Here is a 250994-nt window from a genome sequence, read left to right as displayed (position 1 = left end):
TCCTTGCTGTTTGCAGTACCGCTGCAGGTTCATGCCCTACAAACACAGGGATTCTGATAACCGTCTATGTCTCCTTCCACCCCTATTTCCTATCTCTGTGATCATGTAGTTTACACACGCTGCCTCTCCTTGACCAAACTTTACTCAGGTTCCTCTGAATGCTCTTCCCAACTAGCCTTGACTTCCGAACTTCCGCGTCTTTCTTTGCATTGTCCAATTTTTGCAGGAATCCTGTGAAGTCAGTTTAGCCAGAATCCCCCACCCTTGCTATGTGATCACCCCTGATATCTGATCACCCCCGAAATTCCTCATCCTCAGGGTGGCCATGGCCTAATGGTTAAGTTCAGTGCACTCTGTTTCAGCAGCCAGGGTTTGGTTGCCAGGTGCAGACCCACACTACTGTTGGTGGCTGTGCTGTGGTGGTGGGGCGGGGCTGTGCTGTGGTGACCCACCTACAAAATAGAGGAAGATTGGCACAGATGTTAGCTCAGGGCCAATCTTCCTCAGCAAAAAAAAAAAACCCACCTCATCCTCCACTATCCCCCACGTGATATCTGATCACTGGCCTGCCTTCAGCAAGAATCTTGCTACTTCAGTTTGGCAAAGAGTTACCCTACCCTCTTAGTAGTTTCCATCCACCAACAAACACCCCACCATCACCACCACCCTCACCCCACTCTGCTCCTTGGCTATAAATCTCCAACTTTCCCCTGTATTCAGAGTTGAACCCAATCTCTCTCCCCTCCTGCAAAACCCCATCACAGTAGTCCCTATACCTATCACACAATAGTCCTGAATAAAATCTGCCTTATCATTTTAACAAGTGCTGTGAGTAACAGTTTTCTTTAACAACACGCACACATTCACACACACAGGGTTCATGACTGTTGATAAAAATAGGATCTACCCCCCTCATCCCGCTTCTGCCAAATCTCTCCAGCCCCTCTCAATCTGCTCCTGCCAGACTTCCACCTCAAGGCTTTTCTAATGGCTATTTTTTCTGCCTGGAATGATCGCCACCACCCCACCCTTACCCGTAGCTCCATCTAACTCCCTCCCTCCTTCAAAACTTGACTCAGATCTCACATTCACAAACTGGCCTACCGTGTCCGCTCTTTCCAATAGTGCAATATACCCCAACCCTCTACTCCCAACCCCCTCTACTCTGCCCGAATTGTTTCAGTTTTTCTATCTTTTAAGCATAAATCACTGATGTATTTCAAGTGTCTAGAGGAGTATCTGGCACGTGACAGCACTCAATAAATGGTCGAATGCATGCATGCATATAGATGGTCTACACTGCGGAAATCATCAACTGCCGGTCAAATATGGATCTATCTACACAGTTATCCGCGTGCCATCCTGACATCCACTAAAACATCCATAAAGGAATAGAACAAGTACAATCCCAGAAGAATAGTGGGAATTGGAGAAAATACAACAAATGAGAGAGGTCAACAAAAATTTTAGAAGATGGGAAGCAGATGAACACAAGCGTCATCATTCAGGGGAAGCTGAAAGCCAGGCCTGTAGTTCCCAAGGAAGCCGATTTGCACCGCACAATCCGAGAAAGGGGCGGGAGCTGCAGCTCTGAGCTCTGCAGTGAGCATGGGGAAGCGGAGAGCCGCAGGACTGGTTGAAAGACGGTAGGAGGAGCAGATAGGCCCCCAGATCTCTCCCACCCCCACCAGCCCACTGAGCCACGGCTGCTCCCTGACCCCGAGGAAGGCGGAATGTTTGGTCTCTGCAGAGACCGACCCAGACGGACAGTTCAGGAATATCAGCCACAATGGGGAAAGCAGAGTGAGGAAGCGTGTTGTAAAGCGTAAGAGGGCTTCAGTGAAAGTCTGCATCCTTCCAACAAGACACACACACACAAATACCCTTCCCCGTTAGGTTCTCTGGGTGCTGCCAGCCAGGATTATAGGGCCAGCCGTTCCACTCCCGGGTGCTAACCCTAGAGAAATGAAAGGACAGGTCCATATAAAGATTTGTACACAAATGCTCATAGATGCTTTATTTGTAACAGCCCAAAACTGGAAACAACTCAAATACCCATTAACAGATAAACGGATAAAGAAATTGTGGCATATCCATATAATGTTGAGTAGTACATAGCTACTCAACAATAAAAAGGACAAATTACTAATACACACAACAAAGATGAATCTCTAAATGATGCTGAGTGAAAGAAGCTAGACAGAAAGAGTACCCACTGTGTGATTCTATTTACAGGAAATTGTAGAAAGTGCCAACAAACCTATAGTAAGAGAAAGCAGATTAGTGGTTTTCTGGGGGTGGGGCAGGAGGAGGGGGTTTGGGGAGGGAATGGAAGGAGAGATTCCAAAGGGCAACAAGAAAATTTGGAAGAAGGATGGATACTTTCATTATTGTGATTGTGGCAATAGTTTTGAGGGTGTGTACACAGGCAAAACATCAAACTTACACATTAAATATGTGTAGTTTATTGTAAGTCAATTATTCCTTAGGAAAGCTGTAAAACACTACCACATACAGGTGGCCATCCCATGCTTGAAAATTTCAAGTGATAATTTCACACTCTCGGAGCCATCTCGTCCCACCTCTAGGCAGCTTTGACTTTGAACTTTCCGCTGCAGGTGGAGCCCTGTCCTCTTTTGGGGGGAGGATGGTTCTGAGTCACGTGCACAGTGGTATCTTTGTGCAGCTCAGCAAAGCCCCAGGGATCACACAGAGTCAACACCGAATACGATGACCCACATGTTTTCTCAGCAGTCAGACCCAGTGTTAAAGACAGCATCTCCTGGGAGCCAGATGCTGGTCTACATGGGCTCAAAGAGCTTCCACGTGCTGGAGGCCTTTGTCCTCCAGTGGGGATGACCATCCTGAAATCAGGCCCAGGGCTTGGGGCAACCTTCCCAGAGTGACTCCTCTCCGCAAGCAGCTTAGTCTCCTGCCTAGTTTCTCATGTAACCATGCTCTGCCTTAATCCCAGTTGCCCACTCTTCCAGTCATTATGGCTATATAACAACGCACCCTAAGCCTTAGCGGCTTAAACAATGACAAAATTTATTTTGCTCAAGACACTAAAAATAAAACCTTAGCTGGGACCGCCAGCTGGAAAGAAGCAGAAGCTGTGTCCTTTTATGACCTCGCCTCAGAAGTCACATAGCATCACTTCCGCCATTTTCTGATGATCACAGCAATCACAACGCCCTCACCCAGATTCAAAGGCGGAAACTAGACCCCACCTCTCAGCTGGTGACATTTTAAGAAGAGCTCATAGGATGGGTTATATATATTGGTACAACCACCTTTGGAAAACACAATGTGTCACATCCTTCAAAACTCTCACCCTTGCACATTAAACACTCTTCATCCTAGGAGTTCTTTGACTGACAATCTTTGGTGACAATCGTCCCACCTAGAAGAGAGGGCCCGCCCTTTACCTGGCTCTCTCCCCACTTCCTCAGTTCTCAGAAGACACGTGCGATCCTTCAGAAACTCAGATCATGGACACTGGAAACATTGCTGATTTTGGAAACATTTTGATTTGTGGGTGGGTCAGCAAAAGGTAATCTAGGACCCAGTGGTGAGGCTGGGGCCCATCCCAGAAAGGCCTCTATAAGCCAGGGAATTAGTCCAGGGCTGAGCACAGGGCAGGTTCATTCACTCACATCAACGTTCCCACTTATAAGAGCCCATCCCTGCTCCCAGAAGAGGACCTACCTAGAGGCCCCTCTGGCTGCATGTCATGGTTGCCATCAGCTCACCTTGGCCCAGCCTTTCTGGACCTCCTTCCAAGTGGAGCACTCACTGGGGATCAGGTAGAGGTGGAAGGTGACTTCTTCAGGATGGAGGTAGAGCAATGCGTTGGAGGTGGTGGGAATGAGAAGTGCAGGGTAGCATGGATCATTCTCAAGAATGGTGAAAGATTAGGGGTTCTCCAGGATTACTGTGTTCCGGTGGATCCACTCTAGAGGAATTTTTCTTTCTCTTTAAAGTGAACTACTTAGAACAGGGAGAGGTCCGTGTGATGCCCGGCCAAAGAATTCAATCAAGGGTCATGGATTTAATGCTTTCCTTGGGTCAGGCACTCTGCTGGGGTGGTGGGAGCGTGGGCTGATCTCAGTGCCTTTCCTGAGAGAATCACTCCCCAGCGGGAGAAGGGTTTGCCAGCCCTAGAGCCACTGAGAGGCTGCCACTTGTCTCAATGATGAGGTAACTACAGACTTAAGATTTCAGGCATGCACACACTCTAGCCTAGGCCCTAATCCTGGAATAGGGGAAGGAAGAGGGTCCTATGGAACCCGTGATCATGTGGGCTCTATGATTGTGGAGCCCATTGAGTGCTGCTGGCAGGTAAGCCCCAGGCAGGTAGGGAGGCAGGAGGAGGAGAGCTGGAGAGGAAGAGGAATGCCTCAATAGGAGCATGACCTTATCAGGGAAAATCTGAGGGGAAGAGACAGGCAGTATGGACGCTGGGTATTAGTCAGGAGTCCTGGCTCTGTTCCTGGTTTCCTAGCAACTGCTGTCAAGCAGGCGGTTGCCAGGCAACATGAGGTCATCCAGACAGTTGGGTAAGGTCCTCCGTCTGCGTGGGCACTGATCAGAACATCACAGGGTATTGTTAATCCTGCAAGTGGCCACTGGGTCAATTACTTAGATTTTCTCATCTATTCATTGCTTTTGTTGCATAAAAAAATAATATATCAACGGTACACAAATTCTGGAAAAATGAGAACAAATTGCCCCATGATCTCGCCATCCAAACAATGCAAAAATGACCCTCTTTACTCTTCCCCCTCCAGCCCTTCTCTGCGGGAACACATTTTCATCTTGTCATCTTAGCACACGTGGTTTTAAATCCTGCTTTTTTTGACTGGTTTAGATCATCACAGCATCCCTCAAGCTACTTAAGAATTTTCAGAACAATCCTCTCTGACGGCTGCGCACGATTCCACGCAGTGGAGGCACCATCACGAAGTTAGCTCTTCTCCTCTTGTTCCGACATTGAGTTTGCTTCCAGTTTTTCTGCCATGATAAACAGCACTGCAAAGAGCTTTTCTTTATCCTTTAGATCATTGTCTTGAAGTCATTACTAAGGGGTGAGATCATTGTATCAAAGGACGTGAATGTTCTCATGACTTTCTATGTCTTGCTAAACTGCCTCCCTCAGAGGTGGCACCAGTTATCTCATCACTGACAATGTTGGAATAGACTAATCTCACCTCACCTACTCTAGCATTATTAATTCCCTCACTTGTTAATGGGGAACTGAGACCCTCCGAAGAGAAAGGATTGGCCCAAGGTCACACAGTCAGTAGTAACCCTAGCTGTAGGTCCCCAGCCTGACCCACAGTCCAGGACATCAACACGGCTGCCTCTGTCGCTGAGTTTGATGGAATTCAAGAATGTCCTGTGTGTCTCTTAATTCATCTACGAGCTCCTCATTGACCAAGCCACAGGCTATAGCACAATTCTTCTCTCACCCAAACACTTTGAGAAAATGTGTGTGTTCACAACCTACTATAGGAGGACAGGAGAGATGGGAAGGTACTTGGAAAGCCCTGGTCTGAAGGAAAGGATCCCTGGGGGTAGCTGGGCAAGTCATCACCGGCACAAAGCCCAGGCCCTGGAGCTGTCTTTGGCTGGTCTCAAAAATATTCAAAACAACCCGTTATACACTAGAAGTGTTTCTGCGGCAGGGTTTGGGGCCAGGGCTCCACATCCCCATGGTCCCTGGCTTCATGGAGCTCATGGTCACTCACAGTCAATGAATGGAGCAATGACACAGAGTCAGACAAGTGCTCTGACTGGGAAGCCCATGGCTCCATCCTCTCTTCCCAGGCCATGCCTATGTTTTCCTTGGGTCACTCCCACTGCCACTGCAGTTCGTTCGTTCAGGTCCTGCCTTCCCTGTTAGGTGGGTCATCCACACATCACAGGATCTACGAGCTGTTGAGAGCACAAGGCTCAAGAGACATCAGGATCTACATGTAGAAAAGAGTCTTTAGTGGCACACAACTCGGTCATTAAATATGCCTCAGAGCTGAAAGCTCCAAGCTCTATCTAGTGTTAAAAACCCACTGTGGGAAGTCACTAACTTGATACAGGATCTCACGGATGATGGTGAAGAACTGTCAGGGTCCAAGTCTTAAATTAGGCCTAGGGTAGGGTGTGAGTAGGGCCAGCTTCATGAGTATGTAACCAGCGCAGTTGCACACGGCCCCACACTTGAGGTTTAATGCTTGGCTGTCACTGTCATGAAAGTCCTAATAATTTTGTCTTTGACTTTGTGTTTTGTTAGTGATGTGTGGTGGCACAATGGAGCATGCACAGAATTGGGGGGTGGGGAGAGGGAGGCTTAGAGCCTCAGGTCACATGGGGTCCCACCTCCCAGGTGCCTCCCCACATGCCCTAGGCTGGTTCTTGGCTGCCTACTCCCCTGGCTGCTGGAGCCCCAGGCTCCATACAACCTTCTCTTCCCTGCCCCTGCTCAGCAGCCACTGCTGTCCTCCACCCCCAGTGGGGGCCTCGCTGTGGCACGGGAAGGATTGGGGTCGAGTGCAAGCACCCTGCAGCATCTTGGGGCAGGCCATGGCACCAGCTGCCCCAGGCATGAGCTGAAAGAGCCACGGCGCATTCGGCAGGTGACTCAGCCTCCCACACTCCTGATCCAAGTACATCCCGGTGCAGGGATCAAAGTAGACTTTGAGGTTTCCCATCTTCTGCGGGTCTGGGTGGTAGCCAATGGGAAGAGGGGATGCCAGGCTTCATTTCCCTGTCGCCCGCCAGGGCACAGAGCACAGAGCCAGGGGCTGGCAGGAGGCAGAACCAGGCAATCAGCTTAAAAAAAACAGTTCTCACTTCCAGGATGACAAACAGCTGCAGCCCAACAGCAGGGATTCCTGGCAGGCCCTCTCCCCTCCACGCACACTCCCACACACGCACACAACCGCCATCACCACCAAGCTTGCTTCCTCAGCTGGGCATAAGCACTGTGAGCTAAAAGTGACCTTTGTGAATTTTGCCTCTTGCTCTGTGTACAGATTCTAAAGAGAACAGTCCTGCCTGGCTGCAGGGCCAGACCCAGGATGTAGCCTAGGAAAGGCCGGCAGGACACGATCTTTGGAGGTGGGCAGGCCTGGAGTGGGCAGCTAGGGTTGGCGGGGGGGTTGGGAGGTGTAGCCCTGACACAGGTCAGAGGGGAGGGACCCCCAGGGCTGTCAGTGTTAGTGGCAGATCTGGGACAAGTTCCTTTACCTCTCAAGCCTTGGTTTCCTCATTTGAACATTGGAGAAAAACTGGTGCTTGACCCCTGGGGTCATAAAAATTAAGTGAGATCATCTCTGCAGAAACATTGAGCACAGTTCCTAGCAAACAGTCAGGGCTTGATAACTGGTTGCTATGAGTATTAGTATTAGCATTGGTGTTAGTTTTAGTGTTACTATTAGCATTAGTATTAGTATTAGCATTAGTATTAGTTTAAGTGTTAGTGTTAGTACTAGCATTAGTATTAGTGTTAGTATTAGCGTTAGTGTATGTGTATTAGTATTAGCATTAGTATTAGTGTTAGTATTAGTATTAGTGTTAGTATTAGTATTTGTGTCCTGGGATTCCTCACAGGGGCATCTCCAACATGGTGAATTGACCCTGCTCAGATCTGGCCTTTGACCCGGCAGACTCAGGTCCCTGATTCGTGTTCCCTCAGATCCCTCTAAATGGTGAAGGACATCCACCATCTCAGCCCGGGAACACAGACCCTGCAGGATAAGGCTGCTCTCTCCCCTCTGAGAGGGGCGTGCGCTCTGGGCAGGTCCCAGAAGCAGGAGCTAAAGGCCGCCTTTGTCCATTCAAGGCCTTTGGTGGATTCTGGCTCCAGGCCCTGGATTCAGGAAGGTTTTCCTGGAATACTCTGGTGCCAAGCAAAGAGTGAGGTGGCAGCTCTGGACCTTTGGGTGTCTGCTTTCCACAGCTGTCTGGGCGTCCCAAGCTCGCTGGCCTGGGGCGGATTTAGTTCTCTCATTGCTGGGCACAGGCAGAGTGTCTGCCAAGGTGAGCCCGCCGAGCTGGCTAATCCTGAGAGATAGAGCCCCCAGGAATCCCCCAGGCCTGGACCAGAGTTATTCTGCACTATATCCATTTCTGTACAGATGGACCAGGTCGAAAATAACAAGATGTCCTGGGGACACTGTGTCTTTGTTGTCCAGCCTCACACCGTGCGAATATGAACAGGCCCCTGCAATAGCTGAAGCGCCTCTAACACATTCACTTCTCACTTGCCCCCAGCCCCTCCCACTGCATCCTCACGCGGCCCAGCCCCCAGACTCCCTCCTGCTCCCAAGCCTTCCCCCTACTGCCCACTCCACCGCCTCCAACCCATGGGCAGGTTGGTGTGGCTTTCTTGATTTCTCAGCCTCACACATAGCTCTTCCATGCCACTCTACACATCCACGCTCTCACACTCTCCTTCCGGTCTGCAACTTGAAAAATCCCTTGACCCTTGGTCTTGAGGCCAGGTGGAGAAAGTAAACCTCCAGATATTGACTCACACACAGAGGTGGCTTCAGAGTTTCTGAGAGCGAAGGGGCTTCAAGGCAGTAAATCTGGTTGGAAGGAGGTAGCGGGGACTTGACACTGTTTGCATCACGTAACGCTTTAAATAAAACCGAGAAAACATCCATTGCCCGCATCAAAGAATGGGGGACTGATGGAGTTAATGGGGGGCTTAAAGATTCCCGCTCCATTTGCCCTTGAACTCACCACAATCTTCAGGGAAAAGAGTACATTTTTTAGTAATAATTGCTCATGTTTGTAAAGAGCTGTATGGTTTAAGAGCACTTTCGCATACATTGTCTGGGCATTTCCCAAATTTCAGATATTCCTAATATGGCTTGTTAATTTTTATCGTATCTGTGGGCCATCTGTTCTGTTTCATTACTTAGGTTTTTTTCTTTAACTTTCACTCACTTAAAAAATTTTAGACTTGTCCTCAGCAGTCACATCTGTAAAATATTGAAGTCGGTATGCTGGTTATATTTTTTTCTAAAATAGAGCAAAATAAATACAGAGCCATTTTTAAAAATATTGTTCAAGTGCCGCCTAAAATCATCTCATTTATCCCCAGGGGTGTGCAGCGCAACAATTAGGGAAACACTGAATTATTTAATTTTATTGTTATTACAATCCGGTTAGCTGTATATTTTTAAACCCATTTTACAGAGGAGAAACCAAGACCTATGAGATTAAATGATTTTCCAAATATTTTATAGATGGTATCAGAACCGGGACTGGAGGGCATACTCTCTGTTTCCAAGTCTGAAACACATTCTTACTTCCTGAAAGAATATTCTATCTCATCGCCTCCCATTCACACCTCAGCCATCCATGTTACATCTCCACCCTCCATCGCCACCCACACTGCAGGGTCTGCAAATGTCTCTGATCACTGGATTGCTAAACTAAACAGCCTTTCTTCAGTTCAGATCTTCTTTAACCTTTCTGCTGAGTTTGACCTTGCTGACCACTCCCTGGAGTTCTTTATCCCAAGACTGAGTTCCTCTGACTTCTCACCTGACTCTTTCCTTTGGCCCATCTCTTAAAGGCTTGTGGTCCTCAGGGTGCTCTATGAAGCCTGCTCTCTTCCCACCCTCACGACCAATCGTATCTAGGACTGTGGCTTCAACCATACCCTCCATGCCAATAATTCCCAAATCTAGATTGCTAGCTTAGACCTTGCACCTGAAGATGCTGTTGGCAAAGGGACATTTACCTTCCTATGTTCCATAAGGACCTCAGAGCCAACATGGCCGCACAGTAACTCATCATCTTCCCTCTAGACCCGCTGGGGAAACTTCACTTACCCCACATCTTCCCCATCCTTCCCATCAGTGCTCAGCAAAGTCCCATTTTAGCTCTGAAACGTCCTTCGACTCTGTCCTCTTCTCTTCATCCCCACTGCCACTTCAACCTCCTTTCATCTCTAACCAAATCTAACGCAATGAAGTCCTCATTGGTCACTCTGCCATCAACCCCTCCCCCTATTGTCCAGCCTCCATACTATAGACAGAGTGAGCTTTCTAAAATGACAATCAGTTTAAATCTTCCTGTGGATTTCTAGTGTCTTTAGAATAGTCTGAATTCCTTGTTGGCTGCTTATCCAATCCCTCTCCATCCCACACACTACATTGAAACACCACTCCTTGAAAACACCACTCAGCATATGGCATGGTGAGTAAAAGTGTGAGCACCAGAATCCTAGCTCTGCAAGATACTGGTTATGTATGTGTATAACCACACATATAACCATATAACCATAGAGGAGTTGTTTAACTCTCTTCTTCCCTTTGGTAGATTGCGAAAAACGGCCACTAATTCTGCCCATCACTTTGCAACATGACTGCAGAGGCTTTGAATCTGGATCCGGCCGTGTGATTTGCTTTGGCCAACGGGACAGCAAATACAATTCAAGCAGAGACTTGAATAGCCCTTGTGCTTTATAGCTTACCCTCTTCTGTGCCTGGAATCCTGAGACCACCATGTCAGTAAGCCCAGGCTAGCCTGCTGAAGGGTGAAAGGCCACGTGGAGGAGAACTCACCTGACTGACAACTTGCCCCCCTCCAGACGTGGGAGTGAGGTCATCCTAGATCATCCGACCTCCAGCTGACCTGTCAGAGAGATGACAAAACCCAGTAGAGGACAGCTGAATCAACTCAAACCAGAAAAACCTCCCAAAACCCCACAGAACTGTGAGTAAAAATCATATGGTTTTTGTTTTGTTTTGTTTTGTCCATCTGGTACTTGAGAAATGATCACTGAGTGTAGGTTTTTTTAAACAATAGTCTTATTGAAGGATAATTTACATACCATGAAAGTCACCCCCTTTAAGTGTACACATCAATGAATTTTAGAAAATTTAAAGAGTTGTGCAACCATCACCACAACCCAGGTTTAGAACATTTCTATCACTCTGAAAACTCACCTTGAACCTATTAGCAGCTAGTCATTTCTCCCACTCCAGTCCCAGGCAGCCACCTATCTGCTTTCTGTCTCTATAAATAAATTTGTCTTTTCTGGACATTTCATGTAAATGGAATCACACGATTTGTGGTCTTGGGCATCTGGCTTTTTTCGCTTACTGTAATGTTTTCGAGGTTCATCCATGTGGTAGCATTTATCAACAGTTCACTTCTCTTGGCTGAATATTATAATTTAATTCCACAAATAAGCCACATTTTGTTTATCCATTCACCATTTGATGGACATTTTCACTGTTTCCTGTTTTGAGTTATTACCAATAATGCTGCTATGGACATTCACGTACAAGTCTCTGTTTTCGTATGAAAAGATAAATTTTCATTTCTCTTGGGTAGAAACCTGGGAGTGGAATTCCTGGGTCATATTGTAAGTGTATGTTTAACTTGTTACAAAACTGCCGAACTGTTGTCCGACGTCACTGCACCATTTTACATTCCCAGCAACAGTGTTTGAGGGTTCCATAATCTCCACACCCTAGCCAGCTAGAAGCTCTTTTAGCTGGAGTTGCTAAGCTGTGAGAATGTGAGCCTGCTGCTACCAAGAGCCATTCATTTGTCGCATGATTTATTCAACAAATATCATTTGACTACCCACCACTATGTGGTAGGCTCTGACCCTGCAAGAAATCCCTGACAACACTGTAGGATGGGAAGAGACAGCACCGTGGTCACATTGTTCAGCACCCTGGTCCTGGTTCCCCTGGGCCTTTCAGTTGCAGGAGACCATGAGTTCCCTGATGACAGTTTGAGTCGGGTCTGCTGCAACTGGCAGGGCCTGCCAGGTACCCCTCCAACTCACTGAGATCCAAATAAGTCCTGGTGGCTGTTCTCTCCACATTCCACAAGGGAACACCAACCTTCCTTGGAACCTCGAGGGCAACAGAGATGCCAAGAGATGGTGGTGCCCAGCAGTCTGGGGTGGTACCAGTGGAAGCCAGAGAAGGGCCAGGCGGATGCCAAGAAGGGCCTGAAGGGGTGGGAGAGAGAGGGAGAAACGGGCTCAGGTCAGGCCGGCTTTGGAAAGTACTTGTTCCTAATCATATGTGAGATGTCCAAAAGGCCGGGATCCTGCGTTTGTGGGTGAGGAGCACGAAGAGAAAACCCAGGATAGACAGATAGAGATGAAGACGTCGGGAGAGAGGGAAAGGAAAGGAAGAAAGGCACCCACACGTTAACTGTGCTCTCGCTGGGCCTTGGGATTGGAGGAGCCTTTGTTTGTTAGTGTTTTTGCTTATAGTGCTTCCTAATTTTCAAGTTTTCTACAAAGATTATGTATTAGGTTTCCCATGTAATAAATTTTCAATTTCAAAAAAGACCCCACAATGAATAGTTCTTTTACACGGAGAAACAAAGCCCTGGGGAAGCTCCGCGCACAACTGGGATCCCGGCTGGCTGCATTCCAGCCTTTTACGAGCCGAGACCCCTTTTCTCGCCCCCTCTCTCTCCTGCGCACAGCCCCACCCCCCCGCGTGAGGTTGCCATGGAAACAAATCTGTTTGCGCAGAGACTTGCGTGCCGCAGGCTGGGGAGCTGGAACCGGAGAGCCAACCTCTGCAACAGGCTGGGAGCTGAAGGAGGAGCCAGGGGAAGCGGCGCCTCGGCTGAGAGGCCGGGCAGACCCTGCAGAGGCCCCCCAGCCTCGCTGGCTCCGCCCCCCGCACCCCCCTCCCGGGTGGTAGAAATAGAGCCACGGCCCCGGCCGCCGCCCGCTGAGCTCCGACCCGGCGGGTACGCGACCGCCCAAACCCGGCAGACCGACCTTGCCGCGCTCCTCGCCAATGGCTGACGAACTCTTTCAGCGCAAACCCTGGGACCCCGACGCTGACTCCGAAGGCCTGTTTGACAAGCCTCCGCCGGAAGAGCCCCCAGCTGTCCGCGCACCCAAGTCGGCGTCGGCCGCGGGCAAGAAGGCTGGTCGGCGCGCCGGCGGGAGGGCGCAGGGGTGCCGCGCCGGGCAGCCCCCGAAGGCCGCTGCGCGCCCCCCGCCCAAGGAGGAGGCGCCTCTAATGGACGAGGGCTGCTATCTCGACCATTTTCCTCACCTTTCCATCTTCATCTACGCGGCCATCGCCTTCTCCATCACCTCCTGCATCTTTACTTACATCCATTTACAGCTTGCCTGAGGGGCTACGGCGGGGCGGGGTGGGCGCAGGGACGAGGAGGGAGGGAAAGGAAAAGAAGGGCTTGGTATTTTGTGTTTGGAGACGCGCCGCACCTCCTTCATCTAGCTTTTGATGCTCGTTTCTTCTCTGCTTGTCACTACCTTTGTCTGACTGTCCATTGAATAGGGACGTCCAAAGCAGCTGCCGGTAATGAAATAAGGGTCTGCTGGCGCCTGGAGATTAGGGGAAGGGGCACAGTCAGCCCCCAATGTTTAGAATCTCGGCGTGAGGTTGAATCCCGTTTATAATGAGGATAATGTCCCTGGACCCTACCACTTTGTGATGGTAGGGTCCCATCGTTTTGTGTTTGGGGCGCGCACAGCGAGCCCAACTTTTCTGTCCTTTAAGGGATGAGCCAGACCCGAGCCTGCAGCCTTCCAAAGAAGGCCCCGCGGGCAGGGTCGGCGCCCAGGCCCGGGCTGGGCCGGAGCCCTGTGATGCTGCATCGCCCCAGGAGGAGCCAGCTGTGCCCCCGAGCTGGCGCAGACAGAGCTCGGAGCGCGGGAGCTGGCCGACCTGAGTGCGCAACGGACGCCGCCGGAGCGCAAGACGCGGTAAGTGGCGTTTGTCTGGGTAGCGCGTTGCGCCCCCAGGGGTTCAGGCTGACGTAGACTGTGCCTTTTTCCTGCCTTAGGCTTGGCTGCCGCTGTGGAGCCGAGCCAAGCCCGGTTGCCGGAGGAGCTGTCCTGATGGGAAGCCACGCAACCGTCATTTCCTGGACGGCGCGGGACCGGAGGCTGCGGGCCTCCTGAGACGCATGCCCGTAGCTCGCGCGCTGCGCGTGATGAGACTTTGGAGCCCTGGCTGGGGTCTACCGAAGGGCTGTCTTTGGGGACTGCAGGGCGGCTTCCTGCTGGACCGGAGCCCTTCCCAGAGCTAAGGGACCCAAGACGAGGGGCGTGGGGGAATCTGTCATTGACAAAAATTCATGCTGGAAAATTACCTGACCCCTAGGGGTTTGTCATCTCAGACCCAAAAGGCCTACTACCAAAACCCACCTTGGCAGGTTATTCACCCACCTGCCGTCTCTGTTTACTCCTGAATGTTTAATGTCAAAACGTAGCGCTCTCATACTGCATATACTTTACTTGGAAATGTCTGTAATTATGGTACCTCTGATGGAATAAATCCCTCTTTTTCAGTGTCCTCTATATTCAGTTCTCTGTTTATTTCCAGTTATGCAGTGGGCCCGCCAAACTTCCTAGTCTGCTTCCTAGTTTCCTCAGAACATCCCTACTGTCCCTCCCAAACAGACTTCATCCCATTATCCAGCATTCCAAGACAGCGTCTCCCTCCACTAAATAGCTATACAGGCCTCTCAATGGCACCTTTCTCCATACCAGGTCCTGACCACGTGCCAGCATCCAGTTCTACTTTACCCTAACAGCAGGTCTGTCACTATCCCATTGTGGCATTACCCACTAGCCTCCATTATCAAGACACTTCTGCCCCAGTACAGTCCCCCCACTAAACTAGAATTTGTCCCGATTCATGCAGCTTGTATCTTTATAAGCTCAATGTTTTCTGATATCAGGGCCTTGTCATTTCCCACTGCTGGCTTCCCCTAATCCTATATCACTACATACCTTAATATCTTGCCCCTCTACACTTTCAGTGCCACAAGTGTGACATCCACTGGTCCCCAGTGTCAACCTGTGCTTTACAGCCAGTTGACTACAATAATTCCCCACAATAATCAGTGGCACTAGGCTCCAAAATTAGGTCTCCAAGGTACCACAGTATGTACCTCGCACTGTTTTTGCAGCTTTCAATCTTGGATACTGTATCGTCTGCTGTCCTTGAATAGTGACTAACCACTGAATCCCAATATATGGCCCAGTGATCTCCAAACATTTGATCCCATAGTTTCCCATTCACATGTCCCCCATTATCCTTCATTGTGCAGTCCTTCAGTGACTACTCAGGATATGATCCCCCAATTTCTTCCCTCAGCTAATCCCAATAGTAGAACCACCCCCCCCCCCCATTCCCAAAACCAAAGTTCCCTGTTCCTCAACATTGGGTACATTGTTCCACAAATATCATGATACTTTCTCTGCCACCAAACCTGGCCTCCATTTTCTACCCCAAATTCGAGTATCTGGTTCCCATAAGTATACCATTACTAGATCCTATTGCCTCTACAACCTGAACATTGGCTCCAATATTCTCCTAAATATCCAGCTTCATTTGATCCCCTTATTTCAGAACTCATTGTGTTGTTCCCCAAATACTTGGGTTATTACTGTCTCCCCAATATTGTGGTCCAGTCTTCCTCAACACTCACCCCATCACTGCTGTCCTCAAACTGAGCTCACCCCAACCCCGAAATCCAATCTCTTTCCTCCCATACCCCTATATTCTCCCCTATTAGCCCGTACTTTTCCCCTTACCTTGAAATTTCTGAAATACCTGAAATTCCCCATACCTCCTTGAAATTCCTAATTCCGTTGAGCTCCAATGCTTGGCCCATATTTTCTAACCAATTTTAAACTTCCATACTCTCATACCATGTGTCCCTTTAGCATCCTCATGTGTCTGACCTGGCCAATTTTCCTTTTATAAAGTTTAAGTATCCCAGGATGTTTGGTCACATATCTCCTCCACCACTGTCAATTGTCTCCTAATTTCTGGGCTTCCAATAAGAGGTTCCTTTGTCCAAAATATCAAGCCTCTCCACTCAAGTACTAATGGACACCCTTTTCAGGGTTTAACCATAAAAACAAATGGGCCCCTTTTTTGGTACTTTTGCCATGTTGCTCAAGAATCTAATTCTAGAGTCTTACTGACCTAGCTAGGGTCACATGCCCACTCTTGCCAGAAGTCATAAGAGACACCTTAATAGGCAGTCCTGTGAGAATAGCATGCAATAGGAAAGAGACAGTTTCCCCAAAGGAAAACTGAAGTTATCAAGACCATGGATCCTGGGTAGGCGAAAATAACAGACATCCAGTAAACTGACTTTTAGCAGATCACAAATGATAAAGGAAGAGATGATTATTTTGGACAATTTTCCTATTATGTATTGGGTTATGTATTAGGTATCGGGTTGTTAGGGGTGGGTGGACATATGAAGTGAAATAAATAGTGGTTTCTGAATATCATGGGACAGTAGGAACTTTAAATTGAGGAAGACAGTTGGAATTCAGCTATTTTGGACGGCAGAACCTGAGCCTGGGAGAATATTTTTAAATGTTTCATTGCTTAGTAGGTATCAAGCACTGGAGATAGTGATTAGCAAAACAGATACAACCCTTGCCTGCATGGAGCTCACTTTGTGACTAATGGAACTTACCGTGTGTCTGGCTTAGTGCATTATATAGTGTGAATTCATTGAAGTCTCACAACCTTATGAGGTAAGTTCTTTTATCCTCCCCATTTTGCAGATGAGGAAACAGGCGCAGGTGAAGTGATCTGCCCAAGCTCACAGCACTAGCGATGGAGCTAGATGAATTCAAGCATTGTTTCTGGAGCACATACTCTTAGTATTATTTTTATCAGCTTTACTGAGATATAATTCACATACCACACACCTCATTCATTTACATTATACAATTCAATGGCTTTTAGTATATTCAGTTGTGCAGCCATCACCACAATCAATATCAGGATATTTCATTATTCCAAAAAGAAGCCCTATACCCCTTAACCATCTCCCTCCAACCCCCCCATCCCTAAGCAACCACTAATCAACTTCCTGTCTCTATAGATTTGCCTATTATGCACATTTCATATAAAAGGAATCATACGATGCGCGGTCCTTTGTGACCGGCTTCTTTCACTTGGCATGTTTTCAAGCTCACCCATGTTGTAGCATGTATTAGCACTTCATTTCTATTGCTAAATAATATTCTGTTGTATGTATATACCAGTTTATTTGTCCATTCATTAGTTGGGTTCACTTGGGTTATTTCTACTTTTTGGCTACTATGAATAACGCTACTATGAACGATTGTGTACTATTTTTTGTGTGGACATACGTTTTCATTTGCCTTAGAGTGGAATTGCTGGATCATATGGTAACTCTATGTTTAGCCATTTGAGAAACTGCCAGACTTTTTCCCAAAGTGGCTGCATCATTTTACACTCCTGTTAGCACTGTATGAGAGTTCTCCACTTCCTTGCCAAAACTTTAAAAAAAAAAAAAAATTATAGCTATCTTAGTGAGTATAAAGTGGTATCTCATTGTGGTTTTGATTTGCATTTCCCTGATGCCTAATGATGTTGAGTATCTTCTCACGTGCTTATTAGCCAAGTGTATATCTTCTTTGAAGAAATGTCTATTCAGATCCTTTACCCATTTTAAAATTGGGATATTTGTCTTGAATGCTGAGTTCTTTATTCTAAATACACGTCCATTTCTCCCATTCTTTGGTTCGTCTTTTCACTTTTGTGATAGTGTCTTTGAAGCACAAGTTTTTAATTTTGATGACGTACAGTTTATCTGTTTCCTTTGTTGCTTGGTGTTCCTGTGTTTTTTCTTGTCATCTCTAAGAAACTACTGCTTAATTCAAGATCACCAAGATTTAAGCCTATGTTTTCTTCTAAGGGTTTTAGAGTGTTAGCTCATACATTTAGGTCTTTGACCCATTTTTAGTTCATTTTTGTATATGGTGTGAGGTAGGAGTCCAACTTCAATCACCAACTGCCAATGATTTAACCAACCATGCCTATGTAATGAAGCCACCATAAGAAGCCAAAAGGAGGGGGTTTGGAAAGCTTCCAGGTTGGGGAACCAGAACCCTTCCACATGCTACCATGCCAGGCCCAAACACCACAGGGACAAAAGCTCCTTTGTCCAGAACCTCACCCTATGTATCTCTTCATCTAGCTGTTGAGTTGTATAATTTTTGTAGTAAATCTTGTGAGTAAACAAATTTTCCTGAGTTCTGAGCTGCTCTAGCGAATCAAATGAACCCAAGGAGTCATGGGACCCTCTGATTTATAGTCAGTCAGTCAGAAGCACAGGTAACCACCTGGACTCATGACTGGCATCTGAAGTGGAGGGCAGTCTTGTGGGACTGAGCCCTTAACCTGTGGAATCTGATGCTATCTCCAGGTAGTGTCAGAATTGAGTTGAATTGTAGGATACCCAGTCAGTGTCCCGAGAATTACTTGGTGGTGTGGGTAGAACCCCTCCCACATCAGAATCGAGTACATAATCTCTTAATATTTCCTGATAATTCTTTTTATTTCTGAAAAGTTGGTAGTATCCACTCTTTACTTTCTAATAATACCACACCAAACTGTGTCCCTACGTGGCTGCCTGACACTTGCAGCAGCAGTATGAGAAAAGTTTATTTGGGGGTACATAGTGGGGAACGGGCATGACAGTAAGGGAAAATAAATAGATACATACAACAGAAAGCTTGGGAGTAGGCAACTAGGGAAATTGAAGGTTTGATATTACAAAATCATAGGATCCAATGTAGAGGGAAGTAGGAAATGGGGTGAGACTGATGCTGGATGGAAGATAGGGCAATGAAGCAGAGTGGGTAACCAAGTGTTTATTATCCTGATTTATTTCTGAATTTTTGAGGGAGCAATTTAATTATTAAAGGAGAATGAGGCCAGGTAGATTAATTTGTTCCTGCAGAGACACTACTATGACAAATATTAACAGTATTAATATCCAACAATTATTGAGCACTTATTCAACATGAAATGGACTCCTGAGTTCTAGACACTGTGGATTTCACCCTTCTACCCAGGTCATGTCCATATTTTAACTGTATTCAAACCATATTATTGCTTGTATAATGAGGCCAACTAGGTCTCAGCTGTTGTTTCCTTAATAAGCAGCCTAGATCCTTATGAATATCTTAATATTCTAATTTCACCAGGTATATTAGTTTCCTGTGGATACCATAACAAACTTAGCAACTTAAAACAACAGATATGTATTCTCACAGTTCTGGAGGCTGGAACTTCAAATAAAGGTGTCAGCAGGGCCACACTCCCTCCGGAGGCCCTGGGGGAGAAGCTGTTCTTCACCTCTTCCAGTTTGTGGTGGCTCTCGGCATTCCTTGACTTGTGGCTGCATCGCTTCAATCTGCCTCTGTGGTCCCAATGCCTCCTCCTCTTCTGTGTCAAATCTCCCTCCGCCTTTCTCATAAAGACACTTGTCACTGGATTGAGGGCCCACCTGGATACTTCAGGATGATCTCCTTATCTCCAGATCCTTAACTTCATTACACCTGCAAAGACCCCTTTTCCAAATAAGGCACAATCACAGGTTCCAGGAATCAAGACATGGAATACTTTTGGGGGATCACCTTTCAACTCACTATACTCAGATATTTTAAATAAGCTACAAATGTAAAAAAAAAATAGAAAATTTTCATTTGGGTAAAAAGTCATACTGAGGGAGGAAACACACCATGACACTACAGACAGTAGAAAATCAAAAACCAAAGCTTTTGAAACAAATGTATTTAATGTACAAGATTGGAAAAAAAGACTCTTTGATAATAAACATATTCCAGGTAAACACAGGCTTCCTGTGTCTTTAAATATTTAATTGCAAACAGTAATACCCTAAGTTACTCCTCTACATCAAGGAGAAACTCCGAGTCCTGTTCTTTAGGAAGACATACGGGAAAGCTATACCTTAGGAGCATCAATTGCTATTTCTCCCCTTTCCTTGGGTGGTCTAACTCTTTACATGGACTGATTACAAAAGGAAATATCAGACTCCATTGAATTTAAGCACAAGACACAGCTAAAATTTCCCAGTGAGGGTACCAAATATTTGATGCTTATGAGTGTGAATAAATAAGTTAATTAAATATTAGTTACAACGCAGATTCCAAAACTAACTGAAGCATGAAAAAAAAAATTGCTACAAATACCTAACAATCAGTTAATATAAACTTCGCCTTGGGTATGTTCCAGGCTTCTTCCTTTTCTGCTCCAGTGACATCTGCTTCTTTTTTGTCCCAGGTCCTCTACTGCTGGACCTCAACATAGCAAACTGCTTACCATCACCGAGGCCTTGGTCGTGGAAAGGATTTATTTTAGAAACAAAAACTTCTTTCTTCTTTACTAAAGATCATGGTTGTCTTTTCTGCTACTTGCTTCTTTCAACTAGTTATCCACTTCCTCGTGTAGAAAAGTTACTGGGCAAGGGCAGGCACTCTGCTGGCTGTCCCACAGGGTAGCAGCTGGTTAACCAAGAAGCCACCCATTTAACCTTTTCCTCATTTGTCTCATCCAAAGAATAAGTCAAAAGGACCGAGGTTACAAAGGACTCATGACCAAGGTACAACTTTACGGATATCTTCGGCCAGGGGAGGCTTAACTACTTCAATTATGCCCCCAAATCAGTCATTACTGAGTCAAGAATCCCTTCCCATCTATTAGGGGCCTCTAAGAACAGATGCTTCAAAGATTAGTTGAGGGTAGTAGATAGATCCCTCAGGAGAGGGGACAGAGAAAGAGAAGGCGTGGAATACATGAAAGAGTGAACGAGGAAAATCCAATAAAATATACAGTTTCCTAGAATAAGAATAGTCATTGACGTAAATCCCTGACCATTCTTTCTGATAGACCCCCTTTTACTACCTAGAAATTAAGATACTTTTAGTCTTTTGCTTTCCTGTTCCACATTGTCTCTAATATTCTGTAGTTTTCTGGAGTTCTGGACCAGGAATACCAAGCTCTCTCTAAAATCACTAGTCCCATGATCTCTGCCAACATTTTCAAGCTCATCAAACAAAGCCAGTGTCTGTTTCAGTTTGGCCTGAACAATTTTCTGCTCTTCTAACTCTGCAAGAAGGGCCTGCTTAGTGCATAATTCAGTCTTATACTTCTCCTGTAACTGTTCAATTTCTTTTTGGAGAAGCTGGAATTCTTCCTCACTACAAGGATGCATCTCCTGAGATTTATCTTCCGGAAGCAAGATGTTTGGGGGAATGCGTAAAATTAACTGTAAAAACAGCTGCTCCATTTTGCCGAAAAGGGTATCAAAACGCCCTTTCATGAAGCAAAGAAACTTCTCTGTGCATTTACGAATCTGGACTGGGCTAATCTCACAGTCTGGGATGCCATCCAACTTCTTCAGAATAACCTGTTCAACAGCCTGCATCACTTCAAACAGGTAGTCTTGAAATGCAATGTAGATCCTAAGCATGCAAGTTTGTGGCGTGAAGCCAAAGAACTGGGCCTCATAGGTCATCGGATCGACAGACATGTTGGCTTATTTTGCAATGTTAATTTTGATGGTGAAAAATCTGCAAATGTAAAAAGAAAAATTTCATTTGGATAAAAAAAAATCATCTGAGGAAACTAAATCGCATTACAGATAGCAATAAAAAAATAATGAGTCTGTGTTCCTTGATACCTGATGCCACTTCCAGCCTCACTCATCCACAACAGGATACAAACCCTTGCCTCTGAGGCTCTTTCCATCAGCCATTACCCTCCCTTTCCCCGTCTTCATTGTTCATTTCCCTCATCTCTCATTTATTGAGGACTCTGGCCTATGGCTCGGTCTTGTGAATTCTGTTACCATCCTAGACAATGTTCAAGTTTAGACAGATGACCTACCCAATTCCTAGAGATGAGTTTCAATGGACTTTATCTCCATTCTTTTAGCCACTTGGCTCTTGATATTTGTTACTTCTCCCTCCAACTACTACTTTCTGACCACAACTTCCTATGCTATTCTTCCAACTCTCATTCACATATTCACACCTTAATCTTCAAGATTTTCAGTCCTCTAATCCTCTCCTTCTTGCTCTCAGTCCCTCCCACTTCACTTCTTTCCCTATCCATTTTATTATTTATTTATTTTTTAAAGATATGCTTTTTTTTTTTTTAGTGAGGAAGATTGGCCCTAAGCTAACATCTGTTGCCAATCTTTCTCTTTTTCTTTTCTCCCCAAAGCCCCAATACATAGTTGTATATCATAGTTGTTAGTCATTCTAGTTCTTATATGTGGGATACCGCCTCAGCATGGCTTGATGAGTAGTGCCATATCGACGCCCAGGATCCAAACCAGTGAACCCCGGGCCGCCAAAGCAGAGTACATGAACTTACCCGCTATGCCACTGGGCCAGCCCCCCCCCCGCCATCCATTTTAGGCTTCATGATTCATCACTTCAACCACTCCCTTGCCAATGACCTCAACTTCCTTGTCCTTCCAACCTAGCCACCTGAAAAAAATCTCAATTAGAAGCTGAGCAAGCCTCTTGTCAGCTTTACAACCCCAACATGATTTTTCAAGAGTCTGGGAGTCATTCCTTTCAAATGTACACATCTAGGAAAATAACACTCCCATCTCCCATTCCCTGTAGGGGTTTAACCTAGGCACCTTTTTCTGAGCTGTAACCATATGCTTGTCATAGAAAGAAGTTTTATTATTCCTTCAGATAAAGACAATTAGCTAAAATAAATGGCTGCCTTAACTACCAAGTGAATTTAGAATGAACCTCATAAAAGAATGTGAAGCAGAGTCAACCCTGACGGCCTAGTGGTTAAAGTTCAGCAGGCTTTGCTTTGGCAGCCCAGGCGCAGAACCATACCACTCATCCATCAGTTGCCATGCAGTGGTGGTGGCTCACATAGAAGAACTAGAAGGACTTACAACTAGAATATAAAACTATGTACTGAGGCTTTGGAGAGGAAAAAGAAAAGAATTGGAAGCAAATGGTGCAGTCGAATTTTTTTATAGGAAGACAAGATGCTGTTAATCTTGAGAACTTATGGATGTAATGGCTAAAAATAGAATAGTTTTAACTGGTTGGCTGTATAAATAAGGCTGCATTTCTTTCTATCTTTGTAATCTCACTCACAGATTACCTACAATGCACTGTAATCTGGATATGCTTATTCAGTAATAAAATTGCTTTCTTTCCTATGTCTTGTGGAGAGGATTCTCTGGGTTGGCAGGATTTTTAGTCACTCAACACTGCCCTATGCCTCCAGGATCAAGTTCAAACTCTTTTACCATGGTTTATAAGGGCCTTCATCATCTGGCCCTTACTAACCACATTCTGTCCTCCCTTTTAAGGGCTTCGCATGTGTATAATTGAGTTGGTAATACTTCCTATTGCATGGTACTCTATTTTTGGTTCATGCTAGGTCTTTTCTTCTTTTACTCTTCCATTTTTCATCTCCCATAGGAACCTACTCTAGTGTTTCTTTGGTTTTTTTTTGGCACCTGAGCTAACAACTGTTGCCAATCTTTTTTCTTTTTCCTTTGTTTTCTGTCCAACGCCCCCAGTACATAGTTGTATATTTTAGTTGTGGGTCCTTCTAGTTGTGGCATGGGACGCTGCCTCAGCATGGCCTGATGAGTGGTGCCATGCCGGCACCCAGGATCTGAACCAGCAAAACCCCAGGCCATGGAAGGGGAGTCAAGGAACCCAACCACTCGGCCACAGGGTGGCCCTCACTACTCTAGTGTTTGTAACACATGCCTTTTCAATTCATCTTTAATTTCAATTCATCTTTAATAGGTTTTAGATATATAGTCTTGAAAAACACAATTTTATATACGTATGCTTACATTTTTCTTTAAAGTATGTTTGCGATCACTTCATGTTATTACACTAACACCTGCCGCCAACCCTCCTCTTTTTGCTGAGGATGCTGGCCCTGAGTCAGCATCCACACCTATCTTCCTCTACTTTTTCTTACATGTGGGACGCCCGCCACAGCATGGCTTGACAAGCAGTGCGTAGGTCTGCACCCTGGACCCAAACCAGCGAATCCCAGGCTGCCGAAGTGGAACATGTGAACTTAACCTCTGCGCCACTGGCCGGCCCCCACTTCATTGGTTCTGACTGAACTAGTCCCTCAGTTTTAGCACATGCATATACCACACTTAATGTGCCCATTCTCTGTGACACCTACATTGCTTTCAGCACCTTGCTACCAGAAATAATGTTGTAATGAACACCCTCCTATAATGAACAAGTCTCCACAGGGACATGCAGGGTATTTACATAGCCAAGTAATTGCTGGGCCAAAGAGTTTACGCATACATAATTTCACTAAATACCGCCAAAATGTCCTCCAGAATGTTCTGGGGGAAGGGGGGAGGTGTAGACTGGTTTACACTCCCACTTGCAGTATATGAGAATTCTTTCTCATGTCTCCACCAAGACTTAATATTATTCAACATTCTAATTTTTGCTGACCCGGTAGGTGTAAAACTGTTTTACAGTGTTTTTCTGAAAATCAAAACCATCTAGCCATACTCACACAGGTTGGACACTAAGGACCGAAACTACCTACACTCCCTCCCCTCCCAGACACAACTTACTGTTCACATTGGCATGATTTTACTGTCCTAGGAGACCAGGATAATATTTTCATTGTTCAAATGGCTTGACTGGTCATTATGAACTCCCCAAAAGATGGATCAGCTCTGCAATGGGAAGCATCAACAATCCGTACAGTAAAATTCTCAAAAATCCTGGCCTCAGCTGTTCCTACCAATCCTGGGCTGTGATTTCATGATCCTTACTCAATCCTAATCAAGCTCCCAAATTGAAAGACCCACCTTAAACCAAACTTGCCATTCTCAAAAAATTCCGATCTTGCCTTTCTTCCCTATGTGCCACTGCCAAAGCTCTGCTGAGGTGTTCTCCCTTACCAGGGTAAGCAATACAGTCAGCACTGTTTTATCAACAGGTTGGGAGGGGGATATTTGGAGAACAGGCAAAAATATTTCCATGTGCATTTCTCTGATGACCAGTAAAGTTGAGCACCACCATCTCATACACAGTAGCTCTCCAGGTTTCTCCTTTTGTGAATTACTCATTCATATTCTTTTTGAAAAACCACTCCCTCCAGCTTTTCACTTGGTTCCTTCCTTATATTGAAGGTCACTCCCTGTTCCAAAAACCTTTAGAGCTTACTATCACCCAACGACTATTTTTAACTGCATGCCACGATCTCACTACTCTTTGTTCCAACCAAACCCAGCTATTTTTTCCCCTGCGATGACTTTCCCTCAGGAAGGATGCGGTGGCCAAATATCCTCCAAGGGTCAGTTTAAACACACCTCCCTGGTGACCCGCCCTCTCCTCTGCATTCCCATCGGGACTTCCCTTCGGACACTGACCAAGCCCTACTTCAGAGCCTGTCTCCTCTGTTCTGCTGGCCTTAGGATTCCTAAAGGCAGGATGAGTATGGTAATATTTGCGGAGGAAACGAGGGAGACACCCAAGACACCTCGGCGAGCTGAGCTGACTGAGCTCCAAAGCCGCGGGGCAAGAACTACTTCCGGCCGGCGGACGGGCTCCCGTCGGGCCCCGCGACCCCGCTGCATGCCGGGACCTTCAAGTCGGAGGCCGGCGGCCGGGCCAGCGAGGCTGCTCTCAGAGGCCGCTCCAGCGCCCCGCGGTGATGCCTAACCCCGTAGCACTCCTTCCCGCTCCTCCTCAGAGAAAATGCAGCCCCCCGGCACTTACCCAAGCAGCCGTGAGAGTGACGAATTCGGCCAACACCAGGTTCCCGCCACGTCCTTTAAACCACCGCTTACTGCCAGAGATTGGCGGCGCTGCTGGCTAGCCAAGTTCCGACGGATACCAGCCTCAGCGTACGAGAGCAAAGGCGGGATGCTCTCGCCCTCCTGATTGGCTGGCTGTACGGTCGGGAGGGGGCCACCTAGAATGGTGACGCAAAGGGGCCGGGCGGGAAAGCTAGCTGTGGCCGGCGGGGATTGGTGGAGGGAAGCGGTACTTACACTCCCCTCCCCTACGTTTGTGGGTGGGGAAGCAAGGCTGGGACGCCGCGGAGACGCAACTCGTGGTTGGCGACTGTGCTTTCCCTAGGGCTCTAGCGATTGGTCGCTGGCCGATTGCACGGCGCTGATTGGACAGCAGCGGGCAGGCTGGAGGGAGGACCCCGCCTTGCTCCCGCCTCACCGCTTGGATTGACTGGCGGAAGGGGAAGTGGGGCGGGGGGGCGCAGGCGGCGGTGGGGAAGATGGCGTACCAGAGCCTCAGGCTGGAGTACCTGCAGATCCCACCAGTCAGCCGCGCCTACACCACCGCCTGCGTCCTCACCACCGCCGCTGTGGTGAGCAGCTGCAGCGCCAGCTTCTCGTTATCCGGGCTGGATATGACCGAGTCCTTAGGAAACTGGGGCTTAGGCTTCGGGGAAGCCCAGAGGGGTTGGTCACAGGGGTGGGTGGAGGCGTACAGCACTCACTTTGGGGTCGCAATGGCCCGGAGAGTGCTTATCCAGTGACCCGAGAAGGGATGCTTCTCCGTGAGGGGTGGAGGATCAGGCCTGCAGGTCAGTTTTTGAGAGATGAAGGCCGGACCTATAGCAAGTCAGGGCTGCGGGAGCCGCCCACCCAGGAAACGTGTCTCAAAACTCTGGCGATGGCCAAGTGGTAAGGTGGTGACTAGTGGGAGGTAGGCCCGCTTAATGAAGAAACACATGTTGAGGATAGAAAGCTAGAAGTTGTCGAGAGGGAAAAGTTTTGAAAGAAAGAGTCTAGATAGAGAGGTTGGCTGGAAGCACCCAGCCCTGACGGCGGCAGGGTCTTGAGTCTCGGTTCTCTGGAGTGAGGGTGTTGCTTCACACAGCTGTTCCAGGTGGTGCCCGTGAGATGGGCAGATTCGTGGCAGCTGATATCACCCCCTGCCTCCCAGGCCCTCATGTCAGCGTTACCTATTGCAACATAAAACGAACTTTTACTTTGTGTTAGGTGTTGGGGATACAAAGAATTATACCAGTTCTAGAGAATTCTTTCCAACCTCTTCTGGCCTGAGAAGAAAGCCTTAAAGGATTCGGTCTAAGTGATGGAGAATTAGAAATTTCTAGGCCTACTTATCCTTGGTTGTACATGATGAAATTTTGTTTGTTGACTGATTTGCTCTAAGAAGTTCTTTTTCTATTTCAGCAGTTGGAATTGATCACACCTTTTCAGTTGTACTTCAATCCTGAATTAATCTTCAAACACTTTCAAGTAAGTGGTCCGTCGCAACTATGGTCGTTTCAGTTTTTTACTTGTTTTTCTTACTTTTTGGTAGCAAATCTTGCCAGACACTGTATCTCAAAAAAGAATTCGGTGGGAATATTTGGTTGTGAGTCTTATTATGGAGGGTATAAAGCAGTGACTTGGAAGCCTGATTGGGCTTCAGAATCACCTAGGGAGCTTTTAAGAGAGTCTCAAGCTCCTCATGTACCAAATCGTAATCACCAAGAGTAGGAATTAAGAATCTGTATTTCATTGTTAAAGTTCCCTGCATGGTTCTGATTTGATTTATCCGGTTCCTATATTTAGGTATCACTAGTTCAGAGTTATTGTAGTTTGAGAGGAGACTGACCAGCCAGCAACCCAGGGAGAATCTCACAGGGTGCCCTGATTTTGTCCACTCACCACCTGACACCTCTACCAACTTGGTGGTGTTGTCACTTTGGTCCAGTTCAGAAACTATTAGTGCTTGTTAACTGACCCATTTTTCAGGGATCAGATCATACTAACCAAACTCCAAAAGACCAATATCTAAAACAACATGCCAATTTATTAGATTACCGTGGGAGATAGTCCTTTTCAGTAATTAGAATGCTAAAAGAGAGATGTGTTTTCCTGCTCCAGGATGATCATATAAGGCTATAGTTGGAGTCAGAGAGAGTCCCAAAAGCCAGTAATTCTGTCTCTACATATGCTATTCTCTCTGTCTCGAATGGGTTTCATTCATTTTATACCCATTGAACTCCAGCTTGCCTTTCAACACACAGCTTTTGTGTAGCCTTCTCAGATGCATCCTCCTTTGTGTCCCTAGGGTATCTGTAAATACTTCTTTTAGAGCATCTCCACCTTGTACTTGGACTTATTTATATGCATCTCTCCTCAGTAGGTTGAGGACTCTAAACTCCTGGATGCAGTTAGCATGCAGAACTCAATTGTTTCCACTTTAATAGTCGCCAACTCTTAAGAATTTAATGATATCTATAGCAGTCCTGTGGACTCTTGTTACTGCCGTCTTCTTCAGTACTCACGTGGTCCTTGCTGGGAGCTGTGGCTGCATCCAAGCATTTCTTCCTGTTAGCTTGCTTGGCAGGATTTCGCCTGGGGTTAACTCTTGACAGCACTGTGTATCTGCACTCGGCGTTAGGAGTTCTGTTTGAATTCAGAGTCTCCCTCTACAGGCTGTGTGTCCTTGGGCAAGCCATTTAAAAATGATCCAAGTCTTGGGCCGGCCCAGTGGCACAGTGTTAAGTGTGCACGTTCAGCTTTGGTGGCCCGGGGTTCGCTGGTTCAGAACCCAGGTGCGGACATGGCACTGCATGGCAAAAGCCATGCTGTGGTAGGCGTCCCACATATAAAGTAGAGGAAGATGGGCACAGATGTTAGCTCAGGGCCAGGCTTCCTCAGCAAAAAGAGGAGGACTGGCAGTAGTTAGCTCAGGGCTAATCTTCCTCAAAAAAAAAAAAAATCCAAGTCTCTTAGTTTTCTCATCTGTGAATTGGGGATGGTAGTACCAGCTTGGTACTACTTGTGGTCTCACAGGATTATTAAGATCACATGAGATAATAAAATACATTAAAACACTTTAAAATGTTAAGTGCTCTACCATTGTGAGTAGTTGTTTTTATTGCAGTGTGGATGGATTGAGTAGGGAAGAGCATATCAGGGTTTCCAACATGAAAATGAGTGTCTTTGCATCCACCAATTAGACTGGAATTATTAGAGCATTAGGTCTTTACTTGTAGGGAAGTAGTTATTTGTTCAGACCAGAACTTGAGTATTTGCTTTAGAATTACTCTTTACTCTGATGTTTCTGACTGCCTAGTATTGAAACATTTCTTGGCAGTTTATATTAGGTCCCTGGAGTTTTCCTCTGGTATCGCAAGACTATTCGTTAGATTGTGATACTGCATATGTGACAGCACTGTTTTCTCTTCTGCAAATTAACCTAGTCTTGCCATCAAACTGTTTCCATCATTTGCCTGACCGTATGGTGTGGGCTTTCTTTAAAACATGATCACAAATTCAAGTTTTCTGTCATGTTATCCTTACAAATGTCAAGGGCTGAGTGATATCTTTCACACTTTCAACTAGAAGCAGGACAAAAGTCCGATGTCAGATTGTGTGCCCCACTTTTTAGTTCAAAACATAGTATTACCCTATCTTGGCCTTTCAACCATCGTAGTCATAGAATATCTCTTTTGTCTTAATATGGACATGTTTCCTCCTGTATTTTACTTAATCTATCTTTCTCGATTTTTTTTCTTTTAACAGATATGGAGGCTAATCACCAATTTCTTATTTTTTGGGCCAGTTGGATTCAATTTTTTATTTAACATGATTTTTCTGTATCCTTTATTAAGTGAAGTTACATAAAAATTTAGGCTTACTTAGGAAATACAATATTAAGTTGAAATTATTAATCCTGTTATTTTTGTAAACATGTTAGCTTAACTTCTGGGTACTGGCTCAGTGGTACACAGAATAGTTGGTCAGACAGTAATGCTTTGAGAGTGCTTGTAGGTCATTGTTCAAATGGGAGGTTTAAAGCCAGAAAATCACATTTCTGCCCATAAGCCACTTAAAAATCTGATCAAAGAAGAGAAGTGATTTGAGTCATACTTACCAAATCACATCGGCAGGGACCAAGTGATAAAACACCACCTGAGTACAGTGATAATTGACAGTTTGGTATAGGTTTGGGAGTGGGCTCGTGAGGCATGGAGAACTGGAGATCTCCTTGGATCTTGGTTGCTAGTTCTACTGACTGATAAGACAGTGCCATGATGTCTGCTGGGCTGCCATGTTCCGGTTTATTGAAAGAGAGGAAGAACTGTGCTCTGGTCAGATGGTAATTGGGGCCACTGAGCAGGGCGTTCCCCCTCCATCCCAACCCTCTGGATTACCTTGTCTGCAGTAGACAGAGGGCCTTGTAGGAATGACAGGATTCCTGCCCCAGGATGGATTCCTGTGTCTCCTATATGGTATACCATTCTGGTAAGTTTAAATATAATTGATTTTTTTCATCGCAATGCATCTTTATTAACTGAGGTGTAGAAATGCTTAATATTCCTAGCCTGAAAAAGTAGATTATCACACAAGGCTTCTTGTTGGGGATTTCTTCCAAGTTAGGTTATGAAAAAGCAAGGGTGGTGCAGATTATGGTGTGGCTGAACATGGGAAAGACAGTACCAGTTTGAGAAGGTTGACTAGGTGACTGGAAGCATGTTTGTGCAGCATCTGGCCTAGTTCCCCAGTCAGGAACAGTTTTTGTGAAATAGGAGCTGGTCTTCACCTTGCCTAAAATGTCTGGTAAGAGAGAAATAACCATACTACCACTCATAAACATTCTTAGAGAAATGAAGGCTTGACTTACAAATAATGTGGAGTCCCAGTGTACTTAAGTGCTACGTTAAATTTTACTTTCTTCATATTTGTGTGTTTAACATTTTCTTAACTTGGAACTTAAGATATCGTTACTGTCGAATGCTAGAAGAAGGCTCTTTCCGAGGTCGGACAGCAGACTTTGTATTTATGTTCCTTTTTGGTGGATTCTTAATGACTGTATCCTTCAACAAATAGAACAACTACAGGAAAATGTGAAAGAACACCCTCTCTCTTCCTAAAGCTTTTCATCTGTCTCCCACAACCCACTAGGTCTTCTGAACAAACAGATAAAAGTAGACCTCTAGGTTTTAGCTTCAGGATGCTACTGTTTAATTTCCAGCATACTTTATGTGGCAGCTTTCTAAGCCTAGCGGTCGGACAGGATGCTTTTCTACTGTGAGCAAGTCAGAGGAACTTTTAACCGAGGTGGGTTACAATTAAGTGTCTTAGATATATTATTGTTGATGGTGTACTTCGCTCTTAAACTAAGTTGGTGAGACATTTATTTGGTCATATCAAAACTGATAAATTATTTTTTTAGAAAAGAATTTTCATCTAAATAACAGACTTGAATATAGTCCTGTCTGACAAGATGGTTTTGCTCCAGCTGGCTTTATTCACCTCTGTACAGGTGCTAATGGTGAGTGAGCTTTCCTGTAATTATAGACCAAGGAATTAACACATTTTCCAAAGAGGCAAGAACTTCATGAAAGCAGAATATTAATTTGAAGTAGCTACAATCCAGACTTGGATTGTAATGATGATTTGGCCTAAGTAGGTTTTTGCCTGATTGCTCTAGGTAATTATTTTCAGGCTTTTTTTTCTTCTAAAGATGTAATTATTGCTTGACCTTCCTAATTCACACTTCATTAGAACACAATCTTGCCAAGTCTTCCCGATTACACGTTTAATGTTGGTATTTTCCTTAATGCCATCTGCTAGCTTTTTGGTTTGTTTGTGAGCTTAGTTTTCTTGGGCCAAGCCTTTACAATAATGCTTGTCTACGTGTGGAGCCGAAGAAACCCATATGTCCGCATGAACTTCTTTGGCCTTCTCAATTTCCAGGCCCCCTTTCTACCCTGGGTGCTCATGGGCTTTTCCTTGTTGTTGGGGAACTCAATCATTGTGGACCTCTTGGGTAAGAGTCTTATCACTACTTTTTCCATTATTTTACTTGTAAGCTTGTTTTGTCACTATTTTCATGTTTATTCTGCCTGGCCTTCACATATAGCTATTATAGGATTATTTGATAATTATATGCTCAAAGACTATAATCCTGTTTTTTTAATTTTTAGTAATTATGTTGACATTTCGTCCTAAATATAAGGAATATGTATTGGTAGATCCACCTGCAGTTGCGTTTAATCCTCTCCCTCATCCTTTATTTCTGGTTGATTCTAGGTATTGCAGTTGGACACATATATTTTTTCTTGGAAGATGTATTTCCCAATCAGCCTGGTGGAATAAGAATTCTGAAAACACCGTCTATTTTGTGAGTATTAACACCAGGTCATGTGTTCCTTGCAGACAAACCAGGACAGGGTCCATGGTCTGTGTCATCTTGGGCCTCCCATAGCTCCTGGCACACACAGTTCGGGTCAGTAAATATTTGCAGATTGAGCAGTCTGGCTGCAGTTGAGGAGCACTTGGATTGGGTAGGAGCAGACAGTGCTGGAGTGGTGGCAGGAGCAAGGTTAACCGGCTCAGGATGTCCTGAGGGTGGCTTGATAATTGCTGTCCTGGATGACCCCTGGCACCTCCCATCCCAGGGAGGAGGCTGCAGGTACCAGGAAAGCTGCTGTCTGAGGTTAGAGAGGTGAGGTAGCAAAATGGGCGAAACTGATTGAAGGCAAGCGTCTAATGGTGGAATTTCTGGCCTTCCAAGGAGGTGGGAGAGAGAAGCAGTGACTCAGAGTGAAGATAGCTTTGGGCTAGAAACCAGTTGTAGCTGTTCCACGGACCAGCTACGTAGTTTTAAGCGAGTCCCTTCTCCTTTTTTGCACTTCAGTTTCCTGAGGGTAGATCTTTGATTTATAGGACCTCTTTGTACTCCAGAATTTTGTGTGCTTGAGATATACTGCATTAAAAAGGGCTCACTTGAGTAGGAAAATTTGAGTTTTTATTATAAAGTGTTGGTTGTGCAATAGTTAAGCAAAAAGAAGAAAGTAAAATCCTCCATAATGCCACCACTTAGATAGAACTGTGGCTACCATTCTTAGCTTTTTCTTTCTTTCTTTTTTTTGCTGAGGAAGATTTGCCCTGAGCTAACTTCTGTTGCCAATCTTTCCCCTTTTTTGTTTGAGGAAGATTAGCCCTGAGCTATCATCTGTGCCAGTCTTCCTTTATTTTGTTAGTAGGTCATCGCCACAGCCGGGCTGACAAGTGGTGTAGGTCTGCGCCCCGGATATGAACCCATGAACCCAGGCTACTGGAGCAGAGTGCGCCAAACTTAACTACTATGCCACAGGGCTGGCCCTCCATTGTTAGCTTTTTGCTGTGTATTCTTCAGTCTTTTACTGTCTGTGTACTTTTTAAAAATGCTATTTCACAACCTTCTTTTTAACGTAATATGTCATAATCATTTTTCCATCATAAATGTCCTACAAAGTTGTAACCGCTACATGATACCTCATTGTATGAACATAGCATGATTTTACTAATCCCTTACTGGTGGACATTGATGTTAGTTCTTGCTTTTCCCTTCTGTAATTGGAGTGGTGAACATCCTAACAGCTAAATCTTTGCACACATCCATGATTATTTTCAAAGGATAAATTCCTAGAAGTGGAATTGCTATTTTGCTTATTGCCAAATTGTCCTTGAAAATGGATGTTCAAGTTTACATTTCTACCAGCAATGTATGTGTCCATTTCCCCACATCCTTGTCAAATGTGGGAGGTATTATATTTACCCTTTTCTAGTTTGATAGCTATAAGATGGTGTCTCATTTTTTACAATTGTTTTTCCTAAAAATTTGAAAGTTTCAGACTTACAGAAAATTATACACAGTATAAAGGACTTTTTTCCCCTTAGGTATTTAAAATTAAATTGTCGCTCTAATGTCCCAAGACCCCCATTAATATGTATTTTCTATAAACAAGGACATTTTTCTATGTATTCAAAATCAGGAAATAAACATTAATCCTCAGACCCAATTCCACTTTGGGCAGCATCCTAATAGTGTTCTTTATAGCAAAAGAATCCAGTTCAGATTCTGGTGCCGCATTTGGTTATCACGTCTCTTTAGTCTCCTTCAGTCTGGAACAGCTCCTCAGTCTTACCTTGACTTTCATGAAATTGACATTTTTGAAGATATAGGCCCGTTTTGTAGAATGCCTCTCAATTTGGATTTGTCTAATGTTCCCTCACATTTAGGTTCAGGTTCTGCATCTTTGGCAGGAATACAGAGAAGTGATGCTGTGTTCCAGCTGTAGCCTGTTAGCACAGAATTTTAATTTGTTGACTCGGTCAAAGTGGTAGTAGTCACTCTGATTACTTGATTAGGGTGTCTGAGGCTTCTCCACTGTAAAGTTACTTTTTTTCTTTCATAATTTAAGTGTTTTGTGGAAAGGTTCTTTGAGATTATGTAAGTATCCCATTCCTTACCAAATTTCAATTAATTTATATCTGCATGAATTCATGGTTTCATGTTTTATTCATGGATTATAAACCCTTATTATAATTATTTATTTTGATCCTCATACTGTCCCAGATTTGGCTAAGAGGAACCCCTTCAAAGTGGCTTCTAAGTACTTTTCAGTATGTTCCCATCTTATTTTTTTAGCAATTTTTTACTTTCTGGTCCAAAAAGATATCCCAGGCTTATCTTTTGCTTTCCTAGAATCAGCTATTTCTTCTAGGAACCCTAGTTCCTTTCCAGTGAAGAATGGTAGTTAGAGGCCAAGATCTGGGTGCTAGATGTGCTCATGGCCTTTGGAGTGTTACTGTTCCCAAGTCCTCTCGATGAACAGAGCAGGGGAATTATATGTATGCATATGAGTGTATGCACATCTGTATTTTTATGTCTACAGTCATGCGCCACCTAACGACGCTTCAGTTAACTACAGCCCCGTGAGATTAGTACCATATAGCTAGGTGTGTAGGAGGCTGTTCCATCTAGGTTTGCGTTAAGTACTCTCTGATGTTCACACGACAAAATCACCGCATGACGCACTTCTCAGAACATATCCCCATTGTTAAGCGACACGTGACTGTATTTATTTTTTAAAACATGGGTTTCTACTGATACTCCCAGTTCTAGTACAAATCCACATGATTCGTTCTAGTTTTTTTCCTTTCTATATTTTTCCTCCAATGTTTCATCATGAAAATTTCCAAACTTACAGAAAAGTGGAAAAAAATTATACAGTGAACATCATTTACCTACCACATAGATTCTAAAATTAATATTTTATTACTGTTTTTGCTTTTTGTACATCTATCCTTCTGTCTTTCCATTCCAATATACTTAATTGTCTAAATAGTATATATATCACTAACTTGAGTTCTTTATATGCAGCAAAATACACAAATCTCAGTGTGTCAACTAACGGGTTTCCATAAATGCACACATCTGTGTAACCCAAATCCCTATCAAGATAAGAAAATTAACCATTACCCACAAGGTTCCCTGTCAGTCCTTGCCCCCAACCCCTGAGAGCAACTGCTATACTGATTTTGTGCCCCCGTAGATTAGCTTTGCATGTTCTGCACTTCATGAGTGGAATCATACAGTATGATATACTCCTTGGTATAAGGCCTCTTTCGTTCAACATAATGTTTTTGAAATGTATCTACATTGTTGCACATATCAGTAATTTGTTCTTTTTTTTTGCTGAGTAGTATTCCATTGTATAAATATACCACCCTTTTCCGTATTTCCTTATTCTCACTGACAGTGAGAGACCTGATTCCTATTATCATTAATATATTTACTTATTTAATTAATGCCCCATATATAACCATCCTCATCGCTGTCTCCCCTGCCTGTGTGGATGCCTTGCTTCTCCTGCTCCACCTCGGATTCTCCATGTTGGGCTGCCGTCTCCTGGGGATGCCTTCCTTACCCTAACTCAGGCTCTGACATGTTGAACCTGACCACCTCCATGTGAGCGTGCCCGGGTGGGCTCTTGACTCCCTGTGCCAGCTGTTCTCCCCACCCCCATCCTCCTCTGCCCTCCAGGGACACCTACTTTGTTCTGCTCCACCTAATGTTTGGGAAGTGGAAGGGGTCTCAGTTTTTAATATGCTTTCCTTTAACTATTGTGAGAGCAAACATTTTTATCTTTATTGACCATTTGGATTTCTTTCTTCCTTTTTTTTTTTTTTTTTTTGGTGAAGAAGATTCACTCTGAGCTAACATCTGTTGCCAATCTTCCCTTTTTTTTGACTTGAGAAAGATTAGCCCTGAGCTAACATCCGTGCCTGTCTTCCTCTCTTTTGTGTGTGGGTCGAGTGGTGTAGGTCCTCTTGACAAGTGGTGTTGGTCTGTGCCTGGGATCGGAACCTGCGAACCTGGACTGCCGAAGTGGAGCATGCCAGACTTAACCACTGTGTCACAGGGCGGGCCCTGGATTTCCTTTTTGAATTGCCTATTCAATCCTATATTTTTCCATTGGTGTGTGTGTTTGTTTTTACTGTTAATTTGTAAGAATTAAAGGAGCTCATTTTGAAAGATAAATGCTTTTTCTGACCCCAGGGTGAAATAGAAGTTTTCAGATACATTTCTAATTTTATCAGCTGTAGGCAAGTACAATTAGAAATATGAGTGCAAACAGGGGATGCTGCTTTTTAATGGTTAATTCTTTAAGGAGACTTTGAATGACTATATAATAAATATTACATAAAAAAATCTTTTGGACATTTACTATCCCTTCCTATGCTCTGCAGTAATTTTTCTTGGAATAACTTGTTAATTTTTTAAAGATTTTAATTGTGATAAAATACACATAAAATTTATCATCTTGTACATTGTAAGTGTACAGTTCAGTGGCGTTAAGTGCATTCACATTGTACTTCTGTCACCACCATCCATCCATAGCACTGTTTTCATATTGCAAAACTGCAACTCTGTCCCCATTAAACAATAACTTCCCATTCCCCTCTCTCCCCAGCCCTTGACAACTACTATTCGACTTTCTGTCTCTGAGTTTGACTACTCTGTACTCTAGGTTCCTCATGTAAGTGGAATCATACAGTATTTGTCCTTTTGTGACCAGCTTATTTCACTTCGCATACTGTTTTCCAGGTTCATCCATGTTGTAACATGTACCAGAATTTCTTTTTAAGACGGAATAATATTCCATTGTATGTATAGACCAGTTTGTTTATGCATTCATCTATCCAAGGATACTGGGTAATACCTTGGTTGAGGAGAGACATTCATGATAAATTAAGTGAAAATCAGGTTACAAAACAGAAGTAATATGATCTAACTTTTGTAAAATTACTTACATAAAAATTCTGGAAGAATAATGACTAACTTCAGTAAGGATTATCTCTGGGGATTTAGGATGTTTTGCTCATCTATATTGCCTGTTTGCCTGTTTTCTCTGCAACATACATGTATTGCTTGTGTAGTTAAAATTAGTAAAGGAGGTAAAAGTTAATGTAAATGTTAAACAATTATGGATACCTTCAAAATATAACTATTTGATTGGCAGGCAGATGCAATGCTTGTCCATTGGTGGAAACCCTGTGGATCTTTACTGATCTTGCGGTATTTCAGACTAAGATGACTCTGGGACTAAATTATATCCATTGCCTGTCTTTTAGGAAGGCTATTTTTGATACACCGGATGAGGATCCAAATTACAATCCACTACCTGAAGAGCAGCCAGGAGGCTTCGCCTGGGGTGAGGGCCAGCGCCTCGGCGGATAAAGTGGCAGTGCCAATAATGAGACCCAGCTGGGGAGGACTCACTGACATGCCCATTGGGATTCTTTTATCCTTTGTATTGGAGACGCGTGGACACTTTCGACAGCTTGACAGATTTTAACTCCAGAAGCACTTTATGAAATGGTACACTGATTAATCCAGAAGACATTTCCAGCAGTTTGCCAGTGGTTCCTCAATACACTGGTACTGAAAGTGTAATCTCTCGGAGCCAAAAAACTGGAGAAACAAACACCCTGCCGCCTCTAACGAACAAGTACATGAGTACTTGGGTTCTATGGTGTAAGGCAGAGCTTTTTCCTCCTCTTCTTCTTTGATAGATGAGGTCATGGTGTAAATGGAAGTTTCAGAGAGGACAAAATAAAACTGAATTCCATCTCTCTCTCACTGAATTAAAGCTTTTGTGTGTGATCTTTTAAATTATGATCCTGTATTCTAGCTCTCCTGCATAGGTCTGAGCTCAGAGCAATTGACATGCTCACTCTTCCTGTGTCTTCACGGCTTTTGACTGGATTTCATTTCAAGATTGGAAGTATGTGGCTGTTATACTGTGGCTGTATACACATCTTACTAATGCAGAATGCCAGCTCCACTAGGAAGAAGATTTAGTTCTGTTGTCCAGATAGTTTGTTCTCCATCTGGATTTTGCAGAACTTGAAGTTGTCAGACAATGTGGAAAAAAGGGGGAGGGTGGTTCTTGTAGCAGCAGGAATTCAGCTATGGGAGAGTCTCCTATAAGTGGAAAGCAAATATGGCATCTTATTTACTCTGCTTGCATTTCTCCACTAAGAAATATCCAAGGAAAGACAGGTAATGGCCACATCTTGGAAAACAACAGGAAGATCTTCTTTAGACCTGGAAAGCAAGTTAGAATGTTGACTTTGGAGCCAGAAGAACAGGTACTAGTTAGGCCGGGATCCGTTTCTCCTGGGTCTTTGGCTGGTTGACCTTTGTCATTTGCTTCATCAAAAGCCAAAAAGCTTTACATGGTATACCTTCCCAATCAGGTAGAAATTAGACAGGGTCGCAGAAGTAGGTAGTTAATACCTGTGGTTCAGTAAATACCTAAAATATTAACTTTTCTCAGTTTCAGCAGGTTTGCATTCACACTGCTTAAGTAATTCAGAGGACCCAGAGGAATAAAATGGACACCCCCACAGAAGAGATTATTTCAAACAGCTTTCATAAACAGCATGTAGGTACAGGACCTACATTTTCCAAGTAGTTCCAGCCCAACTAAGTGATAGCTTCCTAGAGTGTGAGATTTTCCTGAGAAAGATGGGTGTGAGGTTTAGATTAAACATAATAAACATATTAAATAGGAATTTTTGGATTGTTTGTGAAGTGAAAAGTCTTTTAATATCTAAATGGAATATGCATAAGTAATAGAATTTAATATGGATATTTTACATGTTGCTAGTCAGTAACTTTGAATATGTTTGTTGCAATTTTATGGAACTTGGGTTAATGGGACTGCTTTTTTGTCCTAAGTGGTTTAAAAAATATCTTTCAAGTTTAAATGCCAATCTTAGAATGTATAATCCTTATGGGATTCTTAAATTTTGTCATATCTTGTCTTTGTTCAAGAAAGCTTGAATTTAATTAGACGGGTTTTTCTTAATTGTTTATTTGGGGCTAGAAATAGGTTTCTCTAGTTTTATTTGTTCTCCCGTAGTTAACTTTGAGTTATCCAATTCATGGAACTTTTGTGGTAAAATTTTAATCCTAAAATCTGTTCACTGTTCATTTAAGTAAGGGATGTCTGTACATATTGATGACTGGGTAAAAACAGGAAACAAGTTTTGAATTTATGGCCTAAACACAGTCAGTCATGGGATTTTGATTTCTCTGATTTTGGGTGAGAATTGCTGCGGCAGGATGTCCTACTGTGCTACTACACTGTGTCCTGCTCGGTGGGACTTTGAATCACTGACCTCTTAGCAGTTTGGCCAGTCCCACTCCCACCGTCCCTAGCCCGTGTGGCTTGACAGGACACCTAGGCTTACGTGGACAGCAGGAAAGTCCTCATTCTTCCCAGTTTACCTCTCAGTCTTACTTCTCCCAGAACACACTTCTTTTTCATAATGCAAGTCAACTGAAAAGTGAGATTTGATATATGGCTTGTGACCGCTTACCTGACATACATAGAATTTAAGGGATTCCTGGATTCTCCCAGTAATACTGAAAAGCACACCTGACTAAGGCGTAGGGTTTTTTGTTGTAGAAATACAGTATATGTTCATTTGAAAAAATGGACGTGCAAATTGCATCTCCCTAGGAGATTAATTTTATATACATTTTGGTGTGTTTTTTCACTATGGATTTCTATTTGTTTCTCTCTTCCACTTGTTCTTTTTCCATGTCACTCTTGTATTTCCTAATAGCTTTCATACAGCTTGTGTAGTCTCTCTAAGCAGAGAGCACCCAAGTCCTGGATCTTGGAAATGAAACCCTCACTCTGTCTCGGGGGCCTATGAAAATTAGGAACTATTGGAGCTATTGGCATGTTGGGTAAGGGGCTTCCTAGAATTGTCATTTAACCTTGATAGCATTTGATGTTGTGGCTCTATTTTCCTTTGACAGGTGAATGCCATCCGTGTTGCTAGTCACAATATTGCCATTGTTTTCAGTGTTCTGTAGGATGTCCCCTAAACTCCTTGCATATTTTATGAGTTTGCATTAAACTTGTTGAACTTTGTATGATCAAGTTCAAGTGTATGCGTACTTCTCTGCTCAGAAATTCACAGTGACTCCTTAGGAAGCCCCCATGTCAAATTCATACTTTCTGTCTTCCTCTGAACCTTACTCCCACTTCTACTGAACAGGAATCTCAATTTAAGTCTCTTCAGTCCTTCAAGGCCTGGCCCCGTTCCTGGCTTCTCAAAAGGTCTTGACACTAGGGCCTATTTCATTGTCTTTCTTTGAGTCCCTATAAAGCTTCAAGTCTGTACAACATACTCTTACACCAAATTATATATTGTCTTGTACTCTTCCTAGCTGGTACATGTATATTAGTCTTGTCTCCCTCATGAGAATGTAAGCTCCTTAAGGGCAGGGACCATGTCTTAAATTTTTGTATCCACCACAGTGCCTAGCACAGTGCTTGGCACATGGGTGCTGAATAAATACTTTATCGATCAGCAAACTATTATCTGGTATTTTTAATTACAGAGAGATTAATGTGTGTGCTTGCAAGCTTGTACTTAGTTACCAAGGCTTTATGATTGTCTCAAAGCGGGAATAAAACACAATTGAGGGCAGTGGTTTGGTGGTCAGACAAGCCAGCCAATAGCAGTGCCCACCAGCTGGTCTGGTCATGGTAAGAACAGATAGTTAAGTCCACAGACCATCTCAGATGAGTTAAGAAAAATGTGTCTGACAATTCACTTTTTGGAAGAAGAGCCCAGATAATCTTTGACTAGTTACTAGCTTGTGATCATCTGCATGTGAAAGCCACTTAACCACAAGAGACTTTTCTTTTGGAGGGATAGCTGGGTCATTAGGCCAGAAATTATGGGTGAGTTACCCACACATGTGGTTTATTTTGCCTGTACCATTTAAGAAAATTTTTTAGAGCCAACATTTAAAATTGACAGATTTCACATGAAAATCTTCATTTTTGGCTTTTCCAGAAAAAACTGGAAGATCTGGCAATACCAGGCCTGCATGGCAGCTATTGCCTAGAGGTAACTAGTGACTGCTTCTAGAGATAGGGCATGTGCTCTATCAAGAGATTATTTCACCCATTTATGTTACCTACCTGGACTCTTGAAATCATTTGGAGCATATGTCTCCTGCATTAGGTTACTCTGGAAGGCACACTGGGAAAGAGGGCTGACATCTGTCTTTTACATACTCAAGGTCCATAATTTGAGAGTTAACATTTAGTTATTGCTATGGTTTGGATGTTTGTGCCCCCCCAAATTCATATGTTGAAATCCTAATGCCTGATGTGACGGTATTAGGAAGTGGGGACTTTGGGAGGTGCTTAAATCACATGGTGGAACCTTCATGAATGGGATTAATGCCTTATAAAAAAGCTCCAGGGAGATCCATAGCCCCTTCCATCATGTGAGGATACAGAAAGAAGGCGGCAGCGTTGAACCAGGAATAGGGCCCTCACCAGAAAGGGACCATGCTAGTGCCTTGATCTTGGACTTCCCAACCTCCAGACTGTGAGCAATAAATTACTGTTGTTTATAAGCCACCTGATCTGCAGTATTTTGTTATAGCAGCCTGAACAGACTAAGACAGTTATTTTCCCTTTTGGTTTTGGGTTGCCTTTCTAAGTTAATATTTAGGGGTAAAAAGTGAGATTTTGTCATTTTATTCTTAAACACATATCTGCTATTAGTTCAACAAGCACATTTCCATAACCCCTAGTCACTATACTGTCAGCAACTAGAGGAAAATTACCTCTGAGCTGGAGGAAAGGGAAAGGTGGGTTATTGGTTTTTTTTCTTCTTCTTCTCCCCAAAGCCCCCCAGCACATAGTTGTATATTCTAGTTGTGAGCACCTCTGGTTGTGCTATGGGGGACACCGCCTCAGCGTGGCCTGATGAGCGGTGCCATGTCCATGCCCAGGATACGAACCAGTGAAACCCTGGGCCGTGGAAGCTGACCGTGGGAACTTAACCACTTGGTCACCTGGCCAGCCCCAGGAGGGTTTTTAACAGGTTCACAAACCGGGTGAGTTTCATGGAAATGAACTTCAGAAGATGGCCAAAGTCCTTCACATGGGTTAAAGCTTATGATGAATTCTCTGGAAATCACATTTCCTGTATGCAGAGGAAATTGCTGCTTGCCAGTCCTTCTGTGGCGAACTAGCAAATTATCTGAGCTTTGAATTTAGAAGGGGAAGGAGGAACTAGTTATATCCTATTTTCCCCCTGGAGTTCTGAATCTTTCCTTGATTGGTGTGTGAATGATGGGGCTGGGGAGCCTTGTGGAGAGCTTGAGAGTCTGACAGGAATAGTTGGAGAAAGGAAGGGTAAATTTTAGTTCCATTGAACTCCCTCTTTTCCTGCAGACTATGTCCAGTAAGACAGTCACTTTCTGAGGAGAACAGATGATTGTCATAGAATATATCATATACCTCCTTCCTCTTCTGTAACACAAGGTGATCACCAGTTTCCTTTTCAACATTCAGATTTTGTGCCATCTGAATGACTTTAAGTAATCTCAGAGGCCCAGTTTCTTCATCTGTAAATTGGCGATACTATCAATATCTACCATATCAAATAAGTTATTTAGAGGATCAAATAATGCAACTGTTTGTGTTTTCTTCCTCACAAAATTAAGTACTTTCCTGGAAGAGCGAGTATTATTGTGAACAGAGAAGGGAAAACGCATGTTTACCGGAAAGTGTTACCAGGACAATAAAACAGTCAAAGAGAAGACTGTCATTATCCAAGGTTAAGGTCCCGCGGAACGGTACGCCCGGTCTTTCGCTGTTGTCTCTCCGGACCTTTCTTCCGTTGTACCTTAGACGCTGCTCACCCCGGCCTCAGGAAGTGAAAGCCTTCCCAAGCTCCCAGTGCATGCTGGGAGTTGCGGTCCCTTTCCTAAAGGCTGGGGGTGGCCGTGAGGACCTGGATGGCTGCGGGAGCCGCCAGCACGTGGCGGGAAGGGGCGGCGCGCTAGCTGTCTGGTCCCGGGAGCGGCAGCCGCTGCCCGTCCTCGCGCCTCGTGTTGCGGTGCCCTCCCGACATGCCCGAGGAGGCGGGCTTCCCGCCGGCCAAGAGGTTCCGGCCGGCCTCTGGGCCTCCGAGCCGCGCCGGGTCCTGCCCTCCCGGGAGGCGCGTGGTAATGCTGCTGACTGCGGGCGGCGGCGGCGGCGGGGGAGGAGGCCGGAGGCCGCAGCCGCCCCTGGCCCAGCCCGCGGCCAGCCCCTACCCAGAGGCTGTAGAGCTGCAGCGCCGGAGTCTGCCCATCTTCCAGGCGCGGGGGCAGCTGTTGGCCCAGCTCCGGAACCTGGACAGCGCCGTCCTCATCGGTGAGTGGCCCGCGGGCGCCTCCTTCCAGTCTCCCCGCTCGTGGCTCTGCGAGACCGGGTCGTCTTAGGTGCCTTTCGACCTCTTTCATTCGTTTCTACAACAAAACTGACCGTTTTTTCTGTTCCAAACTCGGAGAGGGGCCTCGGGGAGAGTCAGGCAGCCCAGTCCTGGAGGTGCTTACAGCCCAGTGGGCGTGCCCAAAGTGTTAGGCAAAGACTCACCTTCCGTGTGAAAGGGTAGAGTGGTGTACCGGGGGCTTTGGGAGCCTAGAGGAGTGGGTCTGAGCCAGTCTGGGAGGAGGCGGCGGGGGAGGTGGTCCCCGAAGGAGGGCAGTCTGCCCAAAAGGGAGAGCCTGCAGCGTAGGAGACGTAGTGGAGGCGAGGAACAGTCCGTTCTGTCTGGGAGTAGTAGTTTCTGGTGCATGAACTAAGAGGCAGAATTGTGGGTCGAGGACTGATTGCAAGGGGCTTTAATTCCTAACGTTTAAGTAAGGGGAGTTCCTGGAGGACAGAGAGGATGACCCAGGAGAGCCATAGTCGTAGGAATGGAGTTGTAAGAAGGGAGTGGACAGATAGCACCAATGAGGGCCAGTAATATATAAACCAGAAAATGCCCACTGGATTTGGATGTGAAGTATTGATTGTGGATCCCATGGAGCACCATTTCAGCAGAGCTGTGTGGTATGCGTTGTCACTGGGCTGAGGAGTAAGTAGGAGGTGAGGGAATGAAGGCAGTGGGAGCAGGCTTCTGTTTTGAGAAAAAGATGGGAAGGGAGCTGAGAACTTGCAAGTATTCCTAGATTGAGGGGAAGAACTCAGTAGAGAGGGAGGCTGAAGATGGGAAGCAGGCACTAACAGAGCAGAGCCCAAGGGGCATGAGGAAGGGGGACACTACAACAAGGGCTACAGGCATAGTGGCCTGAAATATGGAGAAGATACCCAAGAGGCTGGGGGGCTGCAGAAAGGAGGTAAGAATGGGTGTGACTGCAGAATGTAGGGAGATGCAGAGGGAGATCACATTTGAGGACTCACTTTTTCTATGAAATAGGCACAGGAGCTCTGCTGAGAATGGGAGTCATAGGGCCTCATGTGGGCCCTCGGGGAGGATGGGGACAGAAGACAGGCTGCAAAAGCAAGAAAAGGATCAATAGTAGTGCTGGTACCCGGGTGCATTTGGCCCCACTACAAACTCAGGTCTTTGTCTGTGCAGTTGGGTTATTTTACTTTAGTGATGCTCAGTTACCTGGTGTAGGAGCAGAAAAGATGGACAGGGAGACATTGATTCAAGTTAGGGGTTTTGCCCGGTGGATTCAGTGGGAGGAATGCAGAAGAATCAAATTTTTAGTCCATGATTCTTGGCCAGGTCAGGAAGGATGAGCAGTCAGAGAGGAGGAAATACAGGAATGATACAGGACTATAAGACTCTGAGGTCAGAGAGGTGTAGTGGTAGCCAGGGAGGGGGAAGGATGCGCAGGTTTACTGAGTTCTTTGTTCTAATTAGGCATTGTTAAAGCAACCCACAGAGGGCAGGAAATAACACTAGGTGCTTGCTGTATGCAGGACGTTCAAGTACATGGAAGCGACAGACAGACCTTCTCTGCCTTCCAAGAGCTTCCGGTATTGCAGGAGGACAGAAACGTTAAAACACTTCTGCATAATGTAGGGTGGTCAGTGCTGGAAGAGAGAGGAACAAGGCACTGAGGAGCACAGTGGAGACCACCAGTGCAGCCCAGGGGAGAGAGTTTGAGGTTTAACTCATCCTGTAGAGTTTGTCAGGCAGATGATGACATGAGAGCAGGTCTTTCACAATAGTGTGGGCAGAGGCAGAGGGTTTGAAAGAAAGCAGGCTAGGGAATGGGGAGGAGTTTGTTATGGCTGCCGTGTATGAGTGGATGTGTCTTCGTGTCAGAATTCATAAATCTCATTTATTCTTTTGAAAGGCACGACATCCTTTTTACATAACAGTTGTATTTCATTTTATGTTTTTACTATACCAGTTACCTATTGTTGAACATTTATATTATTTCCAATTTTTTGTTGTCATGAGTGTTGAATAACACGTCTTTAGTTATTTCTTTAGAATCAATTCCTGCAAGTGGAATTGTGGGTCAAAGAGTATAAACTTTTTAAGGATTTTTCTAATATAATTTGGCCTTCCTAGAAACAATTCCAATGAACACTCCACCAGCAACATACCTGAGTGCCCATTTTCCTGGGGCTTTATCAACTTAGAGTTTTCTGTTTTGTCTTTTCCTTCTGACTTGGTTTGCTGATATCGTTTCAATTTGCATTTAAATGACTTTTATTTTTTCTTAGGGGAAACTGGCTCTGGGAAGACGACTCAGATCCCTCAGTACCTGTACGAAGCGGGCATTAGCCGCCAGGGCGTCATTGCTGTGACCCAGCCTCGCCGCGTGGCTGCCATCTCTCTTGCTACTCGAGTCTCAGATGAGAAAAGAACTGAACTTGGGAAGCTGGTACCAGATTTCTTTACTAACAGTTCTTGTCCCCACACCCCGTGCCCCTGCCTTTTATTTTTCTGAACAAGACTTCTTACACATAGCCAGCTTCTTTCTTGCCACAATTGTTTAGGCCTATCTCAGAGTTTTTGTGGGGTTTTTTTAATCAGTTCCTAAGAGATCAGAGGGTCTGACAGACTATCATTGCCATTTGCTTTGGTTTTGAAATCTGTTGGCAAGTTGGACAAATTGGTTGTTTCCCTTGAGCATTTTTAAAGCTTCAGTAAATTCTGTTAAATCTCTGATCTATATATCTTTCTAAAAAATTGTAAGAGGGCTGGCCCCGTGGCTGAGTGGTTAAAGTTCCGTGCACTCTGCTTTGGCAGCCCGAGTTCGTGGGTTCACGTCCTGGATGTGGACCTACTCTACTCATCAGCCATGCTGTAGAGACATCCTACATACAAAATAGAGGAAGACTGGCACAGATGGTAGCTCAGGGCTTTTCTTCCTCATGCACACACACAAAAAAATTGTAAGCATTTTTCTAGTATATATGTGGGTATTGAGAATGAGTCCCAGAACTGTATATAAGTCAGATTTATTTGCATTTGTTTGTGTTTATGCATTTCACTTAAAAACGTCTTGGACGTGTTTTCATATTTGTACATAGCTTCACTTGAAACTATTAAGTAACTAGGGATAGGAGGCTAGTTTTAAATTCTTTGTAATGCTCATCATAATTGCAGTTAAGGGAACATACCTGTTGTCTGTGTCCGCCACCAGCCTGCATGCTCCCAAGGGAGCAGGGAAGATCGGTGTTGGTCTTGTTCACTGTGATAGTGCAAGTGCCTGGCACAATGCTAGTTACATAGTGGCTGTTCAACAAGTGTTTGATGAATGAATAATTTCTCTACACAGGTTGGCTATACAGTGCGCTTCGATGATGTCACCTCAGAAGACACCAGGATCAAGTTCCTGACAGATGGCATGCTTCTGCGTGAAGCAATTTCAGACTCCCTGCTTCGGAAGTACAGCTGTGTCATTTTAGATGAAGCCCACGAACGAACTATCCACACAGATGTGCTCTTTGGAGTGGTGAAAGCTGCACAGAGGAGGCGAAAGGAACTGGGGAAGCTGCCTCTCAAGGTAGGCACAGCAGGCTTAGGAAGGAGGCCCGTGTTTCTTCCTCAGCCTCTTCCCTTCACCCATCTGCTTCAGAACCAGCGAGAAGGCTGTCCTGGTGTTGTGTCCCATCCTCCCCTTCCCTCTCATCCACAGGTGGTTGTCATGTCAGCCACGATGGATGTGGACCTGTTCTCTCAGTATTTCAATGGAGCCCCCGTGCTCTACCTGGAGGGTCGGCAGCATCCAATCCAGATTTTTTACACCAAACAGCCTCAGCATGATTACCTGCACGCCGCACTAGTCTCAGTCTTCCAGATCCACCAGGTAGGAATGGGGTGTAAATTCCTGGAAAGGTCTGCCTCACCTTGGAGCTAATAGAGCTTTCAGTCTTAAAAAGCAAAGCTACTGAATGAAGCAAGTTTGTGAGCTGAATCGTTAGGATGGATATTTTTATCCTTTTTTCTGGTTTCTCTTATTTCCTGTGAAAAAGAAAAATAATTCACTTCTGACCAGCATCTTTCCCAGTTGAGCCAGAAAACTTCTATATATTAGAGCGGTGGCTTGCAAACTTTTTTTGATCATAACCCCTAGTCAGAAGCACATTCTATGTTGCAACGTAGTTCATAATATATATAACTGAAATAAGTCTTATGAAATACTGCCTTCTTTACCACGTGTGGTATCCTCTGATATTTTCTATCTCCTTTTAAAAAAAAGTTGGTATTGACCCAATGGTGGGTTCAAATTTAGTTTTCTTTTCGAAAAAAGCTGTTTTAGAGAAACATTTCAAAAATCTCTTCCCATTTTATTAAACATTTAAAAATTTAAGTGATTGTCACCTCATTTTTGTTTAATTTGTATAAGACTGACTTTTTACCTTCCTATTAACTTTCTGAAAAAATTTAGAGGCATACTTTTTAAATTAATTTTTATTTTAAGCTAAATAATGCACACATAATTTAAAGTTTACAAAGTCAAGCAGTTAATTCTAAAAGGCTCGTAAAAAAGCAGCAGTCGCTTTTCCTTCCCCATCCCAGATCCTGCTCTTTAGGGTAACCACTTTCAATTTCTTAGCTATTCCCCTGGATATTACTGTCATAGTTCTAAAAACAACCTGCTTATATTGCTATTTTTTGACTTACTGATGTTAGGTGTTACATGTTAATTTCTTACCATGGTAGGTGATGATTTAGAAATACCCCTCCCCTCCTCTCGCTTCCCTCCATCCCCTCAACAGAGTTACATCACAATGCTTCTTAGATCAATCTCAGCACGTACAATATTATGATCCTGCATTGCCAACACTGCACCATCTCAATGCCTCCTTCCTTGCCCAACACAGTTGTACAAGTTTTCTGTGTACCTACGGCTAATTTTTTCCCACGTGTTCCAGCATCTATCATATGCCAATCATGATTCTTTTTTATGTGTTTAAACACAGTCCACTTTTTCCCAGAGTCCTTTATGCTGCTTTTCTGCTCAGAACAGGTTGCTCTTCTTGGCCTCTGCACAGCTGTTGTCTTGACTCTTGCCTTCACTGTCCTCTGTGTTAAACCCCCTTATGACAGTTGTGTCTTCTCAGCCTCCTGGCTGCATCGGGTGGAGGAGGGCCCTTGGGGTTAACAGCACTGTACTCTGACTGAGCCAGTCCTGGGTTTTCACCCTCGCACAGCCTGCCTCCGCCTGCTCCTGAGTTCTGAGCCTTTCTGGCTTCTGCAGGGAAGTTGGCTCATCTCTTGTCACTGTTCCCCTTAGCAGACACCCAGGTGGGAACTTCCTGTGCCTAGCCAAGTCATCCACCTCCTCCCCTATCTCTTCCATCTTTCAAAAAGGGGTTGAAACGTCTGATCTCTTCTCTTCTCCTGTTGGCCATGTCTTTCTGGACTTACACCTTCGTTGTCAACAATTTTGATCGTGTTTGGAGGGGGTCGATCTGCATTGTTTAACTGGTAAAAAGCAAACTTGAGGTGAGAATTTCTCATGAATGATGCCAGCAGGTGCTTTCAGGTGATATGGTGGCTTTGATGAATCCTCCCCTTGATGCAGCTTTAACTATTTTAGATTTTATCCTGTCTGTGTGTTCCTCTGAACATTTGTCCTGGTAATACTGGGCTAAAAAACGTACATGCACACACACATAAATATATATATTTACCATATATACATATGATATATATATACATGTATACACATGCACACACACATACAATTATTATTATTAAACATTTAAAAAGTTATTTTGCCACTCAAACACTTTACAAATTAATGTATCTGAACAGACTTCAAAGAAAGCTCAGGTGAATGGGAATGTTGTGAACACTTGAATGTTCTTCCCTTTGCAAGGAGAAGAACCCATTTAACCTCGGTGGCTCAAGCAGTGTGCCCTTGGGTGTATGGAAGGGCTTTTTTTTTTTTTTTTTGGTAAGGAAGATTGTCCCTAGATAACATCTATGTCAGTCTTCCTCTATTTTGTGTGTAGGATGCTGCCGCAGCATGGCTTGATGAGCAGTGTGTAGGTCTGTGCCCTCGATCCAAACCCACGAACCCCTAGGTCCCTGAAGCGGAGTGCGCGAACTTAACCATTATGCAGCCAGGCTGGCCCCTGGAAGTGCTTTTGATGGTGTCGTTGCGTAAGGGTTCCTTTTCCAGCATGACCGTCATCTCCATAGATCAGGATTTCCCCAAGTTGTCTTCTGTTTTGTCAGCTTCACCTTTCAAGATGATTACGGAGGGAAGGAAGCTTTATGCAGACGTTATTTGCTTGGCTGAGTGTGATTTTCATGGTATTGTTCTTCCTGCGAAAGCAATTTGGTGATTTTCCTTCAGAATTTCCTTAACTGGTTTTTAAACATAGCTGGCTAACTTGTGCAAGTTACGGCTTTCTGCCTTATCGGTAAGGGTTTTCCCCCAGGGGAGACGCCAATGTTTAGGCTCATGTACATCTCCGTGGTTAAGAAAAATAACTCTGGAAACTTCATCGATGACCCTTGTCTTTTTCCTGTGCGCCCACACTTCTATTGAGGCCTGGTAATTCCACTCTACCTTTTTTATAGGAAGCCCCTTCTTCTCAGGACATCCTGGTGTTCCTCACTGGTCAGGAGGAGATCGAAGCAATGAGCAAGACCTGTCGAGACATCGCGAAGCACCTCCCGGATGGCTGCCCCTCCATGCTGGTCCTTCCGCTGTACGCCTCCCTGCCCTACGCCCAGCAGCTCCGCGTCTTCCAGGGAGCCCCAAAGGTGAGTGCACCACCTGCCGCGTCGCAGCCCTGTCCCATGCGGCCTGTGTGCTGTCAGCAGACTCCGGATAAGGTGTAAGGGACAGGATGCACAGGTGCCAGGTATGCTGGCTGAAAAGCTGCAGGAATAGAATGTAGCCACAGGTCCAGCTCTTCCGCAGTAGGAACAGGGAAGCGGTTGTCCGGGGACGAGGGAGAGTGCAGAGGCAACAGTTGGAAGGTAAATGAGTGACTCTTCTCAGGTCCAACATAAACAAGCCCTATTTGTCCATGGTACCATTTATTGGGTGCCTGTGCTGTGCCAGGCACTGTGCTAAGTGACACTTTACATACAATGTCTCTCATCCTCTTGAGAACCGGCAAGGTCGGTTATGATCCCATGATAAACACTGAGGCGCTGAGAGGTGAAGTAACAGTTGCTCCAGGGCCATATCCTAAGTAATTGGCAGGACCAGCCGTCCAGCCCCGTCTGCCTGCTTCTGAACCTTGTGCCCGTTCCACTACATCTCATTGCCCCAAAACAAGCTTTTAAGACTGGAACATCTCCCTTCCCCCCACCCAATTTAATGACCGACCATCAATATTAATAATTCTCATTAATAACGAAGTCATCTTTTCTTGATCTGGAGTGAACTGTGGAAATTAATGGTGAGGAATATGTTTAAAAACTTTTGAACCTCTGAATCATATGTGTGTCATTTGGCTTTTTGGTTTTCTTCCTCCTTTTAGGGCTATCGCAAAGTGATCATTTCAACCAACATCGCTGAAACCTCCATAACCATTTCAGGAATAAAATATGTAGTTGACACGGGCATGGTTAAAGCAAAGAAGTATAACCCTGGTGAGAATTTGTAGCTCATGAATGTCTCTTCTGTGTGTAGTGAGCATCGTTGAGTTTCCTGTAGTCTCTCAGTTTCCCCCAAATGAGCATTTCATGTTTGTAACTAACAGACTTGGGTGGCAGGCACCACGAGTGAGACAATCCAGGGTCAGGCCCAGAAAGGAGACCCGAGGCAGGGCAGCTTTAGCAAACTTGGGAACAGAGGATCAGGGACCTGGGCACCGGGTCCGAGACCTGTCAGAACTTGGGTGAGAATGATGGCTGAAGGCCAGGGACAGCGTGACACCACATCAGAAGCTCTCGTCAGAAATAAGAGTTGAGGAGGGTTGGTCTGAGCTCCAGGTCTCCCGGGAAGGAAACAGACCCCTAGGCTGGGTGAGGCCCTAGCTATTTCCTGAGAATATGCAGTGGGAAGCTTGCTTGAAGTCATTTTTCTTCATGTCTGCTTTATACCTTGCCTTATTCTACAGAGGATTTGAGGCAGCTGAAGTTACCGCTCCTAAATGTTTAATTGAAATGCATTACTAAGCGTTCGAGAGTGCTGACTTTCGCACGTATATCTCTTGGAGATAATACGTGTGAAAGGGCTCGGTTCTCCAGTGCCTGGCACAGAGTACACCTTTATTGGGAAAATTAGTCTCACTTACTCCTAGGAGTAACAACGTCACGTTGTGTCTCTGTTGTAATGGAGCTGGGAGGGAGGATATAGGGCACAGGGACTGGAGGCATTCCATTTCCGAGTCACTGATTGATATGGTGACCAGCCATCCTAGTTTGCCGGAGACTGTGGTGGTTTTAGCACTGGGAGTCCTGAGTCCTGGGGAACCCCTCAGTCCTGGGCAAACTGGAGTGGTTATCACCTTGGGATCTAAGCCCAAACCTCTGGAATCTACTCTCTTGGGCCCCAGCTATGAGCGTGAGGTTTGTCAGATGTTTTAGTAACAGATTTCACAGTGTTCATTGCAAGGCCTCGTTTCACTGCAGAGCCATCTGGTTTTATGCTTTCCAACGTAGCCTTGAGTTTTTCTGGACTCGCATATAGCAGAAAGGATCACTGGTGTTCTGAGGAACGCTTCTTTTTGTCCACACTGTAGAAGTTGGTTTATGTGCTGAGCAAGGCGCTGATGTGGGCCATTCTCCCTCCAGACAGCGGCCTGGAGGTGTTAGCCGTGCAGCGGGTGTCTAAGACCCAGGCCTGGCAACGCACAGGGCGGGCTGGCAGAGAGGACAGTGGCATCTGTTACCGGCTATACACGGAGGATGAGTTTGAGAAGTTTGAGAAGATGACCGTGCCAGAGATCCAGAGGTAGGCCCGAGGTCCTCCTCACTCCTGCCACTGTCCCCTGGTCTCGCTTTCCTGCTTGCTGTGTCTTCCGGGAGTGGCGATTTCACTAATGCTCCTCAGTGGACGGCTCTGACTCACCACCTGGAGGAGCAGGGACAGATGAACGAGCCCCGCCTCTCACTCTTCACAGGTGTAACCTGGCGAGTGTGATGCTGCAGCTCCTTGCCATGAAAGTCCCCAACGTGCTCACCTTTGACTTCATGTCCAAACCCTCCCCAGGTGAGTGACATCTGCAGTGGAACAGAAGGTATACGAGGAGACAAACAACAGCAAATGGATTCTCCAAGAAAGAGTTTTGGTGGTCTCCTTGTGTTTAGTTTAATTGGGTGGATGGCATTAACTGTCAGAGAGGAAGCTCAGAATCGTGAAAGGATAGCTTCTGTGCTCTCAGCAGCATCCCGGCACAGAAGCAACGGCTTCATGTAGGGGCTCCGGTTGGGTTCCTGGACCCCAGGAACCAATGAGGGTAGTCGATGGGGTCCAAGGGATATGGCAGAAACCTAACGGAATTGTACTTCTGCTAGAGAAAGGACTGAAAAGATGAAGTTTCTTTGCTTTTGACTGAAATCTGATCAGATCCTGTCCTTCATTAATAATCCCTCCATGGAGAAAACAAAAATAATTAGAATTCTTAATGATGGTATCTGTTCAATACACCATATTCCCTTTTTTTGGTCTCTGTCTCTTTTTTGTTTGTAAAGATTTTATTTTTCCTTTTTCTCCCCAAAACCCCCTGGTGCATAGTTGTGTATTTTTAGTTGTGGGTCCTTCCAGTTATGGCATTGGGACGTCACCTCAGCATGGATTGATGAGCAGTGCCATGTCTGCACTCAGGATCTGAACTGGCAAAACCCTGGGCCGCCAAAGTGGAGTGCACGAACTTAACCACTCGGCCACGGGGCCGGCCTCTGTCTCTTTTTTAAGTGAAGAAATGCAATTGCTTAAAAAAAGAGTAAACAGTTGATGGGTGTAGAAGGGTCCCACCCCTGATCTTCAGGTTCCTAGTTTCCTGCCCCTAAAGCAACCACTGTGGCCGTTTTCTGGTTGTCTTCTAGAGAAGATCTATGCACGTGCAAGTATATATAGTCTCGTAAAACACAAACAGCAGCACACATTGTGCACCGCTCTACACATTCTATTTTCTGTTAATTGCTAAACTCCTGTGTATAAAGGAAGGACATACGTGGAAGGTAGAAGGCATAGTAAAACCACACCCGTGCCCCCATTCCCAGTGCCTCAGAGCCCCCGACCCCCAGCCACTCGCTTCCTTCCCTCCCCTCGGGGTCACTGCCTCCCATATTTTGTTTGTAATTCCCTTGTTTCTCTTTCGTGTTTTGTTCGGTGCCTGTGTCCCTAGACAATGTGTTGTTTCGCTTCTAATGTTTATGTTTAGATTCTTCGATAAACTTCCCTTTTCATTCTGTGTGTTTTGTAAGGTTTATTTGTGTTGATGCATTTTCATTACTAAATGCTATTCCATTCTGTGAATAAACTAAAATACATTTATCCATTCTCCTGTTGACTGAGACATTTGCACACTGCTTTTTTCCCTTAATATGTTTCATTGCATCTCAGTATGTATATTTATTACATCCTTAGAAATGCTTCTTTATTCTTTAAAAGGTGATGCATTTACATGGTTCAAAATTCAAAAAGAGTAAGAGAGTAAATAGTGTCCTTCTCACCAGGGGCCTCTGAGTACCCGCTGTCCCCATTGTTATGCGTGTGCGGCTGGAGATGCAGGTCCCAGTACATGTATGAGTATATCTGTGGGTGAAATTCATGTGTCACATGGCAGGGTGTAAAATTCACATACATACTGCCAAATTAAAGACTGAAGACAGTGATGTCATTCACAGCTTTGGAAAGTATGTCGTGGGGGCCGTGGGGATTGGGGTCTTTGCTGTGGTTTGATGTAGAGTTATCAGAAGCTTCCCCAACTACTGAACTAACTGGAGTTTCTTCTGTTTTCGAATTTCTGGCTCCTTTGTATGTCTCTGTTTCTTTAGATCACATTCAGGCAGCTATTGCCCAACTGGACCTGTTAGGTGCTCTTGAACATAAGGACGACCAGCTGACCCTGACTCCAATTGGAAGAAAGATGGCAGCATTTCCTCTAGAACCCAAATTTGCCAAAGTAAATGATACCCTTTCCTCAGTCCCCTTTCTGTACATTATAGGTTAGCCATCCCAAAGTAGACTCCTAAATCCAGTGCTTCTAGAGCAGCCTTCACTTTTTCTCTTAAATAATTATCAACCCCTCCGTTGTGTCTGTCACTGACTTATGTTCTGTGTGGGATTCAACTCATATTGAATGAGTGTAGGATTCAAACTCATATTAAGTCGTGAGCTCTCCGTGTGGAATTTGGAATCCTGCGGAGAAGGCAGTCATCTGTTTTGCACACTAACACTGATATACAGTCATGGTTTTAGAAACACCTGCCCTTTACCTCCTAAGAAGGGGAGCTGAAAAAGCAAGATACAGAAATACTGTATTCAGACACTGGGAAGAAACTTTTTTACACAGTTTTTGATTTTGATTTGCAGACCATCCTGCTGTCCCCCAAATTCCACTGTACGGAGGAGATCCTGACCATCGTCTCCCTGCTGTCCGTGGACAGCGTTCTCCACAACCCCCCCGCCCGGCGGGACGAGGTGCAGAGTGTCCGGAAGAAGTTCATATCCAGCGAGGGCGATCACGTTACCCTGCTCAACATCTACCGGACCTTCAAAAACATAGGCGGAAATAAGGTCAGCTTCCTTTGTACAGAAGGTGCCTCCTTTCGGGCATGGGATTTAAGAGACCCTTCCCTTTTTCAGTGAAGCATCTAAAGAGCCACCAAAAGGACGCCAGATGTCATTTCAGAAATGTCTGCCCACAGGGAGATAACCAGCGAAGACGTGTAATTCCAGCCTTGCACTCTGCTTGTGTTTAACTCATGCTTAACCTGGGCAAGTTCATTAAGTATTTGGTGACCCGATTTCTTAGCTACAGAATGATTTTCCCCCCTACCTGCCCCTAACTTTCCTCATAGTAGTTTTTGCTTGTATGATATTTCAGTTCCTTGGACCAAGATAGAAAACAGCAATATATTGGTTCATTTATCAATAAAATCAGTAATTGTTCTGTAGTGTGCATGCTTAGCCTGCATTTTAATGCAGTCAATTCTTTAAAAAAAACCCACCACCCACTTTTAGCAATTGTAAACAATTTGCCTCAGTTTGCCTCAGTTTATTTTTAAGGAAATAAAATGCTGTGTACAGCAAAAGCCCTGATCTGCTCCTTTCCTAGTCCTTCCTCCCTCTCGTAGCCACTGTCCTGAAGTCGGTCGAAGTTCCCAGGGGCAACCATGCTTTCACTTCACGTCCGTGCACAGAATGTACTGTAGATGTTGCCTCACCCCCGGCTTTGGCAGCTTGTGTCCACTTCCAGCGCCGCAGCGAGCATGCTGGGTAGGTCTCCTCTGCACAAAGGGGAGAGTTTCTCTGGGGCCGACACCCAGAGTGGACCTGCTGGTCTTGGGATAGGTGCATCAGGCTTGTGGCTCCCCAAAGTTGTCACCACCTCTGTACTCCCCATAGTTGTGTCTGAGAGCTCCCATTTCCACCATCCTCTCCAGCTCTTAGTTGAAGTGACTTTAATTTTTGCCAAGTTGATGGATGTGAAATAGTATCTCTGTTAAATTTTAAACGACATTTCCATGATTCCTCACGAGACAGAGAATTCTCACATAAGCTCTTGGTCATTTGCAGTTCCTCTTCTGCGAGTCATCTGTTCGTATCCTTTGTCTGTTTTTCTGCTGGATTGTTGGCCTTTTTCTTACTGATTTGTAGGAGTTCTGTATGTATTCTGGAGGTTCTCATCCGTTATTGGGTGTAGTGATACGGGTATTCCAGTCTGTAGCTTTTTTCTTGGTGACTTGACATAGGGAAACGTTGGCTTTACTTTAGTTTAAATTATTAATATTTTCCCTATGGTTCATGATTTTGACAAAGATATTTTCTTATATTTATTTTTGGCAACTGAAGTTTTCCCTGTGAAGTCAATTATTATTTTTTTTCTCTTATAGAAATGAGAGGATTGTGATATCTCTTTTTCTCCTATTCAGGATTGGTGCAAAGAGAATTTTGTCAACAGCAAGAACATGATGCTGGTAGCTGAAGTCAGAGCACAGCTCAGGGATATCTGCTTAAAGGTACTGTTTCTTCCCGGTGTTCCTGTAGGGACTAAGCTGTCACTATTTTCTAGGTGAAAAATTTTTAATTGCTTGTTACTGTTGATTACAAAAGAAACTCTCATTGTGGGAAAATTTTAAAATAAGGAAGAAAGTAAAAGTTACCCACAATTCCACCTCCCACCATTTTGATCTATTTTCTCATAACCCTGTCTTTAAATGCATTTTTTCCCTCCCCAAAGCCCCAATACGTTGTTATATATCCCAGTTGTAGGTCTTTCCACTTCTTCTATGTGGGATGCCGCCTCAGCATGGCCTGATGAGCGGTGCTGTGTCTGCACCCAGCATCCAAATCAGCGAACCCGGGGCCACTGAAGCGGAGCGCACCAGCTTAACTACTTCACCACTGGGCTGGCCCCAAAATGCATTTTTTGCTTAGTTACATTGTATATATAGTTTATATTCAGCTTTTATAAACTGTAAAAGCATTTTCCAGTATTTTTAGAATTCTTAAGATTTTTTTTACTAGGAATATCTTTGTTACTTTTTTCAGATTACAAAAGCAGTGTGTAATTGTTATAAATTGACACAATGCAGAAAATGATGATATGTAATGCAGGAAGTTGAAAAGTCTCCCGTAGTCCTGCCCCTCCACTGTTAACAGGCTGCTGTAGATCTTTTCAGAAGTTTTTTCTGTGTATGTTTGTTTTTAGGTTTATGTCTGTGTGTATACACATACACCTGGATACATATATAAAGTTTTCCTAAAACAAACCTGATATACATTTTGTTTTGCAACTTGCTTTTTTCCACTTGGTAGACTTCTTGAGTATTTAGTATGCCTGGGCTGTCTTTCAATGTTTGAATGGGTCTGTCTCGTTCTTTTTGGTGACTTCGTATCATTTTGCTGTATTCATTATGTTTTATTTAACCAAGCCCCTAGTGGTGATCATTTAGGTTATGCTGTACTGACCTTCCTCCTACATATGTATCTGTGCTCTGGTGCACATAAAATGAATTTCTAGATGGGGAATTTAGATTTTGATAGATACTGCCAAATTATCCACCAAAAAGTTTTCTATGAGCTTATATTCTCTCTTAGAGTACATGATGTTGTAAAGTCCTGTCATGTGTATATTTTTGTTTGTCTGTTTTGCTTTTTTGAAGCAAACGTTAACTTCAGAATTTTATTGTCTTCCTAATAAAACAAAGATGAAGCTTAGAACTGGATCACTTGGCCCTTTCTCCTCCTGTCTCCTCCCAGTTCAAAATGCTTGCATCTCTTGATAGCCAGCATTCTCTCAAATCTGCGGTTGGGCTCGACACATGCAAGCTTCAGCACAATCTTCTTTGTAGTTTTAGCCTTTTTTGGAAAATCGGCTTGGTCTGACCACCATAGCCACTCTGCCTCTTGTCATAATGCCGCTTTCCCTGGGCATCCCGGGAATCCCTGCCCTTCTTGGACTGTGTCATTTTGTGGGGTTGGTGCTTGCCACACTTCTTACTGAAAGTCCAGTGGATTTTAGGAACGTTCACGGTGTTTGCGAGAGTGCTGTTAGCACGGACAGGTGAAGTCCTGTCGTGTGTATGTAACAGCTGTGTGACGCTCCACATCTTACCTCAGAAGTGGGGGTAGTTTTGTAAGCGTTCTCCTGTTGTTGGGCACTGGATGGTGCCCACTGTTTGCTCGCATAAACAGGTCTGTGGTGATTCTTGGTGTGGAAGGCCTCGGCTAAGACAGCCCCTCCACCGTCCTGGGAGCCTCTGCACGTTCCTGGGAGACAGTTGTCGCGGGTACCCGGCCTTTGTCTGATGCCAACAGCCTATTGTTAGCACTAAAGTGATTTCTTTTCATAGTAGCCTGTTGTGCTCTGTATTACACACATTTTTCCAAACCCCTCTTGTACTTGATCAGTTTTCCTGCCAGACCATCCCTTGGCTTCATGAGTTTTCTCAGCCTATTATTGACAGTACAAATGGTGTTCCTCTGTTACTTCTGAACTTAGGAAACTTCAGGGTCAATGATGCCTCTCTTTATATGCCAGGCACTGGGCACGGTCCTGGGGTTTTAGAGATATGCCTAAGACTCAGTATCTTAAGGAACAACTAGAGAGGAGATCTGACATATATATATATATATATATATATATATATATATATATATATATGAATAACTGGTGTGAGGAGCCAGTAATAATGATAGTCATCATTGTTGATGAAGCACTGTTATGTGATTGCTTTATTTGAAATCTTCTTTTCACCCCATAACATTGATTCTGTTATTATTCCCATTTTGCACATGATGAAACCAGAGCCCAAGGAAGTTAAGTAGTTTGCTCCAAATCACACAGCCAGTGAATGGTGGAGCTGGCAGCCTGGAAGGAGAGACCACGTTAGCTGTAGGACTCTGGGACTTCCTGGAGGTGGTGACACTGGAGCTATCTCTTGACAGATAAGGAGATAAAGAGGGTCTTCATCTGACCAGGTTTGACTGATTGCAAAAGATAAAACCCTTGAGCATCTGAAAGGGAAAAGGGGGATCAAGAGGTAACTCTGGGAACCTTCAGGCAGGAAATAGTCCAGCCCCAGAGGGATGGGGATACAGAACCAGAAAAGGCCATCAGGAGCCAGGGCAGCTTTCTCTGGGCTGCTTGTCCTCTTGTTGTGGCTGCTCTCTGCATGCTTCCTTCCCTCTCCTCGCCTTCTGCCTCAGCAAGAGATTGCTTTCCCTCGCCTTGCCTCACCTGTCCTCTCAAGAAACTAACAGAGGGCTGGCCCCGTGACCTAGTGGTTAAAGTTTGGTACGCTCTGCTTCAGGTGCCTGGGTTCGGTTCCTGAGTGCGGAACCACACCACTCATCGGTCAGTGGCCATGCTGTGGTGGTGGCTCACATTAAAAAAAAAAAAAAGGAAGATTGGCAACAGATGTTAGCTCAGGGCAGATTTTCCCCAGCCAAAAAAAAAAAGAGAGAGAGACTAACAGAGATTGGCAAGATTTCCCATGTTTAGATTCCAAATGCCTAGAAGAGAGAAGCTGGCCCAGCATGGGTCACCCAGTGTCCACCACTGGTCTCTTCAGCTGTGGCCAGCAGGTGAGGTCACATGACCCACTCAGCAAGGCCTGTGGAGCAAGGAGAGTGATCAATGACTGACATTTCCACTACAGAGCTGAGGGGCTTTCTGTCTCCTGGGAGCCACATGTGAAGGCAGAGTCACGGAGCGGGACCAGGAGGAGAAGGCAGTCGATTCCGAGGGCCGCAGCATGCTCAGGATGGCTCCCTCGTGGCCGTACAGTTGGAAATTTGCCTTGTTTTCCGGGGCATTGGAGATGCCAAGCGTTTTGAGTGGATGAGGAACGACTGAGTCGTGCTTTAGGACAGGCGGCAGAGTGTGAGACGAACTGGAGTGAGCAGATGAGGATGTAGTCAAAGGGAGCGGGAAAGGCCTTCCCCACTGGGGCGTCCTGGTGGACGTTTCGGTGAGGGGCTGGGGCGCTGGGTCACCCAACCTGTCTGTGGTGTGGCGGCATAGACCATCGTCTCCCTCCTGGTCCTTCCTCTCCCAGGCTGCAGTTTCCTTGTTTTCAGTCCGCCCTCCTTCTCCTCTGCCTCTGCCCCACCCATGCTGCTCCCTGAGGCCTCTGAGGTGAGCGCTTCCTACATCATCAGCCACTTTGTTAGGCCTGCGGTATGGGCTGTGTTTTAGGTGCGGTTGCTCCAAATACTGTGCACTGCTGGGCAGTAATGTTTGCACTCTTTTCCATTTCTCACTTCCTCCCGCAACAGATGTCAATGCCAATCACGTCGTCCCGAGGAGACATGGAGAGCGTCCGCCGCTGCCTGGCACACAGCCTCTTCATGAGCACCGCCGAGCTTCAGCCAGATGGGACCTATGCCACTACAGACACCCACCAGCCGGTGGCCATCCACCCCTCGTCTGTCCTCTTCCATTGCAAGCCAGCCTGCGTGGTGTACACCGAGCTGCTCTACACCAACAAGTGCTACATGCGGGACCTGTGCGTGGTGGACGCCGAGTGGCTGTACGAGGCCGCGCCCGAGTACTTCAGGAGGAGGCTGCGAACCACCAGAAACTGAGCTGCCCCAGGTGCCGCCAGAGCCACGGGTGCCTGGGCTCTGGGCCACAGCTGGACTCGTAGCTGACTTCCAGGCTGGCGCCTAGAGAGGTGACAGGTTTTAATGTAGCAGAATGTGCCTGACTTCCAGGAGCTTGAGAGCATCTTTGTGTAAACTCCGAAGACTGAACTGTGTAAATGTGGACATGCCATTTTTACTTTGGAAACTTCAAAGTCAAGCTATCAGTTCTTGCTGGGTGACTTTGGGTGCCTTAGTTAACTTCTGAGCCTCGGTTTCCTCATCTGCCAAGTGGGGATAATAATAGTTCTTATAGGGTTGGAGACATGAGGTTTAGAGAAAATGAAGGCAAAGTACCCAGAGCTATGCCTGGCTTACGAGGAACATTCGATGAATTGTGAGCCATGCTTATGCCTGATGTTAGTGCTTTCTACATGTCAACTGAGTACAGCAAAATCCCCTGAGTTCTTGTGACAGGGCTTTTCTGGAAGGGGACCACAGGACGTCGCAGAGTTGGATGTTGTCCTTGGATCTATTTTAACGTCTATCTGTGTGAAGTTTTTAAATAGAAAACATAAGAGACTGACTTCTCTGGAAGTCTCAGGAGGGAGGTGCTGCTGTGTCTTAATTCATGGGCCGCTGCCCCTCCTGAGCACTGCCCGGGTGTGGACCTCTCTCTTGCTGTCTCCGAGCAGAGAGCAGTAACGGATGCTCGCAGGGCCCTGGGCTGCCTCCGTCCGTCCTCGGTGCCTCTTTGGTGCGTATCCCTATCTGTGCTTTCAGGAGACTTGGAAGTTCCCCGGGTAAAGGTGGATTTGTATCTTCTGAATCATCTCAAGTGTAAACATGGGAAACTGACCTTGTTGTATGATGCCTCCAGCATACCCAGTTGCCATTTTTCCCTCTAATTGGGCACATACAAACATGTGAGCATAAGGAATGACTCCGTGCTACACTTCAGCCATTTCCCTTCTGGCAGGGCCCCTGGTCAGAGAGCCGCTGGGAGTGGGGTGGAGGACAGAAGCGAATGGCAGTGAGAACCCAGACATCGCTGGCCCACCATCCACCACATCTGGTGTGTCTCTATTCTTGCTGCTTATTTATTTTCCATGATCTTGTTTTCCTTCTTAGGGACAACCTAGCTTTCCTGTTTCGTAGCCAGTCACCCCTGTCTAGCCTCAGTTTCCACATTTGTCAGAGGGAATTAGAGGGTCTCCACAGTGTCTTCCTGTTCTCATATTTTGAGAAGAGAAAAGACACCAAAGGTTCTTAGCTATTTAATTATCGAAAGCAAATAATCTTTCCCCAGAGAAATTTTGGCCCTAGAAGAAGCCCAGATTTAGCCCTTTACTTGTGCTTAATTCGTTTAAACACATACGTGCAATATTTTGGTCCTTACTTACACAGTGAATCATGAGTTGATAAGCGGGGGCCAACCTGCCTGAGACTCTTCACATTGAGCACACTGGACGGTCTCTCCTCTCCGAGCCCGTCGCCTGCAGGAGCGCCCCTGCTGGGCCTCCTCTGTCGGTGCCTGTGTGTGAGGTCTGGCGCAGGCTCCCGGGCAGTAGCCCTGGCCTGGAGCAGCAAGCTTTTAGCCAGTGTCTGGCTGTCTGGGTACTGGTGATTTATTTCTGTTAGAAATAGTTACATTTAGGCCAAATAGGATTTGACAGATCCTGTATACATCTTACTGAATTCTTAGACTTTTAGCTGGCTCTTCCTCAGATCGACTTATTCTTACTGTTGCTGACTTTCTGAAAAGTTTTTCAGAAATTTTTTAAAGTGTATTTTTCTCATTTATTTAATAGAAGCCTAGGATGTTTAGCCTGACTTGGTAAAAGAAATATTTTTAATAAAACATTCATCGTGCTGGTAAAAAGTTGGGAGTGGGGTGATTTCTTATGTTCCTCAGCAAATTCTCTATCAAGAGGTGCTCTCTGGGGTAAGGAAAACATAACTTGGGATAATTTATGTCCATCTTACCTACCTGAATGGTCTCTGGAAATGTATATTCTTTTCTGCAGGATAAAGGGTAAATAGCTTCTAAGTAAATGTAAATAGCTTCTAAGTAGTTTTAATGTTTCCGTACAGAAACAAATTTATCACTGTAACATTCTGGTAGAGTTTGAATACAGTAGTTTTTTATTGGGCTTTTTAAAAAGTTAATTTTGGGGCTGGCCCAGTGGTGTAGTGGTTAAGTTCACGGGCTCTGCTTCAGCGGCCCAGGGTTCACAGGTTTGGACCCCAGGCACGGACCTACACACCTCTCATCAAGCCGTGCTGTGGCGGCATCCCACATACAAAATAGAGGAAGGTGGGCACAGGTTTTAGCTCAGTGACAATCTTCGTCACCAAGAAGATTACTTAATTAAAAAAATAAAAAGTTAATTTTTAACCTAGCTGCTCAGGGATTAAATCAGATTGGAAAATCCATTCTGACTCCACTTATTACTACAAAGAAGTAAATGGTTATTTATATTGAGCTGCAGGGGGTAGAACACTTTAAACTTAAGCTTTCTTAAGAATGTTAAACGTTTCACAATGATGTTGTGATATAATCTTGAGCTGCTCTTTTTCAATTGGTACAATCTGACGATGTGACACACCTGTTTTCCAACCTGTGAATTCCACATCTGGGCAGATCACCAGCTCCCACGAGCAGCTCCGTGTCAATGGATGGACTCCAAGCAGATCGCATGCCTCAGGCATTTGCTTCCTACTTCTAGTCATCACGGAGCCTGCGACACCCAGAGCAACACAGATCTCATTATGAGGGAGGACTGCCAATGCCGGTCCTTGGTAAAAACCCTGACCTAATGCCGCATCTCTGCTGATCGTAAGGACATGCCAGAATGGAGATAAGTTTGTCCTCTGTGGGTAATACTGATAATGTGCTGTGATACATAAATCCGCTTAATCCAGCTGTCAAGAAGTGCTTGGGACTGTGGCCAGGCACCTAAGATACCATTCCTTGAGCATCAGAGGAAACCCTGCACCTGCGGAGAAGCAAGGATTTTTATTATATTTTATTTGATTAGAATCTTAAAACTTGCAGGAAAAAATCAAGTTGGTTCAGCTTTATGTTGTATTTTGAGAGTCTGGTCTTGTTCAAAACAGACACAGCTCTATAGAAACATCAGTTCTTGAATAGAATGCTCAAATTTGCACATGACTATCAAATCTATTAAAAATGAATCTTGTACATGATATGCGTGGCTTCTTTCTTCAGTCTCCCTTCCCTTATTCACAGAATGCTGTGGAGAATATTTTAAGTATTAGTCTTATCTTGGCCACTAATTTGGGAAGACCTACTTGCTTGGTACCTTATGTATCCTACATGTCCTGGTAAGGTAGGAACATCGGTTCTTAACCTAAATCTGATGTAAGCCATGGCTTCTTGCTCCCAGAAGAATGATGTTGCATCAGAAGTTGGGTGCAGGGCCAGCCCTGTGGCACAGTGGTTAAGTCTGCACATTCTGCTTCGTTGGCCCGGGGTTCGCCGGTTCGGATCCCGGGTGTGGACATGGCACCGCTTGGCAAGCCATGCTGTGGCAGGCATCCCACGTATAAAGTAGAGGAAGATGGGCATGGATGTTAGCTCAGGGCCGGTCTTCCTCAGCAAAAAGAGGAGGATTGGCAGCAGATGTTAGATCAGGGCTAATCTTCCTCAAATTAAAAAAAAAATCAAAAAAAGTTGGGTGCAAGTTTGGAGGGTAAAGGGAGGGGCGGCGGCAGGAATTAACCAGGAATCCTGCCCTCCCGGAGCTCCCCTCTGGGGGAGTAGGGGAGGCTGCCAGGTCCACCAGCAGTGCCACGAGGTGAGCTTTCCGCTGAGACAAGGATGAAGCAGAGAGGCCGGATCGCACGGGCGTGAGTTCCTGTTTGTTTCGCGGAGGAGAGGGGGAGTCTCCAGGAAGGCCTCCTGAGGGAGATGACCTTGGAGGCTGGTCGTTGGCGAGTTTGGGGCAGAAAGAGCGCACTGAAGTCACAGAAAGCCTGGCGTGCCGCGAGAACAGTAGATGGGAATGTGGAGAGCAGTCGCCGGAGAGAACTGAGGCTGGCAAATTAAACAGAAAGCCTTTGACACCATACTCAGGCCTGCTCAGCTCCAGAAAGTTCGGTTACCGGATTCGAGCCCCCGGGAGGCTGCACCGAAGGCCCCCAGCAGAGGGCGCAGTCCCGCCCACGGTGCCCGCGCTGAGCAAAGCGGCAGCGCGGAAGCGCTCCCCGGGCGGGGTGGGGCGGGACTTCCGGCGGCGCGCTGGGTCAAGGGGCCGCCTGGGCCCCGGCGTCCTTCGCATCCGCACGTGTCCGCCGCCGCCGCCTGCGCGATGCTGCCGCTGCTGCGCTGCGTGCCCCGCGCCCTCGGCTCCGCCGTCGCCGGCCTCCGCGCCGCCGCGCCCTCCCCGCCGCTCCGGCAGCTGCTGCAGCCCGCGCCGCGCCCGTGCGGCCGACCCTTCGGGCTGCTCAGCGTGCGCGCGGGGTCGGAGCGGCGGCCCGGCCTCCTGCGGCCTCGCGGGCCCTGCGCCTGCGGCTGCGGCGCGCTGCACACCGAGGGTGAGTCTCGCGCACGTGGGCCGGGCTGTGAGGGGCAGAGTCCTGGATGCGGTGGGGGTCTGGGGCCGGGCAAGGAAGTGTAGACCGCGAGTGGACCGCCCGGAGCCGCGCCCGAGGTCCGGAACGGTTTCCCACTGATTGACAACCAGAGGGTTAAACCCACGTGTGATCACATTTCCCCTTTTCCCCCGTCCTCCAAGTGTTTCGTTTTGCGGGGAGAGAGACAGTTAAATCTGGAGGCCGACTTTCTCCTTAGTCTTTCGAAAATGGAACTTTGGGAAGGTTCAAGGTAGTGGTTAAAAGTAGCGTGGTTATGTCGGTTGGCAAGCGAAAGAGGGAGACAAGGAATTTTCACATGTTGAGGTATGTGGGCTGGCCATTCTAGTTCAAAATGGATTCGGCTTGATTTATGGCCCATCAGACATACATTGTACAATCTGACTTGACCATTAAAGAATGCGCTCTTAGGAGAAGAATGCATCCTTCCCCTCCGACCTCCTGTGGGTAATGACGGTATTAGTCTCTTTCCCCACTTCGTGGTTATCTTGACCCGCTAATTTGTAACTGAATACCTCTTTGAAACTTTGGTATGTATCCTGGGCGTGTGTAACTATGCTCTTTGTTCTAAAAGGTTTAAGATTGTACTGAAAACCATACTTCTCTGGAACACCTTCTTCGTTTGTGGGAACTGCCTTTCTGGCTTATAAGCCTCAGCATGGCTCAAATTGGCAGTCACTTTTCCAGAAGAAGCTCAGCTTCCTACTGATGGCATTAGGGCATTTTTACAGATGAGGAAATGCCTAATGGATGTGACTTGGAATAAGTTCCCAGAGCTACCGTTAATAGCAGATGTATTGGAAACAGTCCAAGTCCAGATTTCTCGCTGCAGTAACTAAGGTTATTTTTATGTTTTAGACTGGATCTTTTTCTATGTCTTATGGGTTTTCATTGTAGGGGACAAAGCTTTTGTTGAATTCCTGAGTGATGAAATTAAGGAGGAAAAGAAGATACAGAAGCATAAATCCCTCCCCAAGATGTCTGGAGGATGGGAGCTGGAAGTGAATGGGACAGAAGCCAAATTAGTACGGAAAGTTGCTGGAGAAAAGTAAGTACTGGGGGCCTGCGGACTCGAGGGAGCAAATGCATAACCCTGCGGGACCTGCCCTGAGGCATCGTGGAACAACCTCGAGTCAAGGCAGGCACTTTGACACATGGTTTCCAGGAGACAGAAGGGTTCACTGGGATAACTGTAGAAGCTCCAGGTAGTTCGCTCACTGCACACATTGGCTGTGGGCTGGTTAATAAGGAGAAGTAGCATGGAAGTAGCTGGAAGTCTGGGAGCAGCAGAGGCAGTCATTCAGTAAACCCTTACTGGTGAGGGAGGCCCTCCCCTGCCTGAATCTAGGCATGCAAATTCAGGGCTTCTTACTGCACTCATAGAATCCGTTTGAGCTCAGGTCTACAGTGCTGACTCATTACACTGCAGGCTCTGGCTCAGCCAAACAAGGCCCTGCTCTCTGATACTTACAGTAGGTGAAAATGCAAGATGTATAACTCCTGTGTAAGAGAATGGGGTTACACTATAAGAGCTGCCGTTAGAACGGTGGGGAATTTTTGACGTAGTTCAGATGTTTAAGTCTGTGATCCATTTTGAGTGACCTTTTGTATATGTTGGGAAGTAGGGTTCTGATTCTTTTTTGCCCAGTGGTACAATGTGTTTTTTTCCCATACGTTGATCAATTGTGTATTCTGTAACTTTACCTAAACCATTTTCCTAGGGTAAGTTATAGCCAGGTTGGGGCCATTATAAATAATGTTCTAATGAACATAACAGCATTTCTGTGCCCTGGAGCTCAGCCTGGTCAGCACTGTTGCAGATGAGATAAATTTTCGTGGCGGAACCTCACACCACCATTGTTCTGTGGGAAGGTAGCTTCCTGGCCAGGCAGCCGGTCAGCACAGCTCCAGAGGCAGCAGCTGCAGTGTGCGTTGTCTGCAGGGCGCCTGCTGGACTTGTGCAGCATGACCGTGCTAGTTCCAAATCTCGCCAAATTTTGACTCAGACTTTGGAACGTTATTTAAAATTGTCATTAGTTGGTGTTTCTGGCCTGCTTTGTGATGATAAAACTTCCCACAACTAATCTGGAGAATGAACCTGCACTGCAGCTATTGTCCTTTGTGAGGCACCCCCCCCCCCCCCTTCCTGGGGCCTTCCTGCTCTTGGTCCTCAGCCAGTGCAACACCCCCTCAGCGCTCCTCCTCCCAGAGGCAGATTTTCTAATGGAGAAAAGCTCTTAAAGGAGGTTTCTATTCCATCCCACCAGCTTCTCAGCTGCTCACCACCACCTGAGGGTGTCCTGGGAAGACTAGGGAAGGCAGTGTCAGCTAGCTGTGGCCACGAGATAACAGGGACACATGTTGGCAGTGAGCCCTGGGATGCTGGCCTGATGGAAGCAGCCCACACATGAGTGTATTTGGCTGAGATAAACTAGGGCCTATTCATTTGACTTCCAGCAGTTGGCACATAGTAAGCACACTTCAGACCTGCTAAATCCATCTCAGGGTGGGATGCAGCCAGCCAGGCATTTGTGGAGGTTCTGCAAATGAAGCAGATGTGAAGCTGGCTGAGACAGAGACATTGTCTTAACAAGCATGTGTAACTGTAGCAGGCTGTTTAACTACTCAGTTAAAACTACAGTCTGTTGTGTTTTCCTTCTCCTTTCTAGGATCACTGTCACTTTCAATATTAACAACAGCATCCCACCAACATTTGATGGGGAGGAGGAGCCCTCCCAAGGGCAGAAGGTTGAAGAACAGGAGGTGAGCTTGTAACACTGTAACCGGCCTTTACCTCAGCATTCTCACAGGCTCTTCCAGGGGCTTAGAGCAGGAGCATCATTTTTGTTGTGTTGTGTTCTGTATCTTTTTTAATTCCTCTAATGCTAGTCGGAGAGAAGGCAAAGGACAACCATCCTTGGGACTTGACTTGTAGAGCTGTAGTTTCTGGCCAGCTTTAGCACCCGAACTGTGTGGCCCCTTTTCTTTCCCGGGGACCATGTCAATTGCCGTCTGCAGGCTTCGGCTTTCTGGTTTGGCCTGTGTTCTCTTCGTGGAAAGGAAGTGAAACGGCCCTAAGCCTTCCCCTGATAGGGAGGTGCTTGATATCGGAGATGATCGTTTGGACTGTTTCTTCGTGAGAATGTTCTGGCATGGCCAGGCTGGCATTAACACCAGCCACTTAACCAAGGTAGCAAAGCCAGGGCATCAGAGAGTTCCACAGAGATTTTGGCAGGGTCTTTCCTTAGGTTACTGGCCCTCTTAGTTGGACTTCGATGGTACCCAGTCTTCAAACATTTTAGGAAGCAGTGTGCTTGGCCTAGAAACCAGCCAGGATGAGGGCCACAGGGTCCCCAGACTTCCTGACTAGGCAGGCATCAGTATTGTCTCATGACCTAGCACAGAGAGCACAGCTCCCTGGTGTGCTTCTATCTCAGGCGCCCGCCCCTGACTAAGATCTCACTGACATTGGATGGCTCACCAGCAAAGGGAGAGTTGCTGTGATTATCCAGCCCTTAGGATGGCCAGTTAGCCAGATGCCCTGGCCATTGGTCCTGGTCTGTAAATAGTCAGCTGGAAAGAGGTCGTGGAGCTTTAGGCCAGCTTTGCAGTGTATGGATGGAGAAACAGGCCACGGAAGATTAACTGGCACATAGCTGAGGCTGGAATTCAGATTTATTAATTCTAAACCTAGTATATTCTTTAAACAAGTAGGATGCTAACAGCAGTGAAATGTGTACTAAATACGCACTGTATTAAATATGATACTCTGTCCTCTATAAGTGAATAGTCTAGAAAGGATCTACAGGAAGAGTTCAGCCCAATCTCCTGAACCAGCTGCCATGTAGCTTTATTTGTTTGTTTATTTTGGTGAGGAAGATTGTCCCCGAGCTAACATCGGTGCCAGTCTTCCTCTATTTTGTATGTGAGACGCTGCCATAGCGTGGCTTGATGAGCAGTGTGTAGGTCCTCACCCAGGATATGGACCACGGAGCACGCTAACTTAGCCACTGCACCACTGGGCCAGCCCATGGTAGCTTTAATAACGTGCTCAAGATTCTAATGACTCCTTATTTGGGAGGGCTGTAGCATAAGACTTTAAAAATGTCTAAACAATATCCTAGTAGTGGTGGCCGTAAGACATCTCCCCCACCCCCACAATCTGTCTGAGACCTTTAGTCCGTGCAGCTGACCCTTCCAACAGTGGCACGTGCTGACTTGTTCCTGTTTCCCCAGCCTGAATTGACATCCACTCCCAATTTCGTGGTTGAAGTTATAAAGAATGGCGGCAAGAAGGCCCTTGTGCTGGACTGTCACTATCCAGAAGATGAGGTATGTAGGATGGATGCTAGCCCCTTGGCACCCCTGGGGACAAAGAGGGCCTCCGGGGACCTTCCTGGCCCCGTTTAGCAGATGTTAACATTTTCTAGCTTAGACCAGCACAAAGCAGGGGAAGAGAGGTGGGTGATGAGGAAGAAAGGTTAAAATCTGGTGAGTTTCAAGCTGTAAATAGTCCCTTTTCTTTGTGTGAGTCTGGCTTGTCCTGGAAAACCCTTCAGTTTCCCCAAATACTGTCTCTTCTCAGGTTGGACAAGAGGAGGAGGACGAGAGTGACATTTTCTCCATCAGGGAAGTGAGCTTTCAGTCCACAGGCGAGTCTGAATGGAAGGACACAAATTACACACTCAACACGGACTCCTTGGACTGGGTGAGTACTCGATGAGACGGGAGTGCTCTCGGGCCTTGCAGGGGAGGGTCCCAGTCCAAGGAGGGACAGAGGAGCATTTTAATTAATAAGTGTTACAGAGGAAGTTTTGTTTGTTTTCTTTTTTAGCTAGTAAGTGTTGTTTCTCCTTGTAGGCCTTATATGACCACCTAATGGATTTCCTTGCGGACCGAGGGGTGGACAACACTTTCGCGGATGAATTGGTGGAGCTCAGCACAGCCCTGGAGCACCAGGAGTACATTACTTTCCTCGAAGACCTCAAAGGTTTTGTCAAGAGCCAGTAGAGCAGGCAGGGTGCTGAACGCCTTACTTATGTGGTGGGCTTCAGGCAGTGAACAGACCCACGCCGGAGGCAGACACACGCGCTTTCAAATGGTTTTCATCCTAATATCATGGAAAATTATTCAAATCTAAATTATTTCTGTTGCCCTCTTATTTACTATTCATTCATTTCTTCTCAACAGATCTATTATTTCTAGATTTTTGTATAATGCAATGATGGACAGTAAAATTGGTTTATCCTCCTCTAAAATGATTTGTCTTTTTCTGTTTCTTCCCTTTCAACCTGCATTACAAAACACCAAGAGCAGAAACGTTTGAAAAGATTTAATACAAAATAAATTAGAAATAAAAGGTTTGTATTTACAGGGCCCCTTCTCAGATGGAACTCGTTGTTTCCAGCCCAGCAGGATGACGTGAGTGGAGGCTGGCTCTAGAGGATCACAGACCACGTATCACAAGCCTGGATTTAAACAGAAAAAAAGTCAGCTCAAATTGTATTCCAGTGATGGGAGTTATCTCAGTATCTGGGTAAAAGTTGCAATCAGTGATGATGTTCGCGCTGCAACTGGGGTTCCTACGGAGGAGATGATGCCACGTTCACTTACAGTTAGGAGATGGGTTTCCAGGTGTAGTGGTCAGAGGCCGTTTATGAGCCTGCTTTCAGGCTTCACTGGACCTCTGTCCTGCAGCTTCACAGTGAAAGCCTGTGAAAGCATCAGCAGCAGTGGGGCCTTCGAGCTAAGATTAAATCCTGGAGATGGACTAACTAAATACCCTCACCCTCAGGAAACTGGGGACCAGAAAGATTTTTCAGACTTTGGATAGCTGGCAGCTTTTATAGCCTGGCAGGGAGGAGAAGAGATTGGAACAGGCATGTGTCACAGGAACAATGTGCACGCTCACTGCAGGCAGAATCAGGCCCGGAGGCCCACTAATTCTAGAGCACCGTGGTCTCCCCTAACTTAGTAAGCACCCGAGTATGAGACTGGCTCCCGGCTCCTCGACAGCTCAGCCCCACCACTGCTAAGGAATCCTGTCCTTCCCCTTGACTCCATTTCCACAGGTAATGTATTTGGCTTTCTGGTCACATTCCGTCCCCATGACCACCCTATACCACTGTTCTCTCACATCTCAAACATTCCGAGTCTTGTGGCTGCATGTTACCACCTCTAACCACACCCTCCTCTGCCTCATCCTCAACATCCATGCTGAATCACCTGACAGCCTGGCCTCACTGAACCCAATGTCCTTGATTCCCCTTCAGAGAAGCCAGAGGGCTAATGACACACTGGAGCTGCAGAGCATTCCAAATGATTTACCTTTCAAAGTGGTGAACTCTGGGATAGCGTACTGAATACAATTTTGCCCTTCCCTCTCACTCCTGTCTCTCATCTTTGCCTTGCAAGGAATGGGAGTAAAAATAAAGATATGGTCCTTGTCCTCAAGGACAAGACGGGAGCAGGTAATGGCAGTAGTGTTATAGGGACGCAGCATCAGGCACAGTGGGAGCCCAAGGAGGGCCTGCCCCGTTCTATGCGAGGAGTCAGGCTTTACACATCATTTGGCATACAGTGGTGCTCAATAAACATACAAATGATCCTTGAACTGAGTGGGAGGAGCTGAAGGCATTCCAGACGAAAATAGCAAGAGCATGAAGGCCAGAAAATAGCTGCATATTCGAGAATGCAAGCAGTTGTGCCTGGTTAGGGGAGGGGTGCCCACACCTGCAGTCACTAGCAAGTAGCGACAGGTGTTACTCCAACTTTCACCCTCTGTCTCTCGTCTCATACAATCCAAAGGAAAACAGCGTCCCTCTACCCAGCCCCACGGCTGGAGCAGGAAATGGCAGGGGTGCTGGAACCGCTGCCACCCGGGCTCCGAGACCAGCTCTGTCTCAGCAGTGCAACTTAGGCCAGATCACTGCACTTATCTGACCCTGCTTCCTCCCTAACAACGGGGACAGTATCCACCTCACGATGAAATGGATGGTGTGTGCAGAACACTTGGTATACAGTTGAGAGTTCAGTAAATGTAATCCCACTGCCCCCCTCCAGCACAGTCCCATCCCTCCTGGCAGCTCTGGGGCCTTGTTTCCTCGTTATCTACCCTTCAACTCCCACCCCCAGCCCTCCAGGGAATCCTCCGTTTACAAATGCACTCAAACATTCTTCCTTCTAAAAAGCCAAGTTAACATCTTTCCTCCTCTTTATTGCTAAACTTCTTGGAAAATCTATTCCACAGTTACTATTTCTACTTCTTGGCTTCCTATTCACTCAAATTCCTAAAATTAAAATCAGGTAGTGGCTACCTGACCCTTTAATTCCACTGAAACCATCTACATGAGGTCACCAATGTCTACTTCAGTCTCTCTGGTGAGTGCTGCTACGCACTCATTTCCATGGCTTCCACACTTCTGTTCCCTGGCCTCCGTTCTTCCATCGCCACTAAGGCCCCACTTGTTCCCCCACGCCCAAAATGCAGGCAAGGCCCAAGAATCAGTGGCCTTTTCGACAAGTCCTCCTTTGGGAGAATTATCTCACCTATTCCCTTCCGCAATCATTCAGAAGCAACCGACTTTTAAACCTATCCCTCACGCTCAGCTCCACTCCTGCACTCCTAACCACACAAAACCTGGAGGACTGACCGAAATCTCAGCTTCAGCATGTCCACGGTTGACCTCTAAAGTTCTCTGCACAAACCTTGTCTTCTACACAGGGCCCCACCTACGCCCGGTTACCTGGCCTTGAAACCTCGCATCTTCTTTGACTCCTCCACCCTGACATCCACAGCTGCCCAATCTCATCAATTCACTTTCTAAGCCTCTCATGTCCATCCCACCCGCACCATCCCAACTGTCACTAGGTTCAAGCCCTCTCCACTTCTCCCACAGAGTACCGGGACAGCCTCTCCGCTTCTCCCACAGAGTACCGGGACAGCCTCTTAAATGTTGTTTCTGACTCAAAACATCTCACCTTTGCAGCCGCAGTACTGACCTTCTTATCAGATCATGGCTCTCCTCTCCCTCCTGGACCCAATGCTCTCCATATGCACCCCACAAGTGTTCTGCCTCTCCACCTTGTTCTTCACTAGGGGATCTTCCAGTAAGCTCTTCCCTGATCTCACCATATCTACCATCCCACACTTTAAGGCCAAGGTTAAATGCCTCCTCCAGGAAGCCTTCATCCATAAATGAGTCATCTCGTCTGAACTCCCGCAGCCCTCCCCCTGCAGCTCCCTTGAAGTGAGCACTACCTGATTTCTGCATTCTCTTATCACCAACCCTAGCCTTGAGCTCTGGAAGAGAATGTGTATTTTTTTTTTAAAGTTTTTTTTTCCTTTTTCTCCCCAAAGCCCCCTGGTACATAGTTGTATATTCTTCGTTGTGGGTCCTTCTAGTTGTGGCATGTGGGACGCTGCCTCAGCGTGGTCTGATGAGCAGTGCCATGTCCGCACCCAGGATTCGAACCAACGAAACACTGGGCCGCTGGCAGCGGAGCGCGCAGACGTAACCACTCGGCCACGGGGCCAGCCCCAAGAGAAGGTGTATTTTTTAATTTAAATGAGTCCTCAATACATTTTTTTGTTAATGAATGAGTAGAACTAAATAACTTACGGAAGCAACTTGATAAAAGTGAAATGTTGGCTGTGTTACTAGGCAATACTGCTTATAATAAAAACAACTCCTATAGGTAAACTGCATAAGGAATGAGAGGGCCATGGATGAACTATAAACACGCAGTAGGAAGCCATAGCTTTGGACTTCCCTAAGTGCAGTGTGCTCACAATCCGAAAGCTCCCCTTGCTTGGGACCTGGAAGCTCTATCCGCAGACCACTGCAAGATATACTGGTTCCTACAGCAAGCTTAAGGCTTCTAAGCCAGGGTGGCTCTATATCCGCTCGAGGGGTCCTGTTCTCTCACACCTGAGCTGTCACTTAGGGGGCCAAGGACCGGCCCTTGGTGCTCCATGAAGATTCTCCCTGAAGAGACAAGCCTGATGCTGCCCTGCTCTGCTTCCTGTCCTGTACCCTTCTGCCAAACTGGCACCAGGATGGCCTCTTTGGGTCTCATGAATAGGAAACAATCAGCTGAATCTAAGCCCACGGCTGCCAATCAAAGGAGAGCAGGCAGTGAAGCCAGGCTTCCTGGTTCCAGGCCAGCGCTCCTTCCAGGGTCCTGCGCTGCCTCGGTGCCGTCCCCCTTCAGGGCAGGGTGGGCCTTTTAGTTGAAGTGACTCATTACCTTCACTTTTCCATTCAAGGTAAATTCCTCAGAGAACAAACTGCATTTTTAAACACTTCTTTCTTTCTAAGCTATTATTTCTACCGGGTGGGAATAAAACCAACCACTGACCCACTCTTACCACTGAGGCCCATGGGAGACTTACCAGACAGCTCATGAGAAGGCTGGACTTTTCTTCTGTCTCTTCAGTGACTGAAAATTCGGGTGTGTGGGGACAGTGTGCACTGTGCTCATTCACACTGTCCTCCAAACAGGCACGAAGCTTCTGCTCTGTCAGCTCTGGAGACTAAAATATAAAAAAAGTCAAACTACAACCTAATCTTCGTTACCTCATAGTCAACAGGTTGACAATCTGGATTCTTCATGCCAACCCACATAACTCTGGCTCGCTGTGATGGCTTGATCCCTTGGGCCTTTAACAATGATCTTGGGCTCACGATTGTACTATGAAGATCTCTTAACCAATCTCCATGTAATCGCCTCTCCAGACGACCCAATGCTCTCCACTCCTGCTATCAAACATACCCACTGCCAGGAGCACTCAGAGCTAGCAGCTTTCTAGCCTCCTTTACGCTTTTGAACCCCCTCCCACCCCCATCCCACAGCCAAACGCATCCTTACTAAGAGCCAGCACTGCTTGGTCCCAGATCTGTTTGTGCTAACTGAACTGGCTACTGTAATTGAGTCATTTAATTATATATTATGTAAACCAATGAAATAAGAGAATGATGCTTTTATGATAGTAAGTGGAATGTTTAGGAAACACTCAAAAAGATAAGTTGCTAAAAGAAATTTTTTTTTAAAGAGCTGTTGAATTAGGTGAAAGATAGGGGAGGAAAAATCCTCAAGTTATGCACTCAACTTCTTGATGCACTTTACAAAAACAAAACTGGGAACTCAAGACTACACATGGTAAGAGAGGTTTATGTAAAAAAGACTCAGCTCTCCAATCAACAGAGCCCTACCCAAGGACTGGCAAATAAATTTTTATGCTTGGAACTTACCATAAAATGTTTCATTTTTGTAATTTGCTACTTTAACCAACCGACAAACTTTCGTTCCCCATCATGTCAGATAAGAGGGCTCCTTCTGTATTTTAAGATCATTGAAGCTTAAATTCTGAATATGGGTGTGTCTTCACACCTGGAAAATTTTTATGGAAGATCAGATACAAGTGTTTCCAATTCTGAACTGGGCCCTCTATAAGGCTCACGAAGTGATACATTAGTAAGTGTTTAACAAATGGCTGGGGGTGGGCAGGGAACACTGAGATTTGCAGAGCTTGCCAATTTCCATGCTGTATATATTCTCACCAGGGCTGATTCCAGCTACCACTGTGAACAGAACATGAAGCTAGGAAGAGAGGTGCATAATGGGTTCCAGCACACCACTGAAGCTTCCTGAAGACAGGAGATACAGGTGGGAAGAGGTGACACAAAATTTGCGTGTGGAACACTTACATGAGACGGGACGTACAGGCCACACTGACACAGGACCACACCGCTGGTTATTCTCAGGTTGTACCTAGAAGCAGAAGTGGGATCCCAGAGTATCACAGCCAGCAGGCCTGGATCCCCAAACCTTTCCAGACAACAAGTTTAGGGGGAAATTCCCCTCACCTTGCAGTCGGGGGGTGGGAACCAATAACGCCGAAAAGGTTTTGAAAACTCTTACTTTGTACACACAGGACAGATGAGGGAGTTTGCTTCCCACTCAGCCAGCATGACGCTGAGACACTTTTCATCAAACTGCAAGCTCTTCTCATATTCACGGATGATGGACTGTTCTGCAAGGCAAAGGACAGCTGGAGCGCTTTACCTTGTTTCACCCAGACTGCCCTGTCTTTAATGCAAAGCTTCACCTTCAAAGGCTTCATCCACGCAAGAGAAAAATTTGGGCAAAATCATGCCACCAATCACTAGATATTTACTGCTCTGTGAGGCTTCATCGTGTTAGATCTCTCCTTTCCTGTCTGCCTTCTTGTGACCACAAGAGGAGAAGTGGTGAGGCTAAGGGACAAGGAGATAAGTTTCACATACATCTCCAGAGGCCACAGGAGCAGAGATGTAGAGGGTCCCAGGGCAACTGGAGAAAGCTGATACTTACAGGGCGCTTACTTCTGATGCCGGGCCCACCCTGCTGGGTTTAAATGACCTGTTCCCCAATGTCCACATATTCAGAGTCTGAATTGTTCAGAATCTGTGTGTTCATTCATTCAGTAAACATGCAACAATATCTAGTACATGGTAGGTATGGGGTACAAAGATGAAAAAGACCAGTCCCTGCTCTTGATGAGCTCACAGTCTAGACTTTAGAACAGGGGTCAGCAAACCACAGCCCACAGGCCATATCCAGCCCACCTTCTGTTTTTTTTAATAAAGTTACATTGGAACATAGCCATGCTCATTTGTTTATGGATTGTCAATGGCTGTTTTCACATTACGACAGCAATGAGTAGCTGCAACAGAGACAGTATGGACCACAAAGCCTAAAATATTTACTATCCGGCCCTTCACAGAAAGTTTGTCAACCCGTGTTCTAGAGTGTTCCTTATGACCGAGTATGGCAGAACACAGTAAATCCTTGTTGCTTCAGATTTTTCAGTTAAATGTGCCCCAAAAGAAATATTTAGTGAGTCCTATGTTTCACCACTAAGATAGGGTTTGTAGGGGTGGGTGAAGGGCGAATCAATGAGAAAAGAGAACTAAAACCAAGGAATCTACAGTCTAACTAGAGCCAGTAATACCAATCACAACGACAACTAACACTCGCCTAGCACGCCCTATGTGTCAAATGCTATTTTAAGTCTTTTACATATACTAACTTCTTCGCTGCTGTTATCTTTATTTTAAAAAAGAAGAAACTGAGGCACAGGGGGAGGAAATGCTTTGCCCAGAGCCGCACAAGTGAAAACGGGAAAGCCGAGGAGTGGCTCTCAGCACTCTGTCCCGCGTCTTCATGAGGACAGCTATCGCCTACGGAAAGCTTTCTCTACGCCAGGCGCTGCTGCGTCTTCTACACACGCTCTTTAAGCTGACAAACAAACTCATAGGGTAGGCCTATTATCTCCACTTTACAGATGATAAAACTGAGCCAAGTCAAGGTAGGACTATGTGATAAACAACTTAATACATAAGGTGAGAAATTATGCGCTCTATGGTGCTATGGATACCTCAGGGAGGGGATGCTCACAAGGCCCTGGGGAGTCAGTAAAGAACGGACAGAGTGAGAAGGCACTTAAATTAGGCAGCACAAGAGATCTGATCATGCACTGTATCCTGTAAGGTAACAGGACTACTACTAGTCTATTAATAGAGAGGTACTATAGGGGAGAATAAACATGGGAACTGGACGCACAGAATCCATTTGCTTCCCAACTCCACCACGAGCTGTGCAACCTGTGTAAGATACCATTTCCTCCTGTCTCATACTACCTCGTAGGGTAGTCATAAGGAGAAAACAGTACCATGCAATGAGTCTTCAGCACACTGAAGACTCTTATTATTGGGAAGACAGATAGCCAAGACTTCAGAGTGAAAACAAAGACTTCTGGACACTCAACTGGAGATGGAAGTAGAGGAAGGGGAGTTAAGAACTAATAGTGTTTAGCAAAAAGGTCAGCATTAGAGTAGCTCGATATAGGCAGGAAGGGCTGCTCACAGAGGTCACCTTGGTCAATCAGCTCCTGCTGGATTTCCTCCAGCACAGCCAGGTCCATCAGCTCCTCCAACTGCAAGAGAAAGTGGAGGCATCAGAGGCTTGAGGTTATAATCAGCTGACAAGCCCCACAATGATTCACAGTTGGAAGCCGGCTTGAGGAACTCAGATTTAACTGAAGAAGTCAGTCAAGTCCTTCTGTAGAATGTGCTGGCAACATGGTAATGTGGTCATGCTGAGAAGTCATCAACAAATGATTAAATTAACCACCCAGGGACAAAATAATGGCGCCAAATTTAGGGGAGACAGAATAGGGCAGCACTAAGTATATGGTCCTGCCAGAGCTATGTGACTGGTGGAAAGTGCCTAGCCTCTGTAAACCTCAGGGGGCTCTGTAAAGTGGGAATAAAACCTGCCTGAGAGGTTATTTGTGAGTACTGATTGTGATTATGTAACTCAAACACTGAACTACTGTAGGATACATAGGAGGCACCAAAGAATGTGTCATTATTATAGAGAGCCTTGATGTTTTCAAAGCAGCTTCCCACATGTTTTCTTATATTGTCCTCACAAGGCTGACAACATTATCTTCTTCATCTTATAAATGTGAAAATTAAAGCTCAAAGAGGCAACAGGAAAACCAGGATCAAAATTCCAGAACTACTGACTTCCAATCCAGTGCTCCTCCTGATACACGGTAAATGGTTTCCTATCCACACCCACATCCCAACTCGACTGAGAATAGAATCAGAAAGCCCCTGGGGATCTTTTTTTAAAAAGAGACATTCCCAGCCCATGTCTACCCAATCAAAATTTCCAGCGATGGAGCCGAGGAGTGAAATTTCTTTCTTTTGAGTTTCATAAGTGATGATGAAACTAATTACGAAACGTTATGTTGCAATGATGCAGCAGACTAACAGTCTGGCATGTACGAACTATTAATCTAGACGAGTCTAACATTAAGGACAGAAGAACCTGGGTCAAAGGCAGTTAGAATCCTGACTGCGGGCTAGAGGACGGATGAGTTGAGAGGACTTGGGGAAACAGGTACAGGACACTAGGCATTCTTGGTGCTGTAGCACCTTTCCTGAAAACACACATCCCAGCCTGACCTGAGCCAACGCCTCTGGACAGCTCTTCATTGACTGCAAAGCATTCCACTCTTCTTCCATCACCTCTTGTACCAGAAGGGTGTTCTGAGCTCTCTCTGGCATATTGCCTCCAGTCTGGCGGTATTTGTTCAGGAGCCTGTCCCGGCTGTTTCTCATTCTCTCCAGGCATCCCTTGGGAGAAGGAGAAAGATAGGTGGGGAAAAAGGCAATTCCATTTGAAAAAAAAACCTCTTAGACTAGTTGATAAAACATTCAAGGAAATTTATAGACAAAAAATTTCAACTATAATTCTAACTATTGTTATTCTGCCATATTCCTCTCCAGTCCTTATCCACATGTGGACGGGTGAAATTACAATACTTTGGTCATGTGTTTCCAGATCACCATATTTCATATTCTATCCTCAATGCCAGCTCCCTCAGTGGTTGGGTGGTGCTAACAGCATCCACTGCATCCAAATTCTTGCTATCCTAGATAAGGCTATGGTAGCTGCCTCCCTGTACAACAGTGTTTCTTGACTTGACGCGATTTTATCTCCCAGGGGACACCTGGCAATGCCTGTAGACATTTTTGGTTGTCACAACTCTAGTTGTAGGGCTTCTGGCATCTAGTGGGTAGGGGCCAGAGATGCCGCTAAACATTCTACAGTGCACAGAACAGCCCCCCATGACAAAGAGCTATCTTCCTCAAAATGTCAATAGCCAAGGTTGAGAAACCCTGCTGTCAACAGTCATTTCTATCATCAGATTATTCTCCTGGGATATACCCACTACTTCAGAGATTCCTGGAAAGGCAGGCCCTATTACTTACAGGAAGCACGCTGAATTCAGAAGAGGTCAGTACTGAGTTAGGGTACAACTCTGCTAAGACTTAGTAACTGAGGCTCAGAAGAAACAATTTGGAATAGAAATAATTTCTGGAATTATAAATAATTTCTAATTATTCGATTCCTCTCTGGAATAGAAACAATTTCTATCTCGCATGAGGTAGATATACAAAGTGCCTCTCTCGGTGCCCACCTACCCAAGAGCAGCAGGTGGCGGTGGTGTTACCGCAGAAGTGCAGAGGTGCGGTCACGACCTCACTTCAAATTTAAAACAAACTCAAATCCAAAATTAAGGCTTCCTGGGACTGGACCGGCCCGGGTTAATCCCACACCCAGGAGTCCAAAAATTCCAGGAAGCGGCCGAGCGGTGACCAAGCCCAGACCCACAGGCGGGAGGCGGGGTCCAGGTCCACCTCCACCGGCCAGGCGCTCCCGGCACTTGCCTCCCCCGGCTGGGCTCAGGCGAAGGCCCGGACAGCGCGGCTCCAGACGGATGAGGGGAGTGACGACGGCGCAGCCAAGGCTTCTCAAACCCCACACTCACCTGCCGAAAAGCCTCTTTCCAAGGGGGCGAGCCCACCAGTTTGTACAGCGAGCGGTGCCGGGACCCTGGCGGCTCTGCCATCTGCTCTTCGCGGGAGTCGCCGCCAGAAAGCCCCGCCCCACAGGGGTGCGCAGAACCCTGGGAGTTGTAGTTTCTGGGCGCTGATCACGCTGGATCCGCAGGGTATTCTGGGAAGTGTGGTTTTACCGGCCGGCCCCATACGGAGACAGATTTGGGCATCTCAAGGATGGGTAAGTGAAGTAGTGACATTTGTGAGGTCAGCCCAACCTGGATTGAGCGAGGTAAATCTTGAAGGAAGGTTTTGGATGTCCAGGTTTATCCAGGTGTGGGTGTCCAGTACACACGTCTCAGGCACTTTCCCAGGTAGTGACTTTTCTCGCAGCACCGAAGCTTGCTCTGAACAGCTAGCGGCCTATTGACCTCGTCCCGCCCCCTTTGGCGTCAGAATAAATACGTGACTGGTGATTGGCTTTCCTCTGGCGGAGCCCCTGGCTGATGGGCTGGTCTCGTCTTAGCCCCGCCCCAACTCTAGCCTCGTGCTTCCGGGCTGCCTGCCCGATAATTGGCCGCAGCAGGGACAGCGGGCCGCGGATTGGCTGGGCTCAGCGGCGGGTTGAGCAACTGGAGTGAGGGGAGCAGTCGGGCCAAAGATGGCGGCCGCCGAGGGTCCCGGCGGCGACGGCGAGCTGTGGCAGAGCTGGCTCCCTAACCACGTCGTGTTCTCGCGGCTGCGGGAAGGACTGAAAAACCAGAGCCCAGCCGAGGCTGAGAAGCCGGCCTCTTCATCACTGCCCTCGTCGCCGCCGCCGCCGCCGCCGTTGCTAACGAGAAACCTGGTGTTAGGCCTCGGCGGGGAGCTCTTCCTGTGGGATGCAGACGGCAGCTCCTTCTTGGTCGTGCGCCTCCGGGGCCTCAGCGGCGCCGGGGAGGAGTCCTCCCTCTCCCAGTACCAGGTACGGCCGGGCTGAGGGTGGAAATGACCCGCCGCTGAGATCTGAGCTGGTCTTTCGGTTCCCTTGCCATCCCGGCTATTTTCCGTCTTCCGGTAGATGCGCTGTTTAAGGGTGGGCAGACGTCCGGCTTCGGGTGGGAAGGTCTCTCTTCCTTATTTCATTCTCCTCCCGCATGGCCGCATAACCTGTTAGAGCCTGTCTTTCCGTATCTCTCATTCCTTCGACAAATGGTTGTTGACTCCAGCCACTGTGCCCGACGCTGTTATAGGAACTCGTGCTCTCGAGGTGCTTCAGTCCCTCGGGTCTGGGAGGAGGGGAAGGACCATGGAATAATCAATAAAATATCAGTGAGGCAGGTGCTCTGGAGAAAAACACAGCAGGATAAGGGGATGGGGAGTCTGGGTGCGCTTGCTGTTTTTAGTAGGTTGGTCCTGAGAAACCTATTTCTAGACGTGACGCTCATAAAGTAATAGGGATCATCCTAAGCTTTCTCTTGGGCTTATTGCGAGCCTCATGTCGGGTAATAGATTTGAGAGCGCCAAGTTTGGTGCCTGCCATGGAGGAGGAATTCCCTCTTAATTCTTTCTTTTTCCATTTAGAAAGTTAGGCCATCCCCAAAGTTGGAAGGGATTTTTGTTTTTGATAAGCCAGCAGCGTGTGAAAGTGGGTGTGATCAGAAAGTATTCCCCACTTGCTGTAATCCGACAGTACTTTGTGGAAATGTTTACTTATAATAAATGAGTACTCTTCTTTGAGAGATTAAAAAATCGAAAACCTTGGCAGCCATCCTAATGTGTGCCGTTGTCTGATTCGTGTTGATGAGAAATTATTTGAATTTTAAAAGGTGCTAGCAGTGTTTCTGCAGTTCTGAAAATAGGTCACAAGTCTACAGTCTACTTACAGTAAAATATCAGTTTACAGGAGTAAGTGTCAGATGCTCAGCACGCAGTATTCTGATAGCACACGACATCACTGTGCAGCACCTGGCACATCATGATGAATTATTCATGCTCGTTTGTTGTCTGTCTTCTTTTCAAGATTGTAAGCACCAAGGCAGGAGCCATGTCTGCCTTGCTTATTTTTGTGTTTCTGGTACTTCACAGAGTACCTGGAATGTATAAGCTCTCAGTAAATAGTGGTGACTGTCTGAATGACCCTCAGTCCTCCAGAATCTCCAAAACTTGGAGGAGGCAAGAAAGCAGCTTAGCATGAGTTGCATCGTAACCATTAGCAAAAGCATGAGTAGTGACTTTAAAAACAAAAGAAAACAACAACAAAAAGCCCTAAATACGGTGATTATCACGAGTGATCTAAGGCGATTAGATTGTATGTATAGCGGAAGAAAGGTGGCCTCTGATTTGAGATGTACTGTCAAAATTAAGTAGAAAGAACTTGGGGGTTGAGAAGATAGGAAAGAACTGCCAACAGGAGGAAAAACAGTTTGATTAGAATCAGCAAAGGGCGGCTGAAAAAAAACAAAACAAGACTTAACGTCAATAACAATTAATAGAGATCTTCTTATGTTCAGAACAGTCTTGTCTAAAAGGATTTTGGCTTAGGGTGATTCTCCATACATAAGGATAAGCAATACATTGGGAATCTTATGGTTTATTACTGAAAGTAGAAAGGGAAAAAAAGGGAATTTGACACGGTCATGAGAGAAGAAATAGGAAGTACTAGTAGAAGAAGGGAATTGTTTTGAGAGCATATGATGCCGAGACAAACAGCTTATCAGAACCCCCTGAAAATATCACTATTCCATTTTAATCTGCGTGGGCAAAGCAGCGTTTTACCTCCTGCAGGAGCTCTTCAAGCCATTCTTTGTCTTATTGTACTATTTCTAATATAAAATAGTAATTATCATTTATTAACACTTGTGAGTTCTTCATTTCTCTCTTCACCAAAGCATATATTGAGAGTCAGTGAGCAATATGCCATATACTTTGCTAAAGATACAGAGAGGAAAGAGATCTCAAGTAATTCATAGTTAGTTGTGTGGGATGAGCAAGTAAAAGGATAATTAGAATACAGAGTGGTAAGAACTATCATAGAATTGTCCAGAGTATAGGAATACAGAAAGATGCATTTATCCCTGGCCAGAAGATCAGGGCTATTTTCTTGGGAGGAAAGTGCGTAGAAGCTGAGTCTCCAAGGATGTGTTAGGCAGCTAAAAATGGAAAACGACGGCATTGCAGGAGAGGAACAGTTGTGCAGAGACACAGAGGCATAACAAAGCCCGATGATTTTCCAGAAATACAAGTTAATCTGATTGGCGTGTGAAGTACAAGTGGGGAACGTTGGAGAGTTGAGACTGAAGTGGTAGGCTGGAGCTTGATCATAAAAAGGGAAACTATGTGTAGTATTTATTTATCAAGGTAGGGAAATTTGATACATTTTATATAACATTCCAATCAAAATGGTTAAAAATATTTCTTCAGTTAATGGCCCAAGTGTTAGTACTTATCCAGAATGCTTCATTATCCTACAGTTAGAGAAAACTAAAGCAGTACTGTGCTTCCAAGTAACTGCCACATATATTTACATTAAAATTAACTCTTTTGACCAGTTTGCTTTAATTTCCAGAGATTGCTTTGCATAAATCCACCTCTGTTTGAAATCTATCAAGTCTTGTTAAGTCCAACGCAACATCACGTAGCACTTATAGGAATAAAAGGAATTATGGTATTAGAATTACCTAAAAGATGGGGGAAGAATTCTGAATTTGAAGGTGGAAAATCAACAGTGAATTGTAGGTAAGTCATATTTTCATTTAGTGTTTATCTGTATAATTTGTAATACATGTAGAAAATTGTACAAGACCAGTAGTTTTAAAGGTATGTTTACTGTGCTACTATTGAAACATCAGGGTACTCCAGATGGTCTGCATGTTCGCTTCTTGTGATGATAATGTTTATAGCATATGTGTGATTGTACTTTTATTCTGCCTGAATTGTCACATTGCTGTCTCATTGGAAGTCAGGCTATTTTTTCAAGTAGGTAGAAATAAGATTTTTTTTTTGAGGAAGATTAACCCTGAGCTAACATCTGCTGCCAATCCTCCTCTTTTTTTTTTTTTTTGCTGAGGAAGACTGGGCCTGAGCTAACATCTGTGCCCATCTTCCTCTACTTTATATGTGGGATGCCTGCCACAGAATGGCTTGATAAGTGGTGCGTAGGTCCACATCTGGGATCCGAGCTGGTGAACCCCGGGCCACTGAAGCAGAGCATGCGGACCTAACCACTATGCCACTGGGCCAGCCCCTAGAAATAAGATTTTTTAAAAGCAGTTATTACCTATGAGCCAGACAGTTTGCACATAAGTTTAACTAAGTTGTTTTTTTCTGTATTATTTTCTTTTTCAACAAATCCAGAAAAGTGCAAGTCTGAAAGATCTACTGAAATGAATATAAGGTAGAAACCCACCTTTAGCTCCACAACTTATAGGTTAGGTCCCCTGAAAATGTTTCCTTTTGAAATCTCTGTTTCCTCGTTTCCACAGTAGGAATGATAATATCTGCCCTGGAGTTTCCCTACAAGATTACTAAAAGGATCACATAAGGTGCTACGTCTAAAATCCCTTGTGAAGTACAGTATAAAATACCCCACAATTTAGAAAGCATTTTTATTTCGATTCTTTGATACTGATTGAATAGATGCTTTGAATGCTCTCTCAGCAAGATTTAAGAGAAAGAAATTTGAAGGAAAGAAGAGCAAAGAGTATTAAAATAGACTTTCCTTTAGAAGGTTTTTCATGCAAGCTCTACAAAGTGTTTTGGGAAATTGTCGTCTTTGTTTCAGCACCACTCCGATTGCTGAGAGGTTCTTCACCAGCTCTGCCTCTCTGACTCTTAAGCACGCTGCCTGGTATCCGAGTGAAATGCTGGATCCCCACGTGGTGCTGCTGACGTCAGACAATGTCATCAGGTGCAGTTTATTTTTACCTCTTGGAGCTTTGTGAGTGGGAAGGTTCTGTTTCTACTTAGTTCACAGCTGAAGGTACCGCTAAATGGGTCATTGGAATTTGGAATACTTGGTCTGATGGCTCTTGTAACCCATTCTCAGTCATGGGAGAATCGTCTAAGTGCTCTAACTTACATGTCTTAGTTACTGCTATCCCTCTCAACTGCTCCCCCGTCTCTAGGCTCTCCGTTCCTAATCTGACCTCTAAGTACTGTTAAAATAATCTTGCTAAAACTGTTTTCATTATGTCCCTCTTTTGGAGGCAGGTTAGCATAGGGGAAAGAGAATATAATGGGGAATTGAGAGATTTGAATTCTTGTCCCAGTGCCACATCTGTCTTTGAGGTTTTAACTCCTTTTTAGGGAAGCCTCAGTTTCCAGTTTGTAAAATGAGCAGGTTTGTTTTGATAATTTCTAAAGCTCCTTCCAGGTTTTGCACTGTATGATTAAATACTCTAATCCTACAGAGATTTCTATTATTAGTTCACTTTCTGGATCTGCCTTATATAAAAAGTTTATTTAGACTGACTGAGGTACAAATACCTCCAGTTTTTTGTTTGTTTTTTGTTTTTCTTGAGGAAGATCAGCCCTGAGCTAACATCTGCCACCAATCCTCCTCTTTTTGCTGGGGAAGATTGGCCCTGAGGCAGCATCCATGCACAACTTCCTCTATTTTTTAATATGTGTGACGCCTGCCACGGCATGGCTTGACAAGCGGTGTGTAGGTCCGCACCTGGGCTCCAAACCAGTGAACCCCCGGCCAGCAAAGCAGAGCGTGGGAACTTAACCACTGCGCCAGCAGGCCGGCCCTGCCTCCAGTTTGATGTTTCCTGATCACTACTTTTAACTGTGCTCTACTAAGTCTTCCTTCCCTGCTGAATGCTTGATCCCTTAATGGCAACGTCTGCAGATCTCATAGCTTCCGGTTACTTTTACTTATTAAAACTTAGTCTGTCCACTTTAAAACTGATCTCAATTTCAATCTCAACCCCATCACAGGTCAGACTCTGAAATGAGTGGAGAGGGCATGATCTGCTCTTTGACTCTTCTTTTCATCTCAGTACCTAGAGGAGGAGGAGAAGTGTAAGGAGGGAGGCTGCCTTCTCCTTCCTCTGGGTCTAACTCCTTTAGAGTGCGAGCAGGGAGAATGGGATAGCTGAGGCAGACATCTTACCTGACTGGTTGTCTGTCAGTGATGGGGGCCGCGGGGCAGCATGTCCTTGATCCTGGTTTGATCTAGTTCCATCTGCTGCTAGTGGCCCCCACCGATGTGGTAGTCTCTGCACACATGGTGTGTGTGTCTTCGGGGGCAGTGTTTAGGCTCCAGCTCCCTCCATCACTGCAGAGCTCTGTCTCCCATTGGTTCTGTCAGCTCTCCATGTCTTCAACTTGGTATCTCCTGCCTTCTCACCCTAAGTGTTGTGGTCTTTCAGACGGACCCATGGTAACTGCTGAGGTCCTTTTCCCTGTCCTCCAAGGGCCACAGAGAACTGGGCGTACTATACCATAGTCCTTTCCTATGCTGCTCCAGCCTACCTCCTTCAGAAATTTCCATATGAGAAGTAGATACCATATAGTGTTCACATGCCCCGAGCCCTAGGATATGACATATCAGGTTCACCCAAGGATTCCCTTACCTTGGTGGCCTGTAGTTTTCTGCAGCACATCTAACATTCAGCTAGGAATTGAGATACCCATCTCCCCTTATTATAGATACCCCTAATCTGGCTTAGTTTCTCTTAGAGCCTTCCCTGCCTACCCATTTGGCTTTGGATTTAGGGGTAAAGAAGAAGGGAATACCCTCCCATTACAAACATTGTACTGTTCTCCCAAGGACTCTTGACACTCTCCCTCTTCATCTTCCTTTTATATGTGCTGGAAGAGGAGATGGTGGGGAGAGAGCATAGGGCTAGATCTTCCTCATGTTAGCCCCCAAAGGCCGTATCTGGCCTTAGTTATTGAAGGTTCTTTTTAAAATACGGGGTATTCTCTTTTCCTAAACTTTGGACCCTGTTGACAATTTGGGGGTAACAAGAAATTCCCACTCAATGCATTTGTTTTTTCTTTTGCTAGTCCTCATTACAATATATACTGTCTAGTACTTATGTGTATTTTGAAGTCAGTAACACTTGTAGGCATGTAGGAAGACCACAATGAATGTGTGTTCAATTGGGTCAAATTTGCATTAAAAACATTTATTAAATGGCATTTAATTGATAATGGAACAAACTAAGTTTAAAAATTCTTAGTGGGGTCAGACAAAATAAGTGATTAATTTGATGAAGACTTTATGATAATGATACTGCTGCCTTTTGGAAACTTCTTTCTCCTTTTAATGATAGCCGTATAGACTTTGAAAATTTAAGTTATTTTAAGTTAAAATGATTTTGGTAAAAATTTTTTTCCAGTTTTATACTTCCCCTTGAGAAAATTGGGATGACATGATATTGTGTCTTTATATAATAAAAACATATAGATTTGAGGCTAAATGTCACTCACTCTGCCAGCCAGTTGGTATATAAAGAAGAGTGAGGTGTGGTCCCTTCTCCGATGAGATCTGGTGTCTAATAGGCAGAGACAGATGGGTATAATAGAAGGGAAGCTGAGGAAAGCTGGAAGATTTCGGGGCAATGGTGAGATGACTAGATAAGGTGCCTATGGCTAAGGACTTGGGATGAGAGAGACAAAGGTGCAATCGTATGGAGTAGGCCGATAAAGAATTTTGGTAAGGATAGAGAATATTTCTTCAGGTCCCAAGGAAATCTTCCTGTTAAAAGCTACTTTGTCAGTAACAGCAAGATCTTTGGCAAAGAAGTGCTTTTGATAACTGGTAGGAAAATTCTCAAGAACTGACTAGTTGGAGACAAAAGGGCAATTTTGGGAAAAGAAAGAGAATTTTAAGTGCTGGCTCTCTTCTCTTTTGATTGCTAGAATTTACTCTCTACGTGAGCCCCAGACACCCACTAAGGTCATTGTACTTTCAGAAGCAGAAGAGGAAAGTCTAACACTCAATAAAGGGTAAGTTTTTATTCATGAATTTTTAAAATTAGTTTATTGGGATTATAAATGCAATTTTAACAGCGGTTGCAAGGTTTTCCAGAGATGACTTTAGCATGCTTTTGGTTTTGTGAGAAGTAAACAAGAGAAGGCAATGTGAATAAGTGACAAGAAATTACAAATCTGCATGTCACTATAACTACCAGCTTGATCTTTTTTCAAGAAAGTTCTAAAATGTGAGTGGTTGAAACTTATTCCCTGTTGTATCTTGAACGACAGAATGAATTATAACATTGCAAAATTACGGAAAGGGTGAGCGTGTGGGGCTGGAGGCCTACCTGCTGTTTGCTCAGTGTGGATAGGTAGATTGCTGAACCAGCACAGCATCTAGTATGCCAGAACCTGCAGTGGGACTTAGATGGCCCTTCGCATTCTCCTGTGACCCTGGCTTCTTTTATGTTTTCTTACCCACTACAGGGACAAGTTCCTGGCTACTTTGACCACTAACAGAATCACCCTTTGAACTCACAAACCCCATTCCTCTGGCCTCCTGATCAGTCTTTCTGGTGATTACCACACGATCACCCACAGCGTGTGCATATAGAGTGAAGCTTTTAGCAGCAGTATTTCTGGAAGTTCCATTTAGTTCTTTTCATGTCTCTGTGGTGGTCATATCTAATAGTCTTGTTTATTTTTGTTTTTCTAACCTTTATTCCTCGGAATATTTTATATATAGCTATTCTGTATTTGACAGTTTCAGTATCTAAGTCCTGGGGGTAGGGGGTGGGGGTCTAAATCTGTATTTGTTCTTCCTCCTGACCCACAACCATAGTGGCTTCCTCTTGTGATTGCTGATCTCTAACTATGAACTTATGTTTACATGATCTTAATATTTGGGAATATTGAGAACTGCAGTGGGGGTCTGTTCCTTTAAAGAGGATTTCTCATCTGCTTCTGCCAGGAATCAGAGGTTGCCACTGACCTGGGACCACTTTAATTCTCTTTGATAGTCCCAGAACTGAAAGTTTGAGTTAAATAATTTTAATGTCTTATGGTACCAGTTGCTTAAGTTCCAGTGCATCCATCTCCACAGTGGGGAAATACTTGCCTGTGGGAGTTGATAGGCCCTGTTCTGGTGTCGGGGCGTTTTCTCCCTGCTGTGTGTCTCCGTAGCTTATCAGCCTCCTTTTGACAGACGCGTCTGGATGTGAGGCTGTGGAGCAAATGCAGTTGTGAAGAGCGTTGGCTGTGGCATCCACACCCGTGTGTTCTAAGCTCAGCCCTGCCACTTGTCAGCTGTGGCATCTGGGCAAGTTATTCAATGCACTAAGCCTCATTTCCATGACTGTATGTTCCATGACTTTAAAAAGTAGCAATAGTGTTCATTTATTAGGATTATTGTACAGAATAAATGAGATCATGCCTAAAAAGTGCTTAGCATGGGTCACAGCGCAGAGTAAGTACTCATTAATTGATACCTATATCATTATTAGAAATATTACTATATTTGTTAAGTTTTGATGGCTTTGAAGTCTTTTACGTCTCTTTAACTTAACTTCTGTGTCTCTTTGTCCCATTCATTGTCTTGATTTTTGAGTTTAACTCAGGCAGTTCTTTTATTCTGGGTTTTGAGATTCCTCGTTTTTTTTGCTTCCTGATACCATATACCTTTCCATGTGATAAAGAAACTAAGATACGGTACTTAAAATACTTCAGAATGATGTTGACTCTCAACTATATGAAATTGTGATTTTACTATACTCATATTCATTAACTTTGTGTTAAACTGGAATCTTTTGAGATTACCAATGATACTAAATTTTAAAATATAAAAACAGCATGTTTTATCATTTGTCTTTCCTGATTATAAAGGTAATGTATATTTATTATAGAAAATTGGGAAAACTACAGAAAAATATTAAGTAGAAAATGAAATCTTTTGTAATCTCCTGTAGTGTATCCTCAGTATAGCAGCCAGAGTGATACTTTTAGTATAAATCAGATCATTCTACTTTCCTGCTCTCCACAGCCCACTGATCTCTCAGAGTCTTTACCGTGGCCTGCGAGGGCCTACAGGTGTGCCCCTGACTGCCCCTCTCCAGCTGCGTTCCTCCCTCTGTGCCCTGGCTCTCTGAGCTCCAGCTGCCTTGGCCTCCTTGCCATGCCTCGGGCAGCATCACCCACCTTCCCACCTTAGAGTCTTCACCTGCGTGCTTCCCTCTGCCTCAGTTGCTCCTTCCCCAGGTAACCACAGACCTCTCCCTCCCTCCCTTCCTTCAAATCTTTGCTCAAGTGTCGCCTTAGCAGCCCTTCCCAGACCACCTAGTCTCAAGTAGCGCCTCCATCAGTACCCTCTTACCGCACCTTATTTTCTTCATAACGTTGTTTTCTGACTTGGTGTTGTCTGTTTGTTTCTTCTCTGTTCTTGTCCATCTCTCTCACGAGAGGGAGGGCCTTTGTTTAGTTCACCGATACATTCCCAGGACCCTGCGGTAGTGCCTGGCACAGAGTAGGTATTAGTAAATATTTGTGGAACGACTGCATCCCACTGCTCAGAGATAGCTATTGATGTTTTCAGGTGTTTTCTTCCTGTTTCTTTTTTGTGTTTATGCATGTCTATATGTGTATATTTTACTATTTGTGTATCTGTATACTTAAACTATGTAAAATTAAAGTCGCACTGTATAATTTTACGGCCTTCTTTCATTTAATTTTGTAAGAATTTTACAGTGTTGTTTAACATTTTTCGTTTTTTATCTTCTCCACTGAATACAAATTTTATCCCTACCTCCTGTTATTGGACATTTTGTTTTTGTTTTCAACAAATTTTTAAATCTCTTTTCAGAAGGGCATATACCGCATCTCTAGGAGAGACAGCAGTTGCATTTGACTTTGGGCCATTGGCAGCAGTCCCGAAGAATGTATTTGGACAAAAGGGCAAAGATGAAGTAGTGGCATACCCACTGTACATCTTATATGAGAATGGGGAGACTTTCCTTACATATGTTAGTCTGTTACACAGGTAAGTTGAGGAGGTAACCCACCCGAAATGAAAACCCAGCTGGGTTGCAGTATAGACTGTCATAGTTGGACCTGGCATCCATGTTTTTGAGTTTGTGGAAGTGTTGCAGCCTTTCAATACTTGGCTTGCATATTTTGGAGAAAGAGTTGGTATGTATGCTTTGACCTTTCATTTCCTCATATTATTTGGGTAAGTTCCACAGAATTCTTGGATAATCACTTCAGGTAAGACTGGATTTGTTTTCACAAAGTCTAGTCAATCAAAAAAGTATTTATTTTGTATCTTATATGAACAAGGCACCATTGGGATGGTTAGACATGATGATCTGGTATCTTATGTCCCAGTTGTGGAGGAAAGACATATGTACACCTGAAAAGATAATTGGCCATACCACATTATTGTTACGCAGGCAGTAAGGATCCAGAGGAAGCAGAGAGCATTCTGACCGAAGAAGTTCAGGGAATTTTCAGAGAAGGACTGATGTCATGTGGTACTTAAAGATCTAATGCAGGATTAAATGAAGCTTCAAGGAAGGGTAAAACCATGTTAGTCACAAGGGCAGCATGAAGTAGAGTATGAAAACAAGAAATGCGAGTGTCATTCCAAGTTCACTGGTGAGACATTCGGGACTAGGGTGGAAGATTCAGGTAGGCGGCATTAAATGCTAAAGCTAGAAGTATCTTCCCAGGGAGAATTTGGTGGAGTTAAACACCTAGTTAAGGAAGCTGGAGTCTTGTCTGTAGGAATAGGGTAGTAGGAAGCCAGGGATGGTGTCCAAACTGAAGGATAAGACAATTGGTTAGGGAATGGAGTGGGGCAGAGAGACTTTTAAAAAAGCTGTTGCAAAATTTAGCTTACCATCTACAAGAGTTTAAACCAGGGAGGTTGTAATACAAAGGGAGAGGTGAACACAGTAGGTACTACAAGGAAGGAGCAATAAGATTCAGTTACTGATAAGGGAGTGAGCCATTAACAGAAACATTCAGGTCAGGAAGGGCAGCTAATTTTTGGGGAAGATTTGTTACTACAAATGGTCAATTTGACACTGTATTGGACCATTAAAGTGGAAATATTCCATGGACAGTTGGAAATACAGTACTGGAAAGAAGATGAAGAAGGTAAAAATAAAGAAATAATAATCATCTGTCATGGCGAGAGAGTTAATAGAGGATAAGAATTTTGGGAAAGTTTGTAACTAGGGAGGCATAAGGCCAAAGGCTGAACATTGTAGTTTATTCATTTATAAATCAACCTGACAGATATTTATGCAGAGCCCACTCTGTAACAGGAGATGGGAGTATGAGATGGAAGGCAAGTTCCCTGCTGTGTGGTTCCTTGTCTCCCAGAAAGTCATACAACAAACCAGTAACTGTAGTACAGTGTGGTGCTCAAGGAATCACAGGGTGCTGCAGAGTGGGACAGAACAAATGCTGAGGCCTGCCTGTCTCGGAAGACCGAGAAGATGGTAATACGAAAGCTTGGGCCTAAAGCATTCACTAGGTAGAAATGGGAGCAGAAGCGGTTCCAGGAGAGAGAAGAGAGTACGCAAAATGGTAAAGATGAGAAAGATGAAAGAGCTTGACAGATTGCAGAACGGTGAGGGTTCGCTATCAATTGCATTCTCCTTGACAGAAATCTTCTCTGCCTTTCACACATGATCTCTCTTGAGAGGCTGTTGTTGTAATGTTGTCACCCTCCCTTACTCTTCCTCCCGGCCTTCATTTGTCCACACTGTAGTCTGCCTAGTAACTTTAGCCCCAAACCTGAAAGTCGTCTTCTGTATCCTCTTACATACAGTTCAGTCCCAAAATTCTATTGATTTTACCATGAAAATTTCTTGAATGTATGCACCCTTCTCTCCATTCCCCTGTCCTTGCTTCAGACCCTCAACCATCTTCTGCCTAGTTTATTGTTCTCTTAGATAGTTGCTCTGAATCCCGTTTTGGTCCTCTCCATGTCATCCTCCTCACTACTGCTCACTAGCAGATCAATCTTAGTAAAGTGAAGCTCCGTCACTCTTGATTTAAACCTCTAGTGACACACTGTCACCCAGCAGATTAGACTCTGAGCACTTTAACATGGCACATGAGACCATCTACTTCATAAGCCAGTCCTGAATATCTGCCTGGCTACTTTTCTGTTGCCTTAGACTTTGAACTTTGCCTCCCGTTATACTAAGCTAAGTTTCCTTCCTCTTAGTTTTCTGTCTTTCATGCCTCCAGAGCTTTCTATGTGCTGCTCCCTAGCTTGGAATGTTCACCACTCCTTCCCAGAATATACTCTTTCCTCATTGATTTATTTATACACCTCACTTTCTTTGTACCTTTCTGTGTTCCTTTGTATCCTGTAAATCCTTGCATCATTACACTTACCACATGGTATAGTGATTCTAGTTAAATGTTCATTTCCCCAACTAAACTGTCACTTCCTTCAGAGTGTCATCTAGCACTCAATAAATTTATCTGTCTAAGTCTAATCCAGTTACATATGTGGCTGTGAAGCCCTGAAGATAAGCTATATTTCAGAAGGAAAGATTTGGGACTCATCAGTTTATAGGTAGTAGTTAAAACCAGGCATAGTTTAATATGTTCTCCTATAAGTTTGTATCTTGAAAATGGAAGAGGGCTTACAACAAAATCTTGGAAACCTTCAATATTTAAGAGACAGAAATTAGAAAAGGACATTAGAAAGGTGTGTTCAGAGAGACAGGAAGAGAGAACTAGGGGAAAGAATTGTTAGAGAACCTAAGGGTGTTAAGAAGCGGTCATTGTTAACCAGTGATAAATGCAGCAGGAGGTCAAGTTCAGTGCCTTTTGGATTTAGTACCTGGAATCTCATTGGTGGTCTTTGCCAGAGAGGAGCTTCTGTGGCGTGGTGAAGGCATAAACCATAGTAAATTTAGGGCAGGGTGTTCCAGCCCCTACACTGTTGATGCTGGAGCTGAGGAGTTCTGTATTGTAGAGGCTGTCCTGTGGGGGAATGTTTAGCAGTGTTTCTGGCCTCTAGACACCAGTACTCCCCCCTCCCCCTGACCCCCCAGTTGTAACAACTAAAAATGTCTTCAGGTATTGCCAGTGTCCCCTCAGGTGCAAAATTATCTCCAGTTGAGAAACCAGGGAGGTAGAAATTGAGTGGGAAAGCGAAAAAGTGGAGACATTGGGAATATACTATCTTTTTGATTAGGGTGTGATAGCTGGAGAAGGGCAAAGGCCAAAAGGGGTTTGAAGTGATGGGCACGGGTATCTTCTGTCAACATTTCCCAAATGTGTTTTCACTCTTTCTTTAGCCCTGGGAATATTGGAAAGCTCTTAGGTCCACTGCCCATGCATCCTGCAGCTGAAGATAACTATGGTTACGATGCTTGTGCTATACTCTGCTTGCCCTGTGTCCCCAACATCTTAGTGATTGCTACTGAATCAGGAATGCTGTATCACTGTGTTGTGCTGGAAGGGGAAGAAGAAGATGACCAAACAGTAAGTTAGGCTAGCGTGGGTATATTTGTATCTCCAACACCTAGTGTAGTTCCTGGACCAGTATGACTGCTTCTTAATTTATGAGGAATTCTAGTTTATATCTGGGACTTCTGTGTATTTCGAACATTAAACACTTAAAGTTAATTGAACCCCACCTACAAATCTAAATGGGAAGAAGTTAGCAGGTGCCCAGCTTACTTGGGCACCCTGCATATTTCTTTTTGAACTCTAAATTGCAGTCCTCAGTGACAGATAGAACCTTCGGCTCACCGCATTGGCCCTTCTCGTAACTTGTTTACTCGCATCTTCCTAAAAGGAGAGAGGCCTTTTTTCTAAGAATAACGAGGCACTGTTAGAATAAGCGGTGGAATTAAGAAGAATTTGAAAATACTATTTGATGTAGCTTTTTGCTTCTGTTTTTAATTGTGCACATTTCCAAATCAACATGAAAGAGTAAAATTACAATGCTTTTTTTACAGTCAGAAAAGTCCTGGGATTCCAGGGCCGACCTCATTCCTTCTCTGTATGTGTTTGAGTGTGTTGAGTTGGAGCTTGCCCTGAAACTGGCATCTGGAGAGGATGAGCCCTTTGATTCTGACTTTTCTTGTCCAATCAAACTTCACAGAGGTAAAGTATTCACTGAAGCAGTTCTTTTATCCCATCATATGGATACTGAGACTATCAGAGACGTCCCCGTGTCACTGATCTGCTCTGTGGCTCCAGCCTTTACAAAGTTGACTGTTCTTTTGGCCTTTTAGTCACTATGTTCCATGTCAGGTCCAAGAAAGACTGAGCAAATCTCCCAGGTTTTAAGATAGTGGTCTTCAGTCTGGATCCACTCAGATTTATAATAGTGAACTCTTCCTGATCCAGTCCAAAGTAGGTTTCATGATTCACTTACTTAAGTGTATGCAAACTTAAACCAAATTATAACGCACTGACATTAAAATAGCTCTAAAACGTCTTTTGTCATTTTAGAACACACTATCTTGTTATTCCCAGACCCAGTTGTAATGTTGTCCTTTTTATCTTTTTCTCTTTTGTTGTAACTTACCTGGGTTGGTACCACATCCTTCTGGCAGCTTCTCTCTGTTCATCTAGGGAGCTCTTGGATAAAATGCCGAGAATCGAAGGATCTTTTGTTCAGACACAGAGTGGCTGAGTGGAAGGGTTTGTGGCCAGGAGTCTGTAGTGTCCTGGATTTGAGTTAGCGCTTTAACAGTAATAGGTTCTGTAGTATTGGGCATTTACTCAACCTCTCAGGGCTTCAGTTTTCTCATCTGAAAACAACAGGGATAACAGATGATTTCTAAGGTCCCCTCTAACTCAGAGATCCTGTACTCCTATTTGCCCTCCCCGCTTTCTCAGAGTCTCCTCTAGAATCTTGTCGTCTTCCCTGTGCAGAATGAGGAACAAAAGCTTACTTAGTCTGGAAGAGTTTGGTGCGCCTCTCCTACTTTTCCTGTCTAGTCCTATTATAGTGCTGTTAGCCAGGTAGGGTGCGTAGGTTTGATAACAATGGCTTCAGTTCTACTAAAGTATAGCCAAAAGATTTAAGGGGATAGTGGTCCTTATATAATAAACCAGCAAAGTGAACTCGTCGGGCCTGTCTAGTTGAACAGTGTTTGGGGATATATAGTCTTAATCTTAAGTCTCAGAACCTTGCTTTGTAGATGAGGGAATTGAGACCTAGTGAGGTAAAGTGACATAAACTAATTGATTTCCTTGTACAGATAAGTGTATCTTTGGAAAATCTTGAATGTAGGCATTTTTATCTTAGTTTTTCTAATAAGAGTTAACATTTTCACATGTGAAACTAATAAACTTTTGACTCATTCATAGTTGTATTTAAGGCATATTACAATAACTGAAACATAACTGGATTTTAGATGATATAAGTGAAATGGCTACCATGAAACATGTGGGGGGTGTCTAGCAAATTCCCTACTTCTGTTACTAATGTTGCTTCCATTTCATAACAGACTTCTGTTATATCTCAGTATTAAGATTTTTCTGTTGACTTCAGCACTAAACACATTTTGAAAAGCCATTTTAAACAATGGTAGACCTAATGAGATGGTTTGAACCTTACATTAAGTGTCAAGTGTGGCCAAATGAAAGAAACTTTTCAATATTTTCTTATTCAAAGAGATGACTGCCATAGACCAGGAATTTTTATAGCATAATGCTATTTTCAGAGGTGTTATGCAGAACCCCAGCATATAAAATAGATAAAAATAATGTAACATCTACTTTATAACATTTACTTACTATAAGTTCATAGTAAGAAAGTGAGGCTGTTAGATAAAAGAAAAATTTAATTTAGGGTGACAATTGTCATCTTAAATCAGCTTTAGTATATACATTATTTCTTTATCTTGTTTTAATTGTTTGTTTTAAAAATCCTGAGTCACAGAGATAAATATTTATAAATAATAATAGCTATTCAAGATTATTCAAGATCTCACCTTTTAGTCTCAGGGTAGTCTTACGGATACTAGGGCTCAAAGGAAATATAGACATTTTCATTAAGATTATGTAACAGCTACTCACATTTCTTAGTATAAATATAAATGATTGTCACACAAAAATTGTATCCAAAACTTAAATTGTCTGTAAGTCAGCGTTATCAAGACAAGCAAAACTTCACCTTTCACCCCTGGCTTACTGTCCTCTGACTGAACTGTTCAGTCCCCTAAGCAGTGGTCCTGAAGTCTGTTTTGGTACCTGTGCTGCAGCAGTTTCCTGTGAGTACATGTGTGCAAGCATAGGTTTCCTACGGAGCCATGACCTGTCTTCGTCACCATTTGATTTTGAAGAACTGTGAATAAAGGCATAGAGGCAGACAGGCATAAATGAGTTACTTGACAGCAAGTGTTTATGTTTTGGTGAATTCTATTGTGTTAATATTTAGGAAATAACATACTTGGATTATGTTTATTAATTATGCTTTTTAAAATGTTTATAATATATTTGGAAATTGAATTCACATTTTAAAATTTGAAAACCCCTGACCTAGTGCCACAGCATGAAGGTGCTGGAGACCTTCCATCAGCAAACATGCCTGTGGGCTACTGGGCTGAATTCTTTCAGTTTTCTAATGGCAACTTTTATGTCATTACTGACTCCCTCTGCAGATCCCAAGTGTCCCTCGAGATACCACTGCACTCACGAAGCTGGCGTGCATAGTGTTGGGCTAACGTGGATTCATAAACTTCACAAATTTCTTGGATCAGGTGAGTTTTCTGAGCTTTTCAGTGTTTCACAGGTTCTATCAAAAAGTAGTTTGGAATAGAAAAAAATAGAGAAAATCAATGAAACCACAAGTGGGTTCTTTGAAAAGACTGACAAACCTTTAGCTAAACTGACCAAGAAATGAAAAAGAGAAGGCTCAAATTACTACAATTAAGAATGAAAGAGGGGTTATTACTACTGACCTCACAGAAATATGGAAGATCATAAGAGAATAGCATGAACACCTATGTGCCAGTTAGATAATCTAGATGAAATGGACAAATTCCTAGAAAGACAAACTACTGAAACTGACTAAAGAAGAAATAGAAAATTTGAATAGACCTGTAACAAGTAAAGAGTCTGAATCAGTAATCAAAAAACTACCCAAAAATAAAAGCTCAGAACAAGATGGCTTCACATCTAAAGAATTTATACCAATTCTTCACAAGCTCTTCCAAGAAATAGAAGAAGAGGAAACACTTCCCAACTCACTCTGTGAGGTCAGTATTACCCTGATACTAAAACCAGACAAAGATGTCGAAGAAAACTATGGACAACTATCTCTTATGAATATAGATGCAAAATATCCTCAACAGAAGACTAGCAAACCAAATCCAGCAACATATAAAAAGGATTGTACACCATGACCAAGTGGGAGTCATCTCAGGGATGCAAGGTTAATTTAACATCCAGAACTAATTAATGTCTTACACCATATCGGCAGAATAAAGGACAAAAATCATATGATCATCTCAGTAGACACAGAAAAAGCATTTAAGAAAATCCAACAGCCTTTTGTGTTAAAAACACTCAACAAACTAGTAAGAGAAAAGAACTTCCTCAAACTGACAAAAGGCACCTATGAAAAACCCACAGCTAACACCATACCTGATGGTGAAAGACCAAGTGCTTTCTGTATTAGCTTCTCTTGCTGCTGTAACAATCATCACAAACTTAGTGGCTTAAAACCAGATATCTGTTATCTTACAGTTCCGTGGGGCAGAAGTCCTCGAATGGCCTCACTGGGCAGAGAGTGTTCCTTCTGGAGGCTCGAGGGGAGAATCCATTTCCTAGCCTTTTCCAGCTTCTGCCACCTTCCTTTGCATATAGCCCCTTCCTCCATCATCAGAGCCAGCAGTGATTGGACGAGTTGAGACCTTCTCACCTTGTATCACTTTAGCTTTCTTTGTTGCTTCCCTCTTTCACTTTTAAGGGCCTACCCAGATGATCCAGGATAATCCCGTATCTCGGAGACATATGATGGGCAACTTTAATCCCATCTTCAATCTTTATTCCCTTTGCCATGTAACTAAAGATGTTCACCGGTTCTGGGGATTCGAACACAGGTAGGTGTCTTTGGGGAGTTCATTATTCTGCCTACTACATTCCTCCCAGTGGTCCCCAAAGATTCACATCTGACCCACATGCAAAATACATTGATCTTAGCATCACTATAGCAACACGAAGAATAAAATCTCATCTAAATCTCATGAGCTCAAAAGTCCCCAATCTCATGGTCCAAATCATCTAAATCAAATATGGGTAAGACTCTGATTATAATCTCCCCTGGGGCAAAATCCCTCTCTATCTGTGGACCTCTAAAACTAGAAAACAAGTTATCTGCTCCCAGAACACAACGGTGGGACAGGCATAGGTATCAGTTATAGACTCCAGTTCAAAGGGGAGAAAAGGAAAAGGAAAAAGGAACCATAGGTCCCAAGCAATTTCAAAATCCAGATTCTGCTAGGTTTCAAGGCCTCGTGATAATCTTCTGGGCTTGCAGCTCGGCCCTCTGAGTAATCCATTTTGCAGGAAAGGTAGCATTTGTAGAATAGTTTTTATTAGTCTGTTTCCTGCCTGTAGAATTGTGGAGGTAGAACAGCCTCTCTCATCCTTTCTCTGATCCTTTCAGTCCAAGCCGGCAGTGTTTCTGTGGGCACAAAATTCTCAAGAAATGGGGCCAGCCCCATGGCCGAGTGGTTAAGTTCACGCACTCCGCTTCGACGGCCCAGGGTTTCACCCGTTCGGATCCTGTGTGCGGATATGGCACCGCTCGTCAGGCCATGCTGAGGTGGCGTCCTACATGCCACAACTAGAAGGACCCACAACTAAAATATGCAACTAAGTACGGGGGGGATTTGGGGAGAAAAAGTAGGGGAAAAAAAAAAAAGATTGGCAACAGTTGTTAGCTCAGGTGCCAATGTTTAAAAAAAAAATTCTCAAGAAGTTTTAGGTCTCCTGTGTCTACCATGAGGACTCACTCTAGCAGACAAGAGGTTCCTCCACACAGCTTTCCTAGATAATCCCATCTCTAGTTTTTGGCTTCTGCTGAGATGAAGGATCTAAGTCACATTCTTAATCTCTTCAGAGAGCCTTTTGTGTGACCTTTTGATCTTTCTGAGGTCTTAACAAAAGATTGAGCAGCCACACCAGTGGCTTTTTCTCTAAAACTTACTTTCCTGACAGTGAATCTCTTAATTTTAGCATCTTTTGCCATCCAGATAGGCTGGGAATTTCCCAAATCATCAAGCTTTTTTTTATTTTTGTTTAACAGTTCTTCCCTCAATTATATTTTTCCTTACATTTTACTATAATTAGCAAGAAGAAATCAGGCCATTTCTTTAAACCCTTTGCTTGGAAATCTCCTCAGCTAAATGTCCAATTTAGCTGTTTACAAATTCTGCCTTCCACACTTTCCCCTTAAGATCAGGAACAAAAGGATGTCTGCTTTTGCCAGTTCTAATCAGCATTGTAGTGGAGGTTCTAGACAGGGAAATTCACCAATAAAATGCAGTAAAAGACATCAGATTGGAAAGAAAGAAGTAAAACTATCTCTGTACTCTGACAACATGATCTTTTATGTAGTAAATCATAGAGGACCCACTAAAAAACTATTTAAACTAAGACATGAGTGCAGAGAGGCTGCAGAGATTCGAGATCAATAGACAAATAGCTGTTCTGTTTCCATACAGTAGCAACGAACTGCCTCAAAGGAAATTAAGGAAACAATTCTATTTATAACAGCATCAAAACAAATGAAATATTCAGAAATGAATTTAACAAAAGAAGCGCCAAACATACTCTTAAAACTACAAAACATTGAAAGAAATAAAAAGAAGAGGCCTAAATAAATGAAAAAACATCCCAAGTACATGGATCAGAAAATTTAATATTGTTAAATGGCAGTCTTCCCCAAACTGATGTACAGACCCGATGCAATCCCTGTCGTAATTCTAACTGGCTTCTTTGCAGAAATTGACAAACTGATCCTAATGTTCATATGAAGTAGCAAGTGACCTAGAGTAGCCAAAATAATCTTAAAAAACAAGAACAAAGTTGGAGGTCCCACACTTGCCAATTTCAAAACTTATTACACAGGTGTGGTAAGCAAGACACTCTGATATTGGCATAAGGATATACATAGAGGTTAACGAAATAGAATTGAGTCCAGAAATATACCTTTACACTTACAGTTGATTGGTTTCGACAAGGGTGCCAAAACAGTTCAGTAGGGGAAAGAATAGTCTTTTCAGCAAATGGTGCTGGGACAGGTGTCCATGCACGTGCAGAAGAATGAAATTGGACCTCTACTTCACATCATACAGCAAAATGAACTCAAACTGGATCAGAGACCTAAATATAAGAAGTAAAACTCTAGAACTACTAGAAGAAAACACTGTCACAAAAGTGAAAAGACAACCCACAGAATGGGAGTAAATATTGGCAAATCATCTATCTGATAATGGACTTGTATCTAGAATATATAAACAACTCTTAGAACTCAATAATAAAAGAATAAATAGCCCAATTTAAAAAATGGACAAAGGATTTGAATAAACATTGTTCCATTGATGATATACAGATAGCCAATAAGCACATGAAAACATGTTCAGTATTATTAGGCATGGAAATGAGATTCCACTTCACCCCCACTAAAATGGCTAAAATCAAGAAAGATGATGATAAGTGTTGGCAAGGATGTGGAAAAATGGGGACCCCTGCATACACTGCTTATGGAATGGTAAAATTAGTGTAGCCACTTTGGGAAAATAGTCTGGCAGTTCCTCAAGTGATTAACATAGAGTAACCAGTGAGCAGTTCCACTCCTGAGTATATACCGAAGAGAAATGAAAACATATGTCGACATAAAAACTTGTAAACAAATGTTCATAGCAGCCAAGTAGCCCAGTGTCCATCAACTGATGATTAGATAAAAAACTTGTGGGATATCCACACAATGGAATATTATTCAACAACAGAAAGAAATGAAGGACTGACGTGATACGACATGGATGAATCTTGAAAACATGCTAAGTGAAAGAAGCCAGTCACAAACAACTACAGGTTGTATGATTCCTTTTATAGAAGAGGTCAGAATAGGCAAGTCCACAGAGACAGAAGGTAGGTTAGTGCTTGTTGCCTGGATCTGTGGCAATTGGCAGAGACTAAGGAGTGGTCGCTAACTGGTATGGGGGTTTCTTTTGGGGAAGTGAAAATATTCTAAATTTTTTGTGGTGATGGTTGTACAGTTCTTTGAATCTACTAAAAACCCACTGAATTGTATACTTTAAATGGGTGAGTTACGTGATATTGTGAAGTACATTTCAAAAAACTGTTCTAAAAATAAAATTGGGTGAGGAAGAGACTGGAAGGGAATGATTTCTGGGATTGTTGTCCTTAGTGAAACATTTCTGCATTAAGAAATTTGACCAAGGAAAATGCACTTTCCTTCTTGGGGCAGAAATCTAGACCCCTGTGGAAAGGAGACTTCTGTGTCAGAAAGGCCTACTCCTTAAGAAGCACTGGGCTGAGACAGGAGCTTAATTGCATGTAACTAATATTGTCAGCATTTTAATTGAGAGACTTTTGTCTAAGCGTCAAGTACCTTATATAATGTGCTCCTTTGTAGATGAAGAAGATAAGGACAGTTTGCAGGAACTTGCTACGGAGCAGAAATGCTTTGTTGAACACATCCTCTGTACGAAGCCCTTGCCGTGCAGGTGAGGACCTGCCTCCCTTGTATCCACAGATAACACTTGCTCGTTTCAGTAATTCTGATACATGTATGTACATTACACTCGCGTGAAGACATGAGACTTCGCCCCTAAGCGTGTCAGTTCATCAGATGTTCATCAGAAGTTCTCCCCTGCTTCAGGGCCACTCCACACTGTGTCCTCTGTCTGGAAGGTATTTCCCTAGTCGCAGCCCCGGTTTGCTGCCTTCACTTAGCTAACTCTCTTTCTTTCTGATCTTAATGTCAGTTCTTCAGAGGGGGTTTCCTTGATTCCCCAGTCTAACTTAGAGTTGTTCTATTCTTTTTCTTTGCAGCACATACTACAATTGATGTTTGTGTTTGTTTAATGTCCGTCACTACTACAAGTATATGTTTCATGAGGGCAGAGACCGTGTGTGTGTGTTTCGTACTGTACACTGTCGCCTCGTGTCTGTGTACTCAGTGTCCGACAGAGCACCTAGGAGATACTGAGTATATATGTGATGAGTGGAATAAAGGGACTGTCTACAATGACTCCTGGGTTCCTCCCTGGGATAACTGAGGTGTGGTACCCTTCAGAAAAAATGGGCACAGAGGAGAAAGAGTGGATTTGGGAAGAGAGAAGGCGAGTTGTTGGGGGCACTTGGAGTTCTCTGTTCCTATAGGACATCGAAGTGCAGGTGCCCAGTAGGCAGTGGACATGGAGGTGTGCAGTTTGGAGGGGTCTGGGCTAAGACGGTCTGCGTGTGGGAACTGTCAGGACTGGAGCCCTGGCTCTGGTGAAGGTCACCCAGGAGAGGGCCTAGAATGAGTAGAGGAGACCTGAGATAAGAGTCTTGAGCAACATTTTCATAGAAGCAGTGAGTGGAGGAAGAGGAGCCCGGTCCAGGAAGGAGAGACTGAAGAAGTACCCGGAGGAAAGGCTGTCAAGGATACAAGGAGGAGGATGTCTCAGAGGAGGCAGTGGGCAGCAGCATCAGATAAGCACAGGAAAGCGGTCACGAGTCTAGATTTGGCAGTGCAGGGGAATCCATTGAGGACCATAGGGAAAACGCCTCTGGGGGTGGAAGAGGAGAGCAAACTGTACCAGGCTGAAAAGGGAATGAGAAAATGGATAATAAAATCCCACATGTATATTTCAAAAACAGGTAAAATTAAACAGTATTGCTTAGGAATAAATACATAGGAAAACTATAAAGCAAAGCGAGGACATGAGTATCATAAAAGGCAGAATAGCGATTACTTCTGTGGAGAGTGGAAGGTCGTGAGAAGGGAGGGTCACATGGCAGGGCTTAGGGAACTGCAGTGTCAGCGCTTGACCTGGCTGGCGGTTAGTCTATACATGTCCGCTTCTGTATGTAGACTGCCCACTAAAAATAGAAACTGGAAAATTCTGAACCTCCCAGATTCCCCCTCAGCACCCCCCTCCACCCCAAAAATGGTGAATGAGAGATGTAGACAGAGAAATAGTATTGTAGGCTACTGTTTAAAAACTGCTGGTTCTAAAGGAAGGAGAGGAAGAACAGGCTGAGATTGAAATTATGGTGGAGAGGGTTTCGAATGGAAGACCTATGAGCTTGTTCATATGGAGAGATTTTGAAACGAGAGTTGATGGAGCAATCCTCAGAAGAGCTGAGAGGAGATGGTGTCAACAATCCGGGGATGGAGATGCGGTGGCGCGTGGGGTGGAGAGCGGCATGTTGGCAAGAAAGACACTTCCTGTCTGAGGTCCTCAATTTTCACTTTCTTTAGTGAAATGAGAACTGAGCTTGAGAGGGAGATGCATGCCCTGCACAGTAAATTACGTCCTGTGACGCAGGTGCTAGGCTGCATGGACTTCTTGATGTGAGACAGACTCTGAAGGCCTGTTCGGTCAGTGTCTGAGTACTGCATGTGGCCTGGGCGCGGGGCGAGGCATCCAGAGGCAGCGGGGGCTGCCGCACTGGGGAGAAAGACACGTCAAGCAGGAACCTCATCGCATCCAGGTAACTGCTGAGATTACAGTGAGTGCCTTGAGGCTGTGGGTTCCTGAGTGGCGTATAAGTCAAATGGCCTCCAGACTGGGAAGTGACAGCTTGTTTCAAACTGAACAGAGCTGTAGGTAGTACAGGTTCCCAAGACCCCAACTTTGAGGTTACTGCACTGACAGCAGTCCCTGGCAGCTGCTGGCTCGGGCCTGCAAGGCCACCAACCTCAGCCATCTCTTTGCTTTTGGATCCATTGCATCTGCTGCTTTGTAATTTAATTGTGGCTGTGTGTTTTTCCAGGCAGCCAGCTCCAATTCGAGGATTCTGGATCGTCCCTGACATTCTGGGGCCCACGATGATCTGCATCACCAGTAACTACGAATGTCTCCTGAGGCCTTTATTGTACGTCCCGTTTTGTATTCCCCACACAGCTTTTGTTAATTCTGCAAAATCTATGCTGGGAAAATGCCCTTGGTAACCGGCTTGAAGATACATGGTTTATGCTTTGGCTTCTGACTTGAGGGTTGGAAGGGTAGATATTTCTGTTGTTCCTGCCATCTCTGGAAGGATTTATTTCAGCTGTGATTTCTGGCATCTCCTTCAGCCAGATGAAAATCGAGAGCTTTACTTGAAAGTAGAAAAGAATAGTAAAGTAACGAACTCCATTATTAATATGAATTAGATTTAATGACTATCAAGCTCTAACTATGTGCCAGGCTCAGAAGTAAGCTGTTTACCTGCATTGCCTCCTGTAATCAGAGCAACCCTGTACAGCACCGTTGTCTCCATTTTGTAGAGAGGAAACAGGGCTACAGAGGCTGAGCAGGCGCTGAAGTCCCAGCTGTACATCGAGCTGGGCTGCAGACCCCGGGCTCTGACTCCAGGGTCCACACTCATGCTGCTCATTTCTATCTCTGCTAGCCTCAGAGGGACATCACAGAATAGGGAAGCTCTGGAAGAAAGGGGGTAGATAGCTGAACTCAGAATCCTCGCTCCCCTTAAGGAACTCATATTAAGCTATAAGCACCATCTTTCTTTTTCAACAGCCCTGGAAAGTCACTCTGAGTGTTATAAATGCAGGGACAGGAGTCCCTAAGGAGCGAGCTGAGTGTTGAACACTAGATTCCCCCAGGCTCTGGGTGTCAGTTCCAGGCATGTGCTTCTAGACACTGACATAGGGCAAAATATTGCCGTTAACTTACTGTCCTGAGACGTTTCCATTCTCTTTAAAGACTGACAAGTTATACCATTTGGAAAGGAAAGTAATTCACTATCAATTTTGTGTTATTTACACTAAATGAGACTAAAAACTCTAGCAAGACTAAACAAAAGTAGTAAAACTCACTGAAAAAAAATTGCCTTTTTGCCTGTGGCCTCAGCATATTTTTAAAAAACCCATCCTACCTTTAGTAAAATAAGGCCTAGTCACACTAGGTTACTCCACAATAAAAGCATGAATCCCAAAGGAAAAAAACTCTTAAATGTTGGTTATCTAGATACCTTCAAATCATGTTTCTGCCAACTCCCGGAAATACAAGTTGTTTATAAAGCAATGTTATTGTTTAACAAACTCCCAGATTTGAATTGTTGCGTTCAAAGTCAGTCTCCATGCTGTTGAAGTTTGAAATCTTTCAAGCTTTCTACACTTGCCATTGTGACTATGTGTAATATTTAAGTAGATGTAATTTTTAGAAATCAAGTTATATGGAGCAAACATGGTATATACAGTAGTTATCTGGCTGAATATTCGCTTTGCTCAATTTATTACCTAGGAAATTAGTGATTTCTTTATGTTTGTGACTCTGACTTAGAACAGGCTCTCAAGTCCTTTCTAAAATAGAGTCCATGACAAATTTTTATTTTTGTGCTGCCTTAATTTATTCAAAAAGACTCTGAAGTGGCAGAGTCCAAAATGCTTTGACAAATGGCAGCATTGGTAGAGTAAGAGGATAGCTTCCCAAGGTGACCTCTTCAAGGCAGAAAGCATGCATTCTTGTACTTTTATACAAGTAACACTTTATAGTTTCTTACATCCTCAAAGTTCTGCCTCAGTGTGGCTTATGCCCTCCTGTGATACAGTAAATAACTCCATGGTGGGCGTTATTCATTTCTCTTGCAGAAGCACCGTCCATCCAGCATCTCCTCCTCTGCTCTGTACCCGAGAGGATGTTGAAGTGGCGGAGTCTCCCCTCCGTATTCTGGCGGAAACCCCGGACTCCTTTGAAAAGCATATTAGAAGCATTTTGCAACGTAGTGTTGCAAATCCAGCATTTTTGAAGTATGGGATTTGGGGCATATAGGTTTTAAGAACTGGTTCCCTTCTCTATTTTCATAATTACTGTTCATCCTTTCTGTCCTCAGCTGTTCAACTTCATAGACATCTTACTGTTTTGGAGTTGGAATAACCTTAGGGCATATTTAACCAGGTCGTGAATAGGAGGAGGGGAGAGATAGATGTAGATAGTCCTTGAGAATGATAAACAGGAAGTGTAAAAAGAAGGGAAAAAAGCAGCCATGACTTCAGTCTATTGTCACTTGTTTTACTCGGCTAAGGAAAGTAATGGTAGAAATGTTTTTTTTAAAGATCATCTGAAAAAGATACGGCCCCTCCTCCTGAAGAATGTCTTCAGCTTATCAGCAGAGCCACCCAGGTGTTCCGAGAACAGTACATCCTTAAACAGGACCTGGCAAAGGAGGAGATCCAGCGGAGGTGGGACGGCCTTTGCGCACATACCATCAGTCCCTGGCTGGTAGCTGACACTCTGCAATGGCCCAGACCTGGCTTCTGATTAAATTTCATTTCTTTTTGCTCTTGAAGGGTCAAATTATTATGTGACCAAAAAAAGAAACAACTAGAAGATCTCAATTATTGTCGAGAGGAGAGGTAAGGACCAAAACTAGGGAGGGAAAAAACCAATAGTTGAGTGAGACTGAGCTCTCAGGGTGTGTCTCACCCTAAGAAGCTGAAGTGCACTGGCTGGCTTACCGTCAAGGCGGACCCCAAGAGTCTCTTGTGTTTTTACGGCATTAGGAAAAGTCTACGGGAAATGGCTGAGCGCTTAGCTGACAAATATGAGGAAGCCAAGGAAAAGCAAGAAGATATCATGAACAGGTCAGTGAGCTGTGTAACACTCAGTTCCCTACTCAGGCATTAAGCGTTACTAAGGAAATGGGCCTAGAGCAAGTGCTGCCATGTCTCCAGAACTGAACTGATGCCCCTGCCTCTCCTCTGAGGGACGTGAGGGAAGACAGCGTGGGGATGCTGTCCCCTAACCTGTCCCGTGGGGCCTCCTTCAGACACCAGATTCGCAAATGAGGAGCTTCAGTTATGGCTGTTTCTCCTCAGCGCCAGAGCTCTTAAGCTGAGGGGTGTTTACCTTTCCTAAAGGATGAAAAAGGTGCTTCACAGTTTCCACTTCCGGCTCCCAGTTCTCTCTGACAGTGAGAGAGACATGAAGAGAGAGTTACAGCTGATACCCGATCAACTTCGACATCTGGGCAATGCCATCAAACAGGTAGGAGTGGATGCAAGGGGGCTCAATTTGGTACTGCTTTTCTTAAGTGTTCTACAGAAAATAATTTTATAAAATGTACAGAGAGACTAAAATAGATACCATGAATATGTGTAGCAAACCACAGCCAAAATGTCTATGTTGTTTGGTATTTAAGGTTACTATGAAAAAAGACTATCAACAGCGCAAGATGGAAAAAGTACTGAGTCCTCACAAACCCACCATTGCTCTCAGTGCCTACCAGCGGAAGTGCATTCAGTCCATCCTGAGGGAGGAGTGAGTATCACTACCCGTCAGCCATTAGTGTGAGGTAGTTTTTCCTTGAAAATATGCCACAATCCCCTTCTCTGCCCAGATACAGCTACTTGGCATCTGTATGTCAATTACTGCGACGGGAACCCTATGATAGGGACTTAAGAGGTGAATATAGTGGGAGGATCACAAATGATGCCTTTCTGTAATCTGACTCTGTTGTGTGGGCAAGGTATTCCCCAGTGAATATGTTCATAAGTATTTCGAGCAGGTGCACCACGGTTTGCCGCCACTAACCTTAAATAAATAGTAAACACCATTACTATCCGTCTGACACCTTAAGCTGTAACTTTAGCAAAGCACTTCTAAGATAATTCTTAAGAAGATTAATGACTTATTCATTTGTTTTATTCCCCAAAGTGAGCGACTTTATGATTTTACAGGGGTGAACACATAAGAGAAATGGTGAAGCAAATTAACGATATCCGCAACCATGTAAACTTCTGACCCCGCCAGCAGAGGATCCACGCCTGAAGTTAACACAAGTGAAGGCTTAAACTCATAGTGTAAAACTAACAGGCAGCATTATCTAATTTATAAAGGACCATTTTGGATGAACTTTGGTGTGGCTGTTCATCATTTTTTATATTTTACTTGTTTTATAGTTATTGAATAAATACTTTTATTTAAAAATCGGAATGTGTTTATATATACAAGCTCAAGTCTGTGCCTGTATTCAGCAAGGGCCTGGGATGAAGAAAAAAGGCCTGAGACTTTCAGCGGCACACTGCCAGGTCTGCATGCACCCTACTGAGTGTTCTCCATATCTGAACAAGAGCAAGAGCTGCCTTTGGTGCCAGAAATATGACTCTGAAGAGGGACAGAACCCTAGGCTTCAAAGGAAAAGGCCACACAGTATACTAGGCAGCAGCTTTTTTAATTTGAACATTTTCTTCTTAAGGACACGCCTTCAGTACAGTTAACAAACGGTTACACCTGAAATCTGCTCCGAGCCGCGCTCAGGATCCACAAGCAAGGCCACTGCTGGCTCACTTCCTTGACAGGCAGGATTACCTTTCAGAGCTGACTTTGGCTGTGCTCTTGTGTCCTGATGCGCGTCACTCAATGGGTATGAGGAGCATGTGCAGGACCTCAAAGGGAGAAAGAAACAAATAACTTGGTATGCAGTACCTGGTTCTGTCCTCAGTTAGCTTTAGGTAATCTTTTTATACCCGCTAATAGGAGTTCTGAAAGGTAATACCATCCTTGCCTAGAAATGGCTGAGTGACTGCCAGTTAAAAGCCACATGGTAAGGTAGGTTACAGGTCAGAGGTCAATCAGTTAGACATGCGTGAGAACGTGTGTACAGACTGAATACAAGCACAGGAACACTCGTGAAAGCCAATGATCTTCTGTTAGACGGGCTAAATCCTCCCTTCTAAATCAGTTTCCCCGTAAGAAAACCCAGTTTAAAGAAGGTTCCTACCAGGCAAGTGTCATAATCGTTTCATACCAGAAACACATTAACAAAACCTAGAGTCTCAGCCTGGGTTTTTCTAGGCATTTTTCTCAACAAAGTGGGGTCCAACAGTTTGCAACTGCCGCCGTAGAGACCGCTAACAGTTCCTAATCATGATCCCACTGGCCCAGGACCAGCTTATGGAGAAAAACACCTGCAAAGTGCCCGGTCCCAGCGGAGCAGTTCCCTGGACTTGTAGTTCAGAAAAATTAGGAATTACCCATCCTGATTTATGATGCCAATTTTAATAATCTGAGACAAATTAGCTTGGAGCTTATCCAAGGGACCAGTCTTAACACACATAATTTAAACTGATTGCATTTTGGAATTGATAAAATTCCCTGTCAGTCAATGAGGATGTTTCCTTTATCTAAACCAAGTAGCACTTTATACAAAGGGACTTTAAACCATTAAAACAATGTTTCATGCATGGCAAGCCCAGATAACACTATTTCCATAATTAGTATTTACTTTTCAATTCATAATCACGAATGCAAAACTACAACAATAACCCAAGAAATGAGATGTGTAGTCTTTATCTTGTCCTACGGAGGACAGAAGTAAATATCTTTAGGGCTAGTCCATAATCACTTCACTTATAACAAAGACAATTTACTTTAAACTGTAAATTGATGGCGGCTTTACATGAGCCAATCTACTTAATCCACTTGATTACCACAAGGTTCCTTTAAGCACCCTGCCGTTCTGCAACACCAGTCACAACAATTATTTGAAAACAGTTTGACTTTGGCACCGTCTGTGTGATGAACAGAGTAGCCTTCCACTGGCTAACAACGCTGCGGTAGGTAAAGGGCGACCACGAATCCATCCTTTGTGCTTTCTGCAGCGCTTCCTAAAGCTACGGCAAAGACAACTTGTTCACGGAAGCTTTCTCCACGTAGGAAAGGAATCTAACCTCACAGAAACGACAAAGCAGATTCCCAAACTGACGAACATACTAACTGGATTTTCCCCAACTTCACCATAAGCATTATCACACTCCAGGTCTAAATTAGAAAAGAAAATTACAAAATAGGTATCTGTCAAACCTAGTTATCACCATTTTTATGTTTGACACTTGAAACAAACAGTACTCAGGCCCACTGATTTGAGTTGAAAGTAAGTAGCAGATGTATAAATTTATACTAGATGTTGCCAGACATAGCTTGTTTCATTAATATTATTTTTTCCACTGATCCAATAACTAAACTAAAACAGTTGTCAAAAGGGTAGATGGTGCCAGTTCAGCTTTATCCTGGTACCTGTGGGCCCATGAAACTCATCCAGGTAGCAGAAAAAGTGCTTCCAAACAGTTTCTTGTGCTTTTCCTTTAACCTCAGTTTCTACCACATAGAGCCCCAGCCAGTTTCCAAATTCTCACAATTAATTTAGTTCCTGAACTGGTTTTGTTTGCCACCGTCTCAGTCCCAGGCAAGTTTCAGTAGCATTTAAGGTCCTCCAACACAAGATAAAATGTAAAAAAAAGAGCACTGAGCTAGGAAATACAGTCACTAGCCAATGGCCTGCTCTCAAACTTCATATTTTAATATAAAATATTCATACAGCATACTATAACTGTCTGCTAGCTGAATACTGTTACTGATGAACTCTAGACAAGAGGAAAAGAAAACTCTCTCTTCCAGTATCTATGAACAGAAAATGTAATTCCAAACACTATTGGGATGGTGTTTTAGGGTAGGGAAATGCTGGATAAAGCAGGCAAGGAAACAGCACTTTCTCCATCCCCAAATCTGATCCCACACCCGATGGAATCAGTATGGAGTCGGTTAGTGTTCCCAGTTGCAAGGTCTTTGTGCTGCAAATGACCCCAGCTGTTTGCTGTTCCTGTGCTGCAGTCTTCTCCCACTAGAAGTAAGCATTTCTCCAGTCTTCTTTTTTTTGTGACTTCTTCAGTTAAGAGTTAAATAATAATTAATGTTGCTCTAAAGATGAGTTAAAAACCCGAAGTGCAGGCCAGAGTCCTGCTACGAGGGTGTCATGTCTCAGGGAGCTGGTTAATGTCTGTCAGTTTGGTATCGTTCAGAATTGCGCGGATTCGCTCCAAGGAGTCTGCTTGCCGGATCCGCTCTAACTGCACCTGGAGACACAATACAGTGAAATCAGTGCAGGCGGCTCCTGCCTAGATTTTCCTGAGTTTACTTTGATTTCGCTGCCTTGGAACAGATTAACTCACCAGAGAAGAGTCACTTCAAACAAACGAGGCAGCAAGACCAACTAAATTCAAAAAACAGTTCTCCAAAGCTGCCGTGCAACAGACCAGTGTAAGGTCTGGAGTTATGGAGATGAAGGAGACCTGACCCCTGAGAACCCACAGTTCAGTTGGGGAAGGGAAAAAAACAAGTTTATAGAGAGTTTTAGCTAAATGTCACTGTAGGCATTCATCAAGTGCCAAGGCAGCATGGCGGGTGGACCTTTAGGTGTAGCCCAGCTTGGGGACCTAGAGAGGGTTCCACGGAGAGGGAAAAGCTAAGCGGGGCCTTGAAAGAAAGGACAAGGGTGCTCAGCACGGGGAATGCCGTGCTGCAGAAGGAACCACAAGTAGTGAAGAAACATTAGAGCACACAAATGTAAGGCAGAGAGATGAACAAAATGTCGCAACAGGCCTTACGTGGTGTGCTGAAGACTTCCTACTTTACTTTTAAGGATCAGCAAGGTAGAGGAAAAGGGAAAAGGGGACAAGTCTGAAGGACAAACCTGGTTTCTGGTTTGCATGCCCAGGCAGGTATGCAGGGCCGGAGCAGGGGCAGCCGTAGTCCCTAACCCTCTAGCTGTTGTCAGTGGTCAAGTCAGAGACTGGCAAGTGCTCCTGGGTACCAAGACCCCCTCAAGTGCCTTGGGCGCTCTGTCTAGGGCTTCATTCCCCAAATGCCTCACCTGTAGGGTCTGAGAAAGCTTTACAAAATCTCTCTGCACTTGTTCACTGACGTCTAGTTCTGTCTGCAACCTCTGAGCTTTGTTCTTCTCTTCAAACATTAGCTGTTCAATGGTAACCTAAAAAATACAAGTTTGAATGAGGATTAATGCCAAAGAGCCAAAAGTCAGCATCACTGAGGACATCTAGGAACTTGCAGTTTCCCAACTAGAGGCAAGGTGGGTATCCATCATAGTCCCAGATCCTGTCGTCCTCCCTTTACTATAGGGCAAGGGTGCAAGTTGCCTAAGCTACTGAGATCTCGTAAAATGAACTGAATATGAAAACTGAGTCCTAATGAATTGAATATGAAAGCCAGAATAAAAAATGAACTCAAGCGTTGCACACACTCCACCCCATGCCACAGACTCCTCACCCCCACCCCCAGCAGCCTGGTGACAGTGATTAATCATGGAAAAGCAGCTGCTGAGATCAGCAGCTATCCCGGCAAGAGGGAGAGAAACTTTGGGGATTTCCTCTGACAGGCACAACCGTCAAGCATCTGCCAGGAAAGGTCTCAAGGAATATGCCCCAGGCAGCCCTGGCGATCTCCCATCTTCCTTACAGAGACACTTCAGCAGGACCACGTGGGAACCTTTCTAAAAACAAAAGACTATCAAGTAACACGGACACAGTGTCTTTACACTTCAAGGTCTGACCCCACAGCTCACCGAGACCGTTTCTGGGAAACCTCCCCTACAATGAGCCTTGTGCACTTTTATTCTAACTGGACTAATCAAAATTCAGGCAGCAAACATGTTCAATGCATATCTGACAGATCCGTCAACGGAACGACACCTTGAAAGCAGCGCTTCTAGCTGCACGCAGTGCCGAGTTTGGTTCACGGCCCTTTTCGCCCAATGCCTAAAAAGCCAGCGAGGCCCACGACACAGGCCCCCAGGGCTGGCAGTGTGCAGATCTGACCCAGCTCCAACGAGGTGGCTTCATTTGCTTTCTGCAGAGTCTTGCCACCTTTCGGAAGGTGGCACTATTCAAAGCAGCAATGTGATCCTACATTCTTAGCATTGCTTTTTTATTAAATTACCAACAAAAATATCACCTTAGCAGCACTCTCTTTCTTTAACTCGTCTTCCAAAGTGACTTTCATTTCCTGAAGGCTCTCAAGCTGCTGAGACTTCTCTCTCAGTGTGGACTCCAACTGTGAAATGAGGAAGGAAAAAGGTGAAACTCCAGAACTCCCTGCAGGACACAGCACTGCCTGGAGCACCGCCCTGAGGGTCGGGCCCAGCTCTCAGGGCCACCAACTGTGCTGAACGCGCTTCCCGCCCTTTGGTCTCTGCAGATCTCCTATTTATTCTTCAAGACCTCTTGTTTCTTTCAGTAAACATTTATTAGGCACCTACTATGTTCTAAGGCCTGGGGATGGAGAAATCGGGAGAGAGAGATGTAAAAAATTATGGCCTGTGAACATGGAGGAAGAAGCATCAATTCCAGGAAGGTTGGGAAGGGCTTCCTTGAAGAAGTAACATTTGACCCTTCAAAGACAAGAAATTTTACAGTGGAAGGAAAAGGTTAGAAGGGGGAGAAGGTGGAGAGCAATACTCCCAAAAAGGGGAACAGATGACATATTAAAAAAATGCCTTCAGAAACTGTGCCGAGTTCTTGTTACACTACAGCACAGAGTGCTGGGGACTTGGAGGCTGAGGCTGGAGAAGCAGTGGTGAGGCAGGACATCCCCAGCTGAGCTAAGGAATATGGACTCGATCCTGGAGATAAAGGGAACCACTGGAGGTTTTTTAACCAGACTGGGACACAATCAAGCTTATAATTATTATTATTTTTTTTTTTTTGGTGAGGAAGATCGGCCCTGAGCTAACATCTGTGCCAATCTTCCTCTATTTTGTATGTAGGACACTGCCACAGTGTGGCTTGATGAGCAGTGTGTAGGTCCGTGCCCAGGATCCAAACCAGAGAACTCTGGGCTGCTGGAGTGCATGAACTTAACCAGTACGCCACTGGGCCAGCCTCAAGTTTCTAATTTTTAAACATCACCTTGGTTTCATTATGAAGAGGAACTGAAATGGGATACATTTTGGAGATAAGGAAAGAAATGAGGCTGTTACAATAAGCTGGGTGAGAAGTGAAGTCTGAACCTAAATAGCAGCACTGGGAGTGGAAAGGATGGGACACGTTTAGGGCGCAGTTTCTGCCAGCCCAACCTCAACAGTACAGTGGAGGCAGAAGCCAGACTGTGGTGGGTTGAGGAGTGACTGGGAGGTCAGGCAGTGGAGATGACTCTTTCAAGCACCTTGACTATCAAGGGGAGAAGGAAGATGGGTAGCTTGAGAGAGAAGCGCAGTCCAAAGAGAAAGGTTTCTCCTCTTCATGGGGAACATCCAAGCGTGTTTACGTGTAATGGAAAAGACCCATAAAGAGGGAGCAGCTCAGGGCCCATGACTGAGGGAGGACTGAGGATGCCGGGAAAAGACGTGAGACTCGGGTGAAGCACACGTGCAGCGATAGAAGACAGGTCAGAAACAGGTCATCATGTTCTCTGAAGAAACGAGGAAGAGAGACGGTTAGGAGGAAAAGAAAGAGAACACGTAACTGAGGAGCCAGGAGGCTGAAGGTGATCCTGCTGATGACGGGGGTACGAGACCAGCGTCTGCTAAGAGTGAGGGGGTCGGGTGAGGGGTGACTGTCTGAACAGAAGGGAGACGACCAAGGACAAACGGAAGGCTGACTGAGCTGCACTTGAGGCCCAACCAGCGGCATGAGCAGGCAGGGTCCTTCACTCCAGTGGCACCAGGGCAGAGGCAGAGAAGGTGGACACCAGGATCAGTCTAGAGTTGGGCAGTGTCAAGTGAGGGCAGCAGGAAGACAAGGAATCAGGATTTTCAGGTGTTGGTGGGAGACTAGTTGAAGAGGCACGCCATGCAGGATGCACCTTGGAAGGAGAGAAAGCAAAGCCGTGAGGAAGGTGCCAAACCGGGAGAAAAGGAAAAGTTCACGGAAGGGAAGGTCTAAGTGAGGCAGTCAGACAGATGAACCTATGTGATTAAGAGCCAGAAGGACGGCAGATTAGAGTCAGGGAACGTGAGGCTGGAGTGTGATGTCAGAGGTGGTACAAGGTGCAGCCAAGAGTACAGAAGGAAGGGCTGGGTCAAGGTGGAGGTCACTGAGTCAATGAACAATGAGGCCAAGGAGTTGAATGGGGTCATCTGGCAAAGGTCTCGATTTGTCTAAGAGAAGAGGACTCTAAGCCAGCCATCATCTCCTGTTTGTAAAAACTGCACAGATTTCTACTGTAGCTTTAAGTGCATATCACGTCGTAACGGCGCCTGGCCCGCCTCCCCTACAGTGGAAACTCGAGGCTGCAGTCACACCTCAGTCTTCGCTGTTTCTCCCCCAGGCAACACGCGGCCTGACAGAGAACACTCTCAATAAATGTCCTCTATCAGCATCATACCCTTATTCCACTATATTTTTTCCCACTAGAAAGAAGTTCCTTGAAGACAGGGACCGTCCTAACTATATTTTATTCCTGGGGTCTAGCACAGTAGGATTCAATAAATAGCTGCTGGTTGCTGATAGGATTAATTTGAAACTCATGAAACTCACCTGTCCTTTTTCTATTTTTATTCTTTCTAATTCAGCTTTTAGGTTAGAAATGGAAGCTAGAAGGAAAAAATATGGAGAAGTGTTAGCATTTATTGATTATTTTGCATTTAAACTTTTTTCTTAAAACATCCGTTTCTACCAAAAGCTCAATCTCATAGAATAAAAGGAGTCAAATACATACTAAACTGGGGGGTGGGGGGTGGCAGGGGATGGCACCCCTTTCTCAAAATTATCCCCAACCCATCAGCATCATAACCAAGCTCGGGTAAAGGCAGAGTCCACAGGAACGAATACTACCTCACAAACGACCTCTCCATCGAATGTCCACACCTAACTCTGCAAGGGCTGGGGGAAGAGGGAGATTCCCAGCAGGAGTGTGCTGACACATCCAAGTTCTGCAAGGAAATGCCACCCATCTAATCCTGTCCCCCACTGGTCTGGCCCAAGCACTGAGTTTCCTACCTATTAGCAGTGAGTGAACAGAGAGGCCAGAAGAGCTGCTAAAATACAATGAGGCTTTTGGTTTTTTGGGGTTTTTTTATTCCCAATTACTGGATATATTTCCAGAACATCTGGAAAAATGGACTTTTACTTAATTCTTTCCTATACTTTTCTGTTTTTCACTTTCCATGACCATGTATTACTTTCTATAATCAGAAGAAAAGTTTCTAGTGCCTGCAATTCTAAACGATATCACTTTTATCTTCACCTATTTCTTCCTTGCAGTTTTCTATTTCTAGCTGCAGGGTTTCTTCAAGGTTTTCTTTCAAACACTGTTCGGCTTGAATCTGCTCCTTCAGGAAAAGTATTTCAGCCTTCAGCTTTTCTTCCACGTGGTCTGCTGCTGTCTGCACATTAACGATGTTCTCACGGTATTTTAACACCAACTCCCGGAGCGCCTAGATTCAAGAAACAAATGGTTACTGGGTTTGTGAGAGTGAAAGAAAATAAAAAAAAGAAGCTAAAGATCTTCTGCGACCAGAATTTCAGATGTTGTCTTAAATAGTTAACAGATTAAAACTTTGAACTCCAATCCACTCGGGGCTTCAAGGGGCAGGCGCCACGTCATGTTAACACGCAGTATGTTACAGAAAAAAGACATTTCCAGCCAAGAATGTGTATTGTGAACTATATATTTTTCCCTCAAAACTGTTTCATAAGCAGAAAAATTAAAATGTTAAGTGAATGACAATGTGAGATTCACTCTGAACAGCTTAGGAGCTTCAACTCGCTTAAATTGAGGGGAGTTAGGGGATGAGGACCAAAATGACTGAAACTCAGAAGCAAGTGTGACCTCTAAGAGGATAAAATTTATTATTCATTCCAACACTTATTGAACACCTACCACAAGCAAAGTACTATGTTAGGCCGGGGCAAGTATGGCAAAGAGTAGCTTTCTAAGGTGATCAACTGTTTTCCTATAATAAATTCAGTTTAAATCTTATTTTATTTTTTTCCCTAAATTTTACTTGTCTTTTTAAAAAAATCCTCCCAATTATACCCTAAAGTAACTCTAAAGTAAAAACTGAGATTCTCAGGTAACTACCGAATTTGCTGTATATAAGTTAAAGAACAGCAGGAAAAAAGGGTAACTGAAAAACTGTACCTAGACAATTTTCCTCACATTTATTACTGGAGCAGCTCGAAGAACCAAGCCTTACAGGCCAGACGGTTACAGCCTTCAAGGATTCTTGGAATTTTTTTTAATCTAGAAATAAAAAGTCTCTAGAGAACATGGAAGAAAGTAATCTTTCCTGCCGAGAGAGAAAGTTTAACAGAGGTGGAAAGTGGTATGCTGACAGCAAAAGGAGACAGGTCCCCAAACTTTCTCTTGGATGAGATCAGTCACCAGACCAGAAAGGAGAGCGCTCTCCCGAGTGCCAGTAACCTGAGCTGAGGGCACAGCTGGGGGAGGGGAGGCAGAGGAGGGAGATAGCAAGAAACTGATGGCAGCATAGGCAGCGGAGCCCTTGTAAATGAGTAAATAAAAAGAAAAATAACAGTAATGCTGTGTATACAGCAAAAAAGAAAAAAATAAATGAGGTTCAAATTTAGAGGCTGAATCTGCAGGGTAAGTTTAGGGAAAATTGTTACTTAAAAACTATAAATTTCTGTAATATTTGATTCTTAAATAATTTAACAATTATAATTTCATTTTTTTTAAATAATAAAAGAACAAAAGGATCTTACGAGTGACATTTTTCTATTTTGTTTGAAAATTGCTCTAAGAAATCTCATCTTTGCCTATACTGTTTATATAGGGCTTACTCGGGTCTAAAACGATCTTTTTTTGTATTCTGAAAGGTTTAAAAATGTACGGGTGTAAAGGTTGGAGAAAGTTAAGGAGATGGTTATGAATGTCTCAGGGAGACTGCTGGTTTTGTAGCCCAGGTTCGCCCAACCACCGAAGAACAGAAGTGACCAAAAGTGTCATGAAAGTTACTGGGAGACAGAAAGGAGGGTGAACGTGATACACCCTTTAACTGCTAAATAGACACAGGAACATCACAAGGAGCCAGCCTGGCGACCCCTTCCAACATTTAATTTCTGGTGCATTCTCAGTCTGGTCCTGCGAGAATAACTTACAGACAACCTTCGATTTGGCAAAGGACTCTTAGATATGACAGCAAAAGCATAAGCAAAAGAATAAAAAAATAGGTAAATTGGACTTTATCAAAATTAGAAACTTTTGTGTTTCAAAGGACACCATCAAGAAAGAGAAAAACACAATCCACAGAATGGGAGAAAATATCTGCAAATCACTTACACCTGATAACGGGACTTTTATCTAGAATTTATAAAGAACTCTTAAAACTCAATGATAAAAAACAAATACCCCAATTTAAAAGTCAGTAGGGCCCAGCCCGGTGGCACAGCAGTTAAGTGCAAACGTTCTGCTTTGGCAGCCCAGGGTTCGCCGGTTCAGATCCCGGGTGCGGACATGGCACCACTCAGCAAGCCATGCTGTGGTAGGCAACCCACATATAAAGTAGAGGAAGATGGGCACGGATGTTAGCTCAGGGCCAGTCTTCCTCAGCAAAAAGAGGAGGATTGGCAGTAGTTAGCTCAGGGCTAATCTTCCTCAAAAAATAAAATAAATAAAAAAAAAAAGTAAGTAAAGGATCTGAATAGACATTTCTCCAAGTAAGATATACAAATGGCCAATAAGCACATGAAAAGAAGCTCAATATTATTAGTCATTAGGGAAATACAAATCAAAACCACACTGAGATACCACTTCATACCCACTAGGATGGCCATAATCAAAAAGTGAAATAACTACACATGTTGGTGAAGAGGTAGAGAGTCAAATGAGTAAACATGGAGTTCTCATATGACCCAGCAATTATACCCAACAGAAATAAAAACATATGTCCACACCAAAACGTGTACACGAATGTTTACAGCAACATTATTCATAATAGCCCCAAAATGGAAACCACCCACATATTCATCAACAGACAAATGGATAACAAAATATCCACAGAGTGGAGTATTAATCAGCCATAAAAAAGGAATGATGTACATGATACATGCTACAACATGGACAAACCTTGAAAACAGTATGCTGTGTAAAAGAAGCCAGACACAAAAGACTAAAAATTGTATGATTCCATCCATGTGAAAGTCCAGAATAGGGCAATCTACAGACAGTAAGTAAATTAGTAGTTGCTTAAGGTTGTGGGGTGGAGAAATAAAGGGTAAGGAGTTTCTTTTTGAAGTGACGAAAATGTTCTAAAATTGATTGTGGTGATGGCTACACATCTGAGAATATACTAAAAATCACTGAACTGTGCACTTTAAATGGGTGAATTATTTGGTATGTCAATTATATCTCAATAAAGCCTGTTTTAAAAAAGAATTTGTAGCCATTTCAGAAAACGTACTTGTTTACATACTTGATCATATGGAAAATCAGTTACCTCTACAGAGTCCGGGAGAATGAAGTCTTCTGCTTGCTGTATTGACACATGCAAGCTATGCTTTCCCTGAAGACTGTCATTATCTTTCTGTAACCTCACCAGCTCCTCTGAAACCTGTTCCCGTGACTGCATCAGCACCGCCTAAAATAGAAACAGACACTAATCACAGCCAGAAAGGTAAATGCTATCTGCCGATAGCTGCGCCAGAGAAAACCAAGGCCTAACTAAATGAGGGCTGAGGATGGAGTGGACATGATTAAGCTCCGTAACACTTACAAAGAGCAGCTCAGAGATTTTTTTGATTGACAGCCTTTACATATATTCAAGGGATAAGCAATGAAGCAAATACCTGAGCTCATTCTCCACTGTTTCTACCAACAGCTTACAAGTACTGACTCTCTTCTCCCATATCCCTGGACTACAGAAGGACCAGTATCTTTCGCTCAGTAGAAGTGGCTGACACAATCAAGACATCAAATAGACCACATACTCCAAGACAGCTCCTATTTCCTCACAGCATGGATTCAATAGGAAATAGAAAGAAACAAAAAGCAGTGTCTTCGTCTTTCACTACAAATATATATCTTCAAGCTCAGGAAGACTGTGAATGGCCCACGGACCCCAAATATTGGAAGTCATCAAGAGGATGGATGGTTAGGAAATACCCTTGTATTTCACTTAATAGTTTAAATAGCTCATTCTTAAAATGGGACATGTGCTTTCTTCTTGCTGATGTATAAAATATTGCTGATGTATAAAACATTTTAGGTATTTCATATGAATCTGTATCAGTAGAAAGTTATTCCAGCTGATTTGAGTATAAGATAAATTCTGCAAAAGTATTTAATTTCTGCTAATTTTTAGTACTAAGTAATCTAACTTAAACTTATACATAAATGTAGATTACTCACTCATCCGACACTGATTTAGCAGCTACTGCTCTATGCTAGGCGCTTTGCTGCCTATGGGGAATACAGAGAAAAAAACAGAGACTTTGCCCTGGAGAAGCTCATGGTGCAGTGGAGGGAAAGACAAGCAAACCCCAAATTACCCACCCATACCACAGAGCTTGACAGAGAATGGGCACAGGAGTGACAGAAGGACAAAGAGGAACCTTATTAGGGGACAGGGTTCAAGAACACTTCCCAGAGAAGGTGATCACTGCATCCTGAGACACACAGGCTGCCAGTAGGCAGGGGAGGTCATGCATAAACTGGTTACTTCTACTGGCTTTTATATATCTTCAGACTGAAATCAGTTGCGCTTTATGCTCACTTCCAACCCATTTACAACAACGTATTAGCATCCCATTACCTTTTGGATGTGAAAGAAGGGGAAGAAGAATATGTATATATTTGCCTATTTTTGTAAAGAGAACAACAGAAGGCTAAAGAAAAGATAACTTTAAATGATCACGTATGGAGTGAATGGGAACGCAGTAAAGCGGACAGCCAATGGAACTCAAACTGCTGAGTATTTACGCATTTTTATAGTTTTGACTTAAGAACCTGTTGCAAGCTCAAAAGAAAAAGTAAATCAAAAAAGAAATCCAAAAATATACTACAAACAGAAACAAATGGAGCTACCCATACGTCAGACTGATAACACAACCACAGAGAGAAAAATCAATTCAAGTAACTTGTGAACACAGCACCCAGACTGTAAACCCTTACCTGGGACACATTCCAAGGGCAAAAAGAACTGCAAAGAAATGCTCAACTTCGCCCAGTAGGTTTGCTGTTAGTAGCAATATTAATGAAGTCATTCTGAAACTATTTTGTCCCTGCCTTAACCAAGGCGTCAAATCAAACTTAATATCACCAATAATGGAACCACCCATCATAACATGCCCTTGACGTTATCAACTTCCCATTGAATCATTTCATCTATGTAGTATTCCTCCATTGCTAGCCAAAATGTCTAAGCCAAAATGTCTAACCTGAAACTAATCATGTGGAAATAATCAGACAAATGAATTCTAAAAGGCAACTGGTCTTGACCCTTAAAAAATGTTAAAGTCAGGAGCCAGCCTCGTGGCCAAGTGGTTGAGTTCTCACGCCCCGCTTTGGCCCACTGTTACACCAGTTCAGATCCTGGGCGCAGACATGGCACTGCTCATCAGGCCACGCTGAGCAACGCCCCACATGCCACAACTAGAAGGACCCACAACTAAAAAAATATATATATAACTATGTACCGGGGGGCTTTGGGGAGAAAAAAGAAAAAAAATCTTAAAAAAAAGAAAAGTTAGTCATAAAAGCCAAAAACAGAAAGAAAAAGAAAAGATGGGTGACTGTTCTAGATGAAGGGAGATTAAAAGTGACACAACAACAAAATACAATATGTGATCCTTGATTGATTCCTCAATCAAAAAACTCAAATAAAAAAATTTTTAAAAATTAAAACCACTAAAAAACAAGGACTTTGGGGGACAATGATAACATCTTAAGGATGTAATAACAGTATTATGGTTATGTAGGACAACTTCTTTGTTCTTAGGAGATACATACTGAAATATTTAAGAGTGTCATAATGTCTACAACTTAATTTCAAATGGTTCAGAAAAAATCATATGTACATATATAATATACATATGTAATATAATACATATATATTAAAGAGAGAAAGACTCAGGAAAAACTGCAAACATGTAAAAATGTGGCAAAATATTAACAACTGCTAAATCTAAGTGACGATTTTTGAGTGTTCATTCCATAAATCTAAGTTTCAAATTTTTCAAAATAGAAAGTTAGGGGGAAATATTAAGATCTCCACCACTACTACAGATACTCTTCTCTGAAGGGGCTTAAGAAATTGAGTTTCTCTTTCTTTTTCAGCATGAGAACCTTTAAAGGTAATTTCAAGAAAATGGTAAGATATTAGAGTCCACAGGACCTCAACTTTAAAGATTTTTTCCTTTTTCCCCCCAAAGCCCCCCGTACATAGCTGCATATTTTTAGTTGTGGGTCCTTCTAGTTGTGGCATGTGGGATGCCGCCTCAGCGTGGCCTGATGAGTGGTGCCGTGTCCGTGCCCAGGATCTGAACCAGTGAAACCCTGGGCCGCCAAAGTAGAGTGCACGAACTTAACCACTCGGCCACAAGGCCGGCCCAGGATCTCAACTTTAATTTCAACAATTCTTCAATGTCACTGGCAACACATTCATTTTAAGTGGAATCAACTTGAAAAATGTGTGCAAAGGTGGATGGGTTTTAAAAGACAAGAAGGAACAAGATGAGAGGAGACAGAGGAGTGCAGCTCTGCACCCAAGATCCAAACTGGCAAAACTGAGGCTGAAGAAGCAGAACGTGCGAACTTAACCACTGTGCCACCAGGCCAGCCCTAACAGGGATTTTTAGATCAAAAATTATTATTTCATATTCTCTAATTAATGAAAAGATGTGAAACTCTCTCTGGTCAATGATTAGGATGAGATGCTTCCCAACAGACCAGGGCTAGTATTCAGGGATCAGTTCAAAGGCCATTAAGATACTGACCCAATGCCAATCAAAAACAAACCATTATCATAAGAAATGAGGTGCTTTTTAGTCCTGTCGTTCCTGAAGAGCTGGAGAAAAGGCAGTTCTATAAGATCATCCCCGCAAGACCAACACTGCTATGATCTACAAAGGGCCATCAGGCACAGGGCTCCAACAGTGAGAAAAAGGAAGAACAAGGCAAATGGAGGCAGACTGGGGAGGACGGAGGGCAGAACCTAGGGAACTAGGCTGCAGAGGTCCCCGCCAGTTCATCTGCAAGAAGCTCTCTGCCCCATCCCTCTGAAAACTGACGGCCTTCTGGAAGTTCCCCAGCACTACAGCAGTTATGGCACATGTTTTAGCGTAATTGATGAGGTTATTTTAAATAAATTGCCTGTCCAGAAAATGCACACTAACTGCTCAAAAGCTGTACCTGCTAGGGCTTTGAGAGATGTCAATTTTTAGCTTGTTTTTGGAGATGAAAATTAAAGGTTGGTCCATAGTTTATTCTGTTTAGGTTTCCCAAATCAGAAAAATAAGTTAAAGGTGAAAATTTTTTGTGGTCAGGAGGTAGGTTTTAAAAAAGAATAATGTCTTGGGGCCAGCCCTGTGGCACAGCAGAGGAGTTTGGCGTGCTCTGCTTCAGTGGCCCAGGTTCACAGGTTTGGATCCCAGGCACAGAGCTACACCACTCGTCAGCCATGCTGTGGCAGCGACCCACACATGAAACAGAGGAGGATTGGCATGGATGTTAGCTCAGGGCCAATCTTCCTCAGCAAAAAAAACAAAATAAAACAAAAAGAAATAATGTCTTTATATAATCTTGTCCATTACTAATGTTCTATAGGCCCTGGAGAACATAACAGTAACCACTTTGGCCAGGGATATAAAGTCATATTACAGATGATTTCAAGATAGAACAAAAAGGACTACATTTAACATAGTTAATGTTTATTTAAATGTTAACTTACCATCTGTTCCTGAATATCCCTCTTTGCCTGGGAAAACGCCTGTTGTAACTCTTCAAGTAAGATCTCAGAGGCTTGGGCTCTTAGGGCAAGTGCTGAGATCTTAAAAGAAAAAAAATGGATACACAGAAAATATACAGTTAGGAAACTGATTACTCTGAAAAGAACCCTTCCATCTCCTGTTTATCTAATGTCCAGAATTAATGTTTTATTAGTTTATCATAACCTACTCCTCACTCATTTAACAGATATGTATGCATCTGCTGTGTACAAAGCCTCAGGCTTTCAGATAACACAAAGCAGTACTAAAAGTCCCCAGGGGCACATGCTGCCATACATGAACAAATGGCATTACATGGGTCTCCAGACAGATATTAACCCATGTGATCTCATTATAAATATTACTCAGAAAAGAGCTAAAAAAAAAAAAAAAAATTCTGAAACTCTGTCCACAAAAAAAAGCACAGTTTAAAGGATAAATGAATCTTTTTTCTGAACTAGCTACAATCTTCTAAGATGGTTTACTTAAGAGCAAGAAATACATGACTAACATTACTGAACTCTAAATTCCCTTGAATTAGTAATGTTCCTGAGGACGGGTTTATGTGAAAGTTGATGACTGATAAATAAGAATTATAAAATAAATCAAAATAATTTGTTTAGACATTTAAAAAATGATTGTCAGAATTCTGCTTCCAGTAGTAGCAGATTAAGTAATGTGAACCAACCTTTCCACTGAGAATTACAAAAACCAGGCAAAAATATAAAAGACAGCTACTTGAGGAAATTAGAGAACAGGGCTAAAAAGAACCACAGAGCCAAGGAGCAGAATGAGGACACTTGGAGAGTTGAGTGCAGCATCTTTAGAGGCATGTGACAATTCCAAAAGAAACAGATATGACGCTGAGAAGCTGAGCAGAGTGTGTGAGAGCCCCAGGAGAGGGTGGCGAAAGTTAAGAGCCAGGAACCAAGATGCAAAGGGACCCCTGGGAAACACTCTGCACTGTGGACTGGGTCCCCAGAGAGCCACACCCTAGGGTAAGGGAAGAATTAAAATAATTTGCCCTTCAAAACTTCATATAATCTCAATTCCTGTAACTGGATTAAGGTGATGCAGGATTGTTAGCACCACTGTTGCCTACCTCTTATTATTTCAACAATTTTTCCCATACAATGCCCAGTACTCAAGTAAAAATGCACAAGAATATGATAAAAAAAGAAAAAACAAAATAGATAATAGAAACAGATCTACAAGGAATCCAGATATATGAATTATTAGAGACAGTCTTTGAAATAACTATACTTGATCTGTTCAGAGATTTAAAAGACAAAATTTAGAACTGCCAAAGAACTGGAAACAATAAAAGAAAATAACCAAAGGGAAATAATCAACTGAAAGAAATCAATTATCTAAATTTTAAAAGTCCATCAATGAATTTAATAGACTCATCTGAAGAGAAAATTAGTGAACTAGAAGACAGATCTGAAGAAAATAAAGACAAAAATGATGAAAAATACAGAAGTTTAAAAAGCCTTGCAGATGCAATGTGAAGGTCTAACATATAGAAATATTTGAAGAAATAATGGCCAATGGAAATAGCCAGTAGAGCAAAAATAAGCCTCTGCAAAAACTCTGTAATTTCACTCCTAGATATACTCAAGACGAATGAGTCCGAATATCCACCAAAAGACACATACAAAAATGCTAGAAAATGGATTCATTTGCAATAGCCAAAAACCAGGAAAAACTCGAGCATCCCTCAACTGTAGAATGGATAAACTACAGCATATCCCAGTAAGAGAATCTACACTGCATTAAAATCTAACTACTGATACACAGAGCAAGATGGATGAGTCTCACAGACATAATAATCAAACAGACCAGATGAAAAAGGCTACCTACTGTATGATTCCATTTATACGAAGTTTAAGAACAAGCAATACTAAATCTAGTGTAAAAAGTCAAAATACTAGCTGCCTCTATGTATAAGCAGGTGGGCTATTTATTAATGAGGAAAAAGCATGAGTGTATTAGAAATGTTCTTTATCTTGAGCCAAGTGATGATTACCCTGGTAAAATTTTTCAAATGTTAAAATTCATCAAATTGTACATTTGAGATTTGTGCACTTCACTGTATGTATATCTCAACAAAAACAAGTTTTTTAGAGACAAAATGGCTGAGGATATTATAATTATGAAGTAAGACATCAATTCAAAGATCCAAGAAACCCTGTGAACCTTAAACAGGAGAAATATGAAGAAAATTACATGTAGGTACAGCACAGCAAAACTGCTGAAAACAAAAGCCAAAAAGAACATCGTTAAAATAACCAAGGAAAAAAATACATTTTACCTTCAAAGGAGCAACAACAAGACTGATAGCTGACTTCTCATCAGAGACATGGAAGCCAGAAGCAATGGAATAATAACTTCAAAATGCTGAAAGAAAATAACATAAGTGCTCAGAATTCTATAGTTGGCCAAAGTATCCTTCTTGAATGATGGTAGAAAGAAAAAGATACATCTGATAAACAAAAATATGAGAGAATGAAGACTTCTAGTGCCATCCAAAATGGACAAGCCCAGCATGGCCTTTCTCTCCTGATTACAACTAAAAACTCTGGATAAAATACAAAAAGCAACTACCTGAGGACTCTGAAAAATAAGCAAAAACAGACAGTTTAGGGAGGGAAGTCAAAATGGGAAGAAGCAATTCACCAGGAGTGAGATCACTGTTTGTTTGGGGTTTTTTCCTACTTTCTTGCCAGCATCAATCTGAGGGCTGCCCCAGTGGTAGAGCTGCAATAGCTGCAACAGCACAAGAGATAAAACTGCCTTTCTGATCACAGGACCAGGACAGGATCCAAGTGAGCTGAAAAGGAAACAGGTAATCTGAGAGAGAGAGAGAGGACTCGAAAAAGGATCCCCTAGTTCTGTGCGACCCAGCACAAGTCCCACACTCACCCTTAAGCATCTGGACAGATGCAAAGCAGCACTGCAAAGCCTTTTAAAAACGAATTGCTATTAGAACTATCACTCACAGAAGGCAAGACAGAACTTGTGAACTGAACCTAATCAGATCAACAGAACCCAGTCTCACAACAAAAGAGTCCTAATCCCCAGGATACAATCTAAAAGTACCTGACATAGAAACAATCAGGAAAATGTGACCAATTCTCAAGAGGAAAGAATATCAATGCACGCCAACCTCATGACGACCTAGGTTAGAATTATCAAAGACTTTAAAGTAGCTATTTTAACTATGCTACATGAGGTAAAAGTAAATACTGTTGAAATGAATGAAAACACAGTTCTCAGCAGAAAAATAAAACCAAATGAAAAATTTACTATAAATTACAGCAAAGAATTTGGCACAAAAATGGACAAACAGACCAACTGAACAGAACAGAGTCCTGAAACTGACCCATGTATTTATAGTCACTGGATAGATGACAAAGATAACCCTGCAGAGCAGTGGGGAAAAGGTGATCTTTTCCTTACATGGTACAGGAACTGGCTATCCATATGAAAAATAAAATAAAATTTTACTCTTATCTACAGCATATACATCAAAGTCAGTTCTAGATGGATTTTACATACAAATGTGAGTGAGTATAAACAATGAAGTTTCTATAAAACACATGAAAATATCTTCATAACCCCAGGGTAAGAAAATATTATTTTAAAAGCCAGGACAAAAATCACTAACCATAAAGAAAAGATCAATAAATTTGACCATGTTAACATTAAGAACTTCTGTTCATCAAAAGACAGCATTAAAATAATGAAAACATAAGGTACTGAGTAGAACACATTTGCAACACACATCACCAAAAGGTTCTAGCAATATTATATAAAGAACTCCTCACAAATCAGAAAAACAAATAACCAAAAAAGTAAAACAGACAACCCAAGAAAATAATGAGCATAAGATATGAGAAGGAATCTCAAACACACACACACAAAAATGATATCTGAATGGCCAATAAACATGAAAAATGCTAAATAGCCTCAATAGTCACCAGAGAAATGCAAACTGAGTCACAATTAAATATCATTACACACCCACCAAAATGGCTATAATTAACATAACTAACCAAAGGAAGTCTGGCAAAAAAGCTTCTGCAAGGCAAAGGAAATCACAAACAAAACGAAAAGACAACCCACCAACTGGGAGAAAATACTTGCAAATCACATATCCAACAAGGGGTTAATTTCCAAAATATAAAAAGAACTCAACAACAAAAAAACAAACCCCACTAAAAAATAGGCAGAGGAGATGAACAGACATTTTTCTAAAGAAGATACATAAATGGCCAACAAGAACATGAAAAGATGTTCAATATCACTAACTATTAGGGAAATGCAAATCAAAACTACAATGAGATATCACCTCACACCCATGAGAATGGCTATAATTAACTAGATGAGAAATAATAGTGTTGGAGAGGATGTGGAGAAAAGGGAACCGTCACACACTGCAGGTGGGAGTGCAAACTGGTGCAGCCCCTATGGAAAACAGTATGGAGACTTCTCAAAAAATTAAAAACAGAAATACCATAGGATTCAGCTATCCCACTACTAGGTATTGATCCAAAGAACATGAAATCAACAATACAAAGAGATTTATGCATCCTATGTTCATTGCAGCATCATCCACAATAGCCACGACACGGAAGCAACCCAAGTGCCCATCAACTGTTGAATGGATAAAGAAGATGTGGTATAGATATACGATGGAATACTACTCAGCCATAAAAAAGACAAAATTGTCCCATTTGCAACAACATGGATAGACCTTGAGGGTATGATGTTAAACAAGATAAGCCAGACAGAGAAAGACAAACACCGCATGATTTCACTCATATGTGGAAGATAAACAAACACATGAATAAAGAGAACAGATTAGTGGGTACCAGAGGGGAAGGGGGGGGTGGGTGAAAGGGGTTAAGGGGTGCATATATGTGGTGATGGATAAAAACTAGACTATTGTTGGTGAGCACGATGCAGTCTATATGGAAACTGATATATAATAATGTGCACCTGAAGTTACACAATGTTATAAACCAATATGACCTCAATAAAATAATTTTAAAAAAGAAAAGAACAAAAAAACGCCCAAGTTTTTCAAGACTTTGGACTCACAGTAATTCTTCTCATACATTGCAGGTGGGAGTACAAATTCATACAACCACTTTGGAAACTGTTTGCATTATTGTCTACTAAAGCTGACATACATTTTGACCCAGGCATGCCACTTCTAGGCATATTCCCAGCAGCAACGTGCAACAAGTCCTTCACAGACACGCCAGAGTAGAACTATTCCTAATATCCCAGAACTGGAAATAACCCGAACACTCAGATGGATGAACTGTGATATATCCACACAATGGTGCAACCACACAACAATGAAAATGAACAAACTAGTGCAACATGCATCCGGAGTAGGAATCTCACAATGTTGAATGGAAGACAGATAGACACAAAAGAAGACACACTATGTGATTCATTTGTTAAAACAGACACAACCAATCTAACAGTGTGAAAAGCTAGGACAGTGGTTACCTCCGGGGAGCAGGTAGTAAGCGGAGGCGGAAAGTGAAGGCTTTCAGGGTACTGGCTAATGTTCTCTTATTTGATCTTGACAGTGATCACACAAATGTTAGCTCTGGTATGTCTGGTATATCTGTATACGTTTGGGGTTTTTTCTGTGTATGCTATACTTTTAAAAATTCAAGGGGACCGGCCTGGTGGCATAGTGGTTAAGTTCACACACTCTGCTTCAGCAGCCCAGGTTTCACATCCCAGGCATAGACCTACACACCACTCATCAAGCCATGCTGTGGCGGCATCCCACATACAAAAAAGATGAAGATGGGCACAGATGTCAGCTCAGCAACAATCTTCTTCAAGCAAAAAAGAAAAAACTCAAAAAGAAGATAATTAGTATCTTTGTCAGCAAAAAAAAAAACCAGTCAAAAAGAAGATAACTAGTATCTTTCCTGTCAGCAAGTTTCTTGTGCAGCAAAAAAGTTTAATAAAAACCAAAGGGGAAAGGCGAATCAGAGCCTCCTGATATTCATCAACCAGTTACTTCAAAAGTTATTTTTTAAAAAATCTGTAAGACAGACACCAGAGAAAGATCAGTAAGAGATCCTTTTATCTGAGGAAAAAGAGAACTGCCAAATCTTGAGGGCAAGAAAGAAATAGTGGTGTTTTCAGAATTTTTTAATTTAAACAAGCCAGACATCTGCCATGGGTCCCACTCTAAGCAGCTTCCTTTACCTGGTGACTTGAGTCTCCAGCGCTCTGCTTGATGAAGTCTTCCAGCCCCTGTTTGTCTTTCACCGTCTTCTCTAACTGGTCGTTTGCTTGCCTTAGCATCACCTGCAGTTTTTTCACCTGTGCAATTTTAAAAGTCCCTTAGAAGGAAGTACCGGAATTCTTTCATAAATTGAAAAAAATTCCTAACTCTAAAAATTTTTTTAAAAGTCTAATCTTTTCTTTCCTGAGAAACATCAGAAATTTGTCAATTCAGAAAGAAATTAGATTGAATGACCTAATTCAACAACTCTACTGTGCTTTACAGCTAGCGAATCCCTTCTCACGTGCGTGACCTCACCTTTAAAATACCTGCTTTTCCTCCTGTCCTCTAGGCTGGGCACCGGCCTCCCTGACTCTAGTCTGCCCTCTGCCTCCAATCTACACTCCACACTAACGCCATAAGTTTTTTCTAAAACAAAAATCAAATCACATCATTTCCCTACTTAAAATCCCTAAATGCCTCCCCAAGTCTTCAGGGTAAAATATAAACCCTTCAATCATCACCCCTCCCTCAATAGTCTGATCAAAGCCTTCCCTTTGTTGCTTCCACTCACATTATTTTAGAAAATACACACACACCCTCCACCCAGCCACAGGAATTACGCATACTTCCTAGAACACATTTGCCTTCATACTCTGTTCCTTTGTACATCTTTCCTCTCCTTAAACACCCTTTCCCCACTTCTCCTTAAATTTTTACTCCAGCTCTAAAACAAACTTAGCTTTAGTGTTACGTACAAGTGTTACTCAACTGAGCCCAAAGTTAAGTTAGATGCCCCTGCCCCTCCTCTAGTTCCATGAGTACATCTATGGGACCAGACTATGCTGAACTGATGGCTTGCCTGGCACCACTGAAAAGCTCCTATGGGCAGTACTGGGTTCTATCTGTATCTGAACAGGACTCAGCAAAATGCCAGGCACAGATGAAGCATCAGTAAAACGTCTACTGAAGGGACTACGGAATCCAAGATAGCCCACTCCTATGCCACACCGTCAGAGGCCAACTACATTAGTTTCACAGACAGCTTCCAAGATTTACCTTTGAATCATCTATGAAAAAAAAGCATATGAGGAGGAAATCAATGCCAACAGCATGTGAAAATATTAAACTATTATTTTAACCTACTTAAATTTATTTTGAAGACTAAAGGAACAATCTTTGTAACAATCAAAGAACAATTTGGAAATATATGAAAAAAATTTTCTTTTCCTTACATATACTTTCACAAGTGTACTTTCATGAAATTCTACACTATTTCCTAAATGTTTTCAAGATACTCTATTTAGAAAGGCACTTGTCAACCTCAGCATACCAAATATACTAAATCTTCATGTCTGTGACCATGTAAATTAACCTTAATCAACTCAACAAATTTATGACAAGAAGTAGGCAATAAGCAATGAAGATTCTAAATACTGATTAATATTCAATTAAATTTTCACTCAATTAGAGGCAACAGTCAACCTCTCACCTCCCTAAACCTGCACATCATGAAGCACCTTCCATGAGTACACACTCACGACAGTATCACTTTCAGGCCTTGGGCAGAGGGGCAGGTTGGGAGGAAGATGTGCCAGTGCTCCTGTAAGAGCCAAGCTGACCTGTGTGGTGCTGGGCAAGCTAACGAAGCAAAGATACAGAAAAGCAGAGGTTCTAGCGTGCTCCCACTGGAAATGTAACTGACATTGCAGGTACCAGATTATTTCAGGGTTAACAAGATGGATATACTTCGTAAAGAAAATGGAAGGGAAAAAAGGCAATTAATCTGCACCTCCAATGAAAACTACAACAGCTCACAATTTTGAAGACCCAAAAGAAACTTACCTGGTCTCTTGTTTCAGCCTCCTGAATCTGAATTCCTTGTAACTGTTTTTCATAATTGGAACACATATCACAACGTCTACCAAGCTTATTTCCAGCATTATGTACCTGAAGGGCACCAAAATGAACTCTTACCAGGCAGAACAAAATAATACTATATCACATACTTGAGGAACACACGCACAGTCTGACCAAGGTTACTCAAAGTAGAAGACCAAATAAACAATTTCTTCAGGGACTTATGGCAAGAAGTTACAATATAGAGTAGGATTCTAAAAATTTAGTCCTAAGCTCCAAAACAAGTATAATAGGAAAACAAGGAAAACACAACTTTATCACCAAGAGGCTAAGGACCATAAAACATTACATTTGAGGAAAACACAAAGCAAGCAAAGGGTACCACACTGTGGTACTCACAATTTAACTCTCAACTACCCAACCAGGAGAGGGGTTGCAGGGAGGAACTAGTGCCAATTAACCATTTCATCTGCTCCAACTGCAAAGTAGGTATGAAACTATCAAGTAGCACCTTCTCACAAATGTTTTGCACAAGACCAAGGAGAATAGTTTCTTTTAAGCTTAATAAGCTGTTCCACTTACTGATCCTAGCTTCTTTAAAGAGAAGTAGCCCCGAGTAAAGGAAAACACTGGAAGTCAGAAAACCTGGATTCTAACTCAGGTTTTGCTACTAAGTCAAAGGGGAAACTTGAGCAACTTGCCCTTTCGAGCTAGTTCCCTCATCTGTAAATTGGGAACAATCATGCCCTCACTGCCTCATTATTATCATGAAGTTCAAAGAGATGATGTATATGACAAGGTTTTGTAATCCAAAGTACTATGCAATACTTATTTAAGTTTGTACCTCCTAATCTTACTGCTGAGTTTGCAAATACTCTTAAGAGGAAAATTAACCTCACTAAAGGCTGCCTCATTTTCTCTCCCATATTTTCCACTACCTCCTTAAACTCATTCTCAACATCAATTACTGACAAGCATTTGCACTTTAGATCTTAAGGAAAGATGAAAAAGTATGAATCTTGGAATACACTGAGATTTTATAGAAAACTGCAAGCAAACCAAATTCAGGGTATTCACCTTCACCACTGCTCCAACTTCAGAGGTGTGACTTCGGTGGAGAAGTTCACACTCAATGCAATTAGCTAGTTAGTTCCCTTCTCGGTTCTATCACCAGGAATAGCCAGAGCCGACCATGACAAGGGATGGGCTAACATCCACTTGCTGGCAACATGTGCATGCACTGACTCCAGAGGCTATCTACTGAATGAACAATAAATTGCAGAACTACCTAGTATCCCCCAAAGTAAGTAAGAGGAAAAAACAAAGATAACTCACCTCCTTCTGCAGGAGATTCCATTCTGTCTCACTGACTAAGCGGTAACCACTGGGGGATACGTAAGCACTTTCCATACCCTGGGTGACACTGGAGAGGAGGGACGCCGTCTCTTCTTGTTCTGGTGTCATTGCCTTGATTGCTCTCTCCTGATCTTTGGTTAACATAAATCCACTTGGCATTTGCAGTGACCCAAGGGAGGCAGTATCAAAGTTCTCAGACACTGAGTCTGCTCCTACCAATGGTCCAAAATCCGATTCGTCCAGATTCCCAGCAGATTTTGCTTTGTAGTTATAGCCTAAAGCTTTGGATTGCAGTGAGCCTGAGGTTCCCAAGCTGTCTGTAGACTGCGCTCTCCTGAGTCCATCTTTAAACACGTCATTGTCTGATTTACTGAATGGATCTCCAGATGGCAACAGTAAGTCTCCATCTAAGGAATGGACTGATCCATGGGTGCTATCTAAATGCTCCTGAAAGGTGAAAATATATATTGCCAAGTTAGACAATTCTCTATATTTTCAAGGAGGAAAACTATCATGTGTTAAAAGTATTTCACCACACGTTACACATGATAATCATTAATGTGCTGCCTTCATATATTCATTGAACATTTATTGAGTGTCTTCTACAGGCTGGGCACTAAATGAGGCACTCATGATACAATTGCGAGCAAGATACAACTTGCATCCTGTGAGCTCAGGACACAACTGTGAGCCATCTCTGACCTCAAGATGAGTACAGTTTCATGAAAAAAATAAACAAGTAAGCAGGCTATGAGAATATCATATTTAATAAAATGATAGGCTAGAGCTATGTACTGAATGCTCTGATAGCCAAGGAGAGGAATTCAGCCCAGACATAAGTAGTCAGGGAAGATCTCCTGAAATTCAGCGTTGGGTACGTTGAATGTGAGGTGCCTGTTGTATATCCAAGAGGAGCTGTCCACTCGACAGAGAGAAATGTAAGTCTGTAGATAGAGACTTGGCAATAACCACCATATAATGGTAAGTAAAGTCATAGCAACAAATCAAAACACCTAGGATGACTCTGTAGGATGAGAAGAAAGTGAAGGGCAGAAAACCCCGAGAAACATCAACATTTTGGGGATGGACAGAGGAAGGAGTAGCCAGGGTAGCAGAAGGGAAATGAGTATAATGTGGTATGCTGGAAACCAAGTCTCAAGCAAGGTGTAATCAAAACGTTAAATGTGGTGCACTAAGTGAGAGAAGCCAGATGCAAAGGTCACATATTGTATGATTCCATTCATATGAAATGTCCAGAATAGGTAAATCTATAGAGACCAAAAACAACAACAAAAAAAGTGGTTGCCAGAGGGTAAGGGGAAAGGAGAATGGGGAGTGACTCCTTAAATGGACATGGGGTCTCCTTTGGGGTTGATGAAAATGTTTTGAAACCAGACAGAGGTGATGGTTGCATAGCAGTGTAAATGTACCAAATGCCACTGAATTGCTCACTTTAAATGGTTAATTTTATGTTATGTGAATTTCACCTAAATTTTTTTTAAAAACGTAGTGTAGCACATTCCCAAAGGCAAAAAGCAGAGAGCCATTCCATGATACAGTTACATAGCTGGTGGGAAAATTAGAAAACAAAGAAAATGCAACAAGTTTTTCTTGAAACTAAACTTATTCAACTTAAAGGACTAGCCTTTATTTCAAGATAATATCCTTTCCAGTTTTTGTTCTTAAATTTCCTTCCTTTTATGAACTGGAAAAGACTATGGAATAGATTTTTTTTTAACGTTTTAAAAATATCCTTACTTGGTATAATAAAAAGTTGACAACTTTTATGTTAATTCCTCCATTTCTTTCTTTTTAAAGATTTTTTCATCTGTGAAATTCAAATGGCTGAGGAACACAAATCTAGTATATATTAAGCTAGCTATGGCAAAGGTCCCAAGTAACTATCCTAGTAAAAACTGGAATGAGAACCCACTCAGTTAGCTTACAAAGGAGCCCAACATCTAACGCTGTCATACACAAAGCGGCTGTGACACCAAAGTGGGAAGGGGATAGGGGCAGAAATGTTGTGGTGGCCATTTTAAAAGTACCAGACTACCATGCTAGTAATAACATAAGAAACATATACTTCTAGGGGACGTGTAAACTGCTATGGTGTTTCTGAAAGATGACTCAACAATATGTTCTAATATCTTAAAAATATTTATGCCCTTAAACTCAGCAGTTCTTTACCCAAAAACTTATACTAAGAAAGTAATCAGCTAAGTCCATAATGACTTATGTACAAGGAAGAATTATATATAATATCATTATGGCATTACTTAAAATAATGAAAAGTTTTGTACCAGTAAAAAAAATGGAACCAACTTAACTATCTATTAGTGTGTTAATCATGTTTTTTATTTTCTATATTTTACAATGTTTTTGACATTCTGGGGGCCTTGCTGGCCAGGGAGGGACTACCACTCCCAAGCTAGCTGATTCCTAGAAATAATAAACAACTTGCCTATGAACATATCCTTCATATACAAATTAACCAATCCTGAGTCCACACCCCCAATCAACTCCTTAATCTAACTCTTACCCACCAAGCCAGTATTTCCCCTGCCCCAGAGCTCACTGGAATTACTCTAACCAGCCTATCCTATGCTGTTGACCCTGTTCTGCCTTGCCTTTCCCTCAAAAACAGCAACAAGGGCTGTGGCTCACGCTTTCCCCTTGCTCCTGTTTCTACTTCACAGCCAACTCTGGTGCTTCTCCTTGTGGCTCTGCTTGGTGTACTGTGACTCTCATTGCTAGGGGGACTGTGAATAATACTTAACTTCTCTTTCAACGAGATTGATCTCTTCTGTGTCATCACTTAGCCACCTCTATAAACTAAAATCTAAGCATAAATCAATTAGTCAGGGATTAAAGAATTATGGTATATTTACATGCTGAAATACTGTCAGTCATTAAACATCATTTTGGGGGAAAACATTTACTGATGTGCCAAAACATTTAAAGATAGATTTAAATAGGGAAAAAATGTATATAAAACATTACATAGAGTTGCAATCTGGTTTATGTTTAAAAAGTGCAAATACAAACAGATGTTAACTTTGGAAACAAAAAAAGAAAAAGGGAAAGGAGAGGTACATACCAAAATGTTAGTGGTGGTTAGTAGAATTACCTACCAGTTATTTTTATTTTGCAGGACCTTCCTGTACTTTCCATAATAAACGTATATTACCTTTGCCATGAGAAAAGCATATTCTAAGCATTAGTTTAAAGAAGATACGAGGTCTTAAAAATTTTAAATGTTTTTAGCAATAAATCTAAGTCTCCAAAGCACTGCATATCAACTTTAAACCAAAAGCTAAAGTAAATTGTCATGACTCTCAACACAAAACAAAGATACTCAATATTCAAACTGCAAAATAGCAGATCTGAAAGTCCAAAAGATATTTCAAATGCCAGGAAATAATGTTATGCACAACATATCGTACAGATCTGTTAGAAAGAATCAAAAATAAGAAAACCACTTCATTGTAAATCACAACAAATCTCCCCTTCTTATTTTCCTGCTAAAGTATTTTTTGAAAAGTCTGAAACTTTTTCAAACATTCCTGGACACAGGACCGCATGACACAGAAACCACATAATATTTGGCAGTACCCAAAAACTGAAACATTCCCCTGGGAGCCTAACTATTAAAAAAAATGCACAGCAGAGTCAGGCCAAGTGGTCCTCAGCGTACGATCCAAAACAAAGAATGCAGAAAAACAATTACATCATACTTTTCAGTGTCCGCTAGATTTTCTAAAACGTCTTTTTAATGTCAAACAATCCATAAAAATGAAAATATAAGTCACCAGGGAGTAAGATTATACATGACTCAGAATAAATCTGCAAACTAACCAGAAACATGATGCCTCTGAAAGAGAGAGAAGATCCTCATCCAACTGAACTGAAACTGGTTCACCAGCTGGGAGAGGATGTAGGGGTTGGGGAGTGAGTATGAAATTCTAAACAGCAGGGACAATAAACACACATGAGTAAGCAGAAAGTTCTGGCCATGATGAAGAGGAGAGCATGGTAAGGCTGGAAGGGTCATTCAAGTATGAAGGCCCTGGTATGCCAAGCTGGGGACATTTATCCTAAAGGCATTAAGAGAAGCATTTCCCGGGGACCTCAACACACCATTAACACCAATGGACAGAACATCCAGACAGAAAATCAACAAGGAAATAATAGAATTAAATGAAAAATTAGACCAGATGGACTTAATAGATATATATAGAACACTTCATCCAAAAACAGCAGGTTACACATTCTTCTCAAGTGCACATGGAACATTCTCAAGGATTGACCATATTTTGGGAACCAAAGCAAACATCAATAAATACAAGAGAGTTGAAATAATATCAAGCATCTTTTCTGATCATAACGCTATTAAACTAGAAATCAACTACAAGAAAAAAGCAGAGAAAGGTGCAAAAATGTGGAGACTAAACAACACGCTTCTCAACAAACAATGGATCATTGAAGAAATTAAAGAAGAAATCAAATATTATCTGGAGACAAATGAAAATGAGAACACGACATACCAAATCATTTGGGATGCAGCAAAAGCAGTCCTAAGAGGGAAATTCATCGCAATACAGGCTCACCTCACTAAACAAGAAAAAGCTCACGTAAGCAACCTCAAACGACACCTAACAGAACTAGAAAAAGAAGAACAAACAAAGCCCAGAGTCAGTAGAAGGAGGGAAATAATAAAAATAAGAGCAGAAATAAACGATATTGAAACAAAAAAGACAATAGAAAGGATCAATGAAACAAAGAGTTGGTTCTTCGAAAGAATTAACAAAATTGACAAACCCCTAGCCAGACTCACCAAGAAAAGAAGAGAGAAAGCGCAAATTAATAAAATCAGGAATGAGAGAGGAGAAATCACAACAGATACCAATGAAATACAAGAGATCATAAGAGAATACTATGAAAAACTATATGCCAACAAATTGAACAACTTGGAAGAAATGGACAAATTCCTAGACTCCTACAATCTCCCCAAACTGAATCAGGAAGAAATGGAGAATCTGAATAGACCAATCACAAGTAAGGAAATAGAAACGGTAATCAAAAACCTCCCCAAAAACAAGAGTCCAGGACCAGACGGCTTCTCTGGAGAATTCTACCAAACATTCAAAGAAGACTTAATACCTATTCTCCTCAAACTGTTCCAGAAAATTGAGAAAGATGGAGAACTCCCTAACACATTCTATGAAGCCAACATCACTCTGATCCCCAAACCTGACAAGGACAACACAAAGAAGGAGAACTACAGGCCGATATCACTGATGAACATAGATGCAAAAATCCTCAACAAAATTTTGGCAAACCGATTACAGCAATACATCAACAAGATTATACACCATGATCAAGTGGGATTTATACCAGGGACACAGGGATGGTTCAACACCCGCAAGTCAATCAACGTGATACACTACATCAACAAAATGAAAAACAAAAACCACATGATCATCTCAATAGATGCAGAGAAAGCATTCGACAAGATCCAACACCCATTTATGATAAAAACCCTCAGTAAAATGGGTATAGAAGGAAAGTACCTCAACATAATAAAGGCCATATATGATAGACCCACAGCCAACATCATACTCAATGGACAAAAGCTGAAAGCCATCCCTCTGAGGACAGGAACAAGACAAGGGTGCCCACTTTCACCACTCCTATTCAACATAGTACTGGAGGTGCTGGCCAGAGCAATTCGGCAGGAAAAAAAAATAAAAGGAATCCAAATAGGTAACGAAGAAGTAAAACTCGCGTTGTTTGCAGACGACATGATCTTATACATAGAAAACCCCAAAGAATCCACAGAAAAACTATTAGAAATAATCAACAACTACAGCAAAGTAGCAGGGTATAAAATTAACGTGCATAAATCAGTAGCATTTCTATACACTAACAATAAACTAACAGAAAAAGAACTCAAGAACTCTATCCCATTCACAATCGCAATGAAAAGAATAAAATACCTTGGGATAAACTTAACCAAGGAAGTGAAGGATCTATACAATGAAAACTACAAGACTTTCTTGAAAGAAATTGATGATGACATAAAGAGATGGAAAGACATTCCTTGCACATGGATTGGAAGAATAAACATAGTTAAAATGTCCATACTACCCAAAGCAATATACAGATTCAATGCTATCCCAATCAGAATCCCAAGAACATTCTTCACAGAAATTCAACAAACAATCCTAAAATTCATATGGGGGAACAAAAGACCACGAATTGCTAAAGCAATCTTGAGCAAGAAAAACAAAGCCGGCGGAATCACAATCCCTGATTTCAAAACATACTACAAAGCTACAGTGATCAAAACAGCATGGTACTGGTACAAAAACAGATGCACAGATCAATGGAACAGAATTGAAAGCCCAGAGATAAAACCACACATCTATGGACAGCTAATCTTCGACAAAGGAGCAGAGGGCCTACAATGGAGAAAAGAAAGTCTCTTCAACAAATGGTGCTGGGAAAACTGGACAGCCACATGCAAAAGATTGAAAATCGACCATTCTTTTTCACCACACACCAAAATAAACTCAAAATGGATCAAAGACCTAAAGATTAGGCCTGAGACAATAAGTCTTTTGGAAGAGAATATAGGCAGTACACTCTTTGACATCGGTTTCAAAAGAATCTTTTCGGACACTGTAACTCCTCAGTTGAGGGAAACAATAGAAAGAATAAACAAATGGGACTTCATCAGACTAAAGAGCTTCTTCAAGGCAAGGGAAAACAGAATTGAAACAAAAAAACAGCTCACTAATTGGGAAAAAATATTTACAAGCCACTTATCCGACAAAGGGTTAATCTCCATAATATACAAAGAACTCACACTGCTTAACAACAAAAAAACAAACAACCCGATCAAAAAATGGGCAGAGGACATGAACAGACATTTCTCAAAAGAAGATATGAATATGGCCAATAGACACATGAAAAGATGTTCATCATCGCTAATCATCAGGGAAATGCAAATCAAAACTACACTAAGATATCACCTTACCCCCGTTAGATTGGCAAAAACATCCAAAACCAAGAACGACAAATGTTGGAGAGGTTGTGGAGAAAGAGGAACCCTCATACACTGTTGGTGGGAATGCAAACTGGTACAGCCACTATGGAAAACAGTATGGAGATTTCTCAAAAAGTTAAAAATAGAAATACCCTATGACCCAGCCATCCCATTACTGGGTATCTATCCTAAGAACCTGATATCAGATATCTCAAGAGTCCGTTGCACCCCTATGTTCATCGCAGCATTATTTACAATAGCCAAGACGTGGAACCAGCCTACATGCCCAGAAACTGATGATTGGATAAAGAAGATGTGGTATATATACACAATGGAATACTACTCAGCCATAAAAAAAGACAAAATTGGCCCATTCACAACAATGTGGATGGACCTCGAGGGCATTATGTTAAGCGAAATAAGTCAGTCAGAGAAAGACGAACTCTATATGACTCCACTCATAGGTGGAAATTAGTATATTGAGAAGGAGATCTGATCGGTGGTTACCAGGGAAAAGGGGGGGTGGGGGGAGGGCACGGAGGGGGAAGTGGTGTACCCACAACATGACTAACAAAAATGTACAACTGAAATTTCACAAGCTTGTAATCCATCATAACATTAATAAAAAAAAAAAAATTAAAAAAAAAAAAAAAAAAGAGAAGCATTTCCCTCATTGAAGAGGAGATATCAACATGAATCTTGAAGGATGACTAGAAGGATTTCAATACTCAGAAAGGCAGAGGGAGGTAAGCATTCCAGGAAAAGGAACCAACATGTAAGGTGGGCAGTGCAGCACAACAACACAACCAATGTGGCTAAAACGGGGTGCATATTATGCAGGGCCTCGAAGGTCTGAGCAAGGAATTGTACTTAATTATGTAGGTAATGGGAGTCAGCGGTGGTTTTTGAGTAGAGAAGTGACCTGACTGCAGCTGCACTTAAGAAAAACCAATCTAACACTAACGCTGAGAGTACCGTGGAGCGGGACAGGCTGAAGACAGGACAGCTAATGAGGAGGTTGCCACACTGGATGAGAGGTGATGAGGCCATGGGAACACCACCTCATACTTTCCACCTCCAGGTCTCTCTATCCATTCCCAATGCCTGAAATGTCCTGCCCTACACCATCACAATCTGCCCAGTCTCACCCACTGTTCTTAGGGCTTAAAACCTAATACTAGTTATTACTCACATACATGCTATAGGAGTTAAGTGTTTCAACACTTTAGATCATCTCTTTTAAACCAAAAGCTCAAAATATTAGCAATATTTATTATTCATATTAAAAAATTTTGTAGATATTACAGATTTCTTCTAATGTTTCAATTCTGGAATCACTGGAAAAAAGAATACTAATTATTTCAGAGACTGTGAGAGAAATCACCTGTTTCAAACAGTACTACCTACAATACCAGAAAAACAACTGAAGTAAATACTATGATTTTATCTAATTTTCAGGTAGTAACTATGCACTTCCCATATGAACAATCTAAGTGATTCATGTATGAGAAGCAAAAAATGGTAACATCATGTATATGATGATTTTAATTATAGATTCACTATACCTCTTCATTTGATAACTGGGCTGAAGATTCTTCATGAGTTAAAGCACACACTACAGGTATTTTTACTTCTTCTTCAACATCTGTTTTTTTGTGATCCTTTCTCTTATTAAGTCTTTGTTGTTCATCTTCCTCCTAAAAGTTAGGAAGAAAATATATATATATTACCCAGGCAATCTACACTTAATGATTCATATAGTTCTTTAACCACTCACAACAAATAAAAAAGAACAAAGCTTTATGATAAGAGAAAAACTGGACCCAAGTTTATTTGTTCTGTAATCCCATTTAAGGACATCTGGTCATAACAAAATGTTTTAATACTATAGGCACAAAGTATGAACCCTGGTATAAAGGAGAAACCAGAAAAGAGCTGCCAAGAAGAGCATACAATATGAAAGGCAAAACACGAGAAAGCAAACCACCCCCTCTCCTTCAAATGATCCAAGAAAGAAAACATGCATAGAACATTCCTTCAGATTACTGTAGAAAATAGGAAAAGGTTATGACCTTACACATCCATTGGAAACATGAAATACAAAGGAATGATTGAAGTTGATGTGATAACGACAACAAAGATGAATAAGATACCTTCAATGGCCCCCAAAACCATCTGGTGGGAAGGGACAAACACACCAATGATTGCAATACTATACGTTTTCTCACGATGACTGATTTCATCTGAAAAGGGGCCCAAAGAAGGTAAGACCTCAGGTGGATCTTGAAGGGATGAGTTTGCCAACTGCATGAGGGAAGACAAGCAAGGGCTCTAGGGAGAAAGGATGCACAGCACGTACAAAGGCGCAGGGGCACAGAAGAGCAGGCAGGTAGGGGAACACCGAAGGATCTGATGTGACTGAAGAGAGGGGCAGATACATGAGAAGTGAGGGATATGGAAAGGAGTGGTGATTAAGTGCTTAGACTCTGCAATAGAGATTGGCTCAAACCTCAGATCTGCCATTAGCCCCCATCACATTTGGAAAGTTTTGTTGTGTTTGTTTGTTTGTTTTTAGAACTACATGAAATTATGCTTTCTATCTAAAGCCTCAGCACAATGCTGGCACACAGTAAAAGCTCAATAAATGTTAATTAAGGCCTTAAATGACCAGTTTAGGAGTTTACACTGTTTCAATGGGCAGCAAGAGGGGCATGAATAGATCTGTACTTTAGAATCTAAATATTTAAGTTGACTGTGTCTATACACAAGATGAATGAGTCAGAATTAAGAGACAGAAAAGAAATTTAAGAGGGAAGAAACTTCTGAAAAACAAAATCCAACTTAAGTCATACAAGGTAATTTAAAATATTTCTCTTTTTTCCCCAAGATTTTATTTTTCCTTTTTCTCCCCAAAGCCCTCCGGTACATAGTTGTATATTTTTAGTTGTGGGTCCTTCTAGTTGTGGCATGTGGGATGCTGCCTCAGCGTGGCTTGATGAGCAGTACCATGTCTGTGCCCAGGAGCCAAAACTGGCGAAACCCCAGGCCGCCGAAGTGGAGCACACAAACCTAACCACTTGGCCGCAGGGCCAGCACCCTAAAATATTTCTTATAATACCGAGAAAAACTTCAACATAGCTGTCCTAGGGAAATATTTGTAAATACAAGTAGTATAGGATATTAGCTGCAACACTGTTTGAAATGACCAAAAAAAAAAAAAGGAAATCACCTAGATGCCCATTTAATTAAGTCAATTATAGCACATCCATGCTACCAGTTAATGAGACAGATCTCTGACATGAAAATATATCTAAGATAATGCTTATGAGAAAAATAAGTTATAGAATAAATACTTATACTATGATAGCGGTTGTATAGAAAAGAAAACTAAATATACACTTATAAACACACACAAATAGTCTGAAAGACTATCTTCCAAACTGATTACTTCTGATTACAATAAGTGGTTATTTCTGTGAAGGGAGGTATGGGAGATACCAAGGGAGATTTTCACTTACATTTATTATTTCACTTTGTATTTAAAACAAAATATTTTTAACATGAGGATGTATTTATGCATAACTCATGTAATTTAAGTAATTTTTTAAAAAACATAAGGAGAAAATAGGATCTTGGGTATAGAGCAAGGTGGACACCTGCCTTTTCATATCGCTCAGCCTCTCCATTCCCACTCCAAGGCTCTGAGAGCAATGTCTTGGAAGACCTGGCCCGGATTCACACAATTCAGGAGCCCTAGGAGAACTGGACAGAACTGCAGAGAAAGATTTTCTCCGAAATATGTACTATTCATTCTCTCAAGAGGATCATTTCTACACGAGTTTTTTTCCCCCCAGACAAGGTCATTTCTAAAGTTGAAAAAAAATTCCTCTAATGCAGCTATTATGTTTTTTGAAATGGCATACATCACCTTGTTTCAGGCTTAAGTCAATCTCTAATAGACATAAAGTAACGCAATCACATGTGGGGGCGGGGGCAGGGAAGGGTGGTGTATTATTAACAAAGCAAGCAAGTCCTACAAAACTGCTATTCACCTGATCTTTCCTCTTCAGTTCTTCAACTTGTCGGAGCTGTTCTGAAGTTAGCACAATCTCCATTCGCTGCATGTCCCTCATCAGCAAACGCTGAGACTCCAGAAACTGGTCATTGGCCTTCTGCCATGTGTGTTTTAACTGGTTGTGTTGTTGTCGCTCTTGCTCCAAGAGATGGCAAACTGTTTAGGAATTGCCCAATCAAAAAGACTGAATTTTAACTGTACGCAATCTCTTTAACACAGGGCTACTAGACCGGGTTTGGCTAATGGTCCATTCTGTCTGGGATTCTGCCTCTGACAAGAACCAAGGGGCAACCTGTCATAGACACGGCAGCTGTCCCCACACCATCTCTCTAAGCAGAGTCTCCCAAAATGTGCTCCTAGGAACAGGAACATGTCAAAAAAAAGGTTTCTGTGTTCAGTAAGTTTTAGAAACCCCAGGTTAAATAAACTTTTTTTTTTAGATTGGCATCTGAGCTAACATCTGTTGCCAATTTTTTTTTCCCTGTCTTCTTCCTCTCCCCAAAGACCCCCAGAACACACTTGCATATTGTAATTGTGAGTGCCTCTGGCTGTGCTATGTGGGACGCCATCTCAGCATGGCTTGATGAGCGGTGCCATGTCCGCACCCAGGATCCGAACCGGTGGAACCCCAGGCCGCCAAAGCGGAGTGCACGATCCTAACCACTCAGCCAAGGGGCCGGCCCCTAAATAAACTTTTAAAGACTTCTTTACTGCAGGACATTGGGCTCAGGGTCTTACGGATATCTATGTTCTCTTGGAAGATGATATAGGGTACAGTATTTCCCAAATTTTATTTGCCAAAAAATCCTTTCAATAGGGCCACTCACATAATATCACATGTTCTAGGGAATACACTGGGAAATGTTGCTCTAAAGGGCAAAGGTACAGCAACCAGTCCTAATTGTCTTTAATACACTGATAAATCTGTTGTCCAGGAATCCTTCTTAGCTCATTTAGTTTTGACCTCTCAGGATAAGTCCAAGAATTTTTGTAAATGCTTATATTGTTGATACTCATCAGATCAGCCATCTTTTGCCAAAAGAAATAGGCAGCAGCATCTATCTGCCCATGTACCCAGCCACTAGGGACAGAATCCTGAGAAACTCATACTGCTGACTTTTCCTCACCCCAACACATTCGACTGTGACAGAGCCTACTAATTCTGCCTCCTGTACAGTACGACTCAGCCATCTTCCGCCTTAGATCAGCCCTGCGACCTAGACAACTACAACGGGAGTCCCTCTGTTATTTTTCCTGCTAACAGACCTGCCCTCTCTACTCTACCCTCCACACTGCTGTTAAACATTCTAAAATGCATAATTAATATTATCACTCTCAAATTTAAAGCCCTTCAGAGGAGCCAGACACAAAAGGCCAATATTGTGTGATCCCATTTATACGGAAGTCCAGAATAAGCAAATCTAGAGAGACAGAAAGTAGATCAGTGGTTAAAGAGGAGAGCATAGGGAATGACTGGTAATAGGTACAGAATTTCCTTTTGGAGTAATGAAAATGTTCTGGAATTAGACAGTGATGATGATGTACAACTTTGCGAATACATTAAAAACCACTGAATTGTACACTTTGTAAGAGTAAACTTCACGGCATGGGAATTACGTCTCAATAAAGCTGCTATTTAAGAAAAAATTTTAAAAACCCTTTAGGGGCTCCTTACTATCCATATGGTAAAGTACAAAATGCTTAGCATACGGTCTCCATGATGTGGCCCATGTCTACCTCTCCCATCTCATATTTTGCCCCAGTGCCTCTTGCATCCTAATTTTGCTGAACCACATCTCTTAACACTTCCTTACCTTGTTGCACCACATACAAATGGCCTTAAATGTCATGCTCATCTCTCACTACCTGACAAATACCTATCTTTCAAAACTCCACTTAAGAATAATTTCTTTCAAGAAGCTTGTTTGCGGCACTGCTGCCTTTAACACACTTCTAAGCCTAACATCCACGATATGCAACTCTATTAAGTTGGTTGCATATCTAATTCCCCCAATTTAGGCTGTAAGTTACAATGCTGCTCAATGTTTATCTGTCTTCTTTTCATTTAAATACTATTTTTTAGTGTGAATGTTTCAGTATGGAAATTACTCTACGCCCTTACTCTTTGTTTTTTGTGTGTGCGAGGAAGATGGGCCCTGAGCTAACATCTGTTGCCAATCCTCCTCTTTTTGCTCGAGAAAGACTGTCGCTGAGCTAACATCTACACCAATCTTCCTCCACTTTATGTGGGATCCCCCACAGCATGGCTTGACAAGCGGTGCTAGGTCCGCACCCAGGATCTAAACCTGTGAACCCCAGGCTGCCAAAGTGGAGCATGCAAACCTAACAACTACGCCAGTGGGCCAGCCCCTTCCCTTTACCCATTTTAATGAACCTTCTCAGATACTTTTCCAGACATAACTATTTCTGGAAAGGTTGGGGCACATACTTTAAACAAACTCCTATTTCTTTTGGATACCCTTTCAGAGTTTGGGTGTCTTTTTGGCTATAACAGCACATTTGAAAAGTGTTTCCTGAAAGCCTAAGACCTGGTCAAACTTTGGGTTATTTTCCTAATGTTTTATGAAATAATTCTATAGGCTTATAAAATTTCCGCTTTCCACTATTGGGGAAGAAACCAACTCATATGCAACCTAAATTATTTATGAAAGAGCTATATCTTCCACAGCATTTGAAATTCTTAAGTATTCATTATAGGACCCTATCACCACAGTCCTAAACCTGCTTATTAAAATATGTCACTAGAATAACCCACAACAAGTATAAGATTTCAAGGCGTCCACGCATTTGGGTGAGGAAAAAAAAATAAGACCTTTATTTTCATTAACCTCTAACTGAAATTTATCATTTTTTTCGATTATAAAATGTATGCAACAACCACAGTTATTGTAACAATACCTATGACTTGGTCACAAACAGAAGTAACAGATATTTTCATACCCTAGTACAGCGGTTGCAGACATGTCAATATGTCATTTATGCACATCGCTACTTCAAAATTACAGTAATCAGACCTGCTACTAGACCTTGTTATTTAATGTGTCAATAAAGTAGCACATCTATTACTATATCATAAGTTTGTGGTTATTTATTTGGTAATTGCTTTATAATATAATTGGTTTCTCTTATAATCTTATGTATTTTATGGATTAAAAACATTATTCTGAGAGGGCTTCACAAGACTGCCAAAGAAGTCCATGACATAAGCCTTAAGAACCTCAATATATGGGAATCACCAAAAGAATTAGACAAAAGTATATTTTTCTTTTAATGGGGTAAGGATGAGCCTTCTTCCTCTATCCTGGGAAAAGAGAGTCAATTTCTGGGGGGGCCCCGTGGCCCAGCGGTTAAGTTCGTGCGCTCTGCTTTTGCGGCCCAGGGTTTTGCCTCTTCAGATACTGGATGCAGACCTAGCACCACTCATCAAGCCATGTTGAGGTGGTGTCCCACAGGCACAACTAGAAGGACCTGCAACTAGAATATATGACTATGTACTGGGGAGCTTTGGGGAGGAGAAGAAAAAAAGGAGAGTCCATTTCTGCCTCACTCTCTGACCAGGCTACTGAAATCAAAAGTGTCCCTTATAAACAGGGATGTTCCTAAGGACAGCAGAATACACTATCTGCCCTCTCTGTCCCATTTTCACTTTTGCTAATCCACCTCCATCAAAATGGGTCTGGGGGCAAAAGCAGTTTATGCAGAAGTTCCCAGCCCTATTATCTTTCTGCCCAGAGCTCATGCTTTGTTATTACTGGGGTCCCGGAGGAAACAGAAGCCACTAACAATCCAAGTATCTTTAGTAGACCTCGCATCTCCAGCTTTTCATGAGAACATTCAAACCGACTACACAGCTTAAACTGAATCACTAACATCTTGGACTGGTATTTTAGGATTTGTTATTGTTCTTAATATCAATTTTATTTACAGAGTTCTCTTAGAGACTGAAATTAAAATATACAGAATATTTATTTACCTTCATGCAATTCTTTGCGCAGTTTCTCAGCATCTTCTTGTAAAACGGATTTCTGAGTATTCAAAACAGCCACGTACATCTCTAGGTCAGTCCTACAAGATTTCTCAGCTTCCAGATAATGATTCAATTCTTTAACCTGAAACAAGAGGCAATTGTATTAAACTAAAATTCACGCCAGTTTCTATCTTAGGCATAATGGTAAGTTCTGGATGTGCCTTGAAAAAAATTTTTATTTCTATTTACATAAATTTAAATTTACAAAAAAATTAACATTTATAATTTTTAATTACAAAACAAATACCTACTTACCATGGAAAACTGGGGAAATAATTAATAGTTGACATTATCTATAATCTTATCACCAGCATAAATATACAATTGAGATTATACATAACAGTTTTGAACATTGTTCTTCAAAAAGGTAGTTCAGATTTGTATTCCCAGAGCAACACATACATGTGCTCACTTTATCACATACTCAGTAACACCAGGTGGTGGTGGTGGTGGGTTTTTTAAACAGCAGTTACTTTCTAAACATAAAAATGATACCACACTCTGGTAAATTTGTTTTTCTTTGATTTCTAGAGGGGTAATTCTAAATGCCTTAAATTTATAAAGAAGAGACCTTTTCACAGACATATATTCATGGAAGGAAAAAAGAGGAAGTCATGGTGGAAAAAATAATTAGTCTCATACTGTAATGAACGCAAACTTGAAGACAAGTGCAGAATACTTTTTTAAATCACATCTTTTATTTTTTTTTATTTTTTGCATGTGTGAGGAAATTTGGCCCTGAGCTAACATCTGTTGCCAATCTTCCTCTTTTTGTTTGAAGAAGATTGTTGCTGAGGTAACATTTGTGCCAAATTTCCTCTACTTTATGTGGGATGCCACCACAGCACAGCTTGACAAGATGACAGGTTCAAGCCCGGGATCCAAACCTGTGAATCCTGGGCGACCACAGCGGCGGAGCACACAAACTTAACCAAACTTAACCACTATGCCACCGGGCTGGCTGCCAAAATCACATCTTTTACAAAACTGCTTTATTTCTGTTGAACAATTAACTACAATATTCAAACATTAACAATATAGTCTAATATCTGAAATAGTTATAACCAAAATAAAATGCAATCTTGCCCCAAAAGTGATTACAGAATCACTTGTTTTACCCTATCTTACAAATTATCCATCCTAAATTTTGGCCATATAGCTAACTTTCAACTTTCTCAAATGATTGTATCTAATTCCACTTTCAAGGTCATTTTCATGTCTTTTATGTTCTCATTTCTTCACACACAAAACAGATGGCTGATCTGTTTTCAATTATCTTTACTCCTAGACCATTTAATACAATACAGTGGTAGAGGTCACAGACTAAAATGATTATTTAAGCTGCTATCTGATGTTTCACTAGAGGTTGTCAGCCAACCAGAAAGATACTAACAAAGCACAACAAAGTGCTGACTGCTGTGAGGCATTTCCCTGTCACATAGAGAGGGTGATAATTCAGTTGATGGTAAAAGAGTCAATATGGCAGATATAAACTGGTGGTATATAACTGCTAATTCTATCAGCTATTAGTTCTTGGAATAAATATTTGACTCAATTTATAATCAATGAATTTCTAACATTTGAAAGCTACTGAGCAGAACTCTGGGAAGATGATGGCAGTGGTGGCAGAGTAATGTGAATTTCCTTGAATTCCATATGCCCTAACAACAGAGCTACTAAAATAACAAAACCAAAAACACACAGACATCTACAAAAAAAAACAAGTGATAAAAAGAGGATGAGGACAAACTACTGACATCTACATATATGGACTTACATGGTATCGGCATCCATGCAGGGGAAAGTAAAAGGAAGCAACAAGGGCCCCAAGAACTCCAAAATAGTCAACTGGAGCTCCAATCTGACAACAGTAGCTGAAACTGGGAAGAGTTTCACAGACTCTGACAGTGGGTGAATGCAATAAATTTGTACTGTAAGACTTAAATCCCATTAGAGTAAAAATGGTATTATATTTTCACTTATATTTCCCTAATTTCTAGTGACGTTGAATATCTTTTCACATTCCTTGACTATTCTGGTTTCCTCTTTTGTGAATTGCTTGTTCATTTCTTATTTCTCTATTGGGTCATTTGGCACTTACACACTTGGCAATTTTTATTAATTTTGGATACTGATTTTTTGTGAAGTATAAGAAGTATAGATATCTTCTAACAGTTTATAGCTTCTCTTTTCACTTTTTGTGTTAACTTTTAATAAGGAAGTTTTATATTCTAATGTTGGCAAATTTTTCAATCTTTTCTTTCACAGTCAATATTTTTGTCTTATTTAAGAAATGTTTTTGTACTCCAAATAACATTTTTTTTTAAAGGTTTTATTTTTTTCCTTTTTCTCCCCAAAGCCCCCCAGTACATAGTTGTATATTCTTCGTTGTGGGTCCTTCTAGTTGTGGCATGTGGGACGCTGCCTCAGCATGGTCTGATGAGCAGTGCCATGTCCGCGCCCAGGATTCGAACCAACAAAATACTGGGCCGCCTGCAGCGGAGCACGTGAACTTAACCACTCGACCATGGGGCCAGCCCCCTAACACTGTCTTTTTTTAACATCTAAAAGTTTTAAAGATTTACTTTTCATTCTTAGCTTTCTAATTAATTGAAGTTAACTTTTGTAAAGTATGAGGTAGAAAGCTAATTTCACTTTATTCTATATTTATAACTAATTATTTTAAAAGTCTATCTTTTAAAAATCCATTCTTTTCCCACTGATTTGTAATGCCATCCATCATTTATCAAATTTCCATATACATATGGGTCTATTTCTGGGCTCTCTATTCTGTTTCACTGGTCCACTTGTTTATCCCTAAACCAATAACAATCTTGATTACAGCAGCTTTATTCTAAGTCTTAATGTCTGGTAGGCAGGGTGAGTCTCCTCACCTGGCCTTCTTCAAAATTTTGCTGGGTATATTTCTGATCCTTTGCATGTATGAATTCTAGGATCTACGAATCAAGTTCCTTATTGAACTGCTGGACTTTGAGTGGAATTTTAAATTTATAAATGAACTTGGGGATATACTGCCTGCTGCTTTATAATATATTATCTTTTCATTCAAGAACACACATGCATTCAGATCTTCAATTTTAATGTATTCCATCAAGATCTTGCCCTTTTTTGATTAGATATATTATCAGGTAACTTATATAGTTTTGTGGGGTTTTTTGCTATTGAGAATGGGATCTTTCCCCCCCATTATATTCTTTAATTGGATATTACTGGGGTATAGCACACTACTATCAGGGCCAGCCCAGTGGCACAATGGTTAAGTTCGCACACTCCACTTTAGCAGCCAGGGGATCGTGAGTTCGGATCCCGGGTGCAGACCAACACACATCTTATCAAGCCATGCTGTGGCAGGCATCCCACATATAAAACAGAGGAAGATGAGCACAGATGTTAACTCAGGGCCAATCTTCCTCAGTAAAAAGAAAAGGATTGGTGGCAGATGTTAGCTCAGGGCTCATCTTCCTCAAATAAAAAGAAACACTACTATTTTTGTACGTTAATCTTGTTGGAACAACTTTCCTGAACTCTTATCAGGTCTAATAATCTATATATTCTCTTGCTTTTCTATATAGACAAGCAAATCAGTTTCACAGCTTTCTTTCCAGTTCTTATGCCTCATTTCTTTTCTTTTCCTTTTTTTTTTTTTTTTTTTTGGTGAGGAATATTGGCCCTCAGCTAACATCTGTTGCCAATCCTTCTCTTTTTGCTTGAGGAAGATTGTCGCTAACATCTGTGCCAGTCTTCCTCTATTGTGTATGTGGGACACTGCCACAGCATGGCTTGAGGAGTGGTATGTAGGTCCAGGCCCAGGATCCGAACCCACAAACCCTGGGCCACTGAAGTGGAGCATGTGAACTTAACCACTCTGCTACCAGACCGGCCCCATGCCTCATTTCTTTATCTCATGTTGCTACATTGTCTAGGGCCACAAAAACAACCTGAACAAAATGTTTGAACGGAGCTCTCCTCATACTGTTCCTGTCATTAATAGTAAGGCTGCAAAACATTCATCATTAATTATGATGCTTGCCGAAGGTTAAATAGCCCTTTATTAAGTTATTGGGTGTTTAAATTTATTAAATGCCTTTTTGAATCTAAGATGAATATATTGCTCTTCTCCTACAATTTTTTTATGTGGTATATAACAATAACAGGTTTTCTGGTGATCTACCATCTTTAAATTCCTGGGAATATACCCTATTTGGTCATGATCTTTTTTTTTTTTCCTTTAAAAACTATACTGTTGAAAATTTTTGTTTCTGTATTCCTAAATGAGACAGATCTCTATATATTTTTCTTATACTACCTTACTCTGTGTATGTTTGTAATGTAGTTATACAGGTCTCATAAAATGAGTTGGAGAGCTTTCCCTCTTTTTCTAGTCTCTAATACAGTTTGGGAAATATTAGGATTATCTCTTTCCAGAAGGTTTGGAAAAAACCGCCTGGAAAACCCACTGAGTCCACTGTCTTTTGGAAGAGAGGGGACAGAAAGATTTTGACTATAAATTCACTTTCTTTAATACTTATTGACTACTTTAGTTTTCCTATTTTATCTTGAGATGATCTTGGCTAATTATCTTTTATTAGAAATTTTTTCATTTCATCAAATTTATTTCATTTCAAATCTATTGGTGTGACATCTTTTGCTTTTCTATTTCACCAATTTCTGCTCTTACCTGTATTATTTCTTCCATTCATATTGTTTGTACTATTGTTCTTTTCTTAGATTGAGTAAAATATTAAATCAATCTAAATATTTTACAATTCCTTTTTCCATATGAATTCATTTTTTTCACTTCCAGACATTTTATTTTAGCTATCATTTTTTTTTTAAACACTATTTAAATCATTTTTTTTTAAGATTTTTTTTTTTTTTTCCTTTTTCTCCCCAAAGCCCCCAGTACATAGTTGTATATTCTTTGTTGTGGGTCCTTCTAGTTGTGGTATGTGGGATGCTGCCTCAGCGTGGTCTGATGAGCAGTGCCACATCCGTGCCCCGGATTCGAACCAACGAAACACTGGGCCGCCTGCAGCGGAGCGCGCGAACTTAACCACTCGGCCACGGGGCCAGCCCCAAGAGTGGTTTTTTTTTTTGTTTTTTTGTTTTTTTTTTGGAGGAAGATTAGCCCTCAGCTAACTACTGCCAGTCCTCCTCTTTTTGCTGAGGAAGCCTGGCTCTGAGCTAACATCCGTGTCCATCTTCCTCTAGTTTATATGTGGGACGCCTACCACAGCACGGCTGCCAAGCAGTGCCATGTCCGCACCCAGGATCCAAACCAGCGAACCCCAGGCCGCCGAGAAGCGGAACGTGCGAACTTAACGCTGCGCCACCGGGCCGGCCCCATATTTTAGCTATCATTTTATAGTAAATAATTTAATAACCTGTGGTCAGAGACTTGGGTCTGTACATCACTTCTGTGAAATTTGTTAACACTTCCTTTGTGACCTTATGAAAAGTATAATGTACCTAAACATAATACTACTTTATTCCATGCACTATCCTAAGTGCTTTATATGTTAACTTACATAATCCTTATAATAGTCTTACAAAGCAGGTAGTACTATTATCCCCATTTTATAGATGAGAAAACCAATGCAAAGTAAGATTCAGTAATTTTCCCAAGGTCACCCAGCTAATAAATGTTGAGCTCTTAACTACCATCCTCCACTACAGTATAAAACATAGTCTCTCCTTTTTGGGTATAGGTTCTGTGTGTCTATTACATCTAAATGATCAACCAGATTGCTCAAAACTTCTGTATCCCTACTAATATTTTTTTCTGCTTGCATTATCACTTGTCAAAGGTCAGTTTAAATCTACTACTATAATTGTGAATGTGAACTTCCCCTTGTAACGGTCACTTTTTAGTTCACGTATTTCAAAGCTATGTAAACTGTATTCAAGTTCATGATTGTCATGTCTTATTGAAGGATTATTTATTAGATGCACTCCCTCTTTATCTCTATTAACTCTTTTTTCCCTAAATCCTGTTTCATATTATAATTGCTCCAGCAACCCTCCTTTGATTAGTCCGATCCTTCTTAGCAGGTGATTATCAGTTTAGATTTACAAGGATTACTGATACATTCCTGTGTTGTGCTTTTGTTTACTATCTTTTATTTTTTTCTTTCTTTCCTACTTTCTTTTAATTAATTACTTAAAATTTTGACATTCCTTTTGTATTTTCTGTCTTTATGGCCAACAAATCCAGCCATACTATAGCTACATCATCTCTAAAAGATCAATTCTGGGTCTGGCTTCAGAAAACAAAGTCAACTTTGAACAGCTTCTTTTCCTTGATAAGAAAATGAATGAGATGGAGTCTCATTCTGATAAGAAAACGAACACTAACTTTGTAACAAAGCTGCAAAAGCATCACTGTTGTGATTATTTAAAATATCCATAAGGGCGAAATCATCTCTAAGCATTTTTTTGCATTTGAAAGAAAGCAATATTCTTAAGATGCATAGTCTAAATTACAGTTTTTACCCCCTTAGTGATTCTAATTTTGCTCGTGGCATTAGGGCAGAATCTTGGTTTTCAAGCAAATGGATTACAGTGTTTCACAACCTTTGAGGCCTCCAGCTCTTTAATCTTGTCTTCAGCCTCTGTCAGTTTATCTTTCAAAGCTGCAATTTCCTTCTCCATGGGCATCACAACAGACCGAAGTTTTTCAGCATCCTCTTGGGCCTATGGTTAAAAAGAATTAAGTGCTACAACTTACTGATTTATTGCTTTTCTAAGAAACTCTGACCCACTCGTTAAAATTAGTATAACAAATAAGTCTACCAGGCACTGCATTAGCACTCGCAAAACTGAACCACGTCTAACTTTTCAATGTTGCATTACTTTGAATATCAAGTCAGAATCACAGTTTTCCCAAATATTCCACTTAGAATTTGGGAGTACATAGGAAAATGGATTCACTATGACAAATTTGACTTTTTAAATAATTGAGAAATTGAGTTGGAAAATATTCTCTATATAAAAGGAAATACACATAATAAATACTTTTTTATAATTCTGGTTACTAAATTAATGAAACCATAATTCCTTATAAATACTGAAAAGATTATTTTTAAGCACTAGAAAATAGAACAATGTCTTTTCTAAAGTATTAGAAAATTATGTTGCTATAAAAGGCTTCCATCCACCCAGTTATTTAAAGAGTGCTTTAAATATTATTTTACTTTTGATATTTAAATAAAACAAACTCAAAGAATGACCCCCATATTGTTTTTCATCCTTCATTCTCAAAAACATGGATTAAAAGGAAACAACACCCATACTAGTAAACTAGTAAATTTTCATTATACATGAATTTTCATTACGTAATTATGTATTATATATATTATATAATTATATAATTTTCATTATATATTACATATTATATATATAATTTTTATTTTCACTATATATTCAGTATACTATATATACACACATACATATGTGTGTGTGTGTGTGTATATATATAGACAGATATAGATATACTGAAACAAAGGCAGACTCAAAAGTTAGCTTTTTTCCTTCTGGTGAAAATAAAAATTAACCTTATTCACTCAATTTAAATGAGCTCAAGCTTATCTTAAATTGTTCATGATAGGGAAAATATCACATATGCCCAAAGTGGAAATTTTCCCTAAAAAACATCTGTCTCAGAAAAGGGAGGTTCACTTTATTTTCTGGTCCTTACAAAGTCATTTCATCATTCATTTTATTTTGAACTAAGTCCTGTTTGCAAAAGACATGTGAGCTTAAAATAACTTCAGTCAAGGCTAATTTGGGATGCTTACAGAGGTCAGCTGATACAAATCAGCAGGAAAAAAGGGGGGAAGCAAAGAAGTTAACACAGATTGAGTTATTTGTTAATGCAAAGATGACCTCACAATTCCAAGTGTTACATATCATTATAAACAAAACTTTTAGGGATAATTCGTTTTAAATGACAGAAAGGCCTTTAAAAATAATGAAAATCTGAGAAATTGTCACAGTCAAGAGGAGCCTAAAGATACATGACTAAATCTATTGTGGTGTCCTGGATGAGATCCTGGAATAGAAAAAAAGGACAGTAGGTAAAAACTAATGAAATCTGAATACAAAGAATGGACTTCAGTTAATAACAATGAATCAACATTGGCTTATTAATTGTGACAAATGAACCATACCAATGTAAGATGTTAATAACAGGGGAAACTGGGTGTAGAGTGTATGGGAACTCTGTACTATCTTCACAATTTTTCTGTAAATTAAATACTGCTCTAAAAAATAAAGTTTATTTTAAAAAATAAATTTTAAAAACAACAAAAAGTGGCAGGTTGTGGAAATCATGAATATATTAGAAGAATGAAAAAAATTATCCTCATGAGAATGTGTACTTGTGGCTTGGAATAAAATTTCCAATGACAGCATCAAGTACAAATTCATCTCAAACAACTTGAGAGAAGTGAACGCTGTCACTTTGGATAACTACGTTAGATGACTAAGCAACTCTAGTGATGATGAAGACATTGTCAGATCCTCATGATGATGCTCAATTACAATCTTTTTCTGAAATGAGAGTGGAAAAAAACTATTGCTCAAAGTTCAAGCTTTTGTTTTGGGTACTGGGTTCTCAGATGATTTTTACATTATTAAAAAACTAATTAAATAGCCTTCTAAATACATAAAAGTAGTCCTTGTATGGACAAGAATAGAACCAAAGATTATGATTAATCTGATTGAAAAGAAAAATCAAATTCTAATTATTATTTTTTATAATATGTGATTTAAGATATATGCATGTACATAAATTAATAAAGTAAATGTTTATATAATCAACCTGGCCAAAAAGCTTTTTAAATTGTCTCAATGATAAAATGTTTCACATTATATTTAGTTGCTCTGTGTTCAGGCATTTTATGGTAATATGTCCACACATAATATGCGGTACAGTCATCACACAGGAACCAGAGTATATTGAGAAAGAAGGAAAATTAACATCTGTTCTAAAGCTTTGGTTTAGAAACGATCACCAAGCAACAAGACTCATTCAACAAATATTTACTGAGTACCTATGTGCTAGACACTATTCTAGGCATTTAGGCTACACAAATAAATAAGAGTCCTGTCCTCCTGGAGCTTACCAGGAGAGAAACATAGCAAACAATAATCATAATAAATAGGTGAATTCTATATTACAAGGAAGTACATGCTACGGAAAAGGAAAAATTAGAATAGAATAAGGGCAGCCAGCAGAGCTGTGGTAGGTGGGGGAGGGAAGTGGGCAGGTTGCAATGTTAAACGGCAGGGTCAGGACAGGCAGGGTCAGGACAGGCCTCACGAGGTGAAGAAGGTGAGGGAGTTAGCCATACAAATAGCTGGGGGAAGGGCATCAAATTATCCACTACTATATTTAGGTCTGTGTCCAAATAATTTCTGTAACAGAAAACATAAACTTATGTACAACTTCTATTACCACAATAATATTAAAGCATCTTGCATATGGATTCAAATATGTCTACAGATGAATACATTCCTTCATACCTTTTTCATTTCATTTTCTAAATTTTCCTCCTCTTGACCTTCAGACAGCCTTCTCCTTAAATCAGCTATTTCCCTCTCTGCAGATTCTCGATACTGTGCCCACTGTGTTCGTTCCTGCTCCAGCCTATGGTGGAACTGGTGCTCATAGTCACGAACTGTTTCTACAAAACATCACCAAATGTTTCATGTCTAAGCATTCTGAAAAAAAATGTTTTGACACACTAAAATTTAAAAAGTACTTATGTAAAGAGTTCATGCCTAATTTCTGGAAATCTTTTAATTCACTAAAAACCCCCTAACATTTCTAGTTCTCATTATGCATAGAAAGTCTGCTAAGGGCTTTAAATCGTCATCTCTAATCTTCACATTAAATCTGTGCCATATATTATTTTACAGATGAGGAAAGCTTAGGAAAGGTTAAATACTCTGGCCAATGTTTCATACAGAAAGAAGCACAGTTAGAATTCAAAGCTAACGCCAATTCCAAAACCTATGTTCTTAGACACTATGCAACGGCTCCTAAGACAAATGTAACATGTCACTCCAATCCAATCACCTGAAAGTGTGAGAAAAGGGATATATTTCTGGAATATTTTACTGCAACTCCAGATTCTAAACTGAGACAAATTCTATAAAGTCTTTGTAAAATGGCTTTAATATAATCTTAAAACTATGTGATAAACACTGCTAGTTACCCATTAATTTCCACTCCTTCTTCTTCCTTACTAATAAAACCCGAATTTTGTTTAGGAAGTCAATGACCCAATTTAAAAACCAGATTTTCCAGTTGTCCTTGTAGTTATGGGTACTACACACCTCGATAAATTGTGAGGGGGGTATATGCTGGAGATTTCTAGCAAATTTTTGCTTTTCTGAGGCAGACTGAAGGAAGAGCAGCCATTTTTCAGCCATGAGGTGAAATGAAGTTGAAAACACATACTGAGGATGAAGGAACAGAAGGTCTGAAGAAGCCCAGGACACTGAGGACGTCATGCAAGCACAGTAACCAGCCCTAGACTACCTACCTCTGGATTTCTTCTTCTGTGAGAAAAATGAACTCCTATTTGGGCAAGCCACTATAGTCAGGATTGTTACATGGGGCTTAGAGTAATCCCTAGGTGACAGCCACAAACTCAGAAACAGGGCTAGTCTAATTGGCCTTCTTACAAAGAACACTAAGTCAAAAACGACACAACTGCGAAGATGGAAAAAAAAGTCATCACTATTTCACACTTATAATATTAACTAAACTAATTCCAGGAACCCAAAGATTCAGGCAGCAACTTACTTCATTTGATTATAATCTTCTCAGAAATGCAGGAAGTAATAAAGCACTAGTGCCAACAGCAGATAAAGAGACGAAACTACCACTCTTCCTTTAGACCAACGGTCACAAGCTGGCAGCCCATAAAGCCTATTCTATCCCATAGGCCATTTCACCTCATCGATTGCAGTGAAGATTTCACATAAAAACCCAAATTTTTCTTAAAAATGTAAAAGACATGGCAACACTGGACTGGATGGGCAATAATTAGCTGAAACTAATAAGCGTAAATAGCAACTTTACTTTTCACCTGGGAGGTTCTGCATACTCTCTGTGTTCATAAGCTTCATTCACTGACGTTACTTGCCTGACTCCCATAAGAAAATCGATTTTGAAGCCCCGCTTTAAACCTTATCATGAACTATAGTTCTCATTTAATGCTATATCTCTGTAACATTCATTATAATTCTCCATTATTAAATTTGTTAAAGATACAGATGATTTACCCACGTACACTATTATTGGCTTCCCTTTTATGTTAAAGACAACAGTACATCTTGAAGACGGTAATATATAAAGCCACAAATGAAACTCAGGATATATTTTAAGACCCTCTGAAAATGTTCTCAATCATCAGAATCAGTTATCTTAGATCATATAACAGATCCAACTTTCTTTGTCTTTACCTTTCATGACAGCCTGAAGTGAAGCGACTTCTTCTCTCCACTGTCTTTTCACTTCGTCTATAGCTTCTTGCTTGGTATTCTCAGAGACTGTGGCAATGGCCTTAATATTTTCCATCTCTGCTTGGGCTTCCCACAGCTGTGTCCGAAGGTGTCCCAAATCATCTTGTGCAGCTTGTAACACTGCATTTTGCCTCTTCAGATCCTCTGGAAAAAAAGTAAAAGACTTTCCATCAATGAGGGCTTCACTTGCATCAGGCTGACATTCCAATGAAGAAATAAAACAGTAAACTTATAATGTTAGCATTCTAATGAAGAAATTAAGCATATGTTACAAAATGTTAACTTAGAAAATGAAATCATTGTAATAAAGGTAAGATTTATGATATGCTGGGTATCACAAATCAATTAATTATTAACTATCTAATCAGATAGTGATTAAGGCCAAAGTTTTAGAGCTAAATTTAGTCTCTTTTACTCACTGGTTAAATGAGCTTACTTAACCTCTCTGGCCTAAGTTTCCACATCTACAAAATAGGGATAAAAATATCTGCCTCAAAAAGTCATTTTAATGATAAAACAATTTATTGAAAATGCTTATTAGTACAGTACCTTGCACAAAGTAAACATTCAAGAAATAGGTAATAAAAGAAAAGAAAGCCAGAGTACATGGCAGTTACTGTATCCAAGTGTTTTAAAAGTTAGGATTAACTTCACAGTACCATCTCCTAAATATTAAGTTGATGTGGTGTGCCTACTGCATGATTTAAGCCTAGGCAGGACGTACGTCTGGCCAAACTGAGCTCCAAAAACGATGAACCTACCACCAGCATACAGGGGTGTGTTGGTTTTCCCATACCCTCACCAACAGCCACTATTTTCCATTTTTTTTAATTCTTGCCAAGATCATGGGTGGAAAATGCTGATAGCTTTAATTTATATTTCTATTAATAGAGAGATTGAACATCTTTTCATGCATTTATTAGTGACCAGTATTTCCTCTTTGGTGATATCTTTTACCTGTATTTCCAATTAATTGTTTTTCCTCTGCTTTGGAAGAGGATTTTTATATATATTGGATATTAAATCTATTTTCTCTTACAAAACTTTTCCAAGTCTGCCGCTGTCTGTCTCCTAACTTCCTTATCTCTTACCATCTAAAAGTTATGAGACATTTATGCAGAAGAACTCTTCATCTTTGCAAAGTCATCAATTTCCTTCATAGGGCACAGTAATTAAGCCAATCGGCTATAAAAACAATTTAAGATCTAACTCTACCACTGACCAGCTGTATGACTTTAAAGGAATCATAAGGCCCTCAAGCCAGGAGACCACCAACATTTTTCTGCATAAATTTCTAAGTACCTGAAAAAAATCAAAGATAATACCAACTAAAGAACTTTTAAAAGTTGTGAAGGTATTCATCATTATCAAACAATCACAGGAATTAACAATTTCACAGTCTAAGGAATGGGGGGGGACCCAGTCATGCTAAGTAAAGTCATTTAAGAAATCTCTACTCTCTCAACATCAGTGTCACATCATTTTGTCACCATTATTAAAACATTTTGAATGACTCAGAAACTGAGTAAAGACATAAACACGTAAAACCACAAAAGAAGTGTGTTTGAGCATGTATCACCTCTTTATTCAAAGTGTTAAACTGTTTTGTAAAATGTGAAATAAAAGAAAAAGCATTCCTTTCGGAATACTTTATTCATTGCTGAGAACTACAATCTTTTTTTTTTTTTTGAGGAAGATTAGCCCTGAGCTAACATCTGCTGCCAATCCTCCTCTCTTTGCTGAGGAAGACTGGCCCTGAGCTCATATCCATACCCATCTTCCTCTACTTTATATGTGGGACGCCTACCACAGCATGGCTTGCCATGTGGTGCCATGTCTGCACCCAGGATCCCAACCGGCGAACCCCGGGCCACCGTAGCAGAACGTGTGCACTTAACTGCTGTGCCACCAGGCCAGCCCCAAGAACCACCATCTTGTCAAGGCTCTAGTTCATATAGTGAACACCTCCTCATGCTAATTATCCCTGCTACTTCTGATTTATTGGGAATTATCCAGAGCTATTCACTGCCACATTGTCACTATGAAAGAAAAACACACAAATACCAAACCTGAAGAGTAATTTCTGGCATGTCTCCATACAGTCAGAAGCAGGATAGAGGGTCTAGAGGAAGACTACGTCAATTTTACTCTCGACTTCCTTTATATATATTTACGTGTGTTAGATAAAATATAACACATTATACATATTACTTTACTCTCGACTTCCTTTATATATATTTACGTGTGTTAGATAAAATATAACACATTATACATATTACTTTACTCTCGACTTCCTTTATATATATTTACGTGTGTTAGATAAAATATAACACATTATATATATTACTTTAAGTATCTGTATATATATTTAAACCAGGAAACAAACAGAAGTTTAAAAAAAAGAAAAAAATTTTTCTGTAGCAAAGCATATCAAACATGTTAGCCAATGGTACAGGTTAATTATTTATTTCGTTTTTGCATATTTAATTTTGAAGATTTTCAAACATACTCAAAAGCTGAGAGTATAGTACAATAACCCTTCACATACCTATCACCAAGATTCACCACTTACCAAGATTTCACCACATTTACTCCAACTATCCTTCTTCTTTGCCGAAGTATTTTAAACTAAGCCTCAGAAACCCTATCACATTATGTAACACACTACATACGTATTTCTAAAAACACAGATATTTTCTTATATAAATACAGGGTCATTGTCACACCTAAAAAAATTTACAATTGTTTGATATAATCTAACAACCTCTCTGTAGTAAAATTTCTCCAACTACCACAAAAATGTCTTTTTGAAGATTTGCTTGAATCAGGATCCAAACAAGACACTTCATTTGGTTATGCTAATACCTTATAGAATATTTCAAACATGGAGACAAAAGAATTCTAAAAGGAACATCTATCATCTCCTAGCTTCATCAATTTTTAATGTTATCGCTACATCTGCTTTAATTTCTTTTTAACTTTAAGAAATAAAACATTACAAATACACTACCTTCCTCACAGGTAACAACTATCAAGAATCTGGAGTCACTACCATGTATATTTTACACCTTTACTCTATGTTGCAGGCTTTTAAAACCTTAATGCTCTCACAGCATACTATTCTTCTGCAATTACCTCTCACTCCACAACATTGTTTTTGAGATTGCTAGTACCTGCAACTACTTCACTCGTCAGTTGCAATACCATACACCAACACATCAACTATTACGTTCACGGGCACTCAAGTGTGAGGTAGGGATCTACTCCTTCTACACAGATGTTCCCATTGTTCTATACCCATTGCCCCAGTCTTTACCCAGTTTTATAATGCCATCTATGTCATACATCAAATTTCCACATATGTGAGGGTCTGGTTTTAAAGCCTCTATTTTATAAAAATGGTCTATATGTCTATTCTCATGCCAAAACTATACTAAACTAAAACAGCATTATTTATACTATTTTGTCTCCTCTTGTATATGTTTAAAATTTTCCATACTAAATAGTTTAATAAAAAGGCCATGATGGGGCTGGCCCTGTGGCCGAGTGGTTAAGTTCATGTGCTCTGCTTTGGCGGCCCAGGGTTTCGCCAGTTCAGATCCTAGGTGTGGACATGGCACTGCTCATCAAGCCATGCTGAGGTGGTGTCCCATACAGAGCCAGAAGGACCTACAACTAGAATATACAACTATGTACTGGTGGGCTTTGGGGAGAAGAAGAAAAAGAAAGAAAGATTGGCAACAGATGTTAGCTCAGGTACCAATCTTTAAAAAAAAAAAAAAAAGGCCATGATATAGTTTTGAATAAAGTAAGGGCACTTGCCCTACCAGATATCAAAAGTTATTATAAGCCTCATGTACCCACCACCCAGCTCCAGCAACCATAAACTCATGGGCAATCTTGCCCCATCCATCAGTATGCACTCCACAATATACTGAGACAAGTCTCAGACATTTTTTAAATTAAGAAACTTTATTTTTGAGAGCAATGTTAGGTGCACAGCAAAACTGAGCAGAAAGTGTTGTCAGTGTTTTAGATTTGGGCCATCATAATAGGTATGCAGTGATATCTCATCGTTGTAACATTCACAGACTTGTGCAATCACCACCACAATCAATTCTGGAACATTTTCACCGCCCCAGAAAGAAATCCAGTACTCTTTATCACTGCCAACCCTCCAACGCCCCAGTCCTAGGAAATTACTAATCTACTTTCTATCGCCATTGATCACCTATTCTGGATATTTCATATAAATGGCATCGTACAATATGTGATCCTTTGTGACTGGCTTCTGTTACTTAGCATATGTTTTCAAGGTTCATCCATGTTGTACTGAGTTTCAGCACTTCATTCCTTTTAATGGATGAATAATAAAAACAATTTGTTTATCCATTCATTATGAGTAATGCTGCTATGGAAATTCACGTACATGTTTATGTATGGACACGTTTTCCTTTCTCTTGTGTTACATCTAGGAGCGGAATTGCTGGGTCAAATGGTAACTCTATACTTAACCATTTGAGGAACTGAAAGACTTTTTCCAAAGATGCTGGACCTTTTAACATTCCTGCCAGCAGAGTATGAGGGTTTTCATTTCTCCACATCCTTGCCAACACTTGTTACTGACTTTTGACATAGCCGTGATAGTAGGTGTGAAGTAGCATTTTGTAATTTTGATTTGCATTTCCCTGATAGCTAATGACACTGAGCATCTTATCATGTGCTTATTGGCCATTTGCATATGCTCTTTGGAAAAATGTCTATTCAGATCTGTGGACCATTTTTAGTTGGGTTGTCTTTTTATTACTGAGTTAAATGAGTTATTTATATCATCTAGATAAAAGTCTCTTATCTGACATTGTATTTGCAAAATTTTCTCCCATTCAGTGGGTTGTATTTTCACTTCCTTGATAGTGTACTTGGAAGCACAAAAATCTTTAAATTTGGTGAAATCCAATTTACCTAATTTTTCATCAGTTACTTCTGCCTGTAGTGTGCTAAGAAATCACTGCCTAATCCAAAGTCACACAGATTTACCCCTATGTTTTCTTCTAAGAGTTCTATAGTTTACCTTTTAAATCTAGGTCCCTGATACACTGAGTTAATTTTTGTAGATGCTAGGGGCCCAATGTCATTCTTTTGCATGTAGACATCCAGATGTCTCAGCACAATTTGTTGAAAAGATGATTCTTTCCCAACTGAATTGTTTTGGTACCTTGTAGAAAATCAATTGCTCATATATGTGAGGGTTTATTTCTGGATTCTCAGTTATATTCCATTGAACTATACCTGTACTTATGCCAGCATCACGCTGTCTCAATTACTGTTGCTTTGCAGTAAGTTTTAAAATCAAGAAGTTGAGTCCTCCAACTTTGTTCTTGTTTTCCAAGAACGTTTTGGCTATTCTGGCTCCCTAGTATTTTCATATAAATTTTTGGATCAGCTTATTCTAAACAGCTTATCCTATTTCTACAAAAAAGGTCACTGAGATTACTGAAAGACATTGCATTGAATTCGTAGATCAATCAGGGGAGTATTGCCAATATTAAGTCTTCTGATGTATGAACATGGCATGTCTTTCCAACCTTTATTTAGATCATCTTAAATTTTTTCAACAGTGTTTTGGAAGTTCAGAGTACAAGTTTCATACTTTGTTAAATTTATTCCTAAGTGTATTATTCATTTTGATGCTATTGTAAATGGAATTTCAATTAAAATTTTAACTTTAAGTTTCTTTAACTTCATTTTCAGATTTATTGCAAGTATATAGAAATACAATTGATTTTTGTATATTGATCTTGTATCCTGTAACCTTGCTGAACTCTTGTTTAGTTCAAACCTATATTTAGTTTTTTAGTGGATTCCCCATAATTTTCTAGATAGAAAAGGTCATCTGAAAATATAGTTTCACTTCCTCCCTTCCAATTTGGATTCTCTTTTTTTTTCTTCTTTTTGGCCTAATTGCCCTGGATAGAAACTCCAGTCCAATGATGAATAGAACTGGTGAAAGTGGAATCATTGTCTTATTCCCAATTTTAGGGAGAAAGCACTGTCTTTAACCACTTAGTTAAGTATGATGATGAACAGCAACAGAGCATTCTTATATAGCGTCGGAAGATAAGAGGATGGCACGAAAAGACAAGGCAGGGTACTACTCTGCTATACACAGGGTTGCTAGGAATTAGAACAGACTCAAGGGCACTAACAACAAATGATGATGTTAGCTGTAGGTTTTTTACAGATGCCTTTTATGAGGTGGATGAAGTTTCCTTCTATTCCTAGTTTAGTGTTTTTATTATGAAAGCCTGTTGGATTTTGTCAAACGTTTTTCTGTCTGTAGAGATCACACATTGTTTTCTACGCTATCAATGTGCTGTGTTACATTGATTTTCAGGTGTTGAGCTTTGCCTTCTTAGGATAAATCTCTCTCAGTGGTGGTATATAATTTTTAAGTATTGCTGAATTTGGCTTGCTAGTATTTTGTTGAGGGTTTTTGCATCTATATTCATAAGGAGTATTGGTCTATAGTGTTTTTGCTTGTGATATCTGTGTTGGTTCTGGTATCAGGGTAATACTAGCCTCATAAAACGACTATGGAAGTGCCTCCTCACGACTTTTCTTTATAAGAGTTTGAGAAGTATTAGTGTTAATTCTTTGAACATTTCATAAAATACACTACTTAAGCCATCTAGGTTTTTCTTTTTCGTGTGTGTGCATAGTTTTTTTTAATTACAAAATCAATCTCTTTATTTTCTATGGGTCTACTCAGATTTTCTACTTCTTCTTTAGCCATTTTGGTGTCTCTATCTTTCTAGGAATTTGTCCATTTCATCTAAGTTATCCAATTTATTGGCATCAAGTTGTTCAAAGCATTCCATTATAACCCTTTTATATTTCTGTAAGGTCAGTAGTAATGGCCTCTGTATTCATTTCTTCGCCAATCAAGCTAAAGATTTGTCAATTTTGTTGGTCTTTACAAAGCATGCACCATTAGTTTCACTGATACTATTATTTTTCTATTCTCTATTCCATTGATTTTTACTCTAATCCTTATTATTTCTTTCCTCCTACTTGCTTTAAGTTTCATTAACTCTTTTTTCCAGTCTTGAGGTAAAAGGTTACCTACCACTTAAATCAGTAACCTAATTGATTTAAGATATTTCTTATTCTTTAATATAGGCCTTTACAGCTATATATGTCCCTCTAACCACTGATGTAACTGCATCCCATAAGGGTTGGTATGTTGTGCCTACAATTTCACTTATCTCGAAGTATTTTCTAATTTTGTGATTTCTTCTTTCAGCCACTGGTTACTTAGGACTGTGTTATCTAATTTCTACATATTCGTGAGTTTCCCAAATTTCATTCCAATGTGATCAGAGAACACACTTCATTTTATTTTAATCCTTTTATGTTCAAATCGTCTATTTCCTTGTTAATCTTCTCCTTGTTCTATTCATTACTGAAAGTGGAGTATTGAAGTATATACTACTATTGTCTAACTGCATATTTCTCCCTTCATTTCTGTCAGTTTGCTTCCTGTATTTTGGGAGTCTGTACTTAGATGTGTATAGAACTGTTTTGTCTTCCTGACAGATTGGCCTTTTTGTCACTATAAAATGTCCCTCTTTATCTCCAGTAACATTTTTTGGTTTAAAATCTACTTTGGCTGATATTAGTATGGCCACTCCAGCTTTCTTATGGTTGCTGTATATATCTTTTTTTCAGTCTTTTCCTTTCAATCTATTCATATCTCTGAATCTAAAATGTATTCAAGAATAGCTGAATTTTGTTTTACTAACCAGTCTGAAACTGTCTTTTGTTTGGATTGTTTAATCCCTTCACGTATAATATTACTGACATCACATTAACATTGCACTTAAGTCTGCAACTTCTGTTTATACGTCTCAGGTCTTTTTGCTCCTCTATCCCTCTTTTATTGCTTTCTTTTGCATTAAGTGAGTAAATTCTAATGCAACATGCTAATTCCTTTCATAATTGTTCCACGATATTTTCTTGTGTTATTTCCTTAGTGGTCACTCTAGGGCTTACCATATACATCTTAACAGAATCTGCACAACCCTAATTCCAAGGCAATATAGAAATGTTACTCCTCTATAGCTCTATTCCCTTTTCCCATGTCTATACTATTACTGTTATATACATTGTCACCAGTATTTTACAAACCCAATGATATAATTATTGCTTCATATAATTGTCTTTTAAAGAAGCTGAGAGGAGAAAGGAGACCAAGTATATATTTATAGCATGTGCTATATTAACCTTCTTATTTACCATTTCTGGCTTTTTTCACTTGATTCTGTGTGTTGGAATTACCATCCAGTGTCACTTCCTTAGTCCAACACAACTTTCCTCCCACCCAACTTGTTTGTGCAAATATATTACATTTCCATTCATTACAGGCCCAATAAAACAATAATATACATATTGGCTTATAAAATTGCTTTTTTAAATCAAGAAATATTTATTTATAGTGCTATGGTTACACAATTACCTTTACTAGGGAATCTGTTTTTTCACATGAATTCAAATTACCGTCCAGAATTACCTGCTTTCAGCTAAAGAACTTCCTTTAGTATTTCTTGTAAGGCAGTCCACTAGGGAAAAATTCTCTCAGTTTCTGTTTATTTGAGAATGTCTTTTTTTTTTTATCTTCATCTTAGAAAGACTTTCGCTGGATATAGGATTCTTGGTTAAGTTTTTTTCTTTTCAGCATTTTAAATGTCACCCCACTGCCTTCTCACCTCCATAGTTTCTAATGAGAAGTTAGCTGTTAATCTTATTGACGCTCCCTTAGAGATGACAAGTTGTTTTTCCCTAGTTCCTTTCAGGATTTTCTCCTTGTCTTTGGGTTTCAACATTTTTACTATGCTGTGTCTGTGTATGTATCTCTTTGCACATCTCTATCCTACTTCAAGCTCAATGAGCTTCGTAAACATGTATATTACTGCTTTTCATCAGATTTGGGAAACTTTCAGCCATTATCTCTTCAAATGTCTTTTCTCTCTCTTTCTCTTGCCTCTCCTTCTGGCACTCCCATTACACATACGGGAGCGTAAGCATCCATTAAGCACACTTAATGATGACCCACATATCTATGAGGCTCTGTTCATTTTTCTATTTTCTTTCTGTTCTTCAGATCTGACAATCTAAGTGATCTATCTTCAAGTTAACTAATTCTTTCTTCTACCAGTGCAAATCCACTGTTTAGCCCCTACAGTGAATTTTTCATTTTAACTGTTATACTTTTCTCTCCTCCACCCCCTCAGGAAGATTCACCATGGGCTAACATCTGTTGCCAATCTTCCTTTTTTTTTTTTTTTACCGCTTGAGGAAGATTTGCCCTGAGCTAACATTTGTACCAATCTTCCTCTGTTTTGTATTTAGGTCACTGCCACAGCATGGCCACTGCTAAGTGGTGTGCATCTATGCCTGGGAATTGAACCCAGGCTGCTGAAGCAGAGTGAACTGAACAGGACCACCCTAATTATTCTACTTTTCAACTCCAGAATTTCCACTGGTTCTTTGTTATAACTTCTTATTGATATTCTCTATTTGATGAAACACTGTCATATTTTTTTCTTTAAGCATGGTTTTCTTCAGTTCTTTGAACGTATTTCTGACTACTTTGAAGACTTTGTTAAATCTGACATTTGATCACCCTCCCAGGCACTGTGTGCTTTGTTCCTTTATATGGTCACAATTTTCTGTTTATTTTATAGCTCCTAAATTTTTTTTGATTGACGACATTTTGGATAATATATTATAGCAGCTCTAGTACTGGTTCATCCCCACCCCTTCCAAGCTTGTTATTGCTGTCTGCTGTTTACTTGTTTAGTGGTTGGCTGGATTATTTTACTAAAGTCTACTTCTTCTCCCCTTCTCCCCCCACTCTCACAGTATGAAGTCTCTCACATTGCTCCTAGCAGGTACAGCCTCAGGCACGTGCACAGTCACTAATGGATGACAGTTATTTCAGGAATCCCTTGTGTTTGTCTCTTTCTGACCATATCCATCTGTCAAAATCCACTTAATTGCTGGTGTTCTTCCTCTCTCAGTGACATATCTGGTTTAGGAACAGGGCCCTGACAAGGCGAGATGGAATGGTAGCCTCTGGTCGTCTTGGCTTGTTTCTCCCAGCATGGAAATTCCACCCTACAAACAAGATAGGGCAAGGGCTATCAGGGCCCTAGTATTGTCAGTACACCACACTCAATGTAGAGCCTCCATCCTAAGAGTGAGGGCTGGGCAGAAGAAAGGAGCTCCAGATCTCTGGGCCACACTCAACCAATACTTAGCCTCTAAAAGGTAGCTGGGCAGGGGAGGGAGATGATTCTGTAGCCCCCACCTGTGTTCTTGGCAGACCTGTGTTCTTGGCATCATCCGCCTGGAGTGGAGTTTCCATCACACCAGGCTGGGAGGGGAGAAGGAGGGAACAGTTCATGGATCAAACACCACAGACTCTGTTTTTAACAAGATTTAGTAGATTTTCTTGAAGAAATATTTCATTTGCTGTATGCCTTAGGACCACTTCCAGAGACTTTAAATGGTTATTTTTTAAAACAGTTTTCACCAGTTTTGCTGAGGAATGGAAGCTCCTAACATTACCACACCAGAAGTAGAACTCTCAAACCTATCATTTACCCATCAACATTTCAGTATGTACGTCTAAAAGGACCATTTTTTAAAAACACACATAAAACTTCCATCGTAACCATTTTTAAGTGTACAGTTAGTGGTATCAAGTTCTTCACATTGTTGTGCAATCAATCTCCAGAAGCTTTCATCTTACAAAACTAAAACTATACCCATTAAACAACTCCCTATTTCCCCCTCCTACAAGCCCCTGGCAACCCACATTCTACTTTCTACATCTTTAAGCTGAATTATTCCAGATACCTCATAAAAGTAGAATCATACATTATTTGTCTTTTTCTGACTAGCTTATTTCACTTTGTAAGGACAATTTTCACACCTGACAAAATTTAACAATACCTGATGCATCATCAAACATCCAGCCAGTGTTGAAATTTCCAGTTGTCTAAATTTTTTAATAGTTCAGCTCTCTGAATCAGAGTCCAAATAAGGTCTATACATTACAGTTAGTTCATATGCATTTTAAGTCTCTTTTAACCTATAGATTTCCCCTCCATCTCTTTTTTCCTTGCAATTTATTTATTGAGGAAACTAGGTTGTCTTGCAGAACTTCTCACGGTCTGGATTTTGCAAACTGCATACTTATAGTTGAACTTGTCCTTTTGCTCTCTGCATTTCCTATAAACTGGTGGTTCAACACAGTGGGTCACATCATCTTCTTGATCCTGTTCTTCCTTGTACAACTGAAGATAGTTTGGAAAATCCATGAGGGAAAAAAGCAATTTTAATTGGAATTGCCTTGAATTTATAGGTTGAGGTGAGACTTAGTATCTTTGTGACACTGAGTCTTTCCAACTGTGAATATGGTATCTCATTCCATTTATTCAGATTTTCTTTCATGTCCTTCAAACAGTTTTATAACTTTCCTTTGTAAAAGGTTTCTGTATCCTTGGTTAGACTTACTCCCAAGTGACTAAGGATTCTGATTTTTTCCCTTGTCTTTTGTTTTCTTTGCTTCAGGATTTCTTTTTTTTCTATTACTTCTCTAATTAGTTGTTACTGATACAGAAAAACATAACTGATTCTTCTACATTAATCTTCATTCCAACAACGTTGATAACTCTTTAGTTCTAATAGTGTGAATTCTCTTGGTTCCTCTATGTTAGTAATAATATGGACTCCACATAGAGACAAAACTAGCCTTAACTTTCCAAATTTAATAACATTTCTTTTTATTTTATTGCATTGGCTAGAAGGACCACTAGTACAAAAACGAATTAAAGTACTGATTATAGGTCTTCTTCTCTCATTTTACCATTAAGTATGATATATGCTATTGGTTTCTAATAGAAACACTTTCTAGGCTGAGGGAGGTCCCCTCAATTCCTAGTTTGCTAGGAACTAGTATGAACTCTATTACTAAAGGGTGTTAAATGTTATTAAGCGTCCTTTCTGGTTTTTCTCATTTACTATGTCAATGTAGGTACATCAACAGATGTTCCAATGTTAAACTATCCTTGCATTCCCAGTATGCATGGTCACAGTATACTATTTTTTAATACTCTACTGAAGTTGATTTTATTTAGGATTTTAAACTCTATGGTCATAAATGAGGTTAGTTTATTGATAGCATGCCAGTACTAGCATTAGTGCCTCTTGTTCAGGTATCAAGGATACATTAATCCCACTAAACGAACTGGATGGCCCTCTTTGTCTTGTTTCTGATATAGTATATAAACGAAAGCAACAAATGTTCCTTGAGGATTCAACAAAATTTGCCTATAAAACCTATGCCTGTGGCTTTTATTTTTTTTAAGATTTTATTTTTCCTTTTTCTCCCAAAGCCCCCCAGCACACAGCTGTGTATTTTTAGTTGTGGGTCCTTCTAGTTGTGGCATGTGGGATGCCACCTCAGTGTGGCGTGATGAGCGATGCCATGTCCGTGCCCAGGATGCAAACCGGTGAAACCCTGGGCCGTTGCAGCGGAGCATGCGAACTTAACCACTCGGCCACAGGGCCAGCCCCCAGTGGCATTTTTTATAAATAAAAATTCTATTGATTCAGTTTCTCTTGTGGTTATGGTTTATTCAGGTTTTCTATTTGAGGTAATTTTGTTAATTCATATTTCCTGGAAATTATCCATTTCATCAAAATTTTTTAGCATAGTGCTCTCATGCTTTTACATCACTAATATGTGAGTAATTATGTCTCCTTTTTCTTTCTTATTGGTTCTCTCCAAAAGATGTGCTTTTGATTTTATGGAACTTCTTAACTGTTACTTTGCTTTCTATTTCACTAACTATTTTTTTTAAATATGCTTTTTGGTGAGGAAGATTGGCCCTGATCTAACATCTATTGCCAATCTTCCTCTTTTTTCCCTCCCCAAAACCCCAGTACACAGTTGTATATCTAATACTAGGTCATTCCAGTTCTTCTATGTGGGATGCTGCCATAGCATGGCTTGATGAGCCGTGTGTAGGTCTGCACCCAGGATCTGAACCAGTGAACCCTGTGCCACCAAAGCAAAACACGCAAACTTAACCACTTGGCCATGGGCCAGGCCCCCATTAATTTCCATTTTTATTTTCTTTCTTCTACTTTCTTTGTGTTCACTCTTTTTGTAGCTTCTGGAGTTGAACATTTAGATCATTTATTTTCAATCATGTATCTTTTAATAAATTAATTTCAATAAATGCTTTTCTTTTAACTGCAACCAACAACTATCTTCATCGTATTCTAAGTATTCTGCAATCTCCATTGCAATTTCCTCTTTAACCCATAAGCAACAGGAATGCATTCTTAGACCCCAAACTTTTTTTTTGAGGAAGATTAGCCCTGAGCTAACATCCATGGCCAATCCTCCTCTTTTTGCTGAGGAAGACTGGCCCTGAGCTCACATCCGTGCCCATCTTCCCCTACTTTATATGTGGGATGCTTACCACAGCACGGCTTGCCAAGCAGTGCCATGTCTGCACCTGGGATCCAAACCGGGGAACCCCAGGCCACCAAAGTGGAACGTGCGAACTTAACCACTGTGCCACCAGGCCAGCACCCTTAGTTTCCAAACTTTTAAAAAATATATTTACGTTGTTTAAAATCTTTCTAACTGCATTAGGTGAGAAAACATGGTGAGTAGCTCAATTTTTTAATATGTTGAGTCTTCCTTTGAGATGCAGACAACCTTTTAAGTGTTCCTTTATGAATATAAAAGGAATGCATATTTTCTTGGGTACAGAATTCCTAGGAGATCAAGCTTTTTAATATTCGCTTATTCAAAGCTGTTATGTCTTTACCTACTGCTTGATCTAGCAATTGCTATAATGTTAAACATCTCCTATGTGTGCATTTATCAATTTCTCCTTGTAATTCTATCACCTATTGTTCTATAGGATGTATCATGGCCATTTTATTACGTACATACGCATCCATGATTATTACTTTTTTTTTTTTTTTAAAGATTGGCACCTGAGCTAACAACTGTTGCCAATCTTCTTGGCTTTTTTCCTCCCCAAGTCTCCACAGTATATAGTTGTATATTTTTTAGCTGTGGGTCCTTCTAGTTGTGGCATGTGGAATACCGCCTCAGCATAGCCTGACAAGCAGTGCCAGGTCCTCACACAGGATCCGAACTGATGAAACCCTGGGCTGCTGAAGCAGAGCACACAAATTTAACCACTCCACCACAGGGCCGGCCCACATTTTCTTGAAAGATTGTTTCTTCCAGCATGAGATAGCCTTCTATACCCCTTCACTGTTTTTGCCTTAAGCCCCAATCTTGTTATTATTGCATTTGTTTTACTTTCTTTGTTTAAAAAAATAAAGTGAACCAGGAAGTTTTTTGGTTTTGTTTTTTATAGTCAGATTTCTTATATCTATAGGTTCCCTCTGTTTACTTTTCTTCTCACAAATGTTATCTTTACCAGTTCTTCTGGTGATTTATGTGGGTGATAAATGCTTAGTTTTTGTATGCCTGAAATATCAATTTTGCTCTCACTTGAACAATTTAGCTGAATATAAAATTTTAGGTTCACAATTATTTTTCCTCTGCACTTTGAAGATCTTATTTCATTGTCTCCTGCCATCTATCCTGCTTATGTGGTATCTCCTGTGAGCACAACTGTTTCTTCTCTGGTAGTTTTCAACATTTTCTTTTCATTCTTGATGTTTTATAGATTAAGATGTGTCAAATAAAGTATGAATTTACTTTTATTTACTCAGCTTGGTACTCAGTATTTATGTTGCGGACTCACTTTTTTTTTCTTAGTGCTTGAAAAATCTCAGTTATTTTCTCCTCAAATATTTTCTACTATTCCCTCCCTTCTCTTCTCCTGGAACTCTTTTTAGATATGTGCTGGAGGCTGAATTCATCCTCTATGTCAAGTGCTCTTTGACATTTCTCTCTCTGTCTCACTGGGAAGGAGAATTTCTCAAATACCATTTTCTAATTTACTAAAATCTCTGTGCCTTATCTACAGTTTAAACCATCTATTTACCTTATTTATTTATTCTATTTCCAAGATTTCTAACGGTTTTTAATTGTTTTTTTAACATACTCTAGCTTTATTTCCATATCTAAGTGCAAGCTTATGGCACCTGAACCACAAATATCTTCCTAAACTTAGTTTTTAACTATTGAACCTCTGGTTAGTTAGCATCAGAGCTTTATATAAATTATGACCATGTACAAAATCCTTTTAAACACCACTAGAAAATTTCACCGTCTTCTGGTGATTAATATGAGCTCTATTTCTACTATTTTCATTCAAATTGAGAACTCTGGCCTTTTCTTTGCTGACTCATGTAACAGGCTCTTAATCATTGCCCAAGACTGAGGATTTCCAAAACACAAACACTGCTGCAGTGCCGAGCTTTACTGAAGTTGGTTAAGAGGAGAAAGCTAAATCAAATACTTTCCTAAAAGCAAAATACCTTTTCTCAAGTTTAACAGAAAGGCAACAAAACTGCCAAAAATATTTATAACACCCCAGTTGAAGTGAGCTGGGAAAAGAATGGGTACTAAGGCAGTAACAGACAGTAAGAGGAGTTAAAAAGTAATAATCTCTTTTATTAGTATTGCCCATCACTGTTTGCACTTATATTTCAGCTATTCTCCAAATAAATGAAAACACAGCTATTACAACACCAAAGCAAAAGCTGTTCCTATGGGAAAAATATCAATGTTTGGACTTCCGGGGTTACCTTGACCTGGGTTGCTGAAAGATAAAACAGACTGCTTGAACACATCAAAACCATGGCTTACGCTGTTATCCTCTGTGACAATCATAAAAGACTAGGTTTATACTTCAGAATAGATGTAATAATATAAACTGCTGCTTTAAAGAACATCTTTAAATTGATTTTTATTATGATATAGGCAAACAGCCAAGACAGAAACCAAATCAACACTGACCTTTTACACACTATGCATTTTCTTTAGAAATGACACCAAAAACTCTCAAAAAGGATCACATTATTTCTTTTGAAATTTTGTAAAAAGTTACCTCAACTGTTCTCTATGGCCCTCTTAAGTTCATCAAGAACTTCAGATAGTAAAGACAGAACAGCACACATACAGATTATTTATTGGGTCTAGATGTATTCAAAGCAATTTTAACATACCAAGTATGTTTTCTGAATGAACTCACATTACAAGCTGTTTAGATCAGAGACATAAAACTGCAACTGATAATGTATTTCAGAAATGAGAGGTTCTTGGTCGTTTCCATTTCTTCAGAATTTTACAGAAAAGTCAATTTTATAATTTCAAAGAAGAAAGTAAGAAAACAAAGGAAACCCTAACAGCTTTACTTGGGGACAGAGGAAAAACAGAAAGTGAAATGAACAACTCTGGACAAGACTGACGAATTTATTGAATAAGCAAAGACTGAAAGAAAAAGCTGTAGAGAGGATAATCAAGCTACAGAATTATTGGTGTGAGAGGCAAAGGGAAAAAAGGACGTCACTAGCCAGTATCATGATGAGTTTGAACTGGTCATCAGGGAACTCCTGCCGTGACCTTATACATATACCTTAAAGGTTATTACAGGACATCTTGACAAGAACATACCATTGCACAGAGTATAAAGTGGTGTCTCAATTCAAGGTCAAAACAAATTTTAACAGGGAGATGTTAACAAATTCACAGGAACATATTGAAAAATTGGAGAAAACTTATTTCTCATGACATTTAACATATATTCAAACAATGATATTATGCCAAATGTATTATCTACCACAGTAGACTACACTTTTTTTTTAATTTCTTTTTTTTTTTTTTTTGAGGAAGATTAGCCCTGAGCTAACATCCACCGCCAATCCTGGCCCTGAGCTATAACATCCGTTCCCATCTTCCTCTACTTTATATGTGGGGCATCTGCCACACCATGGCTTAATAAGCAGTGCATAGGTCCACACCCGGGATCTGAACCGGCGAACCCGAGGCTGCCGAAGCAGAGTGTGCAAACTTAACCACTGTGCCACTGGGCCGGCCCCAAGACTACACTTTCTTGAAGATAAAAACCGTATCTCATTCATCCCAACCTTCATAGTGTCTTGCAGAATGCCATCATGCCTAGACAGGAACACCAGCTTTCTCATCTCCTTGCCAGCCTATGATGGAACAAAATCAAATAGGAAACAGCCCTCCTGCAAGCCATGAGAAAATGGAACTCCATCCCATACTACCGTCAGTAAGCCTTTCCAAGCCAGGGCTCAACTCTGGGAGGCCTAAGAACTTTCCACCCTATAGAACAGCGGCTTTCAAACTTCTCTACCACAATTCACAAGAAATACATTTCATATCACAACTCTATACATACCTGTATATATGTAACTAAAACAAAAAATTTCATGCAACTATTCGTATTTAACCAAGTATAATGTGCTCTGTTATTTTCTATTTTATTCCCTTTTTTTTTAACTACCAGTCACAAACCACTCAGTTTTGCTATCCAGCAATGGGTTACAACCTGTAGTCTGAAAAACACCATTCCAGGGCAGTAGTCTTCAAAGTAGGGTACATTTATCCCTGGGGGTATGCAAAGATTTTCCAAGGGATTCATAGGCGCATGTTGTTTTAAAGGATCCTCAACTTTCATCAATATTCTTTCCTAAAACAGAGGGTTAAGTGCAAAAATTCTCCTTGCTCACCTCCCTTTTCTTAATACCTTTCTCCCACTAAACTAAAGAAAGGCTTTTCACTCATCCTGAATTTTACTATGGTTCACGGCCCTGTTGTATAAAAACTCCTCTGTGATATCAAACTAGAGGGACAATTTAAAATAGCAATGTCAGTCAAAAAACTATATGACTAATAACTAGGTAACAAATCTTTTGACAGGTCAGGTGACTGCAAATTCAGCTTCCAAGAAAACTGAGGGAAGACCTAAGTGAGTTGTCAGCCAATAGAATAAAAATATTTTTGAACTTAGAGCACTATGTGATTTAACATATAATTCACAAAGCGTTAAGAAAATGGAATAATCACTATAAAAAACTTCTATTTCCATCTTCTACTTATTTATGAGACCAAGGATTCTCAGCATTTATATCTATTTAAAAAAAAAGAAACATCTTTTTATAAAAGTAAATAATATTTACGAGAGGTTAATGACTTAATTGGGAAGGAGACAATATATCTCATAAGAGCTGCATTTCCAATAATTTTTACAATTTATAATAATTATTTTTTAATGCATATTTACAGTGTGATCAATTGTGTACTTTTAATAACTAATGATAACTCAATACAGAAGAAATTTGCATGCATATTTTTGCTGCAGAGAAGTCTGACCAAATTTTTCTAAATGGCTTTCAAGCACAAAATATTACCTTAGGCCAGAGCTCCCTGAACCAGCAACATCAGCATCGCCTGGTAACTTGCTGGAAATGCTAATTCTAGGAGCCCAGACACCTAGTGAATCAGAAATTCTGGGGGTAGGGCCCAGCAGTCTTTGTTTTAACAAACCCTCCAAGTAAAATTCTGATGCACACTCAAGTCTGTGTTCTTAAAAAACCACTTTTTCGAATAAAATTCTGAGGGAGATTAAAAAAGAAAACCCAACACAAGGAGGAAAAAAATGTAAAATTTCTGCTAAAGAGCTTATTCATGTACTTTTTATTAAATAAATGATCATGGACATTTAGTAACTAAAATTAATTCCACTGGATATGTTTAAAAGCATGAAGTCTAAATTGTCAGTATTGACAATATGACAGAATTTACATCCTTCGTATCTTTTAAAATTTAAAATAAATTTTAAACATCAACTTTAAAAAGGTGTGAAGGGTGTATATAAATATTTTATGGAGTACGTTAATTTAAAAGATGGATGATCTACAACAGTGAGTCTCAAACTGTGGTCCTTGGACTAGCAGTACTGCCATCACCGATGAACTTATTAGAAATGCAAATTCTCGGGCCCCACTCCAACATATGTATTCTAACAAGTTCTCCAGGTGATTTTTAAAACCATGTTACTAAAGTCTGAGAGCCACTGGTCTAGGCCAGAGCAGTGGTTCTCAAAATTTAGCGTGCATCAGAATTAGTTGGAGAGCTTCTTAAAACATCAACTGCTGGACCCTAATCCCAGAGTTTCTGACTCAGCACATCTGGAGTGGGACCCAAAACTTTACATTTCTAACAAGTTTCCCAGGTGATAATGATGCTGATGCTGCTATGCCACAATCACACTTTGAGAACCACTGGTCTAGAGGGCTTTGGAAACCATATCTGTATGTTCCTAGGTCATTAGCCAAAACATAAACCCTTCCCCTTACCCTTCACACGAGGTCCCCAAGATATGCTCTCGTGTATTTGCCTTACACTTTCCCTCTTTTAAACTACTCACACAATTATGTAATATGTTTTCCTCACTAGAGCTAAAGTTCTGTGAGTTAAAGAACCACATGAATCTTGCTCCTTCTGTATACCCAGCACTAGGCACAATGTCTGCTTCATAGCAGATATTAAACAACTATATATAGATAAATAACTGAACGTTTGTTGGATACATCCCATCAAATGTCAGTTTTAATATAACATGGCTAAGGCTATTATTAGAGTGCCAATAGTCCTGACTTTTCTGGAGCTGTCTCTCAAGCATGTTAAGAGCACTGAAAGTCTTGTGTCCCAGGAGTAGGTAGCCTACTATGTTAAACATCATCGTTAAGATCAAAAGACAAAGAAAAATCTGAGTGACGCATTTTTCAACCTGTTTTTCAATTCCATTCTTAACCCTAGCCTCTAAACAGGCCTTTAGCATACAAGGCAAGTACAAATAAAATCAAGGTTTATTCAGTGACAAAATTAATGTTGTACTACCAAGGATTTGACATTTTAAGGCAGTTTTAATATGGCGACTAGGGGAAAACTTACGAACTTACCCTCTTTAGCCAAATATAACTCTTTAAATTTTGCTCTCTTTTGATTAAATTCTTGCTCAAGCTGCTGCTGTGCACGTAAAAATTCTGCATTAATTTTTTCCAATTCTGCTACCCGTTGCTGAAGAGAAACTAAAAAAACAAAAAAACAAAAACCCTAGTTAACAATAACTTTTATTTATAAATTAAGTCACAAGAATAAATTAGTATTCTAGCTGCGCGTTTCTATAATGAAACAAGTAGTCATGCTTCTTCCCAAGACCCAATATATTCTAGGAAATTCGAACTAAAAAAAACCAAAAACCACTTCTGTTAGATTTAATACTCAAATTGTGAATAAATCACATAAACAGCACATATACTGAGAATCACATAAGGCAAATTTCCTAAGAGAGCTTCTAAAGTTTCTTTGTATAACTGACAGAATAGAATGTCAATCCACTTCCGGAATGTTAAATATTGGATTATTTGGGCTATTTATCCCACAAATGAACCCACTGCCAATCTTGCTAGCTCCTGTTTCTCGAGTATTATGAGTAAAAAATGGTTCCTTGATTAGGATAGCCATACCATCTTGAACTACTCTTCCAATTTCAAAATGCTTCCTTAACACTATGCTGAAATCATAATCCAAACCCCTTTCATAGCGAAAGGATGCAGAGCCATACATTCTGTGTGAACTCTCAATCACTGGGAGGTTACCTAGTCTTCAGATGAATGTTGACTATGGGGTGGCCGGGACTGGGACACTCTTTAACTTTAGAGGCACTATAATTTGGCTACAGCTGATTAAATAAATGCCTATCCTGACCAAACCCAGAGAATCTTCTGTTTCAAACAAGCAGTGGGAAATCCAGGAGTCCAAACCCCTGATCTCCTCCTTTACTCCAACAGCAACCCAGCCAAGAAGCTATGACCCTAACCCCTCCAGCAGATACCTATCAGTACTAACACTGCTGCCTAATTACCTAGGCCAGCAGAGCTTCCAGTTCCCTACTACAAGCCACCCCAAATAATGTTTTGCCTACAATTTTAGCTATGATCTGAGATTATGTCTGAAGGCCCCCCCTCCCCCACACCATTACTCAATTTAACTGAGAGCTGATTTTATAGTACATAGAAAAAATGACTGGAAAAAAAATGCACCAATGATTTATCTATGAGTAACAGAATTATGGCTCATTAATTTCTTCCATATGCTTTTCAAAGTTCTCTACAACTCCTTTGATAAATAAAGAACTAAAACCAGTATTTGTTCATTCCCATGACACCACCAGACTAGCCTCCCTATGTAAGTAACAGAATTGATGCAATCCATGGCACAAAGAGATAATGACTGCTGCTTTGAGTTCCGTGTCGTTAAAGGTAAGGAGTCATTTTGAGAAGCAAATATCTAAGGTGTTTAGGTCAAAACAGAGACCAACATCTGGCCATGTGAATGACTAATAACCTTTAGAGAAAAAGAGGGATGGAGAATGTACTGGAAGGGAGAAATGCTCAGTTACCTCATATTTACCATTTGAAATCATGAAGGAAACCTGTTCTCTGTGCTATTTATTTATCCTGTTATTTTTATTGTCCAAATTCCAATTGTTAAATAAATTAAACAAGTTTTCAACTTAACACTTCAATATTACTGGTAGCTACTATCTACTGCATAAGGTAGAAAAAGGACTCTGAGGAATCAACAAAGAAGAAAACGCAAGATTCCTCTCTTCTTACTTTTCCGTAAGAACTACACTCCCACCTCATTCCTACTTTCCACCAAAACACACACACACAATTCTCATACCTTTCAACATTATATTTATATTTAGGAACTGAGGCTAATGAATCAATAAAAACTAAAATGTAGCCTTTCAAATTGCAGCCAAGACTGAGTGAGTTTCCACAACTCCTAACCCTGTCCTGGCTCTGACCCACAGTTCAGGCTCTATCCACAACCACAAGTCTGACCACCTCTCTCCGGGTTTCAGGACAGTTTCCAATTCCAGGGATCACGATCCCTTTGAGGGTATACAAAATAACTCCCTTATTCTTATTTGCATTTTTAATTAAAAAAATTTTAAATCCACCTGAAGTACTTCTAACATATTCTAATTCCACAATACATAAAAAGGCCAAAACAACTGCTTTTTACAAGAATGCCTCTACTTCTATATCTAAAAGAAATCAATTCATCTCACATAAGACAGCCGGAAAGTTTACAAACAGGCATATCCTAATGCGTTAGCAACCAACCACAAATCCAAACGAAAATAGCTTTCATCACACAGAATGCTGTATTATTTTTCTAACATGGTGACTAGAGTTCACAAAAATTAGTTAATAGTTCATGCAAAAAGTACTTAGCCTGGCATACAGAAAAAAATTGATAAATGCTAGCTGTCATTACGTAAAACTAGTGATATATATTTAATGATTAAAAGGAAAAAGCAGAGTGATCAAGTGACTACATATGTAATCACAAAAGACAGGAAGACACTTCCAACCTCATGATTCTGACTCAGTTCCATGCTTAGACTTGCAGCTTATACCCTTCCCTATTATCATGTATCTTCATAGCATCACGGACAAATTAATTACTGTTAATACCAACCTTTAACAATATGAAGCCTTCTGTAACTTAGCAGCTGAGAGCTATTAGCACACCAGCCTTCATTAACCATTCCACACATTCTGTATATTGTTACCTTCACGTGAGTAATAAGAAAAAGGAGAAAACTATGTTATGCAATGGCTACTTTTAATGCTTGACATCCAAAGGGAAAACTTATTACATCATTTACTCAAAATGTCTGAATTAAGCAACAATACAGAAAGAAAGGAAAGAGAAAGAAGAGTAATATGGCAAATGAAGGAAGGAAAGACAATTATTCTTAGATATATCTCCCTCCCTAATTTTGTTATGACTGGGAGAACATGTAATAACTTAAAAATATTTTTAAGCCCCAAGTTGTGTCCCCCTATTACATTCCTCTAAGATTGTACTAAATTTGATGAGACACAAGCAATAGGAGAAGGAAAAAAAGCCGTTTAAGTCAAATATTACTACAACCAGAACCTTTTTGTTTAAAGATGTTCAAGATCCAAGAAAACACCTATTTCAAGTGAAAAAACCACATAACTCCAGTGGAACAAAAGAATCCAAACAGTTCCTGAAACTCTGAAGTCTTAAGGTATGTATCATTGGGTTTTAAAATGAAATGATTAACCATGATAGGTACATCCATCCAATGGAATAATATCAAGCCAGAAAAATTACACTAAATAAAAAGAACAAAATACAAAATTATATACAACACAATATGAGCTATGCAAAAAATACATAGAAAAAAGAAGACTGGAAAGAATATGCCAAACTATATTCAGAGTGGTTGCCTCTCTGAATCAAAGGGCTATTAAAAGGATAAATTACATTGATTGGATCTAAAATAAATGGTAATGAAGTGCTTCATTTTTCTTTTTTTTAGTTTTAATGATTATAATTTTATTGCTCCATCTCAATCTCTCTGCTCATAAAAAGTGCACATATTTACTTCAATGGCCTTAAAATATGTCAACACACTAAATAATCGTTTTTTTTAACTGCACTTACATTTTCCCAGGACCAGCTAAAATAGATAAATTTCCTAAAAAACAAATCTCTTCTGTTCCAAAAGTGGTCTTCCAGCTAACAAATGGCCTTCTCTCAGTCTCTAAAAACTCATCATGTCCAGTTTCTTTCAGAAATTACTAAAAAGGATTATTTGAAGTAAATCTACCCACTGAATTGTGCTTTGTTTAGGCTAATATTTAAATAAATCCACAGTTATTTAGCATGCCTCACAGAGGAAGGGGAGAGAAGAAAGTAGAGTGGGTGAGGCTGGCAGGGATTACCAATCTAGAGAATATTCACCACAAGCAGTAGTCCACATGCAGGTAATTGGGTTAATATTACCAATGACTTTACAATATTAGGGCAAATACATAAGGCATTTGGGAATCACTTTTTCCATAATACTAAAGACAATCATAATTCTTTAGTACAACAGAAAGTTGTCATTACACTTTACATAATCCCATTTCACTTTATATTAATGCCCAAAACATCTGATTTAAGCAACTTTAAGAACTGCATCTTTTTACTTTGTCCATTTACTCAGATAAACCATTTCTAAAACAGAATAACATTTGGTTAAGAAGTTTACACAAAACAATTTCTTAGCCTTCCCTCTGTGAATCAATGTTAAAAACTTTATTTTGTCTTCTACTTTTCTTTTTTGTAAGTCTCTTAAAGCAATTAAGTGTCATAGTACTTCAGATAAAAGATAACACTTTAAAGATGATGAATTTCAAATAAGAAAGCCAATAATTTCTTATGTAAAGATTACCTGATCCCCTGTTAATTACCTGAGAATGGTATTATGAATTTAACAAAAATATTAAGTAAAAGAACAAACTGGCACCAAATCTTAATTCAGGAGAAAAATGAGATAATGAAAAACTAAGAGATTCTTCGAAAAGGTAAAAGCAGAATTAAGGAGAAGAAACAATGGAAAGGCCTGATTTGGGGGAGAGGGTAGCAGGGGCAGCAAAGGTGGAGGAGGGAAGAATCTAAGGACACAGGAATATTTTCTCATTTTCAACCTCCCTAGAGACACTTATGGTCAAAATTGATTAATAACCTCCAGGCGTTGGCAGTGGGGAATTTTCTGGGCCTAAATTTTACTTCTACATTAAAAGGAACAATCACAGAATCATGGTGTTGCAAGGATTTTACAGATTATTCTAGTCCAGTGTATTTCCAACTGAGTTTCAACCCATTAGCTAGTTGTTAAATCAATTTAGCAGTTAGCAATCTGCCTTTTAAAAATAATGAAATTTAACAGGAAATAGCAACACATTTAACATGAGTACACGTTATTTCATGAAATTTGTATTTCAGATACTCAGACGTTTATACTCGGTTGCAATAAAAACATGTTTTTTACTGTGGAGAGAAGTCAAAATAGTCTGAAAGCCACCAATTCCTAACTCATGCAGGAATCCATTCCCACAATATCACAGATAGGTGATCATATGGCTTCTACATGAACATAAATCGAGCAACTCAGTTCATTGCCTCACAGGCAGCCAATCCACTACTCGGAGATTTTAGAATATCCTCATCTCCCCCTTAGATAATTGATCATCTATTAGAAATATCTATTTTTAGGAACATGACCCTAAATCAGCTTTCTCAGAGATCTTAGTTCTGCCCTATGGAATTAGAGAGGAAAATTTCTAATATCTGACATCTCACACTTACCCTCTCCTTTCTTCTCCAGATGAAACATCTTCTAACTCTTTAATAATTTCTAAATTCATCATTATCTAAGTTGCTCTCCCTGCATATAGTCAGTCAAAATTCTACATAAAATAGGACACTCTAACCCTAACACAATACTAATGTAGAGTCTAGTAGAAACGTGATATCCAAGGACTATACTCTTTTTTTTTTTTTTTTAAGATTTTATTTTTTCTTTTTCTCCCCAAAGCCCCTGGGTACACAGTTGTGTATTTTCAGTTGTGGGTCCTTCTAGTTGTGGCATGTGGGATGCCATCTCAGCGCAGCCTGATGAGCGATGCCATGTCTTCACCCGGGATTCGAACTGGCAAAACCCTGGGCGCCAAAGCGCAGTGCATGAACTTAGCCACATGGCTGGCCCTGGGGGCTATACTCTTAATAATGTACTGTAAATTTACTTTAGCTTTTTTAGGCCACAACCCCACACTGTCATTGTTAGCCCGTAAAATTAACATAATCTAACACTGCCCTTAAATCCTTTTCACTGGAGCTTCAATTAAGCCAAGGCTCCCTGCAACCTATACCTGGTGCAGGTTTAGCCGTGTTGCAGAGTTTTGGTTTGTTTGGTCTTTTTTTTTTTTTTTTTTTAACAAAGTTTTAAGTTAGAACTAAAGATCGAGCCCTTTGGGGCTGGCCCCGTGGCCGAGTGGTTAAGTTCGCGCACTCCGCTGCAGGCGGCCCAGTGCTTCGTTGGTTCAAATCCTGGGCGCGGACATGGCACTACTCATCAAACCACGCTGAGGCAGCATCCCACATGCCACAACTAGAAGGACCCACAACGGAGAATGTACAGCTATGTACCAGAGGGCTTTGGGGAGAAAAAGGAAAAAAAATAAAATCTTAAAAAAAAAAAAAAATCGAGCCCTTTGGCACGTCACCTGAGACCTCGGTGGAGGTTGATATTAATATATTAGATTGCTCTATTAGTTACAAATTCATTCCAACCATCCTTAGTATCAAATCACATTTCTTCATTTTATCCATGATTTCCTAACAGTGTAGTCAAATGCCCTATTAAAATTCAAAGAGAATTTTGGAGTCAGAGAAACTGGTGCTTCAACCCAAACTTAAGCTTTCATTATATGAACTAGGGCAAATAGTTTAACCTTTCCAAGATTTCATTAAAATAAAAATGATACCCATCTTGCAGAGTTATCAAATGCTACAAGTATTAGAGATAGTATCATATAAAATCAATTCACATACAAGAGGCACTCAAATGATAGCTACTATTAATACTTCAGAATTTAATAGTTTCAGGTTCAAAATTCTGCTAAAAAAAATGGAGATGTTCATTTGGCTCAACTTGTTCTAGAGAGTCTTCCAAGTGATAACTATAAGATCATTTTATTTTCTAAAATGCTCAAAAACCACGTCTTTAATAACCTATTCTTTTTTAAATGTTCCCAAAATTGTATTCAAGCAAAGTTAGAAATTAAGACAAACAGGTAAACAAAGTTTTGAGAAGTCAAAAATACAAAAGAGAAGTAACTACGAAAAAAATAGGGATTTCAGTGACTGCTTAGTAGATAAACAATGCAATATAAATTATATTCCAGGCTCTATTCCTAAATTACTATAAGACTATAAAGCTATACTCTACCATGTATTCCCGTATAGACTATACACTGACAATAAGAACCATGAAAAAAGTCTCAAATAATTGCCAAAAAAGGGCAACTTCAGAAATAAGCCAACTACATGGTTGAAATAAATTATGGACGTTTTTGAATACTAGTTGGGACATACAACACAGTTCAACCATCATTACACGCAGATAGTTTTTAAATCACCTTAATTTCTGATTACATTCAGTCCAATTATCGTAACTGTCAAAAGCTGGTATTCAACAGCTGATGTAAGTATGCATGGATAAAAGGGACTGTTATCTATTCAGTTTGTACAAACTGGTATCATTCTATTTCCCAATAGTATATCAAACCATATAATGCTAAGCCAGACGAAAAAGCATGACTATCACTGGACTGATTAACAGATGTATTTTCTAACTATTTGGGTATTTAAATATTTTAGTTCCCTACTTATAAAAAGGCTATTCAAAACTTAAATATTAGGGGCCGGCCCAGTGGTGAAGTGGTTAAGTGCACACATTTCACTTCGGCGGCCCAGGGGGCCAGTTCAGATCCCGGGTCCGGACATGGCACTGCTTGGCACGCCATGCTGTGGCAGGCGTCCCACATATAAAGTAGAGGAAGATGGGCATGGATGTTAGCTCAGGGCCAGTCTACCTCAGCAAAAAAGAGGAGGATTGACAGCAGTTAGCTCAGGGTTAATCTTCCTCAAAAAAAAAAAACCACAAACAAAAAACAAAACTTAAATATCAGACCTACTTAAGGAAATGGCCAAAAGAATTCTGTTTTCAGCCCATAACTCCACCGGCCTTCATAAGCAGAACTACATCTTGCCACTTCAGGACCTGGCTTGGGGCTCTTACCAATTCACTATCAGGGGCTGGCCCCGTGGCCAAGTGGTTAAGTTCACGTGCTCTGCTTCAGCGGCTCAGGGTTTCGCTGGTTTGGATCCTGGGCGTGGACATGGCACCGCTGGTCAAGCCATGCTGAAGCAGCATCCCACATGCCACAACTAGAAGGACCCACAACTAAAATATACAACTATGTACTGGGGGGATTTGGGGAGAAAAAGCAGGAAAAATAAAAAAAGACTGGCAACAGTTGTCAGCTCAGGCGCCAATCTTAAAAAAGAAAAAAAGAATTCATTATCAGTGAAAGTTAAATTTAATCTTTATTTTGTGCTTGAATTTACCAAGTGTCAGTCAGGCTGCTGGTAGGAATGAAAAACAGTACAATCACTTTGAAAACCAGTTTGCCTGTTTCTTATAAACACACACACCACACATCCAGCAATCCTACAAATGAAAACATATTTCCACGAAAGATTTGTACACCAATGCTCACTGCAGCTTTACTTCTAACAGCCAAAAACTGGAAATACCCAAATGCCTACTGTAAATGGACAAATAATGGGGTATCCATACAAGAGACTATTACTCAGCAAAAACAAAAAAAGGGGAATCACTTACTAACACACACAACATGGCTAAGTCTCAAGAGCATCATGCTAAGTGAAAGAAACCAGACACAAAAAGCATGATTCCACTTACACGAAATTCTAGAAAAGGCAAAACTGTAGTGACAGAAAGCAGATCAGCACTTGCCCAGAAGTGGGGGGAGGAGTTTAACAGCAAAAGAGCATGAAAAAATTTTTTGGAGTAAAACATTCCCTAACACAATTATTATGATTGTTACAAAACTGTACACATTTGTGAAAACCCATGGATCTATATACTTAGAAATAGTAAATGTTAGTGTATGTAAGTTATTTTTTAATCAGCTTTACTGAGGTATGAGTTAAAAATTACAAGAATAATTAGTGCTTGGCAACAGCGGAAGTGATTTCTTCATCAGGCCAATTTATTACCCTCATAGCACTTGTCATTATCTGAAATTCTTCCTCTGAATATTTGAATATTTAAATACTGATCCTTTCTAGAGTATACACTTAGTAAAAACAGAATATGTATCCTGCTCCTTGCTACATTTCCAATACCTAGAACTGTGGCTGGCACATGGAGGTGTTCAATAAACATTTACTAAATAAATAAACAAAAAGTGAGCTGAAATAAACTCACTGAGGAAGAGGGACGTAAGTCAGGATCTTAAAAGACAGCAAAGATTTGAAGAAGCCAAGGAGAGAAGAGTATTCCACTGGGAACAATCAAACGTAAATGGAGCAAGGCAATAATACACAGCTGTCTAGGAGCCAGCAAGCAAATGTGTCTGACTTTGGAAAACTGGAACTTTCCCCATGTAGCATAGTAATCCCCTTGAATTATTTCTTGGGTTGTCCTTTCCAATATGGCAGCCACTAGCCACATGAGGCTATTGAACACCTGAAACATGGCTGTCTGAATTGAGATATGCTGTTAAGTATAAAATACACATGGGGGGCTGGCCCCCATGGCCGAGTGGTTAATTTCGTGCACTCTGCTTCGGTGTCCCAGGGTTTGCTGGTTCAGATCCTGGTTACAGACTTACACACCGTTCATCAGGCCGTGCTGTGGTGGCATCCCACAGAGAAGAACTAGAATGACTTACAACTAGGGTATACAACTATGTACTGGGGCTTCGGGGAGGAAAAAAAAGGGAAGACTGGCAACAGATTTTAGCTCAGGGACAATTCTTCTAAAAAGAAAAAAGAAAAGAAAACCTGGGGTACAAATATAACAAAGTTAAAAAAATATATACATGAAAATCTTAAAAAATATGGAATCAAAGATTTTAGTACAAAAATCTAAAACAGCACATTAATAATTTTTATGGTGATCCTATGTAGAAATTATAACATCTAGAATATACAGGGGTACAATACATTATTAAAATTAATTTCCACAGGAAGTTATACACGAATGTTCACAGCAGCATTATTTGTAGTAGTCAAGAAAAGGAAAGCCAAATGTCCATCAACTGATGAATGGAAAACAAAATGTGATATATTCACATAATATTATTTGCCCATAAAAAGGAAGTAATGGGGCCAGCCCAGTGGTGTAGTGGTTAAGTTCAGCAGCTTGGGGTTTGTGGGTTTGGATCCACAGTTCTCTCATCAAGCTGTGCTATGGCAGCATCTCACATACAAAATTGAGGAAGACTGGCACAGATGTTAGCTCAGGGCCAATCTTACTCACCAAAAAAAGGAAAACACAAAAAGGAAGTACTGATACATGTTACAAGATGGCTGACCCTTGAAAATATTATGCTAAGTGAAAGAAGCCAGACACCAAAGGCTACATATTGTATGATTCCATTTCTATGTAATGTCCAGAACAGGAAAATCCATAGAGACTAAGAGGAGATCAGAGATCACTAGGGGTTAGGGGAAGGAGGAACGGAATGGGGAGTGACTGTTAATGGTATGGGGATTCTTTTTGGGGTGATAAAAATGTTCTGGATCTAGTGGTGATGGATGCACAGTTCTGTGAATATTCTAAAACCACTGAACTGTACACTTCAAAATGATGAACTTGATGGCACATGAATTAAATCTCAATAAAGCTGTTACTTTAAAAAATTAATTTCACCTGTTTTTCTATTTGGATGTTTTTGTTTTGGTTTTTTACTTTTTAAATGTGGCTATTAGAAAATTTTAAATTACATTCTTTGGCTCATATTACATCTCTATTGGACAGAACTGTTCTCGAGTGTTGATTGGGTACCCTGGGTATTTTGAGCTCCTATTTTTACCTTTAATTCTCTTACCCTATTTTTCCCAGTTGCCAGCCAGCTTCAGGTATAACCACACTTTGTAGCCAGCTTAGACCCTGAGTCAGTCATCTTAAATCCCTGCTCCCTTGTGCTTTTACAGTAGCACAGTGCTACTCTAATGTGGTATACAGACTGTGACTGGTCTAATGAGATAAGGAGTTTGGGACAGAATGTAGAATCAACTAAGACACTAAGAACATTGCTCAGTTCAGCTGACATTTTTATATAAAGGAAGCAGTACACAAATTCACATTCTGGTCAAGTTTTGTCTCCTTGCAGACCACTGCTGTAGGAGACAAGTGTCATATCCATCTGCCCACCATCTTCTGAATAGTCTTTCCACATTAAAGATATTTCCAGTTTATGAGCTGCAGCTTCCCAAAACAGAATTTAAACCCAAATTCCTAAGGTCCCATGAAACCAGAATGCAGGCATATCACCTAAACCCCTCCAATCACACACACAAATGCAACTTCAACTGAGAATTGAGCAGGAAAAAGACAAGGTTGCATTCTTGCTGCTGTAAGGCTTTCAGTAAGTGGTTACGGGTCCAGTTCCTGAAGCAGAAGTGGCATCAGTGCAAGCAGTTACAGCAACTGTAATAAAGTGGAGCCCCATGTGTTGATCAGCATCAGAAGCAGCAGCTTCCTATCAGGCCAGTTCTGTGGCAACTTTTGGGTGTTCCTTAAAATTTAGCCCAGAGCGGTGATTCTCAAAGTGCGGTTCTGAGACCAGAGAGTCACTATCACATGAGAACTTGTCAGCAAGGGCAAATTCTCAGATCCCATTCCAGACCTTCTTGAATCAGAAATTCTGGGTGTGGGGTCCAGAACTGTGTCTCAACAAGCCCCTTAGATGCATGCTAAAGTTTGAGAACCAATGGCCTATAATCTATTTCTCCCTGCCCTCCCAAAGTCCCTGGTAAGCTATTTCATGTCTTCCCAAAAATCCCTTTTATGCTTAAACCAGATAGAATAAATTGTTTTATTTGCAACAAAGAACCCTGAGTGAAACATACTATACTGTCACTTCCATTACCATTCTTTTTGTTTTTAAAGATTTTATTTTTTTCCTTTTTCTCCCCAAAGCCCCCCAGTACATAGTTGTATATTCTTCGTTGTGGGTCCTTCTAGTTGTGGCATGTGGGACGCTGCCTCAGCGTGGATTGATGAGCAGTGCCATGTCCGTGCCCAGAATTCAAACCAACGAAGCACTGGGCCGCCTGCAGCGGAGTGCGCGAACTTAACCACTCGGCCACGGGGCCAGCCCCCCATCACCATTCCCTTAAAGACTACTCACAGGATACTAACCACTGATTTTTCTTTAAAAATCCACAAGGGATTAACAGCCATTAGAAGACAGGAAACACCCTGGAAAAATCTGCTTACAATCAACCTGGCTGATTTACTTCTTAACAGTTTGGGGCAGGGGGCGGGTGGGGGAGGCACGTACAGACTTCCCTACAAAGAGCACAGCACAGAAAGGAACCAAGAAAAAAAGGGAGAGAGAAACTTTAGTTCTTGAAACTCTAACAAACACTACCCTCAGCAGGGGTGATCAAGGCTAGCTAGCATCAACACTGACAACACTGATAAGCCACACTGATAATATGTACTTTTGACAGGATGCAAAGAAAATGCATTTTACCTGTGTAGTCTTCTCCCTAAAACCCACAATTTCAATCTAATCATGAGAAAAACCTTAGACAGATCCCAAATGAGGGACAGTCTACAAAACACGTGACCAGTACTTCTTAAAACCAGCAAGGTCCTCAAAAATAAAATCAGACAAACTGTCACAGTCAAGAGGAGCCTAAGGAATCATGGTGACTAAAGGTAATGTCGTATCCAGACAGGATCAAGGAACAGAAAAAGGACATAAAGAAAAAGATAAGGAAATCTGAGTAAATCATGCACTTTACTTAGGAATAATGGATCAGTATTCACTAATTTTGACAAGTGTCCCAAACTAACATATGATATTATTAAAGGGGAAACTGGACATGCAGTATATGAACACTCTGTACTATCTTCCCAACTTTTCTGTAAGTCTAAAACTATTCTAAAATAAAGGGTTTTTTTTTTTTTGAAAAAAACGCTATTGGTTAAATTTTGAATCATCTTCAAGTCCAAATAAATTATTATCTTTACTAAAACTGTGACCAGAGGTCTGGCACTGTTGACCACCCAGGAAAGAGCAAATATCCCTCCCACATACCATCACCACCACATTGTCCCCCCCCACCAAAAGTCTTCAAGCTTAACAGAAACGAAGACTCATGTATTTGAATGTTTAGCTGAAGAGCAGATTTGCCTTCCCATCTGACTTAACATTATACTCTAAAAGATCCGATTTTATCTGATAACTCTTAGTTTTGTTCACAGCCAGACAGAGAACAAAAGATACAGAAAAAGCAGAGTTTACAGATGAGTGCAGACAGCAGGTTGAAAAGCCCTGTAGGTGAAAAACAGACCTCAGTGCAGGAACTGGGTCACAGGGAAACAAAAATGAAACAATGACTAGAATTGAATTGGAATTCGGTATCATTTAATACACAGACAGTCCCCCACTTACAATGGTTTGACTTACAATTTTTTTACTTTACAAAGGTGCAAAAGTGATACACACTCAGTAGAAACTGTACTTCAAATTTTGGATTTTGATCTTTTCCCAGGCTAGCAACGTGCAGTATGACACACTAGTGATGCTGGGCAGTGAGCCGCAGCTCCCAGACAGCCACGCTCTCTCGAGGATCATGAGGATGAGCAACCAATACACTCACAACCATTCTGTTTTTCACTTTCAGTACAGTCTTCAGTCAATTACACGTGATATTCAACATTTCATTATAAAATAGGCTTTGTGTTAGATGATTTTGGCCAACTATAGGCTAACGTAAGTGTTCTGAGCACATTTAACATAAACTAGACTAAGCTACGATGTTCGGTAGGTTAGGTGAATAAAAGGCATTTTTGACAATGATATTTTCAACTTACAATGGGTTTATCAGGACATAACCTCATCATAAGTTGAGAAAGATCTGTAAAGGCAAACAAATCTAATTTTTAAAAACTTCAGTAGCACTGGGGAAGTCATGAGCTTACAGCTCAGCCCCAAAACTAATGCTCACAAGTTATTGATAAAATATTCAATGATGTCCAGTGTAATCTATTTAAGGAAGCAGGGTAAAGAGTAATTTATTTTAGAAAAATTGCTACAAAAAATACATGCTACACTCAGCACCCAGAACGTGGTCTTTAAATACCATTTCCCACTAAAAGGAACCAAGGCTCCTTGGAAAAAATGACTCATTCCAGGCCTGGGCAGGAAGTATCTAAGACAGACCTGGAACATCTTGGCATCTATTGGGGTTGTAGCAAACGTCTTAGGAGTCAACTCAGAAGACACACTAGCCAAAAATGAGATAATCTGAACTACAGTGTGGTAGGCTGAACCATCCCTCCCCCTCAAGACATATCCTCTTCCTAAGACCCAGAACCTGTAAATATTACCTTATATGGCAAAAGATATGATTAAGGACCTTGAGGAGTTTATCCTGCATTATCCAGTAAGTCCTAAATGTAATCACATGTACCCTTAGAAGAAAGAACAGGAGTTTTGACACAGACACAGAGGATTACGTAATGTGACAGCAGAGGCAGAGATTGGATTGATGTAACCAAGGAATGCCAGCAGCCACCAAAAGCTGGAAGAGGCAAGAACAGAGCCTCAGGAAGGAGCACAGGCCTGCTGACACTTTGATTTCAGCGCAGTGATGCCGACTGTGGACGTCTGGCCTCCTCAACTGTGAAAGAATAAATTTCTGTTGTTTTAAGTCACCCAGTTTGCGGTAGTTTGTTGGCGTAGCCATAGTAAGCTAATACAATCAGTAAAAATAACTACAATGAAGTAAAACACATATGTCCATTATTTAAATCCATGTGTTCTTAATGATATACAAAGAAGGTCCTAACATCTCAAAAAGAGAGACAACCAGACATTACGTGCCTCCTGATGGAGGTACACACTACCACATTGAAATATGCTTTAAATAAGCAAAACAAAACCACCACAAGAAACAGAACACACAACAAAAATCATGTTAACAAACAAACGAAAAACTTGAATCTGATTATGACTTTAGATCTAACTTCCAATTTAGAGGAAACACGTAAGGCAGATGAACATGGAGAATACCACCACATGGAGGCAGTTAGAAAATTTCAGGTGTGAACATTCTACAGGATGAATTTCTTCAACAAATAAATTATAAGGGAAAAAAAAGACACCACATAAAAACCAGTTTTAAGGATGGCCCTTATTTTGGATCCTGATTGGAACAAACTCAATTTTTAGACTTGAAACAACTGAGGATACTGGATGACTGGATATTTGGTGATATTAAAGAATTATTTTTTTAGGTGTTATAATAGTATTGTGGCAATGTTTACATAGATAGGCAAACCTCAGAGTTAGTGCAGGTTCAGTTCCAGACCACCAAAATACAGCTAGTATCGCAATAAAGCAAGTTACACAAATTGTTTGATTTCCCAGTACATACAAAAGTTACACTATATTGTAGTCTATTAAGTGTGCAACACCATTATATCTAAAAAAAAATGGACAAACCTTAATTTAAAAAATACTTTACTGCTAAAAAATGCCAACCATCATCTGAGCCTTCACAAGTCACAATCTTTCTGCTGATGGAGGGGCTTGCTGCATGTTGATGGCTGCTGGCTGATCAGGGTGGTGGCTGTCAAAGGATGGGTGGCTGTAGCAATTTCTTAAAATAGGACAACACTGAAGTCTGCCGTGCTGATTGACTCTTCCTTTCACAAACAACTTCTCTGTAGCATGCGATGCTGTTTGATCACATTTTGCCCAGAGGACAACTTCTTTCAAAATTGGAGTTAATCCTCTCAAAGTCTGCCTCTCTGATGCTTTACCAATCAAGTTTATGTAATATTCTAAATCCTTTGCTGTCATTTCAACAATCTTCACAGTATCTTCACCAGGAATGGATTTTCCATGTCATGAAACCACTTTCTTTGCTAGTCCATAAGAAATAACGCCTCACCTGTTCAAGTTTTATCACGAGATTGCAGCAATTCAGTCATATCTCCAGGCTCCACTTCTAGATCACTTGTTGTTTCCACACCACCTGCAGTTACTTCCTCCACTGAAGTTCTGAACACCTCAGTCATCCATAAGGGCTAGAATCACCTTCCAAACTCCTGTTAATGTTGGTATTTTGACTGCTTTCCATGAATCATGAATGTTCTTAATGGCATCTAGAATGGTGACTCCTTTCCAGAAGGTTTTAATTTGCCCAGAACCATCAGAATGACTATCTATGGCAGCTACAGTCTTACAAATTGTATTTTTTAACTAGTAAAACTTGAAATTCAAAATTACTCCATGATGCATGGGCTGCAGAATGAGTGTTGTGTTAGTAGGCATGAAAACAACATTAATCTCATTGCACATGGCCATCAGAGCTCTTGGGTGGCCAGGTACATTGCCAATGAGCAGTAATACTTTGAAGGAAATCTTTTTACTGAGCAGTAGGTCTCAACAGGGGGCTTAAAATACTCAGTAAACCATGTCATAAACAGATGTGCTGTCATCCAGGCTTTGTTGTTCCACTTATAGAGCACATGCACAGTAGATTTGGCATAGTTCTTAAGGGCTCTAGGATTTTCAAAATGGTAAATGAACACCAGCTTCAAGTGAAAGTCACCAGCTGCATTAGCCCCTAAAAAGAGAGTCAGCCTGTCCTTTGAAGCCAGGCACTGACTTCTCTCTAGCTATGAAAGTCCTAGATGGCATCTTCTTCCAACATAAGGCTGATTCATGTGCACTGAAAATCTGTTGTTTAGTGTAGCCACCCTGATTAACTACCTTATGTAAATCTTCTCGATAACTTGCTGCAGCTTCTACATCAGCACTTGCTTCTTCACCTTGCACTTTTGTTTTGGAGATAGCTTCTTTCCTCAACCCTCACGAACTAACATCTGCTAGCTTCAAATTTTTCTTCTGCAACTTCCTCACCTCTCAGCCTTCACAGAATTGAAGAGAGTTAGGGCCTTGCTCTGGATTGGGCTTTGGCTTAAGGGAATGTTGTGGCTGGTTTGATCTTCTATCCAGACCACTAAAACTTTCTCCATATCAGCAATAAGTCTGCTTCACTATCTTATAATTTGTGCAGTCACTGGAGTAGCACTTTAATTTCCTTCAAGAACTTTCCCCTTGCATTCACAACTTGGCTAACTGGCACAAGAGGCCTAGCTTTCAGCCCATCTCAGCTTTCAACATACCTTCCTCACTAAGCTTAATCATTTCTAGCTTTCTTTTCTTTTCTTTTTTTTTTTTTAAAGATTTTATTTTTCTCCTTTTTCTCCCCAAAGCTCCCCGGTACATAGTTGTACATTTCGTTGTGGGTCCTCCTAGTTGTGGCATGTGGGATGCTGCCTCAGCGTGGTCTGATGAGCAGTGCCATGTCCGCGCCCAGGATTCGAACCAACAAAACACTGGGCCACCTGCAGCGGAGCGCGTGAACTTAACCACTGGGCCACAGGGCCGGCCCCTTCTTTTTTTTTTTTTTGAGGAAGATCAGCCCCGAGCTAACATCTGCTGCCAATCCTCCTCTTTTTGCTGAGGAAGACTGGTCCTGAGCTAACATCCGTGCCCATCTTCCTCTACTTTATATGTGGGACACTTGCCACAGCATGGCTTGATGAGTGGTGCCATGTCCACACCCGGGATCCGAACTGGTGGACCCCAGGCCACCAAAGCAGAACATGCGAACTTAACCACTGCGCCACTTGACCGGCCTCTCTAGCTTTTGATTTAAAGTTAGAGATGTGTGTGTCTTCCTTTCACTTGAACATTTAGAGGCGGTTGTAGGGTTGTTAATTGGCCTAATTTCAATACTGTTGTGTCTCAGGGAATAGGGAGGCCCGGGGAGAGGGAGAAAGACAGGGAACAGCCGGTTGGTGGAGTAGTCAGAACACACACAACATTCATCAGTTAAGTTCGTTGTCCTATACAGATGCCTCAAAACATGGTGCCTCAAAACAATGGCAATAGTAACATCAAAGATCACAGATCACCATAACAAATATAATAACGGAAAAGTCTGAAATATTGCAAGAATTACCAAAATGTAACACAGAGACATGAAGTGCACAAATGCTGTTGGAAAAATGGCACCAATGGACTTGCTTGACACAGGGTTGCCACAAACCTTCGATTTGTAAAAAACGCAGTATCTGTGACGCGCCATAAAGAAAAGCTCAATAAAACAAGGTATGCCTATATACAGAAATGTTTCCAAATTAAATCAAATAACATCTGAAATTTGCTATTTAAAAGTCCAGGAGGGGAAGCAGGGAGAGGGTTACAGATGAAATAAGACTGGCAATACATTGATAATCACGACATATGGAGGGCAGTGGTCTACATACTAATCTTTTTATTTTTTAAGTTTTAAAAGTTCCATATAAAGGACTCTAAGGTTAATTTTTTTTTAATCTTGCTATTTCTGTGTTTGAGGGCTTAAGTCTAAATTAGCTGGAAAATAACGTACCCATAAAACATCATTCCTGCACCATTCCACATAATGGGGCATTATACATACTCATACATATAATTCACAAGGGAGAACTATTAATAAAAAAATTATTTCTGGTTATTACCAATTCCTTTAATATAAAACGATAATTGGTTTAGAATATTCTGAAGTTTTTTTTATCATTTACAGGGAAGAAAGTCAAGCCTCATACAACATAAGATACCTCTTAGAACCATGTTTGATTACACTGTAAAACAAATCAAATTCCCTTTGTACACTCTGTCCTTCATTTTAACACAGAAAATCTTAAATGTAAATGTAATTTCTCATCTCCCTAAACTTGTGTTATAAAAAGGCTACAATATAGTTACAAAATTAACATTAGGAGTTACTTATCATAAGAAAAGTTCTTCATAAATAATAAAACACAAGGGTTATATTTTATTTATAAGGAAAGTTGAATGCATTATTTATGAACTTTTCAGAAATATCAAGGTCATACATAGAGAGAGATCAGAATTTTGATAAACAGCTATCCTACCTACATGTAGATAAAGAAGATCAACTGTATGTCTCTGGAAGGGGACATGAGAAACGAACAGGTGAAAATTTGAAGGAGAGTGCCTTGAAAGAAAGAGTCTCAAAGCTAGAAAAAATGAAATAATAACAAGAGCTAACAATTAAGTATCACCTATTTATCAGGTACTATATGGCAAACAGTACAGCATAATAGTTGAGAGCACAGGCTCTGGAATTAAATTACAGTCTGACTCCTAGTTCTACTACTTACAAACTGACTCCTTTCCATCTGTAAAAATGGGCACTAGTCTAGTACTACCTTTGAGGGTTATAGCAAGGATTAAATAATCCATATGTGGATTTTCACGGAGTATCTGGCAAGGTATTTTATACAATGGCTCATTAAATTTTCACAACAAACCAAAAAGTAGGCATTATCATCCCCAATTATAGACGACAAAATATTTTCTGAGAGATTAAATTATCTACCCATTGTTACACAGCTAATAAGCAGCAGAGTTGGATTCAAACACTGACCTGCCTTGTGATTGATTCTAAGTATTTAACAGAAGAGAGAAGAGATTTAGGCATCACGTGAGGAGTTATAAACAAGTGTAATACCATCTCACAGAGGTGTTCTTTTATTTAGTCACATTGTTCATTTACATGGTGAAATACATATTACATACTTAATTATAAATTATCTTCCTTTATAGTAAGAGCATCATACTGTTAGGTTTTTTGTTTTTTTTTTTAAGTCATGTGTATAATTTTACATCAGAATGGAAAAGGGGCATTCTAAAGCATTTTGTTATAAACTAGTGGTTCTCAACCGGGGGTGATTTTGCTCCCCAGGGGACATTCGGCAATGTCTAGAGACATTTTTCATTGTCACAACTGGGGGAGACAGGTACTGATACCCAGTGGGTACAGGCCAGAGATGCTGCTAAACATCTGACAAAGTACAGGACAGCTCTCTACAACAAAGAATTATCCAGCTCAAAAAGTCAATTGTGACAAAGGTGAGAAACCTGTTATAAACTGATAGAGTTGAGAACTTCTGATATATAATGCCAGAGTAGAAGACAGGGAAAAAGTCCATTCCAATCCTAAAATTCTGAGATTCATTTAGTCCAAATCTATATCTAATTCCTAAAGTTCTGCAACAGCTCTCTCAAATGCTCATTTAGCACCTACTTAGGTACCCAGGTACTTTTCAATACTCTCAATCTCACAAAAATGAAGTTCGATTTAAATACTAAAGAAATATAGGAAAGATACAGCAGTCCTATCAAAGTATGCAAACACTGCATCTAAAATATTCATGGGTGTTTTTCAGTCAAAGTTTTAAAAACTTTTTTTTTTAACGGAGTGCAGAAGGAAATAATTTGATTTCTTGTTCCAAATTCAACCAGATCACTCAATAACAGTCATCAAAAAGGCTTTCACTTTCATATCACCAGACAAGAAATACTCTGGTTATAGGAATAAAGAAAAAGGGCTTGATCCACAAGTGTCTCCTGTACAATCTTCAAGGCTCCTGAAAGAGTAAACGTGGTCCACAGGTATGTAATGTTTCCACCAAGTGTACAGTCAAGTCAGGTGATGGGGGTAGCAATGCCCACATAAATGACCCCCACTACCATAACTTATTCTCCTTTATCACTTTGCCAAACTGATTCTAATTTATGGCAACAAAATTTCACATAAACACACATACACAAAAACACTAGACTTGTTGGAGGAATGTCCTTGTATAAAAAGCCCTTAATGATTAGTAAAAAGACAAATATTATTTAATGGTTAAAGGATAATGATAGACCATTTGCAAAAGAACTCCAAATGCCAAGAGAAATCAACTAATGCAAATCTAAACAAGACTCTTTGCTCAACAAAATTTGCCAAAATTTTTGTGGATTTCTTTTTTTTTTAATTAAAGATACCACTACCTAGTGTTGGCATGCTCACATTCTGCTGGCGGGAGCACAAAGTACTACAACCTTAAATAATGGTGTATTAATGTTTTTGATTTCATTTATACACACACACTCATTTTTTTAAAGACTGGCCCTGAGTAACATCTGTTGCCAATCTTTTTTCCTTCCTCTTCTTCTTCTCCCTGAAGCCCCTTAAGTAAGTACATGGTTGTACGTTCTAGTTGTGAGCCCTCTAGTTCTACTATGTGGGACACCACCTCAGCCTGGCCTGATGAGCGCTGCTAGGTCCACACCCAGAATCCGAACCAGCAAAACCCTGGGCAGCCAAAGCAGAGTGTGCAAACTTAACAACTTGGCCACGTCACCAGCCCCGTTTTCTAAATTTTATGATGCTTTGACATCATGGGGCCTCTACTAGCCAGGGAGAGATTGCCCCTCCAAGGGCTAGCTAATTTCTAGAGATAACAATTCACCCAGGACCACGGCTATCATATGCAAACCAACCAATCTCAACTCCATATTCCAACCACCTCTTTTATATAACTCTCACAAACCAAGCCAATATTTCCCCTGCCCTAGGGGAATATTTCTGATACCTTGGGCCAGGTATCAGAAAACCAGAGACCACTCCTATAGACCAGAGCCCACCAACATTATTCAAACCATCCAATCCTAAACTTGCCTATTCTGCCCCACCCATTCCTTCTCATGGAAACCACAATAAAGGCTCTGGGCCATGCGCTCCCTGCGCTCCTTCTGCCTCCTAACCAACCCTGGTACTTCCCTACATGGCCCTGCATGGCATGGCATGCCCATGTTTCTTGGGAACTATAAGTAACAAACTCTTCTTTCAAAGGCAGTTGTCTCTGTGTCTGTCACCTTTCATACCTGATTAAAACAAATCCAGGGTATACTCCAAGACAGATGACTACGTGGTAATCAATAGCAAAAGACTTAAAATTTTGTTACTCTTTAACAAAGCCATTTCACAGCTAAGAATTTATCCTAAAGACGTAATCATGGATATGTGTAAAGATTTAATTGCAAGAATGCTGACTGTAGCATCAGTTAAAATTTCAGCAACAAGCCAAAGTCTAACAAAAGAAAAGTGACCAAAAAAATTATGAAATATCTATACAAGTTTCAAAATGAAACTTGAAAGAGAGCACAACAAATTTTACCAAATCTACAGGGAATAAATATTTCCTATACTATTTAAAATGTCCTCAGCATGGTAAAAAAAAAAAAAAAAGGAATGTTTCCCAATTTATTTTACCAGGCTAGTATAATCAAGATACCAAAACCCAAGGTAGTGTCAAATGGAAAACTATGAATATAACTGCAAAAAAATGTAAAACATTAGCAAATCAAATCCAGCTACATACTAGAAGAACAATCCATCACAACCAAGTTGAGTTTATCCCAAGTATATAAAATCCACCCAACAGCAGGAAATCCATTAATATAACCAATTTTGTTAAACAGATGAAAAAGACCTGAAATAATCTCAGTAAATTACAAAGAAAAGAAAAAAAGTAAAGCAATTAAAGAGGAAATAGCTATGGGAAACAAAGAATGTCCAATATAAGGATGATCCATGTGCCTAAATTAGAGAACCCAACAAACAGAAGAAAATATTAAACAACAAAAAAAAGGAAAGAAAATACTACAAGATTTAAAGGAATAAATATTCCCAAAAGGAAATCAGAATTGAATCTGCAAGAAAAAAAATAATAAAGATGTGAGCAAACAGGTGCACAGAGGAGAAAAGTAGAAAATAGAAGAAACTTGTGTCCTGGACATCCCTGAGCAGCTGAACCAGCCTTGGACTGCTTTACTTCTGAACTTGTTACACAGACAAAACCGAATCCTTTATTTTTTTAAGCTACTAGGGGTTGGATTTCCAATGGCTCTAAGACTGAAGTATTCCTGATACAAAAGAACATAACAAAATGTACATGTATCAAAAGTATCAAAATTTAAATGCACCTAACTTTTGAAACAACTAATAAGATTCACTGAGGGAAGTATTTGCACAAATATTTAGAAACATATGTATCAGGGTGCTTACAATAGGGTTATTTGTAGTAGGGAAAAAATTTAAAACAAATATTTTTACCAAGAGAATTAAACATATTATGGAATCCATACAATGTAATTCTATGCAGTAATTAAAAATAATATTTATAAAAAATAATAATATTTATTATTTAATAAAACATTATGAACATTTTTTCATTTAAGTGGGAACAGCATACTATGAAAGTATCATAATTTTTCATCAAATTTTTAAGACATTTTATATGTTATATACATATGAAAATGCCAGAAAGATAATATAACAAAATGTTAATAGAAATTACCTTTGGGTGATCATTGTTTTATTCTTTATGCTTTTCTGAATTTTCCGAATTGTCTGCAACAGGCAATATAACCTTTATCTAAAATTATAAAATAATTGTTTGCAGAAAGAAAATTAATGTCTTCAATACAAGATGTAGAACACCTAATTTGACAAACAGCTCATATAGAAATAACTTAAGAATTCAAATTACATTGGAAAAAAATGGGCCATTTAGAAAAAAAATACAAAACAAAGTATAAGTGGATATCTAACTGATATTGAGATAATGTAGGTCTTTGAAAGCATTATCAAGTTTGTTCAAATTAAATCTTAGACCTCTTTATATCGTTAATTACACCAAAAGCCAAAATAAGACAAAAGATGAACTTGGGAAATATCTGTTACAAATAAAAGACAAAGGCCTATGAAATACAGATATTTATAAATTAATAAGAAAATGGCAAAGGACATGAAGAGGCAATGTGGAAAGAAAGAAAACAAATGACCAAGATATTTTTTTAAAAGGCCAATCATACTAAAAATGCAACTTAAGACAGCAGTAAGATACCGTTTTTGCCTGTGCTATTGGCAAGAAAATTTTAACTCTATACTTAATGCTAACACGGGTAAGGTGACGCTAACAGACATGAGCACTAATGGCAGACATGTAAGCCAGAACTAGAGTTCTGGAAAGCAATTTGGCTTTTTATCAAAACTTCATACTTTTTGATCCAGAACTCTCTAGGAAATAAAAATGACACCAAAGATTAATGTCCAAGGATGTCTCCTATAGAATGATTTATTAATAGCAAGATCTTATAAATAATCAAATAGGCAGTAACAGCAAAATATTGGTATTTTGGTATTTTATGGTATATCCACATGATAAATTATAGACTTTCAAAATCAATGTTTTTTGAAAAATAACTTACAACATAGGGAAATTTCACATCATAATTAAAAATAGCAGAATACAGAACTGCATGAGCAATACGGTCAACTGCTTTAAAGCTGTTTTATTTGTAGATATAAAACATGACCAGAAATACACTCTAAACTGACAAAATACTCTGAAAGATGGAATTACCGGTAAGTTCCGTTTTCTTTACACTTTCTTTCTACTTTATGATCAAAAAAGAAAGCTGGGGTTTTAATTTTGACCTTTTTTTCACGATCTGAGAGTTTACTTAACTAAACCTGACCTGAGAGGTAGTGGGTGGAATGAAAACAGTCATGGGAACCTGGATCCTGGGCAAGTTACTAAACTTTCATTTCCTCAATTGTGAAATAAGGATACCACCACCCTTAAAGAATTTGGAAGATTAAATAATATAATCAATGCATTTAAAGTGCCATTACGCACTTTAATTGTAAAGATGTTTGCTAACGATAGCCGTTCTCCTTAATTTATAAACTCAATAAATGAGATTTTTTAAGGCCTTTTGGGGCGGGGGAACATGGTGGGCAGACAATGTGATCATTCCAAATTTTATTTGAATGAAGACCTAAGAACAGCTAAGGAAAATTCTAGAAAATGAATAATGAAGGGTGCGTGGCTCTTTAAAATATTAAAAAACTAGAAAGTAGAAAGGAACAGTAATTGTAACTACGTTAACATAAGTATAACACCAGAATAGATAAATCAAATGAACAAAATACAATCCAGAAACGGACTCAAGTATTGCTAGATATATAGCATATAATAAATGGTGGCATTTCAAAAATCAATGGAGAAAAATGGATTAATCACTACACGGCGTAAGAACATCTGGGTAGACATTTGAAAATAAAGAGTAAAAGCTCGATTCCTATCTCAATCCTTACATCAAAATAAATTCCAGGGGGCCAGCCCCATGGCCGAGTGGTTAAGTTCATGTGCTGCACTTCGGCGGCCCAGGGTTTCGCTGGTTCAGATCTTGGGCGCGGACATGGCACCGCCCAATAGGCCATGTTGAGGCGGCATCCCACATACCACAGCTAGAAGGACCCACAACTAGAATATACAACATGTACTTGGAGGATTTGGTGAGAAAAAGCAGGGAAAAAAAAAAGAGGATTGGCAACAGTTGTTAGCTCAGGTGCCAACCTTTTAAATAAATAAATAAATAAATAAATTCCAAAGTAATCAAATATTTAAAAGTAAATACCAGGGGCCGGCCCAGTGGTGCAGCGGTAAAGTGCGCATGTTCCGCTTCTCGGCAGCCCAGGGTTCCCCGGTTCAGATCCCGGGTGCAGACATGGCACCGCTCATCAAGCCATGCCGTGGCAGGCGTCCCACATATAAAAAGTAGAGGAAGATGGGCACAGATGTTAGCTCAGGGCCGGTCTTCCTCAGCAAAAAGAGGAGGATTGGCAGCAGTTAGCTCAGGGCTAATCTTCCTCAAAAAAAAAAAAAAAACTAAAAAATAAAAGTAAATACTAAAGTAAATACTAGAAGATAACAAAGAGGCAGAAGTAAACCTAGAAGCTATAAAAGAAAAAACTAACAAATGACATAAAAGTTAAAATACTTACATATGCCAAAACATCTCAAAATTAAATCAAATAAGCTGGGGGAAATTTTTGCTACAAACAACAGAGATCAACTTATCCATATGCAAAGAACTCAATTTGCTAAATCACAAAGCTGTAAGCCCTCTTATACCCTGATGGTGAGCCTGTAAATTGTCAAACCTCTTTGAAAGAGAACTTGGCATTTGCCATTTAATTTTTAAACACGCACATTCTGTGACTCAGTAATTCCTGTTCAAGGAATTTATCCCACAAAAATACTCATGTGAGTATGCAAAGATACATACAAGGATATTCGCTGCAGCATTATGGTAATAGTACAAATATTCATTAATGAGGATTTAGTTTTAAAAGTTATAGTGCATTTATACTACACAGCCATAAAAATTACCTATTTCAAAAATGATGCATAATCTGTATCAAAAACAAAATTAAGAAAAGCTTGAGAACAGCATCAGGTAGCATGATTCCACCTTTAAATCATCAGAATACACATTTTTCTAAACTGGAAAAATATATACCAGGACTTTACCAGTGTTTATCTCTGAGGGGTGAACTTATGAGTTTATATGGGCTTTTCCTTTGAAATTATACATTTTTTACCATAAGTATTTATTACTTTTTATTATTTTTGATGCAAAAAAATTTTAACTAAGAAATTTAAAAACACATAGCATCAAAGAATAGACAAATACATCAATGGAAAAGAAAAAAGAGCCCAGAAATAGATCCACACAAACAGAGTCAACTGATCTGTGACAAAGAAGGAAAGGCACTCAATGGAGAAAGGATAGTCTCTTCAACAAATGATGGTGCTGTAACAACTGGATATCCACATGCAAAAAAGAAAAAATGAAGGCTGGCCTGATGGCGCAGCAGTTAAGTTCGCGTGCTCTGCTTTGGTGGCCCAGGGTTCGCTGGTTCAGATCCCAGACCTATGCACTGCTTATCAAGCCACGCTGTGGCAGGCATCCCACATATAAAATAGAGGAAGATGGGCAGAAATGTTAGCTCAGGGCCAATCTTCCTCAGCAAAAAGAGGAGGATTGGCGGCAGATCTTAGCTCAGGGTTAATCTTCCTCAAAAAAAAAAAAAAAAAAAAAAATGAATCTAGGGGGCCAGCCCTGTGGCCTAGTGGTTAAGTTCAGCACGCTCCACTTCAGGGATCCGAGCACAGACCTACACCACTTGTTGGTGGCCATGCTGAGACAGCAACCCACATACAAAACAGAGGAAGACCAGCACAGATGTTAGTTCAGGGCAAATCCTCCACAGCAAAAAATCATCATTGTCATCATCATCATCTAGATACAGACTTTACACCCTTCACAAATATTAACTCAAAATGAGTCACAGACCTAAATGTAAAATGCAAAACTATAAAACTCCTAGAGCAAAACATAGGAAAAAATCTATATGACCCTGGGTACAGCAATGACTTTTTAAATACAACACCAATGGTACAACCTATGGAAAAAAAATTGATAAGTTGGATTTCATTAAAAGTAAAATCTTCTCCCCTTCAAAAGACACTGTCAAGGGAATGAGAAGACAAGCCACAGACTTGGAGAAAATACTCGCTACAGATATATCTAACGAAGGACTGTTATCCAAAATATACAAAGAACTCATAAAACTAAATAATAAGAAAATGAACAACCTGATTAAAAGATGGACAAAAATTCTGAATGAAAGAAGATATACAGATGGAAAATGTGCATACGAAAAGATGTTCAACATCGTCTGTCATTAGGGAACTGCAAGTTAAAATGAGATACAACCACACACCTACTGGAATGGCTAAAATCCAAAACACAGACAACAAATGCTAATAAGGAAGTGGAGCAATAGGAATTCTCATTCATTACTGGCAGGAATGAAAAATGGTACAGTCACTTCAACATACTCTTACCATGTGATTCAGCAACCACACTCGTTGGTATTTACCCAAATGAGCTGAAAACTTACATCCACACAGAAATCTGCATGATAGAAACTTTATTCATAATTGCCAAAACTTGGAAACAACCATGTCCTTCAATAGGCGAATGGATAAATAAATTAGTACATCCATACAACGCAACACTAATCAGCACTAAAAAGAAATGAGCCATCAAACCACGAAAAGACATGGAGAAACTGCAAATGCATATTATTTAGTGAAAGAAGCCAATCTGAAAAAGCTACATATGGTATGATTCCAACTATATGACACTCCGGAAAAAGTAAAACTATGGACACAGTAAAACGATTAGGGGTTGCCAGGGATTTAGGGGGAAAGAGGGATGAATAGGTGGAACACAGGGGATTTGAAGGGCAGTGAAACTATTCTGCATGATACTACAATAGGCAGTGGATACATGTCCACTGCACATCTGTCCAAACTCATAGAATGTACAATGCCCAGAGTGAACCCTAATGTAAACAATGGACTTTGGATGATAATGACGTGCAGGTTCACCAACTGTGACAAATGTACCACACTGGTGTGGAACACTGATGGTGGGGGCATCTAGAAGGAGAGCGGGTATTACAGAAAGTCTCTGTACTTTATGCTCAACTTTGCTGTGAATCTAAAACTGCTCTAAAAAATAATGTCTATTAATTTTTTAAAAATTGTAACCATATCTGTATCCCCAGTACCTAGGACAGTGCCTGGCCTATAGTAAATGCTCAAAATGTAATAATAAAAAAATACACAGCATAGTGCAAGGCATATACTTCTCAATAAATCACAGTCACCATTTTATTACAAACTAACAGGATACAGTAAACTAAAACATAACTTGAGGGAATGATGGCCTACATTAAAAAGAGAGTTGAGGGTCTTGACCAAAAAAGAATGTTTTTGCTGTTCTTTGCATAAGTCACATAAAGTCTATGTCTGGGATATTTTTTGCCAATTTTAGGAGTGCCATTTTAAGAACAGCACTAGCAAACTATATATATGGTATCAGAACATCTGGCTAGCCTAGCAGAGGAAGCCACAAAGAACGGGGAGGATACAGACCCCTTATATGAGGAACCACCAAGATGGAAGAAAGCTCTTTAAATACCTAAAGACATTTTGTGTGGAACAGAAAATAGCCTAATTCTGATTCATTCAAGAAGCCAGACCCAAGGTGCAGAAGTTGTAGGGAAGTGATTTGGACCCAAGAAAACTAAGAATTTTCTAATACAAAAAGTTTCTAATACAGAAAGTTCTAGAAAGACTGGATTTTCATCTGTTAGGAACAAATGCAGAACAAATTTTTGCAATAGAGATGGATCTAAATTGTCAACGTGCCTTCTGTAACTCTCTACAGAGGCTTACTCAGTTCACAATAAAATGAAAGAGAGCAGTAGTTTCAGACAGACTCTGCTCTAGAGTAGCTAAGAAAGTTGGGGATATAAGATCTAGATGGGACAGGCAAGGCAGCAGCTGTTTATTCACAGATCATAAATGCAGCAAGAATTTAGAGAAAGTAAATATCACTTGGGGATTAAATGGTAAATATCAATTTTGTCCTGATTTTTAATAGCCTTAACCAAAGGAATGGCAACCCACACCATGGTTTGCCCTCCCCACCCCACCACATTTCCCACAATAAGGACCAATCACACCTGTGCTTATTACTCTAACAGCTTTTCTCAACCCAGGTTCCATGACAGAATTAAACTGTAACGCCTGAGGTATTTAACGTATATCACAAATTAACTTCTCTCCTGTGCATCTAGAATGTTATATCTTTTGGATAACTGGGAAAATACCCCAATTATTTTCTGTGTTCTATGGTTAAGATGAGGAACCCAGATAAGTATAAACAACCTAATCTACTTGACTGCAATAAAGGTCTCAAAACTACAACCCCCACTGGTTGCCTAGACTGATGGATAAACAGTATCTACATTCTCAGAATCCTCTTCAATTTCTCTCCTGCCTGCACCCCAAACTAAATGTTCAGCAAGCTGCTTTTTACCACCACATTATTTCTCACATTTATTATTTCCTTTTCTCTATTACCACTATAACCCCATCATTTCTCTCCTGGACCACAGCAACAGCCTAACCAATTTGCTGAACTAACCGTCTGCCTTATGATCAACCTACCTATAACCCCAAGTTATACCCTGTATAACTTCCAGAGCAAGCTTCCTATAGCGCAGTTTGGATCACACTATTACTCTATCAAAACACATAGGCCTAGCCACATCATCTAGAAAAACCCAAACTTCTTGGCTGGCAGCAAAGCTTTCCACCATTCAGGCTCAATCCCCTTCTTCAAACCTGTCTCTAAACAGGACTCACGCTCCCAGGACACCAGAGTATTCACACACTACCCTTCAGAGGGTCACCTCGGCACCCTCTCCAACAAAGTCTGGATCTCAGTTCTGGGCATGGCCTCCTGAAGATTTGTTCCTTCCCTGGGTGCTCTGCCTCACCCCTAGAGGTAGTGGCTGCTCCTTCTGTTATTCATATATTCTTCAGGGTTTTCTTTTTCTCTTAGGTAATCCCCTCTTTGGCTAATAACTCTTCATATTAAACTTTCCCTGTTTAAATCTAAAAATGAATTCCAGATGGTTTAAAGTACTAAATATAAGGATAAAACTACAAAAGTGTTGGAAATGAGTTGGTTATTGGTTTTGTCTTGTTTTAAAATAAACATGGGACTTGGGGAGGTCTTCCTAAGTAAGACAGGAAATCCAGAAACCATAAATTTAAAAAATGGTCAGATCTTCATAAAAATTAAAGCTTTCTGCGCAAGAAAAGAAAAAATAAATATATATATAATCACTAACTTTTAGGGAAGTACAAATTAAAAAGCTATCATGTCATCTACTTGCTTAAAACCCTTCACTGGCTTCCCTACAGCTCTAAAGCTGAAGCCCACCCAGGCCAGCCCATACCTATTTCACAGCCCCTCACTCTCTCTACTCAGGCACACTGACCTTTCTTCAGTTCTCTGACTCATCCTGCGCATCCACCAGATCTCAGCTCCAGGACCATTTCCTCAGAAACCTTTCCTAGCCTCCGTAAATGGGTCCAACTCCTCAATTATACGCATTCATAGAGCATTGAGCACATAGATAGGCATTCATAGAGCACAGCTGCTCAGACCAACAACCTTTGAGTGATCCTTGACTCGTCTCTCTCTAGCATCCCATATCTAATCCAAATCTTGTGGGCCATACCCTCAAAATATAACCTCCACCAATATGCCGTGGTCCAAGCCTCATCATCTTTTTTCTGGATTAATGCCTCCCTTGCCTCCCTTTACTCTAGTGGCAATCTAGCAGCCAGAGTGTTTTTTTTTCCCCTGAGGAAGTAGCCCTGAACTAATATCTGTTGCCAATCTTTCTCCTTTTTTCCTGCTTCAGGAAGAGTAGCCCTGAGCTAACATCCATGCCAATCTTCCTCCTCTTTATATATGGGTTGCCACTACAACATGGCTGACAAGTGATGTAGGTCCATGTCTGGGATCCAAACCCACGAACCCAGGCCACCAAAGCAGAGCCTGCCAAACTTAACCACTACGCCACAGGGCCAGCTCCTAGAGTGATTTTTTAAAACATAAGTCAGATCACATCACTCCTTTGCTCAAAACCTTTTCAATGGTTCCCTACAGTGAAAGCCAATCTTTACAATGCTTGGCTACAATGTAGGGCCCAACATGATCTGCCCCTAGCCCATTACTTCCCACCTCAATCCTACTACTCTCCTTGCCCACCTCCCCCATAACTTCATTCCAGCCACACTGACCTCCATGTCATTCCTCTAACATGCCAGACATACTTCTTCCTTAAGGCATTTGCAAAAATTGATCCCTCTGTCTAGAACACTCTTCCTCCAGATATCCTCATAGCTAACTCTTCCATCTCCTTCAAGTCTTTGTTCAAAAGTCATCTTCTCAATAAGGCTACTCTGACCACTCTACTTAAAATCAGCCTATCGCCCTTCCTTCCTCTATTTTTCCTTTTTCCCATAGCACTTATCACTCGACAATCCCTATCATTTGCTTATGTGTGTTTTTGGAACCTGTTTCTCCCGCACTAGATCAGGTTATACATTATGTGTGTTGTCCACTGATGTATTCCAAATACCTAGAATTGTGCCTGGCAAGCAATACACACTCATATTTGTTAAGTAGTTTTATACTTGTCTGTGGGATTATCTAATTAATGGCCATCTGATTCACCACCTAGGAAGAGGGACTGGGTTTGGTTTTGTTCATCATTGTACTTCCTAGAGCCTAGCATAGTGCTTGGCATAGACTAGGCACACAAACATTTGTTAACTGAAGAATATCCTTTTTTATCCATCAGAAGATGCAAATTTAGTACAACTGACATTATCCAGAGCTTGTAACAGTGTAGGGGAAATCCACCCTCTCATATACTGTTAACAGGTATGTAAATTGATACTTTTTTGAGCGTAAGCTAGCAACAGCTATTAAAATTTCAACCACTCAGAGCTCATGCCCTTTAATTCAGTAGTCTTACAGAAGTAAAAGCAAGAGTACTTAAAAAATATGTACAAAGATAACTATTACAGCACTGCTTATAAAATAATGAAAAAATTGAAAGCCGCCTACTTGTCCATCAATAGAGAAACAGAAAAATAAATCATGCACGGTACACGCATGTGATGGCATACCCTTTAACAAGTACAAAGCGGATCTGTAACAATGACCTGGACAGTAGTCCATGATCTAGTAAATAGACCAGAGGGCCCTGGCATCAGATGGCCTGGATTTGAACCCTAGGTCCACCCACTTCCTAATTATATAATTCCAGGCACTTTTAACATCTCTGGGCTTCAGTTTCCTCATCAATAAAATAGGAACAATACTACTATCATAACAATATCCGCCTCACCGATATGAAGATTTCCTGAGATAATGCATACAGTGTTTACAGTGCATTACATGGCCACACAACCATTTACAAGTATATATTAATTATAGTTAACATTTACTAAGTGACATAGACAAGGTGCAGATCTATCTATGTAAAGCATGTCCATTTCAGGGGGAAAAGGCAGCATGTCTGTGCAACTACAGAAAAAAGTCAAGGACAGAAAACTTAATAGTGATTACCTCTGGGACATGGGAGAAGACATACTTCTTAATATCCATACTTTTTTAATGGAGAGATTTTAGAAGACAGCGTTTTCAAATAAAAAAGAAGTGAAGTAAAATCAGAGCAAAGGCTTCTAAGATATAATTTAACTTAGATTTAAAAATATTAAAATTTGAAAATTTTTACATTAGTCTTTGAATTCTCAAAGTAAACTGGGATAATCAGCTGAAATTTGTTTGGCTATTAAAATTACCTTTATTCTAACGGAGTAAACTAAGATGCACCACCAAAAAAAAAAAACTTTTTCAAAAAATTTACAAAATAAGGAAATAAAGAGAATAAAAAATCAATTTCATCCCGTCAATTTACACACAAACCAATTCTTTTCTTAATCTACCATATCTCCAGGAAAAACAAAGACACGTCAAAAAAGGAAAAGAACACAAAGTCAACATAAAAGACAACTGCTTCTAAAATTGGATAAAAGCAAGATTAAAGTCAAAAACTAAGCAGTTATCTCTTACTGTCAGTTTGACTCAAAAGAATTCTGCGATAGTCTTTTTAAAAATCCACAGGGCTAGGTAATTTGAGTGTGCTTAAAGCTAAAGTGGTAAGAAGTGATCTATATTAAGTTCAGCCAAAGAGAAAAATTAAATCCCCAAGATGAACTTCTAAGAAGACACTGACACAAAGCACTCAAATACACTGAACTCTCTCTCCTTTTGTAAACAGTAGCTGTGGCTGCTCATTTACTACACTAACGGAAAATAAATACTGCAATCTATGCAAACTAAACCTCAACCCGGAGTCACAGGATCTGAAAAATAGGGAATAAGCCTGTACTAAGAATAGCAAGAATACAAGATTTCCTAAAGCTCCTTTTTCCTAGCCTCTTTCAAGTGCTTAGTCACTTCTCCCTATTTGCATGGAAGACCATTTCACATCTTGAAAGAGGCAGGGAATTTTGACTCCAGGCTGTCATGTCACCTGAGCTGCCCTAGACGTTTGTTTCCATGCAACTCAAGAGAAGGCAGCAGCCAGCTAAGCATACCTACCAATCCAGATCAGAACCAGAGGCCACTGGAGCTTTCTGTATTCTGCCTCTGTCTGCAATAACAAAGAGGGGTTTGTGGAAAAGCAAAAGTTTTCTTCCCTGACACCAAACGAAAAGGTGAGAACTAAAAATGTAGCCTGAAAACACCCCTGTTCCCTCTTTGAGAGCCCACCAGAAATGCCTCTCTTCTCTTCTACTAAAACAGAAACAGCAGAGTCCTAGATAACTCCAGGTGTAGGTACTAAACATCTCTCCTTAGGCAACTAACAAAACCTAAAACTAGAGGCTGACAGGTTTTGGAGCAGACTTCCAAAAAAAGTAGCCAGCCTTAAAATCTGATAACATTGTTTCAGGTTCCCCAAAGGCAAGAACAAAGAGTAAGGTTTTCGTCAAAGGTTATTTTAAGAGATAATCCTAGGCAAGGGCAAATTTTTAAGTACCTACTATGCACCCAGCACCATATTCCAACATTCCACTCCCATTTAAAGATGCTAAGCACACGCTGATGATAGAAATACATCTGAAAGAGCGTTCTCCACCAGACAGAGTACCACCCTGCCAAAGACCAAGCATATTCTTTCCAAACATAACTCCAGGTAGTAAAACCTGGAACGATGTGGCCAATCTCTGAAGCAGAGCTTAGCCCACTTCCCAGAAGGTCACGAAGGACTCTAACCACCAACGTGGATTACTTACGATGGGGTTCTTTTTCCTTCCAAGAATCCAAGTGCTACAAAAGACACGTTTCCTCGACCTCAGCATTCTCAAAAACCCACGCTCCTCACTATTCCCAATTTCCCCCACAATACTACGAATCACTTTACATAAAAACACGTTGCCATCTTTGTAGATAAAATATAAAGGCTTAAATTAACCTGTTCTCCATGAGGGAGAACACTGAAGTTCAGAGAGGCTGAGAAATTTGCCCAGAGCTTGTAAGTGAAGGATCCAGGTCCTTTAGACTCCCAGGCCCCGGCACTTACCATTAAGCAACACTGCCTCTCAAGGAACGCTACTAAATCCACTTACTGATCCCAACTTGTTTTATAAAACTGGGTGCAAAGCGCTCTGTAGCACGGATGGGGGGGGGGGCACAACATCACTACCTAAGCAGTTTTTTTCTTTAACGAATATAGCACATGTTCCCGATCCTCCCCACGGGCAAAACCCACGTGCCGGTCCCACCGCTGCCCACGGCCCGAGGCTTCTGCCAGGTCCCGCTCCGCCTCCCCACGCCTCCCCACGCCTCCCGCCACCGCCGGCGCCTCCCGCCCCCTCCCCAGCGTCGGCCGCCCAGGCCCCCGCGCCGCCCTCGCGCGCCGCCGCCGGCGCCGGAGCCCGCGCGCTCCCGCCTCGGCCCCGCGGGGTCACCCCCGGGGCCCGCGCGCGCCCTTCCCGCCGCCCGGAGCTTCCCCCGCGACGCCGGCGCCGGGCAGGCCGCGCCCGCGACGCCTGCCATGGTGGGCGCCTCACCGTCAGGCTGAGGAGCCGGGCCCGGCTGCGCCATGGCCAGGCGGCCGGCCTCGGGGAGCGGGGATGGGCGGGGAAGCGGCGGCCCGAGCTCCCACGGGCTCAGCTGGCGGAGGAGGCGTCGACCGAGCCGCCGCCGCCGACGCCCAGGGAGGAACCGCTAAGGCTGGAGCCGCCGGCGCCGCCACAGCCGCGGGCAGAGACGGACCCGAGCGCCGACCTCCGCCTCCTCATCCTGACAGCGGGAAATAAGCAGTGCGCAGGCGCGGGGGGATGGGGCGGCACGTGACGTCGCCCAGAGCGGGGGCGGGGCTTCGCGCGGGGAGGGGAGGCCCGAGGAGGAGCGGGGCTGGCTGCCAGGGCCCCGGAGCGAGGTTGAGTAGGGGAGGAGGGGCGGCGGGAAAGGCCCGGGCGCTGAGAGGAGAGGCTCCCAGTCCTCCGCCCCAGCAGAGAGGCAAAAAAAAAACCATGATAATAAAAAGAAGGACGAGAGAGGAGGCAGGGTGGTGAAGTGAGCGCAAATCCAGCCTCTGGCTCTTCTAGCTGTGTGACCTTGGGCGAGTCACTTAACCTCTTTGTGCCTCACAGCCTTCATCTCTTTGACGGCTCAGAAGAGCTTAAATGAGGCAAAACGGGAGGAACTGTTTCCGACGTACTTTCCATTAAGCGTCTATATACGTACGACATGACTTTAGGCGGCAGGCACTGTCGTAGGTACTGAGGATACAGCCAAACACAGTCCCTGCCCTCGTGAGGGAAGAGGAGAGAGCATCTGCAGACGGTGCTGCCCGTAGACCTGGGCAGGAAAGCCTGCCCTGGGCCCCGTTGTCAGAGGCTGCCCTCTAACCCCGCTCTGGCCACACTCGTCCCACAGGGTGATTATTCCAGAGAGTCCAGGGGACAACGTGCCCACCTGGCGCCTGTGGCCCTCCTTCAGGACCAAGTTCTGGGGACCCATGGTCTCAGAATTCTCTCCCTCAACCTCTGGAGGCTGTAGCCTCTTCCCCAGGTCCATCCTCTCTAGGGCAGAGTCTGGTCATCCCTAAAAGTGGCTAAGGGGCAGCTGTGTTTGGAGGTGGCACAGCTCTTGGACATTGGACCGCTGTGTCCCCAGATGCCTAGTGCAAGACAGAGGATGGAAAAGAAAGCAGGTGGGCCACGGGCCAGAGCCGGCACTCCCCTCCCCACCTCATTCAAGTGCATAAATCCAACGAGTCCAGGAATTCTAAATTTGAGCCTGGTCTTCCACATCATTAAAAATGTATATTTGTCAAGCTAGAAGAATACCATATATTAAGGTTAACAGTTATTTGGAGTGATTTATAATTTAAAATAATCTAGGTAGACGTGTGGCATCTATTTGTACTTTTGCACCAAATCCTGCCAACATTCAGGGAGGACCTATATACAGACTTGAGTTTTTTGAGCAGTTAATATCCTCAGACAGCTGGTGTGCATTAGAGAGTGCAAACAGGGTCGTCCACTCCCCTCCCCAACCTTCCCCCTCATAAATGACTTTCCTAGGTGAGCAAATCTGTACTCAGCTGGGAGATCTTTGTCCGAGATAGGGTAGCTCAGTGCAATCCTCTTTCTTGTGATGATTAACATGAGGCAGGGGCAATAAAGATAATAGACACTGATGTCCTCCACAGAAGGGATTCCTTTCAGTGAGTAAGAGGCACGTTTATTGCCATCGGGAATCTGGGGCTTGAAGCCAGGCCCTCTCAAGATCAAGGTCACTCAGAAATGGTCAGGTGCTGGTTTGGACAACTAGCGCTCCCCGTGCCAAGGAGGTGATTGAAAAAACAGTTTTGAAATCAAATAGGAATATGCAAGAGTTAGGTAGTTTTTCATAGTTTTAGGCAAACCCTAAGACCCAGCAATTCCACCCTTAGGTATATATTCTAAGGAAAACTAATGCATGCATGAAGCCTTTATTAAGTGCAAAAGACATGATTCTTATGTTCTGAAAGAAATGGGAGATAAGATTTAAACCATGAAATAATTACTTATCAGTTACGTTGCACATGTGCCCCAGGAGACATACACAAGAATATTCATAGTGGCATAATACAATCAATAAATAAGCCAAGTGTTCATCAGGAGTAAAAAAGATAAATTTTAAGATATTAATACAATGGAATACTCTACAGCAATGAAAATGAATGCACTACAGCTATATATTCAACACCAGTGAATCTGAGAAGCATAGTTTTGAGAGAAAGAAGCAAATTATAAAATAATACAGTGTGATTCCATTTATATAAAGGCACAAAACAGGCAAAACTAAACAACATGCATACATAGATGGTAAGCTGTAAACACAGGAAGATAACACAGAAGTTGTGACAGTGGTTCCTGGAGCGGGAAGGAGGGGTATGTGATTAAGAAGGGCACCTAAAAGCCTACCTTCTAGGGTGCTGGCAAGTGATATTTCTTAATTTGGGTCCATTTAAAGTAATTCTAAATCTGGGAAGCACAAACTTTGATGTAGTTCAGATGGGAAAGATTTAGAGGTATTTGCTGATTAAAGCTTAAAATGAGCAAATTCGATGCAGCTGCTGGAAAGCAATCCTTTTTGTACTTCCTTAATAGAGTCCCAGAGTATAGGCGCCTCTCCTGCACTTTGCCCTAATCAGGTCGTGTTAGCAGTGTTGGCTGTGTTTGTTCTAGGTACCATTTATTTGCAAGGGGACTCCGACCAGCTGGAGTGGGTGGAGCCCCAGGGAATGAAGAATCTGAAAATTATTCTGTGCAAAGTACATGGAGATATCAGAGAAAGTTACTCTGGGGGGGGAATAATGACTTGGGCTGTGAAGACTGTCCTCAAATCCTGGAGTACAGTGGGTGCAAATGCGCTGGATGCCCAGAGATTGCAGCATGACAGACTTCAGCTCAATCTAAAGAACTTTGAGAAAAAGTTCTTTTCTTGGTCAGAGCTAACCAGAGAGGGTAGGAGCTACCTTTCAGGGAGTGAGCTCTCCGCCACTGCAAGTGTGCAAGCAGAGCTGTCTGGCAATTGGTCAGAGGTTCTGTAGAAGGGATTCCTGCTACAGTTAGGGGATTAGACTAGACCATCTTTGCAGGCCTTTTCATATAGTATTCTCTAACACTAATAACAGTAATAAGTTTGCTGCATTTTAAAGTTTACTAGATGCTTTCCCATATGTATTATTTCATTTTATTCCTCACAACAACCCAAAAGGTGGACAATAGGCGCAGACTAGATAAACCAAATTTTCCTGGATAAATTCCATTTCAAAATTCTATCTGTGGTTTCTGTAAATACAGACATGACTATCAGACCAGGTGTCCCAACTTGGGGTTCAGTTGATAGTACTCAGCAGTTCTAGGGTTCCTCTCCTTTTGGGACCCAGATTGTCAAGGACAGGAAGGGAGCAGAGGGCACCATACTTCTCTGGCCTTCAAAAAGGGACAGCTTTAGTGCAGGTTGGGGGAAAGGACTAGAATCAGGGAACTCTCTCCCAGGGGCCCTGTCTGCTTCCAGGCACATGGATACTTGGAAAGTTCCAACCTGGGTTCTGGCTTCCTCCATAAGGGTTCTAAGAAGAACCCACCAGAGACAGACAGCATGATGTCTTCAGCCATAGTACCCGAGTCTGGTCCCTCTCTCTCCAGTTATTGCCCGGTCCATTTGGCCACGAGCAGCTACCTTCCCCTCCTGGGACCTGGAGTGGGAAGACAATGATCAGTGGTCATTGCTCCAACCCATCCTTGCTCCATCCCTCTCCCAAGTGAAAAATAGATGGGAGAGGACCTCCATCAGAAGGGTGACCTCTCTCTCATACTTTCAAGAGCTGTAGGTCAACATCCAGGGAAGAGCTCCAGGCTTAGAATCAGAAGCCCCGGCAATTCCAGCACAAATTAGCTGTTGACCCTGAACACATTATTTAACCTCTTTGAGCCCCTGTTTACTTATCACTAAAATGGGGATGATAGGTCAGACCCATGGCGCATCAAGAGGGCTAAAGAGCTCAAGGACCTAACCCCTAACACGTGGGAGTTGCTCTATAAATGTCTGTTTCCTCCTCTCCTTCTGTCCTTTCCCTCCTTTTTTCCTACATCAGCAGTTTGGATCCTGGAGAAGAGGTGTCCCCAGACCTTAGAAGTCAGTCTGTGAGGGTATTCCTAGAGATCCAGGGCAGAAATGTCCAGTACATATTTTCAGAGCCTAACAGAACCATCCCATTTACACTAGATAAGCTTCCAAGGCTAAAATGTCAATTTTTTTTGCTTTGGACAGAAATTATATCACACTGCTTATCTGATGCTGATTAGAAGTTCTTATTCCAGTTCTATTCCAGCTGTTGATTAATAATACAAACAGGAATCAATTATTACTTAATATATGTAGTTTGCTAGATAGACAAGAATCTTTACATCTGGTGGGTGTTCCTTTCTCTTGGAATTCCTCTTTTATAACATCGACCACATGGTGGCATAATTACCTGGAAATAGATATGACACATTTACTAGTGTATACCGTGTACCAGGCACTGGGCAAAGTGCTTTAACCTTGTATTGACTCATTTAATACTCTCGAGAACCTTATGATGGGGATATGGCAGCAGGGGGGAACTGTTGTCAACCTATTTTATGCATGATGGGACCAAAGAGGTTAAATAAGTCATCCAAGGTCATAGAGCTGGTAAGTGATAGAGATGGAAATCAGAGCCAGATTGTCTAGGTCCAATGCCCATATGCCTAACTCCCATGCTATGTTCATTGCCAGCTAGCTAGCTGGGTGTCTCTTTCTCCCATTGGGGGAAGATATCAACTCCCAGAAAATAGAGTCAGAGTCACTTATTTCTAATGTTGTGTGTCTAGTGCCTAACATGAGAAGTGCTCAATAAATACTTATTGAATGAATGAGTGAATGAATGGATATACAAGTGAATAACTAGGAACATATGGAACAAATAATAAGGAACCCTTGTTGGTGAGATCTACAGTCTGCGAATTAAATCTGTGTGATTCAATTCTATTTGAATCAGCTTCTCACTTCTCATCAGGTTACAGACCATTAATTTAACCATTACTACTAGTAATGATACTCACCACTTAACTGAGCACCTACTGTGTGCTAGAGATCTTACCTGCATAATCCTCTCTATCCTCATAACAGCCCTTTGAAGCAGAAATCGTTTATTATCTCAGAGCTCCGAGAGGTTAAATGACTTGCCCAAGTCACACAGTGAATGGAAAAACCAGAATTCAAATCCAAGTCGGACTCCAGGTGTATGCTTTTTTGCTGTCAGTGCTAACTAACCATCTCTATCAGTATGAGCAAATACCCCTACACTGCTGTGTCATTATCAACTGAATTCATTTTCAGAGTTTTCAACAGTATCTCCAAAAGTTACTCTCCCTTATATTTCTTTTTTTTTTCAAATTACTTCAGTAAAATTCTAGTTGTAAATTTTTTTAAATACAGATAAAGCAAAACTACCCCCTCAACCTCTCATCTCCTCAACACACACACAACCGCACAGCCCTTCCCAGGGCACACTACTAGTATCAGCTTTGTTTGAATCCTTTCAAACGTTTTCCTGGGCATCTACGAACACGCAGAAACATATGCCTGTTTGTGTTCCTCCCATTGATTAAATCATATTGTGCATGTTATTCTGAACTTGCTTTCTTCCTTAATAATATAGCCAGTACATATAACTCTACTTTATTCTTTTTAACCCTCACATACTTTTCCATTTTGGTAAATGGTTAGGTTAATGACAACTTTCCATTGTTTGTGAACAATGCTGCAAGAAACATGCATGCCTCTTTAGGCAATTATGAGTAGTTTTCAAGGAGACTTACCTATCCACTTGGAATTACTAACTCAAAGGTGATGAACACTTTTTCATTATAGAAGATACCGACAAATTACTCTCAAAAAGTATCGCCTCGATGTATATTCCTACCAACAGTGTATGAACATATTCATTCCGCTCATCCTTTCCAATGCTGGCTTTTATCAATCTTCTCTATGTCTGCCAATCTGATGGGAAACAGATTATATATTAATGTCATTTTGATAGGCATTTCCCTGAGTATCACTGAGGTTAGGAATCTTTTCATATTTTTATTAGCTGTTTGTATTTCTTCTATGATGAATTTTATATATCTTTGCCCATTTGTTACTGGTTGTTTGTCTTTTATTATTGGCTTATGGGAACTCAACATATTCTGGATATTAATCTTTTGTATGTTATATATGGTATACTTTCTCCAGTTTGTTGTCTTTTAACTTTAATAGCATTAATAGTGTTATTTATTTACAGAAGTTTTGAATTTTAATTGTCAACTTATCTATCTTTTTATAGCTTCTGGATTTTTCATCTTGTCCAAGGAGGCCTTTCTCACCCCCAAATTCATAAATGTGTTCTCAATAGTTTTCCCAATATTTTCATAGTTTTGGTTTTTCTTTTTCTTTCTTTCTTTTTTTTTTTTTTTGGTGAGGAAGATTGGCCCTGAGCTAACAGCTGTTGCCAAATCCCTCTTTTTGCTTGAGGAAAATTGTCCCTGAGCTAACATCTGTGCCAATCTTCCTCTATTTTGTATGTTGGACACTGCCAGAGCGTGGCTTGATGAGCAGTGTGTAGGTCCGTGCCTGGGATCTGAACCTGTGAACCCCAGGCCACTGAAGGGGAGCACATGAACTTAACCACTATGCCACTGGGCCAGCTCCTTGGTTTTTCATGGTTAGCTTTTTCATCTACAAGAAATAACTTTTTATTTGGTATGAGGTCAAGGATCTAACTATTCTTTCAGATGGATAGGCAATTATTCCCAAATCATTATTTCCCTACTGATTTGAAATGCCACTTTTATTGTTGATAAATTCCTATATTAACTAAAATTATTTTTGTTGCAAGAGAAAAAAAAACCTCAAACTAGTTTAAGAAAACAAAGGGAATTTGTTTGCTCATATAACTAAGATGTCCAGAGCAGCAACTGTTTTTGAGAAAAACTTTGCATAGAGTTAACTAGAGCAACGGAGGATGGGGGTGGGGCTACTTTGGCTGAGACCTGAGGGGGAAGATGGAGGCAGCCATGGAAAGATGTAGAGGGGAAGAATATTCATGCAAAAAGAGAAGAAACTTATAAAAGTCCTAAGAGTATAATAAGCTTGGCATGTTCAAGAGACAGAAGAAAGCCATGAGGACTGGAGGAGGGCGAATGAGGACCGGAGTGGTGGGAGACAGTTAAAGAGGCAGGCAAGGTGAAATCCTTTAAGACACTGAAGCCACAACAAGGGATGGAATTATATTCTATTTTATCCCATCTACTATGGGAAGCCATTGGAGGGTTTTAAACCCAGAAGAGTTCCAGGATTCAACTTACACTTTTAAAGAGAGCACCCTGGTCATTATTTGGAAAATGGATTATGGAGGAGAAGGGAGAGGTAAAGATGGAAGTGGGGAGGCTGGGTAGGAGATGCTGCCATAGCAAGGGAGATAAATGACGGTGGCTTGGTCCAGGGTTATACCAGAGGAGATACAGAAAAATGGTCAGGTGTTTGGGTATAATTTTTTGAGATGAGGATTTGCTGAAGGGGAAAAATAAAGAGTTCTGCTTTTTGCCATGGTAGATCTAAGAACCTATTGGGCGTCTAAATGGAAATGTCGAGTAGATAGTTGGATATATGAACTCGGAGCTCAGCTATGGGCATGTGGTGTGGGAGTCAGCAGTTTAGATGATATTTATAGAACATATAAAGAGCTCTGTAAAAATCTAGAGAAGCAAGACCAAAAATCTGATAGAAAAATGGGCAAAGGACGTGGCAGTTCATTAAAAAAAAGGCATCAAAAGTTCTTGAAACCTATCAAAAGATGCCCAACTTCACTCAAAATAGAATTCAAATTGAAACTACACTGAGAGTAGCTGTTTCTTATCTACTAACTGGCAAAAATTCAAAAGGTTCACAACCTAGCCTATTAGTGAAGCTGTGAGGAAAATAGGCACTGTCTTCCATTGCTGTTGGAAGCACAGAATGGAACAAATGCTACGCAGGGGAAATTTGGCAATATTTAACCAAGTTATATATTCATATGCATTTTACCCCTTGACGCTGTGATCTCTTCAGTTACCCTGAGGATACGTTCTGCAAAAAATGAAACAAGAGACACACAAAGTTATTAATTGTGGCATTATTTTTAATAGCAAAATATTAGAAGCAACCCAAATGCCACTTACATAGGAAACTTATTGAATTAAAGATGGTATAGCTAGGGGCCAGCCCCGTGGCCGAGTGGTTAGGTTCGAGTGCTCTGCTTCGGCGGCCCAGGGTTTTGCCGGTTTGAATCCTGGGTGAGGACATGGCACTACCCATCAGGCCATGCTGAGGCGGCATCCCACATGCCACAACTAGAAGGAGCCACAACTAAAAATACACAATTATGTGCTGGGGGGCTTTGGGGATAAAAAGGAAAACTAAAATCTTTAAAGATGGTACAGCTAAATAGTTGAATACCATATGGCCGTAAAAGAGAATGAAGAGGAGTTCTAATACGAAGCAAATACCAAGATATGCTGTTAAATGAAAAAAAAGCAGAGTTCAAAAAAAGTAATATAATGTGCTATATTTTGTTAATAAAAATGGAGAAGTAAGCCTATGTATTCTGTATTTCCTAATTTTTTTATTACAGCCTATTGCAGTATAAATCATATAACATAAAATTCACTACCCCGCCTCTTCTTCTTCTTCTTTTTTTTTTTTTTTTTTTTGCTGAGGAAGATTTGCCCTGAGCTAACATCTGTTGCCAGTCTTCCTCTTTTGGCTTGAGGAAGATTCACCCTGAGCTAACATCTGTTGCCAATCTTCCTCTATTTTGTATGCAGGTCACCGCCACAGCATGGGCCCCAACAAGTGATGTAGGTCCATGCCGGGATCCAAACCTGGGCCACCAAAGCAGAGCATGCTGACCTTAACCACTAGGCCATGGGGCCGGCCCCCAAATTCACCCTTTTAAAGTATATACGTCCATGGGTTTTGCTATGTTCATGAAGATATGCAACCATCACCACAATCAATTTTAGAACATTTTCATCAACACGAAAAGAAACCACTTACCCATTACAGTCACTGCCTGTTCCCCTCTCCCTCCAGCCCCTGGCAACCACTTCTCTATTTTCCATGTATAGAGATATTTCTGTTCTGGACATTTCATATAAATGAAATCATACAATATTTCGTTTTTGTGTCTGGCTGCTTTCACTAAACATAGTGTTTTCAAGGTTCATCCATGTTGTAGTATGTATCAACACTTTCTTTCCTTTTGCAGCCAAATAATATTTCATTGTATAGATATACCACATTTTGTTTACCCATTCATTAGTTGAGGGATATCTGGGTTATTTCCACATAACACTGTTGTGAATATTCTTATTTGTGTAAACATGTGTTTTCCTTTGTAAAGATTAGCCCTGTGCTAACATCTGTTGCCAAACTCTTTTTTTTTTCCTCTCCCCAAAGTCCCCCAGTACATAGTTGTATATTCTAGCTGTAGGTCCTTTCTAGCTCTGCTATGTGAGATGTCACCTCAGCATGCCTTGATGAGTGGTGCTAGGTCCACGCCCAGGATCTGAACCAGCGAAACCTTGGGCCACCAAAGCAGAGCACACAAACTTAAGCACTCAGCCATGGGGTTGCCCCTAAACATGTGTTTTCATTTTACTTGATTATATAACTACGAGTGGAATTTCTGGGTCATGTGGTAACTGTATGGTTAGCATTTTGAGGAACTGCCAAACTGTTTTCCAAAGTGGCTGCACCATTTTACGTTCCCACCAGCAATGTATGGTTCCATGTCCTCCACATCTTTGACAACCTTATTCTTTATGGTTTATGTTTTTATTTTAGCCGTCCAAATGAATGTGGAATGGTATCTCTTTGAGATTTGGAATTGCATTTCCCTAACGGCTAATGATGTTGAACATCTTTTCACATGCTTATTGGCCATTTGTATATCTTCTTTGCAGACATGTCTATTCAGATCCTTTCTCCATTTTTTCCCCAGCTTTATTGAGATATGATTTATGCACATCACATTGTGTAAGTTTAAGATGTAGCTTTGCCCATTTTTTAATCAGGTTATTTTTCTTTATGTTGTTGAGTCATAAGAGTTCTTTTTATGTTCTAGATTCAGGTCCCTTATGAGATATATAATATTTTGAATTAAGAAGTGCCAGTCCTCAAGGGAAAACAGGATTGAAACAAAAAACAACCCACCAATTGGGAAAAATATTTGCAAGTCATATATCTGAAAAAGGGTTAATTTCCATAATATATAAAGAACTCACACAGCTCAACAACAAAAAAATCAAACAAGCTGATCAAAAAATGGGCAGGGGAGGGGGCTGGCCCTGTGGCTGACTGGTTAAGTTCGCGCGCTCCACTGCAGGCGGCCCAGTGTTTTGTTGGTTCGAATCCTGGGCGCGGACATGGCACTGCTCATCAAACCACGCTGAGGCAGAGTCCCACATGCCACAACTAGAAGGACCCACAACAAAGAATATACAACTATGTACCGGGGGGCTTTGGGGAGAAAAAGGAAAAAAAGTAAAATCTTTAAAAAAAAAAAAAATGGGCAGGGGACATGAACAGACATTTCTCCAAAGAAGATATACGGATGACCAATAGACACATGAAAAGATGCTCATCATCACTGATCATCAGGGAAATGCAAATCAAAACTACACTGAGATATCACCTTACACCCATTAGAATGGAAAAAATAACCAAAACAAAAAGTGACAAATGTTGGAGAGGTTGTGGAGAAAAAGGATCCTTCATACACTGCTGGTGAGAGTGCAAACTGGTGTAGCCACTATGGAAAACAGTATGGAGATTTCTCAAAAAATTAAAAATAGAAATACGGGGGTTGGCCCAGTGGCTGAGTGGTTAAGTTCACACGCTCTGCTTCAGCAGCCCAGAGATTCACCAGTTCGAATCCTGGGCACGGACATGGCACCGCTCATCAAGCCATGCTGAGGTAGTGTCCCACATGCCACAACTAGAAGGACCCACAACTGAAAATACACAACTATGTACTGGGGGGCTTTGGGAGAAAAAGGAAAAAAAATAAAAAATCTTTAAAAATAGAAATACCGTATGACCCAGCCATCCCACTACTGGGTGTCTCTCCAAAGAACTTGAAATCAGCAATTCCAAAAGTCCCATGCACCCCTGTGTTCACTGCAGCATTATTTACAGTAGCCAAGATGTGGAAGCCACCTAAGTGCCCATCAACTGATGATTGGATAAAGAAGATATGGTTTATATACACAATGGAATATTACTCAGCCATAAAAAATGATAAAAATCATCCCATTCACAACAACATGGATGGAACTTGAGGGTATTATGTTAAGTGAAATAAGCCAGATAGAGAAAGACAATCTCTGTATGATTCCACTCATATGTGGAAGTTAAACACGTAGACAAAGAGATCAGGTTAGTGGTTACCAGGGGAAAGAGGGGGTGGGGATGGGCACAAAAGCTGAAGAGGTGCCCCTACAACATGACTGACAAACAATAATGTACAACTGAAATTTCACAAGGTTGTAAACTATCATAATCTTAAGAAAAAGTTTTTAAAAAAAAGTTAAAAAGCAAAACTAAAAAAAAAAGAAGTGCCAGTCCTCCAACTTTATTCTTCTCTGTTAAGATTGTTTTGTCTATTCTGGGTCTCTTGAATTTCCATATGAATTTTAGAGTCAACCTGTCAATTTCTTCAAATAAGCCAGCTGTGATATTGAAAGACATTGTGTTGAATCTGTAGATCATTTTAAGGAGTATTGTCATCTTAATAATATTAAATCTTTCAGTCCATGATTATAGTATGTCTTTCCATTTATTTCTGTCTTAAATTTCTTTCAACAATACTTTGTAGTTTTCAGAGTATATATTTTGTACTTCTTTTGTTATATTTCTCCCTAAATATTTCATTGTTTTTGAACTATTGTAAATGGAATTGATTTCTTAATTTCATTTTTAGATTTTTCACCCCTAGTGTATAGAAATACAATTGATTTTGTATATTAGTCTTGTATCCTGCACCCTTGCTGAACTCATTTATTAGTTTCAATAGTTTTTAGTGGATGCCTTAGGATTTTCTATATGCTCGATCATGTCATCTGAGACTAAAGATAGTTTTACTTCTCTCTTTCCAATTTGGGTGCCTTTTATTTCGTTTTCTTGCTTAATTGCCCTAGATAAAAATTCCAGTCTGATGTCAAATAGAAGTGATGAGAGTGGACATCTTTGTATTGTTCTTGATCTTAGAAGGAAAGCTTTGATTATTTTACACAGTAGCACACCCACCATGCACCACTAAACATAATGTCTTACACGTATATCACTTAAGAAAGAGCAGGCACTATAAGCTCTAAGCACAATCTCTCACACATATTTCGTTAAACACAGTAGGACACACATCACACATATATAAACAGTGTCTTACATACACATCAGTAAACACAGTAGCACACACACTATGCATGACTAAGCACAGTGTTTCACACAGTAGAACACACACCATGCACAACTAAACACGTCTCACACATACATTACTTAACACAGCAGCACATATGCCACATACCACTAAACACAGAGTCTCATACGTATATCACTAAAAATAGTTTTTCATAGATGTTGTTTATCAGGTTGAGAAAGTTCCTTTGTATTCCTACTTTATTGAGTATTTTTTGTCATGAAAGGATGTTGGATTTTGTTAAGTGTTTTTTCTGTGTCTATTGAGATGATCCTGTGTTTGTTTGTTTGTTTGTTTGTTTTACCCCATTAATGGTGTATTACACTAAGTCATTTTCAGGTATTAAACCAGCCTTACATTCCTAGAATAAACCCTATTTGATCACGTGATTCTTTTTATGTGCTGCTGAATTTGGTTTGCTAGTACTTTGCTGAGGATTTTTTTCATCTGTATTCATATGGAATATTGGTCCGTAGTTTTCTTTCTTGTGACGTCTTTTTTTGGTTTTGGTATTAGGATAACACTAGACTCATAGAATGAGTGGGGAACTATCCTCTCCTGTCTATTTTTTGGAAGATTTTGTGAAGTATTGGTGTTAATTTTCTTTAAACATTAAGTAGAATTCACCAGTAAAGCCATCTGGTCCTGGGCTTTTCTTTGTGAGTATTTTTTTAATTACTAATTCAATCTCATTATTTTTTATAGATCTATTCATATTTTCTATTTCTTCATGAGTCAGTTTCAACAATTTGTATCTCTCTGGGAATTTCTCCATTTCGTCTAAATTTTCTAATTTAATGTCATACAATTATTCATAATATTTTCTTACTACCCCTTTATTTCTATAAAGTTGGTAGTAATATCCCCTGTTTTCATTTCTTGGTCAATCTCACTAAAGGTTTGTCAATTTTGTTGATCTCTTCAAAGAACCAATTTTTGGTTCTGTTGATTCTCTCAAATGTTTTTCTATTCTCTATTTCATTTATTTTCACTTTAATCTTTATTATTTTTATATTGCTTTGTGTTTCATTTACTCTTCTTTTTCTGTTTTTCTAAAGTACAAAGTTAGGTTGTGCATTTAAGATCTTTATTTTTTTTGATATAGACCTTTACAGGTAGAAATTTCCCTCTAATCACTGTTTTAGCTGCTGACCATAAGTTTTGAAGTGTTAGGTTTTCATTCTCATCCATCTCAAAGCATTTTCTAATTTCCCTTGTGATTTCTTCTTTGACCCATTGGTTATTTAGAAGCGTGCTGTTTAATTTCCACCTATTTGTGAATTTACCAAATATCCTTATGCTGTTGATGTCTGATTTCATTCCATGGTTGGAGAACATCCTGTGTATGATTTCAATCCTTTTAAACTTGTCAAGGATTATTTTATGACCTAACTTATGCTCTATCTTGGAAAATATTCTAGGTGCACTTGAAAAGAATGTGTCTTCTGTTTTTGTTGGGTGTCTATTGGGTCTAGTTGGGTTACAGTGTTGCTCAAGTCATCTATTTCCTTGTTGATCTTTCTTCTAGCTGTTCTACCTGTGACTGAAAATGGGGTATTGAAGCCTCCAACTATTGTTGTTGAATTATCCGTATCTTCTTTCAGTTCTGTCAATTTTTGCTTCCTGTCTTTTGGGGCTCTGTTATTAGGTGCGTATATAATTATAATCATAATGGATTAACCTTTTTATTATTATAAAATGTCCTTCTTTGTCTTTAGTAATGATTTTTGCCTTAAAGTATATTTTATATGGTATTAATATAGCCATTCTACTTCTCATTTGAATGCTCATTTGCATGGACTATCTTTTCCATCATTTTAGTGTCTTTGAATTTAAATGGCTCTTCAAATAGCATATACTTCATGATATTTTTTATTTCATTGCCAATCTTTGCCTTTTGTTTGGAGTATTTAATACATCTACATGTGATGTATTACTGATAAAGTAGAAGAGGAAACTAATATACCCATAAACACGGGTTTATAGTTATTGCTTTATACACTTGTCTTTTAAGTCAGATAGAAGAAAAAAAGAGTAACAAACAAAAAACGAATTTATGCTGTCTTATACCTGTATAGTTACCTTTATTGTTACTCTTTATTTCTTGTGTAGATTTGAGTTACTGTCTAGTGTCCTTTTGTTATAGCTTGAACAACTCCCTTTAGTATTATTTGCAGGGCAGATCTGCTCCAATGAATTCTCTTAGTTTTTGTTTTCTGGGAATGTCTTAATTTCTCCTTTATTTTTGAAGGATAGTTTTGCTGTATATTGATTTTTTGGTTGACAATCTTTTTCCTTCAACACTTTGAATATGTCATCCCACCGCCTTCCAGCCTCCATGGTTTCTGATGAGAAGTCAGCTGTTAATGTCATTGTGTGACAATGTCAATGTGTGTGGTGAGTCACTTTGCTCTTGCTGCTTTCAAGATTAGCTCTTTGGCTTTGGTTTTCAACAGTTTGGCTAGGATGAAGCTAGGTATGCATCACTTGAGTTTATCATACTTGTAGTTAGTTGAGCTTCCTCAATGTGCAAATTAATGTTTTCCATCAAATTTGGGAGGTTTTCTGCCGTTATTTCTTTAAATATTCTTTTTTTCTCTCCTCTGCTTCTAGGACTCCCATTATTCATATGTTAGTATTTTTGATGGTGTGTATCCCACATATGCTTTTGGCTCTGTTCATTTTTCTTCATTCTTTTTTCTTTCTACTTCTCAGACTGGATAATCTCAAATGACCTCTTTTCAAGCTTGCTGATTTTTTCTTCTGCTGGTTCAAATCTTCCATTTAGCTCCTCTAGTGAGCTTGTCATTTCGGTTATTGTACTTTTCAACTCCTGAATTTCTATTTGGTCCCTTTGTATAATTTCCACCTCTTTATTAATATTCTCTATTTGCTGAGGCATAATTCTCATACTTTGGTTATTTAGATATGGTTTCCTTTAGTTCTTTGATCACACTTATAACAGCTGACAAAGTTTTTATCTAGTGAGTACAATGTCTGGACCTCCTCAAGGACAGCTTCTGTTGATTGCTGTTTTCCCTCTCTATGGGCCAGACTTTCATGTCCAGACAAGAATGATGCCTCATTACGAATCATAATTTTTTCTTGAAAATTGGACATCAGTCTTGAAAACTGAAAATCAGAGTCCCCGCTCCCCCGGATTTGCTGTTGTTTCAGTTTGCTGTTGCTGCTGTTGCTGTTTGTTTGTTTAATGACTCTCCTGGACTAATTCTGTAAAGTCTGTATTTCTTGTCTGTGCAGCCTCTAAAGTCTCTATTCAATTAGTTTAATAGTCAGCTAATAATTGGACAGAGATTTCCTTAAATGCTTTGAACCAGTAAGTCTCACAGCCTTTGCCAAGGGCCTCCGTGTGTGTGTTTGGTCATGATTTCAATGTTCTAGCAGGCAGTTTACAACTCTGTCTTACCCTTCATTTCTTGCTTGTGCAAAGCCTCAAGGTTGGCCAGAGGTGAGAGACTGAGGCCCTGGGGTCTTTGTTGGACACACACACAGCCTGCACGTGCATGCGTCCTTCTAGAGTCCCAGCTTTTCCTTTTAAGCCCTTTGGTCAGCCTCTTGTTAGCGCCAATTAGTGTTACTACCTCTGGCAGCTGTGATGCTAAACAAATGCAGCTGATTTTTTTCCAACAAATGCCCTGGGGATAGGGCTGTGTGCACGGAGTGAGCTCTGAGTCAGTTCAAATAAGAACAAGCCCCAAGACTGGAGATTTTTTAGGGAGTTGCCAGACAGATCAAATGGTGACAATTCTCTGAATTGGGGATTTGGCAGGGGAGGGTCAAGCCTATTCTGTCCCCTGCAGTGGCTTCTAGGCTTCTGGTTTTCGTAACTACTATAGTTTCAAGGCTACTGCAAAGCTAAGGAGAGGGGAGTGGGAAAGGAGTAAGTTAAAATGCCAGAAAGCTTTCTGTTCTTACCTAGTTTTGGCTGTTTTTCTTGAATAAATCCTCCTTGGATTTTAGCAAGACTTTGGTTAACTTTCGGAGTTCTGAAAAAGTTGATTTTGACAATTTTCGCCAGTGTTCTTATTGCTTTTGAGGAGGAGCAGATTTTCAAAGATCTTTACCATTCTGAAAGTGATTCTATCTGTATTTCTTCATTTTTCACGAAAGGAAACACAGGATAAACCAGAGACTAATAAAAATCACTATATAGGGAGTAATTCTCAAACTGTTTTGTGTATATTCTAGGGTAGAGCAAATATATCAATTTTGTTGAGAACCAGGATTCTCACTGTGGGAGAAGGAAGATACAAATATAGAAGGACAAACATGGAGTGGTATTTGTTACATTTGAATTGGTGGTATTAATATTAATTTATGATTGTTATTGTATTTTTTCAAGAGTTCCTGATTTTTGCTCTGTCCGCTAAAAACACCACAGAAGCAATGGTACTCTAGTAGCAATGAACACATCTAACACCCAGTTCTTGGTTTCTAAATATCATGGCCCCGTTAAAAGAACCATGGAGAAATGGATGATTCCAGGGCAGGAGCAGGGAAAGTGGAAGGTGAGCCTGGGACATATTTTGTGCCAGAAAGCAAAGAAGACTAAGAACATTAAGAGGGGCCGGCCCCATGGCCGAGTGGTTAAGTTTGCGGGCTCCGCTTCGGCGGCCCAGGGTTTCCCCGGTTCGGATCCTGGGGACGGACATGGCACCGCTCATCAAGCCGTGCTGAGGCAGCATCCCACATGCCACAACTAGAAGGACCCACAACTAAAATATACAACCTATGTATGGGGGCTTTGGGGAGAAAGAGGAAAAATAAAATCTTTTAAAAAAAAAGGAAGATTAAAGAAAGCTCAAAGACAAATGGAAATGTGGAAAGGACACAGGAGACAGCTTGAAGTGGCTCCTACAGGCCAAGTTAGTGACAATTTGAGCATCAAAATGAATGATGATAATGGTTTTTAATATATGAAATTAAAATTTTCCATTTGTCCATAACAGTACTAAAATGAAAAAGAGAAACAGAAGTGAAAAACTCTTCTTGACAGAAGAATGCCAGTTAACAATCATAGAAGGAATGATAGATTTTTAAAAAATAAGCATTCTGGGGGCTGGCCCGGTGGCACAGCAGTTAAGTTTACACGTTCCGCTTCTTGGCGGCCCGGGGTTTGCTGGTTCGGATCCCGAGTGCGGACATGGCACTGCTTGGCACACCATGCTGTGGTAGGTGTCCCATGTATAAAGTAGAGGAAGATGGGCATGGATGTTAGCTCAGGGCCAGCCCTCCTCAGCAAAAAAGAGGAGGACTGGCAGTAGTTAGCTCAGGGCTAATCTTCCTCAAAAAAAAAAAAACCAAAAGCATTCTGCAACCCTTAGTATAATAGTTGGTTTAGGTAAGATCATCGATGGATCCTTGATTGATGACTAAAGAATCATCAGTCCTAAACTACTGGGTAAAATATTTTTGGGCAATGGAATACTCACAAGATCTCCAAGCATCACCCCACAGAATACTGTACTTACTAATTACAAAGGGAGGAATGTAGCTGTACAGTGCAGATCCAGCAGTCTCCACGTAACTAAGTGATCAGACTTAAGGACCATCAAGAGGGACAATCTGACAGGAAGGGCCACCTGATGAGACTCATTAAAAAGCCACAATATCACCTGCGTAGTTTTTGCATTAAAAAATCTTGAGCCTGAATCTAATCAGGAGATTTTGAGTTTATAGCAAAAAACAGCCATCTATGAACAAGGAAACAGGCTCTTACCAGACACTGAACCTGCTGGCACCTTAATCTTGGATGTCCCAGCCTCTAGAACTGTTAGAAATAAATTTCTGTTTTTTATAAGCCACCCAGCCTATGGTATTCTATTATTGGAGCCTGAAAATACTAAGACACACCTCCCAGCTGTGACAACTAAAATGTCTCTAGACATTGATAAATTTCCCCTAAGGGAAATTTTAAGGGAATTTCTTAACTGGATTCCCCAGTTAAGAACCACTGATCTCTATAAGAGAGGGATTTTCAAAAAAAGTCAATTCTGTGGGGTGGACGAAAAAAAAGTCAGGGAAAGGATTGTCCGTTTTACAATAAAAGAGACTGGCGATATAATGACCAAATGTAATGGGTAAATCTAGTTTGGATCTTGGATTTAAAAGAAAAACTTCTATAAAAGTCATATTTCAGAGATTTGGGGAAATTTGAATGTGAACTACATATTAGATCATATCAATTTATTGTTAATTTTCTTAAATGTAATAATAGTATTATAGTTACTTAGGAAAATCTTTACTCCAATCTTGGGATATATATGCTAAAATATTTAAAGGAGAGGTGTCATGTTGATTGAAACTTGCTTTCAAATGGTTGAGCAAAAAAATTAAGTGTAGGGGGCTGGGGCAGAAGAGAGAGAGAGGCAGAGAGAGTGCACACACAAGTGTTGGCTAAGTGTTAGCAACTGATGAATTTCATGGAAGAGTATATGGGTGTCACTCTTCTTCCAAATTTTTGGTAAGCTTGAAAATTTCCAGAATAAGAAGTTGAGGGGAAATATGATAAAATTCGTGGAGAAAAAAAAATTAGGTAAAGAAGCTGGAAATCCCTGAGGGAGAGAATGTGAAGGTGAGAAGACAACTAACAACAGAGCGCTGGGAAAGCACAGTAAGTTGAGAAGGAGGAGGAAAACCAGGGGAGTGTGAAATCCTGGAAGCTTGAGAAGAAAGTGTTTCAATAGGACAAATTGTTCAACAGATTCAAATGCTGCTGAGAAGTTCAATAAGATGCCAAGAGAGAAATCAGACAAACATTGGCTTTGGCAAGATGTAGGTCACTGGTCACCTTGATAAAATAGTGAGGACAAGAGCCTGATTGAAGCGGTTAGCGGGAAAGTTGGAGATGAGGAAGAGTGAGAGCAAGAATAGACAACTCAAAGGAGGAGGTTGGTTCGGGAAAGAGAACCGAGAAGTGAGGCAAGAGTTGGAAGGGGACATGGGCTGGGAGGAGATTTCCATTTTGTGTATGTTTTTGAAGGTGAGTAATGTGAAAACATGTTTCGTGCCAGTGGGAATGATCCAGAAGAATGAAAGAGGGCAGATTGCGGAGCAAAATCTTTGAGTAGGTGAGAGGGGATGGGAGTCAGAACAAATGGAAGGGTTGCATTGGTGGAAAAAGGAGATAGATAGAGCTCCTTTGATTGCATCTGTTTTCTTGAGGGATAGCTAAACAAAAACACCACTGATCTGAGGGGGAGATGTCGGAGATTTGAGGACAGAAAAATATGAAATTGTCTCTCAGAAAGTAGAAAAATGAATTTACTAGGAAAGTGAAGGAGAATAGTCTGGGAGTGTTGCAAGCTCATTTGAGACTTGTGGCCATAAATGAAAAGTGAGTTCAATCAGTATGGTAAGGTGATTTTATCTTACATTCACTTGTTTGGGCGCAGGTACAGAGTAAGAGGATGGTTGCGGTTAACCAGATATGAGGGACTTTTGTAATTTTTATTGACTGCTAAGAATCTGAACCCCTTTCCTATATTTGCTATATTTGGTACCCCTTTTTCCATCTTAACAGCCTTGGTGATGACTTAGCCCTCCTCCCACCGTAGAAGCTGAAACTGCCAGATACTTACTTTCCCAGGCTCCTCTGCAGTGAGGACTGAGCACGTCTCCTAGGTGCAGCCAATCAAAGGCTCTATCCTGAATTTTGAATCAGGAGCTAAGAAATAAACAGAGGCGATGGAGCATCATCACTGACAGTACTGAAGATGTTACAGTAACATCCAATTTCTGGCATCAGCAGTGACAACACTGCCAGTGGTAGCCCCCACTTCCCAGTGCCATCAGCAGTGTCACTGCAGCATTTACCTCTCTGGGATGACAGCAGAGGGGTCCTCGCCAGACTGGTTCTATGCCATAGCTTTGGTCGTGGTTCTTACCACATGACCTCGAAGCTGGTTCTCTAGCTCTCCTGGCAAATCTTTGAGCCATCCAATATTTATGCGATGTAAATTACTTCATTTATAAAATGCGACATGAATTATCATAAAACCATTGAGTTCATTTACAGATATGTGAACAAATTCAACTTCCTATAACAAGCATATTTTGTGGCCTACATGAGGAAATACGATCTGTTATAATAAATAAATAAATATATAATAAATATAAATAAATATATTATATATAAATATATAATAAATAAAAATATAATAAATATATATTTACAAGTTTTACGGTTATCCAAGTCTTGTGGTTAAAGATTACATTCCTGTGAGATTAAACAAAAACAAAAAACCTCTTGTACTCTAACAGATGAATATCTCATGAACCTCTTTACATAGTTCCTTCTCTCTGAATACCAGTAAACACATTGAGAGGAACTGCCAACATGATGACAAGGAAGCAAGGATGTATATAGTTTAATCATAAACGAGATCTTTGGTGACGCCTGGTTGGTCTCCAACAGGGCTAGCTCTTTCTTCCTTCTCTTGCTAAGATGACCACAACCAGCACAACACTTGCATTCTCAAATCATTTTGGCAAAAATATGTTTCCTTCTCAGCATTCTCATCAAACACCCTTGTGATCGTTAGTTTCTTTGATTTTAACTAAGGCTGGGTTAAAGTCTTACAATTTTGAGTCTATACTTCCAGCAATTGTACCTTCTATTTCTTTTTTTTCTTTTTTTTTTTTTCTTTTTGGTCTCTGCATTGGCTAGATTATCTTTAAATAGTACAGGTGAGATGATTGTGGTTATCATTTCAATTTGTGCAAATGAATACCTTCAGTGACCAGTGTAAATCAATTCTCCAGCATAGCTATAACTCTGGACTTTGGAAGAGGGTAAAGTGCGCAGAATTTGACACGTATACGCCAGTCTAATCTCTCATTTTACTTATTTTGGCTCATTATTCTTCCCTCTGCCCTCAGTAATCCCACTCTTGCTTCTCAGACCTCCTACACTGTTTTTTTTGTTGTTGTTAATCCTCATTTTGCAAATAAGGAATACGAGCCTCCAGAATTTGAGTCTGCAGTCACACAGCTAATTAGTGACTGCCAAGTCTAGGCTTGGATTTTCGTGGCAGCAAGTCCAAACCCTTTTCAGGGTTTTCCACAGCTGCTGAATTCCGTGAGTTTGGTTTTTGTTCTAATTTAAGTTCCTGGAAGGTAGTAATGAATTTTTTCTCTGTTTATATAACGTAAATCACTTAGCCAATGAGGACGGACCTTCAATTAAATTCAATAATAAAATTAGTTAAGAAAAAGTTTTTAATTGTTTTAGAAAACACTGATGCTTTGTAAAATAACTTTTTCTCTTTTATACAAAAATGTTTATTTTGGTAAAAGATATAAATATCATAAAAATGAATGGCTAAGAATATAAGAGTGTTCTAAAATTGTATCTTCCAGAGAAATGGGAACATGCTTTACATACTAAGCAGCAAATTGCTTTTTAATTTAACATATATCATGGACATTTTTTCATTTCAGTACTCATGGGCCTAACAACTTTTTGTAGTATTTTATAGCATTTTAGTGTATAAATGTACCCCATTTTTAATTCTCCATTACCCTATGATGAATATTTGACTTGTTTCTAACTTAAACCAATGCTGTAGTAAGGAATAGTAGCTTCATAAACAGAGCTTCGGTCAGTGAATTTCGATAAACTAGATTCCTATAAGTGGGTGCACTTAAAAAGTGGTGGTGAATTTAAAAATATTTTTGGTACAAATTGCCAATTTTTTCTCCAAAAAGACTTTACCAGTTTACATTCCCACTAATAGTGTATAAAAGTATCCATTCCCCACTCCCCGTCAACACTGTAAATTATCAGTCTTTTAAATTCTTGGCAGTCTGATAGATGACAAATGATATGAAGTTTTTTAGGGTTTTTTTTTAGGAAGATTAGCCCTGAGCTAACATCCATGGTCAATCCTCCTCTTTTTGCTGAGGAAGCCTGGCCCTGAGCTAACATCTGTGCCCATCTTCCTCTATATGTGGGACGCCTGCTACAGAATGGCTTGCCAAGCGGTGCCATGTCTGCACCCGGGATCCGAACCAGCGAACCCCGGGCCACCGAAGCTGAACGTGCACACTTAACACTGTGCCACTGGGCCAGCCCCAATATGAAGTTTTACTTTGCATTTCTCTGATTACTGGTTTATTCATAAGTTAATTGCTCATTTTTATTTCTAGTCTTGAATTGTCTGTTCATATCCTTTTACCTGTTTTTATCACTAAGTAATATTCTGTTGTATGGATGTGCCACAGTTTGTTTATCCATTTGACCTGTTTCTTTAATTGCTTTGTCTTTTTATTTATTTATAGGAGCCCTCTATATACTATAGAGAGTAATCCTTTGTCTGTTATACGTGTCACAAATATTTTCTCCCAGCCTCTTGTTTATCTTTTAACTTTGCAATGTCTACCCCAAGGTGGAAGTTTTGGGTTTTTAATATACTTTAATAAAGTCAAACTGGTAAATATTTTCTCCATGGCTTCAGGTCTTTATAAATTTGTGTTGTATCCTACCACTTAACTAAATTGAGCTCAGTCTTAAATGATGAGTAGAAGTTAGCCAGGTGCAGGCGGGGCAGAGCATTCCAAATGGAGAGACCAGAAAGGCAAGTTCACAGTGGCGAGCAGGTGCCAAGTCTGCGCCCCAGGCTGGCTCCCTTTCACATTGCTGCATCTCTGCCCAGGGCCATATGACTGTCTGCGTTGGGCTCTGTAATTGCAGGGCGGAGTAACAGAAGGAGACTGACTTAGTGTGAACCTCAGCTCTGCCCTCGCTAGGCAGGCTACCTTGGCCAAGTCACCGAGCCCCAAGAAAGTTTCCATGTTGTATATTCATTCATTCATTCATCCATCATTCATTCATTCAATATTTAAAGAGTGATTACTACCTACCTGGCACTGTTTTAGGTACTGGGGATACCCTGATGAAAGAGATATTCCTGCTGTCATGGAGCATGCTATCTAGTAGAGAAGATAAAATACATAAGCAAACAAGAAAATAAGAAGGCAATTTCACATGGTTGATAATTACTATTTTAAAAAAACCACATGAGGTAATGGATACAGAGGGAATGTGTGGCATCACAGGGGGCATGGAAGGGGGTAAGGATGCTACTTAGGTAGGGTAATTGGGGACAGTTTCTCTGAGGAGGTGATATTTGAACTAAGAATGGAACGATGAGAAGGAACCAGCCGTATGAAAAGCTTGGGCGCAGTGTTCCAGGCGGAGGGACCAGCAAATGTGAAAACCGCGCAAAGGAGAAAAGCTTAGTATGGCACAGGACCAGAAAGAAGACCAGCATGGCTGGAGCTTCGTAAAGGATGGAGAAGCTGTGGGATATGAAGTTGGAGGACTTGGGGTCGTGTTTTAAAGTGGCCCTTCATCCCAGTTTCCTTGGGACTTTTCCAGTTTACACCTGTTGTCTGGTCCCTCTAAATTTGTCCTGCCCCTTTCACTCTCAACAGTGTTTGGGTTTGGACAATGAATTACACAGTTGCCCTTACCTGAGGGCCACAGTAAGGGATTTGGATATTTTCTCAAGGCAGTGAGAAGCCACTGGAGGGTTTAGGCGGGAGAATCAAGGATCCCACATTGGATGCTTCCTGCGGGCTACATTGGAGCTTTCCCCACTTCTGAAATAAGAGATAGCAGCTGCCATGGACCTGGCTTCTGTTTCAAGGATCTGCAAGATGATCCACTTTGGTGTGATTCTGTATTAAACCTCAAAAGGTTGAAATATATCACACGTGACTAACACAAATTATGCAGATTAGCTGGCACCCTGGTGCATAGTTCAGATCAACACAGGTCACGCAAGTACTCCAGGTGTCCTAATGGAAGAGCGGGAGGCCCACCCGCAGCTGCCTGGGTCAGGGGCACAGTGGCAACCTGGATCTTCGCTTTCTGCATATTGTGATGCATTGCAGCCTGCAAAGATACACAGATTGAGGATAAACCAATAAAGCCAGCAAAAGCCCCAAAAAAGGAAACCGCAGGCCTCACACTTCTCCTGTTCCTGGTAGAAGTCCTTCGTCAGCCACATTACGATGCAAAAACAATGCGGAACTAATCAGATATGACAAAAATCTGGCGAATGAGCGAGAGGGCAGGAGAGAGAGAAATTATCAAAAAGAATGTTTGAAATACACATTTATATCCACCGACACTAACAATGCCTCTCACCCTGAGTATAGAGTATGTTTTGAGAAAATAGCAACCGTAGTACGAGTAATTATAGATAAATAAGTGGAGGAATTGGTAGTGTGTGCTCAAAACTGTTTTGTTGTTAATGGTAGAATCACCTAAATCTGGAGGTCATTCAATGACAGCAAATTTCTTAATGAATCCGGGACTATTGTTAATCCCCAAGCACAATGTCTGACCCAGAGTACATGCTCAGTAAATACTTGTTCGGTGAGATCGTGAGTGAACTAATGAACGGATGTGTAACAAAGGATAGCATATATTAGTAGGTGCCACAGGAACCTCAGGTAAATGGAAGAAGTAGTCCCAAGGGTCTATAATAGGCATAAGCATAAAGCAGGCACCAAGTACAAGTTTGCAGACTGACTGAATGAATGTGTAGCACACAGGGTGTGCTCAGCAAATGTTGGACGGATGGATGGATGTTTGGATAGATGGAAGGAAGGAAGACAGGAAGGAAGGAAGTCAGATCTTGCCTGTAAAGTGACTCTTCTCTTGCCTCTTTCTCTTCTGCTTACAAGGACCAGGAGAACATCGGCCCCTCCTCCTGACTGGTCCCAGGATCCACTGAAAGGGAGGAAAGAAGAGAGGAGGGGTGAACTCAGAGGCCACCAGGCTGCCCATGGGTTTGCATTGCAAAGTTTTGGGGTTCTGTGGTCTATTGCTGCCAGGACCTGAAAGCTTAGAAGGTAGGGGAGCTCTCTCCCCTTTTCTTCTGCCCCCTGGCCCCGCAGACCCTTTCTCAGCTCCTCAGAGAGCCGGCGTTCCCACCTGAGGGTCTTTATATGGGCAGGTACCCTCAGCCCCACTGTCTCCACACCTACTCCCACCCTCCACCTCCACAGCACCCTCATCCTCCTGTGGCACCTGTCCCAGCATAAATTGTCCAATCCTCAGAGAACCCTTTCCTGCCCCACCCCATATAGACGAGGTTGCCACTGTCTTCATCTTCACCCAGCTCTCTTATCCATTCTGCTCTTCTCTCTCACCAATCTATAATTATGTGTTCGTGGTAATTATTTTACTGACAGTCTCCCACAGACTGTGGACCCCCGAGGGCAGGTCTGTGTCTATCGTGTTCACTGGCAAGTCTGTAGCACCTGGCACAGGGCCTGCCCTGGAGTAAGTGCTCAATAAATACTGAAATCATGGACGTGGAGTAGATTTTCAGATGTGCTTTGAAAACTGTCCAGTGTGAGCCTGCAGTCAAAGATTAGCCTTCTGGGGCTTTGCCCGCTGAGGCGTGGGCTCCCTGACTGTTCCAGCTGTCTCAGGCTGCTTGCTGCCACTTCTCAGAATAATACTCTTCTTGGATGTGATTGCTGACTTCTTTGTGGGTTTCGTACCAAATTCCGCCTTTCTGCAGGTGTTGGGGGAGGGGTGGCTAGGGTTGTTAAAAAAGAAACTTCTGTAACATTATGCACGACTTATTTCACTCATTAATTCCTGCAGGAAATAGTTCTTGAGCACCTATTATGCATGGTGCTAGGCCCTGGGACACAATTTCCCTCTTCTCAACGGAGCATATAGTCTAGTAAGGGAGGGCATCCATCAATAAAATAATAGCAAAAAATATAAAATTGCCACATGAACAAGAGCTATAAAGGAGAGCTACAGAATGCTGTGAAGATCTGAAAAGCAGAGGGCTTCTACCCAGTTTGGAAAGTCAGGGACAACTCCCCTGAGAAAGTAACACTGGGATCATAAGCATAAGTCAGAGTTATCTAGGCAAAGAAGGGAGGAAAGAACATTCCTAACAGGGAGAATAGCTTGTGCAAAGGCCCTGTGGCAGAAGGAAAAAGCAAAACAAAACAAGTTTCTACAGCATGGGGGCCATACTTTTTACATAGTCTATAGGGTAGTATCAGTTGAATCAAATGATGGAGCATCAGTTTCCGTTCATAAAATGGGGATGATAATACCTGCCCTTCCTAGGGCCCTGGGGCTGACGGGCAGATCAAATTCTACCTCATTCATGTCTCAGGTTGTCTCCTTCTATTCTTCTCACTGCAAGTGCCCAGCTCAGGCCTCACCTCTGATCACCTGTGACAAATAAAAATGGCAAGCAATAGCATATATTGGAGAATATGAGGAAGCCCTTTGGTATAAACCTAATTCAGCCTGACCTTGTCTTTCCAAAAGGGCCTGACGGAGGCCGTTGAGCATGCATTGTATATCTGCTTTAGAGATTCCCTATGGCAAGAGCAAAAGGCCCTTGAGATAAAGGTGCAACTTCCCTCCCCCTCCCAACGTTGGCATCTCCTTAAGGATTAAGCATGTTTCCTTAGGCTAAAAACTGATTGCTGCGCTCACCTGTGAGCGCCCAGCTCAAGACAATAGACTTGCCTCCTGCTATGCCCACCAAGATAGCAGACCCACTACCTGCTGTGTCCATCAAGTGCTGTGCCAACAGGGCAATCTTGTGACTATTGTGGGAGGGACATTTCAATCATATGTGAAACACCCTGTTTGGGGGTATATAACCACTCTGTGCACCCCACTTCCTCGGTGCCCTTTCTTCCTTTGGGAAGAAAGACCCCGGGCCATGGTCCTCAGATTTCAGCTCAGAATAAACTCACTCAAATTTTCATTTACAGATTGGTTATGGATTATTTCCGTCGACACCTGGAATGACTGCATCATCTCCTTGCTGGTTTTCCCGTGTCCCAACTCGCTTACCTCCTATGTGTTCTCCATTCTGCACTGGAGTGATCCTTCTAACATGCCTAAAACCTTTGATGGCTCCCCACTGCTAGCTGGATACAGCCCACATTTCTTAGGCAGGTATACAAGGCCTCCAAGATCAAGAACCCACCGAGGTACCCAGCTTTGTCTCACCTTGTCCCAACACCCCATCCCCATCTCATCCTCAGTGCCCAATATCCAAACTCCCACAGTTCCTTGAAGGTGTCTCCAAGCCCGTCTGTCCCACTCGGCACACCAATCTGTGTTTATTCCTACTAACCCTTCGGGACTGAGTATGAATGGGCTCTCTGCCAGCAAACCTTCCTTGACCCATCCCCTCCCAGATCTGGGACCTCAGACCCCCTCAGGGCCCTTATCACGGTGTTTGTAACTTCTGGTTTTGATTTTTGGTCTCTCCTCCTTGGAGGCAGGGTGCAGTTCTGCAACCAGAGCTTCAGTGAAGAGGCTTCAATGAACATTTGCTGTGTGAATGAATAAATGGATGAAGGAATGAAACACTTGGCTTGGGCGGGGTATTCAGGCAGTAGTTTACTATTAGTCTGTCCATCAAAGTCTCCTGGGAAAGGCCCCAGTGAGGAGGATGAACCTTACGGGAATCCATTCGTTCGGAATGTTAATCACTCTGCAAGGGTCTTACCCTTGCCTCTGGCTCTGGGTTTGGCCCGCATGTTTCTCTGAACTGTGCTGTCTCCTACCACACACACCTTCTCTTTCTGTCTGTCACCACATTGCAAGCTCATGTCCTAAATGCTGACCCGGCAGCAAGGATCTGGATCTGCAGGCTTGGGGAAACCACAAGTCCTGGTCTGAGCACACACAGGAAGTTAGCCAGCCCGGCAGGCAGCCACAGTTATATTTAGATTTCTGTCACCTGATGGGGTCATCCATTAATAAGCGCACAGTGGCAGCCATGGCATTACAGGAGTAAACTGAGGTGGGACCTCAGGGATAGCGAGGACATGAGCAGCAAAGCCAGGCATTGACTCCCAGCCCATTTAAGCAAGTCACAGCAGAGGGGTGAAAATGTACGGCTTACATTAAACCTGGAGAGATGGAGGTCAGACCCAAAGAGGAATGTGACTTTAGAGAGAAATCAGTGCCTGGAAAGGCAGCCCCGGGAGATCAGCAGGAAGAGTGGCTCATCTGGTTGGTCCTCTTCCTGCCCTGGAGGCCAGGCCGGGCAGGATCTGGCCCCCTTCCTGCCTGCCTGGCGAGCCGCGGCTGAGTGAGTGGCTCCTTGACAGACAGTAGCGCCCAGCTGCGGTCAGCAGAAAGACTTGTGGTCACAGGGCCCCATTCACAAGGAAGAAACCAGAAAGAAGCAGACAGGGCAGGATTTCTTCTCAAGCCCCAAAGGCCTTTCTTGCCCCAGATTTGATTTATTAAATTACTGCCCCTGGGAGCCAGGGAACAAGCCTTAAATTGTCAGTAATCCAGTTGCTTTTCCTTCCTCTTATCTCTAGATCCATCCCCACCCCTCTGGTGAGGCCTTTCTAGGATCTCCTGACCCGGCTTTGCTCCTCCAGGCTATGCCAGTCCCTGCCCCGGCTTTGCTCTCCACACTGCTGCCCTTCACCTCAGGGTCATCCACGCCCCTCAGTCTGGCTCTCAAAGTCCTTCAGGTTCTAACCCCTAGCCTTCCTCACCAGACTCACTTTTTTTTTAACAGTTTTACTGAAGTATTATCGACATATAAACTGTACATATTTAAAGTGTGCAATTTAATAAGTTTTGCCGTTTATATATGTATACACCCAGAAACCAGCATTACAGTCAAAATAATGACCATATCCATCACCCCCAAACGTTTCCCTGCGTCCTTCCATCATCCCTTCTCCCGATCCCCCCTCCCTGCCCCCAACAACCTCTGACAGGCTTTCTGTCGCTATAGAATAGTTTGCAATTTGGGGGGTTTTCTCTATAAATGGAATCATACAGTACATACTCCTTTTTGTCTGGCTTCTTTCACTCAGCACAATTATTCTGAGATTCCTCTCTGCTCTTGTGCGTATCCGTAGCTCATTTATTTCTTTTTATTGCTGAGTTAGTACTTTCCATCGGATGAATGTACCACCATTTGTTTATCCATTTACCTGTGGATGGACAGTTTGATTGCTCCCAGTTTTTGACTCTCAGATAAAGCAACTCTGAACGCTGGTGTCCGAGTCTTCGGGAGGGCATATGCTTTCATTCCCCAGGCAGAATACCTAGGGACTCACTGGGTGGTCCTACAGTAAATACAGGTTTAACTTTTTCAGAAACCACCAAACTGCCTTCCAGAGTGGTTGCTCCATTTTGCATTCCCGCCAGCAGTCCCTCCTTGTCCTCGCCAACACTTGGGTGCTTGGTCTTTTTTATTGAAGCCATTCTAATAGGGGTGGAGATATCTCATTGAGGTTTTAATTTGCATTTTTAATTGTCCAAATCACTAATAATGTTCAGGATGTTTTCATGTGTTTATTTGCCACTTAATGAAGTGTCAGTTCAAATATTTTCCCCATTTTTTTTGTTTGATGAGCAGTGGGTAGGTCCATGCCTGGGATCCAAACCTGTGAACCCCAGGCCACTGAAGCGGAGCGCATAAACCCAACCACTACGGCACGGGGGCAACCCTTCCATTTTTTAATTGAATCATTTGTTTTCTTCTTCTCTCTCTCTTTTTTTTTTTTGTGAGGAAGATTTGCCCTAAGCTAACATCCATTTCCAAGCCTCCTCTTTTTTTTTTTTTTTTTTTTTTTGCTTGAGGAAGATTAGCCCTGAGCTAACATCTGTGCCAGTCTTCCTCTACTTTGTACGTGGGATGCCTGTACAGCATGGCTGATGAGTGGAGCAGCTCCGCATCTGGGATCCAAACCTGCGAACCTGAGCACGTGGAACTTGAATCACTTGGCCACACGGCCAGCCCCCAAAATCGTTTGTTTTCTTATTATTAAGTTTTGAAGTCCTTTATATATTCTGCATACAAGTCTTCATCAGGTATGTGATTTTCAAATACTGTCCTCCAGTCTGTGGTTTGTCTTTTCATTCTCTCAACAGTGTCCTTTGAAAAGATGTTCCTAATTTTGAGGGAGTCCAATTTATTGATTTTCTTTTCCTTTATGGATAGTACTAGGCCCTTTGCATTTCCATATATATTTTATTTTATTTATCTTACAATACTATGAGGTGGGTACTATATTATCATTGCCGTTGGTGGCAGAGCAACATGGTGATCAACATCATGGGTCATGGGCTCTGGACTTTCAAATACCTGGATTCAAATTCTGTCATTGTCACTTATTAGCCTAATCTACCCAAGGGAGTTATTGAACTTTTTTTATGAGTCGGTCCTCTTATGTATAAAATGGGTTTATTAATAACACCTAGCTCACACGGTTGTAGCTAATTAAATGAGATAATTAAATGAGAACTATGTTAAGTTCCTGGAATACTGAGTGAGCATTCAGCAAGTACTAGCCACGGTTGTTATCCCCACTTTGCAGGTGATAAAGGTTGAGCTTTAAGAAGATAAATAACTCTCCTAAAGTAGAGCTTGAAAGTGATGCGATAAATTTAGAAATGACACAACCACGGTATTTGGACTCCCAACCCCAGTTCCTTAGTCACTATAGAATAATCTGTCCTGTAAATTTTATAAAGATAATTTCTAATCCACATACAATGCTGCAATAATAGTAACAAACTCTTTTATTACACTGAGCTTGTGTCAGACGTTATTCTAAGTATGTACTTTACATGTCCTAACTCATGCCATCCTCACAGCTCTCGGAGGGAGGTATACTGTTATCCCCAGCTTACAGCTTCGGAGACTAAGGTGCTGTTAAGTAATTTACTGGAGCATGCATAGATAGTAAGTGGCAGGACCAAATGTTATTTTGGCCATGCTAGGTCCTTTGCATTTCCATATAAATTTTAGAATCAACCTGTTCCACCAAAATAAGCCCACTGAGATTTTGATTGGAATCATGTTGATTTTGTAGATCAATTTTGGAGAGAATCTATACCTTACCAGTATTGAGTCTTCTGATCCATGAATATAATATAGCTCTCCACTTATTTAGGTTTTCAAAAATTTGTCTTCACAATATTCTGTAGTTTTCAACGTGCAAGTCTTGCACATCTTTGTCAGATCTCTCCCTAAGTAATTAATATTTTTTATGGTATTGTAAATGGTATTTTTTAAATTTCAGTGTCTGGTTGATCATTGCTAGTATATAGACACACAAATATAGTTTTGTATTATATCCTGCAACATTATTAAATTCACATATTAATTCTAGTATCTTGTCATTCTATAGAATTTTCCACACAGACAATCGTATCTTCTGTGAATAAATACAGTTTTACTTTTTCCTTTCCAGTCTGCATTCCTCATACTTCTTTCTCTACTGTGTTGTTCTGGCTAGAACTTCCAGTACAAGGTCGAGCACGAGTGATGAAAGGAAACGCCCTTGCGTTACCCTGATCACAGTGCTAAAGCATTCAGTATTCCAGCATTAAGAATGATGTTAGCTATAGGTTTCTATAGAGCCCTTTTTCAAGTTGAGAAAGAAATTTTTTGAATAATAAAAAATTTTTATGTTTATCTGCATATTTACCATTTGAAGGCTCTTCATTCCTTTGTATACAGATTTTGTCTGGTATCATTTTTCTTCTGATTGAAGGACTTGACTTCCTTTAACAGTTCAGGTCAGCTAATAATGTATTGTCTGAAAATGTCTTAGCTTTCCTGTTTTTCTGCAAGACATTTTCACTGGGCATAGAATTCTAGATTGATAAGGTTTTTTTTCCTTTTGGTACTTTTCAAATGTTGCTCCGCCATCTTCTGGATCACATTGATTCCAACAAGAAGGTCACTGAAATGTTTGTTTCCCTCTATGTACATAATGTGTCCTTTTCCTCTGGCTACTGTTAGATTTTTCTCTTTATTGCTAGTTTTAAACAGTTTTATTATGATGTACCTTGGTGTCGTTTACTTCATGTTTCTGTTGCTTTTGGTTCATTGAGCTTCTTGGATCTGTGGATTTATAGATTTCATCAAATTTGGAAGAAGTGTTTTCATTATTTCTTTGCATATTTTTTCTGCACCTCCTCCTTTCAAGATTCCAGTTATATGTATATTAGACTTCTTGAAGTTATTCCACTCTCAATGTTCAGTTATTTTCAGCCTTTTTTTTCCTCCATGTTTCATTGTGGCTAGTTTCTCTTCCTGTGTCGAGTTCACTAATCTTGTCTTCTGCGGTGCCTTCGTTAGTGCCGCAGAGTTGGTTCCAACTCCTAGTGACTGTGCATACAGCAGAGCTGAACTCTGCCCCATTTTCTGTGCCATCCTCTCACCTTCCAGCACTGTTTCAGACAATGCTCCACTGCTGTTCATAGGCTTTCCATGGCCAACTTTTTCAGAAGTGGGTGGCCAGGCCCTTCTTTCCAGTCTGTCTTAGTCTGAAAGCTCTGCTGAAACCTGTGCACCCTGCTGGTGACCTTGCTGGTATTTGAAATACTGGTGGCATAGCTTTCAGCATGATAACAACACGCAGCCACCACAGTGTGACAACCCACAGATGGGTGGTGTAGTCCTTTTCCTGACCAGGAAAGGAACCTGGGTGATGACAACGAGAGTTCTGAATCTGAACCACTAAACCACTAGTCTATACTGTCTAATCTGCTGTAAATTCCATTCAGTGTATTTTTCATCTCTAGAAGTTTGATTTGGGTCATACATATCTTCAATGTTTCTATATAACGTGCTCTTGTCCACTAATTCCATCATCTCTGTCATTTCTGGGTCTGTTTCGATTGATTGATTTTTCTCCCCATATGAGTTTTAGTTTCCTGATTCCTTGAATGCTTGGTAATTTTTCATTGAGGCATGTTGTTTTAGACAAACGCAAAACCTCTCTGAGGAGGTGACATTAGATTGGACACAATATTGAGAAGTATCCAGCAGCTTTTTTAATCCTGACTGATTTAACACTAATAAGAAGAAAATGCATCTCTCTCTCTCTCTTTTTTTTTTTTTTTTTTTTTGCTAAGTAAGATCCACCATGTGCTAACAACTGTTGCCAATCTTCCTGTTTTTGTATGTTACCTGCAGTCACAGCATGGCCACTGAGGAGTGCTGTAGGTCCATGCCCAGGAACCAAACCCAGGCTGCTGAAACGGAGCACGCTGAACTTAACCACTAGGCCACTGGGCCTGGCCCAGAAAATGTATCTCATTTTAATTTGCAATTCCTTGATTACTGATGAGGCAAAGTATCTTTCCAGATTTATTGGCCACTTGAAGTTCAGAAAAGAAATTCATGTGTCCTTTGCCCATTTTTTTCCCTATTGGTCATGCACCTTTTACAAATGGACTTATAACAGTTTTTTATATGTTAAGGAAAATTACTCTTGTCTCATAGTGCAGATATTTTTCACAATTTGTGTTTTATCTTCCAGATTTGTACTTGCTGCTCCTTATGCCTAGAAGGCAGCTCACTCCTACTCTCTGTTACTCCAATCTCCCTTACATTCCTCCATTTTTCTCCAAAATCCTTATTACCATCAGACATGTTATATATTTCTGTTTTACCTCCTTTTGTGATTGTCTCCTAACTAGAAAATAAACTGTACAAGAGCAGAGATTTATCCGTTTTATTTACTGCTGTATCCCTCCAAACAGCAAGACCAGAGCACATGATAAATGCCTATTAAATACACTTTGGGGAGAAAAGAGTTAATCTTGTTTCAATGTTTTTTGTTTTCATTAAGGTCTATCACCTTTTCAG

General features: G+C 41.4%; 9 protein-coding genes, 2 long non-coding RNA genes and 1 pseudogene across 26 annotated transcripts; 6 read left to right on the top strand and 6 right to left on the bottom strand.

Annotated features, from left to right (window-relative positions):
* The first annotated feature begins 12797 nt into the window (after positions 1-12797).
* LOC139039658 (uncharacterized) lies at positions 12798-13142 on the top strand. The gene has a single exon (XM_070482508.1). It carries the CDS (start codon positions 12798-12800, stop codon positions 13140-13142), a length of 345 nt encoding a protein of 114 aa, XP_070338609.1.
* A 134-nt stretch (positions 13143-13276) lies between these two features.
* LOC106825746 (uncharacterized) lies at positions 13277-14332 on the top strand. The gene is made up of 2 exons (XM_014832717.3): positions 13277-13735; positions 13816-14332. Exons 1-2 carry the CDS (start codon positions 13532-13534, stop codon positions 14059-14061), a joined length of 450 nt encoding a protein of 149 aa, XP_014688203.1. The 5' UTR covers positions 13277-13531; the 3' UTR covers positions 14062-14332.
* Positions 14333-19598: 5266 nt separating this feature from the next.
* Positions 19599-25738, bottom strand: MIS12 (MIS12 kinetochore complex component). Of its 2 annotated transcripts, XM_014832652.3 has the most exons (3): positions 25604-25738; positions 24451-24555; positions 19599-21412 (listed from the first exon to the last, which is right to left on the bottom strand). In XM_014832652.3, the coding sequence occupies exon 3, from the start codon at positions 21370-21372 to the stop codon at positions 20752-20754; it is 621 nt and encodes a 206-aa protein (XP_014688138.1). In that variant the 5' UTR covers positions 21373-21412; positions 24451-24555; positions 25604-25738; the 3' UTR covers positions 19599-20751. The 2 variants fall into 2 exon arrangements, with proteins under 2 accessions (XP_014688138.1, XP_014688137.1); XM_014832651.3 differs by lacking the exon at positions 24451-24555.
* Positions 25739-25966: 228 nt separating this feature from the next.
* Positions 25967-40106, top strand: DERL2 (derlin 2). 3 transcript variants are annotated; one of them, XM_014832648.3, is made up of 7 exons: positions 25967-26213; positions 27046-27111; positions 29392-29465; positions 30588-30681; positions 31447-31642; positions 31906-31996; positions 37279-40106. In XM_014832648.3, the coding sequence occupies exons 1-7, from the start codon at positions 26121-26123 to the stop codon at positions 37382-37384; spliced, it is 720 nt and encodes a 239-aa protein (XP_014688134.1). In that variant the 5' UTR covers positions 25967-26120; the 3' UTR covers positions 37385-40106. The 3 variants fall into 3 exon arrangements, with proteins under 3 accessions (XP_014688134.1, XP_014688136.1, XP_014688135.1); XM_014832649.3 differs by having other exon boundaries at positions 26079-26213; positions 27049-27111; XM_014832650.3 differs by lacking the exons at positions 29392-29465; positions 30588-30681; positions 31447-31642 and having other exon boundaries at positions 26056-26213.
* A 2801-nt stretch (positions 40107-42907) lies between these two features.
* Positions 42908-63877, top strand: DHX33 (DEAH-box helicase 33). 8 transcript variants are annotated; one of them, XR_006512160.2, is made up of 13 exons: positions 42973-43394; positions 45711-45871; positions 46772-46999; positions 47132-47302; positions 50032-50217; positions 50946-51057; positions 52204-52363; positions 52533-52621; positions 54412-54539; positions 54950-55153; positions 56512-56598; positions 60362-61424; positions 63312-63877. XR_006512160.2 is itself a non-coding variant. In XM_070482504.1 (13 exons), the coding sequence occupies exons 1-12, from the start codon at positions 43109-43111 to the stop codon at positions 56549-56551; spliced, it is 1926 nt and encodes a 641-aa protein (XP_070338605.1). In that variant the 5' UTR covers positions 42973-43108; the 3' UTR covers positions 56552-56598; positions 60362-62543. The 8 variants fall into 8 exon arrangements, 6 of the variants coding, with proteins under 6 accessions (XP_014688143.1, XP_070338605.1, XP_070338606.1 ...); XR_011493607.1 differs by lacking the exon at positions 63312-63877 and adding an exon at positions 55223-55855 and having other exon boundaries at positions 60362-62543; XM_070482504.1 differs by lacking the exon at positions 63312-63877 and adding an exon at positions 55695-55855 and having other exon boundaries at positions 60362-62543.
* LOC139040015 (large ribosomal subunit protein eL42-like) lies at positions 57645-58330 on the bottom strand (annotated as a pseudogene).
* A 1022-nt stretch (positions 63878-64899) lies between the features above and the next one.
* Positions 64900-70542, top strand: C1QBP (complement C1q binding protein). The gene is made up of 6 exons (XM_014832549.3): positions 64900-65227; positions 66182-66332; positions 67954-68047; positions 69521-69616; positions 69870-69992; positions 70145-70542. Exons 1-6 carry the CDS (start codon positions 65002-65004, stop codon positions 70292-70294), a joined length of 840 nt encoding a protein of 279 aa, XP_014688035.2. The 5' UTR covers positions 64900-65001; the 3' UTR covers positions 70295-70542.
* A 59-nt stretch (positions 70543-70601) lies between these two features.
* On the bottom strand, positions 70602-80940 carry RPAIN (RPA interacting protein). 4 transcript variants are annotated; one of them, XR_011493610.1, is made up of 8 exons: positions 80673-80853; positions 79303-79473; positions 78194-78263; positions 76208-76319; positions 75994-76057; positions 75538-75676; positions 74679-74819; positions 70602-70752 (listed from the first exon to the last, which is right to left on the bottom strand). XR_011493610.1 is itself a non-coding variant. In XM_014832564.3 (7 exons), exons 1-7 carry the CDS (start codon positions 80751-80753, stop codon positions 70723-70725), a joined length of 660 nt encoding a protein of 219 aa, XP_014688050.3. In that variant the 5' UTR covers positions 80754-80940; the 3' UTR covers positions 70602-70722. The 4 variants fall into 4 exon arrangements, 1 of the variants encoding a protein (XP_014688050.3); XR_011493608.1 differs by having other exon boundaries at positions 78203-78263; positions 80673-80849; XR_011493609.1 differs by lacking the exon at positions 75538-75676.
* A 403-nt stretch (positions 80941-81343) lies between these two features.
* NUP88 (nucleoporin 88) lies at positions 81344-109750 on the top strand. Of its 2 annotated transcripts, XM_014832563.3 has the most exons (17): positions 81344-81646; positions 84230-84399; positions 85445-85570; positions 88537-88623; positions 91448-91624; positions 94911-95097; positions 95577-95724; positions 98235-98333; positions 103241-103331; positions 105592-105693; positions 107411-107569; positions 107876-108001; positions 108110-108175; positions 108323-108403; positions 108680-108806; positions 108961-109079; positions 109499-109750. In XM_014832563.3, exons 1-17 carry the CDS (start codon positions 81344-81346, stop codon positions 109560-109562), a joined length of 2232 nt encoding a protein of 743 aa, XP_014688049.1. In that variant the 3' UTR covers positions 109563-109750. The 2 variants fall into 2 exon arrangements, with proteins under 2 accessions (XP_014688049.1, XP_044600363.1); XM_044744428.2 differs by lacking the exon at positions 107411-107569.
* Positions 96248-103346, bottom strand: LOC123275970 (uncharacterized). The gene is made up of 3 exons (XR_006512159.2): positions 103217-103346; positions 97825-97918; positions 96248-96377 (listed from the first exon to the last, which is right to left on the bottom strand). It is a non-coding gene; the product is annotated as an uncharacterized lncRNA (long non-coding RNA).
* A 223-nt stretch (positions 109751-109973) lies between the features above and the next one.
* RABEP1 (rabaptin, RAB GTPase binding effector protein 1) lies at positions 109974-217083 on the bottom strand. 2 transcript variants are annotated; one of them, XM_044744425.2, is made up of 18 exons: positions 216812-217083; positions 181710-181838; positions 161649-161852; positions 159699-159859; positions 156747-156866; positions 150099-150234; positions 146082-146260; positions 143595-143726; positions 134958-135425; positions 133608-133712; positions 131744-131860; positions 125461-125559; positions 121012-121152; positions 117798-117987; positions 117089-117144; positions 114567-114665; positions 113470-113586; positions 109974-112672 (listed from the first exon to the last, which is right to left on the bottom strand). In XM_044744425.2, the coding sequence occupies exons 1-18, from the start codon at positions 216843-216845 to the stop codon at positions 112571-112573; spliced, it is 2589 nt and encodes an 862-aa protein (XP_044600360.2). In that variant the 5' UTR covers positions 216846-217083; the 3' UTR covers positions 109974-112570. The 2 variants fall into 2 exon arrangements, with proteins under 2 accessions (XP_044600360.2, XP_044600361.2); XM_044744426.2 differs by lacking the exon at positions 181710-181838 and having other exon boundaries at positions 216812-217073.
* A 1694-nt stretch (positions 217084-218777) lies between these two features.
* Positions 218778-240278, bottom strand: LOC139039967 (uncharacterized). Its single transcript, XR_011493501.1, has 4 exons — positions 240208-240278; positions 236925-237010; positions 224892-224933; positions 218778-222827 (listed from the first exon to the last, which is right to left on the bottom strand). It is a non-coding gene; the product is annotated as an uncharacterized lncRNA (long non-coding RNA).
* Positions 240279-250994: the final 10716 nt, after the last annotated feature.

Source organism: Equus asinus, chromosome 13, assembly GCF_041296235.1.
Source record: "Equus asinus isolate D_3611 breed Donkey chromosome 13, EquAss-T2T_v2, whole genome shotgun sequence".
NCBI classification, from domain to species: domain Eukaryota; kingdom Metazoa; phylum Chordata; class Mammalia; order Perissodactyla; family Equidae; genus Equus; species Equus asinus.
This window is presented reverse-complemented; position numbering and strand designations above follow the sequence as displayed.

What these genes read in the sequence shown, in the direction of transcription:
- LOC139039658 (XM_070482508.1), top strand. Translation starts at nt 12,798, where the DNA reads ATGGCTGACGAACTCTTTCAGCGCAAACCCTGGGACCCCGACGCTGAC.
- RPAIN (XM_014832564.3), bottom strand. Translation starts at nt 80,753, where the DNA reads ATGGCAGAGCCGCCAGGGTCCCGGCACCGCTCGCTGTACAAACTGGTG. An exon ending in GGAAAGAGGCTTTTCGGCAG is followed by an intron (nt 79,474 to 80,672) that starts GTGAGTGTGGGG and finishes CCTTCTCCCAAG; the next exon opens with GGATGCCTGGAGAGAATGAG. An exon ending in GCAGGAGCTGATTGACCAAG is followed by an intron (nt 76,320 to 78,202) that starts GTGACCTCTGTG and finishes TTTGCCTTGCAG; the next exon opens with AACAGTCCATCATCCGTGAA.
- MIS12 (XM_014832652.3), bottom strand. Translation starts at nt 21,372, where the DNA reads ATGTCTGTCGATCCGATGACCTATGAGGCCCAGTTCTTTGGCTTCACG.
- RABEP1 (XM_044744425.2), bottom strand. Translation starts at nt 216,845, where the DNA reads ATGGCGCAGCCGGGCCCGGCTCCTCAGCCTGACG. An exon ending in AACTGAAGAGGAAAGATCAG is followed by an intron (nt 143,727 to 146,081) that starts GTGAATAGCAGT and finishes CCTAACTTTTAG; the next exon opens with GAGGAAGATGAACAACAAAG. An exon ending in AGCTTTCTCAGACCCTACAG is followed by an intron (nt 112,673 to 113,469) that starts GTGAGGCATTTG and finishes TTGTGTCTCCAG; the next exon opens with GTGCAGTTAGAGCGGATCCG.
- C1QBP (XM_014832549.3), top strand. Translation starts at nt 65,002, where the DNA reads ATGCTGCCGCTGCTGCGCTGCGTGCCCCGCGCCCTCGGCTCCGCCGTC. An exon ending in CGGCGCGCTGCACACCGAGG is followed by an intron (nt 65,228 to 66,181) that starts GTGAGTCTCGCG and finishes TTTTCATTGTAG; the next exon opens with GGGACAAAGCTTTTGTTGAA. An exon ending in ACACGGACTCCTTGGACTGG is followed by an intron (nt 69,993 to 70,144) that starts GTGAGTACTCGA and finishes TTCTCCTTGTAG; the next exon opens with GCCTTATATGACCACCTAAT.
- DHX33 (XM_014832657.3), top strand. Translation starts at nt 43,109, where the DNA reads ATGCCCGAGGAGGCGGGCTTCCCGCCGGCCAAGAGGTTCCGGCCGGCC. An exon ending in CAGTCTTCCAGATCCACCAG is followed by an intron (nt 47,303 to 50,031) that starts GTAGGAATGGGG and finishes CCTTTTTTATAG; the next exon opens with GAAGCCCCTTCTTCTCAGGA. An exon ending in TAGAACCCAAATTTGCCAAA is followed by an intron (nt 54,540 to 54,949) that starts GTAAATGATACC and finishes TTTGATTTGCAG; the next exon opens with ACCATCCTGCTGTCCCCCAA.
- LOC106825746 (XM_014832717.3), top strand. Translation starts at nt 13,532, where the DNA reads ATGAGCCAGACCCGAGCCTGCAGCCTTCCAAAGAAGGCCCCGCGGGCA. An exon ending in CCGCCGGAGCGCAAGACGCG is followed by an intron (nt 13,736 to 13,815) that starts GTAAGTGGCGTT and finishes TTCCTGCCTTAG; the next exon opens with GCTTGGCTGCCGCTGTGGAG.
- DERL2 (XM_014832648.3), top strand. Translation starts at nt 26,121, where the DNA reads ATGGCGTACCAGAGCCTCAGGCTGGAGTACCTGCAGATCCCACCAGTC. An exon ending in AATCATTGTGGACCTCTTGG is followed by an intron (nt 31,643 to 31,905) that starts GTAAGAGTCTTA and finishes GGTTGATTCTAG; the next exon opens with GTATTGCAGTTGGACACATA. An exon ending in CTGAAAACACCGTCTATTTT is followed by an intron (nt 31,997 to 37,278) that starts GTGAGTATTAAC and finishes CCTGTCTTTTAG; the next exon opens with GAAGGCTATTTTTGATACAC.
- NUP88 (XM_014832563.3), top strand. Translation starts at nt 81,344, where the DNA reads ATGGCGGCCGCCGAGGGTCCCGGCGGCGACGGCGAGCTGTGGCAGAGC. An exon ending in TGTCTCCTGAGGCCTTTATT is followed by an intron (nt 105,694 to 107,410) that starts GTACGTCCCGTT and finishes TTTCTCTTGCAG; the next exon opens with AAGCACCGTCCATCCAGCAT. An exon ending in GCAAATCCAGCATTTTTGAA is followed by an intron (nt 107,570 to 107,875) that starts GTATGGGATTTG and finishes TTTTTTTTAAAG; the next exon opens with ATCATCTGAAAAAGATACGG.